Source organism: Saccoglossus kowalevskii, chromosome 3 (genome assembly GCF_978046115.1).
Source record: "Saccoglossus kowalevskii chromosome 3, keSacKowa6.1, whole genome shotgun sequence".
NCBI lineage: Eukaryota > Metazoa > Hemichordata > Enteropneusta > Harrimaniidae > Saccoglossus > Saccoglossus kowalevskii.
The window spans coordinates 35,673,983-35,917,775 of NC_140643.1; the positions used below are offsets into that span (position 1 = coordinate 35,673,983).

The window sequence follows — 243,793 nt, forward strand, 5'->3', positions numbered from 1 at the left end:
TCTAGACCCTCTGAAACGCTATTTCCTGTATTTTCGGGGGCAAATTTTGCTGACACAAAGGATTTCAGCTTGATTTTGGAGGGGCGACGCACCCCCCAACATTTTTCCTGAAGGGACGACCGCTCCCTGTGCCGCCGCCACTGAAAAAAACAAACTATGTAGATATTGTACATGGTGACAATAAAGCAAAATCTACACTTGCTCAGAAAATTTATGAAAGGAAAATGACTAAAATATCATAGAACGGCACAGTAGCTGCAGGAAATAGAGAATGATTTCAATTGCATTTGCTTTTTTTAAGTGGGAAACTTGATTTCGATGATCGATGAGAAACAATAAATCAAGTGAGGAACAATTTGTGTGAGCGATTGAGATGATTGGTTAATACCTGATATCGAGATTATTATTACGCAATCAGAAAGTAATTGATCACTCTCACGTAACGCAGAGAGATGTTCCGCTATCATTCTACGCCAGAACTCCTTTGTAGCCACAAAATGCGAAATCATTTCGGTCGGCGGATCAGAATCGTTAATAGCAGGGAATAGCATTTTTTTTAACCGACAATCGCGAATCACCTGCGAAGATGAAGGTAAGACAGCGTTGATGTATCGATGAGCTGGTCGTTCATTGTTATTGTACACTGCTATATCTACATTGTTCGAATGACATGATAAAACTACATAATAATACTTTAATATGGGGAAAAGATGACCTGTAATCATAATTGTATTACATATTGTCAGGATAAAATGTATTAAATTTTCAAAATTACAAAACTCGAGCTCAATCAAAAACATTATTTTACACAATATTTTGCTCTTTATGTCCATTATATTTCAGTACACTAAAATCTATTTTTTATATTCGCATGATGCTTACTGTGACTGTTTCGTGTGGTGCTCAAATAATGTTAAGCCTAAAAATCTAGGTAACCATGTGCTGCTTCAGGGTGGTACTACTCATTGTATTAATGCATATGGATTAATTGTAATACAATATATGAATCTTCGTTAGTCTACCTGACAGTCATACAACATAACCTTGATAAATTATTCATTTTGGATATATATTTTTATAATTATTTCTTTTTAGCAATGCATCAAATTTCTCCCCCATCTCCTCCTCTAGCTGTATTGCATATCCAACATTGTTATACTTGTGTTATATGTAATTAAAATGTCGGTCCTACTTAATGAGACTAATGCAAATATATTTACACCATTACTATACTAATATTTTTAATTTAATTATTATTGTTATTTGTAATTAATATTTTGTTTGGGTGTTATCGATTCGTTGGTCTCGCCTTACCCCCAATCCGATCTGCATATGTGCTATATCTGCTTTGTTGGAAAGACACGACAGAACAAATCATTAAACACATCCTGTCCTAATTATGCCAGTCCCGCCATAATCTAATATTACATTGTATAATTGAATTGTTGTTAAAGCAGCTGCTTACTTGACTGGGTCAACTTTCAAAAACAGAATTCTTGACTACGAGTCTTTTAAGGAAAAACCAACATCAAGAGTTACAGAAGATGAGTGGAAGCAAATTGAAAGAAGTGCAATAATGTGCAGTACTGATATGTTTGCAGATGTTGTTGCCAGTTCACCAGCTTTGAGAGAACTGTTCACTCGTGTCACTATGCAACAAGAAGCCATTTCCAAAAGGAACATGGGGAATAGAAAATTTGGATTTGTGAGTTACTTAATGAGAAAGGACTATGATGATCTGGTGAACTTTGAATGGATGGATGTTTTGGAGGAAGCCTTCAGCACATTTCTTGAATTGATGCAGCTGGCATTAGGGGTGTGTTTGAAGGAAGGGGTTCAAAGCCAACTGGAAGTACTACAGATTATTGTACCAAAACTTGGGATGGTTTATGCTATCCTAATGCAGCAGGCCAATCACCAGCTTAGCAAGGTACAGCACATACTATCTCTTGTACTTCACGATAACATTTGTGACCAGAAGGTGCGTTTATATATTTTCACTTTGATTATTGTTATGTGATAGTACTCTATTATTTGACTTTCAGGTTTGCTACAATTTGTAGAATGCATATACATCATGTCACATGTGCTGCTGAACATACAAAGAGAGCATGGAATCATATTTGTATAATTCTATTTATATCTAGACAAATCAAATTCAAAGGTTTGGATAAATAATTTGTAGACCGCTTTTCATTATAACATGCTTATATTCCAGGTGGACAGAAGAAAAATATATACTACAGTGTGTTAATTAAGTATGATGTGATGTTACCTTCAGCTCTGACTGTCTGGTATAGGGGATTTAGTTGGCACATACTATACTGTAACCTTATTATAAGGAACTCAGATACGTGGACAAAATTTGTTATATCACAAAATATTCATTATAACATGAGGACACATTCTGGGAGTAATTTATTTGTTATCAGGGAGTTTGTTATAATGAGGTCACAGAATATAATGCTTGTGTGTGCATGTAGTGCTGTTATCCTTGCTTACACATATACAGCTTAATTGCTTCATCAATGGATAGTTTTAGCAGTGATCTTTAGCATGAGGTAGATATGTGTACTTACAGTACATACAGTAGCTTCACTTTACTACTCTATGCAACCTTCCATCTGTGTAGACCACTCTTGTTGAATGCGTTTACCATAAAATCCTTCAAATAAGAGCCACCTTGTTATAATTTAATTTCTGTGTTCCTAACTACCATTTTGATGACATTGGAGTAAACGTTTTGAGTAATTCTCAATTGAGGTTGGTTCATACTTGGACGATTTTATGGGATCTTAACATTATCTTTAATCAGTGACATTATATAGGAACCATGGATAACGTGTACACAGTTCTATGAAACACCTTTATTTAATCACCCCACCACACCCCACCAACTAAATGAAAGTCTGGTTTTCAAGACGTCAGAACATGAAACAAAACATAAAGAAGTTCGTTATACGGAGCCCTTTATTAGTGTATTTTTTTCTGTTACTGAATAGGTTTTTGATCGACTGCAGCCACTGGGAGTCTGCTTGTCCTACAATAGCAGCTTAAATCTCATTAATGTCATCAGTGGGCACTTTGATGCTGAACTCATTGAATGGATCAAGAAGAAAAAGTAATTGTATTCTGACTATTTTAGTATTTTGGGGGGAAGGGGTCAATCTGTTTATACATGTACACATTTTCAATAATTCTCAATAAGGTGCTTGTACTTAACTATATCAAGTTGAGTGAATGACAACAAACTGGTATTTAATAACCTGTGCAGTAACTAACATTAGATTAGGACAATACAAATTTTTCATTTTATGACAGATTTCGCCTCTGTGGAGACAATGTAAATTGGAAACAAGTCATTGTCAATGACACGTCCCCGTTCCGTTCATATTTGAGTGACATATACATTCAAAGCAGATCATGACCGAAATGCACCTGCATATGTACAACACATTGTGCTAAATCTGAACAAAATCCATCCATGCATGACTGAGATCCGGTTCTGGAATTGTGAAAATACGTGATTTTGATGCATTTTCGGCCTTAAAATGGCCATCATTCCGGTATTGTTAAGCAGATCATGAAACAAATGCACATATCAATTTGTGACATGATGTACCATGTGTGTGTGAAGTTTGAACTTGATCAATCCAGACATGTCTTGGATACGGATCCAGAACTGAATTCTTTAACAAAATGGCCGCCAATCGACTATTTCGAACTTGATCCGGAAAAAAAAGACGTGCATCAAGGTCCTATTATGTTTAATGTATGTACCAAATTTGAATGAAATCCGTCCATGCATAACTGAGATCCGGGTCCGGAATGGTGAAAATGTGCGATTTCAATGCATTTTCGGCCTTAAAGCGGCCGCCATTTGGCTATCGTTAATGAGATCATGAAACAAATGCACATACATATTTGTGACATGATGTATCTTGTGTGTGTGAAGTTTGAACTCGATCAATCCAAGCATGTCTCAGATACGGATCCAGAACTGAATTCTTTAAAACAAAATGGCCGCCAGTCGGCCATTTCGAACCCGATCCAAAAAAAAAAATGACGTGCATCAAGGTCCTATTATGTTTAATGTATGTACCAAATTTGAACAAAATCCGTCCATGCATAACTGAGATCCGGGTCCGGAATGGTGAAAATGTGCGAGTTTGATGCATTTTCGGCTTTAAAATGGCCGCTATTCGGCTATCGTTAATCGGATCATGAAAAAAATGCATGTGCATATGTCCCATATAATGTGTGATGTATGAGTGAAGTTTGAACTTAATCGGTCCATGCATGTTCGAGATACAGGTGATCACGGACGCACGGACGGACTCACACAGGGCAAAACATAAGTCCCCGTTTTCGGACTGCGTCCGAACGGGGACTAACAAGGTGTTAGTGAACAGCGCTATGATAGGAAAGGACATATGTACCATGCCTTTGGTTCAATAGCCATCCTGCAGAAAACAGATTTCAGCCATCTGGCTCACCAATCTGGTAAGATATTTATTAACATACTGTCATCTACATATCAGAACATTTACATATTAATGTCCTATAGGACTGTCTTGTAATATATTTGGATGATCTGCTGTAAGACTCCCAAATACATTTAGATTAGTTTGAAATATGGACTTATAATTCATTCTTTATGTGTCGTGACATACTTTGCACTATGAATCATTACACTGTAATTAAAAACTGCTACCATCTTTTGCTAATTTTCGGGACCACAGCTCCCATTTTGGCACCTGACAGCCAATGATTTTTTACCAAATGTAAATGACTGGGAGAATATCAAAGAGAACTACACCAAACTGATTGGACGAGCTGTTGTTAGACTTGTTCCAGCACTACAATTTGTGAAGGAATTTGTGGATAAACCAATTGTGGGACCTTTCTCAGAATCTCTTTCCCAGAAGACAAAGGTTGTACCACTTCCTGTATTATTCAAGAATGAACAACGCTATGATCAGGTTGTAGACATCCTAGATAGTTATGAAGAAGTCATTCACAATGTTTATCAACAATACATATAGGTGGATACCAGCTGACTAGAGAGAGATTTACTGGGGCAAAGAACTTCGCATTCATGCAGATAATCCTAGAGACAAATTTGAACACTTGTCTCCAATATCATTTGAGCTTTTTCACTTGATGATGAACTACTTAATGATGTTTTTCCATCAGTTGTACCAAGAAGGAAGTAGCAATCAGATTGGGACAATGCAAACTGAACAAACGAAAATTTCTCGCACAAATGTTGACAGTTGTGACATATTGCTACGTGATGAAGTATTAAGTATCATAATATATTAATGTATGTATCACATGACTGTATGTATCACATGACTGTAGAGTTCAAGTACAATAAAAGTTGTTAGTTGTAAGCTAGGCACTGAATACTATAAAGCCTCCTGTTTTATGTTCATTGGAATATAAACATTACATGGTGTCAGAAGTGAAAAATCAACGTGGAAAAGTCTCAAGTTCTTCACGATGGCAAACGCACCACCTATGTTACAACTCAAGGCGCCTGATCCTCTTTCATTGGAAGGAAATTTAGCAGAAAATTGGCGCAGATTTGAAGGCATCAGGAGCACAGGCAAGTGCTGATGAAGGTACGAAACTTGCTATATTACTGCATTGTTTGGGTGAAGAGGCTATTGAATTGTATGATACTTTCAATTTCGACCCAGCAGAAGACAAGAACAAATTTGATGCCAACATAGCCAAATTTAAAGAACATTGCAATCCGCGCAAAAACACATTGTTTGAGCGATACAGATTTTGGGAATGTTCTCAAAGTGATGGTGAGACTATTGATCAATTTGTGACTGAATTGAAAAAGAGAGCAAAATCATGCGAATTTAATAAAGGCAATCAAGTAGATCTGAACATTTTGGATAGAATTGTACAAGGGATCAGAAATGTGCATTTGAAAGAAAGATTGCTAAGAGAGGCACCAAATACACTAGAAAATGCTGTTGATATGTGTCGTGCTGCAGAAACTAGCAAATCTCAAATTGAAGCAATGACAGGCCGGGATAAATAGGTCCATTCAGTCTATAATAATAAGAAATGGTCTAAAGGAAAGCCCGCCAAAAAGTCTGTGGAAACGTATGGAAAAGGGAAAGGCAAATTATTTAAGTGTAGGAAATGTGCTACCCTACAAGGGCCTCGGTCATGTCCAGCTTTTGGTAAAGAATGTCATTTATGCAAAGAGAAAGGTCACTTTGCAAGGGTTTGCAAGAGGAAACGTGTACATACCCTTGATGTGGACTCAGATGACAGTGATGATAAGGATAGCCAACTGTTTGTTGGTGAACTGACTACTGTTGATGTACATGGTTGTCAAGGCAATAATAGTGACAGGGCATGGTATACACCACTGATGATTTATGGGTTGAAAGTGAAGATAAAACTTGACTCTAGATCTAGTGCTAATGTACTGCCAATGAAGATATTTAAACAAATACAGACAACCTTGAAATCTAAGATAAACTTACAGCCAACTAAAACTGTGTTGTCTGTCTATGGGAACAGTAAAGTGATACCCCATGGGACTGCCATATTAAAATGTGTCATTAAAAACAAAACTGAAATGCTGGAATTCTACATAGCAGATGTAGACTCACCACCACTATTGGGTCTTCAAGATTGTTTAAAGTTAAACTTGATCCAACGAATTGATGCAGTGGGTGATAATAAATACCTCACTAAGGAGTCACTAATAGAAGAGTTCAGCGACCTCTTCACTGGGCTTGGTCAACTGCCTGGAGAATATCACATTGAGTTAAATGATGATATACAGCCAGTGATTCACCCTGTAAGGAAAGTCCCTTTCAGCATACAAAATAAACTGAAGGAGAAGTTGTTGACAATGGAAGCTAGTGGAGTAATTGCGAAAGTAGACAAACCAACAGTCTTGTAATTGTGGAGAAGCCGGATAGGTCTCTGAGAGTTCTAAACAAGGCGATAAAAAGGGAACATTTTCGGATTCCAACGCCAGAAGATATAGCAACCAAATTGCATGGGAAGAAAGTTTTTTCCATACTTAATATGAAGGATGGGTACTGGCATGTTAAACTTGATGAAGACAGTTCATATCTCTGCACATTCAACACACCATTTGGTCGATATCGCTTCAAAAGACTACCATTTGGAATATGCTCAGCCAGCGAAGTATTTCAGAAAAGAAATGAACAAGTGTTTGGAGACATTCACGGTGTTCAAGTCATCGTAGATGATATAATAATCGCAGGCAAAGATGAGACAGAGGCAGATGAGATACTGATGAAAGTGATGCAGAGAGCTAGAGAAAACAACGTCAAATTAAATAAGAAGAAAATAACTTTACGCGTTACTGAGGTTAAATACGTGGGAAATATCGTCACAGCTGATGGACTGAAACCGGATGACGATAAAGTTAAAGCGATAGTTGAGATACCACGACCTGAATGTAAAGAAGACCTCAGACGTCTACTTGGTATGGTCAACTATTTGTCTCAGTTCATCCCAAATAAGTCTGAAATGACAGCACCATTACGAGAGCTTCTTACTGAAAAAGTTCAATGGAGTTGGGGACATGAACAAGACAAAGCATTACAGCGCATTAAAGAAAGTCTAACCAGCAAGCCAGTGTTAAAATTCTTCGATGTAAACAAACCAATGAGAATACAAACAGATGCATCACAGAGAGGACTTGGAGCATGTTTGTTTCAGGATGACCACCCAATAGCATATGCATCACGTTCGCTAACCCAAGCAGAGCAAAACTATGCACAGATAGAAAAAGAAATGCTTGCTATTGTGTTCTCGTGTGAACGATTCAACCAGTACGTGTATGGAAAAATGATTGAATGTACAATCAGATCATAAGCCACTGGAAACAATACTGAAGAAACCATTATGCAAGGCATCACCTAGACTACAACGCATGTTGATGAGATTGCAGAAATATCAACTCAATGTCAGATATGTGGCTGGGAAAGAAATGTATGTTGCCGACACTCTGTCGAGAGCATACCTTAATCACAATAAAGATGATGAAAAGCTAGATGCAGAAATGAATGTAGTAATTCATTCATTAGTGGACAATTTTCCCGCCACACCCAACAGGTTAGATGAGTTGAGAGCAGCGACTGCAGAAGATGAAATCCTTCAAGCATTAAAGTTGTGAAGGAAGGAGGGCCACTACTCAAATACCATTTACGTGGTCCTGTAACGGCATATTGGTCACTGAGAGATGAAATACATGAAGCAGATGGTCTCATGTTTGTTGGAGAAAGAATGATAATACCAACACCATGGAGAAATGAATGTTAGAGATCATTCATGAAAGCCATTTAGGCATTGAAAAATGCAAGTTAAGAGCAAGATCTGTATTATATTGGCCAGGAATGTCAACAGACATTGAGGACATGTACCAAACATAGAAGAGCGAATCAGAGAGAGTCAATGATACCACACCCAATACCAGAAAGAGCATGGCAAAAGATTGGAAGTGACATATTTCATCTGAATGGCAAGGATTACTTATTAATCACTGATTATTTCTCTAAATTTCCAGAGATAAGCTTGCTGACAGCTAAAACAGCAGACACGGTGATCACTCGAATGTCTTCAATCTTTTCACGTCATGGAATACCCGATGAAGTATTTGCTGACAATGTACCATTCGCAAGTCAACGATTCCGCAAGTTTGCAAATGACTGGGGATTTAAGCTAACTACATCAAGTCGGACCTATGCTCAATCAAACGGAATGAGTGAAAGAGCAATACAAACCGTTAAACGGCTGACGAAGAAAGCTAAGGAAGACGGGAAAGATCCATATTTAGCATTGCTGGACTACCGAAACACACCTGTGTCAGGTATGACTGCATCACCAGCACAATTACTAATGAGCAAAATGTTGAAATCTAAACTACCAGTTTCACCTGAGATGCTAAAACCAAAGATTGTTCATGACGCCAGAGCTCAACTAGTCAAGCGCCAAGAAAAGCAAAAGAAATATTATGATAGACACACCAAACAACTACCTGAGATCAAAGTGAACGACACTGTAGGAATAAGATCTGACAAGATTTGGAAGACAGCATGAGAATCCAAGATCCTACATAGTAACAACACCAGAAGGTCAACAATACAGGCGTAATAGAAAACATCTGTTAAAAGCACATATGCCAAAATCAAGTATGATACCATCATACCAGGATGAAATTCAACCAACTGAAAACGTGTCTGTAGAAGAACCAGAATCAATAACATCCCCAATTAAAGATGTTACCGTGACAACACCACCAGACCAGAAACGCACAGCAAGTGGTCGAGTAATCAAATTACCACTGAGATATAGGGATGATTATGAGGTTAATGGGTAGTCAGTGAACTTCTACTCCAACGGCAGGTCAAGTACTAGCGACCTCTGACCTCATAATTAGTGATAGTTTTATGATGAGTGGATGGTAAAGATCCTCTCCACCGGAAAGTCAAGTGCTGGAACCTCTGTATTCAATAATTAATTGCATGTTTAAAAAAAAATATTTTTTAGTACAATTGGCATAATCACATTTTTATTGTATTTTGTTGTTTTGTTTGTTTCTATGATGAAACCGGACTCTTATGCGAACATGATACAATGACATCAGAAGTTTTATTTTTTTGTAATACAATTTAAGAAACAATCATGAATGGACAGTGAACATTCAGTTATGTTAGACGTATTGAAATATTATACAGATTTAATACCTCCCATTAGCAAGAACTACTTTGAAAGGGGAGATGTGACATACTACTATGTAATGAAGTATTAAGTATAATCATTATCATAATATATTAATGTATGTATCACATGACTGTAGAGTTCAAGTACAATAAAAGTTGTTAGTTGTAAGCTAGGCACTGAATACTATAAAGCCTCCTGTTTTATGTTCATTGGAATATAAACATTACAACAGTGATGTTCGCAAAGCTTATGATGCAGACAGGGACTTTGTTATCAGCTTCCTTGATACATACATAATTAAGGCTGTCATGGAATACTTTGACATGTCAGATGTATATAGTAATACTGTAAAACATCCACCTCCACCTGCAGGTGATGTTAATGCTGCAGAAGAGTGGTTTAAAATACACTTCACTAGAATTGTTGATGAATTTGTTGCTCCTAAATTTGAATCTTTCTTGAAGAACATACGTAAAGAACAAAACATTGAAGGTAAAATATTTTACTCTACCAGTGAATGTAATGAGCAATGTTGTATTTATGTTCTTGCAGAGTGCCAGTACATTCATGACTGCTACTCTTATACATGCCACTACTTACTTACTTTATTAGTCCCTGTTCAGACGAAGTCCAAAAACGGGGACTATTAATTTTCTCCTGTCCGTCCATCCGTGCGTACGTAGACGTACGTACGTCCGTCCGTCCGGAGCCATTTCTCAGACACACTTTGACCGATCTTATTCAGTCTTGACATATAGACAAAGTATGATGATCTACATATGCACGTCAATTTTCGTTACATTTTAGTTAAATATGGCTCACTGGCGATCATTTTGTCCTCAAATTTGGTGGATTCTGATAAGTAAACGTGTCCGAAACTGTTTCTCGGAGCTGCACAGGGTGATTTCAATCAAAGCTTGTATGATCATCATGCATATTTGGTTACAGGTGCACGTCATATTTTTTGTCTGATTTGAACCAAAATGGCCGACTGGTGGCCATTTTTCCCCCTTTTCGTGCTGATTCTCCTGTAAGATATGAATCAGTTCAAAGTTTGTACATAGTACTATACTACACAGCATGTTTTGTTTTGAGGTTTGGTCAAATTTGTTGAAATGGTGGCCTTAAACTTTGTATGATGATCATGCATATATATAGCATATTGCTTTAAAAGTGAACTTGTCACTTGAGAAAAGAATTTCCATGTTTGTCAACTCACAGCCTACATGGGACCCTGCATGTCTACATGTCACTTGTACTGAACATTGAACAGCTAATACTGAATGGGGACTATGCATTTTCAATGCTTGTTCAGAATGTCATAAATGTTAGAATTATATACATCAACATTTGCAGTTGCTGTTCATGGTATCACACTGACAGATTTTTTTTATATTAATGCTTGAGAAGTATGACATGATTTGGTGAACAGTGTAAGTAAGAAATATGATATGATGCTAATTATTATTTCTTTATATATTGATCTTCAGAACAAGGTCAAGTGATAACGCTGCATCTGGCCGATGGAGAACAAATCCAACTTTTGATTAAGCCAACTGAGAAGAAGTAAACAAGACTATATCAAGAACTACAGTCACACTGTGCTAGAACTTGGACTTATGTACAAAGATCTGCTCGATCTTATCAAGCATCCAGACCGTGACCGAGGTATCAGATTATTGAAAGTTGCAATGTTGTTTTTCAAGGCAAACAATAGCCTCTCAAAATATGCTTATGAAATTGTGAGATTGCTTGTGCGTCAGTTGTGTTCACTGTCAATACGTGAAGCACATGAGGAATTTGTTGGCTTATTTGTGAACACTGCAAGAAAGACTGACAGTCACATACCATTTGTAGCTCGACGAGCACATTCCTCATTCCCACGTATGCATTGTTCAGTACTTGATAATCTTGAAGTGCAAAGCACAAGATTATGGATTGAAAGCAAACAGTATTATTTTGCAACTGAGCTGGGAAATTAAATCAGGGTTCTTGTCAGCACTCATCTAAGGGATTGGTGTACAAAATGTACAGAAAAAGTGATATTTGTATCAAAACATTTTCCAACAAAAGTCATGTAAATCTTGAGTCTCAAAACCTGACTTTTGGTGAAAAAAACATCTAAAATAAGTGTATACTCTGAAAATCAAAACAGCCAGCCACAATCTGTAATTTTTCATAAAATTAATCACTCAGTTTTCAGTGAGTTCATTAGTCCCTGTTTGGACGAAGTCCGAAAACGTGGACTATTAATTTGGGTTCCGTCCGTCCGTCCTTCCGTAGCAATATTTCTGAGACTAATTGATGGATTTCATTCAAACTTTGTAGGTGCAAGTCATTTTTTTCCGTGATTCGAACAAATATGGCCGACTGGCGGCCATTTTGTTTTTCATGGTACCCATGCTACCTTTTCTTGAATGCAATGAACGTTTGTTTCAATTTTGTACAAAGATAATAGTATACCAAGAGATACATCTGCACCAACATTATTTTTGTGATTTGATTCAATATGGTCGACCAATGCACAATTCTCATGTAAAAGCACAAAATCGTAATTTTTTTACATCTTCTATTAGAACTATAGTGTCATAATTACCTTTGCAGTGCATGGTTTGTGGAACTGTCCTACCAGGTATATAACCTCTGACAAAGAACCATCTATATCTCTCCTCACTGCCATCTCATGGCCATAGCCACACCACTTGAGAGAGGAATAGACTATTGTCTTGGGAAAATTTACTTTGTTTTCTTTCAGTCATGCCAGATGCAGCAGGGCTAATGTCGGAGGCATTGTAGCACAATATCCCTAATGCCTGCCACCTCTTCCAGCACAACCAAGTTCTTGTAAATATGCTGAAAATGAAAAGGTAAAGATAACTAAATAAACTGCAATATTCTTTTTATTAATTAAGAGATGCATCATTGAAAGAAAGATGAGCAATGCTGAGAAGCTGTACAATTTGTCTGCACAGAAATTACTACAAAATATGAAGATACACTGGAAAACTTGCACATCACTGTAAATTTAGTCTTACACTACTGTACACCCTATAAATCTGCTAGCCACCCTATCAGATTTAAAATAATCCAGCTTTTAAAAATTGACAACTTACTTTCCAAGCATTTTGGTGGTCCTGCATGTATAATCCTTGCAATATCAACAACATCATTGCCCATTGAGTATGCTTCTGAAGCAAAGAGTAGTCTAATTGCACCCTTCTGAATGGCAGTTCCAACTTCGGTTTTCATCTGAAAATTGTATAACAATTAGGAAATACCAACCGACAAAGTACCGGTAGTACGAAAGGCTTAAAAAGTAAATTACAATTAAACTTGCAAAATAATGTTCCTTTATTTATTTCAGGGAAGACACATTTGGATTTTGTATAAAATCTGCTGGAAGTTTTATCTACACATGATAGTGTGGAGGCTGAAGGGGGAGCATTGTCATCCAAGCTGCGACTTTTCCAAACATAACTTTTTGCATATGTTATGAATTTCAATGTGGGTCGACCAATTGGGGGGGGGTCCAGATATTTGGGGGTTGAGGGTGATTTGGGGTTTGCAATCATGTTTTGTAGGTCCATTTTCCATTGTCCTATATAATAAACACTAATATAATAAACATTAATCAAGCATTGAAATAATTTACAAATAAAAAAGTAAAATAGACTATAGTGTCATAATTACCTTTGCAGTGCATGGTTTGTGGAACTATCCTACTAGGAGTATAACCTCTGACAAAGAACCATCTATATCTCTCCTCACTGCCATCTCATGGCCATAGCCACACCACTTGAGAGAGGAATAGACTATTGTCTTGGGGAAATTTACTTTGTTTTCTTTCAGTTCTTTAATTAATGACATGAATATAGCTTCAAAACTTTCATTAACCGTGGTTTTCCCAGTTCAAGGTAGTCTTGTCCTGACTGCTAATTTTATATTTGGTCTGTCCACAGATGATATGATGACCATAGCATTTTTCTGGAAAGCTCAGTTTGTAGATCTCTTGTAGCAGTGGTTGTAATGGCTAATTGTACTGCCTTGGGAAAGACTGTCTTTAAACGACATAATTCTGGGAAGGCTGGGCGGAAATCTGGTCCCCACTTAAAAATGCAATGTGCTTCATCTATAACTATAAATATTTTCTTCTTTTGCCACCCATCACTATCAAAAATATCTAACACTTCTTTTTTAATAATATGCTCTGGATGTCCAAGAAAATATTTGAAATGCCAACTTTTGAAGCTCTAATGGTGTGTCAACAATAGTAGATGTTATGGTTAATGCATCATCTCCATACCTGTACATATGAAAATATAGTTAATATTTGAGAAACTTTATATGGCGAATGTATTTGACAAACTGGCAGTATTCTTTGTTTGTTGTGATTATTGGTGATTGTGCAAAGTGAACTGAATGACTATATACATGTACTCTGTTACATGATCAAAACAAAAAATTCAATTTTACCATCAAAGATAAGAAAAACAAAAATTGCACTCTGGTAGATATAATTGATATAATTGATAAAAATACAAGCCGGTAGGCTGGTTGGCGATCCGCTCCGCTCAAAAACAAGCACCATGTTTTTGGCTGTTTCCATGGTGTGACATAAACGTGAAGCTAACGTCGGTTTATAACTAATACGAAGTTCGCAAACACCATTCAGTTTTTGGAAGTCACTTAGTTTATTACTAGGACCACAATCACTCTCCCAGTCGAGTGACTGTGCTAGGACGTATTCTGCTGTTACATTTATTATTTCCAACCGTTTTGCGATAGCATTTTCTAGAATGAAACGTTTCCTGTAAATGCTGGAAAGCGAAATAATGAAATAACAAGATGGTAAATATTTATCTAAAGTACAGTGTGTTGACCTTCATAATAATATACTTCATAATGCAAAACATTAGTCACGGTGAGTTATTTAAATATACGACTCCTAATCGAAAAATATGACCACAGTCCAGAATTTCAGACGGATATTAAGAAACCTAAGAGCATATCAAAAGCATTTACTCTAAAATATAAAAAAGAACTGCAGTCAAAATTCAAGAATGCCAGCAAATAAAGGACTCTGCCCCACAATCCTTTGTGCGCGTTATTACGGACAAGCGCAAAAAACTGTACCACGCTTGTCAAATCTGGGTCAAATATACAGTAGCTACTATCTTGCCACAGTGGAGTGTTCGGTGACCATTGAATTAGCCCGTGATTCATATTTTATGTGTATTAATTAATTCATCAATTTTCGTGACTGACAGTACTGCCCAAATTTTAGTCAAAAAACGCAACTGGTGAAACAGAAGAGCATCGCCAGGCGATGGACGCAGGGCTCTTTGGCAACGACCGCATAGAGATCAAAATACGCGTTCTATTTTTACACGTTAAATTTGGCTCTTCCCTTTCGCCCCCTCCGGAATGTTCTACTTTTGCAGCCTAATAGCAGGTTTTTCGAAAAACGTCTAAAAAACACAAGAATTAGTAGAAATGTTCCTGTTTTGGGCGGATTATTGATAGAGAATAATGTCTTTATTACAAAAATGCTGAAAAACCGTGAGTTGTTGCCTTAGTTATTTTTTTATTGGCGAAAAACTGCGAACTCGGCAAATTTGGTTGCACAACTTCCCTTTATCATATACACCCAGCGACACCGATGCCAGCTGACTGTGTACAAAACTGGTAGGAGGTAATACATTTGGGGCGAAAGTATTCAAAAATCAGTTTTTGGATGTTGCAATGGCAGTGGTGGGCCAGGATTTGTTTCCAATTAGTGACGGAACGACCTACCTGTGAAGTATGAACAAAACCAGCCAAGCCGTTGCTGGTGAAAAGTTACCCCAACTTTGGGGTCAAATTTCTCGGTAATGAAAACAGATATCAAAAATTCAAATGGTAACTTTGTGCCCACACTCAATCTGAGTAGAATGAGCTATGTTTGAAGTATTTTATCCCAAATTTGTAGGAGGAGATACATTTGGCGCGAAGCTATCCAAAAATCAGTTTTTTGGCTGTTGCTATGGCAACGGTGGGCCAAAACATTTTTCCAGATTCTTCCTTATAACTAGGGTTAAGGTGTGACCTACCTGCCAAGTTTGAACGAAATCGGCCAAGCCAAAAAAATCACAGAAGAAATAATACGTGAACACTGGAACACTGGAAATGTACACACACAGACACACACACACACAAAACGACAAAAGTGATTATAAGGGCAATCCTAGCGGAGCGGATCGCCAACAAAACGACAAAAGTGGTTATAAGGGCAATCCTAGCGGAGCGGATCGCCAAAAAATGTACCTCCAAATAGAGATAACAAATATGTGTAACCTCAACTACTTGTATGATAAGTATTCTTCCCCACCCTGGCTGAGAGGACCCTGGTTACGACATTATGTAAAAAATATTTATCACACATTTTTTGGAGATTTAATATATTTATTCAGGAGTTGTAAGTTTCAAAAAACTATTTACAACAATCTGAAAAAACGTAGAAATGTTAAGAAGAAGGTGTGGATTCAAGGAAATCTATGTTGTCTAGGGCAAACCAAACAAACATGTCATGGACCAACCAAGGTGGACGATAAACTGCCCCATAGATTTCATTCGCCCAAGAACACCATTTGCGATGACAGTCTCTATTTCCATAACCTTTTTGTATGGGATAGCTAGATCTAGTAGGTGCAGTTTCTCGATAAGAGACTTTGATCTGGTGCTTTTGTGTATATCTAAGGCTAATCCAACATTGAGCGGAGTTTCAGTTTGTTGTTTGAAAGTGACGTCTTCATGTTGTGTTTCATAAGTAACATGCCGTTTACTTGTGTATGCACCCACGAAATGCTGTGCCAGCACAGATACACTTTGGTTCATAGACTCTGCCCTGGTGGTAGTTTTAACTTTATGCAAGCCTTGGATAACATGTTTGCAGAATAGTTGGAGCAAAGAAGGTGGTTCACAATTATCTAATGTTCCTTGAAATTTCCACGGAGTTGCAGTTGCAATGTCTCTCCTTTGAATCTTAGCTGCTTCATAAGGACCTTCACATCCTCTCTTAGGTCTTTTAGGTCATTGTCAAGAGCACCAGCTAACAGGGTTTTTCTCGGATTTTGTACAAAGTACTTGTTCTGGTTTGTTTTTGTCTGAAGGTCTGGTGAAATCCACATCAAGGATTAAATACATGAATGTTTAGTTCATGACAAATGAGCCTAAACTATTTGTGATGAATTTAATATAAAGTGCGTAACTTTCACGGTGTTCAAGTTGCACACAACCTACTCAAATGTCAGCACTGACCCTGGACGTATATTTGGAATATCAGAAGATAATATTAAAAACAGTTTAGTGTAGTTAGACCATTCCGCAACAACGGACAGAATGCAAAGACATGGAGGTTCATGAAAAAACGCAAACATTAAAAATCATCAGCTTGTCAACATACCATACCATACCATACCAAGTTATGAGGCCGTCGACTAAATGTACTTGTATATACTCAAATAAATACATAACAGTATGGTTTGGTGATTTCATTTAAATATTCACTGCTTATATGACACGTACAAGTTTCTCCTTCACTTGCAACTTTTATGCAAAAAATGAAAAAAAAAACACTTTTCACTTTCAATTTTTTTAAGCCCAAAAAAAAATCGCTCGCCGCTCCAAGGTTTTATTGTGTGCACACGTGTTTATATCTAACCACTTTCCTGGGGGTATTTAAAACTAAAAATTGGCATTCCAGCTCAGCAGCCAATCAGTGACGGCCTAACGCTTAGATGACAATTTCGGTTTCAAATACCCCGGCTTAGTGTTCCAGGTTCTTCGCGTAATTAGGTATTCGTATGCAAGGGATTTTTCCACACAAAAACGACGAATTACGCAGAGTTTTGTTATCGGTTGGCTTAATATAACCCCAACGGACCGTATTTTTGTGAAAGATTGGTATTTTTGTCCTGATTTGTAGGTATCTGAAAAATGCGTTTCACAACTTGTCTCTTATTTAGTTTTATGCATCATTCAAGATGGCGGCCCCCATATAGTAAATATCGTATTTATTTTATTATCACGTGTGCGCCAGCTGACTGTGGCGGAGACCAACCACTCAAGTGTTTGTATACAAAAAATGTTGCGAGATCTGCTCACCAACCTTGAGCCGAAGGCGCGAATTTACTAGGGGGTCCGGGGTGTGCTCCCCTTAATAATGGTGACACTTTAGTGAACATTATCATTAATACTCTGATGCCACCAAAAGTAAAAACAAAACCTGTGTAATCAAAACACCATTGGTGAAAATAGCTATAATTAAAGGAGAAGTTAACATTTGGTCGCCAATGAAGAAAGTCAAACTTCAAACACAGAAGACCTCTTCAAAATCAGTTACACGGAAAATGGACGACAAGGTGATAGAGTTGAAAGAGGATCGTTCTTTATTTGCACGACTACTTGTAGTGGCAAGGTCTCGCCCAGAAGTGAATGTTCGTGAATCACTTGGACAGTATGATTTCTCTCCCATTGCAAGAGCCTTATTTGATTGTACAACAAACTACTACTACTTTGTACAGACAAAAGTAAGCTAATGTCATGTCTGGAGAAATCCCCGTCAAATGTTCAATGTGAGGAATATCTACAAACACAAACAGTGACCAATATGAGCTACACTCATATATGCACAGTGATAGATGGTATGGCATTGGTCCAAGAAATGAGAAAACCGTCCTGGGTGAAAACATGTGAAGACATTGGAAAACATTTCTGCACATGCCTTATGCAAAAGATAGAAGGTTACACTGAATTATATGTTATATTCAATCACTATGATCTAACAGTGGGGTCATTAAAGGCAGCAACTCGTAGTTGACGTGTGGGAGATGAACCTGTGGCATATCAGCTTTCAAACAGCACACGGATATCAGACGTACCATGGAAAATGTTTCTTGCCCATAACAGAACGAGTTTCTTTCAAATAAAGTCATGGACAATATTAAAACATCACCTCAGATTGCTATTGTAGCCTTTCGACAAACAGTACTTAGATGTAAATCATCTCTACAGCTCACAAGAAGAGACGGATACGAAATAACTGCTACATACACACTGAAGTATTTATCCTTGCCATCCACGGGTTCCCAATGCTTTGTGATGAAACATGCTTTGTGACTGGTGCAGGTTTATTACATCGGATAATTCCATTAAAGCCAATATATCAAGCCCTTGGTGAGACAAAAACTGCAGCACTACCAGGGTTTCATGCTTTTACTGGTGCTGACCAAACTGGTCGGGAAAGATTAGCTGCAAATGCAAATGCAAATGATAGTATAATAGATGAATTTGCTGATCTTGGCAATCATGAATTTCCAAGTGATGAAGCACTAAATGCTCTTGAGGAGTATGTGTGCCAACTCTATGAACCAGGGACATCTGTTGTAGACATTGCAGTACAGCCGGGGAAGCTTTTCAGTCAGAAACAAGCAGAAGCAGAAAGACTGCCACCAACTAAGGGAAGTCGTGTTCAGGCAATACTCAGGGCACATTATCAAACAATGATATGGAAAAGTGTAATCACAATGCCCGAACTCCCATCACCAACAAACTTTGGGTGGAAACTTGAAGACAACACATTTTATCCAATAACTAATCGAAATGTACATGTAAAAGAAACATGTGTACATCTAACATCTGTTCCTGTAAGAAGAATACCATGACATGCACGGAAATGTGCCAATGTGGGCTGAATATTGTACAAATGAAATACTTGATTCCGACGGGGATGAAGATGCCATAATTTAGGAGGAATCATTTGATACATTCTAATAATGATTAAAATTAGATTCTGTACTTCACATTGGCGTAAGTTAGTACGTAGGCAACACTTTTAATTTATAGACAGTCCTGTATTACTAATCCTTGTTACTATATCGATTAACAGCTTCTGCTATAAATCTTTGCTTTATCCATACTCCAGTATCATAAAACTGATTCACTGATAATCAAGATTCAACTTTCTGTAACCTGTTAAAATAGTGGCACAATACCTTTAAGCAACTATGTTTAATCTTGAGAGTGCCACTACAATCACATTTATTACTATTATTTTCAGTTAATCTACAATAGGAAGATATATCGATTGAAGAATCATCTCGATTGAAGCACTTTTATATAATTGACCTATAATAGTGTATCAATATTGTTGTGCCATTGTTATCAACAGTTCTGTGATTTAATAAAACTTCTGTAAATGTTTATAAATGATATAGATATATATTTATAGTGCCAGTACATAGATCGGACATCATTAAGTAATTTTAATGACCTGTAATGGCCAATATTATTGTTCTGTCAGGTCATGTGTATGAATATCTCTTTAAAGTCATATTATACATCTCCACAGTAAATGTTCTACTAATCCTGACATCAGGAGTTGATTTTATAAAAATATTACCTATTTAGCACCACAATCCTTTAAAATGTACGACTTTCACTGATTAACCTTGAAAAAAATGAAAGAAAGAATTGGCAACAATGTTTTTCAGAAACCTTTACTAAAGAAGTATGCAATGAAATATAGGTCGTCAACAATCTTCACTCATAACACACGAGACGACATTTGGCCCTAGACTACTATGTGTATGCAATTATTCTGTGGTTTTGTGGCAACAGCGATAAAGTCTTGGGGCATTCATTGTGCAGCACACGGTCGGGAAAAAGAACGATGAATTGAAATGCATTAGGTCGTTAACAATCGGGCAAAATTATGAGATCAGTAGATCTAGTCTAGCAATGTTTTACCCAACAATAATGTCAGACAATATTGTGACATAAATTGTAAGTTAAAAGTACAGAGCCATGGCTGTGTGAATGAAAAGCGCACATGTTTGGATAATTTGCAACAACCCATTGCACATGTTTATTTTTAAGACTGCTGATACAGTCACTGGATTGTGTTGTCAGCGGAAATTGAGATACATACATCCTGTCTCTCCCTGTGGCATAATGGTATGGCTCAGACAGTGACATGGGGATTGTGAAATACCTTGGAATGTGCTGAACCCAGTGTTGTTGGCAATGAAAATAGATATGACATCATTGACCCGAGTCTCCTACTTTAAATTGGTAGAGCTTGGATTAAGAGTGGTTTATTCCACTACCAAAATTGGCATCCTCTGTACACTGATTTGTCGGCTATTTCGAGATAACCAATCATTTCGTTATATACATTTTATTATTTGCATGGCCATAAATTAACTAGGGTATTTAAGTTGAGACATAAGGGAAATTCTTTAGTCAGGAAGGTGACCTGACTTGATCCTGTAACATCTTGTGATGCTGATTCCTGACTCCGGTGAGCTGTACCCTATACAGGGGTACATATGCAGACGTGCTGTGCAGTGATCCCTGCTGATCAACAGGAACCACCGAAGCTCACTGCCTGAACTACTCCCGTTGTACCAGTGCTACCAGTAGCAGCTGATAGCAGTGCAGTTGCCGATACTCCCTGGACACAGAGCACGAGTTTAAATTGTAGTGCAGCTGCTTCGCCAGTGTGCCAGATACGAAGGAACGCAACATTGTACATTGCTGTCCAATGGAGAGTGGAGTGTTCCCTGCAGCATCGATCAAGTTTCTAATTTATTTTATTTTACAGTGTATCCCCCTCCTTGCTGGTTCCAGTGACCAGCATCCCTGTTATTTGTTTATTAAAGTACAGGAAACCGTATATATTGTGTTGTGTTGATTTGTTATAATCGTTACTGGTATATTTCTTTCTCTGCACAGTCTCAGTTGTGGTGATATACATTCACCAAACGATCCCCACCCCGTGACAGCGGATGAGCTGAGAGAGAGGAGACTTATTAGATAAGCACGCTACCAAAGACAAAGACTATTAGACCGGTATTAAAGACAAGCTCCCCGATCCTGAATACGGTGTAGCCCCATAAAGGCCCCCCCGCATTTAACGTCACAATATTTTGTTTTAGCTTAATTTATAAGCATTGTTGTAACAAAATTACGCGACCTCGCATTCGATTTCCCATGGATACTTGTCGCTCGGGGGCCACTTAATGCAAATCACATTATAGGGACGTCCCGCTTTCGGGGTTGTAATTTTTAGCTGGTTGGTCTAGAATGAGGCATAGATTTGTTTGCGTTTGGGTCCAATGTCTAGGATTGGACCGGGGAATGGGGAATGGTTACTGAATATTTTGGTGACAATTTGGTCTTTGATGGGATATAGAAAATCACTATTTGGTCTATAATGGGGTATGGTTTTTGAGGTGAGATTGATCTATGACTGAGTCAGGGGTCTTACTTCCCAGCCGCACACCCCTACCAAACTGAAAGGCCAGTGCCCCCCCCCCCCCGGGACTTTTGCAAAGTGCGACTTAGTGGGGACAAGCTTTTGAGTAGGTGGTGTGCGTGATTAGAATCCCAAACTTCAACGTTGAACCAGTAGATAATTTAAGTATGAACCAATGATATTATTTTCTATACTTCTGCTTAGCATAACACACGCAGTTTTCTTTTCCCATGCTTACATTGTAGTTGTCGGCGTATTTGTGGTCTAGATGTATTTTTAACATACCTGTTTTCACTTTCGGATTGAACACTTTGTGAATGATGTATCTTAATTCACCGTCATTAGATTGTTGTTTTCATTTCATATAAGTATTGTTGTGATGGAAATCAAATAAACGATGCGGACAGTACGGCAATCTGAATTACACTGCTACAATTGTAGTCGCGTTGCTGTCGGTGTTCGCTTGTTGTAGGTTGAAGTTTTTTTATTTGATTAATTAACTATATATTTAATAACTAATACTTTCACCTTTTGCAAAGGCGACCATAATGTCTTTAATCAGAGCGTACAGTCATCACCTTTGAAGAGAGATTCTTAATATTTCACTGAAATCGACAACCTGTTTATTTTCCGGCAATTTACATCCGTAAATATCATGTCAAATTGACTATATGCCAAAAGGAATACTTGACAATTTGTTAAGATTTACTCGAAAACCTAGTAATAGTCTAATGTGAACAAACTCTTGTCAATCACTATTATGACTGCCAGTCAGCACCTTAAGTTTAATAACCGCACCTCCAAATCTTCCCACGGCGCTTCGCGAAGGGCTTTAATAACCTGACAAAGCTTAGTAGTATTAGTATTGGAAGAATTTCCCAAGGATGTGTTCAAACTCAGATCACTGTCAGAGACTATGTGTTGAAACGGATACACTGTGGTATGCTCAAACCCAAACAAAACACCAGACAAAGCTATATTTATTGCTGCATCATTAAAATGTTAAAAAGACTGGCTCTAAAATACTGTAATGTTTTTTTGAAGTGGTATAAATCGAATGTGGATATTGAGCATTCAGCATTGTCAATTTGAAGCCGCTACAAATACATGGAGGTTGGATAAGATTATACTTACTGACGCATATTGTTCCTACACTGACATTATCAGTATACTGGATTTTTAAAATTGTTATGACAACATATTTGTCCAATTTGTGGGATATATTTTTCAACAAAGTATTGGCCTCCAAGGGGAACAAATTGTGCTCCAATGCTGGCAGACCTATTCTTTCATTCATCTGAACTTTAATTCCTACAAAAAATAGCTAAAAACACAAAGAGTACAAAATAGCCAAATCATGTAAATTCACTTCCGATCAGCAATACTAAATTTAATGATTATATTCAAATGACATATACAGTTGAACTTGGGGTGAAGGAGACTACATAATTGTATACATAATTTTTATACCAGAATATAAGACAAGAGATTTTTATTTACTATCATCAACTTTCAACCTATTTCCCAAATCATTCACTGTGCCCATATGCAGACCTTTCAAAAATGTTTTTTTTTTGTATAAGCTATTAAACCAAGAATATCGTAGGAAACACCTTATATAAGATATAATAAGCTTCTGATTAAATACAATAACACTGTTGCACAGATGACACCAATGCCAATTGTCTGATGTATACCTCAGCTTCAAACAGAAGCCATTTGATAAGACTCGGAATGATGTATGGCGGGTGCCACATGTGTAGCAGAATGTGTTCTCTCTTTTCGAAACACCTGACGTCACAACATTAACTATTCACAAATGTAAGGTAACTACCCTTCCTGGTTTATTCATGGCATTTGCCGATGATATTTTTAATCATATTTGTTAAAATAGGTTACATTGTATAATTGAATTGGTTTTAGGATTCATGCATTGACTCGTGACACAATGGGAGATAAATATGTGTTCTGATACAACTGCACAAGGTTGCTTTAGTGGATTTCCAACAGCGACGAATATTGTGTATAGTACAAAATACTCTTATCTAGAGCAACGCCAATAATCCACATGCAGTCCAGTAATCAATATCCGGTCCAATAATAACTTCCAGTTTTAGTTAGTTCAAAAGTAGTTCCGGTGATTTTTTTCTTGTGATGATTGGGTTCTATATCAATTATTGGCGATTGTGGAAAGAAGCACGTGTAATTCAACTTTGTAACTATGTACTTTTTTTTAATTTTTTCCACCTGTATAGTTACGAACATTACACATATAAAGCAAAACTGAAATTTAAAAAGGTATCTACGTTATATGGTGTATCAGACAACTCGCACATCGAACTATATTAGAAGTTAAATAAAATTTCATATAACGGCCATGAGTCAATACTCTTTTGAAAAGTACTGTGGGTTATAAATGTATTGTAACTGAAACGACCTGGCAAACCTTAAATTTAATTTCCGTCAGACTTAACATCGACATAGAATTGATCATTGAAAATGTATGATAAATAAATAAATAGATAAATAGGAATCTTTGCGTTTCCGCTTTCAAATATGCAGATATATTTATATCAGAGTATCGGGCACGAAAGGAGCTCACAAATTTGAACTTACAAAAAACAAAAACATTATGTAAAAAGGAATGAAACAGGTCCAAGGACTTTAACAAAAGTTTGTGGTTGCTATTCGCAAAAAAGCGACATGATTTTCTGTAATTTGAAAATGACATAAAAGTAGAAATTAACATTCTGTACATATGAAAATGCTAAACCCTGGATCGGTCAAATCAAGTACACAAACGAAACTAAAGTTGGTAGTCATGGCAACCGTACAACTTCCAGTGTCAGGTGAATGAAACTACAGATAGAAAAGTATAGTTAGCATTTGAACAAAAATAATAGCAGTTACAGAAGATACAGATACAGAAGAGCTACACAATAGAGAATGATGAAAGAATTGAAATTACATAATAATAAACTCGCTAAGCATAAAGCACAGAAAAAAGTCGGGTCATTAATTGAGTTGAATGCATCCTAAAATGGTTGAAAGATTTTGAGCCAACATATCTGTGTGGTAAAAACAAAGCCATCTCTTACTCCAAGTGATAAAGGCATTTGTACACGCTAAAGCAGAATTGTAGGACAGGTATAGTAACAACACAGTATTAGCCAACCACTCATAAACAGGATTGGATCATCACCAAGAATCCAGTGTCTAGGTCTATCTGAAAGCCCTTGTCGCATACGACTTGTTTACCACTTCCGTGTGACTGAGAATGTTCTAGAACCGTACTGTGTCTGGGTGGAATTTTTAGAAGTTGGTTGAATAGATAATAGGACACTGTAGGAGGCAATAGAAGGTAATGGAACATTCTAGAAATTTGTAGTAAGACTCATTATGTATGCTGATGTAATGGTCTATTTATAGACAGTGTGGGTATATATAGGGGAGTTGTTCAGCACTGAGTTCAGATCGGAGATCTCGTTGAATTGTATTGGAGTTTAAGTATTAGTTATTGGAGTAGTGGAGTTTTACCGCATTATTGTACTTGATGTTTGCAGAGTATAATAATACCAGTACCAGTTGAAACCTCATCTGTTGGCTCCGTGTTCGTATGTTATCATCGCCGCCAGGGAAGTCTTTCTGTTACAGTTGCCATTTTGGTATTTGAACCATCACACCTGTACTATACCAATTACGGTAATATTACATTGCGTGTGACAGCCCTGTAGCTAGAAAATCAATTGACGTGTTGCACATGCCAATATTAGTATAGATGTTGTCCATCCTTTGAGGGGTTTGCATTGTTCATGAAGGAAAAAGTAAAAGATGCAAACACATCTGAATGACAGAAAAGTATTTCCTTTTTTCCCCGAGGAAGGAGAATCCCAAATAATAGCCAGAGCCCTCATCACAAACACAGTTAATGGCAACAAAATCTAAAGTCCTCATGTTGCAAAGAACAGCGCCACATAGGAGTAGTCTGTGATAAACTAAAACCCTAGAAGGGAATGACAGCAGGTTTTCATGAGAGACTGCCTGTGTTATACTTGTAGGATTATTAAGGACTACAATGGAAGATGATGCACATCCAGACTTGATCATAAGAATGTTCAAAAAGGCGTTTTACCTATCCACTATGACGAAGAACGTATTTCATGTTCCAGTCATTTCATCTCATTACAGAGAAAGACAGACTACTAACATCATGATTATATCAGTATGGGTACTGGTATTGTTTGTCCCAGAAAAGGAGTCTTACAATATTGTGGATGAAACACACTAAATCTCAAGTTCGAAGAGGTAATGAGACATACATTTAACAAATGCAGGTGGTAATGGGGAACAATATTAATATGGAAGTTCGTTCTAACAAAGGACTAAATTTGTGTCGCTCTTAGAGTGTGCATTTCGGCTGTGGTTCCATCAAAATTACAATGCAGCACTTTATCAGTTTTCTTTGATGCAACATGTACTGCACACCAAATATATTTGCCTCTAGATAAGACAACAGAATAGGGGTGCCAGTGAATGACATTTTACTCAAACTCTGGTGTTTTATCTATCTACTGACACAAAAATCTCAACACAGCTAGAGTAATTGTGCATGGATTTACTAAGAAAATGTAACATCAAGACATACAACAGCAAACACCTACATGATTCAGTTGACAAATATGAGTAGGTAATTGTTCAAGTGGGTGACCTTTGGTACTAACATCATGTCTTACATGATTGGGTTTTTTTTCAAAGGCTAAATGTCGAGATATGCAAACAGCAATCATATAGTAAATGTATTGGAGTCTATTTTAGGCAGTGAAGTGGGACAGGGGAAGCTTGGGTTGGACACAAATGTCAGTTAAAATAAGTTCATCAGGTGCCTTTCTGACAACATCATCAAGAAACGGTCTCTGTAAGATTCCACTTCCATAGCAACAAACCATTAGCTGCAAATAGAACATTACAATTCAAAATATTATTACAAACAAATCAGAAATACATATATGATTATGTTTTGTCATCTTAACAACTATGTCAAAGACTGTTTTAATGACTCCTTTAGGGGGTATATTCCACCAGTTTCATATCACTCCAAGTGATAGAGATCCATAATTCCTCTGGTAGACAAGTGATGAATTGAATGAGTGTGCATTCATTTGGTGCAGTCAATTCACAAAGAGAGGATGAATCTGGCAAAGATGCTACGATGTTTATCCGAGATGATTATTATGTTGACAATAGGTTAAACTCAGTAGGAGTGTATTTCTAATATGAGAAAAATTCCGAGTGCAAAACCACCTGTAGAAAGAGCATTAAGTCTGATGAAGTAGATCTTCGAACAATTCTTCACCTGTAGAAAGAGTATTAGGTGCGCCATGGATTATGGAAGGTTAACTATTTACATTCACAAGTATTTGTGAAACATCTGTGTATAATTATTTAGGCTTTGTGGATCCTGTAATCTTATCTGGAATAAATATCTTACAAAAATTGTGAAATGTTGACTGAAGAAAAAATGGATGCAGCAGAAAAATAAAACCCTTGAGTTACATTATTTGAAAGTAATTGTTGCTATAAACCACAATCACAGCACAATAGTTTAAAAATGTGAAGCAGTATTTTAGGTAGATAGTAAAGTATTTCTAGTATTACTCAAGATGCATAGAATTATGTCAGCACAGGCCCAAACCAAAATGATGATAGTATTAGGGAAATAACTTAATAAGATTCCGACTGTCTGTCTGTCTGTCTGTCCAACCAGATTGTTCATGGAACAAAGACATCCAATCTGCAGCAGGATTTCTACATGAATTTAACAGTGCAACTGGGGTAGAGGTCGGTAGAGAAAATAAAGGTGCCACCATGGTGTTGAAATATGTCTCACAGAATGCAGCAATAATACAAGAGATGCAAGGTAGATAATTTCAGAAGGTAATTTGAATTCTGAATGAATTGAAACTGGTACATACCACACAATTAAAAAAAAAAACTCTAAAGACACAAAAAATACAACTCAATATATGGTTATTTATAGATGACTGGAAAGAATACACAATTTCTGCCAATCTTTTGAAATCAATCATCCAGTAATTTGGCCTAAGAAGAGTCACATTACAACATTATTAGTGCGACGTTACCATGGAAAAATCAATTATATAGCAATAGGGAGTTCACACAACTACATTCGACAGCATGGATATTGGATCACCATTGGCTCAAGTATAGTGTCGGAAAACAGGAGACCTTCTAAGTGACTGTATAAAGGAAGTTCCATCATTTACATATTAGGTGTAGATCTGCTCAGACCATTCCTAATTGAAAACCAGTTGAAAAGATATTGTGTGGTATTTGTGTGCCTGGCATTCAGAGTAATTCATCTAAAGACTGTCAACTCTCTAGGTGATGATTCTTCCATTAATGCTGTATAAAGATTGTTAGCATACATCGACTTGTTGGGCAGCTTAGAGCTGACTTTAGCACTAACATCTTCGGGAAGCACAATAATTAGAAAGCAAAGCCTGAAAGAAATTTACCAGGAGAAGATGGATTGAATTCAAATTTCCTTCAACAGTCACATGGAAGGAATTTGGAAGAAACAAATCCGGACTGTCCAATGTGTTTTGGAACTACAGGTCCACCAGGCAGGTACACAACAGAATGACAAGTATAGATATGTAGTGAATTTAAATGTATTTTGTATTAGTGTTTGACGAGATTGGTGATTTACAATTCAAAATGCTTGTTCACGTCTTTTACTCTACTTTAGTCGTTTTATGTGTACCTTGATAGTATAGACTGAGATAATAAAGCTCGTGCAAACAGCGAAATACTGCAATTATTATTTTGAGTGAAACTAAAGGTACCATTCGCAACATCTAATGTTCATTTCAACACCAATCTTCGCTATGTCCAAATATATAGACCGGTCTAGAAATGGACTGAGCGACCGTGAAACAGTGCACAAGACGAATACATAGATATTCACACCGTTCAGACAATAACCACGCACATTTTCTCTAGACTGCAGCATACTAGTGGGTCATAATTTAACGCGCACAATTCTCATGGTACTCGTGAAAGCGCTCTAACATGAGCACTAATAAAATCGTACAGCACGAAACTGAACAATTATCTAGAAGTAACTAAAACTGAATTGTTCAAATCACAGACTGACTGTATAGTTAACTCGCTTTCAGAAAAGTCAGCAAATCATACTGAATGTGCTTCCATTAATACTTTATCAGAGAAAAACGGGGCAATTGTCAACACAGAGGATTATGTATGAGACTAAGAACTAAGGATGATTCCCATAAAATCATGGAATGGAATGGAACATGGAATACAAGATTATAACAATTCTATCAATACTTCAATCCAATGAATAACATCTGAAAAACCCACGGCAAGTGTAGTACCGTAATGATGGTACCACAAAACACACTCTTGGCATATTGTAATCATGAACGTCTAGTCTTTAATGTTTCTGAACTCTTGCCACGTGTAATTTCCGCTCTTAGCGACATGACAGGATGTTTTAAAAAGACTAGAACAACCGTGATATAAACTTGATATTGACAGTCCTGTCTCACAAACAAGTTTTTGCCGGATTCTGATCTGTTCAACAACAACAACAACAATTCCATGTTGACAAAAAAATGATTAAACAATTATTATTGACAGAAAACTAGATACATATGATTTTGTTTGCCAAGTTGTTTATTCATTTTTTTAACCTGATTGATTTTCCCAAAACTTATTTCCTTAGACTTAGAAGTTCTGTATGGCATCAGGTTAGTTTTGGCGGTACCACTTTCACGGATGCCCTGCGGTGTTTGGTGCTGGTGGTTGTTTCGGCAAAGCGCGATGCCATACAGACATATTTGTTCACTTATTGATTAATAAGCTATATGTTTATTCATCACCGATTTGTATTAACTTTCATATTCATTTGTTTAGTTATTTATCAATTTGGTTAGTTAATCTTCATATTAATATACTTATTTTTGGCCCTCTACTATATACGTTATAATTTACTTCCAATGTATATAGGAAATCAGACTAGACTAGCAGTAAGCTATTTTCTGATTTCCTTTTTACCCAATATATATGTGTATTTTTCACACCATTTGTTTTTCTGTTTGGCTTACTTTTGTTTGTTTTTTGTTTTTTCAGTGTTTTTTATTGTTGTTATTATTTTTATTGGGTAAATAAATAAATAAATATTTAAAAGAAAATATATTAAATATTAAAAGTCGACTATTTTCTTGTGATTTGAGCTCGAAGTTATGTTATTGGAGGCGTGAAATGTTCTTTAGGTGCCCGACATGCTTCAAAGAGTAGCACATAAATTAACAATGTAGAAAATGAACAACTTACATAAAAAATATATCTCGAGGTATAAAATCACAAACTCATATTTGCTTCACCATTGCCATTAAACATTTAACATTTAATCAGGTAAAACTAAATTTAACCTAGCATGATGAATTTTACGTATAAAAACACACGTGTTATTTATATTCTAACTGTGAAAATTACTAAAGAACATTAGAAATTTTATTTTTACTATATATTTTCATTATTTTGTAATTGCTTTTATTACTATTACGTACATCTTATTCTGTATTACTTCATCTATCGTTATCGTTATACATCTGAACCAACGCCTATATAACGAGATTTCAACGAAATCCCCTCTGACTGGTTTAGCCAATCAATCATAGACATCCTTCTATAGAGCACCTCGTTACGTCACGTGTCACAAACACAGTCAAAACAAATGGGGAATTCTACCGATGTTACCGTTAAAAACGATCGGAAAAACACGGCTTTTCGGTAAGTTTATTATTCTTAAATGCAGTTGTTATTCCGGAAGTGATGATTTGTTTCCCATCGGTCAGATCGAACACCGGTAACTTTTTTCGATCGCTTGCTCTGGAGACGGGTGATGTTTTGTTTATGATCGGACCACAATCGTCTACGGTATCAAAGCCGTAGTTGTAAATATTCATTAAAATGTATCAACATAATTTTTAATATTTCTTTATTAAAGTAATATATATACACATATATTATATAGATGCAATTTCAAATGGTCTTTGTGGACTTACAGTCACGCTTGAGTGTGCCATCTTTATTATATATACAAATAGATATGACCAAGCGTAAATAACTCAATAATTAAAAAAAATTAAATTAGAAACATACTTTATCCAGTTTTAGTTTTATTCAACACAATATAACCATCATGCCTACATAATTTTAACTTATGCAGCCTTCTGAATATTAACAGCATACATATATTGTTCGCATCCTTTATTCTAATAGATGCTTTTTTATATTACCCCAAACCTTCCAAATAGAAGTGTGCATGGAATCATGTGAAGAGATGGTGTGCATTGTCGTGTGATAACTGTCATAAAGGTGATTGACAGGTCATACTTGTTTACAACTCTGGAAGGACAATTAGAATCTACCAGGTGTGCTTGTGATTTACATAACAAATGATGTTTATGATGTACTGACTTGCTTACTCGAGTGCCTGCATGTCATCGTGAGAAAACTGCTAGCAAGACCACATTCCGATTGGTTTCTGTGGAAACCCTAGTGGTGTACCTGAATCAGGGCCATGTTTCAACCGGGTAATGTGTGTTGCTGCTTCGATATTGTGAGATAAATGAGGGAGGCTTCAATCATCATTCTGTAAGACTTGTACTCTGTAAGACTACTCTGCGATCTCCCGCTCTATCAGCGGTGTCCTCTGGAATAACAGCGTTCCTCTGCAAGCAAAATGTCTGTATTTCGTCGTCCTTGTGTGCAGAAGCCATTGACTGTCATTAATTCTCACATCCTGGAATGCGCACTTCCCTAGCAATCCCCTATTTTATTGAATTTATCCATTGTATTATTCTGTGCCTAGTTCCTGTAACTATTTTGAGAGGTATAAAACCCATGCGATTTAACTTGATATTTTAGTGTATGTGTATTTCATATCCAGTACTATTGTCTTGTCTACCCCATTCTAGCATTCTACCCCACGAACTTCTGTCCAGTGTGAGTTCTGTTGTTGCCGCTCTCAATAGCAATAATCAGGTCTTACACTGTGGCATGTATACCACAGTAAAATCTACTGAATAATCAATCTTTAGAAGATACAAGACTACATAGCCCCGCAATAACTATCCCTGCTGGCATTGTAGACGTTGGTTACAATGAAATACTCAAACCAAGGTATGTATAATGATGAACATACACTGAATAATTTATTACACACGCCGCAGTTCTGATTTCGCTTTGAGGCACTACATGTACACATATTAACAAAGTAATCACACAAACAGATCTGAGAGCATCGCACATATGGAAGAGCCAATCTCGTGGATAAGTAGGACTGTAATTTCATTTATTTAAGGCGTTGAGCAAGTTTATGGCCGACGGCGTGCAGTACTATTCTACAATATCTCAGTTTTCCAAGAATTCATATTATTATAGTACATAAACATCTGTGTTTACCTAACTTGTGTATACTCAATTAGACAAGAAGCAACAAAACAATAACCACTAAATAAAGTGTAAAGAACGTGACAAGGCTTGCCTATAATAATGTTTGACGCTTTTGAAAACATATATAAAAATGCTGACGTAAAATAAACAGGTACAAGCAGTCATTTGATTAATTTTACTTCCACTATTCTAATCGGTACATAGGGACACAAATACTGTAAATGCTTGATCGATTGTTAGATATAATCAGTATTTATTGTCGCATCATTAATGTTAATGAGTTTTGGGTCATGTGTACATGCTTATAATAATTGAATGAATATGATAATTATTTATTGGTGCACCAATAATAACACTCGGTATTTACATCCGTTATATACTGTACACCAAGCTGATTGGAAGAGAACCGGCCACGTGGTTTAAAATAAATTACCGTATATCCCTCAGATTATGCAAATTACTCCGGCGTTCCACTCTAATGGCGTCTGCCCGCTGAACCACAACAATACACCGTAATGGCGGCCGATGCAAAATGTTCAAAGTTCAAGACAAACAGTTTCGACAAACTGATTCCGATTACTGAGACTATATATTTTAATATTTGAAATACAAATGCTAATAAAAACTACGATATTTCACTTGTGTGACCCGAGCAGATAAGATCGCGTCCACATTAATAGATGGTAACACAACATAAAGGTAGAGCCCAATTCTAGCCCTGCGTACAGTGCTGTGTGTACGGGGACGCGGTCGGTTGATAGATGTCCCCACCACAGCCCTGCGAACTTCCATAGACAAAGTTCGGGACTTTGAAAAATATAACTTTTACAATGAAATAACATGCCCAGGTACCAAAAATGATGATCGATTACCAGATATATCCAGAACTCCTAGTTCGGAGTCCAATTGTGGATGAAATCGGCTAGTTTTCCCTAAAAACAAACGCATTCTCTCGCGTGAATGAAATTAAAAATGGCGGCGTTTGGTGGATAATTCCTCCGGTACCTACGCGTTTACAATTTGTCCGTCGTTACTAGTTGTTATTTAAAGACATTTCAGTTTAAGATAACTTTGTAATGGTTGTTACAGATAACTATCGTCATTTCAGCCGATTTCGGCTGGGCAACTACTTATTTTTAACTTGCGCACCAATTACGGTGCGCTCCCGGACTTTGTCTATGGAGGTACACAGGACTGTGATGGGGGACATCTATCAACCGAACGCGTCTCCGTACACACAGCACTGTACGCAGGGCTAAGCCCAATTCGAATACGTAACAAATAAATCACGTTGAAAATAAAATAAATGTCTCTCTATATTATTTTAAAGTTGAACGTAGAGTTTGCCACTGGGACCATGGGCGTTAAAATCGCCATACATATTCAAGATGAGTATTAACTACAAGCTTCGGGGTATTTGAAGATTTTTCGCCCGATGAGACAATTCTTCACATCAACTGCACCTAGGGGAATAATTGTCACACCTTGGAGACAAATCTTCATACACCCCTCAGTTACCGTTAATAATTGTTTATAGTTTGGTTGGACTCAGGATCATATATTTTGAATGAATCTCCAGAGATTAGCATGGTTCACCAACACTGTCAATTGACAAGTATACATAAATAATTGAATTTCAGAGCATTGCCTTTCTTTAATGGCCATCAGTTACTACTTACAAGCAGTACGAGAGTAACGTACACTTTTTTTATTCATATTCTAAACAATTATTGGCTGTACCGCTGACTCTCATACAATAAAATAGTGAACATGGGAAGGATTTGAATTTAAGTATTATTCATCTAAGTTTGCAATAAGCTGTAAAAACCACAGCTGTTAGCTGTGTACAAAACAATAGTGGACGCATGTCTATTGCGTGATTTCTGTTGTATGCGTCCAGCCCATTTTGCTCCAGTAGGATCCATGACGATGTTTGAGTGGGCAGCGTTTGGTCGAATGTAAATGACGTCTACTCTACTCAGATAACGTCGTGGATTTAAAGCTGATGCACGGCGTGATTTACAATAGTGGCTTACATTATTGACAGTTATGTTAACACAATCCGTGACCAATCGCGTCCATCGCATAATGATTGTGAATAATCGATGTTACCTAACACACCCTTCATCCCTTTGATCTTATAGGTTTTATCACGGTAAACGCGAAGACGCTCCCTTGTGCCTTGAAACATATATCCAAATCCTTAACATGGACGCATTTCGCCAAGCATTAAAAGGTAGAGCGGACACCAAATATGAACCACGAATATTTGATATTACGTGTCACCCTTTACCCTTTGACAGGTATGATGTTCGCATCGCCTAGATATTTCAGTATTCTAACAGGGATTGACCATAACAACTCGCGTGTAAATGTTTGCAAAAAAAATAATGCAGGAAAAATTTCATTAAACTAATCAACAAACATAACGCAATTTTCATAGATGAAAACAATATCAACCTGAACAGAAATCCACTTTTTGTTTGTGAAACCCATGTTTTCAATATAAGGTCAGCGTCTTTGACAGCGACTGAGACTGCCATATGGGTGGTCCATATGTTGTTTCAAAAACACACATGACTCTGTATGCATAACTATTTTGTTGCGATTATTTCAACGTTGCTTGGTTATTTCCCGCAACGCCATATCATCCATACGTTACTGTAACCAATATACATTTACTACAAGATCGGATGCAAACATTAATGTCCACGTCTTTTTGTAAAAGCCGTTATAACCATGCGAGTGGGGGTGTAATCAAAAAAGAAACGCAAAGCTCCGAGAGTGGTATAAGTTAATACATAACAAACAACTTGAATATGTTTTGCATTCAGCTGGAATAGTCGAATACCAATGTCCACTTATTGGATCGCCGGAGATTATGGGGTGCTTAAAGGTGCTTAGTTTCTAGCGTCTCAACGAATCCATTTTATAGGGTTTAATTGGGTATAGCAACAGTAGAGAAAATAAAAGCCAACAATAGTAAAGAAACATACCCCGCTTGTGTATAAATGGTAAGCAACCCCTCTCTCATAGAAAGGTGTGATGAATTCACATTAGAGGACTGGGTTCCAATTCCGGCCTTCGCGCTTTGTGACGTTTTGGGTAATAACATGTTTCAATTTTATATTTACAAAGCAAATTATGGTGGTTCGTGTAATGATAAAATGCATTTGCTAAAAAAAAATATTCCAAAATTATTGAAGCCTGAAATATTATAAATGTTATAAATATTAATTACCCGCGGGTCGTACTTCAGTGGCCGTGAGATGTGTGGGGGTAACGTGAGAAGTGCGAACCGGTTCCCGTCCACTCATTTTTTGAGAGACACTACCGGGAACGAAGCAGCAACGTATCACCTTCCAGACGGTGATAGTAGCGAGACAGCATGATCAAATTTGTGGTGGGAATGAATGCGTCTGACTTACTCTTAAAACACGTTCACCCGTAATGCTGATCAAACAGAATTTTATGTTTCCAAGAATCGTTGAAGGCGCTGGATTAGCCATGATTTGCAGATGGTAAATAAATCACGTGTACCCGGCAACCAAGACACATTCACTCAAGAGGGCGCTATATCATCAAACTACTGTAAATTCGTTATACTAAGGGGGATTGCATGATAGGAGTGATAATTCTTTTGATCAGTAACATGGTTAAAAAAAAAGGTAAACTAGAGTGACTGTGAAATGTAGGTTGGTTTCAAGTATTAAATATCATGAAATCTGGATAAAATAATGAAAAGAAATTGAACGGGTATGAAAGGGCAGTAAATGTAGCCAGAATACAAGGTCAGTCTCGGGGGGCGCAAATGCGTCATAATACATCCATCATGGTGACTGCAAAGTGTCAACAACTATGGGTGCGGTAATAGCCTTGACTTGCAGTTTGCGTGAATGGCTGGGGAAAATACATGCAAATTCTGTGTAACAATATCATTGGCCAGAGGAACTACCCCGCACATTAATGATTGACCTAAGCTAGTTGAAGAAGTTTTCGCCGTGATTCCGGATGATTGTATGCGCATTAAAACTATACAAGGTGTGTTAAAAGAACATCGCGATGTTCTCATGGAATTGTTAAATCTTGGTATCATTCCCAAATGTCACCAAACTACGTTTTGACGACTCGTATGCAATTGTAAGATTATATATCAGGTATACTCAAAGTGAACTTCAGCACTGTGCTTTTTTATAAATGTTATCGTTCTGTGTAATAATTTTCTGGAAACTGTACAGCAAATCACAGATGCAGGAATGAAATTACCTGAACAAGTTTTTGATGACTGTGGCAGTTTTGATACCTATGTTATGGCAGATGAGAATATACATGCTCAATTGTAGCAGAGCCATGCTAATATATTTGTGAGAATGTTTACACTAGGCAATTTCATTATTCAATCATGTGTAACAGTTTCTTGTGCATCTTATCAGAGCTCATGAGTTGGCCTGTGTTGTCCTGTTCCAACCTGTTCTGTTTGTTGTGAGTGTCCACTACTTCTCCAGCACAAGGATACATATGTTTTCATGTTACTACTACTAGTATCTCGGTGGGTCCTCTGTCGGTTTAGTCATCATATCAGCCACCACGTTAGTAAAATGTATAATGGCTATTTCACCATTGTTCAATTAAGTAGAAATAAAATGATAATGCTTTGATCTCTGTCGACGGACAGGATTTATGGATAGTGCAACAGTTTCCTGATTGTCCTCAAGCATTGTAGCAGGGTTTAATTGACATCTTGGGTCCATTTCTTTCATTACATGTAGACTTTCGTGAGTGGTTGCTGCAAACGTCAAATATTCAGCCCCGCGGTATGACAGAACTACCGTTGTTTTCTCGATTTCCAAGCAATAAGTGTACCAGTCTCAGTTCAACTGAAACATTACCATGAAGAACTTTTCTATCTTCTGATGATGTCAATCAGCATCGTTATAGCATATCAATACAAAATCATTCTATAACGTAATTTATAAATGAATGTCTTCCAAATATTTGAATACATGTTTAGCTGCTCTTCAGCATTTTTTTAGTTGGTTTTCATGTCACATATATACAAGGGTTAACTTGACCGTGTGTAAACCCATAATCATGTAACACAGTATTCCACCATTATTCTACCTGATTGCTTCAAACCATCCAAAAATTTGTTTAATTTATATACTAATTTCTTTTCATATTCAGATTGAATTTCAAAACCTTCAGACTGCTCCGTGTAAATTTCGAAACCCAATGGAGCATTGAAATGAGCAGTTTTAACATAATCCATGAGATGTCAAATCAAACATTTTGTGATGATATCTCTCTCTCTCTCTCTCTCTTTCTTCGCGATTGTGTTTTTTGTGTATCGGGTGTCTGACTTATTTACATGCGTAACATTCAGACCCAAATACTCGCATGTTATTATGTCAGGTTTCCGTCTAGTTGGGATAAAGTAGTCTTTTCTAAGCAGTTATTATAATACATGTCACGTATAAATGTACCTGCCATCACATCATATAGTAATAATTGTTATTTTTAATTGAACAAGTAGGCATCTATCCACCTCAAAGAGTGTACTCAGATGTCACTATGCCATTCCATTTTGAGTGTGGCGAATAAGGCACAGAAGTATCATGTCTAACACGTTTTTTTTCTAAGGTGTGACAGAAATCTGTCTAACATAAATTCACTGCCATTGTCTGTTCTCACACACGTAATGCTTAAGCCAGCTAAGAATCTTTCCATAGCGTGTCACTTGCCCTTTTTAAGAAATGATTAAAACAGCTCTGGTGTAATCATGTGTGAAAACAATAGTATATCTGAAACATTCTTCGGATATTGGATCAATTTGTCTAGAGAGATTAGTATTTAACTACATCTGATGGGGCAGTAGCTCATCTTTGTTATTTTTCCAACGTACCTAATGTACATATGTAAACTTATTCTTTATTTTCAAAGCATCGAATACTGACACTAGTTTGAAATTGTTTTCATAATTGCAGTGGCCTAAAATTTCATGCCAATATTTCAGATCTCAGGTGTAGTAAGCTGTACCACATGTATTTCTATAAAGAAAATGTAGTGCCATCCTTGTATACTAATTCTGCTGGGCTTGGTATATTTTCTGTTCGTCTTGTTTCTATATTTACTGGACCTGTGTCATGTTTTCCCACAGCGTGTATACTACAAAGCTCATTGGAATATAATTTACGGGGGTATTGGTTTTCATAACAGAATCATTTGTTACAATACGTGGTGTCCTTGTTGGAGATATGTTCGGCTTCTGTTTGTGTTATACTCATTGTAAATGGTGTGTAGTTTTTAGTTAGAGCTTTCAAACCCATAGCGATCAGTAAACTGTCAGAAATAAATTCTTTAACCTTTATGAGATCCGCTGTCTCTCCTTCAATAGTGTAATCAGTGACAGTTTTGATGACTTCACTTCACTACACTTTACTTTTACCAGCGTTGTCTGCTTTTAGTATGTTTAATGTTTTTCTGCCATCATCCACTCTATCTCTCATTGTGAAAGGAAGACTGGATAGGTTCAGCAAAGACATCTCCGTTTTTCATAGTTCTTTGTTCATCACTCTACTCAAAAGTGTCTTTCAATTTCTGTAGTTGCAAGTATCCAAATAGTTTATCTCTCATTTAGTATTTAGTTCCATTACACGCATTATATATTTTTGTATAGAGCTCGGCGCAAAGTGACTTTTTAGGTAAGGGGGTTCTTTATTTTCAGACATCCAAAACAAGTAAACGATGAATTGCCATGAGTGTTTCTGGGAATGTTGTCCTCAAGACCAAAAATAGTCGATAAGATGGTCTGGATGAGGTTGTTAAGAAGACAAATAGTTATTGTTAAGTTGTATTTATCTGAATAACTTAAATACAACACTCGCGTCTAAGTGTAACAGCCATCGCAAAAAGTTGGCCAGTGATCTCCAGAGGGCGTCATCAATTTAAATCAAGACAACTTAGTGGATCACCTATAGAAAACGAAATTCAAAATGTGTGATGTGTCATTTCCCACGATAGTGTACGTTGTACTTCTGTGATGAAGTTTGATGTTTTGTATACTTGTAGCACACTTAACTGTGTGGAAGTGTGGCAAAATTGGTCCTAATATTGTAGTTTTTGGGTAGCATTGATCTAATTTTCTGAAAATTACTGTTTACATAAACATGTATATAGGTCAGTATATAAAGATAAATATCACGGAGTTAAGTGGCTTTGTATATAAGATCGCCTCGATGAGACTGCATTAAAAACTAACGAAGTCTTGATATTGGTGTAACGACGTGGTTCATTGGATTCATAGCACAGTATTCAAGGTATAGGTCAGTATACTTCATATAAGTTTCACCATGTAAAAAAGTGTATCACGACGATGAATGGATGGGCCACAGTCCCTCTACTGTGGATGGGCCATGTCACATGCTCTGGTATTGCTATTGTATAGGTGCATATATCACAATATCGACATATTAGTAGACATAGCATACTTTCCAACTGATATACCACGGGCGTTTTAGTTTAAAGGTTATGTCCATCCTGCCTAGGCGCGTGTCGCGTATTCTCATTTATTCACAAACATAATGACAATGGTATTATAACTCAACCTATAATATTGTGTGTGTTTTCTACGCTTATGTCAGAATAGACTGGAAGTGTGGAACAATTGGTTCTAACAGAGCCCCAGTCTTAGTTATATATTTACCATCTTTGCCGAGTTTGGTTTTGGCGAGCTTATTTTAGTAGGTGCTGTTCCTCATGAATATGCATATAAATAATCCACCGAGTTAGGTGGTTTTGAATAACATATCATCTGGTTATCCCAATAAAACTATGCAGTAAAAACTTAAGTCTTTGTACCGGTTTACCAGAGTGGTTTATTGGCCTCTTAGCACAGTAAGCTAAATATAGGTCAGTTTCTGTCTTATATACGTTTCACATTTTTTTAAAAAAGCTACTACGCCAGTTATAAAATAAAATGAAATGTCATATTATATATGTGCATATATCTCCATCACATAATCTATGATTTCTTATCATTACGGCCTATTTATGGCAGAATTAATAATGATATTTATAATTTAGCAAATATAATAAAGTCAATGTAACCGACATCACGTATCAACACATTAATCAAAGGTGGTGATAGGCAAACAACTTACGAACGATCAAAATAAGTACATCGCCACTGAAGGCAAACATCCTACTCCTACTTCCTCGCTGGATTGACTGCAATTAAATAACAGCAAACATGGAACGTATTAAATGAACACAGACTAGATATGAATGTTCAAGCCGAATCACCAAATCAAGTAAATAACTAAATATATTGGTATTATTTATGTTGTTTACATTCAATAACACCTGATCGAAGGTCAACACAACTCGTTAAGACTTCTGCTTAGTATTGTTTGATAGTTGTCATTTGATTTACTATGTCAATGAATGTATAAGTAAGTCAGGTCCACTAAGTGCTGTCGAGGTGTTTGTTTGTATACTGCCAGTAATTGGTTACACAGTTGTCAGAAGTATTTTTGTTCCAATCAGGTCTTAGCAAACGAAGCGAATGTACCACATGCTAGTACTAGAAACCACACCAGAGTTAACTTTTGGTGGAACGTCTTCATTTTATAGAAGAATTGTCCCACGATATCCGATATCCGCGTTCACATTCATATCCGAGTAATGTAAGGCCAATGTATGTAATTCTAGATGGAGCCAAAAATGTCAGAACAATCATTTGGAGTGCGAGATTCGACGCAAATACATTGATTGCTAGATACATTCTGGAAAATATATAGCGATATTCTGTACGCAAATCTTCGATCATAAAACACAATCACACCACAAGATACATGAATACATGAATGGATTAGAAGCGTGTGCTGACCTGCACCACCAATCAATCAACACATCACACAGTGAACCAGGTGGAATATCCAGCTCAAGTGGATATCAAGCCTACTATTGGAGGCAACTACTAAGGCCAGGGAACTTATGTACGAACTTATGAATGCATTTTTGGGCTATATGGTCCGAGGTCAAGTCATCAGTAGTTTCAAAAACATGCAAAAACAGAATTGATCAGAATATATGGATGAGTAAATAAAGCTTGTCAAAGCGTGTTGCCTAGGTAACAACTACATAAGTTTTTTTTATATAGTACTCTATCAATGTACACTTACCATGTAAGTGTACCATCGTTTTCAGCATCGAACCCTTCCTGTGAAAAAAGCTACCGTCATAACGTAGGGATACAAATCATGTTCATCAGCTGCATGGGCGGTTATGCCTTACAAATGAATAAATGCTGATGCATTGTATCCGCGCGGACAGGCGAAAGGTGGATCAAGGACCAAAGTAACAGAAAAGATCGTATCAGCTCAGTTAAGACTCGGTCATGCTACCATTCAACTGTCAACTGTCACATAATGCATGAGCAAGGCCAGTAGAGAATGCCCACTTTGAAACACCTTTTGATCACGTATATAAACTTAAATTTCTGGAGGAAGAATGTGCTATATAGACGCTATTAGAACTCAATATTGAGTCACAGACTGTGAGTGTTATGAATATAGAATATTCCTCTCATACTCATAGTTTACTCATAGCTAAAATGAGGTTTTGTTATTTCGTAGGTAGACATTAAATATGAGTGTCCCTACCACCATTGGTATCGCGGACTATGCTATCTTTGGAGGTGTGCTGGTTGTTTCTGTTGGAATTGGTATCTACTATGGGTGTACAGGTAACAAGCAAAACACAACTAAAGAATATCTCCTGGCCAACCGGAGCATGCATTTCTTTCCTGTGTCTGTATCATTGATGGCAAGTTTTATATCGGCCATAACGATTCTCGGCATGCCATCTGAGGTGTTTACTTATGGACTGATGTATGTTACGACAATATTTATGTATTTGATTATTATTCCTGTTGGAGCTCATCTATATTTACCGATATTCTATCGACTGGAATTAACCAGCATATATGAGGTGAGCTTTCTCATTTGATATCTACAAAAGACTCACAGATAAATAAACAAATAAACATACAAAGTTTAATCAATAAATGTTTTATATTTTAGTATTTGGAACTACGTTTCAACAAACCAGCAAGAATAATTGGTACATCCTTCTATATTTTATATAAGGTAATGGCATCTAGCTTTCAGAGTTGACTTTCTTTTAGTAAAATATTCATCTACAACACTCGCTATTGAATTGATGATATACAAATGTCGCATATCAGTACTGAATTAAATACCTTTTTTTGCTGGGTTGATATTTTTAATTAAAATAAATTAAAACATGAGCACATTGCATATTTTCAGAGCTTGTATTTATCCATTGCGGTGTATGCCCCTTCACTTGCATTGAGTGCAGTTTCTGGTATCAATGTTTGGATATCAGTAGTCACAATAGGAACTGTATGTACACTATATACAACATTGGTGAGTATGGACATAAATCCCACTAATAATGATCATCTAACGCAAAAAAAGAAAAACATGAAATAATAAATATCACAATGTAATAGGTGGTTTTGACCTAAGCAATGCGTTCACATCTGAGTAATGTAGGGTCAATGTGAGGTTTGTTTCTCTGCAGGGTGGTATGAAAGCTGTGATTTGGACAGATGTAATTCAAAGCTTGGCAATGTTTACTGGTGTCATCGCTGTTATTATCCAAGGTTGTATTGATCTAGGTGGTATTTCTAATGTTTGGCAAATTGCAGATGACGGTGGCAGAATTTACTTCACAGAGTAAGTGCACACATTGCAAATCATATTGTATTTGAGTATGTTTCCGTACTTGTATTTATATCATAAATTATTCTGTTTTAATGATATTTTCAGTTGGCGAATGGATCCTACCGTGCGACACACAGGATACTCATTACTGATCGGAACCACTTTAGGAGTTATACCAACCCTTGGTATAAGTCAAGCAACTGCACAGAGATTTCTATCATGTTCAAGCGTGCGAGAAGGACAGAAGTATGTCTATATTATTATTATTGTGTCGTTTTATTCACTACATAAGGTTTGAAAGTTAATAGATCAATAAAGTAAAATGTAAAAGGAATAGTTGTTTGTATATAATGTACTACCTGTACCGACCTCTATATAATACAATTGTACATTTTGTTCCATATGTGAGGGCGATGTATACAAGTATCCCTATGCTCATGCTGATTGTCATCCTTTCCTGTCTTGCTGGCGTTATTATGTATGCTACATATGCAGATTGTGACCCCCTTGCAGCAGGCTATGTCACTCAGGGTGACCAGGTAATATGTTAGTTCCGTTAAATTGCCTTCAATCTACCAAACCAGTCAATCGATATCACAGAAACTGATCCTTTTTTTCTTTTTTTAGAGAACTGCATTTTTCATAATGGATACATTTGCCCACTTACCTGGACTTGCCGGCGTGTTCATTGCTGCGGTATTCAGTGGAGCTTTGAGGTATTTGTGTTTATTTTATCACGTTTAGATGTACTTGGCTACACATCTTTTTGTGTGTGTATGCTGCAATGTGTTCTTTGAGCGACTGGTTTCACTAAATGCATTTTGTGATCGAAATGTTGTTCTTTTCTAAATCATACCAATAAAAATCATAATAACAGCATAAACACGGGATTCCAATATTTTTTATGTCACAACTTGCGTTACTTGTTTTCAGCACATTATCTTCTGGACTAAACTCACTGGCTGCTGTTACTCTCGAAGATTTCCTCAAACATTTTCACTACTTCTCCCAATTATCCGATTACAAAACGACATTAGTTTTAAAAGTCACAAGTAAGTATTATATATGTCTTCGTAATACATTGAAACTGCAAAACTGTTACTTGACATAAATTAGGTATAAGTGATATTTTCAATATTCAAATACTTTATATGTTACGCAGTGACATAATACTAAGTATTCTATATACCACTTAACACTTAGTTACATTGTATGGATGCCTGGCCATACTTCTTGTATTTCTTGTATCTGAAATGGGACTCATCTTGCAATTAGCATTATCTATTGGTAATCTTGTTCTGGCGCCAGTGTTCGGCATGTTTACTTTGGGAATATTTTTCCCCTGGACCAACAGTAAGGTAAGTATGTTCTACAAATAGTGTGTTTCTCTATACCAGTAATATTAATTGTGTAAGGCTGCTGGCAAGAATCCTACTCTATGAAATGCGATATATTTCGGCATATACTTGTACTTAAACAACATATATATATATCGAACACTGTTTTTGCTAATATACGTACAAGTAACAAATCAAAACATATTAGACAATCTCATGATATATAAATAAACTGTAATATCAAGACAAAAAAATAATAGACGTTATGAAAGTGCAGAGAATGTGGTCGTGATATTATTAATCAGGTAATGACTAACCTCAGAAATTACCTGGCAGAAATAGTATTACTGCAGGCAGTCATTTGTTATTATGTAATATAATAAAAGTTATTAAGTACATGATGCATACTTCAAAATTCCACGAGTACATTGTGGGAGAATACATACATAATATAGTACTACTTATCCAGGGTGCAATCACGGGAGTCCTTGCTGGTTTCACAATTGCATTATTGATTATAATTGGAACGATGTTTTATCCGCCATACTGGCCACAATTATCTGTGTCCACCGAAGGTTGTCTAGCAGGAAATATCACAATGAATTCCACAGAACCATCCATGATTTCGACGACTGCAGCTAGTAGCCTCACTGGTGCTGAGTAAGTTTAACATATATATTAGACATTCAATTTCAGAAGAAAACTATTATATAAGTTAGGTGTTGTTTTGTGTTTATACTTGGTAACCTTGTGATTGTATCTACAAATGTAATATATTTAAATAGATTAATGGTTTTCCATATTACTATATACTCCTTACAACAGAATAAAGTATATCTATCTTGTACTTCCATAAAAGGTAGATTTCTTACGACGTAACCCAATAACCCAATTGCTCCACAAAACGATGAAACGCATTGTCAGGTGTGTGGATTTGAATCCCTCTAAAACATATTTACAAGGTCTAAGAAGAAGCTAAACTATACAGTCTTATGTCTGAATAATCCACTCTATGTCAACTGTACAATTTTTATACCTGAACTGAACAGCCTGTAAACCTGGACTACACATTTTGTAAACCTGAACTGAACACTCTGCCAACGTAAACTGAACATTCTGTAATCCTGAACTTGAACATTCTGTAATCCTGAACTGAACATTCTGCAAACGTAAACTGAACATTCTGTAATCCTGAACTTGAATATTCTGTAATCCTGAACTGAACATTCTGTAAACCTGAGCTGAGCAATCTGTAAACCTGAGATGTGTTCTCTGTAAACCGGAACTACTCACTTTGTAAACTTGAATGTAAACATTAGCAGAAAACAACTTCGACAGTTAATAATTCCGTTTCCTCCTTTTTAGAGCCGGATTTGCTTGGTTTCTAAACATGTCTTACCTATGGTACAGCCCATTAGAGCTCACTGTTACTTTGATCGTTGGCGTAACTGTCAGTTTTTTCACAGGTAAACCTAAAGTTACAAGATAACACATACTGGACTGTTTTGATTGATCGGTCATCATTCATGTGGATATTGGGATTAGTAGGCTGCCCTCTGCTTAAGATCATTACAGAAATTAATATTGACACAATAGCCCTGTAGATGTATGAAATGAGATCATTACTCAACAAGTAAGGTTTTCTGATAAAGAACTTTTAGGATTCACTGGTATGATGTTCATGCGAACTTCACTAAGGGGTTTCCAAATTCGATTCAAACTGTGTAGTTATCACGGTTATATTAGTACTAGTATATGGGGCATGCATCATGGTCTGGTGGACCCTCCTTAAATAATGCTTCTAGATAAATTACAACGAAATTAACACAGTTAAGAAATCATTATGGTGTTTTGGGACACCGAAAAAACTGAAAACACTGAATTGACGAGCAAGTCAACGGTTCCTCATTGCCCTGGCAGATCATCCCAGGGAGCTACCAACAAACCCAAAATTATTGATGAACTGCATGGTGGTATGCCACCAAATGTTCATTTTTTTTGCTCAACTCAACCTCAGGAGAGAGGTTTTTTGAGCCAGGCACTAATTTCACTTGGGAGTCACTGAGGAGGCTACAGAGAATGTCATGAGAGGGATCGCCATCTATCCCACTATTACTATGCTGACAGAGTTTACTCTTTGTTGAAGACCACAGGGTAAATACGCTGAACCAGTTAATATTGTCCATTCATAAATTTGCTATTAGTTATTAAGTTATAGGTGATTGATCTAATATATGTTGTTTGTGTGTGGTTTTGTGCTACTTATAAATAAAGTGGTTGCATATATAAACGAGACACTGCCCTACATTTTATTGGAAAAGGGCTAACTTAGTAGTAAATACCACCCTGGCATCTAACAACAATATTTTCAGATATGTGGTAAAAGTGGAAAGTGAAACCCAAACATACCGCAATGAGTTTGTATTCGGGAATGTGGCTGAGGAGTCACATTCCCTTTACGACCTTTTCTGGTGTGTTTATGACAAAATGTAATTCTGCCCTTTTGTCTTTTAGTCATAAGTATATACCAGACTGTTATTAGGTAAACCAGATGCCGTTCATTAAAAAAACTGTGATACATATTTTGGGAATTTAGCGCTGACACGTTTTTGAGTAAGACACATAGATGTTTACCTAAATAAAATATGTATATTGCCATTTTTTGTTGATTGGATTTATGAATAAATGCTATATTGTATTGATAACATAAATTCCATAATATCAATTTGTCAAATATTTTTTTCTTGCAAATTAGGTAGGATCACTAAATCAATATTTAGGTATACCATTTTACTAAATTGTACTATATAATTAAAAGGTCAAGAAATACAAACATGAACAATAATATAAGATTTTCTTCAATACCAGGATATAGTGGATACTTATACATTATACTTATTTTGATGTGATGAATATTACATGTATTTGAATGTGCCACAACAGTTTCTCAGACGTTTCAGATATATTTCTTTGTATTATTTAGGATTCACTGACCCAAAGACCATTGACTCGCGTCTGATATCTCCATTGGTTTACTCGTTGTGTAAATGCTGTCTCCCGAAAAATATGCATCGCCATTCTACTACTAGGAAAAGGGCGTTTGTTGCATCGAATGAAATGGTAAGGTTTGGACAATAAAATATATCATGATGTGACGCACCATACTTGGCAATACTATTCAAAGTGTTGTATTATGGTTGATATGTGACAGGTAGCGCTTATAGAACAATCTGATTTAATTTCTTTCTTTTTTTTACATGGCTTATGACCATGTATTGTTATATATATTTGTTACGGATGAGTGCGTTTGTTTGTTTGTTTGTTTGTTGCATATTGGCCTTAATACTGCTTTATTATATAAGTCTACATAAACAGTTGGACTGGAAGACCACATAAACCAAACTTGTTTGGAGTTGGCCAAAAATTACTGTATTCCAACAGTAACTTTGAAAATAGTGTTCGCTTACGTCGTTTATGCATGGAACTTGCTTCCTATGAGAGTAATGTTTCATGTGAGTCTCTGCCTAGTGTCACACAACTATTATATTTACGACATGCAATTTAACACACTCTTTAAATAACTGTCTGAGGTATAATATTATAATAATATACTTGTCATATAACTTTAGTCGCCAAACAATAATCTCAAAATTGCACTACGGCCCGAACAAATTTGAACAATGGCAAATCTGGTCAAATCTTCAAAGATTTTACCACAATTCGCAAATATCCATAAATATGTCACGTGATAGTCTCAATATCCAATTGAACTGTTATGAATGAACCCCAAGTGTAATTTTTAAACACAAGAATATGAATAACAAGTTTGTCTAATTATTAATACAGGAATTATCCAGCACTGGAGATTCGATTGACGGCAACACTTCCCTGTGAAAAGCATATAACACAGTGATGAGATACTGTATCAAGTTTGTGTAAAAAGTGTACACTATACTGCATCACATTATCTGCTACAAATAGTGATGGTGATGACCATGTATTTTTTTATAAATTTTTTGGATAAATGATAAATAAAAACACTTCTCCACATTTTCATGGCTTTATTCGTATTGGTTTTTATGTTTTGTAACTCAAACATCATCACTTGGTGGCGCCCTCTATCCCTAATATTTGAAAGAGGAAGAACTTCCGTAACCTGATCTCCTAAACAATATGAACATGAAATGAACACGATCTTATTCTCCTATAACTCGGCATTCTGAAAACATGCGTAATGAAATAGTTACATGAATAATAACTGATGGAAAAGCAATTAAACTAGTATTCGTTTCTTCTGTCACTAACTTAAGTAATTATATCCCCCTGGACAGTTCCCATTTGTGTACTGGATATTCATTTTGTTTTATTAATAAAGTCACATGACCAGTTTGCTACTACCAGTGTGACATCACATCAATAATACACATGTGTAGGTTAATAGCTCTCATGTTGTTATTCATAAATAATGCCAGATCACAAGTTGCCCAAATCACTACCCATCATACTCAAACTTGTCTCTTTTCTTTGTTAACACTCGTAATAAAACACGGCACAGCGCCTGTATATACCACAACATGTTAATTCCAATGGATAGGAGGGGGTTTAAGAGCTTGTGTACTATGGTATTCATAGCCCTGCATCAACGTCGTTGTCGGAGTGCGTATCATTTACACATGCTCACACCAGCAATAACACTAGGTTCTTGTCATTAATAGTTTCGTTTGGTTTATCTTGTTCAGCCATAGGAAACAAAACTCAGCTGGGTATTGCTCTTGCCGTAGAAGCTCCAAGGAGCCACTGACATCATTCAGACAGTATTAGTCACCATTTTTAGTGTGCCTACTTAGAATGAAACAGGGGGTATTTTAAAATAATCTTTATTGAACGCACGACTGGTAAGTTTCTGAACTGGTGTCTGGTACACAATCTTGGCGAAGTGGAAGGTGCTATGAATAAGACATGAATCTGCTATTAGACAATATATAGGTATGAATGTTTAGGTAGCATGACTCGTAACCAAAACAATCTGTGATATTTGTCTTACGTCAAAATGGCAGTTTACAATTGTATCTAAACAAATCTAAATGCTATATGTAAAAATAGTAGACATACTCACTCGTTTTCACGAAATACAATATTAGAAATACAAATTAACTTTAATACATAGTATAGCGATGTCTATAATAAATGATCAATGATATAAATAAGCTGATAAACAATACGCTAGTCAAACTCCCATACCGACAGAAATGTCTTTTTTATTTGGGTTGATATTATGATATTAAATCCATTTACAAACTCTGGGACTCAAAATGAACCATTTTAAGGCACGCACCGACGAGAGACCACTGGGACCGGCGTTGTAACACTGTATCAACGTACGACCCCCCCTCCCATCACGTAGCTTTGATTGAACTATAAATGCTACCTTCAATCAAGGAATCTACCCAAGACATGAACCAGAAAAACGAGCTCTGTGGCCGACAAGCAAATCGCGTTTCAGTTCATGTACTACGAGATGAGAACAAATATAGCTGTGTTACACTATGGCTAAAATAAAACCAATCGTCCGTAGACGAGTATTTGAAACTCTCCAAGTGACGGCAGCGGAATGACATTTTTCTTTAGAGGGCAGTGGACGTCGCGAAGCGCGTGGTCAAATTTCATGTAAACAAACAATTTATTTACACACGTTGTATACGTCATTATGAGTCCCATATCGATTAGGACGCGGCGTGACGAACACCGCCCTTTAAAAGAAAAAAAATACGTGAGAAGACGTAATACAACTGTCGACAAAGTGCCTGGGGTAAGGTAGGTAGTGTAATAAAAGCGATCCGTGGATATTTATTCTAGAAAACCAAACGCAACCTACCGAAGAAGAACGGCACGGTAGCTAAAATTTAGTAACCCTGTCAAGATAAGAGAACAAATTATTTCCTATTTCACAATGCGAAAGGTAATATTGCGGAATGTTTGTCAATTTAGAGATTTGTGTTATTCTAAATGACAAACGACTTCAATACAAAAATCGATTATTGGCTTGTTCCCGCCTCAACTATCATGACTCACCAAGCAAGGGACGCCGGGAACCAGTGAACACCGTTTGCATCAAGCTACGTCAATTTGATTAGCATGTGGTCACTAGAGGGCGCCACATACAGGAAATGTGTAACAAGAAAGGGATTTCCGATCGAATACGAAACCGTACGCTGGATGATGAACTAGGCTATAAAGTTATTACGAGGATACCTCAAATTATACACGAAGACAGTACAGCGGGAGTGTCGAACGACGCGCAGCGGAGGTCGATGCGACGGTGTACTGTCTGAGTGCATACTTTGAGGTATCCGGGTAATAACGTTATTATTATACATCTTTTCCTTCCAAGGATACATCATGGGAATGCCGAAATCCAAAAAGTTTAGAACAGAATCAGCGAACCTCTTTGTATGGAGTCCGGTCAAACCTCAGACAACTTATTGGGTCAAACCCTCGTTTGTTTTTATTATTAGAGGACACTTACGCGCGTAATCCTTCCTTATTTGGAATTCGCAGTTCCTAATATGGTAGGATGAAAATACCCCATAAAATACCTTGTAAGCCATGGGGTTACAGTGACAGATGTATAATAAAGTACTATTATTCAAATTCGAACACACTGACATTTTGATTAAAATATAATTTTCCGAATCTACATAATTTGAACGAACTACTTTGTTTTCATTTGGGGATCTACTTTCGCATAAGAAATGTATAACATGAAACCGAGTCGGTGCGCAACTTAGCCAAAATAAAAAGCATGATCATTTGAACACTGCTATTACAAGTTACAATACTGGTAGGAGTTTTGAGCTGTTTCCATGGTAACGGTGGGCCAGGATTTTTTTCTTTAGATTTTATCACCTAACTAGAGTAAAGGTGTGACCTGCCAAGTATGAACGAAATCGGTCCGAATTAATATGTGAAGACACTGGAAATCACACACACAAGTGTTTTAAGGGCAATCCTTGCGGAGCGGATCGCTAACAATATTGAGCTGTGAGGGTGTTGTCTCTTAACACTAATTTAAATAACTGAAGTGTCATTTCGCCAGAGATTGGGATTTACAATAACGACGTTTTAACTTTATATCTTGAAATGTCAAGGTAGTGTAGGTTTTCTAAACCAGAGTAAAAAAAGATTGAGATACCGTCCCTCTTATGGCGTGTTTAAGTTAAATTAACAAACAAATAAATAAATAAATAAATAAAAAAATAATCACAACACACTTTTTTTGGGTGAGCACTGTACATTTCTCTCTATATATATATTACAATTTACAGAGGGAAATAGTCTGTTTTGACATTTGATTTTTTTTCGGCAGCAATAATGGCCAATTTATGTAAAGAAAATGAGAATGGTGGTCATGATAACCAGTGAACCATTAGGCGTGATTGCTATACACATATGCATCATATTTTTGAGTTTGAGTATATCAAATATAGACTCTACTTCTATTTCGTGTTATAATTCATTATTAATGAGAGCGAACATGTACTCATAGTCATCACATCTATTCGTAAACTGAATGTGTACGCATCGTCCTTATTCAACATGTTACCAATGCTGTAAACTAATATATGTACCGCAATGGATGTTTGGATAAAATAAAAGGTGGGAGAATGATGACACGATTTGTGCTTTCATGTTGGTGTAGAGCAGAACACATCGAGGTCACGACTCGGTTAGCCTTGCTCAACTGGTTCGTAACCAGTCTTGTGATTGGTTGTTGACAAATGCTGAACAGGCCACGCCTCCAACTGTGTTGTGCGTTCGGACTAACCGTTAGGAATTCCTAAATGGAGTAAATTTGTGTAGTTTTCTTGATTTATTCTGCAGATATGGGTAAAATGTAGGTAAGGCTTTGGCGAAATTTGAAGGAGCAACTAATATTCTTCAACCTGGTATTTTTTTTAGATTTTATTTTTCATTTTTTTCTTCTATTTTTTCGAGTTTAACAAATGTGAGCTGGCTGGAGCCTTCATCCCTTGTCTATTTCTTACACTAGATACCAGCCGATACCCCCCCCCCCGCTCATAGGGAGTGTGTACAGTTGATCATAGTTCCTGGGTTCTCTGTGATTTCCCACGACAGTGTACGTTGTGCGTATATTTTTACGGTCCCCACCACATGACCGATTTTAAGTGGCGACTTTCACTTCTAATTTTGCCTCATGCAGTTTTGTATCTAAAGGTAATTATAATAAACAAATTACGTGCTATACACAAGATATGTCATTATTTATTTAATTATTATCATAACATAAACTGATAACTTACATCACTCAGAGATAGTTCTGGTCTTTCTGAAACTGGGCTTCAAGTTATTATACTATGTTACCTAACGTAACTTTATAGACTTTGTTATTGTCCTGGTCATTGATTTATGTTTATTTTACAAATATATGAGTATTGAATGTTGTTTCTCCCTCTTGTCGCATGATCGTCACCGACCTTTGGTGAGTGATAATGTCGTAATCTAAACCCATACCAATCACAAGTTTTTTGTCCATAATAAACCATACTTTCACTTGTGTGGCATTGCATGTGTAAGACTGACGGGTGTGCATTCTTGTGTGCATACAAAATATTGAATATTATTTGGTGTTTAGGGTTAATATTTGACCTGACCTCGTGACATTTGGTGTCAGAAATGGGTTAGTGTAAGATGTACGTACAGATTGTACGATATTTATTACGAATTACATTTGGCTACAAATAAATTATGCATTTTGAATCGGTTACACTTACACACAGTTTAATCACACAATAATGTACCATTCTGCTAAATACAGGTTCTAAAAGATCTAAAATCCGGCAGTTGTCGGTTTACACATTCTTGGGGACAAATTGGTTTAAGTTTGGAGACTTTAGAAAAGTGGGTGACGGATCAATATATATGTTACTACTTGAAGAAGACAAGCGTCGAGTAGAAAATGTGACCTAAAATTGGAAGGTAAAAGAGCAAGCATCCATAAAACTGAAGAAGCGGGATAAAGCTAAACTTGAGCGATGAAAGGCCGAACTGGCAGCTGTGGTGACATTTAATTCACGAAATTATAAGATGAAAGAGAGGCTGACGTCTAATTAGCTCAACTTGACTCTAAGAATGAGTTAGAAATGCAAAATAATGCACATGTATCACCCTATCCTTCCAAATGATGGCGAGGTGGTGATGACATGAACGTGTATATAATCTGGTCGAAAATGTTACTCATAATCGTGAGTGGAAGCAAGATGCCTGAGGTGTAGTGGGTGCTGTGCATACTGTGGAAGAGCTGAAAATGTTGTTTGTGTGAACAGTATTATAGCCAAAACAAAGTCAGCTTGGACGTTCAGTTGCGAGACGTGACAAAACAAACGCAGCGAGTGCTGCATTTCGAAAATAAAAATACAAAATAAATGCAATCACGCGCGTTGGAAATAAATAGAACGCGTTGTGATACAGTCTCACCAACCCACACGCAATATAATTATGCTATTTTCAAACGCACTGTGCATGTGGGAAAGCGATGAGTGAACTCGAGCAAAATTATGCTCGTGTGAGAACACGCTACCCCGCGGAGTACTCGCTAAAACGTCGAGAAAATTTGCCATTTCAAAGGGCACCCCTTACAAAAAATTGTCTGCGATTTTGTGAACATGACGTGCAAACAAGAATATAGCAAATTATCTTTTTTTTCTGTAATATTCGTGTGTAATCAGTAATTATGAAAATAATTTATGGGTGCATATGGAATACATTTCGTTTTGAATTGTTCTTAATATAAATCTCTGAATTATCTTGCCAAAACCATTTTTTTTTCCCCAAAAAACGAAATAATTTCACAATGTCAAGAACGAAAATAGTGTTCAACATTATACCCCAACTAGTATTCGAATATTCTTTCGGAAATTTGAGACATTGTTCAAAAAACCCTGGACAAGGATATGTCTGAATATGACAACTAATAATACGCAATTCTCCATGCAGTACTAGAAATTATTGCTGATACAAATCACGCTTTTATCGGAAAGTTACTCGCACGTGTAGTAGACGAGCATAATAATACTGTCACATGTCCCCCGTCCTAGCCACATAAACGCCGCAGTCCGATTAATGTATGTAACATCGAATATTTAGTTTGATGATTGTGTGATAGGTATTTTTGATGTTTAAAAACCTTTCACTTAGGTAACCGGGATTCGATTGTTCTCCACGCTGGACTCACAAAAAACACGCACAAACTTCATTCATGTTCTCTCGATTCTCAACCAGTCTCCAGCTTCCGCCCGAGACAGCTTTAAATCACCCTTTATTACTTGTCATTCCTTAACCAATTACAATCAGTATAAGCGACTCCAAGGCCTTGCCTTCAAACAAACAACCAATCACATGAAAGTTTTACACATCATAATCAATTGATTAATCGTCAAGCTATTACGAAAACCACTATCATATTGTCAACGCCAACTAATATTTATGGGTTTAATAGTCTTGCAATAACATTCCACAAAGATACCACATGAGTTTAGAATCGCAACAACATTGGTTTAGGATTACGATTCCCGTACTTTCTAATCTTTAAAAAGTTGCAAACTCATGAGATGTCTTGGCTGATTTCGACTAGTAATGTTGATTTTATGTTAATAGTGTTTTATATCAATTTTGGTATAAAAACGCAAAATATATACGATTTTGGTCAAATTATGCAAATTAGTGGAGCATTCAAAATGGTGAATGTTAAAATCGTTTTCCTTGTTTAGTACAATAAATGGGGTTTGGAGGATTGCGGAGTGTTGTATGGAAAGCCCCTCCATGGACTAGTAGTCACTAATAGTAATATGATAGACCGATCAAATCAGTGGTATTATTATCCCACAAAATGCTTTAACGATAAAGAGTTCTGTCTGTCTAGTCACATGCCACCCATTGTGTATAACAATTGAAAACAAGCTTAATAGACTTAATACCAAATGATTCGCACCAGATTGCTCATTACAAACTCCAGGTACGGAGTTTCGCCCTGGTTAACACGAGGGTGTATGACCCAGTGTAGTTTACTATCAGAACGATTGCACTGTCCCTCGTACATTAGTATACGGTAGTACTAGACCGATTTACCCAGCCTGTTTACCTTCAATTCAATATACAAACGACCTTTGCCTACTGACAAAATACGTGTACATCCAAGGCCTTATAACTTGACCCAGAATATTACTTATTGTATCAATTCTGTGATGAAGTTTGATGTTTTGTATACTTGTAGCACAATTAACTGTGTGGAAGTGTGGCGAAATTGGTCCTAATATTGTGGTTTTTGGGTAGCATTGATCTAATTTTCTGAAAATTACTGTTTACATAAACATTTATATAGGTCAGTATATAAAGATAAATATCACGGAGTTAAGTGGCTTTGTATATAAGATCGCCTCGATGAGACTGCAATAAAAACTAACGAAGTCTTGATATAACGACGTGGTTCATTGGCTTCTTAGCACAGTATTCAAGATATAGGTCAGTATACTTCATATAAGTTTCACCATGTAAAAAAGTGTATCACGACGATGAATGGATGGGCCATGTTCGGGTATTGTATAGGTGCATATATCACCATATCGACATATTAGTAGACATAGCATACTTTCCAACTGATATAAAACGGGCGTTTTAGTTTAAAGGTTCTGTCCATCCTGCCTAGGCGCGTGTCGCGTATTCTCATTTATTTACAAACATAATGACAATGGTATTATAACTCAACCTATAATATTGTGTGTGTTTTCTACGCTTATGTCAGAATAGACTGGAAGTGTGGAACAATTGGTTCTAACAGAGCCCCAGTCTTAGTTATATATTTACCATCTTTGCCGAGTTTGGTTTTGGCGAGCTTATTTTAGTAGGTGCTGTTCCTCATGAATATGCATATAAATAATCCACCGAGTTAGGTGGTTTTGAATAACATATCATCTGGTTATCCCAATAAAACTATGCAGTAAAAACTTATAAAGTCTTTGTACCGGTTTACCAGAGTGGTGTATTGGCCTCTTAGCACAGTAAGCTACATATAGGTCAGTTTCTGTCATATATACGTTTAACATTATAAAAAAAAAGCTACTACGCCAGTTATAAAATAAAATGAAATGTCATATTATATATGTGCATATATCTGCATCACGTAATCTATGATTTCTTATCATTACGGCCTATTTATGGCAGAATTAATAATGATATTTATGATTTAGCAAATATAATAAAGTCAATGTAACCGACATCACGTATCAACACATTAATCAAAGGTGGTGATAGGCAAACAACTTACGATCAAAATAAGTACATCACCACTGAAGGCAAACATCCCACTCCTACTTCCTCGCTGGATTGACTGCAATTAAATAACAGCAAACATGGAACGTATTAAATGAACACAGACTAGATATGAATGTTCAAGCCTAATCACCAAATCAAGTAAATAACAATGTATTCAATCGAATTGTCGAAATGACTAAATATATTGGTATTATTTATGTTGTTTACATTCAATAACACCTGATCGAAGGTCAACACAACTCGTTAAGACTTGTACTTAGTATTGTTTGATAGTTGTCATTTGATTTACTATGTCAATGAATGTATAAGTAAGTCAGGTCCACTAAGTGCTGTCGAGGTGTTTGTTTGTATACTGCCAGTAATTGGTTACACAGTTGTCAGAAGTATTTTTGTTCCAATCAGGTCTTAGCAAACGAAGCAAATGTACCACATGCTAGTACTAGAAACCATACCAGAGTTAACTTTTGGTGGAACGTCTTGATTTTATAGAAGAATTGTCCCACGATATCCGATATCCGCGTTCACATTCATATCCGAGTAATGTAAGGCCAATGTATGTATTTCTAGATGGAGCCAAAAATGTCAGAACAATCATTTGGAGTGCGAGATTCGACGCAAATACATTGATTGCTAGATACATTCTGGAAAATATATAGCGATATTCTGTACGCAAATCTTCGATCATAAAACACAATCACACCACAAGATACATGAATACATGAATGGATTAGAAGCGTGTGCTGACCTGCACCACCAATCAATCAACACATCACACAGTAAACCAGGTGAAATACCCAGCTCAAGTGGATATCAAGCCTACTATTGGAGGCAACAACTAAGGCCAGGGAACTTACGTACGAACTTATGAATGCATTTTTGGGCTATATGGTCCGAGGTCAAGTCATCAGTAGTTTCAAAAACATGCAAAAACAGAATTGATCAGAATATATGGATGAGTAAATAAAGCTTGTCAAAGCATGTTGCCTAGGTAACAACTACATAAGTTTTTTTTATATAGTACTCTATCAATGTACACTTAGCATGTAAGTGTACCATCGTTTTCAGCATCGAACCCTTCCTGTGAAAAAAGCTACCGTCATAACGTAGGGATACAAATCATGTTCATCAGCTGCATAGGCGGTTATGCCTTACAAATGAATAAATGCTGATGCATTGTATCCGCGCGGACAGGCGAAAGGTGGATCAAGGACCATAGTAACAGAAAAGATCGTATCAGCTCAGTTAAGACTCGGTCATGCTACCATTCAACTGTCACATAATGCATGAGCAAGGCCAGTAGAGAATGCCCACTTTGAAACACCTCTTGATCACGTATACAAACTTAAATTTCTGGAGGAAGAATGTGCTATATAGACGCTATTAGAACTCAATATTGAGTCACAGACTGTGAGTGTTATGAATATAGAATATTCCCCTCATACTCATAGTTTACTCATAGCTAAAATGAGGTTTTGTTATTTCGTAGGTAGACATTAAATATGAGTGTCCCTACTACCATTGGCATCGCGGACTATGCTATCTTTGGAGGTGTGTTGGTTGTTTCTGTTGGAATTGGTATCTACTATGGGTGTACAGGTAACAAGCAAAACACAACTAAAGAATATCTCCTGGCCAACCGGAGCATGCATTTCTTTCCTGTGTCTGTATCATTGATGGCAAGTTTTATATCGGCCATAACGATTCTCGGCATGCCATCTGAGGTGTTTACTTATGGACTGATGTATGTTACAACAATATTTATGTATTTGATTATTATTCCTGTTGGAGCTCATCTATATTTACCGATATTCTATCGACTGGAATTAACCAGCATATATGAGGTGAGCTTTCTCATTTGATATCTACAAAAGACTCACAGATAAATAAACAAATAAACATACAAAGTTTAATCAATAAATGTTTTATATTTTAGTATTTGGAACTACGTTTCAACAAACCAGCAAGAATAATTGGTACATCCTTCTATATTTTATATAAGGTAATGGCATCTAGCTTTCAGAGTTGACTTTCTTTTAGTAAAATATTCATCTACAACACTCGCTATTGAATTGATGATATACAAATGTCGCATATCAGTACTGAATTAAATACCTTTTTTGCTGGGTTGATATTTTTAATTAAAAGAAATTAAAACATGAGCACATTGCATATTTTCAGAGCTTGTATTTATCCATTGCGGTGTATGCCCCTTCACTTGCATTGAGTGCAGTTTCTGGTATCAATGTTTGGATATCAGTAGTCACAATAGGAACTGTATGTACAATATATACAACATTGGTGAGTATGGACATATATCCCACTAATAATGATCATCTAACGCAAAAAAAAGAAAAACAATATTAAATATCGCAATGTAATAGGTGGTTTTGACCTAAGCAATGCGTTCACATTCATATCTGAGTAAAGTAGGGTCAATGTGAGGTTTGTTTCTCTGCAGGGTGGTATGAAAGCTGTGATTTGGACAGATGTAATTCAAAGCTTGGCAATGTTTACTGGTGTCATCGCTGTTATTATCCAAGGTTGTATTGATCTAGGTGGTATTTCTAATGTTTGGCAAATTGCAGATGACGGTGACAGAATTTACTTCACAGAGTAAGTGCACACATTGCAAATCATATTGTATTTGAGTATGTATCCGTACTTGTATTTTTACCATAAGTTATTCTGTTTTAATGATATTTTCAGTTGGCGATTGGATCCTACCGTGCGACACACAGGATACTCAATACTGATCGGATACACTTTAGGAGTTATACCAACCCTTGGTATAAGTCAAGCAACTGCACAGAGATTTCTAACATGTTCAAGCGTGCGAGAAGGACAGAAGTATGTCTATATTATTAGTATTGTGTCGTTTTATTTACTACATAAGGTTTGAAGTTAATAGATCAATAATTGATCTATTAACTTTCAAACCTTATGTAGTAAAATGTAAAATGAATAGTTGTTTTTATATAATGTACTACCTGTACCGACCTCTATATAATACAATTGTACATTTTGTTCCATATGTGAGGGCGATGTATACAAGTATCCCTATGCTCATGCTGATTGTCATCCTTTCCTGTCTTGCTGGCGTTGTTATGTATGCTACATATGCAGATTGTGACCCCCTTGCAGCAGGCTATGTCACTCAGGGTGACCAGGTAATATGTTAGTTCCGTTAAATTGCCTTCAATCTACCAAACCAGTCAATCGATATCACAGAAGCTGATCAATTTTCTCTTTTTGTAGAGAACTGCATTTTTCATAATGGATACATTTGCCCACTTACCTGGACTTGCCGGCGTGTTCATTGCTGCGGTATTCAGTGGAGCTTTGAGGTATTTGTGTTCATTTTATCACGTGTAGATGTACTTGGCTACACATCTTTTTTGTGTGTGTGTGTATGCTGCAATGTGTTATTTGAGCGACTGATTTCACTAACCGCATTTTGTGATCGAAATGTTGTTCTTTTCTAAATCATACCAATAAAAATCATAATAACAGCATAAACACTTAATTCCAATATTTGTTTATGTCACAACTTACGTTACTTGTTTTCAGTACATTATCTTCTGGACTAAATTCACTGGCTGCTGTTACTCTCGAAGATTTCCTCAAACATTTTCACTACTTCTCCCAATTATCCGATTACAAAACGACATTAGTTTTAAAAGTCACAAGTAAGTATTATATATGTCTTCGTAATACATTGAAACTGCAAAACTGTTACTTGACATAAATTATGTATAAGTGATATTTTCAATATTCAAATACTTTATTTGTTACGCTGTGACTTAATACTAAGTATTCTATATACCACTTAACATTTAGGTACGTTGTATGGATGCCTGGCCATACTTCTTGTATTACTTGTATCTGAAATGGGACTTATCTTGCAATTAGCATTATCTATCGGTAATCTTGTTCTGGCGCCAGTGTTCGGCATGTTTACTTTGGGAATATTTTTCCCCTGGACCAACAGTAAGGTAAGTATGTTCTACAAATAGTGTGTTTTTCTATACCAGTAATATTAATTGTGTAAGGCTACTGGCAAGAATCCTACTCAGAGATATACTATATATTTAAACAATATATATACATATATATATTGAACGCTGTTTTTGCTAATATACGTACAAGTAACAAATCAAAACATATTAGACAATCTCATGATATATAAATAAACTGTAATAACAAGACAAAAAAATAACAGACGTTATGAAAGTGCAGAGAATGTGGTCTTGATATTATTAATCAGGTAAGGACTAACCTCAGAAATTACCTGGCAGAAATAGTATTACTGCAGGCAGTCATTTGTTATTATGTAATATAATAAAAGTCATTAATTACATGATTCATACTTCAAAATTCCACGAATACATTGTGGGAGAATACATGCATAATTTATTACTACTTATCCAGGGTGCCATCACAGGAGTCCTTGCTGGTTTCACTATTGCATTGTTGATTATAATTGGAACGATGTTTTATCCGCCATACTGGCCACAATTACCTGTGTCCACCGAAGGTTGTCTAGCAGGAAATATTACAACGAATTACACAGAACCATCTATGATTTCGACGACTGCAGCTAGTAGCCTCACTGGTGCTGAGTAAGTTTAACATATATATTAGACATTCAATTTCAGAAGAAAACTATTATATAAGTTAGGTGTTGTTTTGTGTTTATACTTGGTAACCTTGTGATTGTATCTACAAAGGTAATATATATAAATAGATTAATGGTTTTCCATATTACTATATACTCCTTAACAACAGAATAAAGTATATCTATCTTGTACTTCCATAAAAGGTAGATTTCTTATGACGGCTTTACATAAAAATAACCCAATTGCTCCATAAAACGATGAAACGCATTGTCAGGTGTGTGGATTTGAATCCCTCTAAAACATCTCTATATCATCTCTACAAGGTCGAAGAAGAAGCTGAACTATACAGTCTTATGTCTGAATAATCCACTCTATGTCGACTGTACAATTTGTATACCTGAACTGAACAGTCTGTAAACCTGGACTACACATTTTGTAAACCTGAACTGAACACTCTGCAAACGTAAACTGAACATTCTGTAATCCTGAACTGAACATTCTGTAATCCTGAACTGAACATTCTGTAAACCTGAACTGAACAGTGAACAGTCTGTAAACCTGAGATGTGTTCTCTGTAAACAGGAACTACTCACTTTGTAAACTTGAATGTAAACAATAGCTGAAAACAAATTCGACTGTTAATAATTCCGTTTCCTCTTTTTTAGAGCCGGATTTGCTTGGTTTCTAAACATGTCTTACCAATGGTACAGTCCATTAGAACTCACTGTTACTTTGATCGTTGGCGTAACTGTCAGTTTTTTTACAGGTAAACCTAAAGTTACAAGATAACACATACTAGCCATCATTCATGTGGATATTGGGATTAGTAGGCTGCCCTCTGCTTAAGATCATTACAGAAATTAATATTGACACAATAGCCCTGTAGATGTATGAAATGAGATCATTACTCAACAAGTAAGGCTTTCTGACAAAGAACTTTTAGGATTCACTGGTATGATGTTCATGTGAACTTCATTAAGGGGTTCCCAAATTCCATTCAAACTGTGTAGTTATCACAGTTATATTAGTACTAGTATATGGGGCATGCATTAGGGTCTGGTGGACCCTCCTTAAGAAGGGCTTCTAGATCAATTACAACGAAATTAACACAGTTAAAAAATCATTATGGTGTTTCGGGACACCGAAAAAAGGGAAAACAGAAAACACTGAATTGGCGAGCAAGTCAACGGTTCCTCAATGCCCTGGCAGGTCATTCCAGGGAGTTACCAACAAACCAAAAAATATTGACGAACTGCTTGGTGGTATGCCACCAAATGTTCATTTTTTTGCTCAACTCAACCTCAGGAGAGAGGTTTTCTGAGCCAGGCACTAATTTCACTTGGGAGTCACTGAGGAGGCTACAAAGAATGCCATACTGAGAGGGATCGCCATCTATCCCACTATTACTATGCTGACAGATTTTACTCTTTGTTGAAGACCACAGGGTAAATACGCTGAAATAGTTAATATTGTCCATTCATAAATTTGCTATTAGTTATTAAGTTATAGGCGATTGATCTAATATATATGTCCCGCTATATTGTCCATGGTTATGTGCATGGTGTGTTGTTTGTGTGTGGTTTTGTGCTACTTATAAATAAAGTGGTTGCATATATAAACGAGACACTGCCCTACATTTTATTGGAAAAGGGCTAACTTAGTAGTAAATACCACCCTGGCATCTAACAACAATATTTTCAGATATGTGGTAAAAGTGGAAAGTGAAACCCAAACATACCGCAATGAGTTTGTATTCGGGAATGTGGCTGAGGAGTCACATTCCCTTTACGACCTTTTCTGGTGTGTTTATGACAAAATGTAATTCTGCCCTTTTGTATTTTAGTCATAAGTATATACCAGACTGTTATTAGGTAAACCAGATGCCGTTCATTAAAAAAACTGTGTTACATACTTTGGGAATTTAGCGCTGACACGTTTTTGAGTAAGACACATAGATGTTTACCTAAATAAAATATGTATATTGCCATTTTTGTTGATTGGATTTATGAATAAATGCTATATTGTATTGATAACATATATTCCATAATATCAATTTGTCAAATAATTTTTTCTTGCAAATTAGGTAGGATCACTAAATCAATATTTAGGTATACCATTTTACTAAATTGTACTATATAATTAAAAGGTCAAGAAATACAAACATGAACAATAATATAAGATTTTCTTCAATACCAGGATATAGTGGATACTTGTACATTATACTTACTTTGATTTGAGTATTACATGTATTTGAATGTGCCACAACAGTTTCTCAGACGTTTCAGATATATTTCTTTGTATTATTTAGGATTCACTGACCCAAAGACCATTGACTCGCGTCTGATATCTCCATTGGTTTACTCGTTGTGTAAATGCTGTCTCCCGAAAAATATGCATCGCCATTCTACTACTAGGAAAAAGGCGTTTGTTGCATCGAATGAAATGGTAAGGTTTGGACAATAAAATATATCATGATGTGACGCACCATACTTGGCAATACTATTCAAAGTGTTGTATTATGGTTGATATGTGACAGGTAGCGCTTATAGAACAATCTGATTTAATTTCTTTCTTTTTTTTACATGGCTTATGACCATGTATTGTTATATATATTTGTTACGGATGAGTGCGTTTGTTTGTTTGTTTGTTTCTTGCATATTGGCCTTAATACTGCTTTATTATATAAGTCTACATAAACAGTTCGACTGGAAGACCACATAAAGTAAACTTGTTTGGGGTTGGCCAAAAATTACTGTATTCCAACAGTAACTTTGAAAATAGTTTTCGCTTACGTCGTTTATGCATGGAACTTGCTTCCTAAGAGAGTAATGTTTCATGTGAGTCTCTGCCTAGTGTCACACAACTATTATATTTACGACATGCAATTTAACACACTCTTTAAATAACTGTCTGTGGTATAATATTATAATAATATACTTGTCATATAACTTTAGTCGCCAAACAATAATCTCAAAATTGCACTACGGCCCGAACAAATTTGAACAATGGCAAATCTGGTCAAATCTTCAAAGATTTTACCACAATTCGCAAATATCCATAAATATGTCACGTGATAGTCTCAATATCCAATTGAACTGTTATGAATGAACCCCAGGTGTAATTTTAAAACACAAGAATATGAATAACAAGTTTGTCTAATTATTAATACAGGAATTATCCAGCACTGGAGATTCGATTGACGACAACACTTTCCTGTGAAAAGCATATAACACAGTGATGAGATACTGCATCAAGTTTGTGTAAAAAGTGTACACTATACTGCATCACATTATCTGCTACAAATAGTGATTGTGATGACCATGTAATTTTTTTATATATTTTTTTGATAAATGATAAATAAAAACACTTCTCCACATTTCCATGGCTTTATTCGTATTGGTTCTTATGTTTTGTAACTCAAACATCATCACTTGGTGGCGCCCTCTATCCCTAATATTTGAAAGAGGAAGAACTTTCGTAACCTGATCTCATAAACATTATGAACATGAAATGAACACGATCTTATTCTCCTATAACTCGGCATTCTGAAAACATGTATAATGAAATAGTTACATGAATAATAACTGATGGAAAAGCAATTAAACTATTATTCGTTTCTTCTGTCACTAACTTAAGTAATTATATCCCTCTGGACAGTTCCCATTTGTGTACTGGATATTCATTTTGTTTTATTAATAAAGTCACATGACCAGTTTGCTACTACCAGTGTGACATCACATCAATAATACACATGTGTAGGTTAATAGCTCTCATGTTATTGTAATTATTCATAATTAATATCAGATCACAAGTTGCCCAAATCACTACCCATCATACTCAAACTTGTCTCTTTTTTGTTAACACTCGTAATAAAACACGGCACAGTGCCTGTATATACCACAACATGTTAATTCCAATGGATAGGAGGGGGATTTAAGAGCTTGTTTCATTATCAGATATGGTATTCATAGCCCTGCATCAACGTCGTTGTCGGAGTGGGTATCATTTACACATGCTCACACCAGCAATAACACCAGGTTCTTGTCATTAATAGTTTCGTTTGGTTTATCTTGTTCAGCCATAGGAAACAAAACTCAGCTGGGTATTGCTCTTGCCGTAGAAGCTCCAAGGAGCCACTGACATCATTCAGACAGTATTAGTCGTCATTTTTAGTGTGCATACTTAGAATGAAACAGGGGGTATTTTAAAATAATCTTTATTGCACGCACTACTGGTAAGTTTCTGAACTGGTGCCTTGTACACAATCTTGGCGAAGTGGAAGGAGCTATGAATAAGACATGAATCTGCTATCAGACAATATATAGGTATGAATGTTTAGGTAGCATGACTCGTAACCAAAACAATCTGTGATATTTTGTACTAAGTCTAACGTCAAAATGGCAGTTTACAATTGTATCTAAACAAATCTAAATGCTATATGTAAAAATAGTAGACATACTCACTCGTTTTCACGAAATACAATATTAGAAATACAAATTAACTTTAATACATAGTATAGCGATGTCTATAATAAATGATCAATGATATAAATAAGCTGATAAACAATACGCTAGTCAAACTCCCATACCGACAGAAATGTCTTTTTTATTTGGGTTGATATTATGATATTAAATCCATTTACAAACTCTGAGACTCAAAATGAACCATTTTAAGGCACGCACCGACGAGAGACCACAGGGACCGGCGTTGTAACACTGTATCAACGTACGACCCCCCCCCCCATCACGTAGCTTTGATTGAACTATAAATGCTACCTTCAATCAAGGAATCTACCCAAGACATGAACCAGAAAAACGAGCTCTGTGGCCGACAAGCAAATCGCGTTTCAGTTCATGTACTACGAGATGAGAACAAATATAGCTGTGTTACACTATGGCTAAAATAAAACCAATCGTCCGTAGACGAGTATTTGAAACTCTCCAAGTGACGGCAGCGGAATGACATTTTTCTTTAGAGGGCAGTGGACGTCGCGAAGCGCGTGGTCAAATTTCATGTAAACAAACAATTTATTTACACACGTTGTATACGTCATTATGAGTCCCATATCGATTAGGACGCGGCGTGACGAACACCGCCCTTTAAAAGAAAAAAAATACGTGAGAAGACGTAATACAACTGTCGACAAAGTGCCTGGGGTAAGGTAGGTAGTGTAATAAAAGCGATCCGTGGATATTTATTCTAGAAAACCAAACGCAACCTACCGAAGAAGAACGGCACGGTAGCTAAAATTTAGTAACCCTGTCAAGATAAGAAAACAAATTATTTCCTATTTCACAATGCGAAAGGTAATATTGCGGAATGTTTGTCAATTTAGAGATTTGTGTTATTCTAAATGACAAACGACTTCAATACAAAAATCGATTATTGGCTTGTTCCCGCCTCAACTATCATGACTCACCAAGCAAGGGACGCCGGGAACCAGTGAACACCGTTTGCATCAAGCTACGTCAATTTGATTAGCATGTGGTCACTAGAGGGCGCCACATACAGGAAATGTGTAACAAGAAAGGGATTTCCGATCGAATACGAAACCGTACGCTGGATGATGAACTAGGCTATAAAGTTATTACGAGGATACCTCAAATTATACACGAAGACAGTACAGCGGGAGTATCGAACGACGCGCAGCGGAGGTCGATGCGACGGTGTACTGTCTGAGTGCATACTTTGAGGTATCCGGGTAATAACCTTATTATTATACATCTTTTCCTTCCAAGGATACATCATGGGAATGCCGAAATCCAAAAAGTTTAGAACAGAATCAGCGAACCTCTTTGTATGGAGTCCGGTCAAACCTCAGACAACTTATTAGGTCAAACCCTCGTGGCAGCCATGTTTGTTTTTATTATTAGAGGACACTTACGCGCGTAATCCTTCCTTATTTGGAATTCGCAGTTCCTAATATGGTAGGATGAAAATACCCCATAAAATACCTTGTAAGCCATGGGGTTACAGTGACAGATGTATAATAAAGTACTATTATTCAAATTCGAACACACTGACATTTTGATTAAAATATAATTTTCCGAATCTACATAATTTGAACGAACTACTTTGTTTTCATTTGGGGATCTACTTTCGCATAAGAAATGTATAACATGAAACCGAGTCGGTGCGCAACTTAGCCAAAATAAAAAGCATGATCATTTGAACACTGCTATTACAAGTTACAATACTGGTAGGAGTTTGAGCTGCTTCCATGGTAACGGGGGGCCAGGATTTTTTTCTTTCGATTTTATCACCTAACTAGAGTAAAGGTGTGACCTGCCAAGTATGAACGAAATCGGTCCGAATTAATATGTGAAGACACTGGAAATCACACACACAAGTGTTTTAAGGGCAATCCTTGCGGAGCGGATCGCTAACAATATTGAGCTGTGAGGGTGTTGTCTCTTAACACTAATTTAAATAACTGAAGTGTCATTTCGCTAGAGATTGGGATTTACAATAACGACGTTTTAACTTTATATCTTGAAATGTCAAGGTAGTGTAGGTTTTCTAAACCAGAGTAAAAAAAGTTTGAGATACCGTCCCTCTTATGGCGTGTTTAAGTTAAATTAACAAACAAATAAATAAATAAAAAAATAATCACAACACACTTTTTTTGGGTGAGCACTGTACATTTCTCTCTCTATATATATTACAATTTACAGAGGGAAATAGTCTGTTTTGACATTTGATTTTTTTTCGGCAGCAATAATGGCCAATTTATGTAAAGAAAATGAGAATGGTGGTCATGATAACCAGTGAACCATTAGGCGTAATTGCTATACACATATGCATCATATTTTTGAGTTTGAGTATATCAAATATAGACTCTACTTCTATTTCGTGTTATAATTCATTATTAATGAGAGCGAACATGTACTCGTAGTCATCACATCTATTCGTAAACTGAATGTGTACGCATCGTCCTTATTCAACATGTTACCAATGCTGTAAACTGATATATGTACCGCAATGGATGTTTGGATAAAATAAAAGGTGGGAGAAAGATGACACGATTTGTGCTTTCATGTTGGTGTAGAACAGAACACATCGAGGTCACGACTCGGTTAGCCTTGCTCAACTGGCTCGTAACCAGTCTTGTGATTGGTTGTTGACAAATGCTGAACAGGCCACGCCTCCAACTGTGTTGTGCGTTCGGACTAACCGTTAGGAATTCCTAAATGGAGTAAATTTGTGTAGTTTTCTTGATTTATTCTGCAGATATGGGTAAAATGTAGGTAAGGCTTTGGCGAAATTTGAAGGAGCAACTAATATTCTTCAACCTGGTATTTTTTTTAGATTTTATTTTTCATTCTTTTCGTCTATTTTTTCGAGTTTAAAAAATGTGAGCTGGCTGGAGCCTTTTTCCCTTGTCTATTTCTTACACTAGATACCAGCCGATACCCCCCCCCCCCCCGCTCATAGGGAGTGTGTACAGTTGATCATAGTTCCTGGGTTCTCTGTGATTTCCCACGACAGTGTACGTTGTGCGTATATTTTTACGGTCCCCACCACATGACCGATTTTAAGTGGCGACTTTCACTTCTAATTTTGCCTCATGCAGTTTTGTATCTAAAGGTTATTATAATAAACAAATTACGTGCTGTACACAAGATATGTAATTATTTATTTAATTATTATCATAACATAAACTGATAACTTCCATCACTCAGAGATAGTTCTGGTCTTTCTGAAACTGGGCTTCAAGTTATTATACTATGTTACCTAACGTAACTTTATAGACTTTGTTATTGTCCTGGTCATTGATTTATGTTTATTTTACAAATATATGAGTATTGAATGTTGTTTCTCCCTCTTGTCGCATGATCGTCACCGACCTTTGGTGAGTGATAATGTCGTAATCTAAACCCATACCAATCACAAGTTTTTTGTCCATAATAAACCATACTTTCACTTGTGTGGCATTGCATGTGTAAGACTGACGGGTGTGCATTCTTGTGTGCATACAAAATATTGAATATTATTTGGTGTTTAGGGTTAATATTTGACCTGACCTCGTGACATTTAATGTCAGAAATGGGTTAGTGTAAGATGTACGTACAGATTGTACGATATTTATTACGAATTACATTTGGCTACAAATAAATTATGCATTTTGAATCGGTTACACTTACACACAGTTTAACCACACAATAATGTACCATTCTGCTAAATACAGGTTCTAAAAGATCTAAAATCCGGCAGTTGTCGGTTTACACATTCTTGGGGACAAATTGGTTTAAGTTTGGAGACTTTAGAAAAGTGGGTGACGGATCAATATATATGTTACTACTTGAAGAAGACAAGCGTCGAGTAGAAAATGTGACCTAAAATTGGAAGGTAAAAGAGCAAGCATCCATAAAACTGAAAAAGCGGGATAAAGCTAAACTTGAGCGATGAAAGGCCGAACTGGCAGCTGTGGTGACATTTAATTCACGAAATTATAAGATGAAAGGCTGACGTATAATTAGCTCAACTTGACTCTAAGAATGAGTTAGAAATGCAAAATAATGCACATGTATCACCCTTTCCTTCCAAATGATGGCGAGGTGGTGATGACATGAACGTGTATATAATCTGGTCGAAAATGTTACTCATAATCGTGAGTGGAAGCAAGATGCCTGAGGTGTAGTGGGTGCTGTGCATACTGTGGAAGAGCTGAAAATGTTGTTTGTGTGAACAGTATTATAGCCAAAACAAAGTCAGCTTGGACGTTCAGTTGCGAGACGTGACAATACAAACGCAGCGAGTGCTGCATTTCGAAAATAAAAATACAAAATAAACGCAATCACGCGCGTTGGAAATAAATAGAACGCGTTGTGACACAGTCTCACCAACCCACACGCAATATAATTATGCTATTTTCAAACGCACTGTACATGTGGGAAAGCGATGAGTGAACTCGAGCAAAATTATGCTAGTGTGAGAACACGCTACCCCGCGGAGTACTCGCTAAAACGTCGAGAAAATTTGCCATTTCAAAGGGCACCCCTTACAAAAAATTGTCTGCGATTTTGTGAACATGACGTGCAAACAAGAATATAGCAAATTATCTTTTTTTCTGTAATATTCGTGTGTAATCAGTAATTATGAAGATAATTTATGGGTGCATATGGAATACATTTCGTTTTGAATTATTCTTAATATAAATCTCTGAATTATCTTGCCAAAATCATTTTTTTTCTCCCCAAAAAACGAAATAATTTCACAATTTCAAGAACGAAAATAGTGTTCAACATTATACCCCAACTAGTATTCGAATATTCTTTCGGAAATTTGAGACATTGTTCAAAAAATCCTGGACAAGGATATGTCTGTATATGACAACTAATAATACGCAATTCTCCATGCAGTACTAGAAATTATTGCTGATACAAATCACGCTTTTATCGGAAAGTTACTCGCACGTGTAGTAGACGAGCATAATAATACTGTCACATGTCCCCCGTCCTAGCCACATAAACGCCACAGTCCGATTAATGTATGTAACATGGAATATTTAGTTTGATGATTGTGTGATAGGTATTTTTGATTGTTCTCCACGCTGGACTCACAAAAAACACGCACAAGCTTCATTCATGTTCTCTCGATTCTCTACCAGTCTCCAGCTTCCGCCCGAGACAGCTTTAAATCACCCTTTATTACTTGTCATTCCTTAACCAATTACAATTAGTATAAGAGACTCCAAGGCCTTGCCTTCAAACAAACAACCAATCACATGAAAGTTTTACACATCATAATCAATTGATTAATCGTCAAGCTATTACGAAAACCACTATCATATTGTCAACGCCAACTAATATTTATGGGTCTAATAGTCTTGCAATAACATTCCACAAAGATACCACATGAGTTTAGAATCGCAACAACATTGGTTTAGGATTACGATTCCCGTACTTTGTAATCTTTAAAAAGTTGCAAACTCATGAGATGTCTTGGCTGATTTCGACTAGTTCGCCATCTGGCCTCATCATTAACCTTTATCAGTAGATGCCATGGCAACCACCATTAGGCTGAAATATAAATCATGACAATTGATAAACATATATTCACCGTTGCTTTCATGTTACGTTAATACAAACATGATTTAAACTTGTCCCTTCCGGTGTTTTTTTTTTCTCTCAAATTGCCCAATATACTGAAATAGCACGTGTGTGTGCGTTTCCGTGAGTAAAAGAGGCAGGTGAGACTCCTTGCCACAACATGTTCTATACAATTCCAGGTCGCGTGGTCGGCGTCTTTGATTGCGTTTATTTTGTTGTTTTATTCTCGAAATGTATCACTGGCTGCGTTTATTTTGTCACGTCTCACAACTGAACGTCCAAGCTGACTTTGTTTTGGCTGTATAACAGATGTAACTCTGAAATGTTGATGTTTTGGGGGCACTAGGGTCAAGACTCGAAATTTGCATAAGACTTTATTTGCACCTAGTAGAGCATTACAAGATATGGCCCACTTGTAGTCAGGCTGAAAGCTGTTTTTTAATCATTTGTGATTAAAATGTGAATAATTAAAGAGGCAAATTCCAATTTTGTTTCATTCAGTAATATTCTACACATCGTGCCGATTAGTAATGTTATTAGTAATGTTGATTTTATGTTAATAGTGTTTTATATCAATTTTGGTATAAAAACGCAAAATATATACGATTTTGGTCAAATTATGCAAATTAGTGGAGCATTCAAAATGGTGAATGTTAAAATCGTTTTCCTTGTTTAGTACAATAAATGGGGTTTGGAGGATTGCGGAGTGTTGTATGGAAAGCCCCTCCATGGACTAGTAGTCACTAATAGTAATATGATAGACCGATCAAATCAGTGGTATTATTATCCCACAAAATGCTTTAACGATAAAGAGTTCTGTCTGTCTAGTCACATACCACCATTGTGTATAACAATTGAAAAAAAGCTTAATAGACTTAATACCAAATGATTCGAACCAGATTGCTCATTACAAACTCCAGGTACGGAGTTTCGCCCTGGTTAACACGAGGGTGTATGACCCAGTGTAGTTTACTATCAGAACGATTGCACTGTCCCTCGTACATTAGTATACGGTAGTACTAGACCGATTTATCCAGCCTGTTTACCTTCAATTCAATATACAAACGACCTTTGCCTACTGACAAAATACGTGTACATCCAAGGCCTTATAACTTGACCCAGAATATTACTTATTGTATCAATTCTGTGATGAAGTTTGATGTTTTGTATACTTGTAGCACAATTAACTGTGTGGAAGTGTGGCGAAATTGGTCCTAATATTGTGGTTTTTGGGTAGCATTGATCTAATTTTCTGAAAATTACTGTTTACATAAACATTTATATAGGTCAGTATATAAAGATAAATATCACGGAGTTAAGTGGCTTTGTGTATAAGATCGCCTCGATGAGACTGCAATAAAAACGAAGTCTTGATATAACGACGTGGTTCATTGGCTTCTTAGCACAGTATTCAATATATAGGTCAGTATACTTCATATAAGTTTCACCATGTAAAAAAGTGTATCACGACGATGAATGGATGGGCCATGTTACATGCTCGGGTATAGTATAGGTGCATATATCACCATATCGACATATTAGTAGACATAGCATACTTTCCAACTGTTATAAAACGGGCGTTTTATTTTAATGGTTCTGTCCATCCTGCCTAGGCGCGTGTCGCGTATTCTCATTTATTTACAAACATAATGACAATGGTATTATAACTCAACCTATAATATTGTGTGTGTTTTCTACGCTTATGTCAGAATAGACTGGAAGTGTGGAACAATTGGTTCTAACAGAGCCCCAGTCTTAGTTATATATTAACCATCTTTGCCGAGTTTGGTTTTGGCGAGCTTATTTTAGTAGGTGCTGTTCCTCATGATTATGCATATAAATAATCCATCGAGTTAGGTGGTTTTGAATAACATATCATCTGGTTATCCCAATAAAACTATGCAGTAAAAACTTAAGTCTTTGTACCGGTTTACCAGAGTGGTGTATTGGCCTCTTAGCACAGTAAGCTAAATATAGGTCAGTTTCTGTCTTATATACGTTTCACATTTTCAAAAAAAGCTACTACGCCAGTTATAAAATAAAATGAAATGTCATATTATATATGTGCATATATCTCCATCACGTAATCTATGATTTCTTATCATTACGGCCTATTTATGGCAGAATTAATAATGATATTTATGATTTAGCAAATATAATAAAGTCAATGTAACCGACATCACGTATCAACACATTAATCAAAGGTGGTGATAGGCAAACAACTTACGAACGATCAAAATAAGTACATCGCCACTGAAGGCAAACATCCTACTCCTACTTCCTCGCTGGATTGACTGCAATTAAATAACAGCAAACATGGAACGTATTAAATGAACACAGACTAGATATGAATGTTCAAGACTAATCACCAAAATGAAGTAAATAACAATGTATTCAATCGAATTGTCGAAATGACTAAATATATTGGTATTATTTATGTTGTTTACATTCAATAACACCTGATCGAAGGTCAACACAACTCGTTAAGACTTCTACTTAGTATTGTTTGATAGTTGTCATTTGATTTACTATGTCAATGAATGCATAAGTAAGTCAGGTCCACTAAGTGCTGTCGAGGTGTTTGTTTGTATACTGCCAATAATTGATTACACAGTTGTCAGAAGTATTTTTGTTCCAATCAGGTCTTAGCAAACGAAGCGTATGTACCACATGCTAGTACTAGAAACCACACCAGAGTTAACTTTTGGTGGAACGTCTTGATTTTATAGAAGAATTGTCCCACGATATCCGATATCCGCGTTCACATTCATATCCGAGTAATGTAAGGCCAATGTGTGTCTTTCTAGATGGAGTCAAAAATGTCAGAACAATCATTTGGAATGCGAGATTCGACGCAAATACATTGATTGCTAGATACATTCTGGAAAATATATAGCGATATTCTGTACGCAAATCTTCGATCATAAAACACAATCACACCACAAGATACATGAATACATGAATGGACTAGAAGCGTGTGCTGACCTGCACCACCAATCAATCAACACATCACACAGTAAACCAGGTGAAATACCCAGCTCAAGTGGATATCAAGCCTACTATTGGAGGCAACTACTAAGGCCAGGGAACTTACGTACGAACTTATGAATGCATTTTTGGGCTATATGGTCCGAGGTCAAGTCATCAGTAGTTTCAAAAACATGCAAAAACAGAATTGATCAGAATATATGGATGAGTAAATAACGCTTGTCAAAGCGTGTTGCCTAGGTAACAACTACATAAGTTTTTTTATATAGTACTCTATCAATGTACACTTACCATGTAAGTGTACCATCGTTTTCAGCATCGACCCCTTCCTGTGAAAAAAGCTACCGTCATAACGTAGGGATACAAATAATGTTCATCAGCTGCATGGGCGGTTATGCCTTACAAATGAATAAATGCTGATGCATTGTATCCGCGCGGACAGGCGAAAGGTGGACCAAGGACCAAAGTAACAGAAAAGATCGTATCAGCTCAGTTAAGACTCAGTCATGCTACCATTCAACTGTCAACTGGCACATAATGCGTGTGCAAGGCCAGTAGAGAATGCCCACTTTGAAACACCTCTTGATCACGTATAAAAACTTAAATTTCTGGAGGAAGAATGTGCTATATAGACGCTATTAGAACTCAATATTGAGTCACAGACTGTGAGTGTTATGAATATAGAATATTCCTCTCATACTCATAGTTTACTCACAGCTAAAATGGGGTTTTGCTATTTCGTAGGTAGACATTAAATATGAGTGTCCCTACCACTATTGGCATCGCGGACTATGCTATCTTTGGAGGTGTGTTGGTTGTTTCTGTTGGAATTGGTATCTACTATGGGTGTACAGGTAACAAGCAAAACACAACTAAAGAATATCTCCTGGCCAACCGGAGCATGCATTTCTTTCCTGTGTCTGTATCATTGATGGCAAGTTTTATATCGGCCATAACGATTCTCGGCATGCCATCTGAGGTGTTTACTTATGGACTGATGTATGCTACAACAATATTTATGTATTTGATTATTATTCCTGTTGGAGCTCATCTATATTTACCGATATTCTATCGACTGGAATTAACCAGCATATATGAGGTGAGCTTTCTCATTTGATATCTACAAAAGACTCACAGATAAATAAACAAATAAACATACAAAGTTTAATCAATAAATATTTTATATTTTAGTATTTGGAACTACGTTTCAACAAACCAGCAAGAATAATTGGTACATCCTTCTATATTTTATATAAGGTAATGGCATCTAGCTTTCAGAGTTGACTTTCTTTTAGTAAAATATTCATCTACAACACTCGCTATTGAATTGATGAGATACAAATGTCGCATATCAGTACTGAATTAAATACCTTTTTTGCGGGGTTGATATTTTTTAATTAAAATAAATTAAAACATGAGCACATTGCATATTTTCAGAGCTTGTATTTATCCATTGCGGTGTATGCCCCTTCACTTGCATTGAGTGCAGTTTCTGGCATCAATGTTTGGATATCAGTAGTCACAATAGGAACTGTATGTACACTATATACAACATTGGTGAGTATGGACATAAATCCCACTAATAATGATCATCTAACGCAAAAAAAGAAAAACATAAAATAATAAATATCACAATGTAATAGGTGGTTTTGACCTAAGCAATGCGTTCACATTCATATCTGAGTAATGTAGGGTCAATGTGAGGTTTGTTTCTCTGCAGGGTGGTATGAAAGCTGTGATTTGGACAGATGTAATTCAAAGCTTGGCAATGTTTACTGGTGTCATCGCTGTTATTATCCAAGGTTGTATTGATCTAGGTGGTATTTCTAATGTTTGGCAAATTGCAGATGACGGTGACAGAATTTACTTTACAGAGTAAGTGCACACATTGCAAATCATATTGTATTTGAGTATGTATCCGTACTTGTATTTATATCATAAGTTATTCTGTTTTAATTATATTTTCAGTTGGCGATTGGATCCTACCGTGCGACACACAGGATACTCAATACTGATCGGATACACTTTAGGAGTTATACCAACCCTTGGTATAAGTCAAGCAACTGCACAGAGATTTCTAACATGTTCAAGCGTGCGAGAAGGACAGAAGTATGTCTATATTATTAGTATTGTGTCGTTTTATTTACTACATAAGGTTTGAAGTTAATAGATCAATAATTGATCTATTAACTTTCAAACCTTATGTAGTAAAATGTAAAACGAATAGTTGTTTTTATATAATGTACTACCTGTACCGACCTCTATATAATACAATTGTACATTTTGTTCCATATGTGAGGGCGATGTATACAAGTATCCCTATGCTCATGCTGATTGTCATCCTTTCCTGTCTTGCTGGCGTTGTTATGTATGCTACATATGCAGATTGTGACCCCCTTGCAGCAGGCTATGTCACTCAGGGTGACCAGGTAATATGTTAGTTCCGTTAAATTGCCTTCAATCTACCAAACCAGTCAATCAATATCACAGAAGCTGATCAATTTTCTCTTTTTGTAGAGAACTGCATTTTTCATAATGGATACATTTGCCCACTTACCTGGACTTGCCGGCGTGTTCATTGCTGCGGTATTCAGTGGAGCTTTGAGGTATTTGTGTTCATTTTATCACGTGTAGATGTACTTGGCTACACATCTTTTTTTTTGTGTGTATGCTGCAATGTGTTATTTGAGCGACTGATTTCACTAACCGCATTTTGTGATCGAAATGTTGTTCTTTTCTAAATCATACCAATAAAAATCATAATAACAGCATAAACACTTGATTCCAATATTTTTTATGTCACAACTTGCGTTACTTGTTTTCAGTACATTATCTTCTGGACTAAATTCACTGGCTGCTGTTACTCTCGAAGATTTCCTCAAACATTTTCACTACTTCTCCCAATTATCCGATTACAAAACGACATTAGTTTTAAAAGTCACAAGTAAGTATTATATATGTCTTCGTAATACATTGAAACTGCAAAACTGTTACTTGACATAAATTATGTATAAGTGATATTTTCAATATTCAAATATTTTATTTGTTACGCTGTGACTTAATACTAAGTATTCTATATACCACTTAACATTTAGGTACGTTGTATGGATGCCTGGCCATACTTCTTGTATTACTTGTGTCTGAAATGGGACTTATCTTGCAATTAGCATTATCTATCGGTAATCTTGTTCTGGCGCCAGTGTTCGGCATGTTTACTTTGGGAATATTTTTCCCCTGGACCAACAGTAAGGTAAATATGTTCTACAAATAGTGTGTTTCTCTATACCAGGAATATTAATTGTGTAAGGCTACTGGCAAGAATCCTACTCAGAGATATACTATATATTTAAACAATATATATACATATATATATTGAACGCTGTTTTTGCTAATATACGTACAAGTAACAAATCAAAACATATTAGACAATCTCATGATATATAAATAAACTGTAATAACAAGACAAAAAAATAACAGACGTTATGAAAGTGCAGAGAATGTGGTCTTGACATTATTAATCAGGTAAGGACTAACCTCAGAAATTACCTGGCAGAAATAGTATTACTGCAGGCAGTCATTTGTTATTATGTAATATAATAAAAGTAATTAAGTACATGATTCATACTTCAAAATTCCACGAATACATTGTGGGAGAATACATGCATAATTTATTACTATTTATCCAGGGTGCCATCACAGGAGTCCTTGCTGGTTTCACTATTGCATTGTTGATTATAATTGGAACGATGTTTTATCCGCCATACTGGCCACAATTACCTGTGTCCACCGAAGGTTGTCTAGCAGGAAATATTACAACGAATTCCACAGAACCATCTATGATTTCGACGACTGCAGCTAGCAGCCTCACTGGTGCTGAGTGAGTTTAAGACATTCAATTTCAGAAGAAAACTATTATATAAGTTAGTTTTGTGTTTACACTTGGTGATTGTATCTACAAATGTAATATATTTAAATAGATTAATGGTTTTCCATATTACTATATACTCCTTAACAACAGAATAAAGTATATCTATCTTGTACTTCCATAAAAGGTAGATTTCTTACGACGGCTTTACATAAAAATAACCCAATTGCTCCATAAAACAATGAAACGCATTGTCAGGTGTGTGGATTTGAATCCCTCTAAAACATCTCTATATCATCTCTACAAGGTCTAAGAAGAAGCTGAACTATACAGTCTTATGTCTGAATAATCCACTCTATGTCAACTGTACAATTTGTATACCTGAACTGAACACTCTGCAAACGTAAACTGAACATTCTGTAATCCTGAACTGAACATTCTGTAATCCTGAACTGAACATTCTCTAATCCTGAACTGAACATTCTGTAAACCTGAAGTGAACAGTCTGTAAACCTGAGATGTGTTCTCTGTAAACAGGAACTACTCACTTTGTAAACTTGAATGTAAACAATAGCTGAAAACATCTTCGACTGTTAATAATTCCGTTTCCTCATTTTTAGAGCCGGATTTGCTTGGTTTCTAAACATGTCTTACCAATGGTACAGTCCATTAGAACTCACTGTTACTTTGATCGTTGGCGTAGCTGTCAGTTTTTTTACAGGTAAACCTAAAGTTACAAGATAACACATGCTAGACTGTTTTGATTGATCGGCCATCATTCATGTGGATATTGGGATTAGTAGGCTGCCCTCTGCTTAAGATCATTACAGAAATTAATATTGACACAATAGCTCTGTAGATGTATGCAATGAGATCATTACTCAACAAGTAAGGTTTTCTGACAAAGAACTTTTAGGATTCACTGGTATGATGTTCATGTGAACTTCATTATGGGGTTCCCAAATTCGATTCAAACTGTGTAGTTATCCAGGTTATATTAGTACTAGTATATGGGGCATGCATTAGGGTCTGGTGGACCCTCCTTAAGAAGGGCTTCTAGATCAATTAAAACGAAATTAACACAGTTAAGAAATCATTATGGTGTTTCGGGACACCGAAAAAAGGGAAACTGAAAACACTGAATTGGCGAGCAAGTCAACGGTTCCTCAATGCCCTGGCAGGTCATTCCAGGGAGTTACCAACAAACCAAAAAATATTGACGAACTGCTTGGTGGTATGCCACCAAATGTTCATTTTTTTGCTCAACCCAACCTCAGGAGAGAGGTTTGCTGAGCCAGGCACTAATTTCACTTGGGAGTCACTGAGGAGGCTACAGAGAATGCCATACTGAGAGGGATCGCCATCTATCCCACTATTACTATGCTGACAGAGTTTACTCTTTGTTGAAGACCACAGGGTAAATGCGCTGAACCAGTTAATATTGTCCATTCATTTGCTATTAGTTATTAAGTTATAGGTGATTGATCTAATATATATGTCCCGCTATATTGTCCATGGTTATGTGCATGGTATGTTGTTTGTGTGTGGTTTTGTGCTACTTATAAATAAAGTGGTTGCATATATAAACGAGACACTGCCCTACATTTTGTTGGAAAAGGGCTAACTTAGTAGTAAATACCACCCTGGCATCTAACAACAATATTCTCAGATATGTGGTAAAAGTGGAAAGTGAAACCCAAACATAACGCCGTGAATTTGTATTGGGGAATGTGGTTGGGGAGTCACATTCCCTTTACGACCTTTTCTGGTGTGTTCATGACAAATTCATATTGGGTGGTAATTCTGCCCTTTCGTCTTTTAGTCATAAGTATATACCAGACTGTTATTAGGTAAACCAGATGCCGTTCATTAAAAAAACTGTGATACATATTTTGGGAATTTAGCGCTGACACGTTTTTGAGTAAGACACATAGATGTTTACCTAAATAAAATATGTATATCGCCATTTCTTGTTGATTGGATTTATGAATAAATGATATAATATAATATAAGATTTTCTTCAATACCAGGATATAGTGGATACTTATACATTATACTTATTTTGATGTGATGAATATTTGAATGTGCCACAACAGTTTCTCAGACGTATAAATTTCACATATATATTTGTTTGTATTGTTTAGGATTCACTGACCCAAAGACCATTGACCCGCGTCTGATATCTCCATTGGTTTACTCGTTATGTAAATGCTGTCTCCCGAAAAATATGCATCGCTATTCTACTACTAGGAAAAAGGCGTTTGTTACATCGAATGAAATGGTAAGGTTTGGACAATAAAATATATCATAATGTGACGCACCATACTTGGCAATACTATTCAAAGTGTTGTATTATGTTTGATATGTGACAGGTAGCGCTTATAGAACAAGACACATCTGATTTAATTTCCTTTTTTTACATCGCTTATGACCATGTATTGTTATATATATTTGTTACGGATGAGTGCGTTTGTTTGTTTGTTTGTTGCATATTGGCCTCAATACTGCTTTATTATATATGTCTACATAAACAGTTGAACTGGAAGACCACATAAAGCAAACTTGTTTGGGGTTGTCCAAAAATTGCTGTATTCCAACAGTAACTTTGAAAATAGTGTTCGCTTACGTCGTTTATGCATTGAACTTACTTCTTATGAGAGTAATGTTTCATGTGAGTCTCTGCCTAGTGTCACAAACTGTTATATTTACGACATGCAATTTAACACACTCTGTAAATAACTCTGTGGTGTAATATTATAATAATGTACTTGTCATATAACTTTAGTCGCAAAACAATAATCTCAAAATTGCACTACGGCCCGAACAAATTTGAACAATGGCAAATCTGGTCAAATCTTCAAAGATTTTACCACAATTCGCAAATATCCATAAATATGTCACGTGATAGTCTCAATATCCAATTGAACCGTTATGAATGAACCCCAGGTGTAATTTTAAAACACAAGAATATGAATAACAAGTTTGTCTAATTATTAATACAGGAATTATCCAGCACTGGAGATTCGATTGACTGCAACACTTCCCTGTGAAAAGCATATAACACAGTGATGAGATACTGCATCAAGTTTGTGTAAAAAGTGTACACTATACTGCATCACATTATCTGCTACAAATAGTGATGGTGATGACCATGTATTTTTTATATATTTTTTGGATAAATGATAAATAAAAACACTTCTCCACATTTTCATGGCTTTATTCGTATTGGTTCTTATGTTTTGTAACTCAAACCTCATCACTTGATGGCGCCCTCTATCCCTAATATTTAATTGGAGATTTGAATATTTGTGGTAGTATAAGTTAATGTATGCCTCTTGGTGGCGATCTTTGCCTCAGTTATCCTATCTGAAGATCGGTCTGTATATTTTCATGTTTCATGTGGGACAATATCAATACACTTAAGTTTACACTCAAGTAATACATACAATTGATTTAGATAAACTAAGCAATGCACCTGTTTCATTGTAGGAAATCACAAAGAAAATATGTAATTAATGAATAATAATAATGTTCATTTCCAAAGTACCATAGGCCGCCGGCCCTAAGTACACTCAAAGATACATCACTAGTATATGCGGTCACAGGTTACACATGGTAAAGATTAAACAAAGATTAAATACAATAGTTAGATATCATTAAGAATTGCTTCCTCTAACAACGTTTCTCTATTAAGAAAAGATTAAAATAAATATTTAGCACAATTTCTAACAGTTTGTGGATTTTTGTTAGTCATTAGGTTAATGAACTGGTGTTGTAGGCGGGACTGCTTAGTGTATATGTTTGGAATATAGCGCTGCCTCAGCTCGTCGTAGGCGGGACAGAGAAGTGAAAAATGAAACTCATCTTCAACCCCACTACGACAAACTGGACAGATCCTGTTTGGTCTCGGTATGTTTAGGTGGCGTCCCTTTTCAATCATTAGACTATGTGATGATGTTCTGATTTTTAACATAGCAAGTCGAAAAGCTGTTTTCATTTCAATTACAAGATACGATTCTAGTTCCAGGTTACGTTTATATAGTTTATATGAAGTTAATCTTTCAAATGAGTCTACAACACCACACCATTTTTGGAGATCTATGTCAAAACACCGCTGACGAAACAAGCCAAGAAACGCATTTTCATCGCCCGCACCCTGGTTGTACCACAACTCCCCAAATCCATAACTAAATAGTATTTCTTTTAATGACTTAACCCAGCATGTTTTGTTTGAGTCAGCCAGTGTGCATTGAAAATTGTAACATTGATAAACGTAACGGTTTGGGTTCATTTTAAGTATTTTCAGCCAGTATTTCACCATTCTACCTAAACGAAGAGAATACATTGTGGGACGACCAAGTTCCCCTCTTACTGTTGTGTGAATTAATGGTGTATTACGAATGTGAAGAAAAAATTTACAAAATTTGATGTGTAAATTTTCAACAGCTGGAGACTCAAAATTACCCCAAATCTATTGGAACAATTTTTGTATCAAATATTTTAAAACATTTTAAAACAATTTTACATATGATAATAATTAGTGCATTGAGCGTTTTTGTTGCCTGATCTGCTAGATGTTGTTGGCATAATGACCAAGAACCACGTAGTGAGAATTTTATACCCAAATAAACGTAATACGGCACTATTTCAATTATTTTCCCATCGTATCGCCACTGCTCGTATCTTCGTAACGGTCCTCCATTTCTAAAAACTATTACATTGGTTTTGATTAAATTAATTCTCAAATGATAATTATCACAATATGATTTCAATTTATGAAGTAATCTTTGCAATCCAATTGCATTATAAAACATCAAAACTAAATCATCCGCAAAAAGAAGATAAAATAACTCAATTAAACCAACAGAACAACCAACACTATCACGTAAAAGCTTGTCTGCCTGAAGTTCTACGTGAAGGTCATTTATAAAAAAAAAAAAAAAGAGAGAGAACAGAAAGGGTGACAAAATACAACCTTGACGCACTACAACCGGACAGTTAAAGAAGCCTGTCAGACCATCACTTGTTAAGACACATGATTTTACTTGTAAATACATAGAGTTAAGAATGGAATACATTTTACCTCTAATACCTGCTTTACCAAGTTTGAAAAATAAAGCTACCCGATTTACTCGGTCGAATGCTTTTTCGAAATCAATAAAAGCACAATAGAAACGTCCTCGTTTAGTTGCAAGATATTTTTGTACCAATGTGTGAATAATAAATACGTTATCTATGGTGCTATAGCCTGCCCTGTAACCCGCTTGTTCTTCCCATTTATGTAGCCTATTCTATTGAAAATTTTACTTAATATTGGTAGTAATGTGATACCCCGATAATTACAAGCCTTATTCCTAGAACCATATATAATATATATAATACCCTCACACCATTGCTTAGGGAAAATGCTTGTATCGAAAATACTGTTAAAGATGCCATGTAATAATTGAATTAATTGAGGAGAGCAAAATTTGTAAAATTCAGGCGGTATGCCATCGCTGCCTGATGATTTACCAAATTTCAACTGTTTGATACTAATATCAGGGGTAAAATCTCCTCTCTCTCTGGGTTCTCCACACTTGTCAGGGGGAAACTCGTCTCGTCTCTCTATCTCGTCCCCTTGAGGTACGGGATCGGGAAAGTCACTTTAACTTTATAGTCAAATAAGACACATACAACGAAATACGTTTCAGCTCTCGTCTTAGTCGGTCAATCGAGCACTCTATAAGACACGGCGCCCTGGGGAAAAATCCCCAAGACTGTCGCAAGGCTGACCCAAGACTCGCCCAAGACTGCGTCAAGGCTCGCCCCAAGTCTCTCCAGGACTGCTCTAGCTTAGACTGCGTCTATCGTGGAGTACTCTTCAAGACCAACTCAAACTCTCTTTATTCATTTTCAAAACTCTAACCAATTACAAAGCAGTAAAAAGACTCTGAGGCGTAACCTTCAATCATAAAGCCAATCACACTAAGTACTGAATACGTCATATCTTTTGATTAATCGTTCACTACATTAATAACTATGGATATAAACTGTCAGAATGAGTAGTCTACAAAGCGGCGGTTATCTGGTAATTAGTTCCAAATCACTGAGCCAAGTTCCGTCTAAAACTTCAAATAGGCCTAACGATGACAGACATAACACAGCAATTCGCTAATAATCAACTAATTAAGTCGGTTAACAGATACGCGAAAACAAATTCATGACACTAACCTCAATTTCAAGTTGGGAAATTGGACAATTAATAAAATCAGTAATTTGGTCCTCCTGTGAGTAGTTGAAATCAAATTGGTTTAAATATGCAATAAATTCTGTATCGTCCCATTTACCTTTCAAACCTCTAACGTTCCAAACAAGTAATTTCACTGTAATGTTGTCAATTTCATGAGGGCGTTGACCAGACTGTTACTTTGGTTGGCATATGATTACTTTATGTTGAGCGTCGTCGTATTCGTACAGTGTTCGTTTTCCACTCTGTTTCTTCACGGACAGTTTGTCGTAATTCACGTATGCCCTTATGTTAGGCTCATCATTCTTCAACGCTTTTCTGAACTCGAACAATTTTTTCCTTTTAAATCTGATCTCTTTTTAATTAGGCGAGGGTTCTCCGAACCCGCCTATTCACATAGTTCATACCCACCATAGACTCTGGTCAGTCAAAATGACTATTTTGAACTGTAGGCATTAATCAGTGATTCTGCTGGTGACGGAGAGATAGAATCCAGGTCAGGGGAAGCCCCATGACCTCAAGATTCTTTTACCCCTTACGTCACGAACCCACGTGACCGAGGCCATCTGGCAGCGCCCCAGGTAGCCGTCCATCACTCTGGTTCCTTTCTCTCCGCCTCGAGGACTTAGACCAACGAGACGGAAATAGTGGGTAGGTTGGGGGGACCCGGAGTCTATGGTGGGTATGAACTATGTGAATAGGCGGGTTCGGAGAACCCTCGCCTAAATTCACTACGTTCAATTACCCACCATATACTCCGGTCAGTCAAAATGACTATTTTGAACTGTAGGCAGAGTCAGACACCGATAGGTGGCGGGTTTTTCCGAGCAAACAGAAAAAAAAGGAGAATGATGAAAGACCTTTCCCCAGTCCGGGATGAAAACAAACCCAAAAACCTAAGTTAAGACCCAAGAAGGGTGGTGTCTTACCTTGCCTGTGCTGTCCCCGAAGCAAGAAGCCATGGGCTGCTGTGGTGACAGGGTTCGGTGTGCCCGAGAAAGCTAGACCCAAGCCGAATTCGGGGGTGATAAGCTTGAAGTAGGACCGAAACAGTTCGCATGAGGGCGTAGGTCGACAGAAGCGAAACCTGGGAGTCGAAGTTCCAGGAAGTGCTAGTGGAACAGACAATCTGCCCGCAAAAATGCCTATGCGCAGAGGCCCCTGCGGTCGTTCGGGCTGGGTTAGCAAACAAGGCCTAACCCGCTACGACGGGGCCTAACCTGAAGAGACCCTGCTCAATAGATTGGGTGTCTCTTAGGTAGTAGTTGATGAAGACGTTCTGCATTCTCCAGAAGCCTTCCCTCAGAATGTGTTTGAGGGGGGGCATCTGGCACGGACCTCATGTTCTCGTACTTGGTGTCTCTGCAAGGTCTGTGTTGAGGAGGATATTGTATTATAGACCTCCAGTACAGTCGCAGTAATCCACCTGGAGATGGAAGTCGGGGAAGCCGGCTTATCCTGTTTGCCATGGCCGTAACACAAAAATATGTGTTTGGTTCCCCGTCTGGAAAACCTGGTATGGTTCTCGCGGCAACTCAGCACTCGGACCGGGCAAAGAAGCAATTCCTCCTGATCCTCCGGACCGACAATATTTGCCAGCCAGGGGATGACGATCGGGTGAGGATCGTATCCTGGGATTTGGTTCTAGGCGAGAAACCCGATTCGTGTCTTCAGCACAACTTGATTGTCCATAACGGCGGTGCATCATCCGAGAAGGACAATGCCCCCCAGCTCTGGCTGATGCCTACCTGAGGCGAGGACCAGTAGGAAGACTATTTTCCACGTCAAAAATTTGAGTGGTGCTTGATCAGAGGCTCAAAAAGGCGGTCTGCTTAGAGCGGACAACACAGCCGACAAGTCCCAGTTGGGCGGTTCCCTTGTATGGGGTCTTAGCGTCTGGAAAGCAGTAAATAGTCTCCTAATAGTAGGACAATCGGTTAGTCTTGTTCCCGTACATTTGAATGGTGGGGCACAAGGCCGACCTGTAGCCAACGATCGCTGCGTAGGACAAACCCACCTCGTCAAACAGGTGGACGAAGGAGCCTGCTACCTGGCCAATAGAGGGATGGTATCGATCAATCTCCTTTCCGCTACACTAACCAGTGTATGCTCGCAGCCTAGAAATGTAGGCTGCATTGGTGGAATCCCTGTTCGCCCTGGCCCTGGCAGCCCGCTCAGATAAAGCTTTCGTATGTGCGGGTCTAATGAGAGCCTCTATGCGGGTAAGTGATACCCTCTGGGCTTGTGGTAGTGCGCCGTCTGGTTGGGACGACATGTCCGGAAGCACTGCTGGTGTTTCGACTATCGTTTCCGACAGAAGTGGAAACTAGGCCCTGTTTGGCCAATTGGGTGCGACCAATGATAATATGCAGGTGTGCACCTGTCGAAGTCTTCTCCGGTGCCCGGTGGACTAGCGGGAAGGGAGGAAAAGCGTACACAACTAAGTGGGTCCGTGGGGTAGCAAAGCGACCCTGGCCCAGGCTCCTGGAGTCAGCGGGAGTGTTACGTACATCGGGAGCTTGGTGTTCTGGGTGCGGCAAATGGTCTAACCATGGACCGTCCACAGCCGAAACAGCCTGGAGGCTACCCACTGGGGTATCAGCCACTCCGTGTTCTGGAGACAGAGTCGCCCTGAAAGGGCGTCGCCAGACTGTTCCTCACCCCTGGAAGGTGGTGTGCAGTTAGCTCCACATTGTATTCCAGGCACCAAAGGAGGATTTTGCTCCGCTAGGACTTCTTGAAGAAGACCACCGCTGCGTTGTCTGTGCGGAGCAGGACTCTGTGGTCTCGAACTACAGGTAGAAAGCGTGGTAGTGCTAAGTACACTGCTCACAGTTCGAGCCGGTTGATATGGTGGTCCCGAAACTATGCGGGAGCCATATCCTTGGGCTTGTTCGTCCAATAGATGCGCTCCCCAACCCTGGGGGAAGGCATCTGTTACCAGAGTCATACCTGCGGCAAGCAGGTCCAAGGAGGCCCCTCTGCCCGAGGTTGGCCAGAGACAACCATCATGGCAGGGCTTCCTTCACTTGGTCCGAGAACGAAGCCCGCCTATCTAGTTCCCATAGGAGAGCTCGGCGTTATAACAAGCGCTATACCGAGCAGCTGCGTAGTGCGGCCTGGGGAACGACCGTTCGAACCGAGGTCATCATTCCGATGATCCGCATTAGTTCACGGAGGGACACTGAGGGAACGCTGACTAGGCATTCGGCTAGGCTGCTTAGCGCTAAGCAATACGCTTGAAATTGCTAAGCCAAGCTTACCTCTGTGTCAAAACTCCATGCCCAGGGACACCAACTGCGCGTTGGCTCGAGGTGGGACTTGTCGATTTACTAACGAGCCCAACTGGTGAAGTAAATCCTGTGTTAGCCTGATACGTTTGGCTATTACCCCTTGCCCGGGTTGTTGGTAACCAGTAGTCTGGGTACGGATTGAGGTGACCGACATCTGGTGAAGCAGCAGCACTACCTGTTTCATCACTCTGGTGAACACGTAGGGCGCTGTGCCTAACCCAAACGGGGGGCACCGAAATTCGAATACTTGGCCCAGCTGGGCGATTCGAAGGAGATGGCAACTCGCTAGGTGCATCGGTACGTCAAAACGGTGGATGGAGGGAAGAACCCTGAATGGTGTCTCCATGTGGAACCGATCGAGGGGCACGTACTGATTCAGTCTGTCTAGGTCCAAAACTGGACGCCTGCCACTTGTAGATTTGGTACTACGAACACATTTGAGTAGAAGCCTGGACTTAGTTCCGGCTGATGTACCCTGTGTATGGCGTCTTTCCCCAGCAAACTGCTACTTCCTGTCTGATTGCTTCCGCCTTGCTGGAGTCCCCTGGCAGTGCCCAACAGGGGAGACACTGACGGGGGGAAATGGAGATTTCAGCGGTATGCCATAAACGGATGTCACCACCTGGAAAGGTCCAGGTATCGGTCACCCGCCGTCTCCAAACCGGACTACACCGGCGCAATCTGTGTACGACAGGGATGTGTGGCCATGTGTTCGGCAGTTGTGAGGGAGGGTGCTCCCTTTCCCCATGAGGTGAGTTCCCCAAGGCCTGAAGTAGTCACTAAGTTGTGACCTGGCCACTCACCGAACATGTGCCTGTCCCCCCCCCAGTTGCAGAGGTGAGCATCAAACATGCTTTCCCTGCTGCCGGGTAGACGTCCACCCAGAGAGGGTGAGGAGCCACCACCTGGCTCGTACCTCCCTGGGGGCGTGCCACTACCCTTCCCTCCCATGGAAGGGTATAAGCGCTTGCCTCCTGGCTGACTCTGGCTAGCGAACAATGCCCTAGGGTGTTTTCTGTGCTTGGGGTGCCCTCCGCTTGCCCATGGCAGGACCAACTGGCTAGCGGATTCGATCTGAACCCTCTGATTCATTGCACTCCGAAGCTCCGAGACTGTACCCACCATTCCCTGAACAAAGAGGGTGGAGGGTGTCCAGTCTGCGTCACTGAGGTGGGGACGTACCCCGGCTCAGCTTGTCGGCAAAAACACGTGCGTCTAAGGCCGCGTCTCGTAGCACAGTAGTGGCCCTGGCCAAGCGAGCCAGGCAACACTAGGGGGTGTCACACGTAGATGTGCAGTGGCCCACCAGTAAAAATGTCGCCTGGTCTGGGAGGCTGGTGCGTTCTGCCTCCAAGGTCACCAGAGTGCTGGGCACTCTGCCCTCAGGGCTGGATGGGTCGTCCTCAATTGGCAAGGACACCCATGGAACGCGGCTATCCCCCTTTGCCTGGTTTGCCAAAATCGTGGTACCGGAGTCTGGGGAAGGAGCCCTGGAATCCGGTTGGGGGCGTTTTGGTCTCATCCCACGCTATGGGGTCTGATCCTGAAACACACCGACCGGGTAGCGTTTGGTCCAGTGGGAAATGTTGCCTAATCGTTATCCCCACCCGGGGGCCTTAAGCATTACATCCTCCGCGGCTGACCAACGCCGCCCATCAACACCGTTTGCGTGCTCTGCGCCCCACTCCGCACTCAGACGGACAGGGAGAGACATGCCGACGGGGTTGCTTTGGATCCCGACGCCCGTGATCCCATAAGCGTTGAAGCAACCTTAGGTGGTCGCTTTAGGATCAAGGGTGGGGGTATATACATCGTATCACTGGGATCGATGATACTCCGCCTCACCTTGGATAATTTCTTTGTCCTTGTAGTTGTACACATAGCGACGATAAGTTTTCCGCCATTGAAAGCAGGCCGTTGACAACACGATGCACTCTTTGAAATTCCACATTTGAAGTAATTCCTAATTTGTCTTTAATTATGCTTTTCACGATGGTTTCAGACTCTTCCCACGATTCCGAACTTTTCTCCTGGTGGACTCCTATAAATACTAGGTTATTTCGGCGAGATATGTTACTCATGTCGTCATATTTACTATGTAATTCTTTTAACTTTGATTTTAATTCACGAATCCCGTTCAATACATCTGAACTGTATGAACAGGAATGGCCCTCTAAATTGGTAGGATTTGATTTCTGTACGCATCTCGGCAACGTCATCTTCTAGATTATTCATGCGTTGTTCAATTAAATCGAACCTTCTGTGTATTGCCTCTGATTCTGTCAGAATCGCTGCTAGTTGTCGAGACAAAGAATTATTCATCTCAGAGATTTTTTGTAGCATACGTATGTGTTATTTGATCTGCTGAACACTCTGTATCCATCCCATTACCTTTCTGGCCTGTATTAGGTCCTGGATTACGTTCAACGTTACCGATAATTAACAGCTTGAATAGACATATTTGTACAGCAAGTGTCACTTGTCCTGCTATTGTTAAATATGCAAATGAGGTCGTTAAACATGCAAATGTCCACTCATCTTCGTCACCCTGGCGATTTCGACAAGAAAAACTCCCGATTCTGGCTCTATAAACTTCTAAAGATACTCCCATTACTACTGAGATAGTCAGAAGTACAAACCTTGTTGGATAATTGCTATCGAAACTAGTATTGAGGGATATAACGCTGAAAATACTTGCAATTCTCGGAGAGCGACTTCAGCAGGCTCCACTCTGTTCGCGCCCTCGTAATATGTAATTATATAACATTATATTTTGTTCTTTATCAATCGTTGTTACACATTTTTAAAAACTCGGTTGTGGGTTTCACCATATTTTCCTTAGTAACCTATTAAAGACAGGAGTTAGACTTGCATCTCAATTTTGCAGTTTCTAGAAGACCTTTCATGGAATAACAGTCATCGTAGATTACATACTTATTAGTATGTTCGCGATAGAATATATTTATTAATAAATTGAATGTTTATTTAAGCCAAATGTTAAAAAATGTTTTAGTGCGTATTTACTATTATTTAACCATCATGAATATTGAAAAAAAATACACCAAAAATCATGTTGCGAAGTCGGTTTTGCGAACCTTTGATTTTGGTTATGATCACTAACACGTCCATAAGAATGAGACTAAAACGTTTAATGATTCGTATCTCCAGAAATAAGAAACTATTTTCAGGGAAAGAGGAAGAACTTCCGTAACCTGATCTCCTAAACAACATGAACATGAAATGAACACGATCTTATTCTCCTATAACTCGGCATTCTGAAAACATGCGTAATGAAATAGTTACATGAATAATAACTGATGGAAAAGCAATTAAACTAGTATTCGTTTTTTCTGTCACTAACTTAAGTAATTATATCCCTCTGGGCTGTTCCCATTTGTGTACTGGATATTCATTTTGTTTTATTAATAAAGTCACATGACCAGTTTGCTACTACCAGTGTGACATCACATCAATAATACACATGTGTAGGTTTATAGCTCTCATGTTATTGTAATTATTCATAAATAATGTCAGATCACAAGTTGCCCAAATCACTACCCACCATACTCAAACTTGTCTCTTTTTTGTTAACACTCGTAATAAAACACGGCACAGCGCCTGTATATACCACAACATGTTAATTCCAATGGATAGGAGGGGGATTTAAGAGCTTGTTTCATTATCAGATATGGTATTCATAGCCCTGCATCAACGTCGTTGTCGGAGTGGGTATCATTTACACATGCTCACACCAGCAATAACACCAGGTTCTTGTCATTAATAGTTTGCGTTTGGTTTATCTTGTTCAGTCATAGGAAACAAAACTCAGCTGGGTATTGCTCTTGCCGTAGAAGTTCTAGACGTTTGATGTGTTCACTCTAATTATAAACCAGATCCTGATGAATATAATAGCCAAGGAGCCACTGACATCATTCAGACAATATTAGTCACCATTTTTAGTGTGCATACTTAGAATGAAACAGGGGGTATTTTAAAATAATCTTTATTGCACGCACTACTGGTAAGTTTCTGAACTGGTGTCTTGTACACAATCTTGGCGCAGTGGAAGGTGCTATGAATAAGACATGAATCTGCTATCAGACAATATATAGGTATGAATGTTTAGGTAGCATGACTCGTAACCAAAACAATCTGTGATATTTTGTACTAAGTCTTACGTCAAAATGGCAGTTTACAATTGTATCTAAACAAATCTGAATGCTATATGTAAAAATGGTAGATATACTCACTCGTTTTCACGAAATACAATATTAGAAATACAAATTAACTTTAATACATAGTATAGTGATGTCTATAATAAATGATCAATGATATAAATAAGCTGATAAACAATACGCTAGTCAAACTCCCATACCGACAGAAATGTCTTTTTTATTTGGGTTGATATTATGATATTAAATCCATTTACAAACTCTGAGGCTCAAAATTAACCATTTTTAAGGCACGCACCGACGAGAGACCAATGGGACCGGCGTTGTAACACTGTATCAACGTGCGACACCCCCCCCCCTATCACGTAGCTTTGAATGAACTATAAATGCTACCTTCAATCACCGTCCCTCAACACCAAAGGTGTTGAGGGACGGTGCTTCAATCAAGGAATCTACCCAAGATATGAACCAGACAAACGAGCTCTATGGCCGACAAGCAAATCGCGTTTCAGTTCATGTACTACGAGATGAGAACAAATATAGCTGTGTTACACTATGGCTAAAATAAAACCAATCGTCCGTAGACGAGTATTTGAAACTCTCCAAGTGACGGCAGCGGAATGACATTTTTCTTTAGAGGGCAGTGGACGTCGCGAAGCGCGTGGTCAAATTTCATGTAAACAAACAATTTATTTACACACGTTGTATACGTCATTATGAGTCCCATATCGATTAGGACGCGGCGTGACGAACACCGCCCTTTAAAAGAAAAAAAATACGTGAGAAGACGTAATACAACTGTCGACAAAGTGCCTGGGGTAAGGTAGGTAGTGTAATAAAAGCGATCCGTGGATATTTATTCTAGAAAACCAAACGCAACCTACCGAAGAAGAACGGCACGGTAGCTAAAATTTAGTAACCCTGTCAAGATAAGAAAACAAATTATTTCCTATTTCACAATGCGAAAGGTAATATTGCGGAATGTTTGTCAATTTAGAGATTTGTTTTATTCTAAATGACAAATGACTTCAATACAAAAATCGATTATTGGCTTGTTCCCGCCTCAACTATCATGACTCACCAAGCAAGGGACGCCGGAACCAGTGAACACCGTTTGCATCAAGCTGCGTCAATTTGATTAGCATGTGGTCACTAGAGGGCGCCACATACAGGAAATGTGTAACAAGAAAGGGATTTCCGATCGAATACGAAACCGTACATTGGATGATGAACTAGGCTATAACGTTATTACGAGGATACCTCAAATTATACACGAAGAGAGTACAACGGGAGTATCGAACGTCGCGCAGCGGAGGTCGATGCGACGGTGTACTGTCTGAGTGCATACTTTGAGGTATCCGGGTAATAACCTTATTATTATACATCTTTTCCTTCCAAGGATACATCATGGGAATGCCGAAATCCAAAAAGTTTAGAACAGAATCAGCGAACCTCTTTGTATGGAGTCCGGTCAAACCTCAGACAACTTATTAGGTCAAACCCTCGTGGCAGCCATGTTTGTTTTTATTATTAGAGGACACTTACGCGCGTAATCCTTCCTTATTTGGAATTCGCAGTTCCTAATATGGTAGGATGAAAATACCCCATAAAATACCTTGTAACCCATGGGTTACAGTGACAGATGTATAATAAAGTACTATTATTCAAATTCGAACACACTGACATTTTGATTAAAATATAATTTTCCGAATCTACATAATTTGAACGAACTACTTTGTTTTCATTTGGGGATCTACTTTCGCATAAGAAATGTATAACATGAAACCGAGTCGGTGCGCAACTTGGCCAAAATAAAAGGCATGATCATTTGAACACTGCTATTACAAGTTACAATACTGGTAGGAGTTTTGAGCTGTTTCCATGGTAACGGTGGGCCAGGATTTTTTTCTTTAGATTTTATCACCTAACTAGAGTAAAGGTGTGACCTGCCAATTATGAACGAAATCGATCCGAATTAATATGTGAAGACACTGGAAATCACACACATAAGTGTTTTAAGGGCAATCCTTGCGGAGCGGATTGCTAATAATATTGAGCTGTGAGGGTGTTGACTCTTAACACTAATTTAAATAACTGAAGTGTCATTTCGCTAGAGGTTAGGATTTACAATAACGACGTTTTAACTTTACATCTTGAAATGTCAAGGTAGTGTAGGTTTTCTAAACCAGAGTAAAAAAAAGATTGAGATACCGTCCCTCTTATGGCGTGTTTAAGTTAAATTAACAAACAAATAAATAAATAAAAAAATAATCACAACACACTTTTTTGGAGTGAGCACTGTACATTTCTCTATATATATATATTACAATTTACAGAGGGAAATAGTCTGTTTTGACATTTGATTTTTTTTCGGCAGCAATAATGGCCAATTTATGTAAAGAAAATGAGAATGGTGGTCATGATAACCAGTGAACCATTAGGCGTGATTGCTATACACATATGCATCATATTTTTGAGTTTGAGTATATCAAATATAGACTCTACTTCTATTTCGTGTTATAATTCATTATTAATGAGAGCGAACATGTACTCGTAGTCATCACATCTATTCGTAAACTGAATGTGTACGCGTCGTCCTTATTCAACATGTTACCAATGCTGTAAACTGATATATGTACCGCAATGGATGTTTGGATAAAATAAAAGGTGGGAGAAAGATGACACGATTTGTGCTTTCATGTTGGTGTAGAGCAGAACACATCGAGGTCACGATTCGGTTAGCCTTGCTCAACTGGTTCGTAACCAGTCTTGTGATTGGTTGTTGACAAATGCTGAACAGGCCACGCCTCCAACTGTGTTGTGCGTTCGGACTAACCGTTAGGAATTCCTAAATGGAGTAAATTTGTGTAGTTTTCTTGATTTATTCTGCAGATATGGGTAAAATGTAGGTAAGGCTTTGGCGAAATTTGAAGGAGCAACTAATATTCTTCAACCTGGTATTTTTTTTTAGTCCCCGTTCGGACGCAGTCCGAAAACGGGGACTTATGTTTTGCCCTGTGTGCGTCCGTCCGTCCGTCCGTGCGTCCGTGCGTCCGTGATCACCTGTATCTCGAACATGCATGGACCGATTAAGTTCAAACTTCACTCATACATCACACATTATATGGGACATATGCACATGCATTTTTTTCATGATCCGATTAACGATAGCCGAATAGCGGCCATTTTAAGGCCGAAAATGCATCAAAATCGCACATTTTCACCATTCCGGACCCGGATCTCAGTTATGCATGGATGGATTTTGTTCAAATTTGGTACATACATTAAACATAATAGGACCTTGATGCACGTCATTTTTTTTTTGGATCGGGTTCGAAATGGCCGACTGGCGGCCATTTTGTTTTAAAGAGTTCAGTTCTGGATCCGTATCTGAGACATGCTTGGATTGATCGAGTTCAAACTTCACACACACAAGGTACATCATGTCACAAATATGTATGTGCATTTGTTTCATGATCTCATTAACGATAGCCAAATGGCGGCCGCTTTAAGGCCGAAAATGCATTGAAATCGCACATTTTCACCATTCCGGACCCGGATCTCAGTTATGCATGGACGGATTTCATTCAAATTTGGTACATACATTAAACATAATAGGACCTTGATGCACGTCTTTGTTTTTTCGGATCAAGTTCGAAATAGCCGACTGGCGGCCATTTTGTTTTAAAGAATTCAGTTCTGGATCCGTATCCGAGACATGTCTGGATTGATCAAGTTCAAACTTCACACACACAAGGTACATCATGTCACAAATATGTATGTGCATTTGTTTCACGATCTCATTAACGATAGCCAAATGGGGGCCGCTTTAAGGCCGAAAATGCATTGAAATCGCACATTTTCACCATTCCGGACCCGTATCTCAGTTATGCATGGATGGATTTTGTTCAAATTTGGTACATACATTAAACATAATAGGACCTTGATGCACGTCTTTTTTTTTCGGATCAAGTTCAAAATGGCCGACTGGCGGCCATTTTGTTAAAGAATTCAGTTCTGGATCCGTATCCAAGACATGTCTGGATTGATCAAGTTCAAACTTCACACACACATGGTACATCATGTCACAAATAGATATGTGCATTTGTTTCATGATCTGCTTAACAATAGCGGAATGATGGCCATTTTAAGGCCGAAAATGCATCAAAATCACGTATTTTCACAATTCCAGAACCGGATCTCAGTCATGCATGGATGGATTTTGTTCAGATTTAGCACAATGTGTTGTACATATGCAGGTGCATTTCGGTCATGATCTGCTTTGAATGTATATGTCACTCAAATATGAACGGAACGGGGACGTGTCATTGACAATGACTTGTTTTTAGATTTTATTTTTCATTCTTTTCGTCTATTTTTTCGAGTTTAAAAAATGTGAGCTGGCTGGAGCCTTCATCCCTTGTCTATTTCTTACACTAGATACCAGCCGGTACCCCCCCCCCCCACTCATAGGGAGTGTGTACAGGATACAGTTCATAGTTCCTGGGTTCCCTGTGATTTCCCACGACAGTGTACGTTGTGCGTATATTTTTACGATCCCCACCACATGACCGATTTTAAGTGGCGACTTTCACTTCTAATTTTGCCTCATGCAGTTTTGTATCTAAAGGTAATTATAATAAACAAATTACGTGTTGTACACAAGATATGTAATTATTTATTTAATTATTATCATAACATAAACTGATAACTTCCATCACTCAGAGAGAACTGGGCTTCAAGTTATTATACTATGTTACCTAACGTAACTTTATAGACTTTGTTATTGTCCTGGTCATTGATTTATGTTTATTTTACAAATATATGAGTATTGAATGTTGTTTCTCCCTCTTGTCGCATGATCGTCACCGACCTTTGGTGAGTGATAATGTCGTAATCTAAACCCATACCAATCACAAGTTTTTTGTCCATAATAAACCATACTTTCACTTGTGTGGCATTGCATGTGTAAGACTGACGGGTGTGCATTCTTGTGTGCATACAAAATATTGAATATTATTTGGTGTTTAGGGTTAATATTTGACCTGACCTCGTGACATTTGGTGTCAGAAATGGGTTAGTGTAAGATGTACGTACAGATTGTACGATATTTATTACGAATTACATTTGGCTACAAATAAATTATGCATTTTGAATCGGTTACACTTACACACAGTTTAATCACACAATAATGTACCATTCTGCTAAATACAGGTTCTAAAAGATCTAAAATCCGGCAGTTGTCGGTTTTCACATTCTTGGGGACAAATTGGTTTAAGTTGGGAGACTTTAGAAAAGTGGGTGACGGATCAATATATATATTACTACTTGAAGAAGACAAGCGTCGAGTTGACCTAAAATTGGAAGGTAAAAGAGCAAACTTCAAATAGGCCTAACGATGACAGACATAACACAGCAATTCGCTAATAATCAACTAATTAAGTCGGTTAACAGATACGCGAAAACAAATTCATGACACTAACCTCAATTTCAAGTTGGGAAATTGGACAATTAATAAAATCAGTAATTTGGTCCTCCTGTGAGTAGTTGAAATCAAATTGGTTTAAATATGCAATAAATTCTGTATCGTCCCATTTACCTTTCAAACCTCTAACGTTCCAAACAAGTAATTTCACTGTAATGTTGTCAATTTCATGAGGGCGTTGACCAGACTGTTACTTTGGTTGGCATATGATTACTTTATGTTGAGCGTCGTCGTATTCGTACAGTGTTCGTTTTCCACTCTGTTTCTTCACGGACAGTTTGTCGTAATTCACGTATGCCCTTATGTTAGGCTCATCATTCTTCAACGCTTTTCTGAACTCGAACAATTTTTTCCTTTTAAATCTGATCTCTTTTTAATTAGGCGAGGGTTCTCCGAACCCGCCTATTCACATAGTTCATACCCACCATAGACTCTGGTCAGTCAAAATGACTATTTTGAACTGTAGGCATTAATCAGTGATTCTGCTGGTGACGGAGAGATAGAATCCAGGTCAGGGGAAGCCCCATGACCTCAAGATTCTTTTACCCCTTACGTCACGAACCCACGTGACCGAGGCCATCTGGCAGCGCCCCAGGTAGCCGTCCATCACTCTGGTTCCTTTCTCTCCGCCTCGAGGACTTAGACCAACGAGACGGAAATAGTGGGTAGGTTGGGGGGACCCGGAGTCTATGGTGGGTATGAACTATGTGAATAGGCGGGTTCGGAGAACCCTCGCCTAAATTCACTACGTTCAATTACCCACCATATACTCCGGTCAGTCAAAATGACTATTTTGAACTGTAGGCAGAGTCAGACACCGATAGGTGGCGGGTTTTTCCGAGCAAACAGAAAAAAAAGGAGAATGATGAAAGACCTTTCCCCAGTCCGGGATGAAAACAAACCCAAAAACCTAAGTTAAGACCCAAGAAGGGTGGTGTCTTACCTTGCCTGTGCTGTCCCCGAAGCAAGAAGCCATGGGCTGCTGTGGTGACAGGGTTCGGTGTGCCCGAGAAAGCTAGACCCAAGCCGAATTCGGGGGTGATAAGCTTGAAGTAGGACCGAAACAGTTCGCATGAGGGCGTAGGTCGACAGAAGCGAAACCTGGGAGTCGAAGTTCCAGGAAGTGCTAGTGGAACAGACAATCTGCCCGCAAAAATGCCTATGCGCAGAGGCCCCTGCGGTCGTTCGGGCTGGGTTAGCAAACAAGGCCTAACCCGCTACGACGGGGCCTAACCTGAAGAGACCCTGCTCAATAGATTGGGTGTCTCTTAGGTAGTAGTTGATGAAGACGTTCTGCATTCTCCAGAAGCCTTCCCTCAGAATGTGTTTGAGGGGGGGCATCTGGCACGGACCTCATGTTCTCGTACTTGGTGTCTCTGCAAGGTCTGTGTTGAGGAGGATATTGTATTATAGACCTCCAGTACAGTCGCAGTAATCCACCTGGAGATGGAAGTCGGGGAAGCCGGCTTATCCTGTTTGCCATGGCCGTAACACAAAAATATGTGTTTGGTTCCCCGTCTGGAAAACCTGGTATGGTTCTCGCGGCAACTCAGCACTCGGACCGGGCAAAGAAGCAATTCCTCCTGATCCTCCGGACCGACAATATTTGCCAGCCGATCGGGTGAGGATCGTGTCCTGGGATTTGGTTCTAGGCGAGAAACCCGATTCGTGTCTTCAGCACAACTTGATTGTCCATAACGGCGGTGCATCATCCGAGAAGGACAATGCCCCCCAGCTCTGGCTGATGCCTACCTGAGGCGAGGACCAGTAGGAAGACTATTTTCCACGTCAAAAATTTGAGTGGTGCTTGATCAGAGGCTCAAAAAGGCGGTCTGCTTAGAGCGGACAACACAGCCGACAAGTCCCAGTTGGGCGGTTCCCTTGTATGGGGTCTTAGCGTCTGGAAAGCAGTAAATAGTCTCCTAATAGTAGGACAATCGGTTAGTCTTGTTCCCGTACATTTGAATGGTGGGGCACAAGGCCGACCTGTAGCCAACGATCGCTGCGTAGGACAAACCCACCTCGTCAAACAGGTGGACGAAGGAGCCTGCTACCTGGCCAATAGAGGGATGGTATCGATCAATCTCCCTTCCGCTACACTAACCAGTGTATGCTCGCAGCCTAGAAATGTAGGCTGCATTGGTGGAATCCCTGTTCGCCCTGGCCCTGGCAGCCCGCTCAGATAAAGCTTTCGTATGTGCGGGTCTAATGAGAGCCTCTATGCGGGTAAGTGATACCCTCTGGGCTTGTGGTAGTGCGCCGTCTGGTTGGGACGACATGTCCGGAAGCACTGCTGGTGTTTCGACTATCGTTTCCGACAGAAGTGGAAACTAGGCCCTGTTTGGCCAATTGGGTGCGACCAATGATAATATGCAGGTGTGCACCTGTCGAAGTCTTCTCCGGTGCCCGGTGGACTAGCGGGAAGGGAGGAAAAGCGTACACAACTAAGTGGGTCCGTGGGGTAGCAAAGCGACCCTGGCCCAGGCTCCTGGAGTCAGCGGGAGTGTTACGTACATCGGGAGCTTGGTGTTCTGGGGTGCGGCAAATGGTCTAACCATGGACCGTCCACAGCCGAAACAGCCTGGAGGCTACCCACTGGGGTATCAGCCACTCCGTGTTCTGGAGACAGAGTCGCCCTGAAAGGGCGTCGCCAGACTGTTCCTCACCCCTGGAAGGTGGTGTGCAGTTAGCTCCACATTGTATTCCAGGCACCAAGGGAGGATTTTGCTCCGCTAGGACTTCTTCTTGAAGAAGACCACCGCTGCGTTGTCTGTGCGGAGCAGGACTCTGTGGTCTCGAACTACAGGTAGAAAGCGTGGTAGTGCTAAGTACACTGCTCACAGTTCGAGCCGGTTGATATGGTGGTCCCGAAACTATGCGGGAGCCATATCCTTGGGCTTGTTCGTCCAATAGATGCGCTCCCCAACCCTGGGGGAAGGCATCTGTTACCAGAGTCATACCTGCGGCAAGCAGGTCCAAGGAGGCCCCTCTGCCCGAGGTTGGCCAGAGACAACCATCATGGCAGGGCTTCCTTCACTTGGTCCGAGAACGAAGCCCGCCTATCTAGTTCCCATAGGAGAGCTCGGCGTTATAACAAGCGCTATACCGAGCAGCTGCGTAGTGCGGCCTGGGGAACGACCCTTCGAACCGAGGTCATCATTCCGATGATCCGCATTAGTTCACGGAGGGACACTGAGGGAACGCTGACTAGGCATTCAGCTAGGCTGCTTAGCGCTAAGCAATACGCTTGAAATTGCTAAGCCAAGCTTACCTCTGTGTCAAAACTCCATGACCAGGGACACCAACTGCGCGTTGGCTCGAGGTGGGACTTGTCGATTTACTAACGAGCCCAACTGGTGAAGTAAATCCTGTGTTAGCCTGATACGTTTGGCTATTACCCCTTGCCCGGGTTGTTGGTAACCAGTAGTCTGGGTACGGATTGAGGTGACCGACATCTGGTGAAGCAGCAGCACTACCTGTTTCATCACTCTGGTGAACACGTAGGGCACTGTGCCTAACCCAAACGGGGAGCACCGAAATTCGAATACTTGGCCCAGCTGGGCGATTCGAAGGAGATGGCAACTCGCTAGGTGCATCGGTACGTCAAAACGGTGGATGGAGGGAAGAACCCTGATTGGTGTCTCCATGTGGAACCGATCAAGGGGCACGTACTGATTCAGTCTGTCTAGGTCCAAAACTGGACGCCTGCCACTTGTAGATTTGGTACTACGAACACATTTGAGTAGAAGCCTGGACTTAGTTCCGGCTGATGTACCCTGTGTATGGCGTCTTTCCCCAGCAAACTGCTACTTCCTGTCTGATTGCTTCCGCCTTGCTGGAGTCCCCTGGCAGTGCCCAACAGGGGAGACACTGACGGGGGGAAATGGAGATTTCAGCGGTATGCCATAAACGGATGTCACCACCTGGAAAGGTCCAGGTATCGGTCACCCGCCGTCTCCAAACCGGACTACACCGGCGCAATCTGTGTACGACAGGGATGTGTGGCCATGTGTTCGGCAGTTGTGAGGGAGGGTGCTCCCTTTCCCCATGAGGTGAGTTCCCCAAGGCCTGAAGTAGTCACTAAGTTGTGACCTGGCCACTCACCGAACATGTGCCTGTCCCCCCCCCCAGTTGCAGAGGTGAGCATCAAACATGCTTTCCCTGCTGCCGGGTAGACGTCCACCCAGAGAGGGTGAGGAGCCACCACCTGGCTCTTACCTCCCTGGGGGCGTGCCACTACCCTTCCCTCCCATGGAAGGGTATAAGCGCTTGCCTCCTGGCTGACTCTGGCTAGCGAACAATGCCCTAGGGTGTTTTCTGTGCTTGGGGTGCCCTCCGCTTGCCCATGGCAGGACCAACTGGCTAGCGGATTCGATCTGAACCCTCTGATTCATTGCACTCCGAAGCTCCGAGACTGTACCCACCATTCCCTGAACAAAGAGGGTGGAGGGTGTCCAGTCTGCGTCACTGAGGTGGGGACGTACCCCGGCTCAGCTTGTCGGCAAAAACACGTGCGTCTAAGGCCGCGTCTCGTAGCACAGTAGTGGCCCTGGCCAAGCGAGCCAGGCAACACTAGGGGGTGTCGCACGTAGATGTGCGGTGGCCCACCAGTAAAAATGTCGCCTGGTCTGGGAGGCTGGTGCGTTCTGCCTCCAAGGTCACCAGAGTGCTGGGCACTCTGCCCTCAGGGCTGGATGGGTCGTCCTCAATTGGCAAGGACACCCATGGAACGCGGCTATCCCCCTTTGCCTGGTTTGCCAAATTCGTGGTACCGGAGTCTGGGGAAGGAGCCCTGGAATCCGGTTGGGGGCGTTTTGGTCTCATCCCACGCTATGGGGTCTGATCCCGAAACACACCGACCGGGTAGCGTTTGGTCCAGTGGGAAATGTTGCCTAATCGTTATCCCCACCCGGGGGCCTTAAGCATTACATCCTCCGCGGCTGACCAACGCCGCCCATCAACACCGTTTGCGTGCTCTGCGCCCCACTCCGCACTCAGACGGACAGGGAGAGACATGCCGACGGGGTTGCTTTGGATCCCGACGCCCAAGATCACATAAGCGTTGAAGCAACCTTAGGTGGTTGCTTTAGGATCAAGGGTGGGGGTATATACATCGTATCACTGGGATCGATGATACTCCGCCTCACCTTGGATAATTTCTTTGTCCTTGTAGTTGTACACATAGCGACGATAAGTTTTCCGCCATTGAAAGCAGGCCGTTGACAACACGATGCACTCTTTGAAATTCCACATTTGAAGTAATTCCTAATTTGTCTTTAATTATGCTTTTCACGATGGTTTCAGACTCTTCCCACGATTCCGAACTTTTCTCCTGGTGGACTCCTATAAATACTAGGTTATTTCGGCGAGATATGTTACTCATGTCGTCATATTTACTATGTAATTCTTTTAACTTTGATTTTAATTCACGAATCCCGTTCAATACATCTGAACTGTATGAACAGGAATGGCCCTCTAAATTGGTAGGATTTGATTTCTGTACGCATCTCGGCAACGTCATCTTCTAGATTATTCATGCGTTGTTCAATTAAATCGAACCTTCTGTGTATTGCCTCTGATTCTGTCAGAATCGCTGCTAGTTGTCGAGACAAAGAATTATTCATCTCAGAGATTTTTTGTAGCATACGTATGTGTTATTTGATCTGCTGAACACTCTGTATCCATCCCATTACCTTTCTGGCCTGTATTAGGTCCTGGATTACGTTCAACGTTACCGATAATTAACAGCTTGAATAGACATATTTGTACAGCAAGTGTCACTTGTCCTGCTATTGTTAAATATGCAAATGAGGTCGTTAAACATGCAAATGTCCACTCATCTTCGTCACCCTGGCGATTTCGACAAGAAAAACTCCCGATTCTGGCTCTATAAACTTCTAAAGATACTCCCATTACTACTGAGATAGTCAGAAGTACAAACCTTGTTGGATAATTGCTATCGAAACTAGTGTTGAGGGATATAACGCTGAAAATACTTGCAATTCTCGGAGAGCGACTTCAGCAGGCTCCACTCTGTTCGCGCCCTCGTAATATGTAATTATATAACATTATATTTTGTTCTTTATCAATCGTTGTTACACATTTTTAAAAACTCGGTTGTGGGTTTCACCATATTTTCCTTAGTAACCTATTAAAGACAGGAGTTAGACTTGCATCTCAATTTTGCAGTTTCTAGAAGACCTTTCATGGAATAACAGTCATCGTAGATTACATACTTATTAGTATGTTCGCGATAGAATATATTTATTAATAAATTGAATGTTTATTTAAGCCAAATGTTAAAAAATGTTTTAGTGCGTATTTACTATTATTTAACCATCATGAATATTGAAAAAAATACACCAAAAATCATGTTGCGAAGTCGGTTTTGCGAACCTTTGATTTTGGTTATGATCACTAACACGTCCATAAGAATGAGACTAAAACGTTTAATGATTCGTATCTCCAGAAATAAGAAACTATTTTCAGGGAAAGAGGAAGAACTTCCGTAACCTGATCTCCTAAACAACATGAACATGAAATGAACACGATCTTATTCTCCTATAACTCGGCATTCTGAAAACATGCGTAATGAAATAGTTACATGAATAATAACTGATGGAAAAGCAATTAAACTAGTATTCGTTTTTTCTGTCACTAACTTAAGTAATTATATCCCTCTGGGCTGTTCCCATTTGTGTACTGGATATTCATTTTGTTTTATTAATAAAGTCACATGACCAGTTTGCTACTACCAGTGTGACATCACATCAATAATACACATGTGTAGGTTTATAGCTCTCATGTTATTGTAATTATTCATAAATAATGTCAGATCACAAGTTGCCCAAATCACTACCCACCATACTCAAACTTGTCTCTTTTTTGTTAACACTCGTAATTACACACGGCACAGCGCCTGTATATACCACAACATGTTAATTCCAATGGATAGGAGGGGGATTTAAGAGCTTGTTTCATTATCAGATATGGTATTCATAGCCCTGCATCAACGTCGTTGTCGGAGTGGGTATCATTTACACATGCTCACACCAGCAATAACACCAGGTTCTTGTCATTAATAGTTTGCGTTTGGTTTATCTTGTTCAGTCATAGGAAACAAAACTCAGCTGGGTATTGCTCTTGCCGTAGAAGTTCTAGACGTTTGATGTGTTCACTCTAATTATAAACCAGATCCTGATAAATATAATAGCCAAGGAGCCACTGACATCATTCAGATAGTATTAGTCGTCATTTTTAGTGTGCATACTTAGAATGAAACAGGGGGTATTTTAAAATAATCTTTATTGAACGCACGACTGGTAAGTTTCTGAACTGGTGCCTTGTACACAATCTTGGCGCAGTGGAAGGTGCTATGAATAAGACATGAATCTGCTATCAGACAATATATAGGTATGAATGTTTAGGTAGCATGACTCGTAACCAAAACAATCTGTGATATTTTGTACTAAGTCTTACGTCAAAATGGCAGTTTACAATTGTATCTAAACAAATCTGAATGTTATATGTAAAAATGGTAGATATACTCACTCGTTTTCACGAAATACAATATTAGAAATACAAATTAACTTTAATACATAGTATAGTGATGTCTATAATAAATGATCAATGATATAAATAAGCTGATAAACAATACGCTAGTCAAACTCCCATACCGACAGAAATGTCTTTTTTATTTGGGTTGATATTATGATATTAAATCCATTTACAAACTCTGAGGCTCAAAATTAACCATTTTTAAGGCACGCACCGACGAGAGACCAATGGGACCGGCGTTGTAACACTGTATCAACGTGCGACACCCCCCCCCCTATCACGTAGCTTTGAATGAACTATAAATGCTACCTTCAATCACCGTCCCTCAACACCAAAGGTGTTGAGGGACGGTGCTTCAATCAAGGAATCTACCCAAGATATGAACCAGACAAACGAGCTCTATGGCCGACAAGCAAATCGCGTTTCAGTTCATGTACTACGAGATGAGAACAAATATAGCTGTGTTACACTGTGGCTAAAATAAAACCAATCGTCCGTAGACGAGTATTTGAAACTCTCCAAGTGACGGCAGCGGAATGACATTTTTCTTTAGAGGGCAGTGGACGTCGCGAAGCGCGTGGTCAAATTTCATGTAAACAAACAATTTATTTACACACGTTGTATACGTCATTATGAGTCCCATATCGATTAGGACGCGGCGTGACGAACACCGCCCTTTAAAAGAAAAAAAATACGTGAGAAGACGTAATACAACTGTCGACAAAGTGCCTGGGGTAAGGTAGGTAGTGTAATAAAAGCGATCCGTGGATATTTATTCTAGAAAACCAAACGCAACGTACCGAAGAAGAACGGCACGGTAGCTAAAATTTAGTAACCCTGTCAAGATAAGAAAACAAATTATTTCCTATTTCACAATGCGAAAGGTAATATTGCGGAATGTTTGTCAATTTAGAGATTTGTGTTATTCTAAATGACAAACGACTTCAATACAAAAATCGATTATTGGCTTGTTCCCGCCTCAACTATCATGACTCACCAAGCAAGGGACGCCGGGAACCAGTGAACACCGTTTGCATCAAGCTACGTCCGTTTGATAAGCGTGTGTTCACTAGAGGGCGCCACATACAGGAAATGTGTAACAAGAAAGGGATTTCCGATCGAATACGAAACCGTACATTGGATGATGAACTAGGCTATAACGTTATTACGAGGATACCTCAAATTATACACGAAGAGAGTACAACGGGAGTATCGAACGACGCGCAGCGGAGGTCGATGCGACGGTGTACTGTCTGAGTGCATACTTTGAGGTATCCGGGTAATAACCTTATTATTATACATCTTTTCCTTCCAAGGATACATCATGGGAATGCCGAAATCCAAAAAGTTTAGAACAGAATCAGCGAACCTCTTTGTATGGAGTCCGGTCAAACCTCAGACAACTTATTAGGTCAAACCCTCGTGGCAGCCATGTTTGTTTTTATTATTAGAGGACACTTACGCGCGTAATCCTTCCTTATTTGGAATTCGCAGTTCCTAATATGGTAGGATGAAAATACCCCATAAAATACCTTGTAACCCATGGGTTACAGTGACAGATGTATAATAAAGTACTATTATTCAAATTCGAACACACTGACATTTTGATTAAAATATAATTTTCCGAATCTACATAATTTGAACGAACTACTTTGTTTTCATTTGGGGATCTACTTTCGCATAAGAAATGTATAACATGAAACCGAGTCGGTGCGCAACTTGGCCAAAATAAAAGGCATGATCATTTGAACACTGCTATTACAAGTTACAATACTGGTAGGAGTTTTGAGCTGTTTCCATGGTAACGGTGGGCCAGGATTTTTTTCTTTAGATTTTATCACCTAACTAGAGTAAAGGTGTGACCTGCCAATTATGAACGAAATCGATCCGAATTAATATGTGAAGACACTGGAAATCACACACATAAGTGTTTTAAGGGCAATCCTTGCGGAGCGGATTGCTAATAATATTGAGCTGTGAGGGTGTTGACTCTTAACACTAATTTAAATAACTGAAGTGTCATTTCGCTAGAGGTTAGGATTTACAATAACGACGTTTTAACTTTACATCTTGAAATGTCAAGGTAGTGTAGGTTTTCTAAACCAGAGTAAAAAAAAGATTGAGATACCGTCCCTCTTATGGCGTGTTTAAGTTAAATTAACAAACAAATAAATAAATAAATAAATAAAAAAATAATCACAACACACTTTTTTGGAGTGAGCACTGTACATTTCTCTATATATATATTACAATTTACAGAGGGAAATAGTCTGTTTTGACATTTGATTTTTTTTCGGCAGCAATAATGGCCAATTTATGTAAAGAAAATGAGAATGGTGGTCATGATAACCAGTGAACCATTAGGCGTGATTGCTATACACATGTGCATCATATTTTTGAGTTTGAGTATATCAAATATAGACTCTACTTCTATTTCGTGTTATAATTCATTATTAATGAGAGCGAACATGTACTCGTAGTCATCACATCTATTCGTAAACTGAATGTGTACGCGTCGTCCTTATTCAACATGTTACCAATGCTGTAAACTGATATATGTACCGCAATGGATGTTTGGATAAAATAAAAGGTGGGAGAAAGATGACACGATTTGTGCTTTCATGTTGGTGTAGAGCAGAACACATCGAGGTCACGATTCGGTTAGCCTTGCTCAACTGGTTCGTAACCAGTCTTGTGATTGGTTGTTGACAAATGCTGAACAGGCCACGCCTCCAACTGTGTTGTGCGTTCGGACTAACCGTTAGGAATTCCTAAATGGAGTAAATTTGTGTAGTTTTCTTGATTTATTCTGCAGATATGGGTAAAATGTAGGTAAGGCTTTGGCGAAATTTGAAGGAGCAACTAATATTCTTCAACCTGGTATTTTTTTTTAGTCCCCGTTCGGACGCAGTCCGAAAACGGGGACTTATGTTTTGCCCTGTGTGCGTCCGTCCGTCCGTCCGTGCGTCCGTGCGTCCGTGATCACCTGTATCTCGAACATGCATGGACCGATTAAGTTCAAACTTCACTCATACATCACACATTATATGGGACATATGCACATGCATTTTTTTCATGATCCGATTAACGATAGCCGAATAGCGGCCATTTTAAGGCCGAAAATGCATCAAAATCGCACATTTTCACCATTCCGGACCCGGATCTCAGTTATGCATGGATGGATTTTGTTCAAATTTGGTACATACATTAAACATAATAGGACCTTGATGCACGTCATTTTTTTTTTGGATCGGGTTCGAAATGGCCGACTGGCGGCCATTTTGTTTTAAAGAGTTCAGTTCTGGATCCGTATCTGAGACATGCTTGGATTGATCGAGTTCAAACTTCACACACACAAGGTACATCATGTCACAAATATGTATGTGCATTTGTTTCATGATCTCATTAACGATAGCCAAATGGCGGCCGCTTTAAGGCCGAAAATGCATTGAAATCGCACATTTTCACCATTCCGGACCCGGATCTCAGTTATGCATGGACGGATTTCATTCAAATTTGGTACATACATTAAACATAATAGGACCTTGATGCACGTCTTTGTTTTTTCGGATCAAGTTCGAAATAGCCGACTGGCGGCCATTTTGTTTTAAAGAATTCAGTTCTGGATCCGTATCCGAGACATGTCTGGATTGATCAAGTTCAAACTTCACACACACAAGGTACATCATGTCACAAATATGTATGTGCATTTGTTTCACGATCTCATTAACGATAGCCAAATGGGGGCCGCTTTAAGGCCGAAAATGCATTGAAATCGCACATTTTCACCATTCCGGACCCGTATCTCAGTTATGCATGGATGGATTTTGTTCAAATTTGGTACATACATTAAACATAATAGGACCTTGATGCACGTCTTTTTTTTCGGATCAAGTTCAAAATGGCCGACTGGCGGCCATTTTGTTAAAGAATTCAGTTCTGGATCCGTATCCAAGACATGTCTGGATTGATCAAGTTCAAACTTCACACACACATGGTACATCATGTCACAAATAGATATGTGCATTTGTTTCATGATCTGCTTAACAATAGCGGAATGATGGCCATTTTAAGGCCGAAAATGCATCAAAATCACGTATTTTCACAATTCCAGAACCGGATCTCAGTCATGCATGGATGGATTTTGTTCAGATTTAGCACAATGTGTTGTACATATGCAGGTGCATTTCGGTCATGATCTGCTTTGAATGTATATGTCACTCAAATATGAACGGAACGGGGACGTGTCATTGACAATGACTTGTTTTTAGATTTTATTTTTCATTCTTTTCGTCTATTTTTTCGAGTTTAAAAAATGTGAGCTGGCTGGAGCCTTCATCCCTTGTCTATTTCTTACACTAGATACCAGCCGGTACCCCCCCCCCCCCCGCTCATAGGGAGTGTGTACAGGATACAGTTCATAGTTCCTGGGTTCCCTGTGATTTCCCACGACAGTGTACGTTGTGCGTATATTTTTACGATCCCCACCACATGACCGATTTTAAGTGGCGACTTTCACTTCTAATTTTGCCTCATGCAGTTTTGTATCTAAAGGTAATTATAATAAACAAATTACGTGTTGTACACAAGATATGTAATTATTTATTTAATTATTATCATAACATAAACTGATAACTTCCATCACTCAGAGAGAACTGGGCTTCAAGTTATTATACTATGTTACCTAACGTAACTTTATAGACTTTGTTATTGTCCTGGTCATTGATTTATGTTTATTTTACAAATATATGAGTATTGAATGTTGTTTCTCCCTCTTGTCGCATGATCGTCACCGACCTTTGGTGAGTGATAATGTCGTAATCTAAACCCATACCAATCACAAGTTTTTTGTCCATAATAAACCATACTTTCACTTGTGTGGCATTGCATGTGTAAGACTGACGGGTGTGCATTCTTGTGTGCATACAAAATATTGAATATTATTTGGTGTTTAGGGTTAATATTTGACCTGACCTCGTGACATTTGGTGTCAGAAATGGGTTAGTGTAAGATGTACGTACAGATTGTACGATATTTATTACGAATTACATTTGGCTACAAATAAATTATGCATTTTGAATCGGTTACACTTACACACAGTTTAATCACACAATAATGTACCATTCTGCTAAATACAGGTTCTAAAAGATCTAAAATCCGGCAGTTGTCGGTTTTCACATTCTTGGGGACAAATTGGTTTAAGTTGGGAGACTTTAGAAAAGTGGGTGACGGATCAATATATATATTACTACTTGAAGAAGACAAGCGTCGAGTTGACCTAAAATTGGAAGGTAAAAGAGCAAGCATCCATAAAACTGAAGAAGCGGAATAAAGCTAAACTTGAGCGATGAAAGGCCGAACTGGCAGCTGTGGAGACATTTAATTCACGAAATTATAAGATGAAAGAGAGGCTGACGTCTAATTAGCTCAACTTGACTCTAAGAATGAGTTAGAAATGCAAAATAATGCACATGTATCACCCTTTCCTTACAAATGATGGCGAGGTGGTGTTGACATAAACGTGTATATAATCTGGTCGAAAATGTTACTCATAATCGTGAGTGGAAGCAAGATGCCTGAGGTGTAGTGGGTGCTGTGCATACTGTGGAAGAGCTGAAAATGTTGTTTGTGTGAACAGTATTATAGCCAAAACAAAGTCAGCTTGGACGTTCAGTTGCGAGACGTGACAAAACAAACGCAGCGAGTGCTGCATTTCGAAAATAAAAATACAAAATAAACGCAATCACGCGCGTTGGAAATAAATAGAACGCGTTGTGACACAGTCTCTCCAACCCACACGCAATATAATTATGCTATTTTCAAACGCACTGTACATGTGGGAAAGCGATGAGTGAACTCGAGCAAAATTATGCTAGTGTGAGAACACGCTACCCCGCAGAGTACTCGCTAAAACGTCGAGAAAATTTGCCATTTCAAAGGGCACCCCTTACAAAAAATTGTCTGCGATTTTGTGAACATGACGTGCAAACAAGAATATAGCAAATTATCTTTTTTTCTGTAATATTCGTGTGTAATCAGTAATTATGAAGATAATTTATGGGTGCATATGGAATACATTTCGTTTTGAATTATTCTTAATATAAATCTCTGAATTATCTTGCCAAAATCATTTTTTTTTCTCCCCAAAAAACGAAATAATTTCACAATGTCAAGAACGAAAATAGTGTTCAACATTATACCCCAACTAGTATTCGAATATTCTTTCGGAAATTTGAGACATTGTTCAAAAAATCCTGGACAAGGATATGTCTGAATATGACAACTAATAATACGCAATTCTCCATGCAGTACTAGAAATTATTGCTGATACAAATCACGCTTTTATCGGAAAGTTACTCGCACGTGTAGTAGACGAGCATAATAATACTGTCACATGTCCCCCGTCCTAGCCACATAAACGCCGCAGTCCGATTAATGTATGTAACATGGAATATTTAGTTTGATGATTGTGTGATAGGTATTTTTGATTGTTCTCCACGCTGGACTCACAAAAAACACGCACAAGCTTCATTCATGTTCTCTCGATTCTCTACCAGTCTCCAGCTTCCGCCCGAGACAGCTTTAAATCACCCTTTATTACTTGTCATTCCTTAACCAATTACAATCAGTATAAGAGACTCCAAGGCCTTGCCTTCAAACAAACAACCAATCACATGAAAGTTTTACACATCATAATCAATTGATTAATCGTCAAGCTATTACGAAAACCACTATCATATTGTCAACGCCAACTAATATTTATGGGTCTAATAGTCTTGCAATAACATTCCACAAAGATACCACATGAGTTTAGAATCGCAACAACATTGGTTTAGGATTACGGTTCCCGTACTTTGTAATCTTTAAAAAGTTGCAAACTTATGAGATGTCTTGGATGATTTTGACTAGTTCGCCATCTGGCTTCATCATTAACCTTTATCAGTAATTTAACCTTTATCAGTAGATGCCATGGCAACCACCATTAGGCTGAAATATAAATCATGACAATTGATAAACATATATTCACCGTTGCTTTCATGTTACGTTAATACAAACATGATTTTAACTTGTCCCTTCCGGTGTTTTTTTTTCTCTCAAATTGCCAAATATACTGAAATAGCACGTGTGTGTGCGTTTCCGTGAGTAAAAGAGGCAGGTGAGACTCCTTGCCACAACATGTTCTATACAATTCCAGGTCACGTGGTCGGCGTCTTTGATTGCGTTTATGTTGTTTTATTCTCGAAATGTATCACTGGCTGCGTTTATTTTGTCACGTCTCACAACTGAACGTCCAAGCTGACTTTGTTTTGGCTGTATAACAGATGTAACTCTGAAATGTTGATGTTTTGGGGGCACTAGGGTCAAGACTCGAGCGAAGTTGCGAAATTTGCATAAGACTTTATTTGCACCTAGTAGAGCATTACAAGATATGGCCCACTTGTAACCAGGCTGAAAGCTGTTTTTTAATCACTTGTGATTAAAATGTGAATAATTAAAGAGGCAAATTCCAATTTTGTTTCATTCAGTAATATTCTACACATCGTGCCGATTAGTAATGTTATTAGTAATGTTGATTTTATGTTAATAGTGTTTTATATCAATTTTGGTATAAAAACGCAAAATATATACGATTTTGGTCAAATTATGCAAATTAGTGGAGCATTCAAAATGGTGAATGTTAAAATCGTTTTCCTTGTTTAGTACAATAAATGGGGTTTGGAGGATTGCGGAGGGTTGTATGGAAAGCCCCTCCATGGACTAGTAGTCACTAATAGTAATATGATAGACCGATCAAATCAGTGGTATTATTATCCCACAAAATGCTTTAACGATAAAGAGTTCTGTCTGTCTAGTCACATGCCACCCATTGTGTATAACAATTGAAAACAAGCTTAATAGACTTAATACCAAATGATTCGAACCAGATTGCTCATTACAAACTCCAGATACGGAGTTTCGCCCTGGTTAACACGAGGGTGTATGACCCAGTGTAGTTTACTATCAGAACAATTGCACTGTCCCTCGTACATTAGTATACGGTAGTACTAGACCGATTTACCCAGCCTTTTTACCTTCAATTCAATACACAAACGACCTTTGCCTACTGACAAAATACGTGTACATCCAAGGCCTTATAACTTGACCCAGAATATTACTTATTGTATCAATTCTGTGATGAAGTTTGATGTTTTGTATACTTGTAGCACAATTAACTGTGTGGAAGTGTGGCGAAATTGGTCCTAATATTGTGGTTTTCGGGTAGCATTGATCTAATTTCCTGAAAATTACTGTTTACATAAACATTTATATAGGTCAGTATATAAAGATAAATATCACGGAGTTAAGTGGCTTTGTATATAAGATCGCCTCGATGAGACTGCAATAAAAACTAACGAAGTCTTGATATAACGACGTGGTTCATTGGCTTCTTAGCACAGTATTCAAGATATAGGTCAGTATACTTCATATAAGTTTCACCATGTAAAAAAGTGTATCACGACGATGAATGGATGGGCCATGTTACATGCTCGGGTATAGTATAGGTGCATATATCACCATATCGACATATTAGTAGACATAGCATACTTTCCAACTGATATAAAACGGGCGTTTTAGTTTAAAGGTTCTGTCCATCCTGCCTAGGCGCGTGTCGCGTATTCTCATTTATTTACAAACATAATGACAATGGTATTATAACTCAACCTATAATATTGTGTGTGTTTTCTACGCTTATGTCAGAATAGACTGGAAGTGTGGAACAATTGGTTCTAACAGAGCCCCAGTCTTAGTTATATATTAACCATCTTTGCCGAGTTTGGTTTTGGCGAGCTTATTTTAGTAGGTGCTGTTCCTCATGAATATGCATATAAATAATCCATCGAGTTAGGTGGTTTTGAATAACATATCATCTGGTTATCCCAATAAAACTATGCAGTAAAAACTTATAAAGTCTTTGTACCGGTTTACCAGAGTGGTGTATTGGCCTCTTAGCACAGTAAGCTAAATATAGGTCAGTTTCTGTCTTATATACGTTTCACATTTTCAAAAAAAGCTACTACGCCAGTTATAAAATAAAATGAAATGTCATATTATATATGTGCATATATCTCCATCACGTAATCTATGATTTCTTATCATTACGGCCTATTTATGGCAGAATTAATAATGATATTTATAATTTAGCAAATATAATAAAGTCAATGTAACCGACATCACGTATCAACACATTAATCAAAGGTGGTGATAGGCAAACAACTTACGATCAAAATAAGTACATCGCCACTGAAGGCAAACATCCTACTCCTACTTCCTCGCTGGATTGACTGCAATTAAATAACAGCAAACATGGAACGTATTAAATGAACATAGACTAGATATGAATGTTCAAGACTAATCACAAAAATCAAGTAAATAACAATGTATTCAATGGAACTGTCGAAATGACTAAATATATTGGTATTATTTATGTTGTTTACATTCAATAACACCTGATCGAAGGTCAACACAACTCGTTAAGACTTGTACTTAGTATTGTTTGATAGTTGTCATTTGATTTACTATGTCAATGAATGTATAAGTAAGTCAGGTCCACTAAGTGCTGTCGAGGTGTTTGTTTGTATACTGCCAATAATTGATTACACAGTTGTCAGAAGTATTTTTGTTCCAATCAGGTCTTAGCAAACGAAGCAAATGTACCACATGCTAGTACTAGAAACCATACCAGAGTTAACTTTCGGTGGAACGTCTTCATTTTATAGAAGAACTGTCCCACGATATCCGATATCCGCGTTCACATTCATATCCGAGTAATGTAAGGCCAATGTGTGTCTTTCTAGATGGAGCCAAAAATGTCAGAACAATCATTTGGAGTGCGAGATTCGACGCAAATACATTGATTGCTAGATACATTCTGGAAAATATATAGCGATATTCTGTACGCAAATCTTCGATCATAAAACACAATCACACCACAAGATACATGAATACATGAATGGATTAGAAGCGTGTGCTGACCTGCACCACCAATCAATCAACACATCACACAGTAAACCAGGTGAAGTACCCAGCTCAAGTGGATATCAAGCCTACTATTGGAGGCAACTACTAAGGCCAGGGAACTTACGTACGAACTTATGAATGCATTTTTGGGCTATATGGTCCGAGGTCAAGTCATCAGTAGTTTCAAAAACATGCAAAAACAGAATTGATCAGAATATATGGATGAGTAAATAAAGCTTGTCAAAGCATGTTGCCTAGGTAACAACTACATAAGTTTTTTTATATAGTACTCTATCAATGTACACTTACCATGTAAGTGTACCATCGTTTTCAGCATCGAACCCTTCCTGTGAAAAAAGCTACCGTCATAACGTAGGGATACAAATCATGTTCATCAGCTGCATAGGCGGTTATGCCTTACAAATGAATAAATGCTGATGCATTGTATCCGCGCGGACAGGCGAAAGGTGGATCAAGGACCAAAGTAACAGAAAAGATCGCATCAGCTCAGTTAAGACTCGGTCATGCTACCATTCAACTGTCACATAATGCATGAGCAAGGCCAGTAGAGAATGCCCACTTTGAAACACCTCTTGATCACGTATACAAACTTAATGTGCTATATAGACGCTATTAGAACTCAATATTGAGTCACAGACTGTGAGTGTTATGAATATAGAATATTCCCCTCATACTCATAGTTTACTCATAGCTAAAATGAGGTTTTGTTATTTCGTAGGTAGACATTAAATATGAGTGTCCCTACTACCATTGGCATCGCGGACTATGCTATCTTTGGAGGTGTGTTGGTTGTTTCTGTTGGAATTGGTATCTACTATGGGTGTACAGGTAACAAGCAAAACACAACTAAAGAATATCTCCTGGCCAACCGGAGCATGCATTTCTTTCCTGTGTCTGTATCATTGATGGCAAGTTTTATATCGGCCATAACGATTCTCGGCATGCCATCTGAGGTGTTTACTTATGGACTGATGTATGTTACAACAATATTTATGTATTTGATTATTATTCCTGTTGGAGCTCATCTATATTTACCGATATTCTATCGACTGGAATTAACCAGCATATATGAGGTGAGCTTTCTCATTTGATATCTACAAAAGACTCACAGATAAATAAACAAATAAACATACAAAGTTTAATCAATAAATGTTTTATATTTTAGTATTTGGAACTACGTTTCAACAAACCAGCAAGAATAATTGGTACATCCTTCTATATTTTATATAAGGTAATGGCATCTAGCTTTCAGAGTTGACTTTCTTTTAGTAAAATATTCATCTACAACACTCGCTATTGAATTGATGATATACAAATGTCGCATATCAGTACTGAATTAAATACCTTTTTTTGCTGGGTTGATATTTTTAATTAAAATAAATTAAAACATGAGCACATTGCATATTTTCAGAGCTTGTATTTATCCATTGCGGTGTATGCCCCTTCACTTGCATTGAGTGCAGTTTCTGGTATCAATGTTTGGATATCAGTAGTCACAATAGGAACTGTATGTACAATGTATACAACATTGGTGAGTATGGACATATATCCCACTAATAATGATCATCTAACGCAAAAAAAGAAAAACAATATTAAATATCGCAATGTAATAGGTGGTTTTGACCTAAGCAATGCGTTCACATTCATATCTGAGTAAAGTAGGGTCAATGTGAGGTTTGTTTCTCTGCAGGGTGGTATGAAAGCTGTGATTTGGACAGATGTAATTCAAAGCTTGGCAATGTTTACTGGTGTCATCGCTGTTATTATCCAAGGTTGTATTGATCTAGGTGGTATTTCTAATGTTTGGCAAATTGCAGATGACGGTGACAGAATTTACTTCACAGAGTAAGTGCACACATTGCAAATCATATTGTATTTGAGTATGTATCCGTACTTGTATTTTTATCATAAGTTATTCTGTTTTAATGATATTTTCAGTTGGCGATTGGATCCTACCGTGCGACACACAGGATACTCAATACTGATCGGATACACTTTAGGAGTTATACCAACCCTTGGTATAAGTCAAGCAACTGCACAGAGATTTCTAACATGTTCAAGCGTGCGAGAAGGACAGAAGTATGTCTATATTATTAGTATTGTGTCGTTTTATTTACTACATAAGGTTTGAAGTTAATAAATCAATAATTGATCTATTAACTTTCAAACCTTATGTAGTAAAATGTAAAACGAATAGTTGTTTTTATATAATGTACTACCTGTACCGACCTCTATATAATACAATTGTACATTTTGTTCCATATGTGAGGGCGATGTATACAAGTATCCCTATGCTCATGCTGATTGTCATCCTTTCCTGTCTTGCTGGCGTTGTTATGTATGCTACATATGCAGATTGTGACCCCCTTGCAGCAGGCTATGTCACTCAGGGTGACCAGGTAATATGTTAGTTCCGTTAAATTGCCTTCAATCTACCAAACCAGTCAATCGATATCACAGAAGCTGATCAATTTTCTCTTTTTGTAGAGAACTGCATTTTTCATAATGGATACATTTGCCCACTTACCTGGACTTGCCGGCGTGTTCATTGCTGCGGTATTCAGTGGAGCTTTGAGGTATTTGTGTTCATTTTATCACGTGTAGATGTACTTGGCTACACATCTTTTTTGTGTGTGTGTGTATGCTGCAATGTGTTATTTGAGCGACTGATTTCACTAACCGCATTTTGTGATCGAAATGTTGTTCTTTTCTAAATCATACCAATAAAAATCATAATAACAGCATAAACACTTAATTCCAATATTTGTTTATGTCACAACTTACGTTACTTGTTTTCAGTACATTATCTTCTGGACTAAATTCACTGGCTGCTGTTACTCTCGAAGATTTCCTCAAACATTTTCACTACTTCTCCCAATTATCCGATTACAAAACGACATTAGTTTTAAAAGTCACAAGTAAGTATTATATATGTCTTCGTAATACATTGAAACTGCAAAACTGTTACTTGACATAAATTATGTATAAGTGATATTTTCAATATTCAAATACTTTATTTGTTACGCTGTGACTTAATACTAAGTATTCTATATACCACTTAACATTTAGGTACGTTGTATGGATGCCTGGCCATACTTCTTGTATTACTTGTATCTGAAATGGGACTTATCTTGCAATTAGCATTATCTATCGGTAATCTTGTTCTGGCGCCAGTGTTCGGCATGTTTACTTTGGGAATATTTTTCCCCTGGACCAACAGTAAGGTAAGTATGTTCTACAAATAGTGTGTTTTTCTATACCAGTAATATTAATTGTGTAAGGCTACTGGCAAGAATCCTACTCAGAGATATACTATATATTTAAACAATATATATACATATATATATTGAACGCTGTTTTTGCTAATATACGTACAAGTAACAAATCAAAACATATTAGACAATCTCATGATATATAAATAAACTGTAATAACAAGACAAAAAAATAACAGACGTTATGAAAGTGCAGAGAATGTGGTCTTGATATTATTAATCAGGTAAGGACTAACCTCAGAAATTACCTGGCAGAAATAGTATTACTGCAGGCAGTCATTTGTTATTATGTAATATAATAAAAGTCATTAAGTACATGATTCATACTTCAAAATTCCACGAATACATTGTGGGAGAATACATGCATAATTTAGTACTACTTATCCAGGGTGCCATCACAGGAGTCCTTGCTGGTTTCACTATTGCATTGTTGATTATAATTGGAACGATGTTTTATCCGCCATACTGGCCACAATTACCTGTGTCCACCGAAGGTTGTCTAGCAGGAAATATTACAACGAATTACACAGAACCATCTATGATTTCGACGACTGCAGCTAGTAGCCTCACTGGTGCTGAGTAAGTTTAACATATATATTAGACATTCAATTTCAGAAGAAAACTATTATATAAGTTAGGTGTTGTTTTGTGTTTATACTTGGTAACCTTGTGATTGTATCTACAAAGGTAATATATATAAATAGATTAATGGTTTTCCATATTACTATATACTCCTTAACAACAGAATAAAGTATATCTATCTTGTACTTCCATAAAAGGTAGATTTCTTATGACGGCTTTACATAAAAATAACCCAATTGCTCCATAAAACGATGAAACGCATTGTCAGGTGTGTGGATTTGAATCCCTCTAAAACATCTCTATATCATCTCTACAAGGTCGAAGAAGAAGCTGAACTATACAGTCTTATGTCTGAATAATCCACTCTATGTCGACTGTACAATTTGTATACCTGAACTGAACAGTCTGTAAACCTGGACTACACATTTTGTAAACCTGAACTGAACACTCTGCAAACGTAAACTGAACATTCTGTAATTCTGAACTGAACATTCTGTAATCCTGAACTGAACATTCTGTAAACCTGAACTGAACAGTGAACAGTCTGTAAACCTGAGATGTGTTCTCTGTAAACAGGAACTACTCACTTTGTAAACTTGAATGTAAACAATAGCTGAAAACAAATTCGACTGTTAATAATTCCGTTTCCTCTTTTTTAGAGCCGGATTTGCTTGGTTTCTAAACATGGCTTACCAATGGTACAGTCCATTAGAACTCACTGTTACTTTGATCGTTGGCGTAACTGTCAGTTTTTTTACAGGTAAACCTAAAGTTACAAGATAACACATACTAGCCATCATTCATGTGGATATTGGGATTAGTAGGCTGCCCTCTGCTTAAGATCATTACAGAAATTAATATTGACACAATAGCTCTGTAGATGTATGAAATGAGATCATTACTCAACAAGTAAGGCTTTCTGACAAAGAACTTTTAGGATTCACTGGTATGATGTTCATGTGAACTTCATTAAGGGGTTCCCAAATTCCATTCAAACTGTGTAGTTATCACAGTTATATTAGTACTAGTATATGGGACATGCATTAGGGTCTGGTGGACCCTCCTTAAGAAGGGCTTCTAGATCAATTACAACGAAATTAACACAGTTAAGAAATCATTATGGTGTTTCGGGACACCGAAAAAAGGGAAAACAGAAAACACTGAATTGGCGAGCAAGTCAACGGTTCCTCAATGCCCTGGCAGGTCATTCCAGGGAGTTACCAACAAACCAAAAAATATTGACGAACTGCTTGGTGGTATGCCACCAAATGTTCATTTTTTTGCTCAACTCAACCTCAGGAGAGAGGTTTTCTGAGCCAGGCACTAATTTCACTTGGGAGTCACTGAGGAGGCTACAGAGAATGCCATACTGAGAGGGATCGCCATCTATCCCACTATTACTATGCTGACAGAGCTTACTCTTTGTTGAAGACCACAGGGTAAATACGCTGAAATAGTTAATATTGTCCATTCATAAATTTGCTATTAGTTATTAAGTTATAGGCGATTGATCTAATATATATGTCCCGCTATATTGTCCATGGTTATGTGCATGGTGTGTTGTTTGTGTGTGGTTTTGTGCTACTTATAAATAAAGTGGTTGCATATATAAACGAGACACTGCCCTACATTTTATTGGAAAAGGGCTAACTTAGTAGTAAATACCACCCTGGCATCTAACAACAATATTTTCAGATATGTGGTAAAAGTGGAAAGTGAAACCCAAACATACCGCAATGAGTTTGTATTCGGGAATGTGGCTGAGGAGTCACATTCCCTTTACGACCTTTTCTGGTGTGTTTATGACAAAATGTAATTCTGCCCTTTTGTATTTTAGTCATAAGTATATACCAGACTGTTATTAGGTAAACCAGATGCCGTTCTTTAAAAAAACTGTGTTACATATTTTGGGAATTTAGCGCTGACACGTTTTTGAGTAAGACACATAGATGTTTACCTAAATAAAATATGTATATTGCCATTTTTGTTGATTGGATTTATGAATAAATGCTATATTGTATTGATAACATAAATTCCATAATATCAATTTGTCAAATAATTTTTTCTTGCAAATTAGGTAGGATCACTAAATCAATATTTAGGTATACCATTTTACTAAATTGTACTATATAATTAAAAGGTCAAGAAATACAAACATGAACAATAATATAAGATTTTCTTCAATACCAGGATATAGTGGATACTTGTACATTATACTTACTTTGATTTGATGAGTATTACATGTATTTGAATGTGCCACAACAGTTTCTCAGACGTTTCAGATATATTTCTTTGTATTATTTAGGATTCACTGACCCAAAGACCATTGACTCGCGTCTGATATCTCCATTGGTTTACTCGTTGTGTAAATGCTGTCTCCCGAAAAATATGCATCGCCATTCTACTACTAGGAAAAAGGCGTTTGTTGCATCGAATGAAATGGTAAGGTTTGGACAATAAAATATATCATGATGTGACGCACCATACTTGGCAATACTATTCAAAGTGTTGTATTATGGTTGATATGTGACAGGTAGCGCTTATAGAACAATCTGATTTAATTTCTTTCTTTTTTTTACATGGCTTATGACCATGTATTGTTATATATATTTGTAACGGATGAGTGCGTTTGTTTGTTTGTTTGTTTGTTTGTTTGTTTCTTGCATATTGGCCTTAATACTGCTTTATTATATAAGTCTACATAAACAGTTCGACTGGAAGACCACATAAAGTAAACTTGTTTGGGGTTGGCCAAAAATTACTGTATTCCAACAGTAACTTTGAAAATAGTTTTCGCTTACGTCGTTTATGCATGGAACTTGCTTCCTATGAGAGTAATGTTTCATGTGAGTCTCTGCCTAGTGTCACACAACTATTATATTTACGACATGCAATTTAACACACTCTTTAAATAACTGTCTGAGGTATAATATTATAATAATATACTTGTCATATAACTTTAGTCGCCAAACAATAATCTCAAAATTGCACTACGGCCCGAACAAATTTGAACAATGGCAAATCTGGTCAAATCTTCAAAGATTTTACCACAATTCGCAAATATCCATAAATATGTCACGTGATAGTCTCAATATCCAATTGAACTGTTATGAATGAACCCCAGGTGTAATTTTAAAACACAAGAATATGAATAACAAGTTTGTCTAATTATTAATACAGGAATTATCCAGCACTGGAGATTCGATTGACGACAACACTTCCCTGTGAAAAGCATATAACACAGTGATGAGATACTGCATCAAGTTTGTGTAAAAAGTGTACACTATACTGCATCACATTATCTGCTACAAATAGTGATTGTGATGACCATGTAATTTTTTTATATATTTTTTTGATAAATGATAAATAAAAACACTTCTCCACATTTCCATGGCTTTATTCGTATTGGTTCTTATGTTTTGTAACTCAAACATCATCACTTGGTGGCGCCCTCTATCCCTGATATTTGAAAGAGGAAGAACTTTCGTAACCTGATCTCATAAACATTATGAACATGAAATGAACACGATCTTATTCTCCTATAACTCGGCATTCTGAAAACATGTATAATGAAATAGTTACATGAATAATAACTGATGGAAAAGCAATTAAACTAGTATTCGTTTCTTCTGTCACTAACTTAAGTAATTATATCCCTCTGGACAGTTCCCATTTGTGTACTGGATATTCATTTTGTTTTATTAATAAAGTCACATGACCAGTTTGCTACTACCAATGTGACATCACATCAACAATACACATGTGTAGGTTAATAGCTCTCATGTTATTGTAATTATTCATAATTAATGTCAGATCACAAGTTGCCCAAATCACTACCCACCATACTCAAACTTGTCTCTTTTTTGTTAACACTCGTAATAAAACACGGCACAGCGCCTGTATATACCACAACATGTTAATTCCAGTGGATAGGAGGGGGATTTAAGAGCTTGTTTCATTATCAGATATGGTATTCATAGCCCTGCATCAACGTCGTTGTCGGAGTGCGTATCATTTACACATGCTCACACCAGCAATAACACTAGGTTCTTGTCATTAATAGTTTTCGTTTGGTTTATCTTGTTCAGCCATAGGAAACAAAACTCAGCTGGGTATTGCTCTTGCCGTAGAAGCTCCAAGGAGCCACTGACATCATTCAGACAGTATTAGTCACCATTTTTAGTGTGCCTACTTAGAATGAAACAGGGGGTATTTTAAAATAATCTTTATTGAACGCACGACTGGTAAGTTTCTGAACTGGTGTCTGGTACACAATCTTGGCAAAGTGGAAGGTGCTATGAATAAGACATGAATCTGCTATCAGACAATATATAGGTATGAATGTTTAGGTAGCATGACTCGTAACCAAAACAATCTGTGATATTTTGTACTAAGTCTTACGTCAAAATGGCAGTTTACAATTGTATCTAAACAAATCTGAATGCTATATGTAAAAATAGTAGACATACTCACTCGTTTTCACGAAATACAATATTAGAAATACAAATTAATTTTAATACATAGTATAGCGATGTCTATAATAAATTTCTTTAATATGTTACAATGGTCAATGATATAAATAAGCTGATAAACAGTACGCTAGTCAAACTCCCATACCGACAGAAATGTCTTTTTTATTTGGGTTGATATTATGATATTAAATCCATTTACAAACTCTGAGACTCAAAATTAACCATTTTTAAGGCACGCACCGACGAGAGACCACTGGGACCGGCGTTGTAACACTGTATCAACGTACGACCCCCCCCCCCCATCACGTAGCTTTGAATGAACTATAAATGCTACCTTCAATCAAGGAATCTACCCAAGATATAAACCAGACAAACGAGCTCTGTGGCCGACAAGCAAATCGCGTTTCAGTTCATGTACTACGAGATGAGAACAAATATAGCTGTGTTACACTATGGCTAAAATAAAACCAATCGTCCGTAGACGAGTATTTGAAACTCTCCAAGTGACGGCAGCAGAATGACATTTTTCTTTAGAGGGCAGTGGACGTAGCGAAGCGCGTGGTCAAATTTCATGTAAACAAACAATTTATTTACTCACGTTGTATACGTCACTATGAGTCCCATATCGATTAGGACGCGGCGTGACGAACACCGCCCTTTAAAAGAAAAAAATACGTGAGACGTAATACAACTGTCGACAAAGTGCCTGGGGTAAGGTAGGTAGTGTAATAAAAGCGATCCATGGATATTTATTCTAGCAAACCAAACGCAACCTACCGAAGAAGAACGGCACGGTAGCTAAAATTTAGTAACCGTGTTCACAATGCAAACGTAATATTGCGGAATAATGGCCAATTTAGAGACTTGTGTTATTCTAAATGACAAACGACTTCAATACAAAAATCGATTAGTGGCTTGTTCCCGCCTCAGCTATCATGACTCACAAAGCAAGGGACGCCGGGAACCAGTGAAAACCGTTTACATCAAGCTACGTCCGTTTGATAAGCGTGTGTTCACTAGAGGGCGCCACATACAGGAAATGTGTAACAAGAAAGGGATTTCCGATCGAATACGAAACCGTACGCTGGATGATGAACTAGGCTATAAAGTTATTACGAGGATACCTCAAAGTTTGCACGAAGACAGTACAGCGGGAGTGTCGATGCGACGGCGTACTGTCTGAGTGCATACTTTGAGGTATCCTCGTAATAACCTTATTATTATACATCTTTTCCTTCCAAGGATATATCGTGGGAACGCCGAAAACCAAAAAGCTTAGATCAGAATCAGTGAACTTCTTTGTGTAGAGTCCGGTCAAACCTCAAACAACTTATTAGGTCAAATGCTCGTACCAGCCATGTTTGTTTTTATTATTAGAGGACGCTTACGCGCGTAATCCTTCCTTATTTGGAATAATATGGTAGGATGAAAATACCCCATAAAATACCTTGTAACTTATGGGGTTGCAGTGACAGATGTATAATAAAGTACTATTATTCAAATTCGAACACACTGACATTTTGATTAAAATATAATTTTCCGAATCTACAACTACTTTGTTTTCATTTGGGGATCTACTTTCGCACAAGAAATGTGTAACATGAAACCGAGTCTGTGCGCAACTTAGCCAAAATAAAAAAGCATGATCATTTGAACATTGCTATTGCAAGTTACAATACTGGTAGGAGTTTTTGAGCTGTTTCTATGGTAACGGTGGGCCAGGATTTTTTTTCTTTAGATTTGATCACCTAACTAGAGTGAAGGTGTGACCTGCCAAGTAGGAACGAAAACGGTCCTGCCAAAAAAATCACAGAAGAATTAATACGTGAATACACTGGAAATCACACACAAGTGTTTTATCGCTAACAATATTGAGCTGTGAGGGTGTTGACTCTTAAAGTGTCATTTCGCTAGAGGATGGAATTTACAGTAACGATGTTTTAATTTTATATCTTGAAATGTCAAGCTAGTGTAGTTATGAATTCTACATATATAGACAATATAAAAATAAATTCATATTTCACAAACATTCCACAAAACTATCTAGCTTTTTGATCTCCGAATGGACGTTACTACAAGATGTTATCAATGACATAGAATCTTTAAACCAGAGTAAAAAAAGATTACGATACCGTCCCTCTTATGGCGCGTTTAAGTCAAATTAACAAACAGATAGAAAAAATAATTACAACACACTTTTTGAGGTGAGCACTGTACATTTCTCTCTATATATATATTAAAATTTACAGAGGGAAATAGTCTGTTTTGACATTTGATTTATTTTCGGCAGCAATAATGACCAATATATGTAAAGAAAATGAGAATGGTGGTCATGGTAACTAGTGAACCATTAGGCGTGTTTGCTATAAGCATATGCATCATATTTTTAAGTTTGAGTATATAAAATATAGACTCTACTTCTATTTCGTGTTATAATTCATTATTATATTAATGATTAATGAGAGCGAACATGTACTCTTAGTCGTCACATCTATTCGTGAACTGAATGTGTACGCGTCGTCCTTATTCAACATGTTACCAATGCTGTAAACTGATATATGTACCGCAATGGATGTTTGGATAAAATAAAAGGTGGGAGAAAGATGACACGATTTGTGCTTTCATGTTGGTGTAGAGCAGAACTGCGGAGCATTGTAAAGAATGAGCATCACCTTTCACGTGAAGCCGTCCATTACAATAACGAACAATGCACTGTGTACAAATAAACTATTCACAGGCGAACGCTTTGCAATATTGGCAATGATATCATTACTTTGTAAAGTACGGAAAGTAAACACTGTAAGTCAAGTCATGTTGCGTTTCTATCGTAGACACCCGCTTGGTAACCACATAGTGTGCGTCTCCCGCGTTTAACCGCTGATATACGCAGACACATGGACAAGTGGTGCATCGGATGACGCCATCACTCGACGCAGACCGGACACGATAACATACTCCGAGCTTGCGGATCTATCATATCTTACCAAAAAAACATGACGGATACGCCGGAATTACTTCACACTGTGTAAACGGATAAGCAACAGCCATGGCTGTCGTTGGAAATTTAACAATTACGCAGTTACTGGTACTACAAATGAAAGCTCAAGCAACGCTCAAAGAAGCCATCAGAAATGAGCGATCGAAACGTTGGGAACAGGTGAGAAAATAACGTTAGTATTTTACAACGATGTCGATAGCTTACGCATTATTGTACGATTTCAGATCTGCCCGTTATATTAAAAGGGGGAGATCAAATTTATATTCTACAACCATGAATGTGTCTACGAGAGTTGAAACATGCTTTAGTCAGACTTTAAACAATAACTTCGCTCCATGGTAACCAGAAACTGAATGCGGAATTAAGTAAAAAGCAATGAAGATAGACAGTTTTAATCAAATTTCAAGCGTTGCTAAATTAACCGTGTAGATTCTTTTCTATGAAGGTCAAATTCACGTAGTGGTATGTATGAGGTTGGTTAATACAATCATTCATTCTATAGCGTTGCTTCAGTTACGCCAAGTTAATAGACTACGATATTTCATCTCGATTGGGTACCCCTGCAACCCGGGCTTCAAACACGGAGAGTTTTAATACGCGACGTTCGACAGCAAATCATGTCACCTCGGTAAATTATGAATGTTATTTCTGGCTAAATTATAGGATTATATTCTAATAATTATTACATAAAGGCAAAACATAATTACAGGTTATTATCGTTTCTTTTAAAAAATTTAGCTATCAACTTGTATGTTTATTGATATACACCTTTACGCACATATACTATTATTTTAAATTATAAAACAGGTATGTTGAAAGTAGGCGTAATAACTATATGCGAGTGTGATGAATGACTTAATTAACCTTGAATTATCGCCTTTGTGTTCCATTTCAGACATTGAATTTCATGCCACATTCTCGCAACTAACACAATAAACATGAAATATACAAATCGATATTGAACACGTACCATTGTGACCCCTGTTCTCAGTTCATAATAGTATATATTACATTGTACGATCAAATCGAAAATTGTGTGTTCATCTGTCACTGACAAGTCTCCACAGCAACGGCGACGTGATCTGAATACGTTTCCATGTCAATACATAGTTGTATGACTAATATGAGAGGTGACTGAATTATTATAATATTATTCGTGTAATTATCCACTTCACAAGTGCGATATACACATACACATGCAACGGTTGATTTCACAAAGTCGTTACGTGTGTAAAACCATGACGTAAGTGTTTCCATTGTTGTGTGTTATTGCCTCGTCGACATTTCAGTCTACTTATATTTCTTACACGTTAAAGATGTATTATGAACGAAAACATATAAATTTTGTATATTGTTATTTGATGAGATCAATTTGAATTATGCTTTATCGTACACTAATAATTTTACGTTTGAGGCACACTGTATATTATGCGTTGGATGAAAAATTAAAACACTAATACGCATGTTCGGTGATTGTTAGTGTACGTGCCAAAAGAGTTACCGCACAATGCGTATTAAAGACTTTCACTGTTTCATCGAACGAAAACCTGGGCGTGTGTTTTATGAACAACGTTTTAAATTCGTGATAAACCATAATCCAATGTTTTCATCAACATGCAGTATCAAACAGCAGTATTCAAAATTAGATGTTCTCATTCATATTGTATCTCTAAAACTACCAAGCTATACATCTATTTAATGCACAGTCAGACACCGCGAATAAAGCGCAGATCCTGTTTTTTTTACATAACATGATTACTTTTTATCGGCCCTAGGATAGTCATGGAAACGACGTGTATTGAATTAAACATTTTTAATGACAGCAAGACGCGTTTACCGCGAAAGGATAATTGCTGGTGTGTTTCCATGGCAACTGTAAGAATTGCATCACCATGAAAACAAATTTAATTAACAATTCTAAATATAAGCGTTGGCATTAATGCGTGAGTAGCTGTATGACATCCATTAACCTATATCTCGGAATATGTTCTTTCATATGTTTTTCTTTCAGACACCTCATAATAGGCGGACCACTAGATATATATATATTATATATTAGTGCCATACTAATGTTACGTATACATTGCTTTGTATATTGGTTTGGGTAAATCTCTATGCGTATTCAGTGTTTGTCACCAAGGCAACTGGGTTCATGTTACAGTTGTCGTTGAAAACCAATTCGATTTTCTACATAATTGATCAATATTTAAAATACAGACAAATTAAAGACATTTAAAACAGATTGGTGCGTGTTTTGGAGGACAAGTTCACGTGATCTCAGTGAAAAAATATGAGTAACTATATTATTCACCCATTACGATTTGAGCATGCTCTGTGCCGATCACGATATGTAAACATACATCGAGGATGTTGCACAAACGTCAAACTATTTAAAACGAACAAAGAAATAAGAATGTATGTTATATTTATATTACAGGTCGTCAAAAACTACATCGATTTGTTGAAATTACTGTCAAGAAAAAGGTTCCCGGATGACTGGAAATCACCTGGATGGTACTCTCTTCTGGTGGGTTGAACACATACCTGGTACTCCTGGGGCATTTGGGTAAAATTTGGTTAGCAACTTTGAAAGAAAAAAACGCATAACTACGGATAAATAATTTTGCCAGCCACATTACACGATTTATACATTTACTCTTACCTGGTTAGAAAATGGGAAACCTAATGTTTGTTGTCTTTAAAGACACCCAGGAAACTAGAAATGTCTAATCGAAGTAGAATTCGAAATTCGAAATAACATTTCAAATGTTCGATGTCCAAGTGTTGCCCCACACCGCCTCCCGACCCTACGGTGTATTGCAATGATATTGGTAACAGTATTATCAATCATGAAGACATTTTGTTTCAGATCTAATATGGACGAATATATATAGAGATTTAATGTTGTTGTTTCGTGCTATGCGTCGATGACCTAGTTTAATTGTGATTTATGTTACTAGTAACATACAACAGTTTATAGTATTCGTTGAATGAAAAATATAAAAAAACACTAACATGTATCTGCAATTGTTATTGTACGTACCAAAACAATCAGTACATATGCCTCTTACACAGTGTCAGTGTTTCATTTAAAGGGGAGCAGAGGTGTGGCTTTTGTCACTCTGTACATGAAATTTGAGATCTATGAATGAATTCAGTCAATAAAAACAATGTGTATGTGCTGCGAAATGCCCCGAATATCTGGTATAAAACGGGCTGTGAATCAGACGACAAACTTCCGCTTTGCCTGGCGTCATTTCGCCTCTAGAGGGCCAGTCAATGATGTCATCAGTGAACACTGATAATTGAAGCCATTCATTCTAGTACGTCAATCCCCTAGAAATGCTACTATGAAAGGCCTTGTTAACTGACAACTCAAAAGTTGTAACATGGCGAGGTGTTGTGTTATGAATGCCATAACGATTCATAGTAAGTTTCTCGAAATCCCAAATAAAAAATCATGTTGTTAGTTGCGAGATATCGGCAGAAGAACTAACCTGAAAGAGAAGACACGTACAGCGTTCTGGCTATAGTAAACAGTGAGTGAATTAATAGAAATATGCTTACATCACTTGAACTACAGTACTTATTTCGCCCAACTTCCTACTTTTTAATCGACCGCTTAATTTCCGACCGCACTGTATTTTACCGACCGGAAAACGACCGCATTTTTATTGTTTTTTGTCACTGGCACAGGAGTGGTCAAAATGTTTGGGGTCACAACGAGTGTTAACTATTATAAATTCTAAACGGCTCTTCAAATCTATACCACTCTGTATCGTTCGCGAACGCAACTTTATATGTGTCCAATATTAGAGCCGGTACAATATTGTAACAAATTCCATATCTCAGCGATATAGCTATTGTATACACATACCTTTTTTATTATGGTTTGCACAAACGTTGAATAGCCGTCAAAAATTCAAATATATTTAGTTTTTATCTATCTATAATTATATGCACGCAATTTGACCCTTTGGCCTAGATTTGATTGCCATGGAATATTTTATTTAAAACAATATTCTGACTTTACTTACTGCCCCCAACTTGAAAATGTTTCAACACAATTGCGGACTGTCCGATCTACAAAGTACACCGGGTAATATATTAATAACCATTTTCACCAACCGCTAGCTTAAGGGAGAGTAGGAAATCAAACGGCCGCAGGTCGCCCGCCTTTTATGCATAGATTTCATGACGCCGTCTAACTGCGGTCGGGAACGAAATCTTCGCACAGCAATTCACACTTGTTGTCAAGACTATGAATGAACAGAAAGGACTGGGAAATTAAAAAGATCATATTGCCACAAAGTTAAATAAATTTGGCTGCACAAAAGCTTGGAAACTAGTTTATAATAGTTTGCAAAAGACTGAGTGATCAACGACATCATTTTGGGACGCAATTGCGTAACTTACTGCGCGGCGATGCTGACATCCAGTGTGTGTTGACCGAAGTTTGACCCCCCCCCCCCTAAGTCACGCACTGAACAGGCGCGTTACCTTAGCAATCGTTTTCTTTCACGCTCCGCGCGTCGATCTTGTAAAATTGTTATTAGTTCTGACGGTGCTGTACGCAAACTTGTATATTTTAAGGTCGTTTACTTAGTGCGCTGCTTTTCTAATTACGCAAATTTCAAGTTGTTTACAATATTGTACTGGCTCTAAAAAATTCAACATTGTAATATATCGCTTTCATAATAATTACGCAAACTCAGTTATTTAATATTGGACACAGGTGAAGTTTCCTCTGCGAACGATACAATGTGGTATAGATTTGAAGAGTAGTTCAGAATTTAAAAATAGTTAGTACCCGTTGTATCCCCAAACTGTACCACTTAAAACCACTATTTCGATCACTCCTGTGCCAGTGACCAGTGTTTGGGCGACCGGTCGGTGTTTTCAATGAGACAACGAGAGAAAAATTACGATAAAAATGCAGTCGTTTTCCGGTCGGAAATTAAGCGATAAGCGGTCGATTAAAAGTGGGAAGTTGGGCGAAATGAGTACTGTAGTTCAAGTGATATTAGCGTATTTCTAATTCAGTTTTTAACTCGTACAATATATATTTACTCACTGTTTACTATAGCCAGAACGCTGTACGTGTCTTCACTTTCAGGTTAGTTCTTCTGCCGATTTCCCGCAACCAACGACGTGATTTTTTTATTTGGGATTTCGAGAAACTTAACATGAATCGTTATGGCATTCGTAACACAACACCTCGCCGATGGGTTCAATTATCAGTGTTCACTGATGACATCATTTGACTGGCCCTCTAGAGGCGAAATAACGCCAGGCAAAGCGGAAGTTTGTCATCTGCTTCACAGCCCGTTTTATACCCAATATTTAAGGCATTTCGCAGCACATACAAGTTATTTTTATTGACAGAATTCATTCATAGATCTCAAATTTCATGTACAGAGTGTCACAAGCCACACCTCTGCTCCCCTTTAATGAATACTTAATTGTGTGTTTCAGTTCACCATAATCATCAATATACAGAATCAGAGAACAATATTAAATATTAGATGTCTTTATCTATATACCATTCACCATGATCAGCTTTCTATTAGGTGGCTCCATTATGTTCACAGTGAAATCCTAATAATGGCGTTTTTGCTCTATTATAAGCTAAAATAAACCAGCACATTTATTGAATATTGGACTTATTTTGACGATAGACTTACTAATAATGCGTTACTAATAGAGCAAATACGGTGTGTGTATGAGAACTAGCACTGCTCTGTGTTCAGTCTGTATAGTCTCTATTGTAGATGTACGAGACACATTATCATCTAGGTCTGGCTTTTCAACGTCTTGATCGTCACAAACGAGCTGTACACCACTATACAAAATCAATCGATGCAATATCTATACCAAAGGTGAGTACACATTACATATTAAACCTGTCAAACAGACGACTCTCATATTGCATATTGCTAATTGTGGATACCAAGTATAAAGTGACACTCGCTTCGGAAAAGACCACATTTACCCGAGCATATTTATAAGTCGTCAATTTACATAGTCGTTGCGACGCGTTGAAAATGGGTTCTATGACACGGTCACGGCGCGTGTTATACAAGTTGTTTGTTTATTCTAACGCGCGTTGCATTGTGGCTCTTTATTACAGTCACACTTGGCAGAACACGCATAATATTGATACATATTATTGATATTGTTTATTTATATTCACAATTTATATATCAGTACTGTGTTTGTGATATAAGTATCAACTTCAATTCACTTAACAGAACGGATGTGCGGCAAAGTGCAATTCCAACTCTTGTCTGAGTACCCCAGTATTTGCCAAAAGGGCGTTCGGTAACGCAAAAATCGGTAAGTCATATTTATTACTAGCTTCCTACGACCATGAATAACTATTTACTTAGGACAATGATTACCAAATATTATCTACTAGTGTTCATAATTTATTCTCTCGTAACAATGTGTAAAATAGAACGACGACAAAATTCTTGAGACTACTACACTTCTTGCATTACTTCCTGGTAACATGTATATTTGTATGACATCTGGACGCACTTTTTCATAATATGTTACATATATAATATGAAATTTCAAATGAAATTGACACAGACGCTTACACTATATAAATTTGAAACTCCTTCACCAAAGAGAAAATACGTATTATATATATATTTTTTTTATTATCATGAAAGGTGAATTGAAAAGTTCATTAAAAGACGCAGAGAAGACAGTTGTGTTAGACAGCAAGAACCCTGTGAGTCCCTCTTATCATATTTCTTAACAATATAATAAGTAATTATAGATCGGATTCTGATCAGTGATAATCATTATAATATTAAATATACAATACCTATGATGTTATGTGTTTGCTAACAGGATGGGTTCTGTATCCGCGCATTGGTTCACAGCACAAGGGGCGAACGTAAACTTGCACTCGGCGATGTGGACGCAGCACTCCTGCTGAATCCCAATCACGCATGCGCGCTGGTGATCAGAGGCACTCTTGACAAATCAGCGGTAAGCAATATATTAAAGGCGTTTTGTGATACACATCGTCCTGATGTGTTATTAAAAAGTAAAAATCAGTCATGGTTTCTGTAAAAATCGACTTTAATATCAGATTTAATAAACAGGTGTAATAATCCTGATTTTTCATTTTGCTCCTCGTCAAATGCTCGAAATAAATGGATGTTACTACATGTACACATGTCTGATAAATCTGAATTTGTAGGGTCACGAATTTGATATTCTGTTTATCCCCGGATGTCATATGCACGTTACCCTATATCATATAATAGACACCATCTAATTTTACATGATTGGTTGTTTCATTTGATTACAGATGGAGGAGGCTTCCGATCATGCAGGTGGGAAGCAGAATTATGTTCACCCAGATCATTTAAAGGTATGTCATTTTTGACTAATATAAACCAAATTTATCATACCAAATGAAAAATCGTTATTTCAAATTGGTGAAATTATTTTGTCACGTGTTTTGTCACATTGGGCCTATAAAACAACCCCACCCACCCACCCAGACGCCAATATTTTGACAAACTGAACATTATTAAACGATTTAACCTTTAGTAATGTTTTCCCGCAATTCGCGCAAATTCGTGGCATCTATTATTTCACACATAATATTCCCAGTAAATCATTAAAGGCATTCCCCCCAGAGTCTAACTTTACCGTCTTGAATATCTGGTCAAATTATATACATGTTTATATATGTTATGGTAGGCATGTTTAGTGAAACCAGATGCTCAGAACTATTTGGACGTCGGCGACTTTAAACATCCAAGAATTCTAGACTTTTATGACAGGTAAGTATATATGTCCTATAGTGTGCACTATAACTGACACTGGCAACGCAGTGCAACCTGTTTAGTCACGTGACTGTTGGCCTATTACAAACATGACCAGAATATGTGCATCTTTTGACATTGCCAAACGTGTGGAGCTAAACTGCGTGAATTATAAAAAATACACGTCACTATTCACAATAGTAGTGGCCTCTCGCTAAGCCGCGGATGTCAGGATCCAAGCAAAAACCGCGAGGGTCGCGACTTACCGAGGGGCCTCGTGGGGTCGTGCATTGAAAACATATAAACAGCACACCTACACCCATGGGTTTATTTATAGTGTGTCTTCCTTATTAAAACACATCAAGATTAATAAATATACAAGTTAATTGAAAGGCTAGAAACATATTTACAAATTGTATGTTGTATCATCACATGTGTCAAGCAGTATTCAAATAAGAATCGGTCATGATTATGTTTGCTGTAAACATTGCAGTGATGCGTTGTTCATTTTGTTTGGGTCCGATATTATGTGGGTCGTTTGTAGACTTGCTTGCAGTCTTTTGCGATTCCGATGAAAAATTCTTGAAAAATGCATATAAATTGCGTAAACGAGGGGTGAACGCGAAAGTCATGTGACCGCGAAAATCCCAATTTATATTTATTTTTCAAGAATTTTTCATCGGAATCGCAACAGACTGCAAGCAAGTCTAGGTCGTTTGCTGTTGCCTGCGACTTCGACGGTAACAGTTTTGTAGTTTGTTCAAAACCTAACATGGCGCACTACATTGTTTTGTTTATCCCAAATGACGGCTCGCACGATAGTGGTATGTCTTACCCCATACCGGTCTCGGCCACTTGAATGTTACAGACCGAGGTTTACTGACAAGGGTCGTATATCCGACAATGACAATAACAGAGAAACAATAGACCTAAAACTTTACAAATAAAATAGTATACGTACCATATCCAAATGGTGAATAATGACGATGTTATTGTTGTGTCTTTTACAGATTTCTGTATTCGTTAAACGTCCCTCACACTGTGTGTGATTACCACGTGTCATTGCTGCCCCCACAGTTCTGGTATCTCTTGAAGACGGTCACTCGGGGGAATACTGCCAAACCCGAGAGCGCCCTCCCATTACATTCAACGAAGGGCACACGTGAGTACGGAATTCTTTTTTAAATTGCCAGGCCAACGAATATATATTTCAAATAAGCTGCCAACGAAATGTGAATCAAAGTTCTACATTATACTTTAAATAAGCTTTGAGTTTCCACCGTGACGGAGTGTGTCTTTTTACCTTGAGCAGTATATTTAACTTCAATGTCATTTTCTTATTTTTAGATATTTTATATATATATCGTGTTAGTGAAATAAATATGGGATCACCGTACTCAGTTCGGAGAAAAGTGATCAATAAAATACAGTATAAAAAATAGCATGTTTTGTCAGTTGGATATTATACCGCTGTTTCTTATGGCAAAGATATATCTCGCGACATATGGTAAAGTGTTGTTACTTTTTGGTGTTTGGAAGTAATACAAATTTGACAATATTTTTATTTTTTATATTTTATTGTAGTCTATGGAAACCACTGCTCAAATTGCAATTTTATGAATACTATTTTGCTGTTTTTGTTTTTACAGATTGACAGTGAACCAAAAAGATTCACATACTGTCGACTAACGATATGCACACATAAAACAAAATATATTTATAGAAACACACATTAAACTATGGTATTCTTGTTTCAGTTCGACCAGGAACAAAGCAGACAATACGTTCAGGATGTCGTCATACCGACGCCGATACAACAGCATATGTGTCTCCCAAACCACCAGCATTATCATCAAGTTCACGTCCATCATTTCGAGTGGGCACTCCTTTTCAGTATGTGGAATCCGTGTCTTCAGTTGACCGGAGAACGGCGTATGACAAAGCTCTACAACAAGCCCGACGAGCCAAATCAGCGCCACTCATGCGACCAATGATCGCTGCTTTAGGTTAGTAACTGAACATTACAAGGAAAATCGGATTATTGGAAAACTAATTGCCAGACGTGATCAAGTTGAATACAGTGCGCTGTGTGTGTGATACGTTATACAAACAACAAAGCATGGCGGACTGTTGTAATAATAATATCAATTGTTGTCCAGTATCAACCGATCTCGACATCAATTTTCCCACATTGGTAAATCCGTTTCATCCACCATTAAAATGCATTGAAATATTTTAGCAAAACATGTGTTGGAGTAAATATTCAAAACATCTTCAAATAAACGTATTTACACAGATACAATTATAACAGTATTTTCTTATCTTCCAACAGGTCCCCGTGACATTAAAAAAGAGAGGGTGTTATCTGCAGCCAGTTCCAGGCAGCGCCCAGTATCAGCTGCAACGACCTCTTATTCGAGAACACAGATGTCGTATGAGACAATCAATGTAACGCCTAAACTGTATAAAGACTCTCATCACCTTTCTTCCATAAGGGTAAGAACAACGTACATTATTGGACCCAGGTTGTATGTGGCAGTTGTCACTGCAATATAGTTAGAAAGTAATAATATATAGTGATCGATTAACAATTATATACGGGCAAGTGTTAAGAACTGAACAACTGACATCATCGGAGATATTGTCGACACATAAATAATAAAATTCCCAAATATATGACAGGAGCAGCGTGCAGCAACCAAAATATTCCTTGCATAATTGACCTGCAATGGAGAACTTATACATTGACGTTCATTGACATCATATTGATGGCAAAAACATATACTAAAATTACATCTCTTAAATTATTATGTCTTTAATAATGTATTGATTTCATTACTACAGGTGATGGAAAAGGTGAATGTTAAATACGCTCCAAGAATGTACATAAAGTAAGTCCCTTAATGTTTCTCATTATACTAGTATACACACAATTGACCAATTACTCTACTGAAGACTGTACCTGTAAACCTTCGTAGAATATACTAAACGCAGGGATATGATAATTAGAATATAATTGAATTTTGCGGCGACAGACTTTTACTCTTTAACCCCGGGTACTAAATTTTCTTCATATAATAAACACAAACTAAAATTTACTAAGCGCATGCATCTTTTCTAAATGGTGACCATATTTCACTAGGCATTCAGCCTAGTGACATTCTTATCATGTTGGGCATAATAATGTGTTATGTTGTTAGAAATACAAATTATACATTCGTACCATTGCACTATGTTCGTAATGTTTATTTCATATTATTTTTTCATTATTATTTCATATATGTGTTTGTTGTTACTTTTTTTCTCCAGAGCCTGGTCAGGAGACAAGATACCGCCCGCAGATATCGACAAGAGACCGAATAACTTCATGACTCCACATGGTTTTATTTGCGTTGGTCCATATCAATGATGCCGTGTCTAGCTAGAGCATATTGCTTGATGTGTCACCGTGCACCAACAAAACACAGAAGCATTTAGAACATATTACTGAGGCATACAGATCTCGAAAAGATGACAATATTAATCTCCATTGGGGTCTTATCTGGATAATAGTCAGTGGTCACATAGAAAAGATAACATCATTAATTGTAATATTTTCACAAATTGGGATCCAATCCACACATTTTAGTTACCATTCACCAATGTTATTAAAGGTATACACAATAAAGTGTTGATATTGCAGAACAACTAACGTTTGTTGGTATTATTCTATTAAACAGATCAAACAAAATGTGTATACCTAGTGGTATTTTTATGCTTATAGTACATTTCATATCATCAACATCCAACATCCTGTGCAGCCAATAGTTAAACGTACATCGTCAAATACATTTATGTGAATTTAGATATTATTATTAATTATAAACAACATCAAATCACTGTATGTGACGAACAATGTTACGTTATATTATAACTGTTTAATGGAAGCATTTTTTATGGGAATAGTGGGTGGCTGGATAAGCTAACAAAAAGGGTCACAAACGCGACAAAAAATACTCAAGGTTTATTTTGTCCTCGATAAATAAGCCCAGATGTAAATGGGAGACAAATCGTTCATTTATTTGACTGTAATAAGTTTAACAAGCCAACATCTGTTCAAGTCCTAAGTTAAGAAATACCCGATACTAAGTGTGATAATTACTGCCTAGATATGCGTGAACCAAAACTGTGGGTGTTACTGTTATATTACTAATCTGCATATTAAAAAAATTAGATTATGAATCTACATAGAGACAAAAAGACTGTGTTAACCAGTTCGTTTGACACCATTATATGACTGTATATGATTATATAGAATTAGGAAATTTCGACACAATCTTAACCAATCCCAAGCCAGGGTTCATTGATTCGAACTTCGCCTTTCTATTATACGCCATAGATGTGTAACTTTAGCATGACATATTACGGGTAGGTTCTGTCAGAACCACCTGCTCCTTGTTTCTTTTGTTTGAATAATCAATACTCATTTGCATATTATCTGTAATGTAACATTTCTTGTGTAGATAAACAACGGAATGAGAAATGTAACGTAAAAATACCCGGATGTACATGGCATATAGCACGCTACACGCATTTATTAATTACAGGCCACTCATTACATTTTATCCCCAATCATCTGCTTAGCTCAATAGAGCAACCACCCTACTTGAGTTATTACGAAGATACTAACAAGATTGTGCCTGATTGGCCACACATTCCTAACACCTAACAGATCAATCAGAGAATAGCTCGCTTGTTGTTTGCTTGTTTTGACATTCTGCTTTGTACATGTATATATACATTCTCTTGAGGATGAAGTTGAACTTTCACCATGGGAGACGTCTGGGTGAATTGTATGAGGAGCTCAAGAACTACTTCCAGGTGGTTCTGGAACTACTTTCATGTGTCTTAGCCTCACTTTACATATTATTCTTAGATAGTGGCCATACAATTCAATAGTGTTCAAATGTGGTGAGTACTTTGTTACTGTGGCAAAGGGTTACGCTCTTAGAGTGTCTTTTAGTTACTGCACCTGTATACTGTTTGTAAAATAAGTGTATGGTATACACTCAACACAATTACCATTCATGTTTATTCTGCATAAAATAGGCCACAATATATTCAGTAAGTGTATAATAGAATAATAATAATATTTAATTTGAATAAACACGTATACTGTTATGATTTCATAGCATTTTAATAATTTGAAAAACTGTATAGAATTGGCAACTAATTATAACCTTCAACAATATTTCACACACTGTGTGAATACATAAGAAATGTACTGTTCATCCGACATTGATAAATGAACCATACAGATCACCTCTTTCATGAATTCCATTCAAGTTTTGTAAAGTTGGCTCTGATTGGCTTACTGGTTGGGCTCACTCCGAATGAGCTAAGCAAAATATCACCAGTGATAGCATGTATGTACAAAAGGAGTTCTGGCAGGTGAAACAAGTGACATCACACAAATATGCAATTAGAACATCATTTTTTTTTTATTAAAGCATAATTTGCAGCAATTTTGGTTATACAGCTCTTGTTCAATTTTGACTACTATGAATGTTTGCATTTTAGATGATGCTTTTTCTGTGCGTCTTTTGGACTGCAGTGAATTTTTACTGCAACACGCAAAATTTGCGAAATTAACATGGTTATCTACAGCCATGGCATGCTAGTCATGACCAAAAAGTATTTTTGTATGAAATATCATCCACTACAGATGGTTTTAACATCAATTTTTCATTTAAGAAAAATATATTGCTAAGAAAATCTTGTTCAATGCCGGAAAATCTAATAACTTATAATGCTGCTACCCCTTAGGAATGCAGTTATGTTGTATTCTATGGTGCTCTGATGGTTCATAGTGTACCCCTTAGGTATGCAGTCATGTTGCATTGTATGGTGCTCTGATGGTTTATAGTGTACCCCTTAGGTATGAAGTTATGTTGTATTGTATGGTGCTCTGATGGTTCATAGTGTACCCCTTAGGTATGCAGTTGTGTTGTATTGTATGGTGCTCTGATGGTTCATAGTGTACCCCTTAGGTATGCAGTTATGTTGCATTGTATGGTGCTCTGATGGTTCATAGTGTACCCCTTAGGTATGCAGTTATGTTGCATTGTATGGTGCTCTGATGGTTCATAGTGTACCCCTTAGGTATGCAGTTATGTTGCATTGTATGGTGCTCTGATGGTTCATAGTGTACCCCTTAGGTATGCAGTTATGTTGCATTGTATGGTGCTCTGATGGTTCATAGTGTATCCCTTAGGTATGCAGTTATGTTGCATTGTATGGTGCTCTGATGGTTCATAGTGTACCCCTTAGGTATGCAGTTATGTTGCATTGTATGGTGCTCTGATGGTTCATAGTGTACCCCTTAGGTATGCAGTTATGTTGCATTGTATGGTGCTCTGATGGTTCATAGTGTACCCCTTAGGTATGCAGTTATGTTGTATTGTATGGTGCTCTGATGGTTCATAGTGTACCCCTTAGGTATGCAGTTGTGTTGTATTGTATGGTGCTCTGATGGTTCATAGTGTACCCCTTAGGTATGCAGTTATGTTGCATTGTATGGTGCTCTGATGGTTCATAGTGTACCCCTTAGGTATGCAGTTATGTTGCATTGTATGGTGCTCTGATGGTTCATAGTGTATCCCTTAGGTATGCAGTTATGTTGCATTGTATGGTGCTCTGATGGTTCATAGTGTACCCCTTAGGTATGCAGTTATGTTGTATTGTATGGTGCTCTGATGGTTCATAGTGTACCCCTTAGGTATGCAGTTATGTTGTATTGTATGGTGCTCTGATGGTTCATAGTGTACCCCTTAGGTATGCAGTTATGTTGCATTGTATGGTGCTCTGATGGTTCATAGTGTACCCCTTAGGTATGCAGTTATGTTGCATTGTATGGTGCTCTGATGGTTCATAGTGTACCCCTTAGGTATGCAGTTATGTTGTATTGTATGGTGCTCTGATGGTTCATAGTGTACCCCTTAGGTATGCAGTTATGTTGCATTGTATGGTGCTCTGATGGTTCATAGTGTACCTCTTATGTATGCAGTTATGTTGCATTGTATGGTGCTCTGATGGTTCATATTGTACCCCTTAGGTATGCAGTTATGTTGCATTGTATGGTGCTCTGATGGTTCATAGTGTACCCCTTAGGTATGCAGTTATGTTGCATTGTATGGTGCTCTGATGGTTCATAGTGTACCCCTTAGGTATGCAGTTATGTTGCATTGTATGGTGCTCTGATGGTTCATAGTGTACCCCTTAGGTATGCAGTTATGTTGTATTGTATGGTGCTCTGATGGTTCATAGTGTACCCCTTAGGTATGCAGTTATGTTGCATTGTATGGTGCTCTGATGGTTCATAGTGTACCCCTTAGGTATGCAGTTATGTTGCATTGTATGGTGCTCTGATGGTTCATAGTGTACCCCTTAGGTATGCAGTTATGTTGTATTGTATGGTGCTCTGATGGTTCATAGTGTACCCCTTAGGTATGCAGTTATGTTGCATTGTATGGTGCTCTGATGGTTCATAGTGTACCCCTTAGGTATGTAGTTATGTTGCATTGTATGGTGCTCTGATGGTTCATAGTGTACCCCTTAGGTATGCAGTTATGTTGTATTGTATGGTGCTCTGATGGTTCATAGTGTACCCCTTAGGTATGCAGTTATGTTGCATTGTATGGTGCTCTGATGGTTCATAGTGTACCCCTTAGGTATGCAGTTATGTTGCATTGTATGGTGCTCTGATGGTTCATAGTGTACCCCTTAGGTATGCAGTTATGTTGTATTGTATGGTGCTCTGATGGTTCATAGTGTACCCCTTAAGTATGCAGTTATGTTGCATTGTATGGTGCTCTGATGGTTCATAGTGTACCCCTTAGGTATGTAGTTATGTTGCATTGTATGGTGCTCTGATGGTTCATAGTGTACCCCTTAGGTATGCAGTTATGTTGTATTGTATGGTGCTCTGATGGTTCATAGTGTACCCCTTAGGTATGCAGTTATGTTGCATTGTATGGTGCTCTGATGGTTCATAGTGTACCCCTTAGGTATGCAGTTATGTTGTATTGTATGGTGCTCTGATGGTTCATAGTGTACCCCTTAGGTATGCAGTTATGTTGCATTGTATGGTGCTCTGATGGTTCATAGTGTACCCCTTAGGTATGCAGTTATGTTGTATTGTATGGTGCTCTGATGGTTCATAGTGTACCCCTTAGGTATGCAGTTATGTTGCATTGTATGGTGCTCTGATGGTTCATAGTGTACCCCTTAGGTATGTAGTTATGTTGCATTGTATGGTGCTCTGATGGTTCATAGTGTACCCCTTAGGTATGCAGTTATGTTGCATTGTATGGTGCTCTGATGGTTCATAGTGTACCCCTTAGGTATGCAGTTATGTTGCATTGTATGGTGCTCTGATGGTTCAGAGTGTACCCCTTAGGTATGCAGTTATGTTGCATTGTATGGTGCTCTGATGGTTCATAGTGTACCCCTTAGGTATGCAGTTATGTTGCATTGTATGGTGCTCTGATGGTTCATAGTGTACCCCTTAGATATGCAGTTATGTTGCATTGTATGGTGCTCTGATGGTTCATAGTGCACCCCTTAGGTATGCAGTTATGTTGTATTGTATGGTGCTCTGATGGTTCATAGTGTACCCCTTAGGGATGCAGTCATGTTGTATTGTATGGTGCTCTGATGGTTCATAGTGTACCCCTTAGGTATGCAGTTATGTTGCATTGTATGGTGCTCTGATGGTTCATAGTGTACCCCTTAGGGATGCAGTCATGTTGTATTGTATGGTGCTCTGATGGTTCATAGTGTACCCCTTAGGGATGCAGTCATGTTGTATTGTATGGTGCTCTGATGGTTCATAGTGTACCCCTTAGGGATGCAGTCATGTTGTATTGTATGGTGCTCTGATGGTTCATAGTGTACCCCTTAGGGATGCAGTCATGTTGTATTGTATGGTGCTCTGATGGTTCATAGTGTACCCCTTAGGGATGCAGTCATGTTGCATTGTATGGTGCTCTGATGGTTCATAGTGTTACCTGAAGGTATGGTTCAAATAATTTGCAGCATTGACATTCAGAAGTGATTGTATTGAGATAATGAATTACAATCAAATGAGCTTACTTGTCAATATGTGAGGTAAAACAAAGCACTCATGATTGTATGTTACTATTTATACATTGTTTTAGCTCAGAAAGGAGAGAGAGGGGAGGGGGCCTTGGCTGGTGACTTTGCATTTACATCCCTGAATAAAACCTCAATTGTACCATATACTGTAGAATTCAAAAAGATCTAGATGATGTTTTTCACTGATATAAAACAACTAATGCACCAAGATTAACTGTATTATAATTTGTGTATCAGAAATAATTTCTAAAAATTGTTAAAATCCCAATTTTTTGCCTTAAAAACAAAGCAACTGGAAAATTATACACTTTTGGTGTAAAGTTGGTGCAAGGAATCACTCTTTATTTCAGGAAATATGATAGTACCAGGTAACCAAGCAAACAGTCACTACAGACACTATATATACATACAATTAAAAGTGCTTCACAATATTAAAATCAATCATAGATATTCAGAGGTATCATCAGGTGAGTTTTCCACAGTAATTTGTCATCAGTGTCACAAAGCATATTCGTTTATCAGCAGTAACATTAACATTTTCAATTTGACGTTACATTATAACTGTCTACAGCAGACAAGCCTAATCCTTGGTCGAAAAAAAAAATATCTGCCAGATTGCAGCAAACTTCAAATGCATGTACCAGTAATTTAACTTTTTTGAGAGTTAGTTATAAACACATAGTCAGCCTCTACAGTGTATTTATGTTATATTTATGTTATGTGAAACCAGTCTTTTCTGATATGCCGGTACTTATTGTAAATTTCTCATTAGTTTTTGTGTTATTCAGTTTAGACAGGTTTCACTTCACTTGACTGGAAAAATAATAAAGGAGTAACATTTTTAATTCCCACCGACACACTAAACTGAATGCATTAATTTTTACAAGAATAAATTGTTCAACTTATTACTGAGAAAAACAAATTTGTAGCAGATTTATTTTTCGCTGCTAAAACTTGTAAAATATTCTTCAGGATTGAGCTGGAGATTCGTTTTCCTAACTTTCAGTGATTTTCTAAAATTTTGTATTAGTACAGACGATGAGCACAGGAACAGTAAGTTTCATGGTTCTCACTCAAAATGTAAATTATAAAATCATGAAGAAGCCATTTACAGTTCTTGAAGAATGTAGATGAGCAATCAATATTTATTCCAACTATAATCCACTGCTCTCTATTAAAAACATTATAATTATCTCAAGGTAGAAACAGGGGAAAAACAAGTTAAAAATTGATCTGTTATTCAGACATTTTTTAAAACTGTTGGTAGCATATCCATAGTTATATGGTTGTTGCTAGGAAACAAAGGCAGATAAAGAAAAACCAAGATGCGATCATCTAGCCTACATTGTTATGAACATCATGTGCAAATTAAGTCACAGGTCATTCATGTGTTAAAGAACACAAAAGTACAATAGTGATATTATCCAAATGATTCCTTAGACAAACATTGGTATGGCATAGTACCGTATTGCTTAGCAATGTTTGGAGTAGATCTGAATCACAAATAATTTTTTTTCCCCCGTTGCTACCTTAAGTATGCAATACTTTAACCTGTGAACTATGACCTCACCAATTTGAACCCATGACCTGTGTCAATGACAAGCGGTGAAAGCCATTTCATTTTACACCTTTTAACACACCGAATACACGGGTCACAACAACCGAAAATGTTTGTATTTCCTGGTATACTTAGAACTTTTATGAAGGGTCTTGTAATGCTGGGAAAACTGTTTTGCCAATGCGATTCAATATCTTGCTCTGTTGGCGAATGGAAACTGAAATCACTCCATCGTCGGGAAACGCCATAACTGGCTCTAACTACCCGGCCTTGCTGACTCCAATTAACATCAGTTTCCGAGGAACAGTTATAGTCCACCCATTCACTGGTGAAGTCGCCAATATTAATAGACGTACCCGTTTCAGGGTCTGTTGACTTTTCAGTGATAAATGATTGGACAGCGATATAGCTCTCCCTGTCTCTACGAGCTTGTTTGATCCAACCCTGTGAGTATTTGGTATCCATGACGATGATGAGTCTTGATCCAGAGTCGGCGCAAGCCTCATTCCACCATTCAACCAAAGTTTCAAACTTTAGAGATACATCCCCTGTAATGAACACAGCCTAAGTGGTTAAATGTACAAAGCAATGCAACATTTTTGAAATCATTCAACTAAATGTTTATCTAGAATCCTTTGTATTTCATTGTATAATATATATCACAATATGTATGTTTTTCATCCATTTGTAACCAAAAAATACAAAAATGATATCTCAAAATAGAAACATACTCATGCAAGCCTCTTATAACTATTGCTCTTTCACGGCTGTTGTTAACTTTTACCCTTGACATTTTAACAATAATGTCAACTTGAGTTGGCTTTTTTCTGCTTTTTAATAAAAAAAAAATAATGAACTCAAAATTGTCAATGTTCAATTTCGAGAACAAACGGGTTTCTGTATTCCTGTTATGAAGAATATTGAAAATTTACATCTGCTTTCTGGGAACTGCTTTGCAACAAGTTTCAACAAGGATCCTCTGTTTGACATTATTGGAAGAAAAAAGATATTTTAGTGAGAATACCTGCTAATGCCCAGTCTCCATTGGGTTGTACATGTCCACTATAGAAAACTACATAGGTATCATATCGCGGTCCATCTTTAGTCATTTTATCAAACAATCCTTTTAATTTGGCCTCAACAGTATCTAATGTAAGTCCACTTGTAGAGTAATCACAACTGAAGATATCAATCATATGATGAAGAAAGAAACGCTGCATAGTGTTCAGTATCTCTGTAGATCTGACACTGTGTTCCTGGATTGCATTGGCAGGTAAGATCACAGTTTCACCATCAAGTCTGTGAAAAGAGAAAATACAATAAATGGTAGTAAAATATAAACATTTGATTATAAACACAGTTAAGTAAAATAAAAAAAATTCAATGGTGTTTGTAAGAATGTACTCTATCATAATGATGATAACACAAGTATTATTCCACAATATGAAAGTACAGAGATGGGTGCTGCACACACAAATTATTCGCAGGTGAATATTTTTAGGTTTTTATGGATCGTTAAAACTAAAAGCAATACAAGCCAATAACAAAGCTTCCAAGTGGTATGTGTTTTGGAATATTCAGTGAGACTATAATACCATTTTTGCAATTATACATTTAATTTAAAAAATAATATCACATACAATTTAACATATGATGCGAGCACATATGAATTAGACTCATTAGTGAAGAATGCAACAAAGTCATATTTTCCAATAATCAGTGAAAAATTCTGATATTTTCATGAAAATCTTGGAAAATAGAGGCTTAACCCTTCCATTCTTAAGTATTTTTTAAAAACTTTGTTACGAATTTTGGACAAAATTGACATACAGTAAAACATGTTGAAATAACTACATGTCATTTTAGTAATTTGACTCAATGCATGAATCTTAATTTACCTAATAAATTACCTCTGTGTGAAGATATATTTAAAGTAATTTTTTTATTGTCTACTGGTCTTGATAATTTTTTTGTAAAAAAAAAATTGAAAAAGTTATTAGAATTTTATTTTATGAAAGCAGATAAAGTTGACTTTAGTTTAGTAAGAATAACTGTGAAATTTGTATTTCAACTACAGATATTCTTACTTGTTAATGTACCGGTAGTAGTACTTACCGACAGAAGTTAGATGGTGCAACTAAGGCATAACCAATGCATGTACCGCCAAGTGATTTACCAAGTTCATATAATAATCCTAACTGCATGCATTCAATTGGTAAAACAATCAGAAAGAGGCTCAGAAAAATAGCATTGTCCTTTTGCCATGACACCGCAGTCAGCATCAATGTTGTCACAAAGGAGAAACATATAAACCGTTGTGAAATCAAACAGAAATACCGAAGTCCTTTAGAGGACATTATCCGACTCATGCTTTTCGCTTCCTTGGTCATGGATTTGTAGATGTTCAGACTTTCATAGATTTTGCTCAGAAAACTCCACCATGTAAATATTTGGGCGGAATGGAAACAAAGCCACAGCAGACCAAATAGAATGAAAAAAGGGATAGAAAAATACCACTCTTCGTGACTGACCATTACTTGACCCGCAAAGACGAAGAACGCAATCTCAAGCACAATGATGAGGAAAACTGATAAAATGCTGAGAAATCTATTGGTGTAGAGGTAGCATTGCCAACGTTCTAATAGGGATAGACTACAGAAGTATGTATCTAAAATGGAATCAATTGCTAAACGTCCGGCGAAACAGCTCAGAGCAAAAGGATTCGGTGGAATATGTATCGCTGGGAATAAAAACACTGCTGTGATGGTACAGGCCACAGCTAATGTTGGTATGGCAAGTAACACTCGTAGACGCAGAGCAATAAGAGTCAATGCGTATGATAAGACAAGCAGCCATACAGCAACTATATCATCTTGTAATATCACACTGGCAACCGCAAATCCAATCAGTTCAAAAGCCTCCATATTTGTCAGTAGAATCGACCGGTACGTCATGAGTCCGCAAATCCGCTCAATTAACACCCAGAAACATTTCAATCCTAAGCTAGTCATTAGCATAATATTCATTATAGTTTCGGAAATCTCGTACTGGAATTCCTCATATTTAGTATATGTTATCATTCCGAGCAGGCAGCCGCACCAAAGGTTGAAGAAGCACGTGCTGACGCCTTCAAGTCCAAAGTAGTAGTAAAAGATGCCACAGAGAGCGAATAAAAACAACCCACACGCAGTGAGTACCAGTAACATTGTGTCTTGACTGTGAAGCCATCGGTTATATAGTCCGGCACATATCCCAATGAGCAACACCAGACTGCTCAGATGACTGATGTAACGTACGTTACACTGTCTGTGTACTTCCATCATCTTGTTAACAGGAATATGGAGACAATGACTGGTGAAATACTTGAATGAAATCATTGAATTTGATGTTAGTCAACAGAACATTTGATGAGTTCAAAAGCCACCTTATTTGCTGGTTACCATAACTACAGGAATGAAGCAACAGGGAAGGTTGTACAAACTTTAGGCAGCTACCTGCAACAGACAGGAAGGTGTAAATTACATCCTAATTATAATTATAACCTTATATCTCAGAGGAGCATGCTATTTTTTGTAGTAAACGTAGTAAACCCTTAGTTTACAAAAACATAAAAGTGAGTGGCTTAGCATCTACTCAGTTACAATGCAAAATGGATTCTCATATGAATCACTTGGCATTGTGAATCTGAATCTGAAGACAACTATACTTCTTTAATCCACAGTTACAATGCAAAATAGATTCTCATATGAATCACTTGGCATTGTGAATCTGAATCTGAAGACAACTATACTTCTTTAATCCACATTTACAATGCAAAATAGATTCTCATATGAATCACTTGGCATTGTGAATGTGAATCTGAAGACAACTATACTTCTTTAATCCACAGTTACAATGCAAAATGGATTCTCATATGACTCACTTGGCGTTGAGAATGTGAATCTGAAGACAACTATACTTCTTTAATCAACAGTTACAATGCAAAATAGATTCTCATATGTATCACTTGGCGTTGTGAATATGAATCTAAAGATAACTATACTTCTTTACAGCCGTTCTGAGAATTATTCGGACAGTCAGTTAGCAATATATGTTGGAACTTTGCAAAACACTTGGGTCTTTTCCAATCTAGACTTGATGGCGCCGTTATATTGGCACGCCCACAATTGGAATCATTCCATTATCTTGCAAGATGCGTATAAACGCTGTTTTCAAAACGACACGCGCTGGTTACCATATATTAACAGGTTATATGTTGTATATGCAAAGTGTTATTTTAAATTTTTATAACCATCTGAGTCCACCTGACATAGCGTAATTTACAAAACAACTCCCGAGTGTTGAGTAACCCCAGGTATTAATGAACTCGTCGTTGGCGGGAAGGCTCAAAATAAAGTTTCTTAGCAGGACGCGCTGCAGTTTCGCGCCAAACTAAAAGTTGTTTTCACATTACTGGTGCTGTGAGTACGTCAGGGATACACAGACGGAAAACTCAATTATAATGGTTTGATGGATTTTGTCAAATCAAAAGTGCCTTCCTTGATCGAATCACTTTTTCAACTGCAGTTTGAAAATGACGGGGTATAACGACCGTTATTATGTCTAGTCCATTTTTGTAACAGGTACAACTGACTAAAATGAGCGAGGGGTTGACATTTTTCGACAGATTTAAACAACATCCAACTTGTGATTTTCAAAATTACTGAAAATAATTATAAAAAATAAAGAATGCTTGCTGTATATGCACGCTAGATAATACTTACAATTCACCAAGCCAACAACCCCTATGAAATAGTAATCCCAAACCACGTGCCCGTCACTCAAGTGGCGCCGACAAGTCTAGATTGGGCAAAGACCAAAGTGTTTTGCAAAGTTGCAAGTCATTTTGCTAACTGACTTGTCCGAATAATTCTCAGAACGGCTGTAATCAACAGTTACAATGCAAAATGGATTCTCATATGAATCACTTGGCATTGTGAATATGAGTTAAATATATATAATTAGATGCATAATCTAGTCATGTGCTTTATTATCTTATTTGACTTACCTAGTATACTACATTGTAACGTGTATAGAATTGTATTAATAATATTCAGAAAATAATTCCATGTTTATCATGCCCCACATTATTTGACCAGATTTTTGTTTATTCCATTTTTAAAACATCTGCAAACATGCTGGTTATAACCGCAAATAATCCACAAATGCAACCAGACCCTGGCTGGTTTATATGATTTATACTTATTTATGATGCATATTTCCAAATGCATGACCACAGATTCACATTGTACTGATGATGGAACATATTGATATAGGACCACACAAGTTATTTGTCATATGCTCTGTCAGAAGCGCATATAAGCCAAAATAATTTTTTTATGGTAGATATTAAGTTAACAAAACCACAGTCTCCCTATCATAGAAGGGTACAGAGGGAGGTGTGACAACAGAAACACTTAACCATTTATAAATCAAGCAAAACAATGATAATTACACTGTCAAACACATTCAAAACAGGGTTGTATACTATTGCATTCAAACATAAAGTCACCATAGCATATGAATAAGCAGGCATTTTCACATGCAGTATAAATCAACAGTAGGAATTTGTGATGGTGATACTACCGGGGGGGGGGGGGTTGCTTCCACTGAAACGCTACACTGGAATAAGGATGCATGTGTTACAAAGAGTGGTGTCTGAAATTGTGATCTAAAATGTCAGCATTCAATGATATTAAATTATGAAGGGACCAAATTTAGCATGATCAACTTGCTTGGGAAATCTCTCAAAATAGTGTCTCATAATCCAACCCGATAAATGTGTGTGTGAATCGGATTTTAGGAAAGATGTTCATTTCATAAATCATTGCTGTCCGTGACATAAGACAGAAGCATCCAGCCGTGGTTTCGCGTCGTGTTGGGTCCTGATAGGTGCTAAGACTACGTCTTCCGGTATATATAAACGGCAGCGTCGATTCTAGGCATGTGCAATAAACGAAGCCTAAGACCCTATACGGACCGGCAAAACGCCGTGAAACCACGACCACCCAAAATGATCATGATGCAAAACCAAATCATCTATTTACTAAATGCAGGCATTGTTACACGCAATATTAACATCATTGCTATCGTCCATGTGAGATCACAGAAAAATAATCCGCCGAATACAAAAAACAGACAAATAATGTTACCTTCTAAATTACCTTGATGATAGAGATTGAACTCCTGATAAATAAATACTACCCAATCTCGATCTCAAACGCTAAAATGCGTAAGATCAGCCATCTTAATAATGGCTTCCTGGTTCTTTCGATGACGTTGAGGGCGCAAAACATTTGCGTATACTCCGAGCACGAGTACCGATACCCTCGGCACTTCGTTGCGTAGCAAATACATCATTTATAGTGAGCTACCAAATAAAAATATATTAAAATGTGCACAAAAAGAAGCAATCAAAATGAATTCAAATTGTATTTAAAATGTTTAAATTACACGTACAAATGACTGACTGTAACGAAGGTAACAAAAACCAATGAAATAAATTGACTAAATGACTATATACATGTATATACAAATTATATAAGGTAAATTTTGGATATGGTATTATTATTATTTAGATACCATTAATAATTTTGAAAATTATTATCTAAATTTTGGGAAAGTAATCAAAACCCGGAAATATGACTAGAAATAAACCCAAAAATTTAACTCGAGAATAAGTTGGGCAAACAATTGTAAAAGCGTTTTATATTGGTTTCTGTTTATTTCAAAAATGAAATATAACAACTCTTTAAAGACTGCACTATTACATATGAACGTATGATAAAAAGTTTGGTAGTTTCTAAATACGTAAAAGTTACATTTTATAGATAAGCTCCCAGCTTTGGCTGCTACATAAATTTGCGATATTCATTGACTTGTGAAATACTAGTACTGTGGAATCACAAAACACGTGACTATCGCAGAACACGTGACTAATGCGTTACTTATCGAATATAATTGAAATGTACACATTTTTAATTACCTCTCATTCAATCAAACGAGTTTCGTTTTTTAATGGAACCACAGTCCCTCTATCATAGATAGAGGGACTGTGATGGAATTTTACAAATGTATGTACTACACGAATATATCAAACTAATGCCGACACGAATATACTTTATTGTATTATGGAACCTTCGTATTATGGAATCTTGGTGGATCTACCGATATGCCAAGAAGCACTCATGAGATATTCTTTGCATATCATATTGTGCGAGAATGTATCCTTTACAGGGTTAGAATAATTTACATATTTCACCAAATGATATGTCGACGAAAATGCACAGATATACAGTAAAATAAATCCGTATCCTTGTAAAATTATACAAAAACAAGAAATGTTCAAATTAGAATGATGTCGCCCTCATCGTTGAAGTAAAATTATACAATGTAGCATTATGTACTCATGTCGCAATGTGTCTATTTTTGTATAGAACAGAACACAATACAGTCAAGGAGTGTGAAGAGAACAACCGTTCCTGTTACAAATATTAAGAGCGAGAGGAGCCGGGACTACTTTTTTGTCCACTTCAATCTCCATTTACTTCTATGTATATTGTACTATAATATCGACTCAAGATAATTCACATTTCCTGTGCTGTGTTAACTCTTTGTCTTTTGTTTAATATTCAATTTTATATCCTAATGTGTATTTGCACAGAATCCAATCTTGGAAATAATATGGGTCTTTAAAACGAAGTGTGTGTAGTTCTCTATCAACCGAGACCACCATTGAGTGGGGATTACAGTTACATTTCCAGTCATGGTTACAGATTTGAACCGAGTTCAGAAATATCCTCTTCAAAACATTTTCATTTCACTTCATGATAAATTACTTTATTGGATTGAATAATCCTTTTAAAGACAGACTACCTCAACACCACAAGTTTACTACCAATAGGTTAAATGGTAAATTGTCAAATGCTTCAGGAAAGTGGAACGACAGTGTAGATAAAGTGCAACACACACAAGTACAGTACAGTTAAAATTTATTTGCTCAACACTTAAGTATACAGTACTGTAAAATACTTAATTTTTTCGCTTGGATTTAATTTTCGCTGAAGGGATGATTCAGTGAAAATAAAATCCAGCGAATACACCTTTTTTCCTGTATATTACATTCAACTTGTCAAAAATGAGTGAAAATAAATTCCATACAAAACACCCAAAGTCTTTTCAGCGAAAATTAATTCCAGCTAAAATAACATTGTGAAAAAAAGAAATGACGGGATCTCCATATTATGCACTGTATTTAACTTTTTACAAAATGATAATACATTTAAATTTGAAACTGTAACAGCCATTTTAATTATGAGCATTACACTGCAGCAAACTTCTTACTGAGTGAATTGTTATGCAAATTAGCAATTATCTCAGCTTCTTTTTAGTGCACATTTCAGAACTTGAAAAAAAAATAGCTCCTAGACTCTTTGACCTTTTGTTTTGAAATTTTCACAAATGATTGACAATGTGTTTTTCTTCAAAAACGCTGTCGGGGCATTGTTTTTAGTTGAATAGTGTTACAGCAATCATACAGACAACTAGCCTGGGTGTTAATTTATGCATAAACTTGAAGTAGTGAAATTTGAGCTGCTGCCCTACAAAATTGACAACTGGTAGACAGTTTTCAAGAGGCGCTTTCTTCATAATAAACAGATGTTCCCATAAACCAATTTTGACAGGAAACAGAAGCATGGTTTAGCAGCTAATTTTTTTTTAAATCACTTTTGACCAAAAAAGCTCATTTTTGTGCATATTTCAAACTACAGTGTTCATAAAAATAAAACGTTAAAATTCATACAGTAAGCTTTCCGAAAATATATAGTTTTGTGGACAAGGGAGGTCATCTTGGTTTCCTAATTAACTAATTAAAATACCTGTTAGGTAAACTGCATCCTTACCTTAATAAAGATACATTGCATACACATCAAAACTTTGTTTTACGTTATGAAATGTACTTCATTTTCCTTGGCCTTACAGCAAGTCTCAGAAGTATTGTGGCAGCCAATTTGCAAACTTGCTAGTGAATTGGCTAACTGCTTTGGTTTTGACTGGACGGTTGGCTTTCAAATCTCTCTGGCGCTATCCTGTGGTCACGCCCACTCTAGGTGAATCTATATAACAGTAGGACGGTCCTTATACTTTAGTTGGATGGCGATTTCGCTTTCAAATATACCAGGGAAAGTGTTCTATTTTCTTAGTGTAATGAAGTGTTTGTATACAAGGGATTGTTCACGCAAAAATGATAAATGAAGTCAAATTTTACTAGCGGTTGGTTTAATGTTACCCAAATGAATCGTTTAGATGCAAAAATTTATTTTCTCCCTGATTTATAGGAAACTTTCTCAACTTGTCTCTTTATTTAGTTTCAATCAGTGTTCAAGATGGCTACCCCCATATAGTAAATATCGGTGGATTAATCTCATTTATAATATTATCACTTGTATGCCAGCTGACTGTGGCGATTCTTAGGCTGACCAGGGAAACTACTTTCACATTATCACGCCTCGCTAAGCAAATCATTCAGGGGAATCCAGACATGTACCAGGCAACGTAAAAGCATACTATGTTCCCTAATGCAATATAGACTCGCCCAGAGTGGACGCGACCACGAGTTGGCGCCAATGAGATTCAGAAGCCAACTGTTTAGTCAAAACCCAAGCAGTTAGCCAATTCGCTGTAAAGCAATCATTAACAAATCTGACAAAACAACACTGTTTAGTAAGTAAGTACTATTGCAACTATTAGAATATAATTTTATACAAAATATATGTAATACAGAATTAATTTCAGAACAAACAGATATTACAACAATCTTACAAGCAGCTTTCCAATGTAGTTTTCAAAATTATTGCACAGAAAATTGGAATGAAAATAGCACACCGAATTTGGCTGCGTTTGCACAATTACGGCATGGCCCAACAGTAGAGTCAAAGCATATACACATGTATACATAAATTGATACATTGAAAAAAATCTGTTGATAATTGATCTTACTTGGGTGATTGGGTTGGATAACCAATCAAGTTTGTTTGTAAGTAGCTTCGCTTCGCGTTGACTTCAATACTAAACTTATTCTGAATACCAAATGTTCATTATTTGCATGAAGAAAGCGCACAAGTAAAAAAAAAATGGCTTCTGAAATACAAAATGAATTACAAATCAGTCTTAACCCTTTGAACATCAGAAATTTTCCTGCAAAGATTTGTGTGCATCATTTCACATATTTTTATATTTTCAAACAAATAAATTTCCAATTGACTACAGGTATTGAATCAAATGTTTGAAAACAAATTGTAAATGAAATATGCAAGTTTATTTTGTGAAAGGAGACAACAGTTATTTTTGGTATTCAAAGGGTTAGTTCAAGACAATGTCTAGTATTTTTTATTGCACAAATTATCAATAGACATTATTAGGAGCACACTCATGATGTTTTGACCATAGAGCCAAGTGTCATTGACTGTTTTCAATAAACAATATTTCAGTAAAATCTGTAAAAGTTTGGATTTTAGTCTATTTAGATTACTGTAAAATCTGTATTAGATTTCACGGCTTCTTTTAAAATGGTACAATGCAGTAGAGGGGAAACTGCTTCTATTGGAGCACCTACACATATGAGAAATGATGAATTTTTGATTCTCAATTATTCAAAAAGAATGGGTGTGGCTTCTAATACAGATTTTACAGTAGTGTGACATGGTCAGTAAAAGATCAGTGCCCACACTCCGTACTTGTCAGGCAATTGAGGGCAGAGTAATTGCATTGACCATGTCAGACAATCGATGTTATCGATTAGTAATTATCATATAAACAATATTGCATCTTATACACCTCATTTACAAGTACTGTTTTATAACAGTTCATATCGTAAAAATAAAGGAAGTATACAATTCACTCAAAGGATAATATATGTTTATGAATGATTTACAAATTGATGTACTAGTATTGAATGAAGATTCTATTCTATAAACCAAAGAAAAAGTTGCACACCATGAAGAATTATTTTTTAAAAACCTTTCACAAAGGCTTCTATGATTAATAATTCAAGTTGCACATCTCGAAACAAATTTAGAAAAAAAAAAACATTGCTGCCACAAAAAAACAATAATTGCATGCAAGTTAATTTTCACCAGCCTAGGGTGTCCAGTAGAATATACAGGTGGTAATTTTCTGCACAATAAATATTTCATATTTTTTTATGAGAGAATAAAAATCTGCAAATTTAATGTGTTCTCATTCAGTTAGACTGGATAAAACTGTTAAATAATTTATTTAAAGCCACAATTTAAATGATTTGGCAAAATACACCAAGAGAGAGAATATCACCACTTGTCAAGTATTTGTGCTGAACGTTGTATACTTTCAAAACACTTATAGCAGCCCTGGGGCAGTGGTGAACGTAAAAGTACCCCTTCTCAGAATGCAACTTTAACTGAAGTTTACAAGTACGATGAAAGTTTTATATTGCAGCATATAAACATGTTTTTGAAGAAAGACTGATTAAAAAATTACATTTGGTAAATAAGTATGAAGCACCACAATTCAGTGAAAAACAACTGTATTAGCAAAATCACAAAGCTTACGTATGAACATACAACACAATCGAGACAACGAAAATGATTGTCAGAAACTTTTAAAAAAGCAACAAAAATTAACAATTGAATTGAATCTCAATTGATTCAATTAAACATAATGATATACCGCATAACTAATGAAATACTATTTTTTTTCAGCTGTTAGCTTGAATTATATATTTTAGATTTGTTCTATTGCTAGTGTTGACTTTAATGCCTAGTATAGTCAGTATTAAGTTTAATTAGTTCTAACAATAATAAAATTGTTGTAAATGACGTGCACCATAATAATATGACAATGTAAACTCAAGAGAAACATCGTCTTTTCTAGTTATATTCATATTGGGCGCATACAAAGATAGATATGGTTATATATCATATATATACACATGAAACTATGGGGTTACAATACTGGAAAATTTTGTACATTTTGGTTATTTCAAGCATAATGTTAAAGATACACACTTCAAGCAATATCCATTATTTCAATATCCAATATCATGGTGATTACATGATATTTTCATGTCCACAACAGCCACATACAATGTACCTTGGATTTTACATACACTAAGTATAGAGAAGAATATCACAAGGGTCTTGAATATCCGGCAGTTCTGTGAAGAAATCCTTCACAGATTGTTCATCAGAGTCCGACTGATTATCAAAACTGTCATTGAAAACGCATTCTTCAATATTGTCATGAAAATCCTGTGGTATGTACATCATGTCCGGATTGGCTTCGCTCATCAAAATACTTTGCTGGTTGCTGACTTTACGGAAAGCCATGAAATGCATGTGCATGTATTTGATATACCTCCATCTCTTGAAACCCATTGATTCAATAGCACATTTCCAACTCTTCATCATGGAAGCATGTTTGTTTTGATGCGATGAGTCTGGTGTGATAATCAGAAGTAATCCGTTCATCTGCAAAAGACTGTGAGCTTTCTGACAACATATCCATCTCTGATATGGAGATGGAAAATATGACAGTAACAAAGAAAATACAACAACATGGAAGGATTCTCTCGGCAATTCATCAACAGGGTTTTTTAGATTCTTCAGGTATGTGTCTAGTGTATCTTCAGCAAGTTGTAGCGGAGGATGTAGTTGTAAATTAAGAAAATCACACTTGTAAACAGACTGCAAAATATAAAAAAAAAAAAAAAAACATTAAAAAATTAAGTCATTGATAGATATAATTTTACATTATGGAAAATACCTACCACTACTTACTATGTGAAATGTGCATATGTAATTTGTTGTATATGAGCTTCATGACAGATTAAATAAATTAGTCCATGACTGTCTAAGAATGAAATCTATAAAATCAACAAGTAAATGTCAACAGTCCCCCTTGTGCAATAGTACACAAAACTGAAACCTGTCAGCCAATCTGAATCAGAATTTAACATGATTTATATATGCACGTGTCAAGTTTAATTTAATCGAATTTGAGAATGGCAGAAATGCTTTGAAGAATTTTTTTTAACTTTACTGTCACACCCGTATTGGTCTGAACAGCAAAGCAGCAACATTGCCAGGTAAGTTGCTGAATATGAAAATTCAATTTAGTCAATATTAAATAGCAAAATTCATGAACTATTAGTTCACAAGATATTAACAAAAATTCAAAATTAATTAAATATTCAAATTAGCTCATTAATTAAGTTGAAAGTCAATATTGCATAGCATACATCTTATATTGACAGATCAAGTAAGTCTATACCAAGTTCGGTCTAATTCGGACAATCAGTTCACAAGATATTAAGAACAAATTCAAAATTAATTAAATATGCAAATGAGCTTGTTAATTAAGTTGAAACTCAATATTGCAAAGCACATATCGTATATTGACAGATCAAGTAAGTTTATACCAACTTCGATCTCATTTGGACTATAAGTTCACAAGATATCAACAAAAATTCATTAAATATCCTAAGTCAAAATGCACATGCAAAAAATGGTCAAGCCATCTCTGAGAAATGACGATTGACACACAAGGACAAAATTTGACTGAATTTTGGCATTAAAAATGACCGCCAGTCAGCCATATTTGATCGAATGGAAAATAAATTAACGTGCACATGTATGGCTGACCACTATGTCTTTGTACCAAGTTTCAAAAAAATCTGTCCAGCCATCTCCGAGAAATCACTCTGGACGAACTGACGAAGGCGAAACTACAAGCCCCCTCCCAGACTTTGAGTTCTAATGATGTAAAATTTTGAACAAGATCTGTTTAAGGCACGTCAGTAAATGTGGCTCCATAACAGCTTTCAAAACAAAATCTGTACCGGTACCAGTTTTGACTTCGGTAACATGCATCATTGAGTTTGATTAAATCTGGACTACATCAAATGATAGCCATTTTGTCACTGATCATCGGCACAAAAACCAGTACTACAAGTCATTGTCAATGACACGTCCCTGTTCCGTTCATATTTGAGTGACATATACATTCAAAGCAGATCATGACCGAAATGCACCTGCATATGTACAACACATTGTATGATGTGTGTGAAGTGTTGTCTTGATCTGTCCAGGCATGTCCGAGATATGGATCGAAAACTAAATTCTTTAAAACAAAATGGCCGCCAGTCGGCCATTTTGAACTTGATCGGAAGAAAAATTGGTGTGCATCAAGCTTATATTATGTTTAATATATATGCACTAAATCTGAACAAAATCCATCCATGCATGACTGAGATCCTGTTCCGGAATTGTGAAAATATGTGATTTTGATGCATTTTCGGCCTTAAAATGGCCATCATTCAGCTATTGTTAAGCGGATCATGAAGCAAATGCACATATCTATTTGTGACATGATGTACCATGTGTGTGTGAAGTTTGAACTTGATCAATCCAGACACGTCTCGGATACGGATCCAGAACTGAATTCTTTAAAACAAAATGGTCGCCAGTCGGCCATTTCGAACTTGATCCGAAAAAAAAAATAATGTGCATCAAGGTCCTATTATGTTTAATGTATGTACCAAATTTGAACAAAATCCGGGTCCGGAATGGTGAAAATGTACGATTTTGATGCATTTTCGGCCTTAAAATGGCCGCTATTTGGCTATCGTTAATCGGATCATGAAAAAACTGCATGTGCATATGTCCCATATAATGTGTGATGTATGAGTGAAGTTTGAACTTAATAGGTCCATGCACGGACGCACACAGGGCAAACCATAAGTCCCCGTTTTCGGACTACGTCCGAACGGGGACTAATAAACCAGTCCCTTAACACCTTTATAAACTAATTTCCAGTGTGTCATTAATATTATTGTCAAAAGATGAATCAAATAGACTCTTCCATCAAACATACCTCAACAGCTGGTGATATATCAATGCCGATAGACAGGAAATCTTCATATTTGAGAAATGGGTTGTAACAACTACCAACATCAATTAGTCTCACCTTCCCTGTAAATGGCAGCTTACTGAAGGAAAGTGTAAATAAGATAGAAATGTATAATGTAGTTACCATATTTGACAGACTTAACGCAATGTACAATTACTATCTTTGGGGGTCAAGTTCACCTTAAACGTTCTAAAATGCTTGGACATCTGTTTGATTATTGTTCTACTTTTTCGAACAATAGTGCACTTGAATGAATAAAAAAACAATTTTTATATTATATTTTAGTTTGCAAATCAAATGTCCGTCGGTTAATTAACCCAAATTAATTAAGTCAACAGGTAAATATAGTACCATCATAGAGGGGGAAAACTGAAGCCGGTATTCAAAGAATGTGGTGAATAAATATTCTGGTGGACACGTGAAGCAAAACACATTTAGAAATAAAATGCTTACAAGGAGTTGTAACTGTACAAAGCGGTAGCAGCTGACAGTGATGACAAGTTATCTCCAGAACCTGCAGCATATTCATCCGCTGTACAAGAACATTGCGTTTCAGTAAAATTATTAGCACCACCGCTTGTGAGAAACTGCTTGGTCCGCTCATCTTTTTCAAGAGCACATTTCAGTCCACCACTGAAGAAATAATCTATACAACACTGATAACACCATGCGATTCTATCATCTGGATTTTTTGACCAATGTTCTTCAGCAAGATGCTGCATTGCATTGGCATACTCTTCCAGGGTGTCTTCATCTTCACAATGTTCACTCCAAATTCGCTCAAAGTCACCATCAGCTAAGAAAAGTAGAAGTACAGTACAGATAGGTTCAGTTAACATTGATAATACATTAATTTACAAAAGACAAATTTTGTCAACACAACAATGTAACGGTAGATTTAAAATTTAACTTGTATCTGAAAACATAGCTTTAAATCAGTTCAGAGAATCAGGTATTTAACCTTTTAATGTCATATTTTATCCACAAAAATACTTGTGCAACATTTGGTAAATTTTTCTATAATTTCTTTGCTAATTTTCAACCTAATGATCATAATTATATGATTATAGGTCTTGATCATGTTTTTTGGGGTAAAAAATATGGAAAAACTGATGCAAGTTTATTTTGTGAAAGGTGGCAAAAGTTGATTTTGGTAAAGTGTTAAAATAATTCCATTAAAATGAGAGGCTCTGTTTTCCAGTCACTGCCTCCAACTTTAGAACACTGTATACTTTATCAATAAAATCTTAGCCTAAGTGTGCTACTTTTGTTGCTCATGTTACAAAAATTCATAGTTTAACATTGGAATTTGTAATTTGGTAAAATAAAACAAAATAAACATAAAAACAATCAGGTGTATTCAGAATCTCCCTACTAAGAGGTGCGTCAGGGAGTGTTCATTTACTGTTATGGCCCCAAAGAATTTTGAAATATTACCCTTCATAACAATAATTTTGTTTTCAAAATAAATTTGTAGTCATTATTATGAGATATTGTCATCGCACCATGAGATGAATTGTTATCCAATCTTAAATTTTTATATCACAGCAATATAAATGGTACTGCTGAACAATTCAATATTCCTACATTACCCCCGGTAGTTTTACTAATATTGTGGACAAAAGCCATATTCCTACATTACCCCCGGTAGTTTTACTAATATTGTGGACAAAAGCCATATTCCTACATTACCCCCGGTAGTTTTACTAATATTGTGGACAAAAGCTGGGGTGATTGCTGTTGAAAATTTTGCAGTCAAATGTAGCCCGAGATCAACAACATTGTTGTCTGCTACTGCGTTTGCTATGACCTCTATGTGTTGTTTATTTCCCCTATATCCTACATGCATGAAAAAACATTTATTTGTAAATTTCTCTTGAAAGTCTGTGGGCAGTATTACACACACATCTGAAGCAGACATTGCGTTCGTTTTACAGAAGTATTCATCAGGAATACCTATTCCAGTGATATACTGACCTCGTTCGACCTGAAGAAAATGCTACCACCAGAGTTACAGATGGTGCAGAACACTAAATCCCAGAAAAACATCAAATCGTTTTTGTCACAGTTATCACTTTGATGAGAGTTTTACTAAACATAATATTGATTGGTGATAGTTTTTGTTCACTTTTATTTGTGATACAAATTGGTGTCGCACGATTGTGTTACGCAAATCTATGGAAGAAACCATAGCTTTTCTGTGTTGATAAAATACTAATACTAGTACTGTGAAATACTTTATTTTCGCTGGAATTAATTTTCGCTGAAAAGGCTTTTTGGGCATTTTGTATGGAATTTATTTTCACTGATTTTTGATGAGTTTAATGTAAAATATAGGAAAAAAAGTATATTCGCTGGATTTTATTTTCACGGAATCATCCCTTCAGCGAAAATAGCGAAAATAAATTCCAAGCGAAAATAAAGTATTCTACAGTATTTAATATATCAGAAATACTAAAATACCATCACAAAAACTAAAGATTGATGCAACAAGAGCTATGGTCCCATAGCTAAGTAAAATGATGTCACACGAATAAGTGTTTTGGATAACCAATGGCCTTGTTCTTAAGACAATAATAAGACTAGTGTATTTAGATTTCATTTAAAATAAAAGTCAAAAACACACCATGATATCAATCACATATCTTAAATATCTGATCAGCTCAACCATGAGACAAATCATTTGTTTAGCCCACGACCTGGTCAATCTTGACATCTTCTCATAAAACTTGGTTGCAATTCTAGGTTTCAGAGGATTGGAGAGGATTTGGGACACCAAACCACCTAAGAAGAGTTTCTGATGTTTCCCATACAAAGACCTGTATTACATTACTGTCTATTTTATTACACAATCGTAGCTGCCCCCATCACATGATGTGTCAAAACAGTGAAACATTAAGTCTAGAATTTATACACTGCCACTTAGAATGAACGTGGTAACGGTCAGCTATAGGCAGTGTCATGGTGGACATACACAGTTTAAAAGGACGTGGATTCACGGAGTGTGCAACGTAACATATTCTTTCACGGACCAACATTATTACCACCTACCCTCTTTGAATTTTCTTCTTAATCTGGCGTGTACTTGTTTCACTACGCCGGCCGCATTTTCTTGGCACTCCTTGTCAGAACACTCCGAGCAGCAACTGCACCGACTGTTCGACTCTTGCATTTCTGGAAAAGCAGATAGAAGTGGCCAGTGTTACTTATACGGTTTGGGACAAACACAGACGACTCTCGTTACCGTGGAACGATAATTACTGATTTTGTCGCAATGAAGATACAATTTTGTAGAAAATACTACAGCGGATGCAACTTGTAGTGTTCGTGTACTTTAATGTGTTGCAATCGTATAACTTCACCGGGTCAATCGTGACACGACGCGAGTGACATTAGAATTTCTTTCATCGGAAATAACGTCCGCCTTGTTCCTGTGACTGAAATTGTTCTAAAAGACACTAACCATGCATATAAGTAGTATTTCCCAACACTGATGGATGTCAACGCTGAAAATGACTCAAAACATGAAGATTGTCTGAGAAGGAGCGGGAACAGTCGAGCTGTTGTATTTGAGAAGTGGCGTGACCAGCTGATTTCAAAACTTATTGAACCAATTTTAGAAAAATAGTTCGTTACAGTATTCTTACAATTCTTTTTTTGACCCAATAAATTACATTAATTAAATAAATTAGTATGAATGAATTCAAATTTATTTTGTAGGATGGCTGTTTAGTAGCAAAAACTGTGATTATCCTCTGTCGAAACAGTCAGTTAACAATGCAACACTTGATTTCTTTAATGTTATCCATTACCAAAGTCGAGATGTAACGAGCTCTGTGATTCGTCAATCATATTTATCACTTCCTTATTTACACAACAAATTTTCGGAAACCTCGGTAAGCAGTCCTGAGGAAACGAAGATCAGTTGTTGAGTGTTGAATTTTCATAAGTCTTAAGTATAAAATGAACCGAAATTCAAACCCAACCCCGTCGTTTCTTTTGTTTCATCCCTTGTTTACTCAGCAGGTGTAATCTGACGTCACGGTATAACCGAACAACATCTTGAAATAACAAAGTGATATGCGCAAAAAACAAATAGTTCGACGAAGATTCTCGATTAAATCCAAACTTTATAATCTTATATGGAAATATAACAGGTCAAATATAGTATAAGAATTTTATTTTGAGTCATAGAAAAGAAGTTTGCGAAATTGAAGCGAGAAAATGCAATACCACCGATAAAGTAAACAATCGCGGATGAACATAGTTATTATTTATTGAAGTGAGCCGATGATTTGCTGTATACAAGGCTCATGCATGTGCGCTGCTGGGCAGAGAAAATCAACAGAATTTTTCTCGTTCTCGTCTGCTTCGAAAACCTCAGCATCACCAGTATATAAGGTAAATATAATTCTTAAAATCTTGAGTGGCTTTTTACCTTTTATAGTCCCGCCGATCACGAATATTTGGCGTTTTTTATTATGTATTTTTGTTGTTATTTGTGGCATGCAATAGATTTCTTCGTGGATAAATAATTTGCATAGGTAATGACATGTCAGACGAACGGTGAATACAGCAGATTTGTTGCTTTTTAACATCCGAAAAGCTTCAAGAAATCAGCACACCCACTTCGAAATAAAGAGTGGGTTTGAACATACATCTTACAGCGTCATTCCGAGAAGTTTTTGCGTCGTTTACGAGACAAAGAAAAAAGTGCTGTTGTTATTTTTGACCGATCAAAGGGCTGTCATTTTCTATAAACAATGCTGCATATGTAATGAAGTTAGGAACTGCACGGGAAAGGACACTTTGGAATCAGTTTCTGGGACGCAAATCGTGTGGTACTATTTATGCTTTGGCATTCTAGCTAACCCAATTATCGAGGGCTTAACTTTTGCTCTGGAATATACGGAATGTTGAGATTTTTTTGGCATGTTATTGTTTATTTGGGCAGGCGACCATTAAAAACGTGAAGGCACTTCGGCGATGAATTTACCACTGGGCTACACAAGAACCAGCACAGTTTAGCTGTTACCAGTGAACTACTTTTCCACTTCTGCGGTTTAGGCATTTTTTTTTTCCTTGAGATTCTAATTCTCGTGAATTTAATTGAAACTTTAGGCAAGGAAAGTTGGAATGCTGTCTCTGAATGGCCCCCTTGTTTACCATTTTGATGTGCTTGTTTACATAGCAGTCCTATGTAAATTCCAGATGTTCACAATGAGCGGCCATTTTTCCATTAATCAGTCTCCTGTTATTGTTTTGTCTGACTCACTACTGGAAGTATCCATTCGAAGCTTCATAAAACCTCCCTGGGTGTGAAAATAATCACTCTCGAATACTAATAGTAGTTCAAAATGCGCAATATTGGGCCTCTTTTCCATTCATTCATTCTGTCTTTATTTTGCAGCACTGTACCGGTTTGGTTCTTATATTCAAAATAAAACATTTATCATTCTATATTTGCTTTATGATTAAAGAGAAGCAAAATCTTTTAATCGTAAAATATGCATGTATTCTTTATTATGGTGTTGTTACAATGTAGTTTTATCTGTTTAAATGAAAAATATTTCAACTTGTGAAATTGCCCCTTTTGTAGTTAATATTAGTGAGATCATGAACCCACTCTCCAAAAAATAGTAGTCTCATGGTGAGATAACAATCTGTATGCATCTTTGATTCTTCATTAAAAGTCTTTTAATTTCTACTGAGATGCAGCAATAAAAAAGATGAAACCTCACAATGTGTCAATACAAGCTTTATCAAAAGAAATCCCAAGTGACAAAAAGTTCACAAATTGAGATGTTTATCAGACTGTCACATTTGTATGAAGAGTCTGGTCTTTAATGTGAATTGATCTTTTGATTAATTACATCACTATTGTTTCAAATCAGTGAAAGGGTCAATTAGTTTTCAACACGCATTTAAATGAGTGAGATACGGTGATTGAAACAGATAAAATTGGCCAACCTTTTTTTTGACATCTCTCATTCAAAACACCTTTGACTATTTAAATAGATTTTCCAATTTGTGATACAATAATCACTCATGGCTCTCTTTATATTCAAATATTGACAAATAAAAGTACTTGTACCAGATACAGGGCCATTAGTCTGTGAAACTGACCAAAATACATCAATTATTTCCATTACTTTTTTGGGCATCTGTCAAAAAATCTATGAAATATTAGTTTCAGTATATAAGCATTTATTTCGTGCAAGATGCTTTTTCCCTTTCGTCAGAAGTCAGTTTTGTTTGACAGATGGTAAATTTTCATGGAGAAGTAATATAATAAATGCAAGAACATAAAATTCATAAATTTTTAGCATCTATTTGACTGTAAAATTTATAAACAAAATTATTGTGAACTTTTTTTAGATTTCTTTGTCTTCAAAAGTTACACATTTGAGAAAAAAAAATTGTGTTGAGTGTTTCAAAGTAAATGTCATTTTTAGCTTGCGTATCTAGACATTTGTCATCTTTTGTGTGCACACGAAAACCTACTCATAGTGAGAAAAAAGCAATTAGAAATTTATGACTGCATTTCATGAATAATTTCTCATTGTATTCAGTAGGCAGAGAAGGCCAGTTTGAATAGACAATGGAAAATAGCTAATTTGAGAGCTATTGAGCATTGTGGGAGCGTTTCTCTCCCAACTGCCTATTTCTTGTAGTAATTTTTTTCCTGAAGAAATTCTCTATTTATTTTTTTTCAACCAGTTTTTGTGATCTGTGCTTAATTAAAGTGTTTCACATCTTCTTGAAATAAAAATACTTCCAGTGGTTTTAATTTTTTTTTTAACTATGCAAACAACCAAAAAAACAACATGTATGATATCCATAACTATGAACAAAAAAACAATATAATTCTTTTTTGTTTGAAAACGTCACAATTTATATTCGACTTTCTCCCACCATCTTTTATTAGCTGCAGAAACCTCACTTAGTTGGTTTACCCTGACTGCTTGGGCCCCAAAGCTTCATGTTGTTTACACTTGTGAACATATTACTGTGTAGCTGTGTTTGTATGCTAAAATGGCTTCATTATATTTATTGATCTAGGGCCTGTGTTTATTCATATGAATTTACTTATTTACATTTGGTGCAAGCTGGTATGCAAAATATGAAAGGCAGTCTTTGAATCTGAAAGCAGCAACCTTCCAGTCTGTGTTTGGGTTAGGCCTTTGTCTTGACTGCTGATAAACATGTATTTTGTTTACAAAGTTCTGGAATATAGGGCTGATGTTTGCTATTGGACATGGGGTATTATTAAATACTTGTAAAATAGTGAGACGTGACTTGGGAAAGAAGCACGTACAGTTGCCCATTTTAAGTGTGTGGAATCTGCATCCTGTACCAATAACTAAATAAAGCAAATATTTAACTCTTATGAATATTAAATATGTCAAATCTTGTTGTATATTATGTGTCTCATACTATGGCATATATATATAAAAACAGTTAATAATGTTTTCCTGCCAAATTCAAATTTTCACCCTCAAAAATACATAAATTAGACGAAATTCTAATAAGAATTATTGGCTGATATATTATTATTTACTGCATTCATTAATGTTTTATTTAATTATTCATAAATACAAACCCTTTTTTTTTTTGCTGTACAAGTAGCCCTTTTAATTATAAAGAGGGAACAAAATGCAGGAAAACAACTCTTGACTGTTGTCAAGGCAACCTTTCATCAAACCAACTAGCCTGGCAATGATAAATTTTAAGTTGCAAATTGTTTGATTAATAGAACTGTTCAGTTGATGCAAATATCCATTGAAAATTGAAATATTCTTGTTGCTGATGTCGATAAGTGTGCAGACTTTAAAAAACTTAGTTATGAATATTATTGATATTAGTCGGGTGGGGGATTGTAAATAAAACAAAGGGTAAATATGTACTTTGTGGTGTTTATTCTGCCTGCTTGTGTGGCACTGAGGGGAGTAACCACATCCACCTTGGAATTATTAATTTCATTTAAAAATTATTTCCTTTTATATCGAGAAATTCAATTGCTTTTTTATGGTGAATATCTGAAAATCTTAAAACAAGGCTGTTATTTGTTAACAGTAGCTTTGTATTATGTCCATTAAAAGTTAATGTATCATAGCGTAGAGCTAAAAAAAATATGACCATAGCATGTGCATCATGTTGCAGTCAACAGTTCAGTCCAATGCAATATATATCACAGCAAGTGGTGACCGTGGATTATGGGTCTAGTACCTTATCTTCAAATATGATGTACCCTCAAGAAATGTTTTTGTTTTATTCATATTTTGCTTCCCAAATGTGCACTAGAATTTTAAAAGACCTCTAAAACTGATTCATCGTGTACATATTTGTGTTGGGTGCGATAAATCGACACACTCACATGCATAATAATGACAGTACAGTAATTTTAAAATTATGTGCTCTGCTTTTTGTTGCATTCAAGATTGATGCTACTTTTTCTACTTTCTACTTCATGGTGGTGTGGTGAAACCATTGGAAAGTAGTACACAATAGAGCTATCATGCTGTAATGCACATGCTTTTATAATATGCATTTGGTATTCATTGCCCAGAACTCCTTGCAAAGGTTATCATCGTTCTTTGAAAATCACCCCGAAAGTAATGACATAATTGGTTGCAGCTACTTTTAACTTTTATTTAGTTTCATTGTATAAATGTTTAGGATCATGGACATGCACTTGTACCCTACAAGTATTGATGGGAATATTTAATAAAAAACATGTGTTCCCTGTTTGAACAAGCAAGCAAGTTGTTAAATTGTTGTTAAATTTACAGACGGTTACTAAAAGTAATCATAATGTACATGTGCAGACTGTGTGACTTTAGTTCATATACAATGTAAGCAGCATAGTTCACTATGTTAGTTTATACTCTGTACTTGAACTTGAAGTTACAATATGAATGTTCTCATCACAATCGCCATTCACACTGCTGCAAAAAATATCATTTTAAGTTCATTATGAATCGTACCGTGAGTCAATGTGTTTCACCTACATCAACTATCATCAAACAGTGACAAATATTAAAATTACATGTTTTCATCCATATCTTGTCATTGTTCATATATATATGTAGGGTTTATTAACTCTAAATTATTGTTACTTTGAGATATCAATAATGGTATAATTTTATATTTTTCATCTACAGTTCTTCTTAATAAAAAATGTTGGTACAGATACATGTAGTAGACAATCTACTGCTAAAAAATTTGTTGAAATTATTTGTCCCAAATATACCTGAATGATGCTTGTGAAAATATAGTGAATTGTTGATAAACGGCATCTTATTTCTATATAAATAAATATACTAGTACTTTATTTTTCAGATGACTCAGTCAGAATTATTTCATTCACACCTGGTGATCCCAAATGTCATCTCTTTCATTCCTAGTTATTTATGTTCTTTTTTTGTTTCATCATTCAAATTATTTTTTCTGCTTTTCAGGTTATTTTTTCAGCTCTTCTTCCAAACCCCTGTCGTCCTTATGAGTGACTCAACAACAGCAGCTATCTCCAGTCAAGCCACTGCTGTTCCAAGTAACGCCATTCACAACACAGGAACCAATGGTACTGTGGCATCCCCTCCTCACCATGAGAGTAACCACTCTGATATGGCGCAACAACTTCATCAACAACAACAGGTTAGTTTTTTTATCTCTCAATACAAATACACCAAGGGATATTCTAAATCACCGAATTGAACTTGCATGTTTAAACATTTATTGTATTATAATGCTGTACAACATGATAAATATAACCAAGAATTCCCAGAACTTCGTCATATTGTAATTTTTATTCTCAGAGTACACTAAAAGACAGATTAGTCTGGGAGAGGGGGTAAATATCCAACATAAGTTTATAGTCATGCACATGTTCTTTATTTGTTATTCAAAGTCAACAACATCATACTATGGATTATTTACTATGACTGTTAAAAAATTTAAGCAAGTTGGCCGCAAAGACTTCAGAAATCCTGTTTACATGGGGTTTTATTTATAAAAGATATCTCTATAGTACAAACTGCACAGGATCATAGAAAGTAAGCACTTTGATGGTTGGAATTGCTATGAAAATAATTTTATGAACTAGTACTAAACATGTTGCATTACTGAGTCTAGAAATAAATCAAAATTATAATAATTAACTTTAATGAGTTGAGTTTAAAATGACTTAATTTGTTTCAGGATAGAATTTAATTGATGCATGCTAAATATCAAAGGTTAATATTAACATATTTTCTATTCTCCAATCTTCTATATGTTGATTGGTTGGTTATGTAGAATATAAATTTGCATATAACGGTAGGCAAGATGTGAAAATGTTCACTTGGTTCATTGTTATCAGATAACAGTGTTCAGTGTCTGTCATCTGTCCCTGAATGGATTCTTTCAAAAACAGATTGTATGTATAATATATAACCACTCCAGGAACACTCTTGCAAGTCAGTCTTATAAATGAATGAAACTATAGTGTACTAAAGGTGCTATGGACTATACTGGCTTGATTTCGTTCTTGATCATCCAGTAACTTTTAATCTTTCTATCAATCAAACTCTAGTCAAATAAATTTAAATTGACAGGGTAATCTTGAATAGACCTACTCTTTATAGACATCGATTGTGATTCCACGTTTTGTTCTTACAGAAAAGTTGCTAATTTGTAAAATATTTTTTTCTAGTTTTGATGTTTACAGGCATGAAACTGTTATTTTTTGGTTTTCTTTGTGGTAGCACTTAATCCATTTCTATCAAGTGGCTTGGTTTTTACATGTACTATGTACAGATGTTATGCACAGCTTTATTGTCACATTCTGTCAAGTTGCATTAATTATTCAAATATTGACTCTACTCGCTGTATTTGGTGAATATTGGTCTGGTTGGGGCACTCTGCTGAAAAGATTTAAATCTATGTGGCATGATATGTGATTAAATACACTGACTTGAGTCATACAATCTGGATATACTTCTGGTTTCTAGATATTTATTTATAGTTTGTAGAAAGCAATTTTTGAAATATTTTTGCACATGTTTGTCGCCTAATTACTGATGGTCTTGACTTAAGTACAAGTACCAGTACATGTACCAACTCCTGGACATGTACCTGACACACTTATACACACTGATTGACTGTATTGTAAGTTAATTTGCTTCTCCCTGGAAGAAGCACCAGTTGTTTAATGGTTGTCCAACGCTTTGATCACTATTTTCTGTAAGGCCAGAATTTCTTATTGTACAAATCTAAAGCTAGGTGCATCTAGCTATTGCAGCCCTGGCCACTTTTTCACAAGACCAACCTCCACCTTTTAACATTTTATTAAAATATCAACATACTAGTTAATTAGTAATATTGCATTCTTGTAAATAATATACAAATACTATTACTTAAATTATTATACTTGTACGTGTAGCTATGAATATTTGAACCTACAGGTCTGTGTATTTTAGTGGTGACATTATTGTATTAGTGTATGTATTCAACTATCTACCTCTATATTCTAAAAATGAAATCTGATCAGAAGTGCTATCCCTTATGGATTTAAATATTCTGAATGTGATATAACAATTGTTTACATGTAAACATGGTAATGATATTGTGTGCAATATGAATTCTTAGTCGTTAGTAAAGAAATCCCATCATGCAATGTCCTCTTACAGTACAATCTGAGCATAACTTAACTTACAAGCTGTGCTTATTTCTAAAAACTCAAAAAAAAAAAAAAATTTTAAGTGAGTACTATCATCAACAATAATTTCAATATACTCTTCATAGTATTTACCATAGTTACTAATATGAGATATATTTAGGCAGATTACTTTGCGCAGTTTTGTAAGATAGCTTTAAGCCACCTTAAAGCTAAGTAAAAATGTTAAGTTATACTCAAACTGTAGTTCCTGTATACATTTGTAGTTAGTTTCTTAGCTAGTTAAAAGTCATTGTTTCTGTTGAGATCATCTCTAGCAGAATACATATTAGATTTTATATAAGTTATATTATAACATAAAATATTCAAGAAAAAAAGGATGAATTCTAAATTTATTTATTTATTCTTATTCTGATTGGCAGAACATGTTTCTAAAAGTAAATGAAACTGTGAATTATTGAGTTTTTCTAAATTATAGATTTTGATGCAAAGAACGAAGAAGCTAGATAATGAATACATACATACATAAATAAATTACATAAACTCAAATTGGAAATACACTGCATTGTAATGGGATATTTTAGGTTGTGATATGGTTATTGATTTTTTATTAAAGATTCATTTTGAACAACGAAAAAAAATTGATTGATTATTGAATAAGGATAAGTATTTTACCTTTCCTTTCTAGAAACTTCAAAATACCCTTGTTCATCAAATAGTTTGTACTATCAGGCACATGGCCATGACATGATTACATAATTTTGTGTATAAAATCCTCTGTATGTAAAAAAAACTAAGCACAATCCACATTGATTGTTTACTTAGTCCCTGATTACTTATACACTATGTCATTGGGTTACTATGGCAACTGGTGACCTCAGAAGTAGGTCAAGGGGATATATGTCCTGCATAAAATCAATACCATTTATAGTGAGACTAAAAATGTTTGTTGTTCATAAAAACCTGACAGCCTGAGAAGATGAAAGCAACATCTGATTGTGTATCTGTGGAAAAAGAATGAATTTCCCCGCAAATACACGAGTGCTGCCATATATTGCACCTATATAATGAATGAGTGACATTTGAACTGTGTTTACTGTGTAAGATTTTGTGACATCATTCAGGAATAAACCATTCTACTGCAGGGAAAGATCTCCCAAGTGTTAACTTATTAAAAAGAGCAGTGTTGCATCATAAGAAATGTTCAACAAATTATATAATCCAGTGTGAGGATGGAATTAGTGGACAAACCCATTCAGGAGGCAAATTTCTTGTTAGTTTCTTAGAAAATGAGAACATAAAGGCGACTTTCAAATTGTGACCAATATTAAAAACAAATTACATGTTTTGACAAATTTATATCGTGTCCACAGTCAACAATCGTGGTTAAAATATTAAATTAGGTTACTTGATGTTCACGATTTCTACCCCATGGTTATAATGGTTGAGCCTATAAACTTGGATGACGTCAATGTAAGGCTTGACTAGATTTATAGGATTGTCAGTTTTCATATTGGACAGAGTGGGTAATTATTGGCCCCAGTAGAGTGTGATCACAACCTTTACACTACACAGCTCTCTTGTTTAATTGAAGTCATCTCCTCGATCAAAAAAAATGGAACAGTCTTCTTAATTTATTCTATAATCACAATAAGTTGGAACGCAGGGAAAGAAAAAATGAAATGTAGAGCAGCTCCAGGTTTTGTGAGGTCAATAAAACGCAAGTTTAGTGAATAGGAGCGAACAATAGTTTAGAAAATGGTAAATGGGACTATAAAAAGACACCCTTGGGAAATTGTGCTATTAAAATAGAGATGACAATGTTGTAAATTATAACATGTTGTTGAAATATACGGTATAGTAGAATATTAAAATTATTATTTAAAATTACAGCATTATCGCATTACAAGCAATGCATTGATCCATTCTCAATATTGCAGGCTTCTTAGATGTATTATCTTTTTGATTTTCCACATTTTATTCTTTGTATTGTTTCCCTGCATTGGTTATAAGATGCACATTGCTTACTTTCAAGTATGAAAGTATGATGAATCGAGGCATTCATGTGTATTTCCAGTATTTCAAGCATGAAAATTAGGTAAAGGTCTGTGACTAAATGGTTTACAGAATGAAAGCTGGAAACTAAAGGTTGTCCGTATATACAGCCCACAGGCTTAGCATCTTTACTTATGAGAGATTAAACATCATTATCCCTGTGACAGCAAAAATTACCGTATACGGTAATCTATCATCAGATTAAAAACATGCAGTTTGTTTCTCTGCATTCAGTGTGAATTATAGTGAAGTTATAGATGCACTATTGCATGTATATTGAATGAAATATTTGTTGCATTCATCCTAAAATAGTAATGAAGTTTTTGGTTTATCTCACTGTGAAATTAATATTTGCTTGATGCTTCTGATAATGAAATCATTAAACATATTTCTGCAGCAAGTTTAATATTGACATCTGGAATGATACTGAGCCCAACTTCCCATGGACAACTTCTTCATGAAAAACTATTATTATTTTTCGGTATGTCATGTTGATACCGTTTAGGGAAGTGTAGATGGGAATTTGTTCGAGAGAAATTGATCCATCTTAATTAAAATGAAGCTGTCATAAATGGGTTAGTTTTCTTCACTGTGTGTATGGTGCTAATACAAGGTTGTTTAAAAAAAAGTGTCAGTTGCTAAATATGTGAATTAGCCATTGCATAGTTAACCTTTAGTCTGGGTTTTATGAGTCAATATTATGGATATTGCTCTGGTGTGTGGTAGTTAAGTGCGAATGTTGACATAACAATGCTGTTCATGATACTGTTGATCTTATCAAAAACTTTGTTATATTTCTTGTTGAAGACTGTTTCCAGTGAGAAATTACCTTATGGGGCATATAGTTACATATAGTTACAAATTCGCTCAAAATGTTGTACTAACCTGATCCACCAGAATATATTTTGCTGTTGTGTGCATTGCATCATGGGAAGGTTTGATGTATGTATACATATTTGCATCAAACAATAGAATGTGTTTATTTTGTATCAGCTTTTCAAAGGTTATCAAAAATATGCAGATACCGTATTTGCTTGAACATAAACCAAAAATGTGTGTTAAAAATGTTGTAAACTATGATTTATTTTGACGATACATGTATATTCAAATTGGTGATACCGGAGTAGATCAATAAATGGCAATGATTCAATCTTTGCCAGGTCCCATGTTTGAGTTGACAACCCCAACACAGATATACTACATTACATTTTATATTGTAATAATGGTCAAATCAAAGAACAAAGATCTAGATTCCTTGCAGCTTTATACATCTATGCCCCAAAGCTGGAAGATTTTAGCATGGATGAATTATTTCCTATTATTGTTTCAAGTAATGATTTTTTCATTCTTAGCATTTTTGCAAAATTTATTTTCTATATTCTTGATATGTTTTAGTACTGTAAGTTTTTGTTGTTCTGAATATTTTGTTTTGTTTTGTTATTGTTATTTCTGGACTTTACTCAAGATTTCATTGGTACATTCCAAATAAACAAAATTCTATCTTCTATCTATCTATACTAAAAGATAACATTCAGTGACCCTTGTAATCTCTTTAGGGCTTGTTTGACCAAAGAAATCATAAAAAGGTATAAATCTTTAAAACAATAATATGACCTTTGTATCTTGGGAGTGTTTGTATGTATGTTAAGATGTGTTTTGATGAGTTGTGTTCCAAACACATATAACCAAAACATCAAGTATGTACAAACCTGAAAGTTGGGAGTCCCCTGTTACTGGCCAATTGAACAGATGGAAGATACAGACAATGGATATTTACTAGGAAACATAACAATTTTTTTCTTGCGTTTGTACCTGTTCACAGAAGAGTATTAGCGACAGCACCATAGCCATTGTAGTGTGTCTTGTTTAGTATGGGTCCCATGTAACGTGTACATTACCAGTAAAATACATTTTGTTTTGTTTACACAAAATTTAAAAGTATGCTGCATGAGAACTGGCATTCCGTTTCTTAAAAACTTAGCTTGTTTTAATGATTTTGACAGCTTTGAGGGACTTACAGTTATTGTTCATCCTATGCTTGCGCAATGAATGTATACAGCAGTCACACTCCATTGAGCAAAAGGTCTAGTTTTAACAACTGGAAATGCATTTTCTTTTTTTATTTATGGTAGGCTATGCAGCAGGTATTGATGCATGCAGCACCTAAAACTCCGACAAAATCCACCACACCAGTAAGAGATAAACAGCTTCAGCAGCAGCCAGCCCAACAGACTATTATCATACCACAGCAGCTCACACCGCTGCAGATGCAACAGTTATTGCAGCAGCAAGTCTTGACGCCGCAGCAATTACAACAACTTATACAAACTCAGCAGCAGGCATTACTTCAACAGCAGGTTAGATTGATACCTACAGCACCTGATTAACACACTGTACAAATACCGGTACTAAACAGCTGTCAATGCTATTGTGTAAAGCACTTACATATGCTAGGGAGGCCACTGTTGTCCATACACTATAATTCTCATGAAGTTCAACCTAAGATAGTAAAGTTTTTAGATTTCTTTGAAGTTTGCAGTCCACTGAATATGGATCCAAGTAAGGATTTAGGACATCAGAATGAACTTTTCATACTTTATGGAATCCATAGCTATATGTATCTAATTATTCAACAGAAATTTCAGAGCTCTATCATTGATGGAACATATTTAAAACGGTGGTTAAAGAATTGACAACCTGTATTGTTATGACTGAATCTGCATATTTGCATGTATTTTCAATAATTAATAAATCTTACCATTATGTATAATCAAAGACCTTAGACCTGTGTTTTCTATGGTATAATATAATTTTACAACATCTTTAAATTTTTTAAAAGCCATCTACATTTTACTAAACGTCAAAACATTGGTCACAGAAGTTTTTATGATCATTATAACAATGAATACAGGAATCCTGTTAGTGGTTAACACGTTCACATAACATGACGTGAGTGGGAAGATGGTGATGTCTTTCTAGCTGACTCCACTCTCATTGCAAATTTAATTTGAATTGTTATTGTGTTCAACTTGTTGAGCTAGGTTAATTAGCTTAAAAAGTAGTAAGTTATTTAATTAGTAAATTAATAAAGCCACAAAAATGACAAATATTATATTACCCTGTTTGATTAATGAGTTGCTCAGTGATTGGAAGATACCAGTTATAGGAAAGAGAATGAGTTTTAATCTAGATTTACATCTTTATCTTTTGTTTCATGCCTTATCGCCAATGTTTTTTTTTTTTTGTTTTTTTATTTCAACCCTTCTACCCTTCATCACTCATTTACTCAACAAAACTGGTTGGAATCATGATTTTTGGTTAAAATACCATATCTAACATAAACACTGCAAATATTTTGCTAGGACCTGTGATTTGGTCATGTTGTATGATTTTGGTATCAATTTATCTTCGTAAAACTGCTTCCAAGCGACGTGAATGCTAATTATTCACGTAATCACATTACGAGAATGTTTACCAAAAAAATTGATCAAAGCGATCATAAAACAAGGGGAACAATAGCGCTCTCTTTCTCCTTGTTTTACTTTCCATGCTCAGTAGTACACAACATGGACTCTGATAGAGATTCTAGATAGGACTTGTCAATATAATAGATAAAGGAATAAAACTATAGCTTTGTTTCATAAAGATTAATTTTTAAAACAGTTTCCATGAACCTACCATTTTGAGCTGAACTCTGGTTATTATTTTCATGCACAACATCAGATGGTCAATCGTGAACAAATCAACAGCCACAAATAATGCATGTCATCATTGCTTCTAATATAAACATATAAGATAAATTTTATGTGGAAAACACAGATTTGGCTGCTTAATTATGTTAGTTAAAATGGTATAAAGGAAGGAAGGAAAACGGATTGAATGTTGATTTTTTTTTAACCCCAGAATGCACACCAACAAAAAATCCAACATCAATTACAAGAACAGATGCAACTACAGTTATTACAGCAGCAGCAGCAGCAGCAGCAACAACAACAGCAGCAGCAGCAACAACAACAACAACAGCAGCAGCAACAACAAGTTGTTGTGGCATCTGGTGGAGGTGGCGATAAGGCAACCAAACAACAGCAAGCACAACAGCAACAGCAGCAGCAGCAATTACAGTCAATAGCTCTGCAACATCAAATTATGCAGCAACTTCAAGCACAGCAGCGCCACATGTTACTGCAACAGGGCCAGGGGTTTGCAATACAACATTTGCCACAAGGTGAGTGATCACAGGGGCAGACATTTATGCCTTTAACAATGCTAGGATATAATAAATCATTTTACAAAACTTATCTTGTACTTCGTTTACATCCATGCTGACATTCAATATTATTCGATACTAGGCATGACACAGGCAGAAATCCAGCAGCTATGGAAAGAAGTATCCGGTGGAAGTGAAGACAGTCCAAAGAGTGCCAATGGTGTAAATGCACTTACTCTTGCAGCTGTTGGTGCTCGCTCTTCAGTTAATGGTTTTCCCGAAGGGGCATTACTTCATCCAGGGTTACTGCCAGCTGGTACCCAACTCACTCCCAGTGGCATCTTGTAAGTACAGTCCTACTTGGTCTTCTGTTGATGTACAACTAGATTCTGTTCATTAGTGTGGTAGCTTCACGTCAGCCGTTGATGTGTTATGCAGTACTTGGTTATGCATTGAGCTGATGTTATTATTGTATATTGATTAAAATGTTGCAAAAAAAAATTCCATATCTAAATACTATGTTTGTACTTTCAGAGTCTCTTCCGAAGAGAATGCAGCCAATCCCAATACTCATCCCTTGTATAACCATGGCATGTGTAAGTGGCCGGGTTGTGAAACTATGTGTGATGATTTTCAAGCATTTCTCAAGTAAGTTGACATCAGCTCTTTTCCCTAGTGACCATTGAGAACCAGGTTAGACTTGTTGATGACTAACTTGAAAATAAAGCTGCCAAGTATAAAATTACTGGTCGTCATAATTATTCATGTTTTACTAATACGTAATAAACTACACAGAAAGAAACTAATTATGTTAAAATTCATATATTTATTCAAGCATAAAAGATATAACTAATGCACAGTAATTATGCAACAAGGCTGAGCAACTGCCATAAGTATCTCAAGCTAATTGTTAAAAAGAATGATAAATGACAATGATTTTTTTTGACCAGGTGAATATAGTCATTTGTGGAAAGAAGCATTTAACACCCTCAACAGTAGTCAATAGAGTATTGTCTGTTTTACGTTACGACACTGGGGACCAAAATAGTCACATTCTAGTGAACTAGACATTGTCTCTACAGACTTGCCTTATAAACTGATTTATTATGTGTCCACAAATGAGATACGATTATATTTTTCTTACGCTTTCAATTCATTTTTCTCTCCACTGCAGACACTTAAATGTTGAACACTCGTTAGATGATAGAAGTACAGCACAGGCACGAGTTCAAATGAACGTTGTACAACAACTAGAAATACAACTACAAAAAGAAAGAGAGCGTCTCGCTGCCATGATGGCTCACCTGCATATGAAGCCATCAGAACCCAAACAACCAGAACCAGTGAGTATTTAATATCAAAGCATTAATGTTAATACTCTTTCTCACAAATACTCGTGTGACATCTTTTTTATTAAGCTATGCTCACTACTGTTAAAAGTGGCCAAACCTATGATGTTATGTCTGCCACTCAATTTTAGTTATCGGTAAATTTTCGAGAGTCAATTTGTAATAGTAATCATTCCATAAAGATCTTTAAGACTTTCATGAAATTTCACCTCCATTTATTCAAATAATAAAGTTTGATATCAACAAAAATTAAACTGTTTACAGGTATAATCCCTTTTAAGTAAACATTTATTGGAAAATTATTTGTTGTTATTACTATTTTTTTATTATTTTATTCTTACTATTATTTTCTAGTTGCCAGTCAGTCTTGTAAAAGCAACACCCATGACAACAACAAGTACACCAACAACGCATGTACAAATGTCATCACCGCCACCACCACCGTCAGTTGACACAAGTACTCCTCTTCACACACCACCGCCAAATGTCACTGTGGGACCAATCAGGAGGAGGCTTTCAGAGAAATTTTGTCTATCGCTGGGATCAGGTAAGATGTGTCTCAAGAATGTTTTTCTTTGTGTGTGTTTCATCATTCTAATCACATGATCTCTTAAGATGTCTTGATACTGTCTACATGTGATAGGAGTGTCATTTCTCTTTTTTTCAATGACTTTATGTCATTATTTTGATTTGAAAGTGAATCCCCTCGACTACTAATAGTAGCCTTGTTAATTGAAACTCTAAAGTGACTTGTATTTTCGTCATTTTCTTGTAGATATGGTCAGCCAATTATCATCAAGCTCAACATATGAGATAGGTCAATACATCTTTCAATTACTCCTCATTTTCATTACTAAACCTCATACTATGTCCATAGCATGTACAAATGATGTAGGTTACATTATTGTTACTGAGAATACATGGATACATTTACTTTTTCATCCAAAATGAAACTTTGAAATTGCTTGCTGAAATTGTATGTTTGGTAATATTATTTTATAAGCGCATTCCAGTCATTCTCGGTGACAATATTCAAATCTACAGTTTGAAATGTATACTTTCTGTTCAGTATTGTTGTTTTGGAGGTGAAATTCAAATTCTGCATGTTGTATATATTATGATTTCAGATGTCAAATTACCTTCTTTAAATAAGTTCTTTCAGTTCTATATAAGTTCTGTAAGTCATGCTACTCCCTTTCGCAACAGAACAATAACCTCACTTATTATACATCATTTTGCTGAGAGGAACAAGACAGAATTACATACTCCTGAAAAGTGGTGTGGTGTGGTTCTAAATATTTTTCCCATTTACTGTGTGATATGTTCTCATCGAAATGTTGTGCAAATGTCTGTAAAATCTGGTACAACAGTAATAACTGAATTTTTTGTCTATTTGTGTTCTTCCAAAAAATACTTTTTTTTTCTCCAACACTGTTGCAGTGTAGTGCGTGTGGTTGTATGCATTGCTACACTTTCAAACTTTTGTTGTGCATGCTAATTTGCTGTTTGTCCAATATAATCCTGATTTTTTCTTTGTTTTTTATCTTTTGTAGAAATTCAACGTAACTGTGAGTTTTATAAGACAGCTGATGTGCGGCCACCTTTCACTTATGCTGCATTAATACGACAGTCAATTATTGATTCACCTGATGGCCAACTCACATTGAATGAAATTTATAACTGGTTTACTAGAACGTTTGCCTATTTCCGACGAAATGCTGCAACGTGGAAAGTAAGCAACGAGTTATTTGATTTCAACAGAATTGCATCATAGGAGGACTGACGTCTGTTGTGGGATCAAGTTGGGATTGCAATACTCAGAATTCTTTTTAATTCTAGTGCATTTTGTGATCACTTCAATGCTTGAATAATCTTACAAACATCATAATTATACCTCATATTCACACAGATGAAAGAACTTTGTCAACTAATTCCTGGCTCTGAATCAATAATGAAAATCCTGTGTTCTAAGTAGTTCTAATATGCGTTGTTTATCTACTTCGTATAAAACAACATATAGTTACTAAAGTGTTTGTCACTATCATTTTAATTTTTAAAGACTCTCGGAGAAACTATTGGCCTCAGTGGCTCTGAGAATCATTAAAACAGAATATTGACTGACACTGAGGTAACAATTAGAGGCCCTATAACAGTAATGGTCTACCAATTCATAACATGTAAACCTCCCATGCGAATATTATTCAACAAACAAATAGAGTGACATACAGAGTGATAAGATTGTATTATATTTGTATTACCCAGAATGCTGTGCGACATAATCTCAGCCTCCATAAATGTTTTGTGAGAGTGGAGAATGTGAAAGGTGCAGTGTGGACAGTGGATGAGATGGAGTACCAGAAACGAAGACCACAGAAGATAAGTGGGTAGGTATTGTACAATGCAATACAACAAATTTCATTCAGAATAACAGTCTCTTTGATCATGGAACCTAACTATCTGTATCACTTTGAAAAAACTAAATTATATGCCAGGTCACTCACTCCAATTTGTTACTTCTAGACCTGGTACACCAATGAAAACTGAAAACAGTCCAACTTCTTTGCATACTTATGGGCAAAATTTAAATGCTAGTATACAGGTAAGATGTGTTCCCTAATTCATCATTCAGTTTAGTGATTAGTGAGGATAGAGTGGTTGCTTAATCCATATGACATCATAACTCTTCCAAATACCAAGGTTATTGATCAATGGAACAGTGGATGTGATCAGTGGGTGGGAATGGAACGCTATTTGAGGAACAAAAACAACTTGCATGGATCTTGAGATCTCGTCAGCCTGTTTTGTCTAAGGTTTATTAAACCAGCACATGTGATAATTAAGTCATTGAATCACTGTTGTGATGTACACATTTACCCGGTAGTATCATTATGTCTTTATTTCACCCAGGAATCTAAGCATAGACTTGCAGCCAAATAAGTTCCAGGTTTTCCCTGTTTCTTACAAAAGTAAAATTGTTTACAACATGATCTGTTTATATTTGAATTTATCATGTATTGTTATGAGATATGGAAGAAACTTCATTGTTTGTGTTTGTTTTTAGGCTGCACTTGCAGAGAGCAATTTGCCATTACTAAGTAATACAGCTGTGAATGCTAGTAACGAAGCTGAAAACAGTGATCTGAGTAATAATCCTGCCACAGATGATATTGACAATGAACCACTTAACATGTAAGTAAAATTAATGATATATTTCAACATATAAGTTTAGAGAGTAGAATCATATTAATTTTATATCATATTAATGATTGGCAATTCAGACAATTAACTAACCTCCTATGGTAATATTGGTAGGGTAACTGAATACCTGAGTTTAAATCCACACTTAAATAAGTTTGCAATTTTATATTATTTCTGTATACTGTAAAGGGGGTAATTATTCACTGGGTTTTAATTTAGCTTATTTCGCTGACTGGAAAAATGCGCTAAATTAAAACACAGTGAATATGTACAATTTAGCATAGAACACATTATCTAAATGACAAAACCGTGAATTTAAAACCCACTGAATATGCCTGAAATGGTAAATCAGTGAAATTTAAACCCAGTGAAAATTAGTCATTTTACAGTATTCATTCATCATTTCTATATATTAAACACAGGTTTATTCTGTCTGATGGAACGGGTAACATGCATACACTGATTTAATATGGTTTCAATCTGTTGCAGGTCTGATAGTGGGAGACGAGTTAAAATGGAACCAAGGCCAGAATCTATCAGCGATAGAGATGATGTGCAGAAAGGAGACATTGATGATGACAATAATAGAGAAATGGAGATCCAAGACGAGAGGGAGATGGAGATTCAAGAAGATGGTGAAAGGGATGTGGACAGCAATGGCCATGGAGATGAAACTGAGATAAGAGGACATGAACTGAAGCTGCAATAGTATTCTTTGTTGATGTTTAACAAATCAAAATGCATTATAACCTCATGTGATGTACTTATGAATATTCATTAGTTTGTGTATTAGCCATTCAGCATAGCTGTAGCTAGCACTTTTTAGTTTAGGGTCCAGAAAGCTGGATTTTGAAAAGATTCAACTCGGCTCAGTACTCCAAGCAATCATGAACAATAAGTGTCTGTAGAATATACAGATTACTGGGCCAACTACTACCCTGCTAAGTAGTGGCTTCTCACTGTGTATGTATCATTGTCATGTGTACTACATGTATTTCTTGCAAACTGCCATAGCATTTTAAAAGTCCACCATACCTACTGCACAATGATGCAGTGTTTTTCATTGCTCCCACCTGTGTCTCTATAATAAATGTTAACATTATTTACTCGTGTTCTTGTAAAGCTTTCTACATGTCAAATCAACAGAGTGCTTGTATACTTAATTATCCGCCTATTTTGTATAAACCAGAAAACAAATGCAAATTTTTTTGTTTCAAAGATGATTATAAAAAAAAGACAAAATCAACCAGTCTACCATTCTCAAATTAATAGAAAACTTAGCAATACTGTACAAAAAAAAAACTTACTTGTGTTATTTATCATGCTGTCCTGTACTATTAGGGTAGACTGTTGGTTGCGTTGTCTTGTCACATTAGTCAAAAAAAAAATGATATATTGATAAAAATGACTGCCAACTTTTATGAACAAATTTTTTTTTATTAAAAATGTGTACGTTTGTTTATGCTGTCTGTAACTTGCCCACAGATGTTCTTCATTTTTAGTGGCTCTTGTGATAATTTTTTTTTATCCGTCAAAGTTACATGTATTGTTAGGATATGAATTCTCAACTGTGTTCTGATTCAATCATTTTTATTTATAACAATTATCCTTTAAGTCTGACCAAATAAGACAAAAAACAAGTTTGACTGAGGCCGTGCCAGATGTATATTATGCTACATGTTTTTTCCCCATCCTTCTAAAGTGACCAAGTTTGTAAGGGTAGCCATATTTATTCATTTGATTCTCAAGACATAGTCCACAGTCTCAATACAAAAATAAAATCATTTTAAAAATACAAAATAGAAAAAAAAAATGCTTTTGATCATCATTGGTAGCTGCTCTAAATAAACCACCAACACATGTCATAACTCTACCCATATTTGCGCGTTATTAAAGCACATCTTCAATAAAGCACATTTAAACCCCAAATTATGTACTGGATCATTAAAGTATTTGCCCATAGCCAACTTTATAATTTCTGTGAGAACATGCACTACTAGTAGAACAAATTTGGTACTCGTTTGGTTGTCAATCAGTTTAGGTATTTGCATGGTAGAGTACATGTCATAGATTTGATGGATATAGAGAATTGCCGAGGCTTGAGCAATTGTCATGAGAAATGCATAAAATAAATGTGGTTACCTGTTCCTTCATAAGGCCAGTATTACCCATTAGGAGTACATGTACCAGTCCAGTAGAAATATTTCAAATGCATATTTTCAACAGGAAGCCAACAACTTTAAAAGCTTATATGCATATGAACCTGATGAATCCAAATAATTGATCCTACTGTAATATTGCCATTTGTGTACCACTGCTTCATCAGTTTACCCAGGGTCTTTAAAGTTGTCTTTGAATGTAAATTCAAATTGTGTCCAGGACATTTTTAACCAGTTACACTAGGGAATATTTTTTTATTTGTTCTCTTTAGTGTCTTTGATACAACAAATATTGAAACCAACCCAAGTGTTTTATCACGCCCATGTGGTTCTGAATTACATTTCAAATGTTTTCACTCATTTCAGAACTATTTTATAGTCATAGTTGTTTTAAAATACAGAGAATACAAATGCTGTTTTCTTCTTTGTTTTAAGAAGGAATGGTCTGATATATTAAATCGATTTTTGATTATGTAACTTGGGAAATAAAATGGCATAAAAAAATTACAAGCCATGACTTGACCAATGAACTCTTTAGTAGAGACTTTACAATATATAGCAACAAAGGAAGTAAAACATTCATCCTATCTTTAGTTATTAATTACTCATAATCTGTTACATTGAATTGTTTTATGTATGCCAGGGTTATGAGTATTTATGCAGCATGCTGACTTGTGTTCAGTATTTTTTTTTTTAGCAGATTTGATTCTAGACCAAACTTTTATGTATATCTCTGTATTTTAAAATTTAGCGTAAAACTTTTTCATGGTTTTTTTTAAGTTATATACTTGCACACTGATAACCAACCCATGGCTGTTCAGTAGGCATGACTGCTACATGACATAGTGCAAGTGATACTGGCAGCTATTTTGTGTTCATGTTTGTGTGCAATGCTTTGCTATTTCCAATGAGATTATTGTTGTAGGTATATCTCAGTTCATGCTATATAAGTATTTATTTTTTATCTAAGAAAGCTAAAGAAATTTATATAAAAAAAAAAACCCATAGTGATCATAATTTTTTTAATATTTACAATACTTAGATCCTGTAAACTACTTAATTATTTTGCGAACACATGGGTGTTATCTATGTATTTTGTTGTACTTTTCACAGCCCCTCCCACAAATATTTTACATCAGTGTCACTTTGAAAACATGTTTATTTTAAAAACTAGCTATGTTAACTTTCTCAGTGTCCCAGACGAAAAAAAACCTAAACTTTTCTGAAAAGTTGAAACTGTTTTAAGATTCTTAGAGCAAACAATAAAGTATAATATATAAAGTTGAGATGCGTGTATTTTATGTGTTATCGGTAATCGTGCATTTTTCCACCGCAACAATATTTGTTTTGAGATCACATGACAGTTGTGAAACTCCCTATTAATTATTAAAAGTTAATGCACTGTCTTTACATCAACATATTTAACAAAGGATCTCATTGAGTTACATACTTAGTGAATGGATCTTGGGTTTGGTCTTCCTGTTGGATCTGACGTGCACCCAGGGAGGTGGTTGACACTTGCTTGGTGTCAGCATGAAGACTTGGCTTTTACCAAGTAGTTTCCACTAGCCATGTTGGGTGGCTGCTACTCCTAGCAGTCTGCAAAATCCATGTCAGTGCTTTGCACCACTGGGTGAGGTAGAGCATGCATCAGCCAGTGACAAGTTAATCTTGGCATATTTCTGCTTCTAAAACTTTTTTAGTTGGACAATTATCTGTCATGTCAGTTTCTAAATCTACCTGTGCAACACATACCCAGCAATCTGTGGATGAATCCAATCACTGTTGTAGTTCTCTCTTATTTAAAGTGGGAGATTTCAATTATGTACTCGCTGGCCAAATAGCTTGTATATAGTTATCCTCAGACAAATTTCACCATTTGCTGCTCAAAGGGACGGGACAGGTGTGGCACTGCAGCCATGCAATTCCACATGCAAATTATTTTGGAGGAATAGGGCTTCCCCAGTCCTCAGATTCTTTAGCCACACATATGCAACATATGTCCACTGAACCTTTGTCAAGCTTATGTATTCTAAATCCCATTCTGACTTTGTGTTACAACCCCCTACGCCAAGACCTGTGTTCGTGGCTTTTTTTTTTTTTAAAAACAAAGTGATTACAAATCTATGTGATATTAGCTAAACTAGGGTATTCTATATTTTCGCAATGTACAAACCCCAAATCGGTAAATTTCTCAGCTTTCTCTTTCCACGAATATTGAATGGGATATATAAACACTGCCTATGCCGTGAGAAATGTAGATAGAATGTATTAAAATTTGAGAATTCTTAGATTCAAATAAAAAAAGCACAAACTAATTCATTATAATATGTTATTTATTGGAAAAATAGTATAACCAGCGAGTATCTTAAAGATCAGTGTACTGCTCTCCAGTGCTGATGTGAGGCAGGTCAACCTTGTCAATGGTACTTGTTTCTGTTTTGATACAATCAGTTTTAACTGAAGCGAAGTGTATTACAGTAAAATCACCAGCTCAATCAGTTCAATGAAACTCAACATGGTGAATATCCACATTCATTTTATGATTAAAAGTTGTGCTACCATCAGTACATAAAAGAAGTTCTGGGGTGATTGCCTTCCATGCATTCCATAATAACTATTACCAAGGTGACTGGTTTTCCTTTCTGACTATGTATATTAAAGTTATTGGTTTAGATATGTAAGCACAGTTAGAGTTTCTCAAATGGAAATAAATTATTTTGATCAGTTTTTGGCAGTTGTTTATTGAGAGGCCATGACATCTGTAAATCTGGAGCAGCTGATTCTTTGACATTACTCGATGTTGATGGCAGCACCAAGTTATCCTCTGTCTGAAATCGTTTCTTCAGCCTTTCTCTAATTAGTAATCCTTTAATTAATAGCTTCCAGTGTTTCAGTACTCTCTTCTCTTTTTTCTGTAAAATAAAAACAAAAATTGAAAACTGAATGTTCCAAACCTAGATGACATGACACGTCTTGGCTGAGTTACTACTGTCATTTATTCCCTTGAGGTATTATGGAGATAAGGTCACACATCCTGGTACTTTCTTGGGGTTACTAGTATTATTATGATAAGGTCACACATCCTGGTACTTTCTTGGGGTTATTATCATGATAAGGTCACACATCCTGGTACTTTCTGGGGTTATTATCGTGGTAAGGTTATACATCCAAGTAATTTCTGGGGGTACTAGTATTATCGTGGTAATTTCCAATATTACACCTCAAATTTTAAAATTCAATGGATAACCTTTTTTTTTAAAATATTCAAGAAAAATCTAATTTATAGTGAATTTGTCTCTCCAAGAAACTACCAGTATGTGTAACTTTTATGAGTCCTTTAGCATTATGTCTACTTAGAATTTATTTTAGTTTTGTGCTGGGTGGATTTTCTCAATTTTACATACTGGTATATATTGAACTACATAAGAGTTTTACTGAATGAATATGACTGAAAAGTGGTTCAGTAAAAATAAATGGTCTAAGAACTAAATCCTTGGTAACAGCAAAATGAATCATCCCAAAGATTGGATTTCATATATCCATTTAAGGTAGAGATGCAGTTTACCTGACAGATATTTTAATTAATTAGTCCACAAAACTATATATTTTCGGAAAGCTTATTGTATGAATTTTAAAAATTTGTTAGTATTTTTTTTATGGACACTGTAATTTGAAATATGCACAAAAATGTGCTTTTTTGGTCAAAAGTGATTAAAAAAAAATTAGCTTCAAACCCATGCTTCTGTTTCCTGTCAAAATTGGTTTATGGGCACATCTGTTTACTATGAAGAAAGTGCCGTCTTGAAAATATCTACCTATTTTGCAGGACAGCAGCTCAAATTTCACTACTTCAAGTTTATGCATAAATTAACACCCATGCTAGTTGTCTGTATGATTGTTGTAACACTGTTCAACCAAAAACAATGCCCCGACCACGTTTTGAAGATAAACACATTGTCAATCATTTGTGAAAATTTCAAAACAAAAGGTCAAAGTGTCTAGGAGCTATTTTTAAGTTCTGGGATGTGCACTAAAAAGAAGCTGAGATAATTGCTAATAAGTTTGCTAATGCTCACAATTAAAATGACTGTAACAGTTCCAAATTTAAATGTATTATCGTTTTGTTAAAAGTTAAATATAGTGCATAATATGGAGATCCCGCAATTTCTTTTTTACACCATGTTTTTTTTTATTATTTATGTACAGCCTTGCTAAACCTTGCTAAGCATTCAAAAGAGAGAATGTTTGCACCTGTTATCTATATTTTAAAATCGTTTTTCGAGTATGTTCCACTATTCACAATTCTACAAAAGTTCAACAGTCTATAGCCAAGACTGTTTGTATAATAAAAAGCAAAAAAAAAAAATTTCACTCCTAAGTGCCCACGAACCTGCATCTCTACCTTAAAGTATTCATTTGTGATTTTCCAGGGAGATAAGAATCAAACAAAGAGGACTAGATGATGTTAAATGTCAATGACAGGCCCAGCAAAGATGCTACCGGTATTATCAATTACAAATAGAGAGAGATCTTAATTACCAGTATTATGAAAACAGCATCTCAGAAAATAACAAAACACAAATCAAAATCTGGGGTAACCAAGCTTGTTTCCATGGAAATAATTTGCAATTTCCCTAGTGGTGGACATTTTGGATAGGAAAATGGGCAAAATGTACACAATTGTCGTATCTTCAGAATTTAAAACAGCCAATCACAAAAAATAATTTAGCAAACTTTCACAGAATTCCTGTCTCAAATGTGTCTCAGCCATGATTATCTTTGAGTACTTGAAATTGGATAACCATTCAACTGTAAATCTTTCAAGAGAAGGAGACTTGCTCAATTAGTACAAGGTAATGTATCATATACCTCACGTTCTTTTCTTTCTGTTTCCTGCTGATCTTGTTGCCAGGCATCCAGTAACATCTCTTGATGTTCTTCACATACAACAAAACCATCAAATCTATTTGAGCAAACAACAAAATAATGTTTAATTGCCCACGAGTATGGCTTTTGTGTCCTTCATGAAAACACTGTAGCATTCATATGTACGTGTGAATCGCATACAACTGTAAAATGGCATTATATTTTTGAAATAATTTGAATGAATACATTGAAATTCTTTCACACTAAAAAAATAAATGCAATAGAATGACTTTTGACATGAAATAAACAACGTTAAACAAATATTGATATTTAATGAGACAGAAAACAAGGATGTGAATTTACAGCACAGACAATAATACTTACAATGGGTGGCAGTATCCGCCATGGAAATCCCATCCAATCATTGCTTGTGCACAATCTATATTTAACTTTCTGGCAACACGATTCAAACCAGGAACTGTTGGTATATACAAACAAACCCATATTAATTCTACTGACTCAGTCAATCAATGGTACAGAGCCATAATATCTGACAGGAAGCCACAAGAAAACCTATGGAAAGTGTTTGGTTATGTTGGACCCACAATTTGGAATAATATCCCATCTGCTATCCGTCATGTAAGTTCTCACAACTCCAACAATTTAAAACTGACCTTATCTAATATACGTTTGATCATTTTTGTGCTTTTTTGAAGATAAGCACACTATAAATATTGTTCACTATATTAAAATGAAAGTAAGATAAAAATTTAGAATTGTGTGTATCTCATCAGTGTGAAAACCATCATTGTGAAAACTTTTCAACACTGATTTGAAGCTAGGGTACCAAATGCAGTCAACACTATAATCAAGTTGTAACTTCTAAAAATAAGACTAGAAAAGACATGGACAAATTGTAATAATTAAGGTGTGGGGATCCTTATTAAAGTACAACTGACATGATAGGATGAAATCTTCATATTGATAATCCACAATAAAAAAAATGGGAATCACATTTTACCAATTGCTGGACATTATCAAGTAGTTCCATTTGATTTGATTTTTGGCCAAGTTACCAAAACTTGAAAGGTTTTTCAACTAAATTTAAGTTTAAATTTAACTATTAGACTTCAATAAAACTTCATATATTTGAAAGACTTTACTAATCCTTAAATGTATACAGCAGAAAAATTAGTGGATTTCCAGAATTGGGGGTCAAATCATGAGGAAATATGCCCTCTAGTGACCAGTAATGGAAATGATTTCTGAAATGCACGACTGCATGACTATGGTGGTTATAATTATACTATTGTATGATACTTTCTAACACACAATATTTTTTAAAATTATTTTTGAAATAATACCGGTGATTAATAGTTCATGGCACAATGTTTACATTGTCTACCATATTAATAGATGTTGGGCAGAACAGATAATCCTTCTTGGATTGAAGACTAAAAATGGTTGCCCCTTAACCTGGGTGAGCCACAAACTCAATAGGAAGGCTAATTCCACAGACCGAGATTCATTTACTTATGAATTAGATCTGCCAGTGCTTGTGTTTGACCGGGCCAGCTTTATGGCAGAATAGATTATTGCATTGCCATGATGATAAAAAGAAGATAACACAGTCTTGTTATGTAATCTCACACATGAAATAATGTTTATTGTAGCAAAATCCAACTTACTTTGTAAATGAACTGTTCCTTTAGGCAACATTCTCGGCAGAAATAACTCCACATTACCATGTTCATTTCTTGGCACTTTGCCATCAACCGCTAGTGGTGGTTCGTATTCTTCAGTTTGCCATCGTCCAAAGACAGGAACTGTTGGTTCCTCATTCTTCACTGTGTCTTGGTATTTCTGAACATTGCACATAGAAATACTCTGTTACTGTTACATATGAACAACCCATTAAAATGAATTGACTGAACACACATTAGAAGGCATGCACCAATACATCCAGTAAACAATTCATTATAGTGAACGCTTCACTATAACAAACCCAATGTATTATGTGTTTCATTATAGTGAACGCTTCACTATAACAAACCCAATGTATCATGTGCTTCATTATAGTGAACACTTCACTATAACAAACCCAATGTATTATGTGTGTTTCATTATTGTGAACACTTCACTATAACAAACCCAATGTATTATGTGTTTCATTATAGTGAACACTTCACTATAACAAACCCAATGTATTATGTGATTCATTATAGTGAACGCTTCACTATAACAAACCCAATGTATTATGTGATTCATTATAGTGAACACTTCACTATAACAAACCCAATGTATTATGTGCTTCATTACAGTGAACACTTCACTATAACAAACAAAATGTATTATGTGATTCATTATAGTGAACACTTCACTATAACAAACCCAATGTATTATGTGTTTCATTATTGTGAACACTTCACTATAACAAACCCAATGTATTATGTGCTTCATTATAGTGAACACTTCACTATAACAAACCCAATGTATTATGTGATTCATTATAGTGAACACTTCACTATAACAAACCCAATGTATTATGTTTTTCATTATAGTAAACACTTCACCATAACAAACCCAATGTATTATGTGTGTTTCATTATTGTGAACACTTCACTATAACAAACCCAATGTATTATGTGTTTCATTATTGTGAACACTTCACTATAACAAACCCAATGTATTATGTGTTTCATTATAGTGAACGCTTCACTATAACAAACCCAATGTATTATGTGATTCATTATAGTGAACACTTCACTATAACAAACCCAATGTATTATGTTCTTCATTATAGTAAACACTTCACCATAACAAACCCAATGTATTATGTGTGTTTCATTATTGTGAACACTTCACTATAACAAACCCAATGTATTATGTGTTTCATTATTGTGAACACTTCACTATAACAAACCCAATGTATTATGTGTTTCATTATAGTGAACGCTTCACTATAACAAACCCAATGTATTATGTGATTCATTATAGTGAACACTTCACTATAACAAACCCAATGTATTATGTGCTTCATTACAGTGAACACTTCACTATAACAAACAAAATGTATTACCGGTATGTGCTTCATTACAGTGAACACTTCACTATAACAAACTCAATGTATGTTCCCTAAAAAGTTTATTATAATAAGGTTACAGAGTATTCAGAGCAAGACAACACTACAATTGCATTTGATTTTATTAAATTAATACCTTTTTTGGTTTGGGCCGAGCTTTCACCAGCTTATAAGGCTTTTCACCCACTCTTACTACACGTCCTTCTTTCAACCATGTCTCTCTGGTATGTAACTGAAAATAAAACAACAATTTAATATTAATATCAATTAATATTGGCTTCACATTGTCCAATCCCAAGGTTTTGTATCCATATTCAATATTTCTCTTCCATGTACCTGTGCAGTAACTCTATTCGAGTGCTTGTATGTTAGTTGTAATTGATTGGACGAGATAGCAAAATTATCAACCAATAACCACTTTATTGTTACAAATATCATATATGGCATATATGGCATATATCAAGATATCATATATGGCAGGCTCTATGTGTACATTTTGTGATGATTATAAAAACAATATTGCTTCAATTATTCAAGAGTGCAGCTGGGGAAAAATTTCAACATAAAGATAAGATATCTAATTATGTCTGTCACAACTATTATATCATATTCTATCTACATCGACTAGAACCATTTGCATAGTGGTAGAGTATTTTTATATTAAAATGTGTGATACAAGTATGTGATTTTCAAGTTACAAATGAGTGATGCAAAAATAACAACAAGTTGTGCAAAAGCCATATTGAAGATAGAAAGAGCAATATGATTGGCTGAACGTTTCTCTGTTACAACTGTGGTTACAAAACTAGCATATCCCATCTTCTTTCTCATATGTTAGTTTTTCAATATAGTGCTATATTCAATATAGTGCTTACCGTATGAACACATTCTCTGGCATAGACTGGCTCTCCTCTACAGAATCCCAACACTTTTGGATTTTCAGGATAAAATCCTTCAAACTTCAACAAATGTCTCTTCAGGGCATATCTAAATAATAGCAGTTGTAATTATTTTGGAATATGGCATAATATAATGTAGTTAAGAATTATTAATTAAATGTAAAAAGTGAAGTTTTCAAACACACAATCAGATATCTTTCAATATAGTGCTTTCATCTACCTATTATAAACCATAATACATGTAATTAATAAACTGTTACAATGTTACAAAAACAAATTCGACCATTGAGTTTGAATGAGCACACCATCGAGTTTAAATCTATAAATTTGTTCTTTATAAAGATTGACAAATCTGAGTTTATAATGTCACAGATAGATGTGGGAACATTTGGTGGCATATATATTTAAATCAATAGAGATTTAGGATTGTCTATTTTATGATGAATTGATGTTTACTTACAAGGGATGATTCTTGTACTCAGCAACACTTGTTGGCATCGGCTGTTGCTGTAATTGCACTGTATGAACACAAAAAATAGTTTTATGATAAAATCATTACAATTTAGATGGTTATATATAGTATTTTCTCAACATGAAATGAATGCAGAACATATGCATAGTTGCTCCAAGATACACTATTATTGGAGATATACATGTATGTTTACCAGAATATCTGAGTCTAGATATCAAATAGAGTGCTTCACTTGAAATTAAAAAAAACAGCAACTTTGATTCAAATGTACTTATTTTCCTGAACACTCAAAGTTTGCTGTATGTTGGGGCTTATGCAACTAGAAAAAAGTTCATGTAACTGCACCAGACTGGTGCACCTCTATACATCCAACCAAAAACGATGCAAGTGTTACAAATGTATTTGTCTTATTTGGAAATGCATTTTTCTTATTTGGAAATAGTGTGTCATATTTACATGACTTTCAAACACTTTCCTTTGTTTATTTAAGATGCACAAACACAAACTGAAAGGAAACTGGAAAGAAACGTATAAAAATAAGGTTAATCATGAGAATACAGGAAAGTATGCAAAGTATGACAGTAAGGGAACGCATGTGTCAGTTACTACAATCATCATATTGCTTTTATACATACATAACTTCATAATATATTACATATGCAATAATAAGTAACATCACTTTTGTGATGAACACAGTTCACATTTTATTTTATATAACAATAGTTTATAGCCACTGGTTGCGGAATTAAAGATGTCAATAGTGATAAAATGTGTGAAACATGGAAACAGAACACAGAAAAACACAAAAGGACAATTAGTTTAATTTAAATTAAACCATCAGATTTGCAACCTGTTCTACCATTAAAATCTCCTGCAATTATAACATTGCACTCATATTTACTGGTATAAATTAACATTTCAGATTCTAAAGTATCGAAAAAATCTTTGTCAGCAAATTGTGAGCTTTCTGGTGCTCTATATACATTACCAAGTAACAAAATCGGGTGGTTTCTCTGTGTTATCAAAGCCCAATTTATATTTTGTGAGTTACTAGAAATAAACTTTATATCTAAATTGTCTTCATTATTTTCTCGAAATAAAATTGAAATCCCACCTGATGCTCTACCATAATTCCGTTCCCTCCTACCAAGCATATGAAAATGTTTAAATCCCTCAAAATGCATATCAAAAGGCTTATAAAGCCATGTTTCAGTGAGACAGGCAAAATCAAAAGATTTCAAGTAATCACAAAAATCTACATTTTCTATTTTTCCCAATAAACCGTTCACATTCCATACAAGGAATCTCAAACTCTTATCTGTTTTAGAACATCTTGTGTCCAAGCATTCAAAACTTTGCCCATGGCCCAGGCCAATGTCTCATCAGGCATTGTTTTGTTGTACTTCACGGCTGTCACTGAGTGGTCGTATATCTTGAATTGATCATCATACACATACAATATACCATCGATTTTGATTTTATTGTACATAAATTTTACATGTTTGCCCGCAGCTCTTGCGTCATCTGCAAACTTTCCAGGTTTCTTTCGAGTTTCTCTTACTTTCCAGGTATAGTCTTCTCCAATCCGATAGTCAGTACCTTTCAGTTTATTTGCTGCGCAGAGAACTTGCATACGTTGCTTGTACCTCAAAAATTAAGCTATAATTGGTTGTGGGTGACTATGAGCACCAGTCAGACGATGAACTCGCTGAAATTCCAGTTCACCAGCGTTTATATCCAAGTTGTAAGTAATAAAATCTCTCACAATTTTCTCGATTGTATCCCACGTTTCCATACCAGGCTGTTCAATACCATAAAATATCAGATTATTACGTTTCAACTGTGCATTTGTTTTATCTAATTCTACTTCCATCCTATTTGAACATTAACGTAATTGTTTATTTTCTTCAACTAGTTTTGCCATTTCGCCTCGGTTTTCATCCACACTACTTTTCAGGACTTTTACCTCCTCTGCTAAAATCCTCACTCTATTATCCACCACTTCGATACAATCCATAAGATCTTTGCGCAAACCACGCATCTCCATCATGACATCAGCCAACGTAAACTCATCAACACGTTCAACACTAGTCTCTTGTAATCCAATATGGCGACCCTCTTTGTCTACCCCGTCTTCTATTTGCGTTAACTGGGTTTTTGTTAATGGCGAAACATGCTGACCACTGATCCTACGCAAAGTCATCTACTCAGATATTGTTCGCTGACCATCAGGCATCTTGCGAGGTGGCCCAGGGTTTACTTCAATATCGCCAAATAAAAGTAGCAAGATCCCGATGATGAATAGACTCACGTGTATTCGGCCATGTTGATCGCACATGTGCTTTCGCTGAACCGGAACTTCGGGAATATTCTCCTGATGAAAAAACATTTTCGAGCAATACAATAGCGCAATAAACACCTGATGATACGATATTTCTTCACTGAGCAGTCTATGTCACTTTTAAATGTTATTTCGGGTAAAATTCGTATAACTTTACAGAATTTATGAAGAGCACTGAAAACACCCTGTTGCTCGGACAAATGCCCTCAAACGCTAGTTTTAAATTAATGAGTAGAAAAAACAAAATAGCACTTTCCTGTCAGGTGGTTGAACTGTAGAAGAACAAATTAAAGGTGTTCTCACTGATAAAAGGATTACAGTAATATAAATTCAGGTAATACTAAAAATTTTACTGATTCCTTTCTAATTTTCTTGAAAGTAATTAATTTCACATATACATAACAATTTACCTTGTAAGGCCAAGTCTTCTTTTTCACTCTTGTCTTTATCTTTTAACTGATATGGAGTCAATGTTTGCTGCCACCATTCCTCATCCACTCTCTGTTTTCTGGTATGTGACATCCACTTGGACGCATAGCGACTTGTAACATCTTTCACATGGTTATCTGAAATAGATAACAAACCTTCTCATAATGCATCATCCTTGATTGCTGAAAATGTTTTGGCACCAAACTCGCACACATCTATTGTAGGTTGCTTTTTTCATCAATAATAAAATTAATTTCCATTCTAACTTTACTACCAGTAGTTTTAATTTAAATTATTTTACTATTTTATTTTCCACCCTAAACTACAACAAGAAATAACATTTTTCAATTTCTATTTAAAGTAATTTACTTACTGGATTACAATTACAACAAACAATGGTACAGATTTGTAGTACAGTGACCCTTTGCTAAGTCGCGTTTCAGTAAAGTCGCGGTTTCAGCTAAGTCGCGGGTAGTTGGATGGCTCCCGAAAATTCTATTGTTTTGCCGGCAGTTTTGAAGTAAAATAACTAATGTTACGTCGCATCATGTATTTAATTGATTATTAATAGGCTGGAGGAGACAACTTATCACCTACTGTCTGTCGATTACTATGATACAAAGGGGAGACAACGACCTGAATCTAAGTGTCGACAGGGGTATGAAGTTGCAAAGTTCGTATTTCTCGACCGTTCTCCTTCGATGCATTGAGTTTAATCCATGCGAAAATAGCCGCAATAAAGAAAACTTACTATAAACAAACCCATGTGTGTACATGTGCTTTATATCCATTTTCAATGCATAAACCCCCCTTACACAAGACCCCTTGGTAAGCCGCGACTCTTGATAAGTCACAGTTTTTGCTTGGATCCCGAAACCCGCAACATAGAGAGAGAACTGTCACCACCATATAAAGAAAATTACGTCCAAAAATTCCATGGTACAATTTCAGGGATTAAAGAGCAGCAGTTTAATATATTTTTGATGCGTGGGCCATCCATAAATCATGACAAATCAAGTTATCTTCTAATTAGTGATTGGAGCGCGACACCTGTGACTTAATTAGGAGTCACTGCATTAATGTTTTTAGGGAAGTATACTCACCATTGTCAAAAGCAAGGACATAAGACAATGGGTGTGTTGCCATTTTTTCACATGCATCTGGTTGAGCAATAGTTGACGTGACACAATCTATACAAATCCATTCATTACTGTCTAGAGAATAGACTTCTACCCATTGATCACGACCTGAAATAAAGAGATGGCATCGATACCATTCATTGCCTCCACTCTGACATTGTCATCATGCGTTTGTCCTTAAATTGGAAATTTATACATTCTCAAAATATTGTTGTACATTTATAATTATAACGATCATCAGTGCATCAATCATGCTATTGGTGTTCTGAAGTTTGTTACAGGATTATCAGTACTCAGCATTAAAACATTGCCTGTTATTATAACATTTGTTATGAACATTTACATACTACCCTCTAACAGGAAATATGACTGATGAATGCACATGTATGGTTGAATATTGATATCGGTATACCTCCTTGAGGGAAGGTACACCAATTCTATATTCAAGCCATAATATTTTTATTGAATGCTACTTTCTAACACTCAAAAACAATCGCATACATCGTAGTCAAAATCAAATCTTTTTAAACATCAACTTCATTAACTGTTCATTGTACTGAGCAGCATTGTGCACAAGCAGCAATGGACAGTATAAAAAATACCCTGGATGTTTCTATTCTAAACCATGCATAAAATACCTATATGAGTGAAGCTTCACAATATACACCTATACAGTTTCCAGAGCTATAATAGTTTGAGTAACAACTATATATTAATAATATAATAATATATTTAATTTAATTTAAATATTATTTATTTAATAATATTAATTTGTATATACAGTATATAATAATGGGATAATAATCGTATTTTGAAAACATACCTGTCTTAATTCTTTGTGAATCTTTTGACTTAGAATTAGAGGTAGCCTTTGGTGACGTATTCCTAGGTCCACTTGCTAAGTTGATAATCTCTGGTTCAAAATCACTATCTGAATTTGCTTCAATCAAACTAGTGTCTGTAGAGCTTCGTTTCACAGTTTTTGTTCTTGGACTCTTCTTGCTATCTGTACATTCCACAGATTTCTTTATAGTACTGACATTTTTCTTCACATTTTTTCCTCTTTTTCTACTTGTACATTCTTCTTCCGATTCATCACTTGAACTCACAACATAAACATCCTCTTCAGAAGACATCTCTCCATCATCACTCTCAATATCAAGTTGTATCTTGGAAGCATAAGATCTCTTTCTATCATTTTTTGGTCTCAGTGTTCTTTTTCTTGGAGGTCTAACAACTTCTTCCTGCTGCTGATGTGAGGGTTTGCTGGTTGATGGTTTGTCAACGTCTTCTTCTGAGATTTCCTCATTTTTCTTCAAACTCTGACTCATTTTACTTTTTTTTAAATTCTTCTTATCTTTCGCATCCTTTTCATTCAACGTTTTTCTTTTTGAGCCAGCTTTGTTCTATCGATATAGTAGAATTAAATGAGAAATAAAATTGTGATGCTATTGTTGAATCATTCATAATTATCATGTTTTATGTTGAAATTGAAATAGCAATGTTAGATTTTATTTCAATGCTCAGTTGAAAAATTTTATTTTTGACCATCAGCAGTTGAGATATTGATAGAATTGAACATTTAAAGATACCGTACTCTGTGATAATTCCATACGTATTGTTATACACAAAACTTGACAAGCATAGATTAAGTTAACATATAAGTTATTTACCGGAGAGTTTGAAACTTTGTATGACATTGGTTGAAGCGATAAGACAAGCCTTGTGTCCAGCTGAAGAACTCGCAGAAAGATTACAAAAATCTGAAAAATTAGAAGATCACATCTTGTTGATGATCCAGCATTTTCAAAAAAATCATTGGTAGATATGTTGTTGAAACTCACTACCAGTAAGTGTTAACCTATTGAAAGCCAAATGTATATTTGTGAGTTATGTATGTTGGAATTTGTCATTTATGTGACAACCCAAAATTCCATCAAGCAAAACAGTTTTTATCCTGATTCAGAACACCCTCAGAACAACCAATTTAACGCAGTGGCAACAAATATGAGAAGATTAGAAGGACGGCACCTGAAACACACAGGTACAAATATGAGAAGTTTAGAAGGACGGCACCTGAAACACACAGGTACAAATATGAGAAGTTTAGAAGGACAGCACCTGAAACACACAGGTACAAATATGAGAAGTTTAGAAGGACGGCACCTGAAACACACAGGTACAAATATGAGAAGTTTAGAAGGACAGCACCTGAAACACACAGGTACAAATATGAGAAGTTTAGAAGGACGGCACCTGAAACACACAGGTACAAATATGAGAAGATTAGAAGGACGGCACCTGAAACACACAGGTACAAATATGAGAAGTTTAGAAGGACGGCACCTGAAACACACAGATACAAATATGAGAAGTTTAGAAGGACGGCACCTGAAACACACAGGTACAAATATGAGAAGTTTAGAAGGACGGCACCTGAAACACACAGGTACAAATATGAGAAGTTTAGAAGGTCGGCACCTGAAACACACAGGTACAAATATGAGAAGTTTAGAAGGACGGCACCTGAAACACACAGATACAAATATGAGAAGTTTAGAAGGACGGCACCTGAAACACACAGGTACAAATATGAGAAGTTTAGAAGGACGGCACCTGAAACACACAGGTACAAATATGAGAAGATTAGAAGGACGGCACCTGAAACACACAGGTACAAATATGAGAAGATTAGAAGGACGGCACCTGAAACACACAGGTACAACTATGAGAAGATTAGAAGGACAGCACCTGAAACACACAGGTACAAATATGAGAAGATTAGAAGGACGGCACCTGAAACACACAGGTACAAATATGAGAAGTTTAGAAGGACGGCACCTGAAACACACAGGTACAAATATGAGAAGATTAGAAGGACAGCACCTGAAACACACAGGTACAAATATGAGAAGATTAGAAGGACGGCACCTGAAACACACAGGTACAACTATGAGAAGATTAGAAGGACGGCACCTGAAACACACAGGTACAACTATGAGAAGATTAGAAGGACGGCACCTGAAACACACAGGTACAAATATGAGAAGATTAGAAGGACGGCACCTGAAACACACAGGTACAAATATGAGAAGATTAGAAGGACGGCACCTGAAACACACAGGTACAAATATGAGAAGATTAGAAGGACGGCACCTGAAACACACAGGTACAAATATGAGAAGTTTAGAAGGACGGCACCTGAAACACACAGGTACAAATATGAGAAGATTAGAAGGACGGCACCTGAAACACACAGGTACAAATATGAGAAGTTTAGAAGGTCGGCACCTGAAACACACAGGTACAAATATGAGAAGTTTAGAAGGACGGCACCTGAAACACACAGGTACAAATATGAGAAGTTTAGAAGGACAGCACCTGAAACACACAGGTACAAATATGAGAAGTTTAGAAGGACGGCACCTGAAACACACAGGTACAAATATGAGAAGATTAGAAGGACGGCACCTGAAACACACAGGTACAAATATGAGAAGTTTAGAAGGACGGCACCTGAAACACACAGGTACAAATATGAGAAGTTTAGAAGGACAGCACCTGAAACACACAGGTACAAATATGAGAAGATTAGAAGGACGGCACCTCAAACACACAGGTACAAATATGAGAAGTTTAGAAGGACGGCACCTGAAACACACAGGTACAAATATGAGAAGTTTAGAAGGACGGCACCTGAAACACACAGGTACAAATATGAGAAGTTTAGAAGGACGGCACCTGAAACACACAGGTACAAATATGAGAAGTTTAGAAGGACGGCACCTGAAACACACAGGTACAAATATGAGAAGTTTAGAAGGACGGCACCTGAAACACACAGGTACAAATATGAGAAGATTAGAAGGACGGCACCTGAAACACACAGGTACAAATATGAGAAGTTTAGAAGGACGGCACCTGAAACACACAGGTACAAATATGAGAAGTTTAGAAGGACGGCACCTGAAACACACAGGTACAAATATGAGAAGTTTAGAAGGACAGCACCTGAAACACACAGGTACAAATATGAGAAGATTAGAAGGACGGCACCTGAAACACACAGGTACAAATATGAGAAGTTTAGAAGGACGGCACCTGAAACACACAGGTACAAATATAAGAAGATTAGAAGGACGGCACCTGAAACACACAGGTACAAATATGAGAAGTTTAGAAGGACGGCACCTGAAACACACAGGTACAAATATGAGAAGTTTAGAAGGACGGCACCAGAAACACACAGGTACAAATATGAGAAGTTTAGAAGGACGGCACCTGAAACACACAGGTACAAATATGAGAAGTTTAGAAGGACGGCACCTGAAACACACAGGTACAAATATGAGAAGTTTAGAAGGACGGCACCTGAAACACACAGGTACAAATATGAGAAGTTTAGAAGGACGGCACCTGAAACACACAGGTACAAATATGAGAAGTTTAGAAGGACGGCACCTGAAACACACAGGTACAAATATGAGAAGTTTAGAAGGACGGCACCTGAAACACACAGGTACAAATATGAGAAGTTTAGAAGGACGGCACCTGAAACACACAGGTACAAATATGAGAAGTTTAGAAGGATGGCACCTGAAACACACAGATACAAATATGAGAAGTTTAGAAGGACGGCACCTGAAACACACAGGTACAAATATGAGAAGATTAGAAGGACGGCACCTGAAACACACAGGTACAAATATGAGAAGTTTAGAAGGACGGCACCAGAAACACACAGGTACAAATATGAGAAGTTTAGAAGGACGGCACCTGAAACACACAGGTACAAATATGAGAAGTTTAGAAGGACGGCACCTGAAACACACAGGTACAAATATGAGAAGTTTAGAAGGACGGCACCTGAAACACACAGGTACAAATATGAGAAGTTTAGAAGGACGGCACCAGAAACACACAGGTACAAATATGAGAAGTTTAGAAGGACGGCACCTGAAACACACAGGTACAAATATGAGAAGTTTAGAAGGACGGCACCTGAAACACACAGGTACAAATATGAGAAGTTTAGAAGGACGGCACCTGAAACACACAGGTACAAATATGAGAAGTTTAGAAGGACGGCACCGGAAACACACAGGTACAAATATGAGAAGTTTAGAAGGACGGCACCGGAAACACACAGGTACAAATATGAGAAGTTTAGAAGGACGGCACCTGAAACACACAGGTACAAATATGAGAAGTTTAGAAGGACGGCACCTGAAACACACAGGTACAAATATGAGAAGTTTAGAAGGACGGCACCTGAAACACACAGGTACAAATATGAGAAGTTTAGAAGGACGGCACCGGAAACACACAGGTACAAATATGAGAAGTTTAGAAGGACGGCACCGGAAACACACAGGTACAAATATGAGAAGTTTAGAAGGACGGCACCTGAAACACACAGGTACAAATATGAGAAGTTTAGAAGGACGGCACCTGAAACACACAGGTACAAATATGAGAAGATTAGAAGGACGGCACCTGAAACACACAGGTACAAATATGAGAAGTTTAGAAGGACGGCACCTGAAACACACAGGTACAAATATGAGAAGTTTAGAAGGACGGCACCTGAAACACACAGGTACAAATATGAGAAGTTTAGAAGGACGGCACCTGAAACACACAGGTACAAATATGAGAAGTTTAGAAGGACGGCACCTGAAACACACAGGTACAAATATGAGAAGTTTAGAAGGACGGCACCTGAAACACACAGGTACAAATATGAGAAGTTTAGAAGGACGGCACCTGAAACACACAGGTACAAATATGAGAAGTTTAGAAGGACGGCACCTGAAACACACAGGTACAATTATGAGAAGTTTAGAAGGACGGCACCTGAAACACACAGGTACAAATATGAGAAGTTTAGAAGGACGGCACCTGAAACACACAGGTACAAATATGAGAAGTTTAGAAGGACGGCACCTGAAACACACAGGTACAAATATGAGAAGTTTAGAAGGACGGCACCTGAAACACACAGGTACAAATATGAGAAGTTTAGAAGGATGGCATCTGAAACACACAGATACAAATATGAGAAGTTTAGAAGGACGGCACCTGAAACACACAGGTACAAATATGAGAAGTTTAGAAGGACGGCACCTGAAACACACAGGTACAAATATGAGAAGATTAGAAGGACGGCACCTGAAACACACAGGTACAAATATGAGAAGTTTAGAAGGACGGCACCTGAAACACACAGGTACAAATATGAGAAGTTTAGAAGGACGGCACCGGAAACACACAGGTACAAATATGAGAAGTTTAGAAGGACGGCACCTGAAACACACAGGTACAAATATGAGAAGTTTAGAAGGACGGCACCTGAAACACACAGGTACAAATATGAGAAGTTTAGAAGGACGGCATCTGAAACACACAGGTACAAATATGAGAAGTTTAGAAGGACGGCACCGGAAACACACAGGTACAAATATGAGAAGTTTAGAAGGACGACACCGGAAACACACAGGTACAAATATGAGAAGTTTAGAAGGACGGCACCTGAAACACACAGGTACAAATATGAGAAGTTTAGAAGGACGGCACCTGAAACACACAGGTACAAATATGAGAAGATTAGAAGGACGGCACCTGAAACACACAGGTACAAATATGAGAAGTTTAGAAGGACGGCACCTGAAACACACAGGTACAAATATGAGAAGTTTAGAAGGACGGCACCTGAAACACACAGGTACAAATATGAGAAGTTTAGAAGGACGGCACCTGAAACACACAGGTACAAATATGAGAAGTTTAGAAGGACGGCACCTGAAACACACAGGTACAAATATGAGAAGTTTAGAAGGACGGCACCTGAAACACACAGGTACAAATATGAGAAGTTTAGAAGGACGGCACCTGAAACACACAGGTACAAATATGAGAAGTTTAGAAGGACGGCACCTGAAACACACAGGTACAATTATGAGAAGTTTAGAAGGACGGCACCTGAAACACACAGGTACAAATATGAGAAGTTTAGAAGGACGGCACCTGAAACACACAGGTACAAATATGAGAAGTTTAGAAGGACGGCACCTGAAACACACAGGTACAAATATGAGAAGTTTAGAAGGACGGCACCTGAAACACACAGGTACAAATATGAGAAGTTTAGAAGGATGGCATCTGAAACACACAGATACAAATATGAGAAGTTTAGAAGGACGGCACCTGAAACACACAGGTACAAATATGAGAAGTTTAGAAGGACGGCACCTGAAACACACAGGTACAAATATGAGAAGATTAGAAGGACGGCACCTGAAACACACAGGTACAAATATGAGAAGTTTAGAAGGACGGCACCTGAAACACACAGGTACAAATATGAGAAGTTTAGAAGGACGGCACCTGAAACACACAGGTACAAATATGAGAAGATTAGAAGGACGGCACCTGAAACACACAGGTACAAATATGAGAAGTTTAGAAGGACGGCACCTGAAACACACAGGTACAAATATGAGAAGATTAGAAGGACGGCACCTGAAACACACAGGTACAAATATGAGAAGTTTAGAAGGACGGCACCTGAAACACACAGGTACAAATATGAGAAGTTTAGAAGGACGGCACCTGAAACACACAGGTACAAATATGAGAAGTTTAGAAGGACGGCACCTGAAACACACAGGTACAAATATGAGAAGTTTAGAAGGACGGCACCTGAAACACACAGGTACAAATATGAGAAGTTTAGAAGGACGGCACCTGAAACACACAGGTACAAATATGAGAAGTTTAGAAGGACGGCACCTGAAACACACAGGTACAAATATGAGAAGTTTAGAAGGACGGCACCTGAAACACACAGGTACAATTATGAGAAGTTTAGAAGGACGGCACCTGAAACACACAGGTACAAATATGAGAAGTTTAGAAGGACGGCACCTGAAACACACAGGTACAAATATGAGAAGTTTAGAAGGACGGCACCTGAAACACACAGGTACAAATATGAGAAGTTTAGAAGGACGGCACCTGAAACACACAGGTACAAATATGAGAAGTTTAGAAGGATGGCATCTGAAACACACAGATACAAATATGAGAAGTTTAGAAGGACGGCACCTGAAACACACAGGTACAAATATGAGAAGTTTAGAAGGACGGCACCTGAAACACACAGGTACAAATATGAGAAGATTAGAAGGACGGCACCTGAAACACACAGGTACAAATATGAGAAGTTTAGAAGGACGGCACCTGAAACACACAGGTACAAATATGAGAAGTTTAGAAGGACGGCACCTGAAACACACAGGTACAAATATGAGAAGATTAGAAGGACGGCACCTGAAACACACAGGTACAAATATGAGAAGTTTAGAAGGACGGCACCTGAAACACACAGGTACAAATATGAGAAGTTTAGAAGGACGGCACCTGAAACACACAGGTACAAATATGAGAAGTTTAGAAGGACGGCACCTGAAACACACAGGTACAAATATGAGAAGTTTAGAAGGATGGCACCTGAAACAAACAGGTACAAATATGAGAAGTTTAGAAGGACGGCACCTGAAACACACAGGTACAAATATGAGAAGATTAGAAGGACGGCACCTGAAACACACAGGTACAAATATGAGAAGTTTAGAAGGACGGCACCTGAAACACACAGGTACAAATATGAGAAGTTTAGAAGGACGGCACCTGAAACACACAGGTACAAATATGAGAAGTTTAGAAGGACGGCACCTGAAACACACAGGTACAAATATGAGAAGTTTAGAAGGACGGCACCTGAAACACACAGGTACAAATATGAGAAGTTTAGAAGGACGGCACCTGAAACACACAGGTACAAATATGAGAAGTTTAGAAGGACGGCACCTGAAACACACAGGTACAAATATGAGAAGTTTAGAAGGACGGCACCTGAAACACACAGGTACAAATATGAGAAGATTAGAAGGACGGCACCTGAAACACACAGGTACAAATATGAGAAGTTTAGAAGGACAGCACCTGAAACACACAGGTACAAATATGAGAAGATTAGAAGGACGGCACCTGAAACACACAGGTACAAATATGAGAAGTTTAGAAGGACAGCACCTGAAACACACAGGTACAAATATGAGAAGATTAGAAGGACGGCACCTGAAACACACAGGTACAAATATGAGAAGTTTAGAAGGACGGCACCTGAAACACACAGGTACAAATATGAGAAGTTTAGAAGGACGGCACCTGAAACACACAGGTACAAATATGAGAAGATTAGAAGGACGGCACCTGAAACACACAGGTACAAATATGAGAAGTTTAGAAGGACGGCACCTGAAACACACAGGTACAAATATGAGAAGTTTAGAAGGACGGCACCTGAAACACACAGGTACAAATATGAGAAGTTTAGAAGGACGGCACCTGAAACACACAGGTACAAATATGAGAAGTTTAGAAGGACGGCACCTGAAACACACAGGTACAAATATGAGAAGATTAGAAGGACGGCGCCTGAAACACACAGGTACAAATATGAGAAGATTAGAAGGACGGCACCTGAAACACACAGGTACAAATATGAGAAGTTTAGAAGGACGGCACCTGAAACACACAGGTACAAATATGAGAAGATTAGAAGGACGGCACCTGAAACACACAGGTACAACTATTCATTGCAAACTGTCATTAGAGAGAATGCTTTGCGAGTAATTATGATTTATTAATGCTATATTAGAATCGTCAGTCAGAAAGCCCCACATTTGTTTGATCTTCATGATGTCCTAAGAAGCTGCAAACTCTAACACAAGCAAATCTATGGTAATTTGTGTCTATTTTCAAGCAACTTCTGACCCAGATATCTTGCATATGTCGTAACTGTTGCAGAGTGTACATTAATTACTCCAAACATTGGGTATGTCCATAATTCAGCTGCAAGAGAATATACTCACATGAACCAATTCCATTTCAGAACCAACTTTCATATTATTCTCAAACCTTTGTATCAGTTTGTCACCCAAGTTAGTAGTTTCACTTGATAGATTTGGATCTATCACAAATATTGATTTGAACCTATAGGTATCAACAAAAGAAGTAAATATTAAGCAATGATAACTAGAATCATGTCTCTGGCAATAAAAACAAGTTACTGTGGAATACTTTATTTTCGCTGGAATTAATTTTCGCTGAAAAGGCTTCTTGGGCGTTTTGCTTGAAATTTATTTTCACTGATTTGTCATGAGTTTAATGTGAAATATAGGAAAACAAGTATATTCGCTGGATTTTATTTTCACGGAATCATCCCTTCTGCGAAAATAGCGAAAATAAATTCCAAGCGAAAATAAAGTATTCTACAGTACTCCATCAGTCACACTTTTCGTCTAAATGCAATGAAGCTTCACCATAAAAGTGTGAACTAGAGTTCTTATCATAATAGCATACACGATAATCTCCTCAATGTCAATAAAATTTAAATATCTTTACGTGTATAGAAAAGTAACTGTTAATGTCCTTTGAGTCAGTTATAATAACACTTTTCGTAAACTGTTGGGGTAGGCCTGTGACTGTAGCGCAACACTATGTTTGTTGAAAACTGTACAAATACATTTATCGGTTTATATAGAAAGCTAATTTATGCATTTATGGATCGACTACGAAAATCAAGCAATATGCTTGTGTGTGCCTTCCTCAATAGTGATGTGAGATGGAAGTCTTACTTTAGTGCAGCATTGGACAAAGGTAGTCTACTAAGTTTACTATAGTTTTCAAATCTGTATGGTTTGTAATTTTTATCTTATTACATATTTTTTTGTATCTTTTTCTTTATATATGGACTATGTCTGAAATAGAACCATAATAATAATATATTTAGCATACACAATTTCCTTCAATGAAAAATTAGTACTGGTATATAAACTTTAAAACTTATAACTATAGGTAATTTCCATCGATGCAAGTATTAAAGTAACTGCATATCATTAGCATACAATGATTTTCACATTCAAATTTTAACCCACATGACTGCATTAAAGGAAAAGTCAAGGCTAACAACATAATACTTGCAGATGAAAGAGCTCGACAAATGTAAGGACATGCAATTTACAGTTTGTTTATATCACTTTTCATTCTCTAGATATTCAACTTTTTAGTATTATAGTATTATATATTATAGTCCACCATCTTGGTTCTTCAGCAAAGGATTATGGGTAAAGTATAACATCATATTCACTGTTGTCAGAAATTAAGAAGATGGCGAACTACATAATATTGGTGAAAAGTCAAATATCTAGAGAAAGAAAAGTGATATACAAAAACTGTAAATTGCATTCTCCTACATTTGTGGAGCTCTTTCCTTGGGGAGCATTATGTTGTTTGGTTTGACTTCCTCTTTAAATTCAAGCAGCCTTATAGGTTTATGTTCAAAACTAATTAAAAATTGAAAACATTTATATATGAAATAATTTTTAAAATTTGGTGATAAATTATTTTATTTGCTATATTTACATGTACAGAAATAAATGTCATGTATATACCATTTGAGTAGCCTTGTTAACAGTGGAACACCCCACTGGTTTGTCTTTTTCTGTATGAAATGCTGTGGTAGCATAGATAGAGCTATTGCAGTCAGTGTCACATCATTACAAACTTCATTTTGATAGAAACCACTGGCAACAAGACATAACAAATGAACCTGAGAACAAACAAAAATGCTTGTAATGAATAGATTTCAATTATCTGAGAGTGATCATGACAGTATATACAGCAATTATTCAAGACATGTAACACAGTGGAATGTGCATAAAGTGGGTTACCGCTAAGTTCAATTTTAAAATCAAAATATTTCTGGAACTCAAAGACTCATGGTAATCACTAGTTTCAGCCCTTTTTTTACACGGTGGGTAGTAAATTGGACAATGAATATTTTTGCTGTAAGTGCAACTGATTTTTGGCAGCATTTTTTAAACTCAGGTAGTCACTGCACAACTGTGTTTAGGAACCTTCTGAATTGGTTGCTACAATGTATTATAAATGAATATTGTCTGATGAAGCGATTCTGTCTAGCACTATGCGTAGGCTCACACAATCAACTTTAATCTAATGCTTTTTGGAGTTTTTCGTAATTGGAAATTTGTTCCATACTGCTATTATAGTTCTGACATCACAAGTACAAGTAGTTATCAACAGACGTTATTGTTTTGAGTCCCTGGGTTATCATAAAACATTATTGCCCCTGAGTTATTGTAAATGAATTCTCACCTTATGCAGCTCAATTCGTTGTTCTTTATTGTATCGATTCATTTGACGTCGAAAATATGCAAGCAAATCACATTCATATTTCTTCCTACATTAATTGAATTCAAAATGTTTTTGTCAATAACATAACCCCTGTTCAATACGAAATACCCCTCGGTTCTAACAGAGTTCACACATCTGGCATACAAGTGATAATAAAATAAATGCAATTAATTTACCAATGTTTACTACCAGTATATGGGGACAGCCATCTTTTTGCATACAGCTAAATGACAGAAAACAAAACTAATTGAAGTTGGTGAGTACCCACTATAACACTAATTGCAGACTTCATTATCAGTCTGAGCAATAACACAGTAAGTAGCCCACTGTACAGATGTGATATTTGGGAGGCCCCAACCGGTCTATTGTTTCCTTTTGCACATTGTTATGCTGCTGCCCCCATTGATTAGACAATATACATTGTACAGTTTGTAAACCAACAAGCTTTGCAGATTGAATCAAAGACACTGAGAAATACATGTATTGTTAAGTGTTTTTGATTGACTAGACATCTAGATTAACATTTTAGTTTACTCAAACTAATAATAATAATAACTTTATTGCTTTACCATGTTTCTATCAGTTAATAGCAATAAAGATTAGTTGTGACATAGACCCTCTAACTGTTAGAGCTAGGGTCTATGCTTGTGATAAACTACTACACTAAAAGGAAAGAAAGTTGCTAATGGGATAAGCAACTATGATTGTTAGGCATTTTGACAAATTTTTCATTGTACATTGGCCCAAAAAAAAATGACGTAGAACATCTGACCAGACAATTGGAATCATTAGCACACATATATATGGTTCATTCACAGTTTGGCCTCAAAATATTATTACTGGCACATTTCCCATAGCACCCCAACCAGGATACAGCTGACTTGGATCACCACTAGCACATTAATTTCATCTGCCATCTTGCCCTAAATTTTACAGGATCTTATTTCTCACCTTCTTTTCATCTTCATGGATTCCGGCATGTCAACTGTAATTTCCAATGGCTTCTCTGGCAGCTGAGATTTCAGAGCAACTAATTGTTCTGCCTTTAATTCTATAAAAAGGTATGGAATACATAGAATACTTAACAATAGTTTAATATTTCATTTTGATTTTCACAACTGGAGGACATTATATGAATGACACTGAGACTCACTGTCATAACCCTCTGAATGTCAAAGATATTACATTTTATCACCAATCACAAAGTATACCTGCACAACTTTTTCATATTTTTCAAAGTTTTTGATCAAAACTTGCATCCAATATACATAGGAAATTTTGTCAACAAAATTTTAGTGAAATACATTAAAATTTGAAATATGTGGCCCCAAAAGTTTAGAGGAAAAATGATAGCATTCAAGAGAATCCTAATGCTTGAAAATTTTATGATTTTCCCAGACTTGTGAAGTTCATGAAAATTTGCTTCTTACAGTTTACAACATTGAAAACAATGCAGGAGACAGTCATTATTTGACTACAAGAAAATGGATACATGAAACTAGGTTTACCAAACAATGGTAATAAAATATAAATTACCTTCCACTTCTTCCCAGTCACTTTCATCTGATGAGTCATCAGATTTCTCATTTGTTTCCATGGTAACTTCTGTATCACCACTACTCATCTGTTCCTTGGAACAGTCTCTTCTTGGAAACTTCTCAGATGTACTTGCATCACATCTTCCACCAACACCTGTTGACCCTTGATCATCTTTATCTTTTTTTATTTCTATGGCAACTGCATCTTCACATTTTCTCTTTCTTTTGTTCCTATTGCAACCAACTTTGTCAAGTGTAATAGGTTTTTTATTAAATGTAAGTGTATCTCTTTTCTCTTTGGTTTGTTGAATTTGACATTTCTTGCCACTTTTTTGGCTCGGCTCCTCATCATTTGGATGTGAAGGTGATGAGATAGTGTTATCTTCATTCTGACTGTTCTTTTTTGAATTTCTACATTTTCTATTCTTCCTTTCTCGTAAGTTTGTTGGAGATCTTGGTGTGAAAGTTAGTTCTTCAAAATCCACTCTGCCACTATCTATTTTATCATGCTGGCTCTTTCTCTCCTCCAGTGATACTTCTCTTTTCCTAGTTGCTGGTCTGAGTCTTGTTGTAGGCATAGGTTTACTGCCATTTTCAGTTCCTTTAATGGCACTTTGGCTTGTTAAATCATTATTTCTTTCTACACTTTTACTTTCCACCCCTGCATAGAATAAAATGAAATATTGCTACAAATTACAGGTTCGAAAATGATATCAATAGTGAAGGCATTTTTACACAAAAAATAAAAGCACAATGTATGTTTGATATTTGAATGAAGTATGCATTTGAAGTAGACTAGACATACGCACATCAATTTTGAAAAGTAGTCAAAAATATTAATTTTGATCAAAAATAATAGTAATTCACCAAAAATCAAAAAATAAAATATATGGTCATATTTTGAAGTCTAGGATAGAAACATCATCAGCGAAAAGTCAATAAAAATGTGTATTGTCATATGAGAGTACATCACTAGCTGTGTTTATCGGGACCACATCTACCGGTATTCGAGGGACTGAGCAGGGACGTACTGACAATGTTTTATATTACAATACCTTCGCGTGAGTTTTCCCTGCCTCTACGTCTGCGTTTAGCACTAGTTGGAGCAGTTATCTCCGATGCAGCTTTTGAAGTCTTTGCTTTGTTCCTACGTGTATTTGGCATTTCGATCTGTGTTTACTTCGCGTACATTGACGAAGAAAAAGGCAAGCCAAACAAAATCAGCTGAACATTTACATACATTTACATACGACGTAATCTCGTATAAATCTCGCGCCAAATTTTCTTTGACGAGAACAGCAAACCAACCAATCACAGAACCGAATTCAAAGTAGGTCAAAATGGCGGACGACCAGGATCAGGTACGATAATTGATTGACTGGTTACTATTTACATATATTACTCGATATTAATGTGTAAAAAATAGTTTATTTTAACTTGTTCTTTCAATAGTCAGCGACTTTGGTCAGTCACTACTAATACTAGTAGTTCACTACCTCAGTACTGTACCGTACATAACCACTGGCACATGTGCATTGCATTTGGCATATGCTTTGGCCCCGCTGCTAGTGTACTGACTGGTTAAACACTGCTTACGCGGTTATTTGTTGATATCGTTATGCCTGGTCAAAATTATGCAAATAAAGAGAATAATATTGAAACATTGTATATTATATTGTTACACCTATGTGAGGAGTATCCAGTGCTTTGGGAAGGTCATAGTTCAAGCACGTGAATTTATTAAAAATGTGAAATTTGTTTTATCAAATTCCCAGTAATCTGTCCTGTCAATAGTGTATTATATTGTACAAAGTTAGGCATCTGTTATTCATCTGTTATTAACTTATTGGTAGAATGATATTCTATTGAAATCACCAGACCAGTGTAAATCTTAATGAACAAGTCATTTTCAATGACATGGTTTGTTTCATAGACACTACATAAATGACTTTATGTGTGATACATGTGTAAAGTTTAAGATTGATTGTTCCAGGTGTGTATGAGATATGTTGCCATAGAACTGCATTCTGGGAACATGATGCACATCATTTGTTTTGGCAATTTTGTTTTTCAATGAATGTCGCTCCAGTGCTGCATCAGACATGACTTCATATATAAATTATGTATTGTATGTTCATATACCTGTTTGATGATCAGATTCAAGGTGAAAATCATAATTAAAATATAAGTTACCCGGTAATATAGAATAAAAATTACGTGGTTCATTTTAGAAAATAAATTGACCAGAAACTGTTCTTTCTCGGCCTTATTGACCATGCTGGCACATATTTATTCTCTAAACTTTGCAATTATTAGATGTATCCCTATTACACGCAAGGCCTTTTTTCAACTGTCTAAATGGATGTGTACTGATAATTTTGATGATTTCACTCTAGGTACCTTCAAACACAGTTGAAGAACCATTAGATTTAATACGACTGAGTTTAGATGAAAGAATATATGTGAAAATGAGAAATGATAGGGAGCTTAGAGGAAGGCTACATGTAAGTGCTCATCTATGTTTTTCATGTCGTGTTTGTTTCACACTTTCACATTGTAAGAGTTGTAGGACACAATCCTTATAGTATATGAACCAATTTGTTGAACATTATCTTTCATGTAATAATAGTAATCTTGCATAATCGTATCCTTATTTGGCTATTGACTCTGAAAAAAAAATTACAATAAAGATGAAAAACTGAAGAAGTAGCAAAACTGGAAATGCTAAAACACATCATGTGGGTAGCGTCAGTTTTACATTTACTGTTTTCATTAGGCATACGACCAACATCTAAATATGATTCTTGGTGATGTAGAAGAAACAGTTACTACAGTAGAAATAGATGAAGAAACATATGAAGAAATTTATAAGGTAATAATAAAACTAACAAGCCAGGGTAGTCAAAGGTATTTCTCATGTTGCATATCTACAGTTGCCAGAGATCATGTATGTTTATTACTAAAATAACATTTTTTTTGATAGAAAAAGTGGACCAAACCTTACCTGTAATACTGTGGAACTATGAACTTAGAATTACAGTTCAATAGTATTACTACGTGTACCTTCATCAATTATGTCAACATGTTTTACTTAAGCAAATAATGTTTAATGCAAAGAAATTTGATCGCTAATTTTTAAACATGGAATTGCATGGCATGGCATTTGTGCATGTAATTCAATCTACCGGTAATACATTTCTACTGTTTTTTGAGAGATGATAATTTCAGGGCACTTGTACTGTCTATTTAAAATGTCACAATGTCATTGATATGGTTCAAGATTCCCCATTGATTTAACATGTCCACAACGTGTCAGTAGGGATCTACATTTTCGTTGATGACAATGTGATAATCATATACATGTATATCCCATTGACTGAAAACTAATGTATTTATTTTATTTTCCATTTCAGTCAACCAAACGGAATATCCCTATGTTATTTGTTAGAGGTGATGGTGTTATATTGGTCTCGCCGCCACTCAGAGGAACGACCATGTAATAACTATTCGTATATCGGCTTTTAATTTATCTTTCATTTTCCAAACAAAGATTTGTTTTTATACTGTTATGAAGTTAAATTATGAAGGATAATCAGTTCTTAGTTCATCTGATAGTAACATAATCCTGGACCAAATGTATGGCGAGTATCATGTTGATCACCAGTGATGTACGTTTGCCATTTGGACTAATGTTTTTTTTATTAGGCAAGATAACTATTGCTTTCAACTGCAATTCATAAATACTCAAACAGGGTAGTATAAGAAGTAAAACCTTCATACTCTGTAGGTTTGAATATATGAGTATTTCTTGCACTGTTTCTGTTGCGCAAGATTTGTCATCAATATACTGGTATGCGAAGTCTTATTTTAAGATGTATTATTATTCTATGGTATAATTTTTATGTATAGCCAACTAGAGAACCACTGCAGTCTTCATTTCTGAGAAATATGCAGTGCAAGAAAAATGAATCATTATCTTCAATGGGTCTTGTGCATGATCCGTTACACATCCAGGTATTTTGGGGGTATTTCTTGTGCATGATCCGTCACACATCCAGGTATTTTGGAGGTATTTCTTGTGCATGATCCGTCACACATCCAGGTATTTTGGGGGTATTTCTTGTGCATGATCCATCACACATCCAGGTATTTTGGGGGTATTTGGTATTTTGGGGGTATTTCTTGTGCATGATCCGTCACACATCCAGGTATTTTGGGGGTATTTCTTGTGCATGATCCGTTACACATCCAGGTATTTTGGGGGTATTGTTACTTACAAATATTGTATATCAATTTTTGTCATGTTTTTTAAACTGTTTGAATGTCAGTAACAGCTTGCATTTTTTGGGGAACAAAATTTAGAAATTCTCATTTATTGAATTTGCACCCCCTCTCCCAGTAAGTACCAGGATGTGTGACCTTGTGAGAGTCATGCATAAGGATAATTCATTTTGTACATGAACTTCACAACAGTGCTGTAAACCTATAAGTTGTCCAAGTTTGAGATTTTACCGCATTGACTGCTGTAAGCCTCCACAGTAGTCATGGATAGCCTATATTTATCCTATAAAAAGCCTCTAGCATGAAATATCTTTACACAGTACTCAGTATTTTATTTCCAGTGAATTTGGTGCTTATATTTTCTGATATTCTAACTTTGTAAACTAGCTTTCATCTGCAGATTTGGAAACTTGATGTACCGGTGATTATTTAAAGTAACTTTTTCTTATAACTGTACATGTGGTGACTCATGAAAACATGAATGGTTGCTTAGCAACTAGGCTTCAAGAGTTGATAAAATAGCATATTTTCCATCAAAATATTGACAATACTAGATTATGTGTTGGCTTGGTCACATTTCAAGGTTTTTTCTGATGATAAAATATTAAATATGAATTTGAGCGACTGGTATGTTTATCTCTTTAAGCCATATTATTTTGTAGCACATGATTTTGGTAAAATCTAACAATAGATCAGAATAACAATACCGTATTTGCTGAATTAAGTGTCTGTGCTCACGTAAATAACACAGTTATTGCCAATAAGTCATATTGCAATGATCAGGTGTAGTATAAATCCAATATTTGCTTTATATACATTTTTGTTAGGTATGTGCTTCTAATATAATACATACTATGAGGTTTTAACGAGGATGCCTCAAAGTATGCACAAAAACAGTACAGCGGGAGTATCGATTGACATGCAGCGGAGGTCGATGCAACAGCATACTGTCTGAGTGCATACTTTGAGGTATCCTTGTAATAACCTTATTATTATTATTATACGTCTTTCCTTCCAAGGATACATCATGGCAATGCCGAAATTCAAAAAGTTTAGAACAGAATCAGTGAACTTCTTTGTATGGTGTCCAGTCAAACACTGGTGGCAGCCATGTTTGTTTTAATTATTAGAGAATGTTTACGCATGTAATCATTCCATATTTGGAATTCGCATTTCCTAATATGGTAGGATGAAAATACCGCAAAATTACACTACGCTGTAACTTATTGCGTTACGGTGACAGATGTATAATAATGTAGTAGAAAGAGAAGTAATGATGATTGTTTTTCTTCATGAAGTAGATTTTTCGGGGAGAATTTGTGTAAAGTTATTTAAACAAAACATAAACTAAATTCTGATAGGTTGTAATCAAATCTGCATGAAATGTACTCGTTCAAACTTTTCTTACATACTGTAATATATTTTATTCTCGCTTTGAATCTATTTTTTCTGAAAATTCAGTGAAAATAAAATCCTGTGAATATACCTTCCCTATATTTTACATTCAACTCGTCAAAACACCCCAAATTTTTTTTCACAGTGAAGAGTAATTCCAGCTAAAATAAAGTATTTTACAGTATTCCATCTATTTTTAAGTGTGCAACAGTAACCCAGACTGCAATATGCATCAAAACATAGTTGTAAAGCCCATTGAACGTCATACAAACTGTACTTATTTATGGGCAATATTTTGTCATACCTCAATGTAGACATCATATAGAACTATGATTGTATAGAGGTCTTTTTTGTTTAGCTCCCTGTGATGGACAAGTAACAAATTTGGAAATTTTAACACCCCGACTACTGAATGACAACACAGATAGTCCTCGATTGCTGATAACTATGGTCTAAAAAAAGCCACATTTTAAAAGCACTAACAATTTTTTATATTTTGGCGAGTGAAAAATTTCATAAAATCACATAAATTGTGATAACTTTCAAACCTTGTGTGACACAGAAAAATGTACAGGAAAGTCTACTTCATCCTTACAGGGTCATGTCATTTCCTAAAATGAAAGGAATGATTCTGTGGCTAGTATGAAAGATATGGGCTTTTAATGTTACAAAGGTACATTATATAGATGACATGACAATGTGGTGTAGCATTTTCTGTTTTTGTTCACATTACTGCCATTCCAGAAGTAAGGAAAACAAATGATGTTTTGTAATTCATTTTTATTATAGAAAAGAATAAAAAGATATTTCTTGAATCGCATCTCAAAGCAATTGATTTATAACATAATTCAGACGTATCTGTGTTGAGTGAATTTCTCCTAAAACAATCTTGGCTCATATTACAGTACAAGAAACTGGCTGAAATATACACAGCAACTGGCTGTACTGGAAACATGTTACAGAGGTTCTGAAAATTATTCGGACAGTCAGTTAGCAAGATGACTTTCATATTTGTCCAATCGGCATTGTTCCATCTACACGCATACAGATTAAATCATTCCAGTGCAGATTTTCAAATGATATGTGTTCATCAGAATACAGAAGCAAGTTATTTTGATTTGCATGACAATTCCCATAAAATAGTGAATCCCACGCAGCATGCTATCAAATGGTGCTGTCAAGTCTAGAACAAAGCAAAAGCAAATGTCTTTCGCAAAGTTGCAAGCCATCTTGCTAAGTGACTGTCCGAATAATTCTCAGAACAGCTGTTATTTGGACTGACCATAAACATAGTCCTTAGGACGTGTACAACAAATTTAATTACAATTCAATAATAAAAACTTGACAATCATAAATTAGATTAAAGATAATAAATATTAGACCACTGATATAAAGGTATCACCAATATTATAATCATCTACATTTAGCATGGGTTTATGTTTATTAATTTTCTCTGGTTTCCACATGTTCTGTGATTTATTCAGTTGGTGATGAAATCTTGCAGGATTGTAAGATACTTGATAGTGTTCTTGTAAATAGTCTAATACTGCTGGTACATTGGATAATGTATTGAAGATTCGTTTGTCAGCCTTTGAAGTCACATGTTCCATCATTTGTATCAAATGATGATGAAAACATTGAAACTGAGTACCCAACTGAAGAGAAATATCGACCTGTTGAAAAATATAAATAATAACACACTGGGTCAGATCAGATCAGTGCAAGTTATACCACACTACTGTATTTGTTTTATTGCAAGTGTTTTATTTTGAAGTGCACATCAACAAGAAATTACATTTACCAGTATTGCTGGATCATTAAAATATTTGATGCCTTATTTTACAATATACCGATCATTAACATATTGTTTGCGCAACTAATAGAACAAATACAGTAATACTTGTACTAATATTGGTAGAGATACTATTATTGTAAACTCAACATGTATATCTGACAAAAAGCAAATTTTCTAGTTGATACTGCACCACCAACAACACATTTGATTTGATAATATGTAAGTAGATATCTCTTACCCAGTCTTGGATGCACTCGAGTGGAGTAAATTCATACCCAGCATACATTGCAGGATTATGGAGCATTCCTCTGGCAGCCATAACACCTTTTAAAGAAAAAACAATTTATAGTGAAACAAAACAAGCGTTTTCATTACTTTAAACTTCATTCAAATATGAAATGTTGTCGAATGAGTTGCAGTGTTACAATAAAACAACCCAAATATTTCACACTTCTCAACAAACCTGTTAAACAAGAATATGGTTTTGACTATCATTAAATGACTTTGACAATTATCCAAACTATTCAATTTATAAGAGTTATATTTCTCTAACATACTGAAACCATCAATTCTTGTTTTTTTTTTCAATATTTTTGTGCCCAGTGACATTCCCTACAGTTTATCTATTTCTACAGCTGTGCTGAAGGTACATGTAGTGTATTTTTGCCACAAAAACACATTTGAGACTGCATGATGGCAATTTATCCGACATTTTGTATATGTACAAGGCTTCATGAATGATAGAGAAAGGTGAATATATAAATAGCAGTGGTTTCCAACTCACCATCAACCTTTGTTAGTTCATGTACCCTATTGACATCTTTCAGTGACTTCACATCACCATTTGCTATAACAGGAATTGACAGATTCTCTTTAATTATTTTGATATCTTCATAATTCACTGGTTCTGTTCTTTGTTCTGTGGTTCTGCCATGCACTGTAATCCAGGAAACCCCAGCATGTTCAGCTTTCTGACACAAGTCTAAAGTATCCCTGAAAAGAAGAGCGTGAGTGAATTATTAGTACAAGTGTATTGTATATTTCTATTTTCATATACTGAAAACAAGTTGGAAATATAGGTGCAAATTATTTAGCAGACATCATAATACCTGATGTATACAGAATTTTATTTATTATAAAATATTGAAAGAATAAAATTATGAAAACTAAAAATTCAATATCGATAGATTTGATCAAATTGTCATATTTATAGATCCTTACATAATAGCAATTGATGGACAACAAATTCACTATATTCAATTCTTATGTTGTGCTTCCACTATTTTAACAGATATGCAAAATACCCTCAGTAACAAGAGAATTTTTAGATCTGAACATTTTAATACAATTGTACCTGAGATTATGCCTGAGCCTAATTTTAATAGACACTGAAAATTTTTCATCTTGGATCTTGTTCCTTGTTTGCTGTACCATGTCTTTGACAAGCTCTGGGTGTTTTATGAGATTTGCACCAAAACCATTTGCCATTGCCCACCTAAAATACAAATGTAATATGAAATACTCATTGGTAACCCTACCAGAAGACAATTGAATTAATTGCTTGAAACTATATTTTACTAATTCAACTTAGCACAACCTCAATGTTCAGAATTCTATCAATGTTTGCAATGTTCCAGGTCTGCATGTTAATGTCTACAATGTTCCACGTCTGTCAATATTTACAATGTTCCAGGTCACTCAACATTTTAAATGTTCCAGGTCTATCAATGTTTACAATGTTCCAGGTCTGTCAATGTTTACAATGTTCCAGGTCACTCAACATTTTAAATGTTCCATGTCTATCAATGTTTACAATGTTCCAGGTCTATCAATGTTTACAATGTTCCAGGTCTGTCAATTTTTACAATGTTCCAGGTCTATCAATGTTTACAATGTTCCAGGTCACTTAACATTTAAAATGTTCCAGGTCTATCAATATTTAGAGTGTTCCAGGTCTGTCAATATTTACAATGTTCCAGGTCTATCAATATTTACAATGTTCCAGGTCTATCAATATTTAGAGTGTTCCAGGTCTGTCAATATTTACAATGTTCCAGGTCTATCAATATTTACAATGTTCCAGGTCACTCAACATTTTAAATGTTCCAGGTCTATCAATATTTAGAGTGTTCCAGGTCTGTCAATATTTACAATGTTCCAGGTCTGTCAATATTTACAATGTTCCAGGTCTGTCAATGTTTACAATGTTCCAGGTCTGTCAGTATTTAGAGTGTTCCAGGTGTGAAAACTTTATGAATGTAACTATAACTTTACCTTTGTGGACAGCCACAGTTCAAGTCCACACCATCTGCAAATCTAACAATTATGAAATAAATAATAAAGAAATCAAAAAATTAATTTCACTTAAACTCAAGTATACATTGCAATATTACACCATATCAACCATCTGCTGATTTGTACTATATTATACATGTATTTAAAATTAGAGAACTTTACATTAGAGATGTAAAGGAATGCATCATAAATAATAAATTATAATAAATAAAGCACAGCACTAAAATATCACCAAGATAAATATTTGCACAAGTTATTTAACTTAAAGTTAAAATCCATCGTCAGTTAGAATAATCTAATGATCATGAGTATATACTTACGGAGCAATTAGTTCTGTAGCAGTTACAAAATCTTTTGTGTTGTTGGCAGCAAACTGCACAATTAGAGGCTGGTCTCCTGTTTAATATATAATTTTTTAAATAAAAATCATAATTTCGCTAATTTAATCTGAAAAACTGAACTTGAAAATAATAGAATGAAATATTTACCTTTGTGTGTTGAGAATTCATTATCTCGTGCCTTGATTGACTTTATAAATGAGTCAGATACAATCATAGGAGTAAAAGTTACATCACAACCATACCTGCAATGAGTTTAATTAATTATACAAATTCATGTAATACAGAAAACATGATTTGATTGCTCTTAGTATCAGCTAAATAGATACCTATAAAGATATAGAAACTTCAGATGTTGAGTCAGTTTGAACAACCCCCACCATGAAAAAACTTTTCAAGCTCAAAATTTCAAATATTGCCTACAACCTTGTCTGCAAGTTTTTTTTCCTCAAGAACAATCAATATTTGAAAGGATATTTCAGATGTCAACTTACTTTCTCACCAATGTTCTGAATGCCAGCCTATAAATAAATAAATAATAACAAATGAATAAATAGTAGGAAATCAAAATGTTTCTGTTATCCATATGGTAAATTGAGAATACATGTATTACAAATATTATTGTTTGTACAAATTATCTTCAAATTAACTTACTTTGAATATCTCACCATTGGAGCAGATATGTTTAATACTTTATCATTTTTTAACATCTCTTGCACAGAAACTCTCGGTCGACAAGGCATGGTTGTATTACTGCTTTCGTTGCAATCGTCGAAGCTTGCCATGTCCACTTCACCTGCATGCTACAATCTCATCGTGTGCATTATGAACTGTAAACAGAAAGTATTTATACTCGTATGTACTCAGATTCGCAAAATATTGTTGAATGTGTCGTCAATTGAATTGAAAATGGTATCGATCTCAGTATCTCTACAACATGTACACATTTACTGCATTCGCTGGCGACTGCAACAAAACAAGTAATGTAATGCGAACAAACAAACCAAACTGAACATTCACAGTTTGTCGCTCAGATCAAAGTATTTAATTATTTGTTTAAAATAAATTATATATTTGAAAACTATTTGAAAGTAATTATTATTATTGTTCTAAATATAATACAAATATTATATAGGCGACATGTATACTTCTGTTTATGTTTAAACTATTATTTTTGAATGAGTCGACCACTGGTCTGCGAATGTTAGAATACTCAATTGCCAGCATGGATCCCAAACTGCAAAGTCGATTGCTGGAAGATGGTAAGTATCGGTTATTTGATGATCGGATGTACTGCAATCTGTCTAGTGTTAGATATAGTTATTTACATCTTGTACTTTAGTTCAACTAGAATATTGGATCATAAATTAACACTTGGTATAAGAGCATCGAGGTAAATCCCCTGCCTGCCTACGTGGCTCTCAACTCGAGAGGGCACCAACTACACACAGTGGACACATCAACAAACGTTAATTTGGGACCCGCACATTCAATTTCTGTTTTGGTTTCCATCGTGCTTTATTGTAATCGTATCACATAATTGTGCTGGGTAAAAACTGGACTACTCGTGTGATTTAGGAATATAAAACAATCTTGTTTATCTGGTGAACAGTTATGTTTATTTATTTGTTTATCTATTTACTTATAATCAGTCTTTATTAAAACTTGAGGCAGAAAAATGGTTACAAATAAAAAATAAATGAATAAATCGATGATTACTCTGATTTCACCTGAAACCTTATTATTATACATCTTTTCCTTCCAAGGATACATCATGGGAATGAAAAAAATCCAAAATGTTTAGAACAGAATCAGCAAACTTTTTTATGTAGAGTCTGGTCAAACCCTGGTGGCAGCCATGTTTGTTTTTATTATTAGAGGACGCTTACGCACATAATCATTCCATATTTTGAATTTGCATTTCCTAATATGGTAGGATGAAAATACCCTGTAAAATACCACAAAAATTATGGCACACTGTAACTTATGGCGTTACTGTGACAGATGTATATTAATAGTAATTATTATTATTGGATTTTAGATGTATTTCATGAATTCCTTAAGGATGATTTTGATGTCCAGGAGCATACTAACAATGTCATGCAAAGCATGGCTATATCACAGCAGTTATCAAAACTGGTTGAGGGCATCTCATTATTGGACCAAGAACTACATTCACAGGTGAGAAATATCCGCTTGTGTTCAATCGAGTGTTGTTGACATCGGGATAGCATATTACCATAATGCCATTCTAGGAAGATGGTCACATAGCCCTGTCCCAAACTGAAATATAGTTCCTCTGGAAAAATACACTATATGTCAGCACTGGCACTTGCACATAAAAAAAATCAGGAGTGACAGTAGTGACATACAGAACTGTCACCTGGCACAAAAATATTTTTTTTTTAAATTTTTAAAAAATGTTGATCTGGTCATGGTACAGTGGTTAGTGTTTGTCTTGCATCATAGTCAACTACTCACTCACCAGTATAAATTTACAGATGTTCTGAGTATTATTCGGACAGTCAGTTAGCAAAATGACTTGCAACTTTGCAAAACACTTTGGTCTTTGCCCAATCTAGACTTGTCGGCGCCACTTGAGTGACGGGCGCGTGGTTTGGGATTACTATTTCATAGGGGTTGTCGGCTTGGTGAATTGTAAGTATTATCTAGCGTGCCTGTGTCATATGACGCCTTACTAGCCGATTTTGGCTAAAATTCCGCTCCGCCGCCTCTTTACAACAGTGTTTATACACGGAACTTGATATTGCTTTTTACAATTTGGGTTGCCTTTGAATCACATATTTTAGTGAAATATTGTTTATAGAGTGAAATATTACTGTCATACATAATTCAATCTTTGAAACAACAGAAACTAACACATAATAACGATATTCAAATTTGTGTTTGAAGTTCGAAAGTAGTTGCGTTATTTCCGGTTTCAACTAGTTCGAAAATAGAACGTCCTTGAGCGCAATAAAATCACACGTAGAACTCCATCCGAATCAGACTCTAGCAGCGTAAACTTATTGCAATTTGCGCGATTTGGGCCCAGTTTGTTCTTACAAGCTTTCTAAGTTTCATTTATCATTATTTAGAAAGCAGGTCTCTGAAACGATTTAATTAATATATCCGTAAAATACCTGGCAATCGACGATTGACTTCGAAACGTTCGAAATTTCGAACAAACTCCCGGCACACCTAGCGCGATATGCGTCAGATCGGTGTAGAAGACGCCGAACTGCAGCGTCAATGTCGTTATACCCGTCATTTTCAAACTGCAGTTGAAAAAGTGATTCGATCAAGCACAGTCCTTCTATCATGTGGATCAAGGAAGGCACTTTTGATTTCACAAAATCCATCAAACCATTATAATCGAGTTTTCCATCTGTGTATCCCTGACGTACTCACAGCACCAGTAATGTAAAAACAACTTTTAGTTTGGCCCAAAACTGTCGCGAAACTGCAGCGCATCCCGCTAAGAAACTTTACTTTGAGTCTTCCCGCCAACGACGAGTTTATTAATACCTGGGGTTACTCAACACTCGGGAGTTGTTTTGTAAATTACGCTATGTCAGGTGGACTCAGATGGTTATAACAATTTAAAATAACACTTTGAATGCATATACAACATATAACCTGTTAATATATGGTAACCAACGCGTGTCGTTTTGAAAACAGCATTTTACTCGCATCTTGCAAGATAATGGAATGATTCCTATTGTGGGCATGCCAATACAACGGTGCCATCAAGTCTAGATTGGAAAAGACCCAAGTGTTTTGCAAAGTTTCAACATATATTGCTAACTGACTGTCCAAATAATTCTCAGAACGGCTGTAACTATACTGTAAAACCATTTATTTTCACTGCCATTTCATATATTTATATTCATGAATTTTCCAAACAATCAGCTCTATTGTTATTTGACATGTGTATTAATTTAGCAGATTTTACTTATCAGCATAAAAGCAAAATTAAAACCCAGTGAATAATTGATGCCTTTACAGTATTCTGCTGTAACCACCAAATATGTGCTGTTTGAATGGCATCTTTTGAACTGTTTCTGACCCCAATCTACATTAATGAACTCTGGCATTCTTGTTGCAAGTAGTGGATTTCCAGAGATAGAACTGGGGCTTTCAGAACTTACATTGAATGCTTTATCTATGGATTTGAATAGTGAGTATTTTTTTAGACTGATATTCAGAATGACAATCACCAATGACCAGAATCTTAACAGTCCACTTAGTAAATAATCCCAGAAAAAGCAGACCTACATTGGCACTGGCAAGTTTCTGGCAGTAATCCTGGTCTCTATTCTGAATATAATAATGTGAAAATTTTACATCTTAATAAAAGGCCAAGGTAAAGTTTAAATTGGTCTTGTTCCTTTCTTCTAGTCTATTAGAACAATTTGATTGATGTGTTTATATTTAGGTTGTTGCCCGGCATGAGGATTTGTTATCACAGGCAACTGGAATTGAAACGTTAGAGGTTGTTCTGCAGATGATGCAGACTAGAATTAAGTCATTGCAGGCTGCTGTAGAAAGGTAACAGTTTTCATTATTCCAGTATAACCGCAAAACTGTTCATGAGATTGTTAGTCTTATTTGTATTGGTAAAGAATGCTTGAATTAGAAGTATACCAGGATCAGTATTAAATCTTGGAATCTTAGAGCTAGAGTTGAAATGAGTTAAATTCAGATTACTATTCAAGATAAGTTATACATTAATTGTTAATTCTTTCTTAGGATAAGGGGTAAGGTTGTTGAACCATACAGTAAAATCGTGGCTAGGACAGCACAGCTTAGAAGATTACAGGTAACACACAACATGCTTTGTTTATACATGTAGTGGTGGTGGTTCCATTCTCTATGCAAAGACTGAACAATTTTATACTTTGATTCTGAATAGCTGGCACTATTTTTTGTTTTGTGTATCCATACTTGTTTCTCGAATGTGATTCGACCCAAGCTTAGACAGGTTTTCTTGTCAACACTTGTTTTCTCTGATTACAGGAAGCATGTGATCTTCTAAGACGTATCATCAGAATTTTATATCTCAGCAAAAGACTTCATAGCCAGTTACAAGGTGGGGCCAGAGAGATCACCAAAGCTGCTCAAAGTCTGAATGAATTAGGTTTGTAATAGTGTACATATTTGCTCCATTAAATATGCATATTTTGGCTTTAATCGAACTTACTGTAAAATGCTATTTTAGCTGAATTTAATTTTTGCAAAAAAGGCTTTTTGAGTGTTTGATATGAATATAAAATATAGGAAAAATATTATATTTGTTTGATTTTATTTTCATAGTATCATCATTTCAGCAAAAAAACAAAAATAAATTCGAAGCAAAAATAAAGTATTTTACAGTAGTTTACCGGATTATAAGTTTTCATTTGAAGGGACAAAAATTGACAATGATGATGATAGGGTTAAAGGTGTGTAATGTACACTCATTGACCAATGATGCACCTAATTCTGTGTTGTTATAGCGACCAGTGTCTAGTGTGTAATATGTAATTTTTATTTGGGCGTAGATTACTTGTACCAAGGTGTTGACTTGGAAGGTATTGAAGTCATAGAACAAGATACACAATTTATAGAAAAAGCCAGGAAAGATGTTGAAGCACAAGCTGAGAAAATGCTGGAACAAGGCATGGAAACACAGGTAGGTAATTATTGAACACTCAGACACTCGCAGTACTTCTTACAATACACTGAATCTACTTGTTGTTTCTATTCAGAGGTGTTTATTCTCTTTTGTCCAGCATTGTTAGACCTTCCATAAGAAAGAGTATTCTAGGGGCGGAGCTACATCACAAAACGTTCTATGTTGCTAAGACGCACACCAATGTACCATGTCAAATTTATATATGTTGCACATCTAGGGGTTATTTTGTTACACTGTTCAAGAGAGTCTCAACAACTAGTCCAAAGTACAGATTTTTGAGTGTTTTTGACTGTTGTTTTCATCTGTTGTGGTTGCCAGGCAGTGAGAATGCCCCGATGTTTGCTCCCAAAAATAGTCAGTAGTACTGGGTCAACTGGGTTACAAAATATTATAAAAATCTATTTCCATTTCAAGCAATCATATCAACCAATAGTGAACAGGTTTGTGTAATTGGTTCCGGAGACTACCATCAACTATATATGCTTGTATTTATTTCACAGAATCAAACCCAGGTTGCCACTTCCTTGCAAGTATTTCACAATCTTGGTTGTTTGACTGAAGTAGTCAATAGAGTGGTGTGCAATATTCGTAAATCTCTTGAAAGAAATGTCATTGAAGCTGTAGATGTGAGACTGATATCACAGAGTCAGGCCCCTGGAAAGGGTGGTCCTGGTCATGCTGCCATGCCAATGCCTGGCAATACGGCTGCTTTTAGAGCCTCATTATGGACCAATATGGAAAAATTAATGGATCAGATTCATGCTGCGTGTGGACAGGTGAGCATGAAAAAATGTTTTCTAGAACTGTTTTTTATCTACTGATTTGTTTCTTTGCATTTGTTTTCTAATCAAAACAAAAAAAATACATAAGATTATACAGTTGCTTTTTACATGTACCAAAATTATGGACAATGTCTAAATGGTATATATTAAACTGTATGATGGATATAATTTCACTTTCTTCTATTTCACTTCTGTAGATTCAGCACCTTCAAAAAGTACTTGCTAAGAAGAGAGATCCAGTCACTCATGTCTGTTTCATTGAAGCTCTAATCAAGGTAAAGTTACTCCGATAAACTGATAAAAGAATCATAATGTGTGTATTTCGTAATTGATGGTTTGCACTCTTTTTGTCCCAGTCATCTACATCAGTTCCAATGAGTAGAAAAAATATATGTCAGTCGAAGCATTTCATCTGATTTTTTATCTTTAGCTCCGCTGTCGACTTTGTCGAGCGGAGCTTATCATATGAGTGATTGTCCGTCGTCGTCGTCCGTCGTCGTCGTCCGTCATCCGTGTCAATGTTTTACTTTTTCGACTTCTTCTTGAAAACTACAAGCCTGAATGCTTTGATACTTGGTGTATATGTACCTTGGGTAGACCTCTCTCAGATTTGTTCATTTCATGATGATATCTTCAATTCTCTAATTTTGGTGAATATTTTTGTCATTTTTAGTAAAAAGTGATATTTTCGACTTCTTGTTGAAAACCGCAAGTGCAATTGCTTTGATATTACATATATAGGTACTACATGTGGACCTCTCTCAGATTTGTTCATTTTGTAATGATATCTTTAATTCTCTAATTTTGGTGAATATTTTTGTCATTTTTGGTAAAAAGTGATATTTTCGACTTCTTGTTGAAAACCGCAAGTCCAATTGCTTTGATATTACATATATAGGTACTACATGTCGACCTCTCTCAGATTTGTTCATTTTGTAATGATATCTTCAATTCTCTAATTTTGGTGAATATTTTTGTAATTTTTGGTAAAAAGTGATATTTTCGACTTCTTGTTGAAAACCGCAAGTCCAATTGCTTTGATATTACATATATAGGTACTACATGTGGACCTCTCTCAGATTTGTTCATTTTGTAATGATATCTTTAATTCTCTAATTTTGGTGAATATTTTTGTAATTTTTGATAAAAAGTGATATTTTCGACTTCTTGTTGAAAACCGCAAGTCCAATTGCTTTGATATTACGTATATAGGTACTACATGTCGACCTCTCTCAGATTTGTTCATTTTGTAATGATATCTTTAATTCTCTAATTTTGGTGAATATTTTTGTAATTTTTGGTAAAAAGTGATATTTTCGACTTCTTGTTGAAAACCGCAAGTCCAATTGCTTTGATATTACATATATAGGTACTACATGTGGACCTCTCTCAGATTTGTTCATTTTGTAATGATATCTTTAATTCTCTAATTTCGGTGAATATTTTTGTAATTTTTGGTAAAAAGTGATATTTTCGACGACTTGTTGAAAACCGCAAGTCCAATTGCTTTGATATTACATATATAGGTACTACATGTGGACCTCTCTCAGATTTGTTCATTTCATAATGATATCTTTAATTCTCTAATTTTGATGAATATTTTTGTAATTTTTGGTAAAAAGTGATATTTTCGACTTCTTGTTGAAAACCGCAAATCCAATTGCTTTGATATATTATACATATAGGTACTACATGTGGACCTCTCTCAGATTTGTTCATTTTCTAATGATATCTTCTGTTCTTTAATTGCCATGTGCATTGCTAACAGCGGAGCTATCTCAGCCGACAGGCTGCTTGTTATCTTTTTATCTTAATTTATTTTTAATTCTCCCTAAGAAACATCACTTGCTAGATTTGTTATGTCTAACAAAATTTTGTTTTGTTTTGTGCAACCTAACTGTCTTGGACATATGTTCTAAAACATTGTAAGATCAGATGAAATATTTGTGATACATTATTGTGTATCAGAACACGTCTTGTATACATGCCATAAATATTATATTGTGTATTGCAGGATGGACAACCAAATATCATGAATACATTTTGGGATGCTGTGACTGACATTCTAGCAAAGGAGCTAGCCATAGCAGCTAATTGTAAGTCATTGACTAGACTAGCGCCCTCTAAGAGCATTGGCAACTATCCTTGTGAATACTTCATTCAATAATGTTCACTATATAATTTGATAATTGGTGCTATTACTATCTGCTGTAAACTACTTTATTTTCCCTTGGAATTTATTTTTGCTGTTAGATCAATCAGTGAAAATAAAATCCAGTGAAAATAACTTTTTCCCTATATTTTACACAAACTGGTAACTCATCAAAAATCAGTCAAAATAAACAAAGCATCCAAAATTAATTCCAACTAAAATCTAGTATTTTACAGTATGTATGCAGCTATCACACTCTTCTTATTTTCATTTCCATCTTCTGCATTTCGTAGCATCAACTTTTGTCAAACAAGCTTTTGAAGGAGAGTATCCCAAGTTGCTGCGATTATATAATGATTTATGGAGAAGATTACAACAGTACAGTACTGAAATGATGACACCATCCATTGAGACATCCGTCATATCAGATGGAATACCAAGTGATGATATATATATTGATCCAGATAAAAATGATAAGTTTATAAGGTTAGTGGAGTGACAGTTGAAGTAATCATTAGTGGCTTTATTGCACTTTTATTTCTATTACAAATGTCATGTAGTGGTTGTATGAATTTCCTGTGAAAATAACAACCACACACAGTCTTTCTATGAATCTCCATCTGCTTTGTATCACATGCATACTGAAAGAGTTGCACAACATTCTTGCTCAATTTTTCATATTATTATCATGATTATTTGAAATAGAAGGAGCAAGTTTTCTGTCTGATATTATTCTTGACATCTGTGTGTAAGTAATCTAGCAATCCACACATGTCATTACACAATGCAACGTTTTCTTATTTTAATTTCAGTCCTGAACAAGCATTAAAAGAATCATTGTCACCTTTTGAAAATGCTTATTTATCAAGATCGTTATCTCGACTGTTTGATCCAATTAACCTAGCGTTCTCTGGTGCTTCTAATCCGCCCTCCAATGAAGAAGTTGATAATATCATAAAAACTATTGCTAGGTATGTTGACATCAGTTTTTCAGACATCATATCAATAAAAAGGGATGTTTTATTTTAACTTTATTTTACTGATTACTAAATATGCTATAATTTAAAACACAGTTAATATGCAAAGTTAACTTCCCCGGCATATTTTACAAAACATTGAATTTAAAACCTACTGAAAGCCCAAGCAGTGCCAAATATATTTAAACTAAACAACGAATATTACTTCTTCTAAAGTTCTCAAAAACCATCAGAATATAACTTTAATGTTTATTTGGAGCTGAACAAACAGATTTTGATCATAAATTTGTGAATTTTAAGTTTTTTACAGGAAACAAGTAAACAGTAATAAATTATTTAGTAATGAACTATTTTTTGGAATGCAACAAAAGTTGACAGTGACTGCAAAAGAGTCTCCAACCTAGAATTGATAATCACAACATTAGATTTGTCAATTTTGTATTCCAGTTATATATTATCTGCTTATCGTATTTTCAGTGAGTTGAATGTTGCCAGCGTTGATGATGGCCTAAGTATTACCATATCACGTAATGTTAGCAAAACAGTACAGTTATATACAGTGAAAAGTGAACAGCTGCTCTCAACGGATGGTGAAGCCAGTCAAGTTATTGGTCCACCCACCAATGGACAGACGAGAAATGCTGCTGTAGTCAATAGTCTCTTTTACTTGCATCAAGCAATCACCAAGGTTATTTCTGGAATCAGTAACTTTCCAGAACAAGCTATAGAGGCTATACAGAACTCACTGCAGGTTGGTACAATGTTAACCCTATGGACACTATTAGTATTCCTGCTATGTTTTTAGTCCCCGTTCGGACGAAGTCCGAAAACGGGGACTTATGTTTTGACCTCCGTGCGTGCGTCTGTACGTGCGTCCGGACCTGTATCTTAGAAATGCCTGCACCAATCACAATCAAACTTCACACATACATCATACATGATATCATACATATGCACGTCAATTTGTTTCACGTTCTGATTCAAGATGGCCGAATGGCGGCCATTTTTGTGCTAAAAAATCCTAAAAATCAACCATTTCTCGGCTGTTTACAGATGGATTTTGTTCAAACTTGGTATATACATTAGACATTATGGGACCTTGATGCAAATAATTTTGTTTTTCAGATAAGATTCAAAATGGCTGACTGGCGGCCATTTTGTTTTAATGAATGGGCTTCTAGACCCATATTTCTAACTTGTTTTGACTGATTATGTTCAAATTTTAAATATTCATTATACATCATGTTATAGATAGACAGATATACTGGTTTGACGATCATATTCAAAATGGCCAAATGGTGGCCTTTTTTGTGCTAAACAATCATCAAATATCAAGCATTTCTGGCATTTATGGATGGATTTCGTTCAAACTTGGTACATATATTAATTAGACATTACAGGTTCCTGATGCACATCATTTATTTTTCAGATCAAATTCAAAATGGCTGTCTGGCGGCCATTTTGTTTTAATGAATGGGCTTCTAGACCCATATCTCAGACTTGTTTTGACTGATAATATTTTCAAATTTTAAATATTCATTATACATCATGTCATAGATAAACAGATATATTGGTTTGACTATCCTATTCAAAATGGCCGAATGGTGGTCATTTTTGTGCTAAAAAATCATCAAATATCAAGCATTTATGGGTGGATTTCGTTCAAACTTGGTACATACATTAGACATTACGGGTTCCTGATTTCTGGTTCCTGATGCTCGTCATTTTATTTTTCAGATTGGATTCAAAATGCCTGACTGGCGGCCATTTTGTTTTAAAGATTGGGCTTCTAGAGCCATATCTCTTAAATGCTTTGACTTAATATATTTAAATTTTATATATTCGTTATACGTTATATATATACATGTAATCAAAATGGCTGATTTTGAATGCTGTTTCAGAGCAATAACTCTCAATATGGACATGTACTTGTTTGACGATCAGATACAACTGTCAATCATTTTAATGTTAAAAAATCATATTCCTGTCATGGTTATATTCCAGCTATATTACTATAAACAAAACTATATATCTTAAATTTGATAACTAACGGGGACTGTGCCTGCATGGCTTGTTTTTTTATTTTTCTATATTTAAATTTTGGACCTTATGGGCATAATTTCACTTGATGATGAAAACATGTACCATTTGTTTGTATACTTCGTAAAAATGATTTTGTTTTTTGCTAAAATATTAAAAGTAGATATCTTTCCCCAACCTTTCCACATTTAATTTGGAGTGTACTGAAAATTCTTAACCATTAGACAAACATAACTACAATGTAACTTACCTTTGAGGAAAACTAACTCAGTAACTTTCTTTTGTATATAAATGTGACTTGATTTACGAGGACTGCTTCATATTTTGCATCTCTGCATTTCTCGGTCTACATATTAGTTGCGGGATAACCACAGATTTGCAAAGTGTGAATGCAATTTGAATACATTATAAATTCACTCATCTTAATTGCAGTAATGTCACAGAGGAACAGCTCGAAATAAAATTGTAACATGTGTTTTGCATGGTTCAAATGACAAAAAAAAAACAGTGACAGAAATTTCATCCTTTTCTTCTTGTTCAGGTTTCTTTACTCCAAATTATATACTTTTGCTTATAAATTCCAGCAACATGATATAAACTTGATTGTTTTATAATTGATATTTGTTTGTATCCTTTTCAGGATGTAGTACAATTAATGTCCAATGCTATAAAACCGTTGCTCACTTCAGTTGCTGACTCAGTAGAAGCAATCATACTTACAATGCATAATGAAGATTTCTCGGGGTGAGCACTTTATACATATTTAATACTTTATTTTTCATCATTTAAAAAAAAAAAGAACTAAAGAAAATTGCGTTTAATTTTTTTTTTTTTTTTTTTTGAGTACCTCATTCAACAGTAAATGTAAGTGATTGAGTATACAAGTTTTTGAAAGGATCCTATGCATACTAATCAGTTAATTTGCATATTCATTTACTCAATTCAACATATTGGTGCAGGAAAATAATCAATTGGAAATAGGTTGACAGTTCTAAACCAGTCTAAACATTTATTGCATTAGTGTTGCACATTCATCATATTCGTACCACTCATTTTGAGTGAATATTTTACCACATCACACTGGAAATTGAATAGACTGGTACAGTCAAAGTAAATTTAGTAGTAGTAACGATCAAAAGGCAATTAATATGTGACTCAAATGTGACCATTGCATGATAATAATTTGATAAATGTGAATGCAAACAAAAATTAGAGGTTATGTAAAAGCTATGCTGTACATTAGTCAGAAAGATTTATGTTAAAAAAGCTTTCAACTAAAAGCATGACTTAATTATATTTTGAATGAATGTGTTATCTCAGACCTGCCAAGGAAGATGGTGAGAAGTCAATAGAAGGACCGTGTTCTCTATACATGAAGGAACTGCAAGGATTTATCTCTAGAGTGCAGTCAGATTATTTAACACAATTCAAATGTACTGACTTTGTTATGGACAGGTGAGTAGTCAATTCAAAACAGTAGAGAAATAATAAGAATATGATACAACGAATTCCAAATACATGTAGGTAAAAAAAAATTGTATTTATACTGCCATTGTATATGTAGGATTCTTGGGTAGACATCTATCAGATATTTTTAGTGGGAAGATCTTTGTTTTCAGTGAATATTCCATTTTAAATATGATAAGAAAATAGATAGGTTGAAGAATCTCTCATTTCAAATACTAATAGCGGTGACTTAAACTTGATAACTCACAGTTGCTCATATAATAATTGAAATGATTGCTGTATTAGAGCAACAATACCCCCAGGGAGTACCTGGAAGTGTGACATTAAGTGGACATAATAATAATGAGCATGTATCTTCTCTTTATCCATCAAGAACAGACTTTTTTATTATGAATAGTAATCAGTCGTTATATGATATTATATGATGATACCATGATGATTCTTGTGTGTAGCAAACTGTAACTGATTTAATTATTTCCAGTTATAAATATTGTGTTTAAAAATTCCAATATCCTTATCTCTCCAGTGTTCTGCCATTGGCTTGCCGATCAATTGAATTATTTGTACGCCATGCTAGCTTACTAAGACCATTAGGTGAAGGGGGCAAGATGAAACTGGCAGCTGATTTTGCCCAGGTATGTACACATAGAAAGATAAACTAACTTTGATTTCTTTTATGCATTGCATCATGAGTAAGCGACAACAGAGTATTTACTTAAAACAAAAAGTAAATTTGAAAATCCCATATTTCATGTTGTATAGTGGAAGATGAAATAGATCAACCCCATAAGGTCAAAAGTCACATGATTGCTGAGAAATCGAAAAATATGAGATGCTGAGAATTGCCATGCAAATTAACATAAATTAATAATAATTTGATATTTTAAATTAAATCAAATCGTTTTCCACTTTAATACAGTTACTCTAAATCTTAATTTTTCTTGGCACCAAATGACTGGCAAATTTGACTCAATTATTAATGTAAAGCATGTCTTTTTAGCTAGCATGCTATTTTAGCTAATTTAACTAATCTGTAATTTCGCTAATTCAATATGTACTTAATTTAACAAAAAGTATATCTCACGAAAAATTAAGCTAAATTAAAATTCTGTTAATTCATGCATTGAGTCAAATACGCTAAATTGTATGCACTAAATCAACATTTTTTACAGTATATACTAAGTTACTATTAAATCATTGACAAAGCTGTGCATAGAAATGTAACTAATTCATGTTTACATTAATACTATCTTTCCCCAACAGATGGAATTAGCTGTTGCACCATTCTGTCGAAGGATAACAGACCTTGGACGTCACTATAAATTAATAAGATCATTTAGACCATTATTATTCCAAACTGCAGAGCATATAGTTAATAGTTCGGCACTGGGTGAAATCATACATTATAGTACTGTGTTACATTTCTTGTTTGCCAAGGCACCACTTGATCTCAAGTCACCTCACCAGGTGAGTGATATTTCATTCATATTTGCATGTTTCATAGCATAACACTGCATGAATCTTTTGTGTGTATGTGTGAGTGTGTTGAACAAAATCCACGTATCAAACCACATGCATCTTTGTTGTTATGCTACTGGTACTATGGGTATCAGTGTGTTTATACAGCAACAGTCACATGCCAAAAGCATGACATGATGTTTGTCTAGCAAACTCTCCTATCTAAATATTATAGCATATACTACAGAGAATTTATTTATTTTTTCTTTATATATGACTAACGATATAACAGTTATATTTTTATACACACATATGTATGTACTTTCAGACTGATGTGGTATTTTGGAATACCAAACTTATATATTTAAACGATGTCTATCATTTCCATTTTCTACATGTGACAATATTTTTGCATTACTAGGTTGCTGATTGGTCTGCAAGTCGTTATTCGCAATGGTTAGATGAACATACTTCAGAAAAAGAGAGGCTAACATTGGTCAGGTATGAAAAATAATGAAATGTCATATGCTTGGATAAAGTAAAGTGCTTCTTTTCATATTCTTTTCATAATATAGCTTGAAATACAATAGTCATTGTTATCGAATATACCATAACATATGGTTATATATTTTTTTTTTAACTAGGGGGACATTAGAGGCTTATGTGCAATCGGTAAGAGCAAGACAAGGCAAGGAATTCGCTACAGTGTATCCAGTAATGTTACAATTGTTACAACAAGGATTACAAACTCTAGAATAGATATCTGGTGCTAAAATATCTATTTGAGTCTCTACTTAATAAAGATTTATATATATGGTATATGTAAGAAAAATGCTGATTTCTTTCTGTGATAAAAGGATGTGATGCTTTGTCAATTAATTCAACCACTTCAAAGTATTGTAAAATAGTGGGTGTCATATTTTATCAAATCTAGCTGCCATATGTTTTAAGCATTTAGAGATATTCTGTTTTGAGCTAAAAAAAAGTGCTACAGTTTTCATCTATTTCCAGCTTATTTTGCTGTTCTATTTGTGTGATACAAACACAAAATTTGGGTAGTATGTGCATGCATTGACCGGATTATCAGGATTTTTGTTATTTGTAATGAAGAGGGTGATAATTCCACTGTAGATAAATATATTCAACGTTAAAGATTTTTTATTGGGGGTTATTGAATTAAACTGTATTTCCATTACAGTTAAACTGTTATTTTATTGACACTATTTGGAACTGGTTTTCTATTAACATCTTTGTTGCATATATCTAAGATGTATGTAATTAGCAGTATACACAGTTACTAAGGTAGGGTTTATGTCAAATGACTTTATATTTTTTATTTATCATGGAATATAAAATAGTTGACTTGAAAAAAACAGTTATGTTGTTATTTATTTATTGCATGTACATAGTATTTTGTAAATAAAATATGGTGGCTGTGAAAACTTATTTTGAGGGGATATTTCTTTTGAAATAAAGAACGTTCATGGTATGTTTTTTTGTGTTTGTGCATTTTTCATTCACTCTGCCCTGTAAATATTTCTCCAAGACCTAAGCTGGAGGTATGTACTCACATATTTCCATTGAGGTTAACCTCACATCAGTGTCTAGTGTTTGCGTGTTTAAAACTTAAATATGTACCATAGATTTTTCATTTTGATTTTTTTTTTGCACAAATATTTTAAATAATTTAAGGTAATAAAATTCCATCTATGGAATGAATCACTCCAGTAGTGACTTGCAAATCTCGCTGAATTACCAAGGTCCCATTCACTGTCAATTCTCCTAAAAATGTAAAAAAAACGGTGTATTAGTAGTGTATTTTCTTCTATGTGGTACAACACAATATATTTAATGGATCTAGATAAAACGTAGGCAATAAGAAAAACAACTAAGAACTTGAAATTCGAAAAGGTAAAATATCACCAGCCTGTAATAGTTACTGACAGCGATGATAACAGAAAAAAATATTGCTATTAAAGATGTACTATTCTCTTTGTGACATGGCAACTGTGACTGCCCACGTATTCAAAATAAAGTTCTTACTGATTGGAACTAACTTACTAATATTAGAACTCACGATGATGTCACAATATCGTTTCTGGATTGGTCAGCTTCATTCAATTTAATTTAAATAATAGCATAAAACGTTTATAACATCTCCAGTTGTGTGCATTTCACTGTATGGCTCCCATGTTTTTCTCAATGATTTTATCAATCTTTTGTTTGTTAGTCTTGTTAATATATTTTTGATTCTTTACGTTGAAATCTCAAAAAATGATGTAATACCGGTACCTGATTTAAACTGGTCTGTATAGAAATCCAGGTCTTTTCCATTCATATTCGGTATTGGTTGGTTATTAAAGAACCCTGCACTATATACAGTGCCATTAATCACGTGATTGTACACCACATGTCTAGCAAATGACGTATTTGATAATATGACATCAATCTGTTCCTTTGGCAATTTTTCAAAAACTGCGTCCACTGGAGCAAATAGGGTATATGCCCCTTCTGTGAAAACATGTTTAATCGTTATTCAATTAGTTATAAAATTGTACATGCATCAATATCCCCCACCACCACCACCCGCCCCAGTTTCTATCAAAACATTTCAAAAAAGATATACTCTCGTACATAATTACAGTTAAAGCCATGTATTATAGGAAGATGTTGACAATTCATATGATTACACCTAGCGATGTAAAACGAAACATATTTAACCATTTTATAAAATATACAATCAGTTTAATATGTGGACTGGCAGAAACTTTAGATGACAGAGAATACTAGTCTGCCACTTATTAATGGGGCTGTGTGTCTTATTACGATGTATTGCATTTACTGTATTGTGTTTTTTCGATATTGTGATATTGAGACCCTTGATATACGTCAATACTTTAAACCAATACTATGAATATGAATTTATTCATACCCATACCGAGTGGAAAATGTTAACTTGACAAGCTCGTTTCCTAGTCTGTCATACCAGGGTGATATAATCTCTTAAAGGGTGGTGGTCATCGCGCAGCACGTGTTCGAAGTTCATGTAAACAAACAATGTATTTTACACGCGTTGTATACGTCATTATGAATCCCATATCGAACGAGCGCGGCGCGATGACAATCGTCCTTTAAACGTGACAGTAATCCTACCTGTAAACATAGCATTGAGACCCGCAACGTCAATAACTTTCTTCATGAATGTGAAATTGATATCCTTTTGTAAATATTCATATATATTCAGCATTGGTATTGGATACATTATACCCATGAGACCTTGCAGTATTCCATTGGTAGCATTTACGTCACCGTACTGCATCATGACGCCAGACACCGTCCACACACCTACCTAGAATATCAAATAACGAGGCCGTCCACATGCAGCTACAAAATGCATCATAAATGAAACTCATTCAAATCTGTAGCTGTTATTAAGGATGATGCTCATCAGATTAAACCAAATCACAATGAAAAAGTTTAACTTGGGATTAGGAATCAACAGGTTTCATAAAAATATTGATTGCAAACAAAAGAACCTTTTCTGTGGTAAGCTAATCGAAGATCAAAATCAAACGTGATCGTTCACTTGATCAACCAATACAAATTATAACATTTACTAGTTATGCTTGATATAGCAGCTCAGTTCGCTAGTAAATGGAAACTCAGTTATAACCAATCCAAGTCACAGATAATGTATTTTGGCAAGAAACTCCACAAAAAGGACACAATTTGGAAACTAGGAAACTTGACATTAAAAGAAAGTAAAACGTACAAATATTTAGGCATAACCATATCAAAAACATTGAATGATCATACACAATTTACTGAAGTTTATAAAAAAGGAATGACAATCTTAGCATATGGCAAATCAATAATTAACCAACACAACAGTTTCAATCGATTTGAGTACGGTGATGTGTTATGGCATAGCATAATCATGCCATCAATGAATTATGGGTGTGGAATATGGTTTCAGGATAGCGGAGAGTTTAAAAAGAAATTACAAAGTATTCAGTACCAATTTGGGAAATTTTTATTCAAAGTAAACCGAAATGTGGCAGGACCTGCAGTGTTGGGGGACTTAGGATGGGAAGACTTGAATTACATCCAAGATAAAGTGCGGATTCAATACCTGGATAGACTTCAGAAAATGAAAAACAATAGATGGACTAAAATAGTTTTTAAAGAAATGAATACTCAGTATAAAAACAAAGTTAAACTGGCTTGGAATTGGCCTAAATATGTAGAAAACATTCTAGTGACTAATGGCATGTATCATATCTATGGAAATGAAATACCCCAAAATCCAAAATGGATAAGAAGTTTTATCACAATCAGTAAAGAAAATGAAATAAACATGTTTACACAAAATTTAGAAAAGATGAAATCATTAAAACACTACTGTTGGATTAAAACAAACATTAAAAAGGAAAAGTACATAATTGATCCTTATGATCATCATGGTATCTCCCTTGTCTTTAAAACTAGTCAAACTCTTTAGATCTTGAAGGTAACAAAATGGGATGGAAAAATTACAGGGGTAATGGAATTTGTGGAGTCTGCAATCAGGGCAAAGAAGACATTTACCACTTTCTTTATCTTTGTACGTCATTTAATCATATTAGAAAGGAATTTTATTTAGCATTAGAAACCTCACTGAAAAACAATGTTGAATCTTCATCACTAATGAATAGTTTTCTTTCAGGGGGGTTGAATTATAGGTTCAATTTCCTTTTTGGTGATACACTATGGAACATAAATGAAAATGTGGGAAATACCTCATCAGCTTTAATTAGGAAATATGTAACTGATTTATGGCAATATAGAAAAGAAATGATGAATGTAATTTAAATAAATGTATTACTGTTTTCATGCTGCCGATACAAAGGTTGAATAAACATTATTATTATTATTATTGTAACCATAAGATTTTTTTACAGTTTCTATGACTTGCAATTGTGCATGGTGAAGAGGGCATTGGGCAATATTACCTTTGTACCTTCTATGTACAATGCGGAACGTATATTCGTACCAGTCAGCATAGTAGGGAAAAGTCGGTCGTTCACTCTCAAGTCGTCATCAACAACTCTGGCATTGACCGTGTGGTATAGCAATAACTCTCGTAAAAAGGTCTTATTGGTTTCCAGCTGATGGGACAATACTGGGTCCAAGTTCACAAAGGCTTCGTTGAATGGAGCAAATATTGTGAATGGACCTAAAAAGATTGACACGATTCAATGTTTTACTAGATTTTACAATTATTTTAATATTTTTGAATATTAATATTATGACAGAACCCCACACCCTCCCCGTGGCTTTCGTTGCGTATGGAAGTTATTTTCACGAGTGATGCGGTGTATCCTGCGGCCGTACTTTCACGAGCGAAGCGAGTGAAAGTACAGCAGAATACACCGCATCTCGAGTGAAAATAACTTCCATACGCAACGAAAGCCACGGGGAGGGTGTGGGGTTCTGTTATTATTACATATGTTCCATACTTGATTATTTCGTACTAGAGAAAGAACGTGCAAACCGAGATGGAATTTAGGTCGGGGAACCCCATTGCCCATTAATATGTTCCAATATAAGTGTTACGCCCTAGCAGCGCGTGTCAGTGTAGAACGCGCCAAGGAGAACGCGTGTCACTGTTTGTATCATGAAATTAAAATAATCAGACGTCTAATCTGAGTCACTGTCCGAATAAATAACTCGTTGACGTTTAGTTGGGAACACGACAGAAGCAGAACTTGAACTGGACGACTATGATACACAGTTTATGTTGAAGTTAAAAGTTCCGCAAACATGCCGTACAACTGCGGTACTCCACTGACGGGATGACTTTCGTCGACAGCGGTTGTCGCTGAGCTGCACGCTACAACTTCTTGTGCGATCTTGCTGGTCGTGGATTGACTGGGTCTTGATTACCGGTTAAAATGTTGCTCTTTTGGCGTTGGTAATTTTTATTTGGAACTGAGTAACGCCGCAACGTCGCCAGCAGAAACCTGGTATCTCGATGCTGATGGTTCGGCTGCATAGTAATCGCTGATTTTACTGCTGGTGGATCTTCTGAGAGCCCTTCAAGGTTTATAAAACTCAGTTTCCAGGTGGTCAACATACATTAAGTTCTTCCAATCGTAGTATTCCATGTGATGTACATGCCAAAAATGTTGTTGAACGATTTGAACTGGATAAAAATAGCAGTCGAAAATGTGTTTACAAAATAAAAATAGTTCGGTAGCCAATGAAAATACCATGTTCATTTGCATATCGACCGTGAAAATACCGAAAACATTATTGCATGGGTGATATGCAAATTAGTTTGGGCCAAAATAAGTGACTGCCTAAAAGTACCATTACTGTTGTTCAAATTTCATTTCACTCGGCAAGTATATTCATGTACCCCAAGGGGAAAATATCATACTTCTAAATATTGTTTATTTCGAAAAACTGTACTCCTGAAGGGACTACTTTGTTTGCTCTCAGACCTCATTTGCATATGGGTTGTGGAAATACCGATTTTGATTTCATGGACGAATCAAAATAAACTGCAGTACATATGTAATAATATCCAGAACATCGTGGTTTTACTTCAATGATATATATAACCGGTATGTGATTTAAATTAATTTATTTAACATTTACATAATTTACCCATTACCTGTTCCGTTATACAGTGTTTTATCTAGTCCTGATTTTCTGACGAAATCCACATACGTTGTCGCGCCCCATTCTTCAGCCATTTGAAGTACGTCTTTGGTGGGAGGGGGCGGTGGCCAGTGTAATGGGTTTAGCATCAAACGGTCGTGTTTGCGAAGACTCTGCATAAGTGTGAGATTTGCAAAAAGACAGAAGAAGAGGGTAGACAATACGCTACTTCGAATGGTCATGATGACGAAGACCGACTGGTATATCGGACAGTTATTCTTGAAAGTACAATGTACCCCTACAATGTGTTCAAATACTCGCATTGACGCATTAGACTGTTTTTAAGGTACCCCTTCCGAGTTCAAAGATCAAGAAGGTCATTGATTGCTGAATGATTTTATTTCTGAACTGTTCCCCGGGGGGTTCACTCTTTATGCCGTTACTACCCCATGTGCGTTCCAAATTTAGCGGGGAAAGGGGATGTTTTTCACGTTCTAAAGCGGGCCCGCGCGGGAGGCAAATAGGCCCCCTTTAAAAATATAATGTCTGCAATAGGCCCCCAGGAATAAACTCACAGGGTTGTTGCGCCCGCTGTAGGCCCCCTCTTGCAACAACCACTCCCATACACCGCCCTAGACCATAGCTTGTTTGAGTTGATCACACCCTACTTGAGTGACAAAAACGGCAGAGAATGCTCGCAATAGGAGTAGAATGTTCTCAATATATGTCTGCAATAGGGGTGTGTTTCTTTTCTTCAATATGGGGGTACTAAATTTAC

At 36.3% G+C, this 243,793-nt stretch overlaps 13 protein-coding genes across 15 annotated transcripts; 8 read left to right on the top strand and 5 right to left on the bottom strand.

The window, feature by feature from the left end:
• Window positions 1-42,409: 42,409 nt before the first annotated feature.
• Window positions 42,410-48,680, top strand: LOC146747853 (sodium-coupled monocarboxylate transporter 2-like). The gene is made up of 13 exons (XM_085496588.1): window positions 42,410-42,526; window positions 42,619-42,684; window positions 42,865-42,984; window positions 43,142-43,296; window positions 43,390-43,530; window positions 43,694-43,823; window positions 43,912-44,000; window positions 44,218-44,336; window positions 44,488-44,642; window positions 45,091-45,281; window positions 45,987-46,087; window positions 47,605-47,741; window positions 48,468-48,680. The coding sequence occupies exons 1-13, from the start codon at window positions 42,425-42,427 to the stop codon at window positions 48,513-48,515; spliced, it is 1,554 nt and encodes a 517-aa protein (XP_085352714.1). The 5' UTR covers window positions 42,410-42,424; the 3' UTR covers window positions 48,516-48,680.
• Window positions 48,681-58,468: 9,788 nt separating this feature from the next.
• On the top strand, window positions 58,469-64,970 carry LOC146747854 (sodium-coupled monocarboxylate transporter 2-like). Its single transcript, XM_085497478.1, has 13 exons — window positions 58,469-58,810; window positions 58,903-58,968; window positions 59,148-59,267; window positions 59,428-59,582; window positions 59,676-59,816; window positions 60,007-60,136; window positions 60,225-60,313; window positions 60,537-60,655; window positions 60,807-60,961; window positions 61,398-61,588; window positions 62,251-62,351; window positions 63,894-64,030; window positions 64,757-64,970. Exons 1-13 carry the CDS (start codon window positions 58,469-58,471, stop codon window positions 64,802-64,804), a joined length of 1,794 nt encoding a protein of 597 aa, XP_085353604.1. The 3' UTR covers window positions 64,805-64,970.
• Window positions 64,971-75,382: 10,412 nt separating this feature from the next.
• On the top strand, window positions 75,383-81,705 carry LOC144343609 (sodium-coupled monocarboxylate transporter 2-like). Its single transcript, XM_085497479.1, has 13 exons — window positions 75,383-75,724; window positions 75,817-75,882; window positions 76,063-76,182; window positions 76,346-76,500; window positions 76,594-76,734; window positions 76,925-77,054; window positions 77,143-77,231; window positions 77,451-77,569; window positions 77,721-77,875; window positions 78,312-78,502; window positions 79,111-79,211; window positions 80,635-80,771; window positions 81,493-81,705. The coding sequence occupies exons 1-13, from the start codon at window positions 75,383-75,385 to the stop codon at window positions 81,538-81,540; spliced, it is 1,794 nt and encodes a 597-aa protein (XP_085353605.1). The 3' UTR covers window positions 81,541-81,705.
• A 34,272-nt stretch (window positions 81,706-115,977) lies between these two features.
• On the top strand, window positions 115,978-122,494 carry LOC100370019 (sodium-coupled monocarboxylate transporter 2-like). The gene is made up of 13 exons (XM_085497480.1): window positions 115,978-116,319; window positions 116,412-116,477; window positions 116,658-116,777; window positions 116,937-117,091; window positions 117,185-117,325; window positions 117,516-117,645; window positions 117,734-117,822; window positions 118,046-118,164; window positions 118,316-118,470; window positions 118,907-119,097; window positions 119,760-119,860; window positions 121,406-121,542; window positions 122,281-122,494. The coding sequence occupies exons 1-13, from the start codon at window positions 115,978-115,980 to the stop codon at window positions 122,326-122,328; spliced, it is 1,794 nt and encodes a 597-aa protein (XP_085353606.1). The 3' UTR covers window positions 122,329-122,494.
• A 3,890-nt stretch (window positions 122,495-126,384) lies between these two features.
• On the top strand, window positions 126,385-138,047 carry LOC102802522 (uncharacterized). The gene is made up of 13 exons (XM_078013273.2): window positions 126,385-126,729; window positions 129,008-129,097; window positions 132,342-132,449; window positions 132,822-132,906; window positions 133,248-133,309; window positions 133,432-133,572; window positions 133,898-133,960; window positions 134,296-134,378; window positions 135,371-135,522; window positions 136,118-136,366; window positions 136,693-136,856; window positions 137,205-137,251; window positions 137,670-138,047. Exons 1-13 carry the CDS (start codon window positions 126,619-126,621, stop codon window positions 137,767-137,769), a joined length of 1,455 nt encoding a protein of 484 aa, XP_077869399.1. The 5' UTR covers window positions 126,385-126,618; the 3' UTR covers window positions 137,770-138,047.
• Window positions 138,048-143,803: 5,756 nt separating this feature from the next.
• On the bottom strand, window positions 143,804-151,339 carry LOC100374493 (transmembrane protein 168-like). 2 transcript variants are annotated; one of them, XM_085496590.1, is made up of 4 exons: window positions 151,257-151,339; window positions 147,169-148,547; window positions 146,078-146,352; window positions 143,804-145,601 (listed from the first exon to the last, which is right to left on the bottom strand). In XM_085496590.1, exons 2-4 carry the CDS (start codon window positions 148,428-148,430, stop codon window positions 145,054-145,056), a joined length of 2,085 nt encoding a protein of 694 aa, XP_085352716.1. In that variant the 5' UTR covers window positions 148,431-148,547; window positions 151,257-151,339; the 3' UTR covers window positions 143,804-145,053. The 2 variants fall into 2 exon arrangements, with proteins under 2 accessions (XP_085352716.1, XP_002739520.1); XM_002739474.4 differs by having other exon boundaries at window positions 151,245-151,325.
• Window positions 151,340-153,066: 1,727 nt separating this feature from the next.
• On the bottom strand, window positions 153,067-163,629 carry LOC100374645 (S-adenosylmethionine sensor upstream of mTORC1-like). Its single transcript, XM_006822418.3, has 5 exons — window positions 163,502-163,629; window positions 163,090-163,212; window positions 160,492-160,834; window positions 160,003-160,117; window positions 153,067-157,814 (listed from the first exon to the last, which is right to left on the bottom strand). Exons 1-5 carry the CDS (start codon window positions 163,506-163,508, stop codon window positions 157,239-157,241), a joined length of 1,164 nt encoding a protein of 387 aa, XP_006822481.1. The 5' UTR covers window positions 163,509-163,629; the 3' UTR covers window positions 153,067-157,238.
• A 699-nt stretch (window positions 163,630-164,328) lies between these two features.
• On the top strand, window positions 164,329-185,948 carry foxP2 (forkhead box P2). 2 transcript variants are annotated; one of them, NM_001164969.1, is given in 14 exon segments: window positions 164,341-164,439; window positions 169,500-169,695; window positions 175,882-176,106; window positions 177,653-177,974; window positions 178,099-178,300; window positions 178,491-178,604; window positions 179,131-179,299; window positions 179,660-179,852; window positions 180,081-180,122; window positions 180,859-181,037; window positions 181,568-181,689; window positions 181,826-181,904; window positions 182,367-182,494; window positions 182,993-185,948. In NM_001164969.1, coding segments are annotated over 13 exon segments (2,151 nt in total). In that variant the 5' UTR covers window positions 164,341-164,439; window positions 169,500-169,539; the 3' UTR covers window positions 183,213-185,948.
• A 1,032-nt stretch (window positions 185,949-186,980) lies between these two features.
• Window positions 186,981-212,975, bottom strand: LOC102802870 (DNA repair protein complementing XP-C cells homolog). Its single transcript, XM_078013282.2, has 17 exons — window positions 212,769-212,975; window positions 211,712-212,374; window positions 211,127-211,226; window positions 210,137-210,221; window positions 209,413-209,570; window positions 207,832-207,952; window positions 199,567-199,656; window positions 198,717-199,299; window positions 197,858-198,001; window positions 196,736-196,891; window positions 193,973-194,030; window positions 193,489-193,600; window positions 192,750-192,845; window positions 191,220-191,394; window positions 189,916-190,009; window positions 189,535-189,628; window positions 186,981-187,577 (listed from the first exon to the last, which is right to left on the bottom strand). The coding sequence occupies exons 1-17, from the start codon at window positions 212,875-212,877 to the stop codon at window positions 187,353-187,355; spliced, it is 3,063 nt and encodes a 1,020-aa protein (XP_077869408.1). The 5' UTR covers window positions 212,878-212,975; the 3' UTR covers window positions 186,981-187,352.
• A 16-nt stretch (window positions 212,976-212,991) lies between these two features.
• LOC100370083 (U6 snRNA-associated Sm-like protein LSm3) lies at window positions 212,992-218,204 on the top strand. The gene is made up of 4 exons (XM_002739444.4): window positions 212,992-213,074; window positions 214,110-214,217; window positions 214,490-214,585; window positions 215,127-218,204. The coding sequence occupies exons 1-4, from the start codon at window positions 213,054-213,056 to the stop codon at window positions 215,211-215,213; spliced, it is 312 nt and encodes a 103-aa protein (XP_002739490.1). The 5' UTR covers window positions 212,992-213,053; the 3' UTR covers window positions 215,214-218,204.
• LOC100374793 (tRNA-dihydrouridine(20a/20b) synthase [NAD(P)+]-like) lies at window positions 218,155-222,770 on the bottom strand. Its single transcript, XM_002739476.4, has 9 exons — window positions 222,472-222,770; window positions 222,312-222,338; window positions 221,968-222,062; window positions 221,800-221,875; window positions 221,459-221,500; window positions 220,539-220,679; window positions 219,969-220,177; window positions 219,423-219,508; window positions 218,155-219,062 (listed from the first exon to the last, which is right to left on the bottom strand). Exons 1-9 carry the CDS (start codon window positions 222,600-222,602, stop codon window positions 218,766-218,768), a joined length of 1,104 nt encoding a protein of 367 aa, XP_002739522.1. The 5' UTR covers window positions 222,603-222,770; the 3' UTR covers window positions 218,155-218,765.
• Window positions 222,771-223,035: 265 nt separating this feature from the next.
• LOC100374945 (conserved oligomeric Golgi complex subunit 5-like) lies at window positions 223,036-237,859 on the top strand. Its single transcript, XM_085497141.1, has 18 exons — window positions 223,036-223,079; window positions 223,859-223,998; window positions 226,256-226,368; window positions 226,570-226,639; window positions 226,837-226,957; window positions 227,361-227,491; window positions 227,995-228,270; window positions 228,474-228,551; window positions 230,291-230,372; window positions 230,722-230,914; window positions 231,241-231,399; window positions 231,883-232,156; window positions 234,086-234,189; window positions 234,766-234,900; window positions 235,439-235,547; window positions 236,176-236,379; window positions 236,792-236,871; window positions 237,015-237,859. The coding sequence occupies exons 1-18, from the start codon at window positions 223,043-223,045 to the stop codon at window positions 237,127-237,129; spliced, it is 2,421 nt and encodes an 806-aa protein (XP_085353267.1). The 5' UTR covers window positions 223,036-223,042; the 3' UTR covers window positions 237,130-237,859.
• Window positions 237,860-238,023: 164 nt separating this feature from the next.
• On the bottom strand, window positions 238,024-241,692 carry LOC144360709 (uncharacterized). The gene is made up of 4 exons (XM_078013279.2): window positions 241,362-241,692; window positions 239,524-239,719; window positions 238,663-238,881; window positions 238,024-238,152 (listed from the first exon to the last, which is right to left on the bottom strand). Exons 1-4 carry the CDS (start codon window positions 241,410-241,412, stop codon window positions 238,058-238,060), a joined length of 561 nt encoding a protein of 186 aa, XP_077869405.2. The 5' UTR covers window positions 241,413-241,692; the 3' UTR covers window positions 238,024-238,057.
• Between the last annotated feature and the right edge of the window lie 2,101 nt (window positions 241,693-243,793).

Excerpts from the sequence above, each read along its gene's own strand:
- LOC146747853 (XM_085496588.1), top strand. The coding sequence starts at position 42,425 with ATGTATGTTACGACAATATTTATGTATTTGATTATTATTCCTGTTGGA. Across the intron at positions 42,527-42,618 it reads AATTAACCAGCATATATGAG|TATTTGGAACTACGTTTCAA; the intron begins GTGAGCTTTCTC and ends TTTATATTTTAG. Across the intron at positions 42,685-42,864 it reads CCTTCTATATTTTATATAAG|AGCTTGTATTTATCCATTGC; the intron begins GTAATGGCATCT and ends GCATATTTTCAG.
- LOC146747854 (XM_085497478.1), top strand. The coding sequence starts at position 58,469 with ATGAGTGTCCCTACTACCATTGGCATCGCGGACTATGCTATCTTTGGA. Across the intron at positions 60,656-60,806 it reads ATTAGTTTTAAAAGTCACAA|GTACGTTGTATGGATGCCTG; the intron begins GTAAGTATTATA and ends CTTAACATTTAG. Across the intron at positions 62,352-63,893 it reads AACTGTCAGTTTTTTTACAG|GATTCACTGACCCAAAGACC; the intron begins GTAAACCTAAAG and ends TGTATTATTTAG.
- LOC144343609 (XM_085497479.1), top strand. The coding sequence starts at position 75,383 with ATGAGTGTCCCTACCACTATTGGCATCGCGGACTATGCTATCTTTGGA. Across the intron at positions 76,501-76,593 it reads GACAGAATTTACTTTACAGA|TTGGCGATTGGATCCTACCG; the intron begins GTAAGTGCACAC and ends TTATATTTTCAG. Across the intron at positions 78,503-79,110 it reads AGCAGCCTCACTGGTGCTGA|AGCCGGATTTGCTTGGTTTC; the intron begins GTGAGTTTAAGA and ends CCTCATTTTTAG.
- LOC100370019 (XM_085497480.1), top strand. The coding sequence starts at position 115,978 with ATGAGTGTCCCTACTACCATTGGCATCGCGGACTATGCTATCTTTGGA. Across the intron at positions 116,320-116,411 it reads AATTAACCAGCATATATGAG|TATTTGGAACTACGTTTCAA; the intron begins GTGAGCTTTCTC and ends TTTATATTTTAG. Across the intron at positions 117,823-118,045 it reads GTATTCAGTGGAGCTTTGAG|TACATTATCTTCTGGACTAA; the intron begins GTATTTGTGTTC and ends ACTTGTTTTCAG.
- LOC102802522 (XM_078013273.2), top strand. The coding sequence starts at position 126,619 with ATGGCTGTCGTTGGAAATTTAACAATTACGCAGTTACTGGTACTACAA. Across the intron at positions 132,907-133,247 it reads GTTCGGTAACGCAAAAATCG|GTGAATTGAAAAGTTCATTA; the intron begins GTAAGTCATATT and ends TTATCATGAAAG. Across the intron at positions 137,252-137,669 it reads GCTCCAAGAATGTACATAAA|AGCCTGGTCAGGAGACAAGA; the intron begins GTAAGTCCCTTA and ends TTTTTTCTCCAG.
- LOC100374493 (XM_085496590.1), bottom strand. The coding sequence starts at position 148,430 with ATGATTTCATTCAAGTATTTCACCAGTCATTGTCTCCATATTCCTGTT. Across the intron at positions 146,353-147,168 it reads GCACCATCTAACTTCTGTCG|ACTTGATGGTGAAACTGTGA; the intron begins GTAAGTACTACT and ends CTCTTTTCACAG. Across the intron at positions 145,602-146,077 it reads TGGAGACTGGGCATTAGCAG|GGGATGTATCTCTAAAGTTT; the intron begins GTATTCTCACTA and ends TGTTCATTACAG.
- LOC100374645 (XM_006822418.3), bottom strand. Across the intron at positions 160,118-160,491 it reads TTGTACAGTTACAACTCCTT|TAAGCTGCCATTTACAGGGA; the intron begins GTAAGCATTTTA and ends ACTTTCCTTCAG. Across the intron at positions 157,815-160,002 it reads ATATATCACCAGCTGTTGAG|TCTGTTTACAAGTGTGATTT; the intron begins GTATGTTTGATG and ends TATATTTTGCAG.
- foxP2 (XM_085496484.1), top strand. The coding sequence starts at position 169,540 with ATGAGTGACTCAACAACAGCAGCTATCTCCAGTCAAGCCACTGCTGTT. Across the intron at positions 179,300-179,659 it reads AACCCAAACAACCAGAACCA|TTGCCAGTCAGTCTTGTAAA; the intron begins GTGAGTATTTAA and ends ATTATTTTCTAG. Across the intron at positions 181,038-181,567 it reads GAAATGCTGCAACGTGGAAA|AATGCTGTGCGACATAATCT; the intron begins GTAAGCAACGAG and ends TGTATTACCCAG.
- LOC102802870 (XM_078013282.2), bottom strand. The coding sequence starts at position 212,877 with ATGCCAAATACACGTAGGAACAAAGCAAAGACTTCAAAAGCTGCATCG. Across the intron at positions 210,222-211,126 it reads TCCATGAAGATGAAAAGAAG|GAAGAAATATGAATGTGATT; the intron begins GTGAGAAATAAG and ends CAATTAATGTAG. Across the intron at positions 198,002-198,716 it reads TTCACAAAGAATTAAGACAG|GTCGTGATCAATGGGTAGAA; the intron begins GTATGTTTTCAA and ends TCTTTATTTCAG.
- LOC100370083 (XM_002739444.4), top strand. The coding sequence starts at position 213,054 with ATGGCGGACGACCAGGATCAG. Across the intron at positions 213,075-214,109 it reads TGGCGGACGACCAGGATCAG|GTACCTTCAAACACAGTTGA; the intron begins GTACGATAATTG and ends ATTTCACTCTAG. Across the intron at positions 214,218-214,489 it reads AGCTTAGAGGAAGGCTACAT|GCATACGACCAACATCTAAA; the intron begins GTAAGTGCTCAT and ends TGTTTTCATTAG.
- LOC100374793 (XM_002739476.4), bottom strand. The coding sequence starts at position 222,602 with ATGGCAAGCTTCGACGATTGCAACGAAAGCAGTAATACAACCATGCCT. Across the intron at positions 222,063-222,311 it reads TTCAGAACATTGGTGAGAAA|GTATGGTTGTGATGTAACTT; the intron begins GTAAGTTGACAT and ends AACTCATTGCAG. Across the intron at positions 220,680-221,458 it reads AACTGTGGCTGTCCACAAAG|GTGGGCAATGGCAAATGGTT; the intron begins GTAAAGTTATAG and ends TTTGTATTTTAG.
- LOC100374945 (XM_085497141.1), top strand. The coding sequence starts at position 223,043 with ATGGATCCCAAACTGCAAAGTCGATTGCTGGAAGATG. Across the intron at positions 223,080-223,858 it reads AAGTCGATTGCTGGAAGATG|ATGTATTTCATGAATTCCTT; the intron begins GTAAGTATCGGT and ends ATTGGATTTTAG. Across the intron at positions 235,548-236,175 it reads TGGCAGCTGATTTTGCCCAG|ATGGAATTAGCTGTTGCACC; the intron begins GTATGTACACAT and ends TTTCCCCAACAG.
- LOC144360709 (XM_078013279.2), bottom strand. The coding sequence starts at position 241,412 with ATGCTGACTGGTACGAATATACGTTCCGCATTGTACATAGAAGGTACA. Across the intron at positions 238,882-239,523 it reads TCTCAATGCTATGTTTACAG|AAGGGGCATATACCCTATTT; the intron begins GTAGGATTACTG and ends ATGTTTTCACAG. Across the intron at positions 238,153-238,662 it reads TACAGACCAGTTTAAATCAG|GAGAATTGACAGTGAATGGG; the intron begins GTACCGGTATTA and ends TTACATTTTTAG.